This window comes from Danio rerio, chromosome 18 (assembly GCF_052040795.2).
Source record: "Danio rerio strain M-AB ecotype USA chromosome 18, GRCz13ab, whole genome shotgun sequence".
Lineage (NCBI taxonomy): Eukaryota > Metazoa > Chordata > Actinopteri > Cypriniformes > Danionidae > Danio > Danio rerio.
In genome coordinates this window covers 10574279-10787134 of record NC_141038.1, presented here as the reverse complement: position 1 = coordinate 10787134, position 212856 = coordinate 10574279, and the positions used below count along the sequence as shown (strand labels likewise).

General features: G+C 36.4%; 2 protein-coding genes and 2 long non-coding RNA genes across 12 annotated transcripts in view; 2 read left to right on the top strand and 2 right to left on the bottom strand.

Annotated features, from left to right (window-relative positions):
• Nucleotides 1-2305: 2305 nt before the first annotated feature.
• sema3ab (sema domain, immunoglobulin domain (Ig), short basic domain, secreted, (semaphorin) 3Ab) lies at nucleotides 2306-167528 on the bottom strand. 9 transcript variants are annotated; one of them, XR_015514153.1, is made up of 23 exons: nucleotides 167399-167528; nucleotides 122625-122743; nucleotides 121900-121971; nucleotides 121662-121787; nucleotides 82625-82719; nucleotides 61955-62140; nucleotides 39256-39416; nucleotides 34887-34949; nucleotides 28542-28661; nucleotides 27233-27323; nucleotides 24248-24367; nucleotides 22552-22694; nucleotides 18469-18583; nucleotides 18320-18389; nucleotides 18029-18173; nucleotides 17705-17924; nucleotides 16338-16429; nucleotides 16068-16109; nucleotides 14940-15097; nucleotides 12330-12397; nucleotides 8312-8457; nucleotides 3165-5782; nucleotides 2306-2806 (listed from the first exon to the last, which is right to left on the bottom strand). XR_015514153.1 is itself a non-coding variant. In XM_087291509.1 (22 exons), exons 6-22 carry the CDS (start codon nucleotides 62067-62069, stop codon nucleotides 5315-5317), a joined length of 2337 nt encoding a protein of 778 aa, XP_087147635.1. In that variant the 5' UTR covers nucleotides 62070-62140; nucleotides 82625-82719; nucleotides 121662-121787; nucleotides 121900-121971; nucleotides 122625-122743; nucleotides 167399-167528; the 3' UTR covers nucleotides 2306-5314.
• Nucleotides 167529-188224: 20696 nt separating this feature from the next.
• Nucleotides 188225-195547, top strand: LOC141378810 (uncharacterized). The gene is made up of 2 exons (XM_087292978.1): nucleotides 188225-188359; nucleotides 188690-195547. Exon 2 carries the CDS (start codon nucleotides 189198-189200, stop codon nucleotides 194940-194942), a length of 5745 nt encoding a protein of 1914 aa, XP_087149104.1. The 5' UTR covers nucleotides 188225-188359; nucleotides 188690-189197; the 3' UTR covers nucleotides 194943-195547.
• Nucleotides 195548-196688: 1141 nt separating this feature from the next.
• The window catches only part of LOC141378809 (uncharacterized), a 127467-nt gene continuing 111299 nt past the window's right edge, over nucleotides 196689-212856 (top strand). The window contains exon 1 of the long non-coding RNA XR_015514737.1: nucleotides 196689-196863. This is a non-coding gene — a long non-coding RNA (uncharacterized LOC141378809). The remainder of the gene's footprint in view (nucleotides 196864-212856) is intronic.
• The window catches only part of LOC147839654 (uncharacterized), an 8186-nt gene continuing 1689 nt past the window's right edge, over nucleotides 206360-212856 (bottom strand). The window contains exons 3-6 of the long non-coding RNA XR_015514736.1: nucleotides 209545-209913; nucleotides 208670-209003; nucleotides 206600-206954; nucleotides 206360-206490 (exon numbers count right to left, since the gene is read on the bottom strand). This is a non-coding gene — a long non-coding RNA (uncharacterized LOC147839654). The remainder of the gene's footprint in view (nucleotides 206491-206599; nucleotides 206955-208669; nucleotides 209004-209544; nucleotides 209914-212856) is intronic.

Here is a 212856-nt window from a genome sequence, read left to right as displayed (position 1 = left end):
TTTTCTTCTGGAGAAAGTCTTATTTGTTTTATTTCGGCTAGAATAAAAGCAGTTATTAATTTTTAAACACCATTTTAAGGACAATTCTTAGCCCCTTAGAGCTCATTTTTTTACAATAGTCTACAGAACAAACCATCGTTATACAATAACTTGCCTAATTACCCTAAACTGCCTAGTTCACCTAATTAACCTAGTTAGGCATTTAAATGTCACTTTAAGCTGTATTGAAGTGTCTTGAAAAATATCTAGTCAAATATTATTTACTGTCATCATGGCAAAGATAAAATAAATCAGTTATTAGAAATAAGTTATTAAAACTATTATGTTTAGAAATGTGTTGAAAAAATCTCTCTGTTAAACAGAAATTGGGGAAAAATAAACAAGCGGGCTAATAATTCAGGGGGGCTAATAATTGTGACTTCAACTGTATATTTATTCATTTGTTTAACTTAATGTTACCCTCACCTAATGAAACTGATCGACACAGGGGTTTCAGCACAAGCTATTGGTTCAATTTTGGAGACCACCACTTGTAGATTATCCTCGATGTTTACTCGCCTGTATTTATTTTAAATGTAAGTGAGTGCCATAAAGGTTTCAGAAAGTTTAGGCTGGTGGCCTAAAATCAATCTGTTCCAAATGATGCTGTTGCTGTGGGATAAGCTAATGCAAAAACCTTAGGAGTCGCAATCCAATGGAATATTTGTTTTAAACTGATGGCTTTTTTTACATGTTGTATTTTAATGCAACTACTGTTATCTTCTGTAGGTTATGGATAAAATACAGTAATTTTAACAATTTATTAAAATTGATTTGATTTTTGGAAATCACCCAGTGATCACCCACTCTCATTGTCCTGTGACCGTCACTTTGGGAAACATTGATTTAGACAACTTTAAACAATTTTCACATCTACACATCTTTTTTTATCGTATCTCGGCCAAATATCGCTCTACCCAAACAAACCATACATTAACAGAGAGCTTATTTATTTTACATTCAGGTGGTGTATGAATCTTACATAAAGAATGACTCTTATAACTGGTTTTGTGGTCAACGATCACATCTGTAAAATAATAACTGAACCACCCACTGTTTGAAATCGATGCAGCTTTTGAGAGGGAAAGTTGTCTCAGAGAGCAAGTTATTACATTTTGATCAGAGATTACCAAAATTCATTGGAATAATTCGTTGACTGCTGAATATACAATTTCAGGATCCAAAAAGGGAATAAACAATGCTGTTTCAACAACAAAAAAAAAGTCACATTATAGTAGCAAAATGAGTTCCAGACATAGTTGGGCCTGAATATCACATATAAAGAAAGAATTTAAAGACAAAACATGAATATCTAAACCTCTATTCCTTACTAAGGCAATCAGAAACAAAGTGCTATGCCATGAACTGACTGTACAGTATGCTCCAAAGTGGTGATGTGGATTGCTTTGTGTAAATTCTTTGTATCTGTTTTTTGTGAGTATAGTGAAAACCAAAATTTTCCAAAGAAACGTGACAAACATAACATAAAAAGCAACAGAATGGCAGTACCCCTTAATAAAAGCCACCGTTTTTCACAAACTTGACCACAAATGAATTTATATAAAGGTGAAAATGTGAACACAGACTAACAAATAACTTAACTGAGTGGAGAAAGTTAGTAAAGAGGGCTTGTGTTCCCTCATGATGCAGTGGTTTACAAAGACAACAACTAATAATAAAATAAATCTATTATGCAATATTTTAGATATACTCTTGACACAGTACAAAATTAAATACTAATCTAAAAAAAAATAACAGAACATTTTTGTTGTCAGGAAGAGCTTATTCACAGGAACAACACAGTTCCGTTAATGGATTTGCTGAGGCATTGCTTTTGGAGCAGATGAAAATAGAAAACACACGAATGAGGACAGAAAGAGGGAGGAAAAGATGAGGAAACCATATTAACACAATGGATGTGCACATAAACAAAAGGGCCTACCATTCTGATACAAAAGATATACAGTATATGTTAAAAGGATCGTTCACCCAATGAAAAATCTGCCATCATTTACTCATCATTTAGAGTTTTATTCTTCTGTTAAACATGAAAGAAGATATTTTGAAGAATGTTGGAATCGTTGACGGTAACACTTTATTTTGATGGGCTATTTGAGTATTAGTAGACTCTCTGCTTAATATCTGTTGACACTGCTCCTTCAACAGACATTTAACTGACTATCCGCTTATTAAGTGGTGGCGTGTTGGTGATGTATGTAATACTGTTTGCGGGTCCAAGCCGCCACTCATTTGAGTTGAGAAATCATTCATTTATGATCACTTTTTATTCATATCACACATTAAAGTTAATTTTACATAAATTCATAGTGTACACAACAATATCTGGGCTTGGTACAAATACCAAAATTTTTACAATTTATAAAAAAATGAATCACTTTCTGGTCATCGGATATTAGGCATGGACATATATATTGCAATCGTGATTTTTGAAAGTATTAAATCGCTTTGTAAATGTTTATTATTACCATTTCACGAGTCTCCCCATTCAGTTGAATAGAGCGATTTAACCCATAAGCCGCTTCGCGTGACGTCATACTTAACAAGGATAAGACACTTTGCAAGTACATGTCAACTTACATTGACAACAACCTAACAGTCTACTTATAATCTAATGCAAATTAGTTGGCATGTAAATGCAATGTAACTTAAATTCAACAAACAGACCATCAAAATAAAGTGTGACCCTATTGACTTCCACAGTATTTCTTTTTACGTATAGTGACCCTATTTCAGTTTGCAAAAAAAACTGGATTCACAACATTCAAAACTACGTTACTGAATTTTTATAGTTAATGTAATAATATTATTTTCAATAAACTTTGAACCCTCAACAATAACATGGTAACAAACAAATAAAAAAAAAAGCATTTACCACTATTTGTATGACCTTGTTTCTTTTAAATAGGTTATTAAAATTGATTATTTGATTATTTTACTAACCTTTTGAATAGGTTAGTAAAATAAACACTAATTTGCAATTAATAAAGGATAAAAAATGATGCAAAAAAGGATGCAGTAACAGATAAATTAAGTGATAACTTTAGAAAGCAAAAAGTCTAATGACGGACATTTTTGAAGATCACAGTCAGATGTATTTTGTTAGCCCCTAAATGAGCACATGTCTGGGAAAAAAGGTTGAATGGTCACTCTATTTTTTGTGCTACTATGAATGTCTATAACCCCTTTCATACATAAAGACCTTTCCAGAAAATCTTCCGGAAAGGGATGATGTTTGAACAAGCCTTTTTTGAAAATACCTGTAAACTAGTTTTAAAGAAGTTGTAACATTACCGGTAATTTGCCAGAATGCTTCTCTGTGTAAATGCAGAAGGGAAATTGCTAGAAAGAGCACGTACATGTTTAGAACGCGCAAACGTGAGACATCCAACCAATCAGAACATTCAGACACATTCACATCTGTGCTGTTTATGAAAACAAAAGCCTTTGAATATTTTTCTAGACACATTTAGCTGCTAGTTGTTAGTCAGATAGCATTTCTATGTCTCTTCTTAATGCCAAATGTGGAAAAAATGATCGATAAAATGCTTATGAAAAGGGCAACATGATGGCGCAGTGGGTAGCACAATTGCCTCACAGCAAGAAAGTCGCTGGTTCAAACCCCGGTTGGGTCAGTTGGCATTTCTTTATGGACTTGTGCAATGGGTGAATTAAATAAACTAAATTAGCCGTAGTGTATGAATGTGCACGAATGTTTCCCATTACTGGGTTGCAGCATGGAAGGGGATCCGCTGTGTAAAACATTTGCTGGGATAAGCTGCTTATTTATTACGCTGTGGCAACCTGTGATGAATAAAGGGAGTAAGCCTAAGGAAAATGAATGAATGAATGTGTATGATAATCCGCTGCGAGTTTACCTGCAAGTGCTGTGATATGCGCGCATGTGAAGAAGTGCTCTGGTGAGTGCTAGCACCGTCTCTGAGACAAAAGCTGCTCTATGAATGCTTAAGTTTTAAATAAAATTAAAACCATCAACAAAAGCCTGACCTCTATTATGTTTAAAAATACAAGGGCAGCCATTTAGAGGCCATTTCAGGTTCGAGAGTTTACACTTAGCTGTTGATTGAATGTAAAGCTTGTTTGGCATGCTGTCCCGGGAGAGAGCCCTGAGCTCACAAGATCCTCAAGCCCAGTGCTCCCTCCCATTTGCAAGGCGAGAGGGGAGTTTGAGCTCGGGTAGATCTCGAGAACTCCCCTGCTGTAGTAGCTAATGAACAGATAGTGATTGCTCTTATAACTACTTACTAGGAGCATGTCTATGGTGCCGATTTGGATTAGTCAATTAACTTAAGTTGCATGTTTTTGGAAGGTGGGAAGAACCCAGGGGAACCCAGGTGAGCATGGGGAGAATGTGTAAATGGCAAAAAGGCAACAGTGCTAACCACTAGGTCACCGTGCCACCCTTCTAGGAAAGAAGGAGAATTAGGGGTGGAAGGCGGTATTCTTCAAAACGAAGATGACTGTTATATGGAACTTAGGGTGTTTATAGTGGCTAAGGAATCATCTGATTGGTGAATCACACACTGAATAATGCGTGACTGGCTGCAAGCAGTAATAAGCATGAGATCCTCTCGAAATTAGTTTATAAATAAACTACACTTAATGATTTACAGCGATTTTGGAATGGATCTGTGAAAGGTCCTTTCTAGAAAAAAAAAATTGTAATGTCCTTGCCTGTGTGAACAGTGCTTTTTAAATTTACTAATAAACTTTCCAGATATTTACCGATATCACTGTGTAAAAGGGGCTAATGGTTATCAATTTCTCTTCAAAATATCTTCTTTCCTTCTCATAAATGTTTCGAATCACATAAGTATGATTCAGCGGTGAGTAAATGTTCATTTTCGGGTGACCTATCCAGTTTAACTAAGGTAAAACACTCTATACACATAATATTACAGACAAGATCATAATCCAGAATGCACTGGGGTTGTGCTTCAGCTAAACAGAGGTTAAACAGTGGTTTTCAGCATCCATGTTTTTCCCTCATAAACGAAACAGGTTTTAATACGGACTGAAACCTGTTTCACAGTATGGTTTTGTATTCATGTCATATTTACAGGCATCCTCGCGTCCTCTCAAAACCGTTTGAGTCTCGATACATAGTGTGAATGAAGTTTCATCTCTCTTGCACACATACATGACAGGAAGTGAAATTCCCCATTTCCTGTCTGCAGCGGTATGTCTGTAGAACAGCAGAAGTTTTTTATTTATATAGATATATTTGGTGTCCATGTCACACACTTCTCGGCGCCCGCTGCATCTCGTGGGTCCTGCGATTGCGCCCTTTCTTGTTTTCCTGTAGCAGCTTCCACTTGGCGTGTGATTGGCTGGAGTGGAGGATCTGGCTGGTGTGTGATTGGCTGGCGTGCAGTAGATTGGCTTTCTGTCTGCGTTGTTTGCGTTCTCTCTTCCACACCTGTTCGCAGAGCTGATCGACGCTGTTGGGGCTCGGCGGATTGATGAGGGACAGAAAGTCGCGGTACCACATCTTGCCGTTGGCGGGATCGTTGGTGTCTGGTGGGTCTCGGTGAAGCAGATCATCCAGGTGTTCGGCAGGAATGACGTTGAGCGTGAGACGGAGGAGGGTCTGGATGAAGCCGTGCTCGACGGCATGGCAGTAATACACACCTGAGTCCTTCTGATGGAGGCTTCGGATCAGAAGACCCTGTTCTGTGCCCAACACTCGCTCGTCTGACTTTATCTAAAACAAAACACAGACACACAACACTGTAAGCATACTATGGACAACAGCTGTTCAGGTATTTTGGCTGCAGTTGACCCTATTAACCCAAATGTATGATTAGATAAATGTTTGTAGTCAAATAATTATAAACAAGAGCTTGATGATCCATACTAGACACTGATCTAAACAACTAACATTTAAGACATCATGTCTGTCATAACAACATCAATACAACAATAATACACCTGCTTATTTTTGTCATATCTAATATACTATTTATACACTTCCCACCCACTTTATTAGGTACAGACCCCCTTTTGCCTTCAGAACTGCCTTAATCCTTGGTGGTATAGATTCAACAAGGTACTGGAAATACTCCTCAGAGATTTTGGTCCATATTGACATGATAGCATCATGCAGTTGCTGCAGATTTGGCAGCTGCAAATCCATGATGCAAATCGCCCGTTCCATCACATTCCAAAGGTGCTATTGGATTGAGCTCTGGTGACTGTGGAGGCCATTTGAGTACAGTGCACTCATTTTTTTATGTTCATCCTGCTGGAAGTAGCCATCAGAAATTGGCGCACTGTGATCATAAAGGGGTGGACATGGTAAACATCAATTCACAGGTAGGCTGTGGCATTGACACAATGCTCAGTTGGCACTAATGGGTTCAAAGTGTGGCAAAAAAAAATTCCCCACACTTTTAAACCACCACCAGCCTGAATCGTTGATACAAGGCATGATGGATCCATGTTTTCATGTTGTTGACACCAAATTCTGACCCTACCATCAGAAGGTTGCAGCAGAAATCGAGACCGATCATCAACATTTTCTAATATTCTATTGTTCAACTTTGATGAGCCTATACAAATTGCAGCCTTGGTTTCCTGTCCTTAGCTGACACCCAGTGTGGTCTTCTGCTGCTGTAGCCCATCCATCTCAAGGTTGGACATGTTGTGTGTTCAGAGATGCTCTTCTGCATATCTCGGTTGTAACGAGTGGTTATTTGAGTCTTTCTATCGCCTCGAAACAGTCTGGCCATTCTCCTCTGACCTTTGGCATAAACAAGGCATTTGTGCCCACAGATTTTTTGCTCACTGGATATTTAACTTTTTCATACTCTGACCAGCCCATCTGGCACCAACACCCATGCCAAGTTCAAAGTCACTTAAATCAAATAAAAGAATTCTTCCCCATTCTGATGCTCGGTTTGAACTGCAGCAGATCGTCTTGACCATGTCTACATGCCTAAATACATTAAGTTGCTGCCATGTGATTGGCTGATTAGAAATTTGCATTAACGAGCAGTTGGACAGGTGTACCTAATAAAGTGGCCAGTGAGTATATTTTTAAGGTCAATATTATTAGCCCCCAGAATGGCTATAGAAATACAATAACTTACTTTGTAATAATAATAATAATAACAATAATAATAATGATGATAATGCCTTACATTTAGCACATTTCTGGACACTCAAATCGCTTTACACCAGTGGTTCTCAAACTTTTCAGAAAAAAATGGTCTCTCCAAGTACCACCAAAAATAAGCAGTATTGAAATACAGTAGCGTAGTAGGCCCAGTAAAGCAGCTACAACTCTGCACAGTTAAAACAACGTAGCAGATTACCTCAGAAATATAGGCTATATTCATAAATAGCATATTATATGCATATTTTTTGATAAATTTTAAATATATGTAGCATGTACATGACATATTTCATTCCTCCGCGTACCACTAGAAGGACGCCTGCGTACCACTAGTGGTACACGTACCAAAGTTTGAGAACCACTGCTTTACACAATGGGGGGGATCTCCTCATCCACCACCCGTGTGCAGCATCCACCTGGATGACGTGACGGCAGTCACATTGCACCACACTGCACACCACACAACAGCTGATTGGTGAGACAGAGTGATGAAGCTAATTATGATATAGGGATGGTTAGGAGGCCATGATGGACTGAGGTCAGTGAGCAAATTTGGCCAGAATATCGGGGTTAAACCCCTACTATTTTTCGAAGGACATCCTGGGATTTTTAATGACCACAGAGAGTTGGGACCTCAGTTTAACATCTTATTCGAAAGTCAGATTTAATTAGTAACCTAATTAACCTAGTCAAGCATTAGTTAAGCATAAGTAAAATATGGCCAAACTAAACAAAGACCAATTAAAAGGCTTATTTTTGAATGAAACTGGGCAGCACGGTGGCTCAATGGTTAGCACTGTTGCCTCACAGCAAGAAGGTCTCTGGTTTGAGTCCTGGCTGGGCCAGTTGGCATTTCTATTTGGAGTTTGCATGTTCTCCCTGTGTTCGTGTGAGCTTCCTCCAGGTGCTGCGGTTTCCCCAACAGTCCAAAGACATGCGCTATAGGTGAATTGGATGAACTAAATTGGCTGTAGTGTACGAGTTCTGCTGTTTCCCAGTACTGGGTTGTAGCTGGAAGGGTATCCGCTGTGTAAAACATATGCTGGAATAGTGGGCAGTTAAGATGAAAGGAAATGAATGAATGAAACATTTCACTGTTTATACATAAGATCAAACCTCCAGTTTGTGGTCCTCCCCGTGTCTCTGAAACTGCCAGTAAATGAGGGCACGCTGAGATTTAGGACTGCACTCTAGAAAAGAGCTGCTGTTTTCAACTCCATACACAGTCTTATCCAGCAAGCCCGTCTCGCCATCTGCCTCATCTGCTCAGACAGAGAAAGAGACAAAAAAAGTGAGAAATCTTGATTCGGGACATGAGCGGCGAGAACACAAACTGACAGTTCAGACCATATGCTGCAATCACACCACAGAGTCACACCCAGCAGGTCTACATCTCAGCTGTGTGTCTCGCAGTGTGTCTACTGGGATCCAAGGCCAAGAGAGAGAGAGAGAGAGAGATCACTGGTTGTGTTAAATGACGTCTATTTCACTGTCTTTCATTTTCTTCTGCTGTTCCTTTTAAGTCTGAACTATGAAACGTCTGTGGTTCAGCAGTGCCACTATAATGAGGTGTGTTTGACCAGAACTCAGGAAATCAGTGTGTGGTCTTGAACGTGATCCTGGTGACCTCAAAATGTACACTAAACCGTTCAAAAGATCTGGGTCAGATGTGTCTTATTTTTACAATGAGCTTCCATTATTTAATAATAGTTTATATAGTTACTTATATTAATCAACGACAATGAATAATACATTTATTACAGTCTTTGTTCATCATTTTTAAAAGTTGTCGAAAAAAGTGGTCCAAGCATTAACTAATCATAGTGCATTAACAACAAATCAGTGTGCCAACTCTGAATATAAATATTGCATTTGTGAATGTTGAAATGAACATTAACACCGATTAATAAATTATGCATTAAGTATTGTTTATTCTTAGTTTATACAAGTCTGAATACATAAACTAACTTTAACTTATGGAAACTTATTGTAAAGTGTGAACAAAAAAGATGTTTATTCAGAAAGGATGCATTAATCATAAGCAACTTATCACATTTGTAACACTGCACCACAAAACCATTCATAAGGGAAGTTTTTCTGAAAAAATTGGATTTGTTATTATAGCCCAATAAAAAGTTTAAATATCAAGACAATCACATTTTAAGTTCCTAGTAATGCATATTTCTAATTATAAACAATGTAAGTATATACTTCTGGTAGGGAATTTACAAAATGTCTTCATTGAACACAATCTTTACTTAATTTTGTAAAGATATTTGGCATAAATGACAATTTTGGACTCATACAATGTATTATTAGTTACATTTACCTTTAAGACTGGTTTTGTGGTTTAATGTTCACATTTATGGTGTTAAAAAAATGTATTTAAGAATAACTAAACTGATTTTTAATTTCTTAACAGAAAACATTATTATATTACAATACAATTTGGTGGATTTTATCTTTAAAAAAAATCATATTGGAGTTGATTAGATTGAAGAGCTGTGAAGACTATATCCAATAATTATATTATATTATATTATATTATATTATATTATATTATATTATATTATATTATATTATATTATATTATATTATATTTTTAGATTAGTATTATATATTATTATCTTTCATGGTCACAAAGATTAATTTTCTTTGCCTAATGATAATGGTGCTCACTAATATAGAGAATAACACCTGCTGGAGTGACTTTGTGATTTTTTTATTTTTATTTTTTTAACGGTCATGCTCAAAGAGCAGCATTTTGCAGCTAAGGATGCTGTAAGTCCTTCGACACAGCCTTGCGGTTTCTTAAAAGGCCAAAACCCAGCAGTTTTGAAAGTTAAATGTACATCTATGTGGACATGTTTAAGTGCATGTTCTGGAGCTTGTATTCCTGCAAACAGCTGTGGAACAGTTCCTCAGCAGTTAAACATGTGTCATTAACGTAGCAAAATGACCTTTTTAAGCGCGTTTCATTACAGAAGCTTTAATTAAACTTTAATCTGGCATGTGTGGCATGTATAAAGAACTTTCATCCTTGCCTTTAAACATAGTTTCCAGGCACATCCTGTATTATATTTTACAAAGAAGGAAGCATGACGCACTGATTGCCTTCTTTTGAGCATGTAATCATGCTTTCCATAAAGTTAAATAATAAAGTTTACAAGTTCAACATTGTTGTTGGTTCTAGAGCAACAGATTCTCTTCGCTTTTTTTTTTAATGCTAGGTTAGAACTTGTTAGGCTCTGTTTCCACCTGGTATTAACATGTGTTTAAATGTGACTCTTGTGAACACTTGTTGAGGCTCTTCCTTCAATCAGAGTTGTTTAAAGTTACTTTAAAAAAGTAATATATTACAACCTTGGGCCTATGTTAATCTTATTTTATTTTAAATTGCAAATATAAAGTCACACATACGTTCACATCCCTTAAAAAAGTAACTCATTTATAAAACACATCTCACTTGTGTGTGTGCACTTGCATGGGTCAAAAGCAGAGGACCAATTTTGAGTATGGTACTTGAAAATACTTATTTCACTTTATTTTATATAGAGATCTGATATATGGCAATATAAATGACATATATGACATACAAGTTCATGTTTGGATTTTACACATTATAAAATACATGTCATATACGCAAGATATGTTTAAAATGTTAGCAAAAATGGCATTTTATACAAACACACAATTTTATACATGTTTACAGGGACATTCCCTGGAAAAATTGCTATTACATTGCCCTACTCCAAGGACTTCCGGTTTCGTCATGTAGTGGAGAGACATGTGGTGTCAGCGTTTTAAAGCAATTTTCACTACTTTACAAATATATCACATTTTTTGCAATTATTTTCTCTTCAACAGTTCACTTAAATTCAATCATCTTGCTCCAATGAGCAAAGGAATCCATGCCGGTGTTAAACATAACTCTCAGCCCTAAGTTTGCCATCTTGGCCCTGAAAACGGCAACATGGTGTATGAAACATCCCCGCTAACGGCTGCCAAACTCGTCGGCGAGTTATATAAATTGAGAAAAGAACATTACTGGCGAACTTACTGTACTGTTGAATTAATCTTTGGAGTCTCTCAGTTCATGGATTGCCTCTATTAGGTCCTCGTTGGCGGCACAAGCATCCACTATCACTGTCATGGAGACCAGCGTCACCGATCACAGTGACAGGATGACCCATATTGAAAAAAAGGGCCTTGAATATTCAGTTGAGGTCGGTAGCTGAGGACAATGTCGTTTAAAAGAGAATGTGGAGGATCTTGTTTCACAGTCGAAGCACCAAAATATTCACGTTTTTGTCCTCCCGGAGGATGTTGAGGGAAAGGACATTAGGCGGTTCATGACTGACTTTTTTGTGTGTGTCCTTCGGGATGTCATTTCTGCCCCACCGGAGATTGACAGGGCTCATCACAGTAATTGACCTAAACCTTGCCAGGGTCAAAATCCCTGTCCGATTATAATGTGTTTTCATTGTTTTATTGAGAAAGATGCTGTGCTTAGAAAAAGCCATGAAAGAAATCTTATACAAGGGGCAGAGAGTCAAATTCTATGAGGATTTCTGCTCCTCGGTGGCCAAAAGAAGAGTCTCATTTAACAACATGAAGGGTCTGCTGTACAAGCACAATGTTCATTTTGTAATGTTTTATCCTGCCAGACTTCGTGTGTCACAAAAGGGGTCTGAATACTACTTTGATTCCCCTCAAAGCCGCAGAACGTTTCTAGCATCAACACTTCTGAGAGTGATTATTGGGACGATGACTGACTGCCTTTAAAGTGGCATTCTATTAAGTAATTATTATTTCTCTATTTATATTATAATTTTTTGGAGTGATCTGTGAGTAATTTGTGTACATTGCTCAACTCCAACTCCCCCACAGGAAACCTGCAGCAAAATTTGAATTTCAAAAGACCTCGATAAGTATTTTTAAGCATTTTGAATTACAGGGACATGAGGTGTGACCCTGTAAACCCTAACAGAGTACATTTAAGTCATGCCCATGTTAATATACAACTTTGTTTCCCTGTAAACCACATACATCTGTACACACACACACACACACACACACACACACACCACATAAATATGATTAAAAAATGAACAAATAGCACTGCTGGTATTACCGTGGTGTTGTAGATCCGAACACTGAGTCAGTGGGTCTCCATTCCTAATATCCTGACGCCTCGTTCTCCTGCAAGTGGACAACAAACACAGAACATTAGAGAGGAGAGAAACTCGCGTATTGACACCCACACACATCTGTCTTGCAGAAAACCTCTCACCGTGCTGCATGAAGTAAACCAATTTCTGCGCCACATGAGTGCAAGTGTGTCTGAAATGAAACCTGTTTTAGCTCTGGGCTGTTTAACTTTATGAAAAGACGTATCTCGAGACGTCTTGTCCTGAATGTTCATTTGAGGCAGTCTGGTAATGTTGGCAATATGTGAGGCCTTTTCAACACCAGTAGCATACAAAGAGCCTTTCTGAGAAGAAGCCCGTCCACAAATATTATCTGCTACTGGAACATGGCATGGGCTGTAACTGTGAGACCTGTCCTGATCTTGGTTTTGGAAACTGAAGATGAAGAATAAAGTAGGGTATGTTTGCTTTAGATGGCACAGAGGATATGAATTTAAATTTGCTGAAAACCATTGAGGTGTTTCTGAGTGCCTCAATGGACAGAGTTCAAGGATTTGACTCCTCAAATATTAAGGTCAAGAACTTAAAATGCGATATGATATATTGTGAAAAGTGCTTGCAAAACTTCTAATGTTCAGGCTGTGGTTAACTGGAAATAATAAGGTCAAGAACTGAAAAGTGCTTTCAAAACTCATAATGTTCAGGCTTAGGTTACCTGAAACTCAAATTTGATAAAGATAATAGTTGATAACTAGTAACTTTTTTATTTCAAGAAAACTAAAAACTAAAATATTAATTTGAAAAGTGAAAAAAGTATGGCTTGGCAAACAACACTAACCGGTCACTTTATTAGGTACACCAACTGCTCCTTAACGCAAATTTCTAATCAGCCAATCACATGGCAGCAACTCAATGCATTTAGGCATGTAGACATGGTCAAGACGATCTGCTGCAGTTCAAACTGAGCATCAGAATGGGGAGGAAAGGTGATTTAAGAGACTTTAAACATGGCATGGTTGTTGGTGCCAGACGGACTGGTCTGAATATTTCAGAAACTGCTGATCTACTGGGATTTTCACGCACGACCATCTGTAGGTTTTACAGAGAATGGTCTGAAAAAGAGAAAATATCCAGTGAGCGGCAGTTCTGTGGGCACAAATGCTTTGTTAATGCCAGTCAGAGGAGAATGGCCAGACTGGTTCGAGCTGTAAGAAAGGCAACAGTTACTCAAATAACCATGCTCGTTACAACCGAGGTATGCAGAAGAGCATCTCTGAACATATAACACGTTGAACCTTGAGTCGGATGGGCTACAGCAGCAGAAGACCAAACCAGGGGCCACTCCTGTCAGCTAAGATCAGGAAACTGAGGCTACAATTTGCACAGGCCTATATGAAATTTGACAATAGAAGATTGGAAAAATGTTGCCTGGTCTGACAAGTCTTGACTTCTGCTGCAACATATAGATGGTAGGATCAGAAATTGGCTTCAACAACATGAAAGCATGAATCCATTCTGCTTTGTTCAGGCTGGTGGTGGTGTAATAGTGTGGGGGTTATTTTCTTGGCACACTTTGGACCCATTAGTACTAATTGAGCATCATTTTAATGCCACAGCTTATCCGAATATTGTTGCTGACCATGTCCATCCCTTTATGACCACAGTATACCCATCTTCTGATGGCTACTTTCAGCAGGATAACACACCATGTCATGTAGCGTGAATCATTTCAGACTGGTTTCTTGAACATGACAATGAGTTCACTGTTCTCAAATGGCCTCCACAGTCGTCAGATCTCAATCCAATAGAGCAGCTTTGGGGTGTGGTGAACTGGGATATTCGCTTTATGGATGTGCAGCCAACAAATCTGCAGCAACTACGTGATGCTATCATGTCAATCTCTAAAGAATATTTCCAGTACCTTGCTGAATTTATGCTATGAAGAATTAAGGTAGTTTGGAAGCCAAAAGGGGATCCAACACAGTAATGGTAAAGTGCACCTAATAAAGTGGCCTGAATATATATATATATATATATATATATATATATATATATATATATATATATATATATATATATATATATATATATATATATAAACAAATAAGACTTTCTCCAGAAGAAAAAATATTATCAGACACATATATATAGACACACACACACACATATACATATATACACACACACACACACACCATATATATATATATATATATATATATATATATATATATATATATATATATATATATATATATATATATACATACAACATTAGTATTTATATTAAATGAATATTAGTGTTAAATATAATAGTAAAATAGTATTAATAATTAATAATAAATAAAAAAACAGATATTCTATTAATATCATAGTGTTTTGGTTTTGAGCCTTAAATAGCAATGTCATTACTAAAAGTTTGTTTGAATTAAATGTTATCACACACACATACAGAAAACACACACATTGAATTATAATAGGCATGTATTAAAAAAAAACCTAAGACGAACTCAAGAGCCCACTGTGGAAAAAATGTCATCTGTCATCTTCATCTCAGATCAACTGTGGAGTGTTTCTGTGTATCCTCATTGTACCTCTTAGCTGTTGGAAAGTATCGGGAACACTGAGAGCCATCCCATGCGCAGTAAGGGTCACGTGCCAGACAGCATTCAGCGCAGGCCTTCCCATAGACGTCACATCGATGAAGTGGCATCTGAGAAACCCCGATGGCAGATCCAAGATAGAGTTGTTGCTGTAAAGACAAAGCCAAGACACTGTGACTTCCCTGAAACAGGAACCACAAAGTTTTTTGTTGTGATGTGACAGAGTTAATGACTGCTTGACTGAGGATAAGGGAAGTTTTCACCGTTTCATACCCAGCTGTTTAATTATATATGCCTTTAGATAAGCTCTCAGTGTCTGCTTGATTATTCACACCGCCTAAAGGGGAGCTCACACTGCACTCCTTAATGTAAAAGCAGCTGCTGTGAGTGTGTGTGTGTGTGTGTGGCCTCTAATGGCAAAACCTCGTGTTGTCGCGTTGTGTGACTGACTGTGACAGCAGCTCCTGCTCTGCGTAATGTAGACTGAGGCCAACTAAGCATATGTGTGTGTATTTGTGTGTGTGTAACCTAGTCTGAGAGCTGTGTTAAGTTTTTGCTACATGATAAATCTAGCTGGTGTACGGTATAACACCTGTGTCAACAAAATGCTGAGCTACATGAATATTTTTCAAGCTATCTATCTATCTATCTATCTATCTATCTATCTATCTATCTATCTATCTATCTATCTATCTATCTATCTATCTATCTATCTATCTATCTATCTATCTATCTATCTATCTATCTATCTATCTATCTATCTATCTATCTATCTATCTATCTATCTATCTATCTATCTATCTATCTATCTATCTATCTATCTATCTATCTATCTATCTATCTATCTATCTATCTATCTATCTATCTATCTATCTATCTATCTATCTAATCTGTTTATCTACACTTGTACACAGTTATCAGTGAATGAGAATCTTTGTTTTCTTTAAAACATTGTCTATTTTGCCCTGCTCCCCTGCTCCTCACCTACTGTATAATACCAATTATGCTCCTAAGACTTGCCAAATCAAATCATGTTTAATGCTGCCACTTATGAAAAGTTGGTTTTACTACCTTCACTGAATTAAGAGATCAGTTGTTTCAAGCTCTAAAAATGCTAACCTGTTTTGTTGAAAGCTCCATGGCAGTGATAGCAGTTGGTTCCTGTTAAAAAAGAGTGTTTTAATGATGTTTAATTGACATCATGAATATTATAAAAAATTTGTCAGTCAAAAGGAGAAAATATTTTTATCCTTAAAGTATCACAAGAAATTGTCAGTATAAAAAAGGGGAACATAATAAATCATTTTGAACATGCTATAGGGTAGAATGTGCAGTATATGGTTTTCTAAAGGAGAAAAAACTCTGCACATATAAACTCTATTAACTCACTCTGAACACAGTCATCTCCTCCAACAGGACTTCCTCAAGGTCATGCCATGTTCCTCTTGGGATGGAAACCACCTTAAGGACTGTGCCCATGTCTATGGTAGAAAAATAACAACTTGTATTTTACATAAAGTGTATTATAAAAATAAAAACAAATCACTTTAGTTTGATGGTTCCTTTCAGATATTTGGTTATTTCTAAGTACAGCAAATTATTTAACGTTCAATAGAGTATTAGTGGATGTTTTGTAAAAAAGTAAAAAGTGAATTTCCCAGTAGCTTTTTGCTCTAGTCAATTATTGTTAAAGTCAAGAGGTTGTCTACTGATGGACCATCAGAAATCCCTGTAAGCAAAATACAATCTGATTAAGTCTGTGTTTACACCAATATTTTTAACATTAAAATGACCTTTTCGAATGAAAACACTCCTCGTCTATACTGGCATTATTACTGCCTTTTAATTTACATCTTGATGGCATCCGTACTTGTTTTCTTGTTTAATAGTTAGTGAGAGGCTTGATGAACCAATATTACAGAAGACCAGTCAGAGAGTGATTGTGGATAGCCATGCCTCTGTTTTCAAAAGTGTGTGTTTTGGTTCATCGATATTGAAACAGTACACTAGCATTTACAAACAAAATGGGGTATTTAGCATTTTCAAAATGCTTTGTTTTTTTAATGTATTTTTAAACAAATAAAGTGGTGTAAAAGGTGCCTAATATTAGTAGTTGGAAATTTTCAGTAGTAAGGAAATTTTCACAGCATGTCTGATAATATTTTTTCTTCTGGAGAAAGTCTTATTTGTTTTATTTTAGCTAGAATAAAAGCAGGTATTATTTAAATAAAAAAAAAACATTTTAAAGACAAAATTATTAGCCCCTTTGAGCAATTTTTTTTCAGTAGTCTACAGAACAAACCATCGTTATACAATAACTTGCCTAATTACCCTAACCTGCCAAGCTAACCTAATTAACCTAGTTAAGCCTTTAAATGATACTTTAAGCTGTTTAGAAGTGTCTTGAAAAATATCTAGTAAAATATTATTTACTGTCATTATGGCAAAGATAAAATAAATCAGTTCATATGAATCATTATTAAAACTATTATGTTTAGAAATGTGTTGAAAATATCTTCTCCCCGTTAAAAATAAACCAGGGAAAAAATAATCAGGGGGCTATTCATTCAGGTGAGCTGATAATTCTGACTTCAACTGCATATATTTACTTTCTTAAATAAATTAACACAAAGATAGACTAAAGAAATCTGCAGAAAACTGTGTGGGCCTAATTATAATCAACAGAACATCTAAAGGGGACCACCAAAATAAACTATTTAAAGCACAGCGTCACCAAAAAACATTATTCAACTCACCGGTGCCGATAAACATGACATCATACTGGCCATCCTCTGCTTCAACCCTGTCCACTACTATCTGAGTGAACTGGTAATCCACATCAGTTTTGATTATGATTGGACGGTTGTTGATAGGAAACACTGGGTTGTACATGGCTGGATGGCTTCTGGCAAACGTGATGACATCATCAGGAAAGTCCTTTGTTGATTCAAAACCATCAAATGTTTTGCTGGGACACTGTTCAGATTCGGGAGAACATGTTAGGATACAAGCAGACCTTTCACTTTGATTTGAGCCATAAAAAAGGTATGATGTACATTAGCTCTGAATGGCCATCTTACCGTGCCAGGTCTTGGATATGGTACTCGACTCAGAAATGGTACCCATTGGTAATTGGGTCCATCACGGTGGGCATATGGGCCCAAAAACACTCTCCTGATATCTGCCATACTGTACATGCAGACCGCAGAACCCTTAAAAATATTACTGCAAACAGAGAAACAACAATTACCAACTGCTTCACAGGTTCATCTTTAGGGACCTAAAACACAATTATCATGCTCTGAATAGAAGATAACAGAATATGCAGTTATATAACAGTATACTGTGGTGTAAATTGGATGTTTTATTACCTGGATGTTGTAAATACAGCATAGATAATGGGGTTTTTAGGATCCTTAGAGCTCATGAGAAACACGTCCTCTGGAAATGATCAGAGTGAGGTGCTGTAAGTTGTCAACCAAACATGTTAAACAAGTAAAACATTGTTTTTCATACTTACGCAGTTCATCAAAGTGTGTATCGATGCCGTTGAGGCCAGGAACTGAGCAGACTAAACGGGCCTTCAGAAAGGTGGTCCATTTGTTCACCAAACTCCTGTGGCCTCCAAAATCATTCTGTCAAATACAAACCAGAAATGATTTACTTTTGTTTCTGTTATGTAGTGTTTACTTCACATTTACTTCAAATAAGTTGATGTGTCTGAAAGAAAATCATTAACACTACATAACATCATATACTGTTTTAGACAGTTTAAACTTCTAAAGACTCATAATCTTTATTATAAGATTTTCACATCTTTCGACCAGTCTTTTAAGACAGTTTGCAAACTTGTTTGCAACATTTTATCTGCTAATAATCATAAACAATGTCATTACATCAATCTGCTGAGGCGTTTACATAGTTGAAAATAAACAGCCAGACAGCCTTGTGCATAACAATGCATAATGAAGAGGAGCAAGAACAAAACGACTCATTTTTGGCAGCCTGGTTGTAATAAAAGCTGTTTTTGGACTAACAGGGACGTTTTGCATTGTAAAACTTGTTTTAATAGACCTCATACATAACAAAAGATCAAGGAAAAGTTGATTTCACAAATCACAAACAGATTCAAGCTGTGGTCACACTGCACTTTTCTCCCTATAGACTTCAATGCAATCTTATGCGCAGTTTCGCAGTTTGTTGTGTTGCAAAGTTCAAGCTTGGTGAATTCTGACCTGCAAAGTTGCATCACTTGACTGTATGAGACCAATCAAAAAATCGAAACATGACCTCTCTGGGGGGCGACGCAGTGGCACAGTGGGTAGCACGTGGGTAGCCTCACAGCAAGAAGGTAGCTGGGTCTGTGTGGAGTTTGCATGTTCTCCCTGCATTCGCGTGGGTTTCCTCATGGGTACTCCGGTTTCCCCCATAGTCCAAAGACATGCGGTGCAGGTGAATTAGGTAGGCTAAATTGTCCGTAGTGTATGAGTGTGTGTGTGTATGTGTGGATGTTTCCCAGAGATGGGTTGCGGCTGGAAGGGCATCTGCTGTGTAAAAACTTGCTGGATAAGTTGGCGGTTCATTCCGCTGTGGCGACCCCAGATTAATAAAGGGACTAAGCCGACAACAAAATGAATGAATGAATGACCTGTCTGGACAGAAAGGACCAATCGCTCGCTTTTTCTAAATGTCTAATCATCTTGTTTAATTCCGCCCCTTTTCACAGCGCCATGCTACAGAATTTCGCAAACTAAAACTCTAGTGTGACCGCAGCTTTCCTATGTTAAAGTTCTATATCATTACATACAGCCTTTATTAACAGACAATTAGTACTGATAACTGATCGGTTTAGATAGGCGTGTGTATACACACCTGTCTGCAATCTAGCTTTACACCAAAACCTGGCATGGAAACGCATGAGCAATATAAACAGTCCCACTTTTGCTGTGGATTGATCAGCTCTAATTAGCAGGGCTGGAAAAATGTATTGCATAAACGAAACGCACACTCTGCATAATGAGACAATTGTCTGCGCCGGTGCAGGGAGGATTCCAGTCATACCGGAATACCGAGCGCTCTGTAATTGAGAACACCTTTCTAGCTGTAGACTAGCACTTGAGCTGAGCCAAAGAGTCTGCCAGAGTCTCACATTTTCTCCACAGAGGAGTCTTTGTTCTCTCGGCTGATGGCTTCTGTGACATTTTAGGCATCTCTTAAGTTGACTATGTGACTTTGTTTACATGGACGACAGTAATCTAATTATTTACAATTATCTAAATAAGCCAATGAGTAAGTTTACACAAAGACCAATACTCCAATTTAAATACAATTAAGACAATACTCTGATTAAATGTCTACTATGTAAACACTGACTACGTTTACATGGACATCAGTAATCAAATTATTTGCCTTAATCTGAATAAGACAATAATATGATTAAGGTGTTTACATGAGTTGCTTTTTTAATGCTCCTTTCAGGATCTCGTTTCACATGTTACAGCATATAATACACGTTTCCTCTGGAGCATGCTATATGGGAAAAAAAAAACCTCCGCATTTCTTGATGCAGGTCTCTGTGGTCCTTTACTGACTCAGTAGGTACAGATAATAGTGTCAAACAGCCGTGTGTGTTTAGACTATCCTGTCGCAAAACGCTACACATTGATAATAGTTTGATAACGGTGTTTACATGTCTGTACTGCACTTCAGTAATGCCACTAAAATTGAATTACTCCACATGTCTTGTGTATTTCTCCACATTTAATTCAATTTATGTTTAATTCGATTATGACCTTAATTGGATTGAATTAATCAAAAATTGCTGTTAACATGCAATTTAACAGACTTTTAATCAGAGTATTGTCTTAATTGTATTAAAATCGGATGAAACAATGATCCCTATTTGCCCATCTCATTTGCCATATTTGTGAAATAGTATATATTATTGTTTATACAGTATTTAGCAACACTATATATAAAAAATATATTGATGATGATGTCCGAGAAGACGTTACAGTTTTTTTTTCAGTTGTTTACACACATTTTTGAAAACCTGGCTCTTTTTTTCAAAATGTAATCACAATTATTTAAAGACCACACTCAAATTGCAGAATTCCTAGATTGTTTACAAAACATACAAACTTATAGACATATTTGTGAAAATGCTAGTAGTTTTCATTTAACCAACACAGTCCTCAATGATTAGACACTATTGCAGACAGTTTCACACTGCTGTGATAAATAAAAAACACATTTGTAAAAAAAAAACTAATTTTAGGAAATAACATGTGCTAGATTTTTGGGCAGACATTGTTGTGTAAGGGATCATATCAATGACAAAACAAAACCAACAACATTCTTCATGATTACTTTGAGATATAGGGAGAATATATACAAATAGGCCTACTATAAACTTATCAAGCACTGCACAACACTGATGCTGCAGACTCAATATTTCAAGAATTTATTTCAACTCAAGAAATTCAGTATTTCTGCTGAGATTTGGTTGAATTCTTGCAGTGATTGCAGGATTGCAGTGTCCGTCCATGGTTGACAACATGGTCAATAAGTGTTGCAGAGATTTCTTGAGTCAAATTTGGTCCTCGTCTTCTTTGTTCAAGTTCTATCAACTCTTCAAATCCTTCCCTACATCTTCCTTTACCTAGGCCTCTTCCTCTACATCCTTCTTCTCCTCTTTGAGCTCCCCCTCTCATTCTCACTCTTCTTCTAGCTCCTTCTATTTTTGATGAATACAGGTGTACTCACCTGCTGCCTTTTATAGCACACATGAGTGCTGCGTTTTCAAATTAGCACATGTGTGCTTCCACACCTTGTGGATGTGTTTATCCAATTTATTCATTAGCGTGGTCATTGGCAATCCGGGGCTTTGTAATGACAAGGAAGTAACCTCACAATCCTTATCTGTTTTTAAGGTGTCGAACTGTGTGTAGAGTTTTACAAATCCCTGTGTGTAATGTTTTGCAAAAAAAGTTAAGCAGACATTGGGCCCCATCACACACCCGGCGCAATGTGGCGCAAGGCGTGACGCAATTGTTGTTTGCTAGTTTTAGCTCGGCGCAAGAGTCGTTTTAACGTTTTGCACCACGCTGTTTAAATAGCAAATGCGTTTGCGCTCATATGTGCCCCCATAGGCGTTCTGATCTAAAAAAGGGAGGCGTGTTGAGTTGCATTGCTGGCGCGTTGCTATTTTGAGAAACTAGTCTGTTCAATAGACCAGAACAAAGTCAGTCTAAAGTCCAGCGCAGAGCATATTAGTTGTGCGCCTCGCTTACACACTGCTTAATACACACAAGATGTAGAGCAATACGCAAATATCTTTACATATGAAAAAGAATTTAAATATTACTTTATTCAATCCCATTGTCTATATAATCAATTTAAATTATGTAAATAAATAAATTAATTAAAAAAGCAGCAATAATTTGCACCCTCTCATGGTAGGTGCACACAGTGTGTACGGCCATATGGCTGCAGGCGCCACTGCCTCCACCAAGCATTTTTTTAATGTGATATTCCAAAATGTGCTTGAGAATAGGTTGATGGAACTCTAGTGATGTTATGCGTGTTTGTCGAGTCTCTGTACCTTACACAGCTGTCCAATTCGGGCATGTGTGGCTTTGCTGATTTGCTCTCCATCAATGGCGTTTTCGCGGAAGAACAGATAAATCTTGTCATCTTCAGAGTTGTCGCTCTCTGGGATGAGATGGACGCTGACAAATCTAGGATCTGGACGCACAACAAAACAAATGAAATAAAACACATAAAAATCTAAGCTTGTTTTTTATAGATGTTTGGGGTGAAAGAAAACACATACTTTACAACTCACCATCACTGTAGCACAAGCTCACAATGACCTATACACACAATGGTCTCTTTACCACACACATGCATGCTTGTATGACACAAAACATGTTCACTGGAGCCAGAGGCTTTTATTTTCTTTTTTAATGGCTAATTCAGTTAACAGAAAGAGAAGTATGAGGAAATGACGAAATTTACTATTTATATAATCCGAATTCCATCACACACAGACACACACACACACACACACACACACACACACACACACACACACACAATCAAAGGTGATATCTGATAGCTTCTTCAACGGAGATTAAAAATCCCATTCCTCTATCCTTTGTTCTTTACCATTTTTATATAGGAAATATAATCGATATATAACCATAAGCTATATGTTTATCATCATTTTGGCTTGAAATGAAATAATTGTATTTTATATTGTGTCTTTTTCCATTGGTAGCAATTTCATGTTTCATTTATTTTATGGACCTGATTCTCACATATAAAACAGTAATTCAATTATTAAATTAAATGGTTAGAAGGCACATCACTTTAAATCACACTGTGATATAAATAGACACATTTTGAGACACATAATCATAATTAAGAGGCATAAAGACACAAATATCATTTACACTGATCTCTTAAAATGATTATTTATTAATGTTTTTATTGTATTTTATAATATCATACTTCATCTTACTTAACTATGTCTGTTTTTATTTGATTTACTATGTTTACACACTTTTGTTTTTACTCTATATTAAATATTGCAATGCCGATTCATTCCTCTGTGGCGACCCCTGATAAATAAGGAACTAAGCTGAAGCAAAATGTATGAATGAATAAATTTTCCCATATTTTTTTTTTTAAAGTACAGAAATGCGGTCATCAAATTATATATACAGTTGCAATCAGAATTATTAACCCCCCTGAATTATTATCCCCCTGTTTATTTATCCCCAATTTCTGTTTAACTGAGAACAGATTTTTTCAACACATTTATAAACATAGTAGCTTTAATAACTCAATTCTAATAACTGAATTATTTTATCTTTGCCATGATGACAGTAAATAATATTTGACTAGATATTTTTCAAGACACTTCAATACAGCTTAAAGTGACATGTAAAGGCTTAACTAGTTTAATTAGGTTAACTAGGCAGGTTAGGGTAAGTAGGCAAGCTATAGTATAATGGTGGTTTGTTCTGCAGACTATCTAAAAAATTAATCGCTTAAAAGGGCTAATAATTTTGTCCTTAAAATGATGTTTAAAAAATTATTATTATTTTTTTTTTATTCTAGCTAAAATAAAACAAATAAGACTTTCTCCAGCAAAAAACAAATTATCAGACATAATGTTTGAAAAATATTTAAAAAAGAAAAAAAAATGCAAAGGGGGGCTAATAATTCTGACTTCAACTGTGTGTGTATATATCTTTTTGAAATTAAATCATATATATATAAATGTGTCTTACCGTTGAGCCATCTGGAGTCGTGCTGCTCCGTCCTGATGGGATGGTGTTTTCCTAAAGTTCGGAAAATGGCAAAGTCCCGGCCCATGAAGTCAGCTGATGTCCCAGCATACAGTTCCCCATCTGAAGATCAAAAACACGTGTTCACTAGGGTAATTGTGCGCTAAACATGGATGAGTAAAGCATAGGTTAATAAAAGGAAATGGTGTCTTGGTTGAATAAACTTGTGTAAAAGTGACACAGATTTCATAAAATACATCGCTGGTGTCCCAAAAATACTGTATGTGTGTTATTTCAACTCAAAGTTCCTCACAAAGTTGCCCTTAGTTAGTGGAGACATTTATGTAGTTGTTGTGTAGTAAAAATTATTAAAATAATCTAGTAGCATGTTACTGCTCTATTCTGATGATCTGACCATAAAAATAAACCTTACGCTATTAGTAAAATAATCTTTCCAGAAAACATAAATAGTTTGACTATACGATCCATAATGTTTTTATGAATTTTGCTGATGGTGAGGATTTTCAGGATAAACCTGAACAACATTAGCTCAATTTAGCCACACAACATATTAACAAGTACAGTTGAAGTCAGAATTATTAGCCCCCTTCAAAATTTTTTCTTCTTTTTTAAAATATTTCCCAAATGATGTTTAACAGAGCAAGGAAATTTTCACAGTATGTCTGATAATATTTTTTTTCTGGAGAGTTTTATTTGTTTTATTTCGGCTCGAATAAAAGCAGTTTTTAATTTGTTAAAATAATTTTAGGGACAAAATTATTAGCCCCTTTAAGATAATTTTTTTTTTATTGATAACCTACAGAACAAACCACTGTTATACAATAACTTGCCTAATTACACTAACCTACCTAGTTAACCTAATTAACCTAGTTAAGCCTTTAAATGTGACTTTAAGCTGTATAGAAGTGTCTTGAAAAATATCTAGTAAAATATTATTTACTGTCATCATGGAAAAGATGAAATACATCAGTTATTAGAAATGAGTTATTAAAACTATTATGTTTAGAAATGTGTTGAAAAAAAATCTTCTCTCCGTTAAAAAGAAATTGGGGAAAAAATAAACAAGCGGTCTAATAATTCAGGGGGGCTAATAATTCTGACTTCAACTGTACATCCATAAAGGAATTTTGGAAACATTCAGAAAATATTTAGTAATTAGATTTTTGATTTCTTTTTTGCCCAAATACAGTATAGAAATCTTTGTTAACATTCTTCAGCACATTTCCTAAAAATATTTAAATTCAACCACAAAGTCCACTACGGTGGACAAAACATTTGTATTATTATTATTTTTTCTGACACAGACTGTAAAAATAGTAAAAAAAGAAATGATGTACTACTGCAGTGGAACTATAGATGAAAACATGCAGATTAAAAGGGAAAACTACTTTATAATAATAATAAAATCCCCTTCCTACATCACAAGGGGAGCAAAATCTAAATGGGTAATTTTTCCACATGCTTCCAGAAAAAAGGTTATTAAAATAAGGTTACAGGATTGTCTTTTTTCCACATTGTGTGGGTTGGTGGATCCATCGAAGACCCAATTATAGCACTTAAACATGGAAAAAGTCAGATTTTCACGATATGTCCCCTTTACCAGCGGCTCATGTGAGGACTCAAAGAGGTGTGACAGTCAACAGGCTCTGGTAATTTCACGCTCGGGGACGGCGTGAGCGAGTTTGGTCGTGAGTGACCTTTAATCTGAGCTGAGAGATTTAACAGTACAACGCTCTGCAGGTGGAGCACAGTCTGCGCTGGTCATCCTCCATCAGACACCATTAATCAAGGGTGTCGAGTTCCCATTCAGAACACATGAACCAGAGAAAAACAGACACACAGACAAAAACAGTTCTGTTTCATTCTCTCTAACTAACTATATATAACCAACTATAGTTGAATTCATTCATCAGAGTGCCAAATAAACCTGCTGGGTAAACACAACACAACTGATACTGATGATGAGTTGGATGTAACATTTTATAGTTATAATAGGTTAATTATTATGATTACTATTTCCATTTTCTTTTTAGATTTAAATTGGGTCACTGGTTGCTGGTTTTTACTCTATACTTTTACTCACTTTCCATTTGTTCAAAACTGTTCTCCTTTTATTCCTTCTGTTGAACATTATCACGATCACCAGCAATCTAATCCATGCAGATCACTGGAGAACCAGACTTCTGTCTATCAACTCGACTACAAATACTATCATGCACCTCAAACACACACCAGTTACTGATTGCCCTGATTACTCACAGCTGAAAGCTCATGTTTAAGTGCTTACCTGTAGCATTACAAATAGTTTTCCTGCTTGCTTGCTTGCTTGTTTTTTGTGCTGTGTTTCGAGAACCTCGCTTTGTTTATTCATTTTTGCTGTTAGCTGCCTGGAACTGTCTCTTCGCCTGTGACTCGACTACTCTTTTGGATTGCTTTGTATGTACCTGTGATTGACCATTGCCTGACTGATTATTCTTGTAAATAAAGACGCTGCATTTGAGTCCTAAACTCCGTTACCAGAACTGTTACAAAAGACTAAGCAAAGTGTAAGTGTGAGTCAGATGTATATAAAGTCATAACAGGTAATTATGAGCTTCCAGCTGTGAGTAATCAGTGAAATCAGGAACTGGTGTGTGTGAGGTGCATGACAGTATTTGTAGTTCAGTTCATTGACAAAAGTGTAGTTTTTCAGTGATCTGCAAGGACTAGATCGCTGGTGATCGTGACTAACACAAAAAAAAGATGTTTTCACGGATGTAAAATTCTTGATTTGCAAAGTATGTCAATTGGTACCGGTTTCATGTGGATCAAGTAAAAAAATATAAAAAAATAAATGATATAAAAATGAAAAATAAATAAAAATAAAATAAATGAAATAAAACTAAATAATAAAATAACATTTAAAATGTTAAAATTAAATAAATCATTAAAAAGAGAAAGAGCAATTTATTTGACTAGCTAAATTACCGATCAGCATGGATGCCGTCTGCAGTTTGGGGTCATACGGGCTTTTTCCACGGCCGTTCTCAAAACTCGACCCAAGCCGAAAGGTGTTGTCCTGCACAGAAACAAGCACAGAATCATCTCAGATCATCCCTGAAAATGCCCTACAATGCTGATCAATTATTTAAATTCATAAAAGCTTATGAATTCATATTTAAAGCTTATAAAATGCTTATTTCTTCAGTCTAATGTAAGAAAACATCCAAGATATATATATTCTAAAGTTGTTGTATTTATAACAGAAAACCATGTTTATATATAATTTTGCAAATTATATAAAGGTTTGGTAATACTTAAATAATACTTGGTAATAGTTTAAGCCACAATTCACACTAATAACTACGGTCTTTTTACCTGTCTATTATTAAGATATAAATAGTTTTTCAGTACTTACGAAAAAAGTATCAAACCCAAATTAGTAGTTTAGTTTAGTTGTATTAATAGTCTTAGTTAATGGTTTGTTAATAACACTTTCAAGAGTTCACACTTACACACTGTCCCAGGGGAGAACCCTGAGCTTGGAGATAATTGAGCCCAGGGCTCCCGCCTGGTCAATAAGCATATAACTGAGTCAGAGATCAGGAAGGTCTCGAGAGCTCCCCCTAGTAAAAGAAGGAAAAGGAGGAGGTGGGGTGGAAGGGGTGGTTCTTCCAAAAGGAAAATGAGGCAGTAGGGTGAAATTAGTCTATTTTATTATAGGCTTGGATCAAGCTGATTGGATTATAGCTGAACATGGATGAGAGACCTGCCATGATCAATTATATCACACGCTCCTCTCGAAACAATTTTGTAAAACTTCACCTATTTTAAATTATAATAAAGCATTACCAAAACCTTTTATTTACAATAAATAAATACACTAAAAATGTAATAATAATAATAATAATAATAATAATAATAATAATAAATAAAATAATAATAAATTAATCAAGAAGTTTGAAACAATTCATCCAATGTTCGTAATTATGTTCAAGAAATGTATGCAAACAAGTGCAATTTTAATAAAATATAGCCTCATTTGCATATTAAAACATTACCTTTTAGAAAATTACAAATGCTGTAATACTTTAATTGTTTTTTTTAATTCTTAAAGCAATTAAAAAAAACATTTAAAATCAATTTTCCCAGTGCAGAATATGAATAAAGAGGATTCCAGCACTACTTGGTATAAAGGAGATAAATATATTGAGAAGAAAATGTAACATTCATTTATAGTATCAACTAGGCCAAAGCCTCTACATATTTAATAATGTGACAGAAAAACTGCTTTCACCTCTGAGCGTTTGCCCACTTCCACATGTGCACAGACGGGATGGAAGGCTCCGGTCCCGCACGCATACAGGTGCGTCTGATTAAATGGCTGCAGGACCTTTATGAAGTTCGCACACTCCTTCTGCAGAGGCACACAAACACTGACATTAATACTGATTTCACCAACAGAAAACTTCCAAAACAACCCTTTGAACTTGACAGGGAGAAAAGCAAACTAAGTCTGTGGAGTGTTTCTATTTCTTGATTCACAGTCGTCATTGGCTTCTCAGATAAATAAACACAGCCCATCTGTGTCAACAAATGCTGACAGACACGGCTTATCACTAACACACACACGCAGGCACACACACATGCACTCATGCACACGCACACACACACACACACACACCATATGATTACAAGTATTTCTGAAGGATCATGTGACCATAAATTAAAATAAAATACTACATAAAACAAAACTAAATAAAATAAAAAAGCGAAATAAAACTAAATAAAAGAAAATTTTATAAAAGAAAATTATAAAGAGAAAATTAAATTTAAATTTATAAAAACTAAAAAAAACAATATATATATATATATATATATATATATATATATATATATATATATATATATATATATATATATATATATATATATATTTATATATTAGAATAAAACAAAATAAATATGTATAAAATTATTAAAAGAAAAGAAAAATATTAATATGAAACAAAACAAAATTAAATAATAAATTATTTAAAAAATTTAAATTATTGTTATAATAAAATAAATAAAAATTTATTTAAAAACTAAAAATTGTTATTAAAATAAAACAAAATTAAATAAAATAAAAATGTATTTAGAAATCTAAAATAAATATTAAAATAAAATAAAATAAAAATGTATTAAAAAAACAAAAAAATAAAATAAAATAAAAACTAAATTAAATCAAATAAAAAGCATTTAAAAACGTAAAATATTATTTTAATAAAATAAAATAAAAATGTATTAAAAAACAAAAATGATTCTAAAAATAAAATAATGTATAAAAATTATAAAAAGAAAAAGAAAAAGAAAAAAATAATGAAACAAAACAAAACCAAATAAAATTATTAAATTAAAATGTATTTAAAAACCTAAAATATGTATTATAATAAAACAAAATAAAAATGTATTTAAAAAAATTATAAAAATACATTTAAATTCATTTTTAAATTTGTATGGTATTTCACACTAATGCTGTTTTTCTGGTAGCCCTAGTGAGCATTATTTATTAATAAATGCCTAAAAAATATTTTAAAAACCTTTAGAAACAACACTTTAAACTTTGAACAAAAAAAGAACCGAAAAAATTATCAGTGATGTTTCAATATTTTGCTCACACTTTTCAAAGTGGTGAAATGCTGATAATGCAATGGCCTACAGTAAACCCATGATCAGTACTCCTGTATGAACCTGAAGAGCTGACTTCATACATTCACTAACAATCACCTTCATAACATCACCTTCAATATTACAGGGTTCACACACGATGTTTACCGCAGTATGTGTTATGATGTCATCAGATTGTCAGGCTGTAATCTGGGAACTCAGCCAAACGTTTGTATGATCTTTGATATAACATTATTCCTTTCCATCATGTTGTTGAGGCAGATGCATGTTATTCCTCACACACGCTGCAGAAACTCAACAGCTGAGCAACACGGCTTTAATAAAAGGAAAATATTACAACAGCTGGAGTTGTTTTTCAGCAGTGTTTAGTGCATTAACAAGGAAATCCTGTTATGGCCGTCCATTGCTCCCCAGTGGCCTGGACTCTCAGGGATAGTGTGTGTGTGTGTGTGTGTGTGTATGTTTGTGTAATAGAAATGTGTGTTTGTGTGTGTGAGTGTGTTTGTGTGAACTGGGATTTTGCCTATGGAAATGTGTGTGTGTGTATGTGTGCATGTTTGTGTGCATGTTTGTGTGTGTGTGTGTGTGTGTGTGTGTGTGTGTGTGTGTGTGTGTGTGTGTGTGTGTGTGTGTGTGCATTCATGCATGTGTTTGTGTTTTGTTTGTGCATGGCATGCATGTGCGCTGGCATTTTACCTATGGAAAAGTGTGTGTGTGTAAGTGTGTGTGTGTATTGGGATTTTGCCTATGAAAGTGTGTGTGCGTTGTGTGTGCACATGTATGTCTGTGTGTGTGTTTGCATGTGTGTTTGTAAAGTAAAATTTTACCTATGGAAATGTGTGTGTGGTTGTTTGTGTGTGAGTGTGTGTATTTGTGTGCAAAGAATTTACCAATAAAAGTGTGTGTGCGTGTGTTTGTGACCTGGGATTTTGACTATGGAAATGTGTGTGTATGCGTGCATGTTTGCGTGAGTGTGTGTGTGTGTGTAAGTGTTTGTTTGCATGTGTGTTAGTTAGCTGGGATTTTGCCTATGGAACTGTGTGTGGGTGTGTGTGTGTGTGTGTGTGTGTGTGTGTGTGTGTGTGTGTGTGTGTGTGCACGAGTGTGTGTATTTGTGTGCTGGGATTTTGTCTATGGAAGTGTCTGTGTGTGTTTGTGTGTGTGTGTCTGTGTTTGCATGTGTGTATGTGTGCATGCATGTGTTTTTGTTTGTGTTTGCGAGATGGGATTTTGCCTATTCAAATGTGTGTGTGTGTGTGTGTGTGTGTGTGTATGTGTGTGTGTGTGTGTGTGTGTGTGTGCGTGTGCGTGTGTGCATACTGTACATGTGTGTTTGCATACATGTGTGTGTGTGTGTGTGTGTGTGTGTGTTCAGCAGCTCCTCCAGCAGTTGTTAAAGGCACGTGTCTGAGCAAGCCTCATCTGGAAAGGACTGAAGGTGACTCAACTGATGTGGAAAAAGTTGACAAGCAAAGCATGACAACACATAACCTGTGACTCAAAGCTCTGGCTGCTTCTGCTACTTCATCAATACTCTAATAGCCCAGACTGCATTTGTGTATTGAAGGAACAATGAAAGCAGACAACTTAATAATGACAACTGTAAAAAGCTCATTTTTAGATTGATTTCTCCAAGCAACAAGTAAACACTGGTGTATCTGAACTCATTATAAACAGGCATGATTCAGCACACAGGCCTTCATCAGAACAAAAACACAGTCATTCCATTATAGTTTGTAAATAAAGCATTGCTTCTCCACCTTCTCTATTGTCTATCATTTATTTTCTGTATTTCTTTTGATTTGATTAGGTAAGTTATGTTTGGTTGGAGTAAGTTAACTTTTCGATTTATTATTTTGGCCTGGCTCAGCCCTGAAGCATTGTTTTGCGCTCCTATTCTTTTAAAATATTTAAAATAAAAAAAGGTTGATCGTTACACTGTAAAAGACAGAAAAAATAAAATAAATGAAAACAAATAAATTAAAACAAAGATAAAATAGGGTGGTTAATTGCACTGTGAAAGTCGAAGAAAAGGTATTAAATTAATTAAGAGGTTTATTCCACTGTGAAGGCTGAAGGAAAACATAAAACAAAATAAAATGAATTACAATAAAATAAACTTGAATTAAAAAAAAAAAGATAAAATAAAATAATGGTTTATTCTGCTGTGAAAGCTGAAGAAAAAATATTAAATTAAATTAAGTGGTTCATTGCGATATGAAAGTCGAAGGAAAATAAAATAAAATAAAACATTAAATGAACTTTCATTTAATTAAATAAATTAGGTGGTTCATTACACTGTGAAAGCAAAAGGGAAATTAAATTAAATTAAATCATTAAATTAGGTGGTTAATTTTTCTATGAAAGGAAAATCCAAAAATAAAATAAAATAAAATAAATAAATAATAAAATTTAGTAGTTCATTACATTGTGAAAGCTGAAGAAAAATGATAAAATAAAATAAAATAAAATAATCTGCCACAGCAGAATGAATTACCTAAATTAAATTAAATTAAATTAAATTAAATTAAATTAAATTAAATTAAATTAAATTAAATTAAATTAAATTAAATTGTTAATTTTGCTATAAAAGCTGAAGAAAGATTACATTTCAGTTTATAAAACATTGAAGATATTTTTGAATAAAACGTTTTTAATTTGTGCAGACTGAACAAAATTAACAAAGAAAAATAAAATAATAAAATGGGTTAAATTTCAGTTTGTAAAAAGAGCTATTTCAAAATAGTACACACTTTTATCGATCAAATAAATGCAGATAAATGGTGAAATAAAGCAAAATGTTTCTTTTAATTTTTTCCAGCTCAAGTAACTTATTTTAAAGTCTCCATATGCTCCATCACCAACACAAATGGCTGTTTTAGTGAACACCTGTATCACAGAAGCACTGATCTCACCCTCTTTTTGTCCCTTACAAATTCCCTCTGAGATCCTTCAACAGGACCAGGATTTGTTCACCTTTACCAGCCCTTAAAAGAGCCCTAAATTGACATCGTCCCACTTCACTTCAAACAAGCCCGAGTCAATCTCTCTCCTCGCTCAATCGGTTTCTTTTCAACTCTTTTCACATAAAGCCATCTTTCAGAGAGCACCCCGCTATTCAGCCGCACCATGTTTACATCAAAATCTCCCACAAGGCATGTTATTGCAATTCAAATAAGCGCCATTGAGAACCAACCAACCTTATAGTTTCTTTATGATGCTAAAAGCGAAGAGTGCTGCTTTCTATGGCTCTATATGTTGAATTAGCCTCGGGCAGGATCCGCCGTGGTATTTATGAGAGCAAATGGCAGAGACGCCTGGAGAGTGTTTACACATCAGTGTCCCACGATTCACTGATTGGTTTTTCATTCATTCCTCCATTCATTGACATCTGCTGAGCTGATTTGTGAGAGAAACTTCTAACTTGTTGTTTATAAATGCTAATGATGGAAGACAGACAAGATCAGGTTTAGCCACTCGGGTCAAAAATGAACTGATCTTGTCTTGCTTTTGGATCCATCTCAAATATATTTCATTTACTTTTAATAAAACATGCATCATGAGAACTATTTTTAAAATGTTATTCTAAATTAGTAGCCCCCCTGTTTATTTTTTCCCAATTTCTGTTTAACAGAGAGAAGACTTTTTTTTTTTACACATTTCTAAACATAATAGTTTTAATAACTCATTTTTAATAACTGATTTATTTGACTTTTGCCATGATGACAGTAAATAATACTTGACTAAATATTTTCCATGACACTTCTATACAGCTTAAGGTGACATTTAAAGGACTAACTGGGTTAATTTGGTTAACTAGGCAGGTTAGTTTAATTAGGGAAGTCATTGTATAATGATGGTTTGTTCTGTGGACTATCAAAAAAACATTTGCCGAAATAATTTTGTCCTTAAAATGGTGTTTGAAAAAAATGAAAACTGTTTTTATTCTAGGCAAAATAAAACAAACAAAACTTTCCCCGGAAGAAAGAAATATTATCAGACATACTTTAAAAATTTCGTTGCTCTGTTACACATGATTTGGGAAATATTTAAAAACCAGATAAAAAAAAGTCAAAGGGGGGCTAATAATTCTGACCTCAACTGTATATTCTATGATGTGTTTTATTTCAGAGATGCAAAGCTGAGTTTTAAAAGTATTACAACTACATTATTACTACAATCAGTATCACATGATCCTTAAGAACTTTTTGCAGCAATCTCTAACAAACAGAGAGTTAAAAAAACAGCATTTGTTTGGATAAAAAAAAAAAAAGTCAAAAACACATTTAAGTAAAGAAATACATACATGCATTGACATGAACAAATATACTGTAACATTAAAAATCTTTACTGTCGCTTTTGATTACTTCAGTGCATGTTTGACGAATAAAAAGCATGAAGGAAAAATGATCATGTTAAAATAAATTATGCATTTGGTAAAGGAAATCTTGACTAATATGAAGTGGAATATACCCTATGGCCCATTTAAAATGTAAATATAGACATAATAACTGATATAAAACAGGTTCATCTCTCTGACCCACAGCAAAAACAATATTTTTTTGTTTTTCCTATGTAAACTGTGCCAAAGCAGGTTAACACAAATAAATAAAATAAAAATTAAAATACAATATTTTAGATCACCTTGATTTTTAGAACACCTTAAAAATCTTAATCTAACCATACATTATCCCTAAAATAAGATCAGATGGAAATTATAGGTTAATAAGAATAGTAATCCCTTGTTGTAAACATTGAATTTGGTCAAATCATGTTAACCAAAGTTACATTTTACCACACATGAGTAAAAAAATGTACTGCAAAGTGAGACGAGAGATAAACCGGAGAGGACTTGAAGAGTACAAAGATAAACATGGAACTGAAGCATCACTGAGGTCTATCTGACACATGTCAGGGTTGTGGAGAGGACAGAAGAAAAAAAATAAACACAAACAGAAATAAAAGCACTTACCTGGACGTCCTTCCCGGCCCACTTGCATTCATCTCGTCGAGAAGGTGAAGAAGGCCAGGAAATCTGCAGGTCAGAGAGAGTTTGAATACTGGGAAATGTTTTGTTGGAAGCTTCCAGTTTTAAACTCTTGCTTTATATAAGGTATTAACTCTTATAGATCGAGTGTGGTGCATTACTTTTGCACTAAATATGGGTTAAATTACATCCAGCAAAAATTGAAAACATAGAATCACAGATCTTTTCAATGTAAATAGCCACCATTTTGAATCTTCAAAAACAAATCTTAATTTATTGATATTTTATCTAACCACTTATCTCGTAACCATAAATCATAACTTTTTTTACGAAAAAGGAGGACATATTTATCTGGCGACATGTTATCTAGTCACTTTCTCTCTGTGGCTGGACAAATTTGAGTGTGTGTAATGGAGCTTTAGTCTGATGCCTGTGAATGCGTGAAACTGTATCCTTTTCAGATAAACTCTGAGTCAAAGTGTTTCTAAGAGACAGAAAGAGCAAGAGTGTACTGAAGTTTCTTTAATGGAAAGTTTGTGTTAGTCTAGATAGTTGATAACAGTTAAATAAATGTATTGCTTCAATGTGAGAATTATTGACATGACTACGGAATCATCACACAGAATGATTTATTTAATGCACCAAACTGAAGACTGAAGTAAATTTAGAGTAAACATGTTATTGAGTTTGGTTTTTTTACATGCTTTCAGATGTTAGAGCATTTACATGGATGGATGGATGGATGGATGGATGGATGGATGGATGGATGGATGGATAGATTTATAAATATGGATGGATTTAGATAGATAGATAGATAGATAGATAGATAGATAGATAGATAGATAGATAGATAGATAGATAGATAGATAGATAGATAGATAGATAGATAGATAGACAGACAGACAGACAGACAGACAGACGGACGGACGGACGGACGGACGGACGGACGGAATGTTATTGTTATTGTTATTGAGTTTGGTTTTTTTACATGCTTTCAGATGTTAGAGCATTTACATGGATGGATGGATGGATAGCCAAATGGATGGATAGATCGATGGATGGATGGATGGATGGATGGATGGATGGATGGATGGATGGATGGATGGATGGATGGATGGATGGATGGATGGATGGATGGATGGATGGATGGATGGATGGATGGAAAGCCAAATGGATGGATAGATGGATGGATGGATGGATGGATGGATAGCCAAATGGATGGATAGATTGATGGATGGATGGATAGATAGATAGATAGATAGATAGATAGATAGATAGATAGATAGATAGATAGATAGATAGATAGATAGATAGATAGATAGATAGATAGATAGATAGATAGATAGATAGATAGATAGATAGATAGATAGATAGATAGATAGATAGATAGATAGATAGATAGATAGATAGATAGATAGATTCATTTACTTGCATTGAATTTGTTTTATGTAAATTATTTTTCCACTTAATTGTCTCAATCTGATGCAGGACACCAGAATGTAATGTCTGATTTTTGTCCCATTCACTGTCTACCATTCTTTTGTATATCTGTTCATACTCATGTGTTAAAATTTATTTCCTTTTTAAGGTTAAACATACGGCTCGAAGTGGGCTATGGTTTTGCCTAGTACTTTTTTCATCTGTGCTTCGCCATGTTTATTCTGTTCATTATTTATCCAGGTGAACGGATAGCAGCTCTCCGTCAGATTCTGTGTGATCAGTATGACAGCTTTACCCTGAAATATTCATACTCTTCCTGTTGGAAACAGATCCCCCGTGTGCTGATGTGTCCACGTTTATGTGTATAAGACAGAGAGAGAAGAGAGTGTGTGTATGTTTAAATAGAAAAGCCAGCTATTTATATAGAACATGTACATATGTGAAGAATTTCAGGTTTAATTTGTCCGGTATTCACTTTATGCTACACGTTGCTTTTTTGGCTATACTTGAGTTTGTCTGTAATATATTTTGCTTTTGTTAATAAACTGGCTGTTAAATGACATGTCTATACTATAGATTAATCTGTGGTCTGAGAAATATATATATATATTTATTTATTTATTTTTTACTTTGTTACCAATATTAGTACTTATGGATGGTATGATGTTTCCCTTTTCTTCTATTTTCCTTCCATCTATCCATTGATTTATTTACAAAATAATATAATAATTAAAATAATTTAATAATATAATTATTTTAATAATATAATTATTAAAAAAATAATATAATCTCTTTATTGTTATTTTGCTCTGAAAAAATAATCTTGTTTTGATTTATTTGGTAAATAATAAACTAACTAACTAAGTGGCGAATAACAAGTCAACTGGCAGGTTTTCTGTCTGAGTTCAAGATCAATTTAAGGCAGATTGAGTTACCTATACTCTGTGTTGTCTAGTAACCAATTAGCTGTATTTACTCAAAGTTGATTAACTAATTTGCTTCTTAAATTCGAGGCAATGAGTTTTAATGCTTTTGTTTAGTAAAATTAACTAGCAGGCTAGTTGAGAATACTGCTTTGCTGTAAGGTGCACTAAGCATAACTACAATTTGTAAGTTAACTGAACTCATCATATTGAGTAATCATTACTCGTGTTGTTAAGTAACCAATTCAAGTAAACAAGTTCCCTACACAAAGTAATAGTTAGTAAAACTTACTCAAAGTTGATGAACTAATTTGCTTCATAAATTTGAGGCAATCAGTTTCCACATGTTTAAGTAAACTCAATGTATTACTTTTTACAGTGTAATTTGCGGTTCATTGCGCTGTGGTGACCCCTAATAAAGCACAGTCCTAGCTAAAGGAAAGTGTGTGACTGAGTTTTTAGTCATCATTTGTTTGTGGTGTGTTTGAATTTCAATTTTGAGTTTCAATTTTAATCCATGTTCTGCCTGAGTGTTTGTTGCATTTACAGTTCTGACATGCACATGCAGAGTTTTGGAAGCTTCCAAGCATTGAACAATTTTGTGAAGCAATAGGGTATATGCACAGCAAGTGTTAGTTATGTAATGTGCTAGTTTTTAGTGTTGTAATGTTATTCAATTGTAATGTAATCAAAATTAGTAAAACAAGCAATAGTATATAAAGCAAGATTTATCCTGGACAATAAATCAATGTATATATATATAGTATATAACACATTATGTTGCCATATGAGTTATAGTGTTGAAATTTGGGGGAATACATATAAATGTCATTTACGATCCTTAAGTACAATGCAGAAAAAAGTACTTAGACTTACAGAACATGTGGGGTATTTGGAGCATTCAAATCCTTTATTTTCTAATTAAAAATACTCAAGTTCAATGATTTGGTTAAATTTAAACAGCACAATTTATGTTTAAAGCTAGGAATAAATTATTTCCAAAATGCTTACAAAAGATTTTTGAAGAAAGACAAGGGGGATATGACCTGAGAGAAGAACTAAATTTGAGGAGGCTGAAAACAAGGACAACTTTAAAACGTTTGCGTATGTCTATCTGTGTGTAAAACTATGGATCAGTCTAGATCAGACTCTCAAACTATGTCAGGATAATAATCAATTTAAAAAGTTGTATAAATATATATTATTAAAGGAATATAATGATGAAGGTGATTGAAAAAGGATAAGATGAGAAAGGTATGATGAAAGTTTAATTAATTGCTATTTGCAGTACTTTTTTTTCTTATCTCTTTGGGCCTGTGGTACAAAATGTAAAGGTAGAAATGGAGTCAAACACATAATATGTCAAAGATGCCAAAAGGATCAAATACGTTTCATGAAAAAGAAAAGATAAGTGGAAGAACAAATAAGTTTAAGTAATAGACCAATGATGTATGTGGTAATGAGGTGGGAAAATAATAAGCTTGTGCTTTATACCACTCCATTTTCGATCATGTTGAAATGTATTTTTTGTTAATGATATTTATGTATGATATTTTTGTTTGAAAATAAATAAACCAAATCAAATCAAAACATAATCAATTAAATAGACTTAAGCATTCATTTTGCTGTTCAAGTGTAAAACAAAATGAAAAGATGTTTACATGCACATGCTGTCAGGATCAGCAGGCGAAAGTAGAAACTCAAAAAAAAATTTAAATTTAGTGCAGTGCTTCTACATTCTGAGACCTACTTTATATCGTTTATCAATCAGGCAGTGAAGATCACTGATTTTTAAAGAAAACAGATCTTAAACAGGGCAATTTTATGGTGGCATACAATTCACTAGAAACACTTCAACTGGGTTACTAAAAAATTAAAAGTCCTTCTACATGAACTCTACTTGATTAAACTGTTTTGAAGTTTAAAATCCTCAGTTTCTCCAATCACTACTCAGATAATCCATACTGAATAAATCCTGATGTTTTTCCTACCAGTTGCTGGTCCATGTTGATATCCACCAAGTTAAAGGAAAGCACATGATCTTTTGCCCCCACAAAAAGCCGTCCTCTCTCCTCATCCAATAAAAAAGTGTGATAGGCAGAGCTGTTAGCCAATCCATTGAAAGTAAGCAGGTTGTTGGACTCCAGCATTTCTGTGGGGAACAAAGTGAACACAGTAGATGGGATGTTTTAGAAAATAACAGTCTCCTTCAAACCTTAAATGCAAGCGCTGACAGAAAAATGAACATGCATTGATCGTGTTTTCCAACATGCTGAATAATATGTAAAAGCTTGATGTTTTCAGACCTCATCTTTGTTTTTAGAGTTAGAGGGCTGAGAGGGAGACAGATAAATGGACTTTGGCTCTGACAGTGCACAGCTCAGCAGGGACGGGAGCTCTGTGCTTGTCTGTGTGAGACATGCGACTGCGCTTTTGGCCGAAATACAATTGGGAAAGCAGGCGGTGCTCATGGAAACACACAGATATCTGCTTGTAGATTTTACTTTTGTTCTTTATGCATGTAATTTTTTAACAGAGCAAAGAGCCGAAAGCAAGCCAAGACCAACATTTATATCACAAATTTTATGTAGCTTTAAAATATTGATGGGTTTTTCATTATAAAAAATCAGTTCTGACTTCATTTACTCACTCTTTACTCTTAGATCGTCACTTTACAGTTGCTGTCAAAACATATAAAAGCTATTTATTTGATGATTTTTACATTTTGATAAAATATTGTTTCATTCATCCATTCATCCTTAAGCTTCTCTATTTCAGAGGTTACCACAATGAACTGGCAACTATTCCAGCATATCTTTTATGCAGCGGATGCCCTTCCAGCCACAACCAAGTCATATGAAACATCCATACACAGTCATTCACACACACACACAAAGATACACTACAGCCAAATTTGTTGATTTAATTCTCCTATAGCATATCTTTGGACTGTGAGGGAAACTGGAGCACCAAACACTAACTGTCCAAAATGGCCAAATACTGATGGTCAAAACATGTTCACAAATATGTGTGTATGTGTTATTAATGCATTAAAAACAGTTAGGAAAAAACTGCTGAAGGCAGAAATAAAGAGTTTTGCATTCTATTATACAAAGGTAACTTTATTGTGTTTTATGGAAATTCAGACCACGCGTTCACATACATGGACATAATTTTACTCTAAAAGTACATCATATCAAAAGATTATAGTTAGGATTTATTTTAATTGGGTTCCAATAAGCCCAAATAGCAAAGAGAAATAAAAAATGCATGTAAAAAACAGCTTGGGCCTTAAGAGGCTTTATATTCTTCAGGTTGTTCTGTTAGTTGGTGTAAAGCCACACTAAAGGAAAGTGAAAATGTGTAACAAAACCAGAAGGCTGTAATTACAACATCTGCCCTGAAGGAAAGTATGAATTTCTCTGCCATCACACATTAATTACTCACAAGAGGGACATTAATAACAGCTGAGAAATATGGTGTGAGCGTGTGTGTGTGTGTATGTGTGCGCATGTACAGTATACACTGACTAGTATACCCATACATCAAAGTTTTAGGATCCAAAAATGTTTTAAAGCATAAAGGTTTGCATCCAGACCCAGATCTTTTAGCAGTATTTAAATCAAACCTTTAAATTAATCAAGAGGATGAAATAACATTTTAGGTTATGATACAAGAGTTAAAAATCCAGTATTATTACGTCTGATCTAACCAATTAATCAATCCTAAATCCGATTCTGGGCAGTGGTTTTCAACTAGTAGGTTAGAAAAGAAACAGGTTGCAAGTCTGTCCATTACAATATGAGTGAACGTTAATGTCATTTATCATAACTTTACATTACATTTCTTTTGTGAAGAAAAAAGTTAATATTAGATGTAAATTATCCAACGCAAGCTCATTGCAATTCAACATTTTTGTCAAATTGAAAAATGCAGTTTCTAGTTAAAATGAACGCTACAGGGCAGAGCTTTTGTTCCTTTTTAAATGATATTGATATTTAAAGGGATATATTATTGACAAATCAATGATTGTTTTCATGTAGTTCTCTGCACAACACCAAATAAATACCACAAAACAACTTAATGTCTTAACCTAACTTAACAAATCTATAATCCAAAACGTTGCACTTGTCGGCGTTCCAGTAGTTCCACAAAAGAGATAAAAGCAATGTAAAGTCAAAGTAAAACTTCATGGTTGAAGTCAACCTTTCTCTTGTGTTTGCTTTTAAAAACACATTAAAAGGGTTTAGGTCAGTGGTTTTCTAGGTGACCTGTATATGAGCAATATCACATGAGTAGCAGTGTGATGTGGCTGTGTATCGGCACTGTTAGTAGGTGTGTGGTGACAAGAGGCTCCAGGCCGAGTGCCTTAGTGTCCCACAAGTGACGATATACAGCAATAACACACTGCTACAAGTGTGATATTGCGTTTATACAACAGTTTGAGGGCATTGTGTATGTAAAAAGGAAATTAAACACAGAGTGTCTAAAAACTTGTTTGTAAGAGGAACTATTTTCTTCCGCCATTTATTCACATCTGCAGCTAATTCACCAATGTTACTTGAGAGCTAGTATTTGAAAGATTCTTTAGCATAATGTCTAAAGTGATGACAAAACAGGTGATTTTGCTCACATTTTAAGATTATAAGGCTGAACGGCATGAAATGATTTCCCAGTATTTCTCTGTTACAATTGGGAGATCACAATATTACTATAGTATAAATACAGCACTACAACATGCAAAAGAGAGAGATCAACTTAGAAAGTAATGTACCTGTTTAATAATGATTTGATCAGCTGTAGTTTAAAATTATGCTGTTTTTTCCTCCTCTTAGGGCTTTTTATGCAGTCTCTGTCGCCATCTTATGGATGAACATCGTCAACCGACTTTGCTCAAAGACAAGCAAATGACTACTGACACGATGTATCTCAGAAATTATACGTATTTTAAAACAGGCACTATCCTTATAAATAAACTGCATAGTTGGAATCTAAACAACTACATTCTCCACTAAAAAGCCTCAAAACTTCATTTTATCGCTGTATGTGGGCGGAGTAATACACAAGGGTGAAGGGTTAAGAGGCTGGACGAGTGCTGGTATTTAAAGAATATTGCATGGCTGTCAGCCAATCAGATTCAACAACCAGACAGAACTGATATATAAGAGTAAATAAAACATACAACAAAACGTGCCCTAACAAAAGACATGCTCACACTGTGCAATTTCAGGCATGATTTTGTCGTTGGAGACAAATTTGGGAAATCCTAAAAGATTCCTGTAATCCTAGGATTGTTGGTTCAACATATTACCAACAGTCGATTAATAACCATTGCAATAAAAAACATCCCTCCAATGAAGTTCTGGCAGTTTCAGAAGATTTCAGACATTTCCTGCAATGTGACTTCTGTTGCAATGAGTGTCAACCAAAAACCAGCGCAGAATCAGATGACGTGATCAGTGCGACAACTTCAAACCATCATTGAGAACATTTTTTTACCTTTACAGATTGCTTGTGCGCTGTGAGGTAATATTTTAGAACACAGGATAGTGAAAGTGTTATGAATAGATGACTCTGGGTGAGTTTTCTTGTGTTTCAGCGTTTGGCACATCTTAATTGTCGTTAAATCTGACATTTTGAAAGCTGAGATCTTACAATGTGACATGGGAGTCATGTTTGTTCAGTCTGACAAGCTGAAATCATTTAGGATTATTAAAAATCACACATTGTGAGCCGGGCATAACATATTTAAAAATATAGACAGCGCCCTCCAGTGGATTTGCCATCTAAAACGTACAACGAATCATACCCGGAACATTGCAAATGTAGGGTTAGCATGTATTTCTAATGAGCTTGGGCTGAAATTAACAGCAAAGTTAAATTGTATTTTATTTTACATATATTTTTTTAAAGGCAGTTGGTATTCCTTTAAACTTAAGCCCTAAATACAATCGAGAAAGAATTAAGACGTAGATCACTGTGCGTTTTCAATCATAAAAATTTCCATAACCCCACACACAGAGACACACATAATGTTTTTCCGGCTATTTTGAACAGAATTCAGTCTGGCAGAGAAGTTTTTTAAAGGGCCTGAGGGGAAAAAGAGGAGGAACAGAAGAGAGGATCGAGTGAAAGAAGAGAGTGTGAGAAAGGAAAGACAAAACCCGTGGAGTGGCAGAGAGGAGAAGAGCAGGACAGGATGAAGAAAGGTTAGGGCCGAGGTTGAGATGACTTAGAAGAGGTCAGCGAAAGAAGAGGAGAATAAGAGTGAGAGAATGAATCTGTCACTGGGGTTTGGAGTGGCTGTGGTGTTTCCATTTGGCACCATGACTAAAAAACTCCCTGAATGCCTTTTACACACTCAGACACACTCGAAACACCAAGAATTCATCTCACCATCACTTTAGTGCACACACACACTCATACAGACAGAGAAGCCTTTTCTAAGACAAAGCTGTGTCTCTTTGAATACAAATTGTTCTGAAATGTAATACTTCCATTAGCCAAAATCTGACACTTCTTTCACAATCTCTGCGCTCACTTTGGAGACAAATCTCTGTTAAAGTGCTCCTGCTAGGCTTTTTATAGATATGGCCCTTCGTGTTGCGTATAATATAGCTGTTTGTGACTATAAATGGTCTGCAAATTTCAGCTGTGGATTTATATCTCCCAAAAGTACAGATTCTCAATAGCCTGAAATGGCTCCTATTCAATTCCAGTTATACATTCTGCACAATTCTTTGTAGGTTTATAGCAAATTTACTTAATTCCTGTCAATCTTGTTTATAGATTGCCTGTGAAACAATGCTACTTTAGCCCTCAAACATGCTAAACCAATTGCTTTTTGCATGCACTTAATAAGAATGGAGATTCAAGCTCGTAATAATGCAATAAAACCAATGACATTGTTAATGATAGGCCCAATCCCAATTCTGTTTTTATACCCCTACCCCTTCCCCTTTGGCCCTTACAACCGAGGGCTAAGGGGAAGGGCTTCAATATATATATATATATAATATATATAATATAATTTTGCATGTTTGTCACACTTTAAAGTTTCACATTGTCAATCGAATAGTGTAAGATAACACGAGTAAACACAAACTGTAGCTTTTAAATGATTATTATTATTAAAGAAAAAAAAATCATACTACATAGCCCTGTGTGAAAAGTGTTTAATTCCTCTATGAGATCAAAATTGACCCCTAAAACAAAATCCAAAAAACTGCAGGCCTCAGTTGCCTCAGTTAAGGTGTGTTCATGACTCCACCATAAGAAAGAAAATGGGGAAAAATGCATGGCAGAGTTCCAAGACGAATATCACAGCTGAGCAGAACGAATAATGTCTTGTGTCAGTTTTGCCAGAAAACATCGCTATGATCTCCATGACTTTTAGAAAAATACTGTGGCAGTATGTGTGGCATAAACGTAACACCATATTTCAGATAAATAACATCATACCAACAGTAACTTGTTGTCATAAATGGAACCATGAATTCTGTTGTGCCAAAATATCCTGAAGGAGATTGTCCCGCCAACTTGGATTCTGTAGCAGGACAATGATCTAAAGCACACCAGCAAGTCCACTTCTGAATGACTGAAGAAAAACCAAATAAAGGATTTGGAGTGGCCTAGTCATAGTCCTGACGTGATTTCAACAGAGATGCCGTGGCATGACCTTAAAAAGTAATCCATGGTTGAAAACCCTTCAAATGTGGCTGAATTACAACGATTCTGCAAAGGTGACTGTCAAAATTCCTCCACAGCACTAAGAGACTCATTGCAAGTTGTTGAGTATGCTTAATTGCAGTTGTTGCTGCTAAGGGTGGCCCAACCAGTTATTAGGGAAATCAGTAAGGGGCAAACTCTTTTTCACACCACCGTATATATATATATATATATATATATATATATATATATATATATATATATATATATATATATATATATATATAGATTGTTGAAAACCTATTTTAAAGACCTAAGAAACTAAACAAACTTTGAAATAAGCTTAAATGACACTTTAAAAAAAGTGAAATTGCTTTAGCTTAAATGTATATTAATTCAAATTAATTGCAAGTTGAACAATTAAAATATATTGGCTTATTCATAAATTTTCTTTTCAGCTTAGTCTCTTTATTAATCGCCAAAGCATATGTTTCACACAGCGGATGCCCTTCCAGCTGCAACCCATCACTGGGAAAAACCCATACACTCAAGTATTCACACACACATTCATATACTGCAGCCAATTTCGCATGTTCAATTCACCTATACCGCATGTCCATGTGAGGGAAACCAGAGCACCTAGAGGAAATCCACACCAACACAGGGAGAAGATGCAAACTCCACACAGAAGTGCCAACTGAACCATCCGGGGCTCGAACCAGTGACAGCACTACCCATTGTGCCATTGTGTCGCCCATATATTGGCTTATTATATACTATATTAATTGTTGAAGCCTTTCAACAGCCTGAAAAAAATAATGCATCAAGATTATTAGGTATGTCACATGACATTTCTCTCACTTTAAAGAACTGAATAGCACAGTTTAATAAGAGTTTACTCTAAGCTCTAGAAACATCTGTTGAATTATGTCACAGATGTGGTCATGCATCCTCCTTTAACATTACTCATCCTTCTTTTCAAACATGCTATGACCACTTCTCCTCCTGCAGGTGAAAATAAGCTACTAGATGGTTTTATATGAAAGTGTTGCATCAGAAAACATGTGCAATCTCATTAAATGCCTGCTTGCATAATACACTTATAATGAAAAGAGCTTCAATTTACAGTAACAAACACTCTAGAAAACCTTTTCAAGAGGAAATTAACAGTGCACTCAATTATTGTTAAAGCAGCCTTTTCAAAAGTACTGCATATTAATACAAAGTCTTTGTGGGTGTTATAGTGTGGCCTTGTTTTACCTGCGTGTGTCATTATCAAAATAATAACTCAATCATCATCAAGCTTTCATCAGTCAAACCGTTGGAAAACAATGCGTGATGCAATGTTTACATTTATTAGCACCTCTGTTATGACCCAGATGGTTGCCAGGGCATTACAAAACACATAAATCAGACCAAAAACACACACACCAACACACCAAAAACAACATCATGTAATTAGTACATCAATCTGCTCATTGTGCATGTCACTCTGAGGCTGAGATCAGGTTGAGGTGTGAGATGTGCATGTCATTGGGTTTGGTAATCAAATACTTTGTTTTCGAGCTAGATTAATAAAACATGATCTTGTGAAAACTGTGAACATGGGATTCATGATTTACCTGCATCGTATTTTAATAGGAAATATGCACTACACAAAACACACACACACACACACACACACACAAACACACATTGCTGTGGTCTTGGTCTATGTTTTTGTCAGGTTTCACTCAGCTTCAGTTTTAGCGACAGTTGCTGTGTGATTCATTAGAGCATGAGCTGTAATCATCATATAGCCCAGAGTTATTTATCTAATACAGACTAGCTGAGAACGCCCTGAGGAACAGGTTCTCAGAATCAAGGGTTCGAACTGGTAAAGACAACAAACACCACTAATCAGCTCTACATTTCAGTCTCCAGCACAAATATTCAAAACTGTGTGGAACAAATTGTAACTTCGGGAATCAATCACTAGATCCAAATGTTCAGTTCCAGGGTGGATTAGCAGATCTTTCTATCATCCCTCCATTTTCTTACTTTCTTTCCTTCTTTTCTATCATTTATCCATCCATCTATCCTCATTCTTTCTCTCCTTCCTTGCTGTCTTTCTATCATCCATCCATCCATCGTCATTCTTTCTTTCTTTTTTCTTTCTTTCTTTCTTTCTTCGATCCACTTTCTTTTTCTCTCTTTCCTTCATCCCTTCTTTTCTATCATCCATCCATCCATCCACTTTCTTTCTTTCCTTCCTTCCTTTCTGTCATCCACCCATCCTTTCTTTCTTTCTTTCTTTCTTTCTTTCTTTCTTTATTTCTTTCTTTCTTTCTTTCTTTCTTTCTTTCTCTTTCTTTCTTCCATCCACTTTCTATCTTTCTATCTTTCTTTCCTTTTTGTCATCCACCCATCCATCCATCCATCCATCCTTTCTTTCTCTCTTTCTTTTTCTTTCTTTCTATCTTTCTTTCTTTCTTTCTTTCTTTTTTTCTTTCTTTCCTTCCTCCGTTCTTTTCTATCATCCATCCTTCCATCCATCCATCCATCCACTTTCTTTCTTTCCTTCCTTTCTTTCTGTCATCCACCCATCCTTTCTTTCTTTCTTTCTTTCTTTCTTTCTCTTTCTTTCTTCCATCCACTTTCTTTCTTTCTATCTTTCTTTCCTTTTTGTCATCCACCCATCCATCCATCCATCCATCCTTTCTTTCTCTCTTTCTTTTTCTTTCTTTCTATCTTTCTTTCTTTCTTTCTTTTTCTTTTTTTCTTTCTTTCCTTCCTCCGTTCTTTTCTATCATCCATCCTTCCATCCATCCATCCATCCACTTTCTTTCTTTCCTTCCTTTCTTTCTGTCATCCACCCATCCTTTCTTTCTTTCTTTCTCTTTCTTTCTTCCATCCACTTTCTTTCTTTCTATCTTTCTTTCCTTTTTGTCATCCACCCATCCATCCATCCATCCATCCTTTCTTTCTCTCTTTCTTTTTCTTTCTTTCTATCTTTCTTTCTTTCTTTTTCTTTTTTTCTTTCTTTCCTTCCTCCGTTCTTTTCTATCATCCATCCTTCCATCCATCCATCCATCCACTTTCTTTCTTTCCTTCCTTTCTTTCTGTCATCCACCCATCCTTTCTTTCTTTCTTTCTTTCATCCATTCACTTTCTTTTTCTTTCCTTCCTTCCTTCTTTTCTATCATCCATTCTTCCTTCTATCCATCCATCCACTTTTTTTCCTTGCTTCCTTTCTGTCATCCATCCATCCATCCATCCATCCAGTTTCTTCCTTTCGTTATTTCTCTTCTTTCTTTCTTTCTTTCTTTCTTTCTTTCTTTCTTTCTTTCTTTCTTTCTTTCTTTCTTTCTTTCTTTCCATCATCATCCATCTATCCATCCATCTATCGTATCAAATAAAATAGAATAGAATAGATAATGAAAAATGGATAATATAACTGGAGAAGCAAATCAGCATATTAAATTAATTTCCAAGATCCCGGTGATAAGAAAATAAATAACACACCAGCTAAAATCAAAATCAAATAATCTAAACAAATTCACACTATTCAACTGCTCAGATGGGAATGAAATACATTTTTAAATAGTTTGATACTGAAAACTGATAAAATGTGACCACAACTGATAAAAATTGGACCATAAAATTATGTTGCATATGTATGTTTTGGCACTTAACAAAAATACATTGTCCAACTGTACATAAATCAAAACTTAATTTTTGATGAGTAATGTGCACTTCACTTTTAGGAGATCTTTACAATATTTAGATTTCTTGAAACACTCAGTTTTTCAAATAGTTGTTTCTCGGCCACATATTTTCCAGTCCTAACAAACCATCCATCAGTGGAAAGCTTATTTATATGACTTTCATGTGATGCATAAATCTCAATTTTCCAAAACTGACAGTTATGACTGTTTTTTTGGTCCATGGTCACATATTAAAACTGATGCAAACTTTGGTAGCATAAAATACCATCAAAAATAATAATAATAAAATTACACCAACTCCAAACATTCCCTCAATAATGTATTATGACTTAGCTGGAAAAAACAATTCATGCTCTGCCTCCGATTACAGAACATACGGTGCTTCTGCCCGGCATTGTGGGTAATCTATAGCTGCACGCAGTCGCACAGGAGGACGTGGCTTTAGACATGCTGCTAATCTGAACATACGTCCCAGCCTCTTCAAACCGGTTGGCTGTCTCTTCCTCTCCATCTATTGTTGTGGAAAAACCTCTGAGAGCAGGAGTGAGGAGGGCAGGTGGAGGCAGAGGAACAGTCCCATCTGAGGCTGATAAAAATAAACTTCGCTACCCTACATACTGCCTGCACTCCGGCTCCACAGGGCACATGTGTGTGTGTGTCTGTGTGTGCCTTTGTGTGTGTGCATGTTTGCTTGTATTTGTGTGTGTATGTGTGCAGAGGAAACATGAGTGCTTTTTCCATTCATCGCAGCATGCATGTCCATCCAATCTAATCAGCAGTGATAATTTGAGATAAATTCTATGTTGGGTCAAAATTACAAAAGCTTTAGAAACCAATGCAAATGTCTTTCTGGAACTTGATTTCTCAGCTAAGATTTACTGTATATTTAATAAGTTAGCAATTTGTTGATTCATTAGATTCATTTGTTATTAATTTGATAAAACAAAACAAAAAATAAATTGACAGATAGCTAAATATAATATAATATAATATAATATAATATAATATAATATAATATAATATAATATAATATAATATAATTTATTTAAAATAATGTAATATTGACTGATAGCCTGGATATATCAGTACAATATAATATCATATAATATTATTTAATTAAAAATTAAGTAATATTGACTGATAGCCCTAATATCAGTATAATATAATATAATATAATATAATATAATATAATATAATATAATATAATATAATATAATAAAATATAATATAATATAATATAATTTCAAATAAATAAATTGTAGAGAAATAAACAAATTTTGGTTAACTTTGAGGTGAATTTACAGTGCATCCGGAAAATATTCATAGCGCTTCACTTTTTCCACATTTCTTTATGTTACAGCCTTATTCCAAATTGGAATACATTCATTTATTTCCTCAAAATTCTCCATACAATATCCCATTATGACAATGTGAAATAAAGATTTTTGGAAATTGTTGCAAATTTATTAAAAATAAAAAAGCTGAAAAATCAAATGTACAGAAGTATTCCCGGCTTTTGTCAGGTACAGGTGAGCTCAGGTACATTCTGTTTCCACATTCAGCAGCTTAATTGGATCTCATCTGTGGTAAATTCAGTGGATTGGACATGATTTGAAAAGGCATACACCTGTCCATATAATGTCCCAGGGTTGACAGTGCATGTCAAAACACAAGACAAGCATAAAGACAAAGGAATTGTCTTTAGACCTTTGAGACAGGAGTTTGTTGAGGCACAAGGCTGGGGAAAGTTACAAAGTTCCAATGAGCACAGTGGCCTCCATCATCCGTCAATGGAAGATGTATGGAAATATCAGGACTCTACCTGGAGCTGGCCGGCCATCTAAGCTGAGTGATCAGGGGAGAAAGGCCTTAGTCAGGGAGGTGACCGATGGTCACTCTGTCTGAGGTCCAGCGTTCTTCTGTGGAGAGAAGAGAATCTTACAGAAGGACGACCATCTGTGCAACAATCCACCAATCAGGACTGTATAGTAGATTGGCCAGACAGAAGCCACTCCCCGCCTGGAATTTGCCAAAAAGGCAAAGGAAGGACTCTCAGACCATAAGAAACAAAATTTTCTGGTCTGATGAGACAAAAATTGAACTCTTTGGAGTGAAAGCCAGGGGTTACGTTTGGAGAAAACCAGGCACAGCTAATACTATCCCTAATACAAAGCATGGTGGTGGCAGCATCATGCTGTGGGGATGTTTTTCAGCAGCAGGAACTGGAAGACTAGTCTAGACTAGACTAGAGGGGAAGATGAATGCAGCAATGTACAGAGACATCCTGAATGAAAACCTGCTTCAGAGTGTTCTTGACCTCAGACTTGGGTGATGGTTCATCTTCCAACAGGACAATGACCCAAAGCACACCGCCAATATCAATGGAGTGGCTTCACAACAACTCTGTGAATGTCCTTGAGTGGCCCAGCCAGAGCCCAGACCTAAATCCTTTCGAACATCTCTGGAGAGATCTGAAAATGGCTGTACATCGTCACTTCCCATCTAACCTGATAGAGCTTGAGAGGTACTGCAAAGAAGAATTTGCAAAATTTCCCAAAGACAGGTGTGCCAAGCTTTAGGCATCGTATTCAAAAGGACTTGAGGCTGTAATTGCTGCCAAAGGTGCATCAACAAAGTATAGAGCAAAGGCTGTGAATACTGATATACATGTGATTTTTCAGCTTCTCAGCAATTTGTATTTTTTTAATTTGCAACAATTAATTTATTTATTTTTTTCGCATTGTCATTATGGGGTATTGTTTGTAGAATTTTGAGGAAATAAATGACTTTAATCCATTTTGTAATTAGGCTGTAACATAAAAAAATGTGGAAAAAGTGAAGGGCTATAAATACTTTCTAGATGCACAGTACATTCCAATATAGAAAAAATATTGAGGATAGTGTACAGTGATACTTTGCTAATGCAGTTCATTTTTTGCGGCCTTACAGTTGCGCAGATTTTTTTTTTTTTGACATCATTTGACATGCTTTTTTTCTATAGCGCATTGTGTGCTGTGTCCTGATTGGCTGTAGGCCACTGTCAATCAATCTCATCCATGACGTGTCTCCTGTACAGTACAGAATGCGTTCAGCTTGCAAAATTTACATACATCGTCAATTGCTAGCAGTGTGACTCTGAAGTGCTGTACTATATGTTTGCAAGTTTTCTCCCCACAATGTCGACGAAACGTTCTGCCCCTTCCAAGGCACCTGCGGTAGCACCCAAAAGGCAGAGGACGATGCTAACCATCTCACAAAAAGTTGGAAATGCTTAAGGAAAGAAAAAGTTGGAATTTATGAAATAAATAAATAAAGATCAAATAGTTTTGATCTTTAGTTTCATTCTATAATACTGGACTTTTTTACAAAAGTTTGAAATTTGAGAGTTTTAAACAAGGGAGAAAAGTTGGAAAATGTTCATGTCTGTCTCATAAAAGTGTATAAAGTGTGTAGTGAAGGATTTTACAGCCTTAAAACATCTATGATAATTGTAAAAAATAAAATCTGACTACTTTACGGATTTCACCATATTGCAGGTTATTTTTAGAACATAACTCCCACAATTAATGAGGGACCACTGCACTACCAAACACAACTTGCAGAGAGCGGAGACAATGGTAATGCTAGACTGTCAGTCATCTGCAGTGAGCAGGGCCTAAATAAATTAATTTCACTTAGCTTCGAGAATCAAAACCACATACGTAATGAAAAAAAAGTTAAACCAAATATTACAAAATAAGGAGCGGGTGGATTTTTAATGATTTAAGATTGTTGTCTTCACACACTGCCGTTTGTGTGCAACACCATGCAAAAATTGGATATTGTACAACAGGTGCACTTTAAGCCATTCACATACCTGGAATCAAATCTAATCAGATTTTTATCATCTGCTTGCTTTCCAAAGGGAAACCCGTATTATGGGATAAATATTTTCCATTTGAAAGGAATTTGCTGGAGTATTATTTTAGGTGTGTGCGCTCAAACTCCAGCTTTATTTCTGAAGAGGATACAGAGAGTTCACATGCTGCAAACGCAACCCAACACCAGATTCCAGGCATGTTTGTGGATTAAAAGCTTAATTAAAGTGAAATAAAACTACTCTCGTTCCTTCATGAGATTACAGCCTTCTTGAAACATGCACTTTGGAATGGCATTGCTTTACACCAAAAACATTTGTCCATCACACACACAATAATGAAAGCACTGAAGTGGCAAATCTCTGCTTTCTGTACTAGTTACCAAGTATTTGAGACAACATTCATACACATCCATTCTCATGTTCCTCCACATCAGTCGGGATTTGTGTGAAGGTGTTATTGTTAACCTGCTCAGGGAACTTTAGTCTCAGAGGAGACATTGATACCAGTAGTGCTCATTTGGGACTTTCTTAGGGGGGTGGCTTCATCTCTATACATTTACATTGATTGAGATCATTTTGTTGGGCAGGGATTCTGCATAAAATAAAATAAACATATTTAAATGATAGATAAATACAATAATGCAAAGGCTGCAATAAAATAACCTGGGTTTTTTGGAAAGTATAATAGTATTCAGGCAGAAATTCATTCATTCATTCGTTTTCTTTTCAGCTTAGTCCCTTTATTAATCTGGGGTTGCCACGGTGGAATGAACCGCCAACTTATCTAGTATATGTTTTACGCAGTGGATGCCCTTCTAGCTGCAACCCATCACTGGGAAACATCCACACCCATACGGACAATTTAGCTCATCCAGTTCACCTCAACCACATGCATTTGGACTTGTGTGGGAAACCAGAGCACCTGGAGGAAACCCAGGCAAAAATGGGGAGAACATGCAAACTCCACACAGGAATACCAACTGACCCAACTGGGGCTCGAACCAGCGATCATGCTACCCACTGCGCAGAAATGTAATAATCAAACATAAAATAACACTGTAGTTTTCATTGTGTTAATAATTAAATACAATAAATCTCTTATTGGCTTAAATTTGCTTGAAATGTTGCTTCATATTGAACTATAGTGTATGGTCAACTATAATCCCAACACGATATTGCAGATCCTGAGATGTGATTTTGCAAATTTGCACGTTGTGATATAAATGTTTAAATAATATATCATGCAGACCTAGTACAGACAGTACTGTCTAGTGTGTCCCCTCATGTCTAAACCCAACCCTCACATTATCCATTTTCTTCATAGAGACCCAAAAAAAAAAATGTTCAGAAACCGCTTCAATTGGACGCATATCATGATAGCGGGGAATATGACAATCTTAACTTCTAATTCATGCTTTAACTAATTTCACCAGCATGAACCATGTCACACTTTGAGGCAATCTTTATTGTATGGATGAAGGGATGGCGAAGGAGGAATGGTAAAGGTACAGTGAGATGAAGGGGAAAGAGAGTAAGAGAATAATGAAGGAGTAGGTAGGTTGATTGAGCATCTTACAATGACGCCCAGGTCCTCAGAGGGGGGGTACTGTCACTGTAATATTTTGGTAAATTGATTAGGACCCCTAAAACTCAACCTAAAAGGGAAGAGTAGGTTTTATGGATAGTTAATGGTAAATAATGAAATAGAGGGATGAAGGGTGGTTGATTTGCCTTAAATAAGTTTAGGGAGTTAGGGAACATCTGTTAACAAGTCAACTCCATTTCATTGATTCAAGGTGTCGAATAATCACACAACTACAAAATCACCTCACAGAACCATTAATACAAAACACCAAACTGAAGACTCAAGTAAGTTTAGAGAAATAAAAATGTTGGCTTTTTTAACGTGCTTTCAGATGCACCATCTAAAACACAGAGCTAGGAGGGAGGATGGATGGATGGATGGATAGATACACAGCAGTTCAAGAAAACTAGCATAACAAATTTGTAGTCTTTAAATTAAAGATAAGACACTCAATCAAAGTATTTAACAAACAAATGTCTGCTCTCCATGACTAATTACTCCCACACCCACATGCACTTTAACTGATGAGGATTCAGCAATTCAGATGAATCAGCCAGACTGCTGACAAATGTTCACAGGTGTACGAGTTTGGATATCAGAATCTGGCCTGGCATTTCGCCAGCTCGTGTTTGCTCAGATCAGCCTGCGCACATCGCACAAACTCACAGTACGAAAACACCAACACAAACACAAACACAAACACACACACACACACACACACACACACACACACACACACACACACACACACACACACACACACACACACACACACACACACACACACACACACACACACACACACTCCCTCCCTCTTTTCTCTTTGTCTCTTTCTTCATTCCCTGCTGGAAACAAAAACAGTAGAAACTATGATATTATTTGTAATGGTTTTAATAGTTATAATGGTCTCTGATGGCAGAGATTTGTGATGATTTTAATGATGATAATGGAAATTATAATGGTTTTACTGAAAATTACTGGTCATCTTTGCCTTCTTTTTAATGTTGTAATTTTTTAGCAGGGATTTGTTACGGTTTCAATAGTTGAAAAAGACATGTACTGATTTTATGCCCTTTGGGTCTCTACTGGTTATTTTATGCCTTCTATTGTCACATTAAAACTAATAATTCCTAATGGAATATGTCCAAAAACATCAAATGTACTGGTTTTAAGGGTTAACATGTGATGGTTTGTAATGTTTTTAATGACATTTATAGTAAAAACCATTAGAACTTCTCTAATGATTTCTATTGTTGTTGTTTTCAGCAGGGGTTTGTAATGGGTTATAACATAAAGGTGTTGTTTTTAATGCAAAGTATAATTTAATTTAATTATAATAATTTAATTATAAGTCTTTACTGGTAATTATTTGCCTTCTACTTGAGCCTAGTTAAAAAAAAGTAAATCCTACTGGAATATATTTGCAATAGTTTTAAATAGACTGTTAAGGTTTCTATTGGTTTGTTTTTTTCAACGGGCATTTGTTTTGTTTTAATAGCAATAATAAAAATTATGCCAGAATAGTTGGTGGTTTGTTCGCTGTGATGAACCCTGATAAATAAGGGACTAAGCCTGAAGAAAAATGAATGAATGAATGAATGTAAATGATATTGTGGGTCTCTGGTAATTGTATGACTTCTATTGGTCGCATGTTAAATTCAATAAATCATAATGGAATATTACACAAAACACAAGAGAAACCATTGAAATTGAATAGTTTGTAATGGTTTTTATGGCAAAAAAAAAACTGTTTTACAACTATTAGATCTTCTCTGACAGTTTCATTGTTCTTTGATTGCTTTTCCAAAATTATTTGTGATCATTTCTAGCTATAACATAAGTTTATTGTTTTAATGTCAACTATAATGGTCCTCTGCTGTAATTGTTTACCTCTGCTGTTGGCATGTTAAAACCAGTAAATCCTAATGTAATAAGTGCCAACACACACTATGCGAACATACTTGTTTTAATGTTCAGAATGTGAGGTTTGTAATGTTGTAATGCCATTTGTAGAGGAAACTATTAGAACTTCTGCGATGGTTTCTATTGGTGTTGCTTTCAGCAGAGGTTTGGGATGGGATATTTACTAATTATATTGAAATTATATTGTGGGTCTCTATTGGTAATTGTGTGTCTTTGGTCACATGTTAAAGCCAATAAATCCTAATGGAATATTAAACACAACACAATAGAAACCATTCAAACTGACTAGTTTGTAATGTTTTTTATGGCACTAAAACAGTGTTTTAGACATATTACATCTTCTCATCATTGTTCTTTGTTTGTGTTTCAGAAATTATTTGTGATCATTTCAATAGCTGTAACATAAAAGTATTGTTTTTAATGCCAGACATAATGGTCCTCTGCTGTAATTGTTAGCCTCTACTGTTGGCAAGTTAATACCAATAAATCCAAAATACCAACAAATGGGTCTCTATTGGTAATTGTGTGTATTTGGTCACATGTTAAAGCCAATAAATCCTAATAAAATGTTACACACAATACAATAGAAAACATTTAAATTGACTAATTTCATTCATTCATTCATTCGTTTTCTTGTCGGCTTAGTCCCTTTATTAATCTGGGGTCGCCATAGCGGAATGAACCGCCAACTTATCCGGCAAGTTTTTACGCAGCGGATGCCCTTCCAGCCGCAAGCCATCTCTGGGAAACATCCACATATACACACACACACACTCATACACTACGGACAATTTAGCCTACCTTATTCACATGTATTGCATGTCTTTTGACTGTGGTGGAAACCGGAGTACCCGGAGGAAACCCACGCGAATGCAGGGAGAACATGCAAACTCCACACAGAAACGCCAACTGAGCAGAGGATCGAACCAGCGACCTTCTTGCTGTGAGGCAAATGTGCTACCCACTGCGCCACTGCGTTGCTAAATTGACTAATTTGTAATGGTTTAATGGCATTAAAACTGTATTTTATATCTATTAGATCTTCTCTAATGGTTTCATTGTTTTTTGTTTGCTTTTCAGAAATGATTTGTGATCATTTCAATAGCTATAACATAAATGTATACTCTTTTGATGTCTAACTACAATGGTCCTCTGTTGTAATTGTTAGCATCTTGGCATGTTAAATCCAATAAATCCTAATGTAATAAGTGCCAACACAACCTACAAAATCATACTTGTTTTAATGTTTAAAATGTGACGGTTTGTAATCTTTCAATGCTATTTGGGATTGAAGGTTTTCTTTGAGGTTTGGGATGGGTTATTTATAAATGATGTTGAAATGATATTGTGGGGCTCTGCTGGTCCACTGGTGTGCCTTCTATTGGTGGCAAGTTAAAGCCAACAAAAGTCCTAATGGAATGTTACAAAAAACACAGTAGAAACCATTTAGATTAACAAGTTTGTAAAGCTTTTTATTAGATTTTCTCAGCTTTCATTGTTCTTTGTTTGCCTTTCAGAAATGGGTTGTGATCATTTCAATAGCTATAACATAAATGTATAGGTTTTTAATGCCAGGCCTGATACAGTAGTCCTCTGTTGTAATTGTTTACCTCTGGCATGGTAAAACCAATAAATGCGAATGTAATAAGTGCCAACATGCACTATAAAAACATACTTGCTTTAATTTTCAGAATGTGATGTTTGTAAGGTTTTTAAATGCCATTTGTAGTGGAAACTATTAGAACTTTCTACGATGGTTTCTATTGTGTTTTCTAGCAGTGCTGTTGTCCAGACAAACAGTGTGTGCGTGCCTGTAGGTGTCAGTGTTTGATACTGTGAACGGCTCCAGACATGTGTGTGTGTGTGTGTGTTGGGGCAGATGAGAGCGCTGGTTATTTAAGAAGTCTCCTGTGTGTGTTGTGCTGGATGGAGCGCGTCTGTCGCCTGACAGTCACACACCGCGGTTCATACAGAGCTCAGCTTCCAGCAGCCAGCTAATGAGGAGCTGTCAGTGCAATTAGAAAGCTGGCAGAGAGAGAAATGGCTCACTTTTATACAGCCATCTGCCCTGACTGTTAAACCTTCCTGTGTCTCTTTCTAATTACAGAGGAACCAGCTCTTTCATTTAAACACTCTCACTCCTGACAGCTCACTTCATCACCAGCGCCAATCCGACGGCAAGAGTTGTAATGTTTTTTTTTTCTTTTCTTTTTTACAAACCGCACCGTTAAAAACAGACACTTTGTGTTAGTCTTCAATTACAATAGACACAGGGAATCTTATAAACAATTTACTCTCAAGGAAAGGAAAGTGCTGTAGATTTACATGCAGAGAAGATAATGATTTATTAGAGGTTTTGGAAAGTTCTACTCTATTGATAAGATCATGGATAAACAATGGTGTATAATAAGGACAATATGCAACATCAGATAGAGGATGTTTCCGATATATTTTGTTAATATTAAACTTTGTATTTTGAGAGTGTGCAATATCGTAATTTGTAATTGTTGTTTTACCATTGTAAAACAATTGTTAATGGGTTAAGTTGTTAAATTATTATACAGTGCTCAGAATAATTAAGTACATTATGAAAATTAATTGTATTTTGTTGCATTTAAACAAAACACATTTATTAAACAGATTTATTAATAAAAATAAAATTTTAGTCAACAGAAATATTCAGAAATGGAAATACATTTAAATTCAAACAAAATATTGCAAAAAAACGACAACCTACAAAATGTCAACACATTTTTTTGCTTCTCTTGGTTTTTCCTCTTTATTTACATTTTGTCGGTTCATTCTGCTGTGGTGACCCCAGATTAATAAAGGGACTAAGACAAAAATGAATGAATGATTTAATTAATTGATTCATATTTTTCTAGCATATAAATTTGGGTGTACTAGTTTTTGGAATGTTATCGTAAGTTATTTTTGTTAGATAAGCTCCAGATTTGCCTTCAGTACTGACTAATTCAGAGATGCCCAAAGTAGGGCCCACGGGCCAAAGTTGGCCTATTGTAACCTTTGATTTGGCACCCCAATTTCATCTGAGAAGAGAGTGAGAAGGACAAAGAGGGTTAAGACAAATGCCTTTAACACATAGATCATCATTTCTAATTTGAGGTAAACTTTTTTGTTTGTTTTATTGCTGAGCTACAAAAAAAGTAAACTGAAATTAAACGTTTCAATTAAAAATTGTAAACAAATCAAATTTTTAAAAAATGTAAATACTGTCACTCGACGAAAAGAGGTCTATGCAGAAGACATCGGCAAGCAAAAGGCACAAAACTAGTGTAATTTTGTTCTAAATGAGATTGATTTGGTTTTACAGTAATAAGCTCATTATAAATTTTAAAAACTATTAGTTTATATGAAACAATGTTTTTTTTGGTCATTTTTAAACATTAAATAAATTAGGAAATGACCCATGGTAAATTACCCCCCCCCCCCTATATTTGCATTCAGCCCACTAGCCTCAATCAAGTCTGGTTTTTGTCCATTCATAAAAAAAAGTTTAGGCAGCCCTGGACAGATCTAATGTGCACAACTATAATATTGTATAGCTTCCTATTAAAAATATGAATTTAAAAGATAGATTTGTGAGGGGTGTACTTATATATGCTTAGCACTGTACTGGCAATATGCCACTTACTTAGTAAAACAGTCTGAAGCATATTAACTTGCCCTATAGTCCAGGTTATGATAAAGTGAAGTAATATCAGAACAGCAAGAGCCTGATTTTCCGGAATATCAGCATGTGAACATGACTGAAAATGTGGTTGTATTTTATAAAATAGCTCAGTAAGTTGAGCGAGTTACTTTTTAACCAGGATTAACTACTGTTTTTACTTCTGTTTTATTTAGGAATCAATCAGATTTTGAATTTGCTGGTTGCTGCTTTGCTCATGCAGCAGAAAGGGTAAAGCTTTCAGGTACTGATGTTGAATTATTTTATTTATTTTGGATTGTAAAAGCAAAAGTCTCCTACGAGAGTGATTATAGCGCCTCCTGATGGTAAATGCGGTTATACTCATGGCAGATATTATTTGGTAGTTTGGTCATTTATTTCCCTAATTTGGGACTTGTCAAATGTCATCAGGGAAATGGTTTTCATTTCTGTTTAGTAAAAAAACTGTAGTGTTCCATTTGGGATGACACTGAATTCATATACTGTGCTGTTGAGTGTGTAAGTAGATGGTGCATGTCACTTTGTTTATAAATGAATCAGCACTTTTGAATTTATCATATGAATGAAAGATTTAATGAATCGATCATTAAGATGGAAGCTTTTTGCCACCTACTGGTGGAATTTTTATCATATATTATTTGTTCATGCCAGGTCTACACCAGCCAATGGTACCCTTAAAATATGATTTACCATTTTTAGAAATATATCTCAATACAACTGACAACACTTTCTGCAGAATTTTTTCAAAACAAGAGCTTTTCCTAAAATATAATCAATAGCAAATCCACTATGATATATCATTTTTCACTGATTGATATTAGTAAGTTAAATAGCAAATGTGCAGGGTATACAGCAAAGAAAGGGTTGTGAATTTATTTATGGCGTATGAACTGTAAATCTAGGTGTTTCAGGGAAACAATGAATGCCAGCGGTTTAAGCATTCCCACCTGTGCATTCAGACAAACGCAGTCAGCCCACAGGCTCTGTGCACAGACTCAAAAACACCACTGATTTAATCTGTGCACAAACTGAAATTAATCACAGCAATCTGTCTGATTCCTGCAGAATTACGACTAAACGCTTTCATTCATAGCTGAACCTATCCATATAATTCAATGTTCTGATTTTAATGATAAACTGTAAAAAATGATTTGTCTACTAACTGATTTAGATGAATCCAACGTATTTTTAATATTAATGAACCATAATATCAGGTTACACAATGAAAAGTCATATTTAAAGGAAGAAATAGTGTCTTCAATAACATTTGTGCAGATCCATTTTCCAGGTTAGATGCAATAAAACATTTATTTTTTACAAAAAAAATGTGTAGTAATCTCTAAAACAACAAGGTTTAATAATAGTAATGCTAATTAAATAATAGATTTTATTATAATATAATATATAAATAATAAATTATATAATCAATTATTATTATTATTATTATTATTATTAAAACATGTTATTTTTTAGTTTTTAGAGAATTTTAAGTAAAATGAAATGCTTTTTTGCATTTAACCTGGAAAGTGGATGTGCACAATAGTTATTCAAGGCACCGTTTCTTCCTTTAAATATGACTTTTCATATTGTATAACCTGATATTGACGATTCATTAATATTAAAAATACATTTGATTCCATTAAAAACATTCATTTTAATTTTTTTTAGTTACTAGTCAGGTCATTTTTTACAAAAAATCATATTAGTCAAGCATATTAGATTATACTTATTATTGGTACCAAAAAAAGTTATATTTAAGGGTCACGTTAGGCAGAAATACAGCCTTAAATAATTGTTAAACTGACCTTTTCGAATGTCACAAAAACAAATCAAGTCATTGCTGCTTTCAATAAAACATTGACTATGTCTGATTCTAACAAAAAAGTTCATTCTGTAACATTACCCATCAACACCAGCCAAACACAAAAACCATTGTCTTTCACTCACAATTTTTGTTATAAATTATGACAGCAAATGCCAAGCAAAATAATATCCGAACAGTATCTCCCTCATACAGCCAGCCCAAAATCCATCCCTGCGTTGACTTGATTTCATGCTTCCAGAAACCACTTTCAAAACGACCCACCATGCATAATGAAGCCATGTGAATCACATTACCCAAATCTCCCCCAGAAACAACCAACTCTGAACACAAGCAAGCAACTCCGACTCCATCAAAACTTTAAAACACCTACGAATCCATAAACTGATATCAGACTTCTCCCCAGAATCCCCAACAGCAGCAGAAGTGACTGACCTTTATAGGAGAGTTTAAGCCGGGGTACGTTACTCTTGCTCCTCTGCGCAACGGTTCCTCTTTCAGGCGCGATGAGCGTCCAAATCAGCAGTACAATCCACCACAAGTAGTCCATGTTCCGTATGCAGTCCCGTGGCCTCCGGTTTAATGCAGCTTTTTCAGCAGTCCAGTCCTCCTGAACGCCACCTGAGGATGAAGCAGGTGTGTGTGTGCGTGTTCAGTAAGTCACACGGTGATCACATCTCTCCTGCTGAATCAGTCACAGCCTCAGGAGATCACCATGAGTCTTCACTGTAGTCGCTCAATCAGTTTAAAAGTGCGTGTGGCTGGCTGTTTATCTCCTAGATGTTGTGTGTGTGTTTCCTCTCAGTGTTTTAAATAGTAACTCAGCTGAGACTGAACTCAAGTAAAGCGCGGTGAAGCCCCAGGCGCTCCTCTCTCTTTCTCTCTCTCTCCGTAAAGCTCAGCGCTCACACACAGACTCAGCGCTAGACTGAGAGAGAGAGAGAGAGAGAGAAAGAGAGAGAGAGAGAGAGAGAGAGAGAGAGAGAATAGGGGAGGGCTGTGCTTCCAGCAGAGGATCCTCTAGGTAGACTTTTTCTTCTGTCTTCCCACTTCCACATCCCACACGCTATGGAAGTTTTAAGGTTTCTGCCATGGAATAAAAGGCACAAAAAAGGCCATTATCTTTAAATATACAAATGCAAATCTTGATATATAAACTCTACGTCAGATGTTCTTTGAATTCATACAAGTTAAGGTCAGATTTGTAAGAGGAACATACAGAACAATTCTGTGTTAAACTTACAATTGCAAGCTGAGATGTAAACTCAATATTCTAAGCCAAAACAAATTCAGAATTGTGATACTTGTACATTTCTGAATAAAAGTGTCAGAGCAATTTTCAGTGGATATAAACTTGTGATTTAAAAAAGACAGAACAGTCAGATATTAACTTATGCCGAATTCAGACTGCAAGATTTTCAAAGTAGTCGTTTTTTAAAAATATCGGTAAATTCGTTCTGGCTATTTTCCGGAAAGAGAAGTTGTAACATTACCGGTAATTTGCCGGAATGCTGCGCTGTGTGAACGCAAAAGGAAGATTGCCGAAAAGAGAGCATGCACGCCTAGAACATGCTAACGTAAGACGTCTGCTTTAGCCAATCAGAACAGTCAGACGCATTCGCATCCGCGCAGTTTATGAGAATAAAAGCATTTGAATATTTTTCCAGACACATTTAGCTGCAAGAAATTAGTCAGATAACGTTTATATGTTCATCTTAATGCCAACCGTGTAAATAATTATTGATAAGATGCTTATGATAAGCCGTTGTTTGTTTACCTTCAAGCTTTGCGTGTGCCCATGAAACAGCCCGTGAGCACCAACACACACACATATCATGTACATCTCGACATGCGAAAGTGTTTCTCTATATGTTTGTGATGTAGTCAAATGTTTACAAATACAAGCGCAGCCATTTAGAGGTCATTTCTGGTTGATGATGTCAGAATTACCGGTATTTTGGAATGGATGTGTGAATGCTCTTTTCCGGGAAAATTCCGTAACGTCCTCGCCTGTGTGAACAGCACTTTTTTAATTTAACAGTAAAGTCGTTCCAGAAATTTTCCATATATTTACCAGTATCGCTGTGTGAAAGGGGCTAAAGAGACTGTGAACGAATTTTTAGGGTCATTCATTTATTTTCCTTCAGCTTAATACCTTATTTTTCAGGGGTCACCACAGCAGAATAAGCCACCAAATATTTCGGAATATCCGCTGTGTAAAACATACAAAACATACTGTATGCTAGATAAGTTAGTGGTTCATTCCGTTGTGGTGACCCCAGATGAATAAAGGGACTTAGCCAAAGGAAAGTAAATGAATGAATTCCTAACATGTTTTTAGAATAACACCGTGTTAGCTGGAAAGCTGCAAACTGAATTGTTAAAAATAAAGTTACAAACACAAGTTGAAGACCTACTCTCTGAATTGTGTGACAAATTCAAAAAGTACAATAAAAAGGATCAAAATGTGATTTAAGCTACAAACAAGCTTCCACAACACAGTCAAAGTTAGATTGACATTGCCAGGCATGTGTGCTGGAGTGGTAGAAATTTTTCAATCTCTCTGTCCAAGCTTACCATTGTTTATTTTGCTCTATCAAATGCAGGAGCAAACTTTATGTCCTGCTCAGGACACAAGGAAGCGGACACAAGGAAGCGAACTCTTCCTGTCCATGTCTCGTTCTGTTCTCTGAAACACTCGAGCTCCACCTTCACACCAGACACTTATTTTTAGCCTGTCTCTCAGTGTGAGGTGAAGACGTGTGCAGAACCATGATATTCCATGTTTAAAGAGACGCTGGTCAGAGAACTTACGCATTTAAAGGAACGGCTTCCCATTTACTCACTTTCAAATAGTTCATTTGTACTGCCAAGCTCTAAAAGATAAACACATCATATGAGTGGAACTATAAAACTTGTGTGCTGTGGTTAAAAAATAATAATTTTATTTTAAGAATAGAATAGATGTTTGAGACTACAGGATGATAATCTTCCCCTCTGATCAAGATCAAACATCTTTATACAGTACAAAGCAGCAGTAGAGATTTCAAAAATAATAAACAAAAACCAAAAATTAAAACTAAAATAAGTAAAAATAAAATATCAATAAAATAAAATAAAAAATAAATAAATAAATAAAAATAAATAAATAAATGAATAAAATAAAATAATAAAAATAAAACAAAACAAAAATATAAAAAACACAAAATAAAATTAAATAAAAAAGAAAAGAAAAGAAGAAAAGGAAATAAAAAAACAACATAAATAAGACAAAAAATAAGATAAAATAAAATAATAAAAAATATGAAAAAACAAAAACAAAATAATCTAAACAAAATAAAATAAAACAAAACAACATTGAATAAAATATAAAACAAAAAACAATAATAAAATAATAAAAATAATAAAATAAAACAAAAACATAAAAAAATTAAATAAAATAGAAAATAAAATAAAAAATAAAATAAAACAAAACAAAAACAAAGCAACATAAAAGAAAAAAAATAAGAAAAAATAAAATAATTTTAAATATTATAAAAATAATAATATAAACAAAATAAAACAAAACAACATAGAATAAAATATAAACAAAATAAAAATAATAAAAACAAAACAAAATTTAATAATAACAATAATAAATAATAAAAAAAGAAAAAAGAAAAATATATAAAACCAAACCAAATAAAATAATTTAAAAAAATTAAAACAAAGCAAAACATAACATAACATAAAACCATATATATATATATATATATATATATATATATATATATATATATATATATATATATATATATATATATAATTAACATATTTATTGTGTTTGGCTTGGGAATAATGCTGTGGGCATTGTGTCTACCAGAACTTTTCATCTTTGATAGAGGAAGTAAATAAAGATAAAAGAGAGAGAGAGAGGGACAAAAAATTTCTAAAAGAATTTTTTATTATTTTCATTTTTGGTGTGAACCGCCTCATTCAGGATAACTACTTGACTACACATTCAATACTCAGTCCAGATAAGATTTGAGTGTAGGCATGTTTGATTGACAGCAGTTGCTGTGACTCCACCTACCACTGATCTCATAATCTGTGACCCCTCCCCCTACAACACACCTCTCCTACTGACCATAAACAGTTCCAGACTACTCCCGCTCAGTTGTCGGTCGGGGTGGCGGGGGGGGGGGGGGGGGGGGGGGGTTTTGGTGGTGTTTGACAAGGTGTGTGCAACGTGTCTGAAGAGCGAGGACGAATGCAGTGAAGGGTGCGCAACGTATTTGAGGACCATGAAGGAGACGCGGGAGTCTCTGTGCATTTCTGGGAGACTAATGAAAACTCTGGGAGATTTCTCCCTCCCCTTTACAAGGCGAAAAGAGAGTTTGAGCTCAGGTAGATCTCGAGAACTCCTCTGCTTTAGTAGCTAATGAACAGATAGTGATTGCTCTTAAGAGATAACTACTTACTAGGAGCATGTCTATGGTGCCAATTTGGATTAGTCAAGTAACTTAAGTTGCATGTTTTTGCACTATCGAATGACTTTTAAAATGCTTCTCTTGGTTTTTTAATCTCTAAATGGCCTGGTATATTCCTATCTGTCGGACAAGTTGATTCAGCATCAGCCTGGTTGGTCTCTTCCATCATCTTATCAGAGACTGTTATGCATCTCTAAGTCGAGGCTGAAATGCAGAGGTGACCGTGCCTTCGCAGAAGCTGGTCCTAGATTGTGGAATGCTCTGGCCGTCTGTATCAGATCTGTTTCATCCCTATCCGTTTTTAAATCTAGGTTGAAAACTTAACTCTTCGATTTGGCATTTTATCAGTGAAAATTGTCTGTTTTAGCTATAATTTTTTTTTTAATTTTATATATACATATTTGTTTTTTCTCTGTTTTGGTTTGTTCTGTGCAGCACATTGGTCAACCTCTGGTTGTGTTAAATAGTGCCAGATAAATAAAATTAACATTGACATTTTTGGACGGTGGGAGAAAACAAAGGAACCCTGGGGAAACCCACGTGAGCACGGGGAGAATGTGTAAACTCCAAGCAGAAACATCGGCTGGCTTGGTAAAGACTAGAACCAGTGACGTTCTTGCTGCGAGGCAACAGTGCTAACCACTTTGCCACTGTGCCACCCATCTAGGAACGGAGGAGTAGGAAACAAAGCTGTCTTATGGAACTTAGGGTATTTATAGTGGCTTAGGAATCGTCTGGTTGGTGAATCATAAATTGAATAATGCGGGACCTGCCGCAATCAATCATAGGCACGTGATCCTCTCGAAATAGTTCATAAATAAACTTCACAAAGAGAGTTAGTGTATTGGTTTGTATATTTGGTTTCTTTTATTTATTAGTTTAGTTAGATTGAAATATTGCTGTTTTGTTTGTTATGTTGGACTTGACCCCTCTTGCTTCATTATGTTAAATAAATGTACACTTTTTTTTAATGCTAAGCTTGTTGTTTTTGTAAGTCAGTAGAAGAAAAAAATCTTCATCTTCATCTTCAAACGCCCTGGCTGGGTCAGTTGGCATTTCTGTGTGGAGTTTGCATGCTCTTCCTGTGTCAGTGTGGGTTTCCTCCGGGGGCTCCGATTTCCCCCACAGTCCAAAGACATGCACTATAAATAATATAGGTGTTTCCCAGTGTGGGGTTTGTCCAAACATATGCTGGATAAGTTGGCGGTTCATTCCACTGTGGCAACCCCTGATTAATAAAGGGACTACGACGAAAAAAAAAAAAAAGAATAATGTTCTCCCTGTCTTGGCGTGGGCTTCCTCTGTGGGTTTCCCCCACAGTCCAAACACATGCCCTTTAGATGAATTGGGTAAGCTAAATTGGCTGTAGTATGAATGACTTTGAATGGATGTTTCCCAGTACTGGCTGGAAGGGCATCCGCTATGTAAAACATATGCTGGAATAGTTGGCGGTTCATTTTGCTGTAATGATCTCTAAAAAGTCGAAGGAAAATGAATGAATGAATAATATTAAATTGTTTTCAACTTTAAGTATGATTCTTAAGTAAAACTCTATTCATAAAAAAGTTAAAAAAAAATAGAGCCAATGCAAAATCATAACTTTTGAGCTTGAACTTTTAGAAAACACAGTGTTTTGCTTGCTGTGAATTTAAAATGTCACTCTGTCTTAATGAGGAATGGCAGCTGTAAGATTATGCAGACGAGATTAAACTGTGTTTATTCAAATGGATGCGAAGTCATGATAAAGTAGCAAGTGTTTGCCTGCTATAAAAAGGTTTGGACAGAGAGTCTGCTAATGGGTAAATAATGAGGCCGGCGTGCAGAGCGAGAGCGGCAGTCTGCCAAGTTAGTTCAAGTGCTGTTCAATTTTCATTAAAGTTGCCTCCTAGTACAGTGAGCTCCCACTGATTCCTCATCTAATTGATGTCTGCTTCCAGAGAGAAACGCAAAATACGCCAATTGAACTTCACACCTAAATAGACATATCAGCTTCCTCGAATGAGAATATATTCTTCTAAATCAGGTGTCCTCTACAGCTATGGAAACATTTAAGAGACCACCTGAAAATGAGAAATGCTTTGATTTACTGTGTTTATTAGTAGAAATGGACTGAAATAATTATTTTACTGTAAAATATATCCGGATATTAGCATTTTTTAAAAATATTTTGTGATTATTTATCAATTTTCTTTTCGGCTTAGTCATTTGGAAAAAAAAAGATAAACACATATGATTTACAAAATAGAGAAAGTGTAAATTTACAGATATTTTTTACAGTGTAGGCTGAAACCCAAAGTGGAAATTCTGGAACCACTTGGCCAAAAAACAAAAATGCTTTATTTTATGAAATAATATAAACAAATGTATGTATAAGTGTTTTTCATTTATTTACAGGTTGTAAATTGAATTATGGGACATTGATCTCTGCCAAGAGCCCCTTTCACACACACACACCTTTCCGGAAAATTACCAGCAGTTTTCCGGAAAGGTTTGTATGTGTGAACGGGCCCTTTTTCGGTAAATTCGTTCTGGCTATTTTCTGGAAAGAGAACTTGTAACATTATCGGTAATTTGCCGGAATGCTGCGCTGTGTGAACACAAAAGGAAGATTGCCGGAAAGAGCACATGCACGTCTAAAACGTGCAAACGTGAGACGTCTGCTTTTGCCAATCAGTACAGTCAGACGCATTCGCGTGCGCGCGGTTTATGAGAATAAAAGCCTTAAAATATTTTTCCAGACACATTTAGCTGCTAGAAATTAGTCAGATAACGTTTATATGTTCATCTTAATGCCAACCGTGTAATTAATTATCGATAAGATGCTTATGATAAGCCGTTGTTTGTTTACCTTCAAGCTTTGCGTGTGCCCATGAAACAGCCCATGGGCACACACACATATCATGTACACCTCAACATGTGAAAGTGTTTCTCTGTATGTTTTCATCGAAGTTGTTCACAATACTGATCCATTCACAGAGTTTGTGATGTAGTCAAATGTTTACAAACACAAGCGCAGCCGTTTAGAGCTCATTTCTGGTTGATGATGTCAGAATTTACCGGTATTTTGGAATGGATGTGTAAATGCTCTTTTCCGAAAAAAATTCCGTAACGTCCTCGCCTATGTGAACAGCGCTTTTAAAGCGGTAAAGTGGTTCCGGAAATTTTCCATATATTTTTTACAAACATGATCTCCATGTCACACTGTAAGATCTCAGTTATCATAATGTCAAACTGAACAACAATGAAGACGTGCCAAAACACACTCACACACACACACACACACACACACACACACACATGCAAGACTCATCTGGAGTTTGATGTCAATCCATGGCCCATTCAGCGACACACACTCTGAAATGAAGCCTTACAACAAACATAAACAATCTATAGCAGTAATTTTTAAATGTTTATAAAATGTTTTGATTTTTGTTTTTGAAATTTCCTCGAGGTGATCCTGTATTCAGAACGTTTTTCAGTACATTTAAAAAATCTTACCCTGAACTTATCTTATATACTAAAACGTTCTATAACATATTAATATCACCTACAATTATCAAGTGTACATTCCAAATTTAGGGATGGCAATTAGGTTGTCACATTGATATGTGCCCAGGGCTCCATTTTTGAGCACCCTGGGTTGTGCTTGTAGTTTTTGTTTTTACAAATCCATTAGAGGCTGCCGTGTACATTTTTGACAATTTCAAATAAGTTAATGTAGCATGTTTTTTTTTATATGTGCCATTTCTTATAAATCCGCTGTGTGTAAATGCCGCTATGAACATTTCTGCTAATCTCAATGTCCCTCTTGTGAGCATCCATGAGAGAAGCTGGTCAACTTGCTGTGCAAAATATATCAGTTTGATTTTGACTAATCCACCCACCCCCTTCCCTAAACCCCTTGTAGTGTTTGTTTTACATGCAAAATGCAACCATATGTACCTGCAAACGCATTTTTTTCAGTTCTCAAAAATGTAGCCCTGGGCACATATACCCAATGAGCCGGTTTTGTTCAGGCCCACAATTTAATTGGAGGGAAAATTTGATCACATGTCTATTAAACCAATGATCAAAGACCACATATTTTATTCTAGGATTATTCTAATCTTTTAGGATTCCCATGACTTAATTGGGTTTATTATAAAGAAATCCAACAGGTGGGGCAAATTTTGTATTTAAAAACATTTAATTATGCGCATACTGTATTTTCATTTCGGACACAGATGTGACCTTTTGAGTGACCCAGTTATGAATAAGCAGTAGATTGATGGATGGTTGGATCAGATTTAACCCTAAACTTTTTAAGTATAGTTCTAGGAACTATGAGAACTTTCTTCCAGTGCAAATTCCCCTATACTCAATCAAAAACAAATCTATTTCACCATATTTGTAATGACTCCAGGCTCAAACTGCATTCAATAGCGCTCCCTCAGACAAGCGTCATACAGTGTTCTGCTGTTTTCTAGCAAATCTCACATTGGCATCAGATGACCAAGGGCCTGAGGTACTTAATCGCAATATCTGATAAAGAGGGTGAACATTTGCGTATAAGAAAATACAGCTCCCACACAGAAAACTAAACATTTCTGCTGCTTCATTATTTTTTAAATAATTAAGTTGTGTGTTATTCTTTCTCATCCAAGTCATAATTTATTTCAGTGGTTGTCAAAGCTGATTTTGCATGAGATAATAATCATATTTCATTATTTTATCATATATTTAGTACATCAGTAGGCTCTATAAAGTGCTCAGAATTATCACATAACAGACTGAAAAGGAAAGCGTGTGTGTTATTGCTCAAAAATCTGTGCTAACAGGCACAAATAAATAAAGCCCTCTGGAGAAGCGTGGAAGATCCAGAACTAATTCGCTTTCAAATACACTCAATGATATGAAAACTGAAGCTCCTGAGAGTTTGTATATTCAGGCTGCAGGAAAAAACCTTCGTCTGGAAGATCGTTTGATTTTTACTTATTGTCTTTGCAAAGAAACCCAGGCTGATTGTGTAAACCCTCCCAATCCATGTGTCGAGTTAAATATGAACCACATCAGACAAGAAACCGGTTCGGAAACTTTGTTTACACTGCTGAATGAGATGAATATTTTCATTCAGTAAGGGTGAATTTACATTTATATTTAGCAGACACTTTTATCCACAGTGACTTACAACTGAGTAGGGGTTCAGCAATTCGACAAGAAGAAGTAACACACAATGTGTTAAATATACAAAGAAACTGTTAAGGCTGACTTATACTTCAATGTCAAGCGTACATGTAGTCTGGCGCAGGTCACATACCCCTTGCAATGGCTGACACAGACACTGATGTGCACCTCTGAAAAAAATTAACTACACACATTACAACGACACGTAGCACAAACTCTGTGATTGGTCAGCTTGGTAGCTGTGACGCGTGTGGTTAATGCTGAGAGTTGCGAGCTCAATGGAGTGATTGTTTACTCCATTGAAGTCCATGTCGAGACCTGCGAAGGAGCTCAAGATGGAAACTTTTGTTTTGTGTTTACCTTATACTTAAAGTTATTGCACGTCCGCTGGTTGTTGGTGAATGAACAAGTTTTAGCTATACTTTAAGGTAGCCTTCATCAATCGCTCTGGGGGAGAAGCTCAGACCAGACATGTGGTCAACAAACTCACTGGAATCTTAACGAATACTTGCTTTACAGACATGAGAAATATATCCAAATAAAGCTTGAAATCTGTGCTTTTAAATGAACCAAGTACACTTAAAAATAATAGTTTTCTGGTTTTGTGATCTGTATGAAAAGAACGTGAGGTACAGTCTGTCCTGTCAAATGCACATCACATGACAGAATCTACTCAAGCAAACACAAGCTTGTAAACCAAAAGTTGCTGTCATTTCTGGAGGAGATTCACCATCAAGACCAAGTTATGGATTAGTTCAGAAGAGCAGCGAGATCAGATGATCAATCAGAGAATGATAATGTGTAGAACGGCCATAAATGTGGTTAGTGTCGTGATCTCATTCCTTTTGAGTGTGCATGCGCATCAGCTCCGGACACCTGTAAATATGCTCACTTTGTTTGATTCAAACATTTAAAAATGAAGCTTATGAGACAGCTGTTGCTTAATTTTATTGGTTGTTCCAAATATGTAAAGTAATCGTAAGCTTGGCTAACAGTTTTGGTGAGTTAGATGTTTCCTTATTCAGACAGAATGCCAAAGCATACTGCCCGTACGGGTGTTTCAAAGATGGCCGCCTAGTGAAATGACTTGCCTTAAAAGGACTTTGGCAATTAGGAGGAACTGTGTTTTTTTTTTTTAGGGGTTTTAAGTTATCTGAATTAAATCGTTTAAGCGAAAATTTTGTACTATTAGTTTTTTAAATATAAATTCTATAATATATATATATATATAAATGCAATATATTAGATTAAATTAATGCAACTTAAGGGAGCATTGCATTTCAGTTTTTTTTGTGCTTCCATCAAAATAATATCTAAGCTTTGCATAACTCAACATACACTGTAGATGAAAATTGAACTGAACACCTATTAAAAGACCTGCTAAAAGGAATGTTATATTGACTAAATGGGACACACTTTCAGTTTATCTGAAGGATATTATTTTGTTCATTTGTACAGTATATAAGCCTCTTTGAACAGGCTCTGAATAATAAATGCCAAGAGCATTCTTTGAAGATTTCTAATTAAGAGTTTCCAATGAACTATTTGCTGTACAACTAATTCTCAATCATTTAGACAAGAAACCAACTGTAAAATTTGATCCTCTTTATTCTGTTGACTATAAGTATCTTTGCAACTACAACTATGGGGAAAATATAGAGACCACTTGAAAATCCTCAGTTTTATTTTATTTTGGATTTACAGTGATATATACCAATTAGATCTCTTCCAAACGTTAAAAAAGTAATTTAGGGCATTTCATTTTTTCCAATAAAATAACAAAAAAAGTGTCATGTTTAGTACAATCATTTTAAGACAATAAAGTGCTAATTTTTTTTTTTTCTTCGAAATGAATCACATTCAGTCATAATCCATGAAAACATGTTGTTTTGATCACCTGTCTTTTTATTACATTTTTAAAGTGTTTTAGACTTTAATAGAAAACAATTCATTATATGTTATTCAACCCTATACCTAATAAATCCATTAAATAAAGAGAAAGTGGTCTTCTCTTTTCAGAGCGGCACATATAAGCCAGCAGTCATTAGAGTATTAGTAGACTGTCAGCTTAATATCTGCTACAACTTTATTTTAATGTTCCTCCAAGAGACATTCTACCTACTACAAATAACTTTGAGGAAACAGCAGTTTATTATACTAACTAGTACTAGTAACTGACTATTAACATTCTAATAAGAGCTAGTTGACTAAATAACTTACAGTGTAGTCATCAGAATGTCTAAATAGAACCATGAAAGTAAAATATAACCAAAAACACTTACCTCATAGTGTGACCTCAGTCATTAGTTAAAATAAAAACACACTCTTTTTAATGACCTATCAATAGTAAAACCACAGGGAACATGAAAATCCCACTCAGCACTTATTAATACAAAACAAGCCCTTCCCAATCGCCCACACAGAGCAGCCTCATCCATATAAAGACCCAAAGACAAAAAGACATGCCCACACCCACTCTGATGCCCACCGCTCTTCAGACCCCTATCAGCCTCTTTCCAAAAACCCTTTCAGACTCCATCCACCCTTCCTGGCCCCCACTCGACCTCCACCCACTGCTGACACACTGCTGGGGTGGAGCGCTACAGTCCTCATCTGTTCAAACACTCGGCGAATACAATGCAATAAATGAGGCTGTTCAGCTTGGCCATTTGTCCAGAAGCCCACGCAGGGTCTGTCCTGGGACTGTGGGATCAAGGGACAGGTGTGCAAGGATGATTAACGAGACACTGACACATGATGAAAGACGAATTATGGGTTACCTGCTCTGAAAAATGACAAAAAGGGTCTTCAAATTTTGAAAACAGGGTATTATGATAAGTGCCATATAATTTATAAATAGTAACATGGTACTATAGTAAATATGATATGACAAACAAAAACACTATGGTACGGCTATAGTGTTTTAAACATGGTAGTATAGTAAATGTAACATCATTTACAAAAAGCACTAAATTTAATATCACTCACAAAGATACTATGGTACTAGTGTTAAATATTGTAGAATTTCAAATTAATTACCATGACACTATTGTAAAAGTACTGTAACCCTTGGCTATAAGATATTAGAATAAAACCCGACTACACCATCTAGGTTACTACCCGGGAACATATTAAAAAAAAAGAACTTGTTTGATAAACACAAAAAGTTACAACAATATGAAGGACCCTGCTGATCTGTTTTTGATTAATGACAGAGAAGTGACTTTACAAAAAATTACAAAATTTATTAAATTCCAGGGTTCAACACTAAAGGTTTTTCTACTGGTCCGATCGGGCCAATGGTTCAGATTTTTACTTACCCTGCCAAAATTTTCACTGGCCCCATCAAAAAAAAAAAAAAAAGGCAAGTTAGTAGTTATTTTTTAAGCTACATATTTTAAATAATTTATCAAAAATAAATCTGTGAATCTAGAATTTCAGAATTTTATTTTAATATTTAAAAAATGTTAATAAATGTATGATGAGCAAAATTCAGTGCTATGCAAACTAAAAGTGTATTTTGGAAAATGTGGAGGTATTTTATTGCAGTTTGAAATTATTTAACAAATGGTGGCTGACTGGCATATTGTGCAAATAAATAAATAGATAAATAAATAAATAATCGCTTAATTTTTTTGTTTTGTTCTCATGTAAATGTCTGCTTCCAAGACGCCAGACATTTTATTTTACCCTCATAATTTGATGTTGCCGCCATGTTGCTGTCTCTTCATTGTACTGGTTGTTATCAGGTTACAGAAAAAAATATCATGTTCAAAACATCAAATCTAAGAGAATCTAAAAAGAAATATGGTGTTAACGACATCACAGAGAAGGTAGCATTTTAGGACTAAAAAGCACAAGCTTAAAATGCACACAATTGATATAGTCGCAGGCAAATTAAACTTTAGTGACAAGGCGACACTGTCCCAATAGTCTTTTACACTGGCCCCGGCCATAGGACAGTCCTTATTGTTGAGCCCTGAATTCACGCCATGGCATACTCCGTTTAAAAAAAATGTAAAATGGTCTCATCAAAACTACCAATTAAATACCCAGGCGCAAAAAGACAAACTGCACAAAATCACAAAACATAAAAAAATAGGTCTACTCTTTTCCACTTAAATAATATTAAACATCTTGCTAGTAGTGGAGTAAAGGCAATAAATTAAAGTCTTTACTGTGATCTATATTCTCAGGCATGACACCAAAAATGTCCATCAATGGATCTGGGTCAATTGGATTGCTAAATATCTTTTTGTCACCATAATGTTTAATGGAATGTCCACAAGAATTAATCACAGCCCAGGACAGCTGCTGAGACAAGTTTAAAAGGCAGCCACAAATAATAATCTGAAACAACAGCTAGCACCATCAGGCTAAAGAAATTCAAGACAATTCAAATTTAAAAACGAACGCTTCTTTAAAACCCACAAACAAACTTCTTACCTTTCATAATTTCATAGGCTAGAGCAGACTTTGCGAACGGCACTCATCGTTTCACGCACACACACTTTCCTAAAAAAAAGGCATTCTTTAGACTATCAAAACTAACGAAAAAGACTAATAATAAACAACTCACCCAGGCTAGAGCAGACTTTGCAAACAGCACCAGTCACTTTCCTAATGATCAAAGCCTTTTTAAGATGATCACTTAAAACAAAGTAAAAACTAAAAAGCGAACAACTCACCCGCAGAAGGTCAACCAGGGACTAAAGGAAACGGTCTTTGACCACAGAGGCTTCACCTGCACTCCAGAAGTCGCATTCAATACTCACACAGACGCCTTTTAAAAGGTTGAATATCCACACACTTCCAATAATGAGCCACACAGGTGTACGCAATAAAACTATGTGCCGATGCCAGTAGGTGTATCCTGCCCTCAGTGTGTCACTACAAAATTCTAAAAATAAAACCAGTTACAATAATAATGTAAAGTGACAAAACAAGTCTTTGAATTTAGAAAACATGGCATTATGATGAATGTCATATCGCTTATAAATAGTAGCATGGTATTATGTTTAGAAATGTACTGAAAAACAATCTTCATTCCGATAAACAGAAATTGGAGAAAATAAATACAGGAGGGCTAATAATTCTGACTTCAACTTTAAGTCCACAGCAAATCCACATAATGTACAATACAGTGCAACGTTGATAGATCTTAGCACAAAAACTATCAATTATTCAGTGCTTTAATCTGAACTGATCTGCTATAATAGACTCTATTTGAAATAGCAGGACATGAGCCATTAAAAGAGTGAGATGACAGTAAGTGGTGTAAAGATGTAGCCTAATTTCAGAATGTCCTCTCATGATCCAAACACAGACCGTCGGCTTGTGGTGTCGACAGTGTGCCTTAACAAGAAGCAATTATTTACTCTATAAACATTTCATGGTAGAAGACTGGCATGCAGTATTAATGGACAGGAACACCACGCCGTGTGAGTCAGTTTCTCTCTCTCTCTCAATAAAAAATGGATGGCAAAATATCGTGAAAAAACCACAAAGCCATGAATAAATTACTCTGTGCAATGTGCTGGCCTTCCTACCGCGCAGAGGTCGATCCGCCCTTCCCTTAAGTGCCATCGGGCACATGGTGAAACCGGGACCTCACAGCACTGACCTTTCACACAGCTGTAAGTTGCACAGAAGCCGCACATGTGGTTCACATCAGATAACATTTCGTTCAGCCATTTTGCTTCATTTTACACATAAATGTAGGCGTGCGAGTATGTGTAAGTGCCGAATGACCTTTGAACTCCTACACAACTCCACAGGTTGGAGTTGGAATGATTTTAACCAAGTTTAATATGATGACAATGACTTTATATTATATAAAATACAGTAAATCAGTAATAATGCACATTTCAAAATGCTATTTAAAGTGACAAATTAACTCACCATTTCGTTTAATTATTTTTTCCTTTGCTTAGTCTCTAGTTCAGAGGTCACCACAGCAGAATGAACCACCAACCAGTACTGGGTAACAGCTGTACACTCTCATTCACACATACACTCACACACTATAACCAATTTCGTTCATTCATTTTCAGCTTAGTACCTTTATTCATCAGGGGTCGCCAAAGCGGAATGAACCACCAACATATCCAGCACATATGTTTTACGCAGTGCGTCACGGTGGCGCAGAGGGTAGCATTATCACCTCACAGCAAGAAATTCACTGGTTCGCGCCTTAGCTGGAACAGTTGGCATTTCTGTGTGGAGTTTGCATGTTCTCCCCGTGTTCTCATGGGTTTCCTCCGGTTTCCCCCACAAGTCCAAAGACATGTGGAATAGGTGAATTAAGCTAAAATCTTAAATTGTAAGCTAAAAAATTGTCCATAGTGTATGCGTGTATGGATGTTTCCCAGTGATGGGTTGCAGCTGGAAGGGCATTTGTTGCGTAAAACATATGCTGGATAAGCTGATTTGAATTTTGCTGTTGCGACCCCGGACTAATAAAGGGACTAAACTGAAAAGATAATGAATGAATGAATGAATGTTATATGTAGCGGATGCCTTTCCATGCTTCAACCCAGTATTGGGAAACACCCATACACACTCATTCACACACACACACACTACAGACAATTTAGTTTAACCAATTCCCCTATAGTCTTTGGACTGTAGGGGAAACCGGAGCACCTGGAGGAAACCCACACCAACACGGGGAGAACATAAAAACTTCACACAGAAATGCCAACTGAGCCAGTCGGGACTCGAACCAGCAACCTTCTAGCTGTGAGGTGACTGTGCTAAACACTGAGTAACCATGCCGCCCGACTCACCATTTATTCTCTCTCAAGTGGTTCTAGACCTTTATGAGGTCCTTTATTCTGTTGAACACTAAAGAAGATATTTTGAAAAATGTTAGAAACCTGTAACCATTGACATCCATACTACACTGTAAACCCCAATATTGTCTTTACTTAAACAATCAAGTAAAGTTGACTGAACATAACTTAAAATATTGCATTTTGGTTCTGTCACCTAAGAACATGAGTTTATTTAACCTTTACACAATGACAATGCATGAACTTAAGATTTCAAGCTCAAAATCACAATTTAATCCTTTGAAAAAAAAAATAGGTCATTTTTAATGCAAGGTCTTTTTTATTCAGAAAACAAGGCTTCATGTATGATTATTAACCATAATGGGAATTTTTTCTTTTAAATACATTTTTATAGTATATAATTACACACACAGACACACTTTTAACTGAACAGTTTAAGTATAATCTACCAAACTGACAAGTTAAATAAACGTAAATATGCAAGTTTTGGGAGAATTAAATTGAGGCAACAAGTTTACTCAATTCATTTCGTTCAGTCAAATTATTAGGGTTTTCAGTGTAGGAAAAACAAATACAGTGGAAGTTACAGGTTTCCAGTATATTTCAAAATAATTTATTTTGTGTTCAGTGGAGTAAAGAAACTCATGACGGTTTGGAAATAGTGAAGAGTGAGTAAATGATTACAGAATTTTCAGTTTAGCTTTTCTCCAATAAACAGTTTGTAAATTTAATTGAATTTATTTATTTGAACACTGAATACCAATTTAAATGCAACTTTTGACAAAAAAATAGTAATAATAATAAAAATATCATGGTTATTTCATACACACTGGTAATTTAAAGTGCTTTAAATAAACAAGAATACAAGAAACAAGACAATAAAAAATGTTAAAACAGGTTTTAAAGGAATAATGACTTTTAAAGGAATAATGACACAATCACTTTAAATATTCTTATGGGCATAATTCCTCAACCAAATGTAATGTGCGATAAATTGGTGATTGATTACATTAAGTATTTGCCACACTGCGTAATTAATTAGATTCAAAATGTTAATCACTTAGCAGCACTAATTAAAATGTCATTTATTTCCGTGATGCAAAGCAGAATTTTCAGCATCATTACTCCAGCCATCAGTGTCACACAATGCTTCAGAAATCATTCTAATATAATGATTTGATGCTGATTATTTTTAAAAACAACTCCATTTATTTATTTTTTATCTAAACAGATTTTACATGTATGTATGTGCAGTATGTATGTATGTATGTATGTATGTATGCATGTACAGCAGAGAAAGTAAGTATTGAACTCGTCACCATTTTTCTCAGAAAACATTTCTAAAGGTGCAGTTGACTTGAATTTTTTTCCCAGATGTTGGGAACAACCAAATAAATCCATATGTGCAAAGAAAACAAATCCAATTAGTTTGCAAATTAAGTTATGCATAATAAAATGAAATGGCGCCGAGAAAAAGTATTGAACACATGAAGAAAGGGAGGTGTAGAAAGGCAGTGAAAGCCCAGACAGCAGCTGAAATCTCTTAGTAGTTCTTTAGCAACTCTCTGTCCTTCGTCATTGTAAATTATTATCAGTGGCTTCAGTTCAACACCTACAATAGCAGGATGATGAAGACGAAACCAGGGTGGACATTTAAGCAAGACAATGATCCAAAACAAAGCCAAGAAAACTCTAAAATCCTTTCAGAGAAAGAAAATCAAGCTGTAGAATGGCCCAACCAATCACCTGATTTGAATACAATATAAAATACAAATTACAGATCAGATTTATTAGATGAGACCCACAAAACTATCAAGGTTTTTAAACTCACTCCTGAGCAATTTAATGTGACTTTATTCTCCATATGAGAGCTGCCATCATTAAAAAAGCCTTTTACATGAAGTATTAGATAGCTCATTACTTTCTCCTTGTGTCATTCTCTTGTAATTACACATAACTAATTTTTCAGATTAGTTTTATTTTTATGTTTGTATTGTTTGGGTTTCACCAAAATCTGGTTTAATCCCATGTTAACAGCTTCTTTAGAAATAATACTCCTAGAAAAAAAACAAGAAGTATTCAATACTTTTTTCCCTGCTGTATGTATGCACAGTTGCTAGCATAAATAAACACGAGCCTTAAACTTACTTTCAATACTTGCTATAGAATGCAATACAACAATATATTGGTAAATATATATTATATTAGTTAATATCAAAGCTAAAACTGGAACTAATCTAACAAAATACCCCAAGATCACATTGCAAAAAATAAAAAAATAAAAAAAATAGCACATCCTAATGAAAATGTCAGGGGAAAATAATAAATAAAATTTGAATAATGATGAAAACTTAATAGAAACACAGAAAACATTTAATGTAACTGCAATTTTGTAGTTTGTAAAATTTTAAATACTATCACATTATTATCATTCAATGTATGTTGTATGTTGTTAGTTTTAATAAAACTATTTTGTTTCAATGAATCATGAAATATTGTCTATATTCACTGAGGAATAGATTAAAATATTCATTATCAAAGGGGATGTACTCATTTATGCTGAGGACTGTATGCATCCACAAAGAGACAGACTCTCTTATTTAGAGTGGCTAATCCCTGTATTCAAGCTACCTGCTGAAATGGTGCATTCTGGGACATGTGTCTCTGTCTACATAAATTTATGATCACTAATGCATTTTTAAGGCTCATTCAACTCAGAATTAGAATAGAACTACCTAGAACTGTCACGGGCAAACAAGCACCTCAAGTCTGATATTAAGGCAAACTACACAGCAAACAAATAAATTAATAAAATGTATATAAATAAACACATATGTAAGTATAGCAGAAGTCAGTATTTTTATCCCTTTTGTATATTTTCCTCCAAATTCTGTTTAACAAAAAAATGTTTATTGAAGACAAATTTACAGGTAAACAGAACAGTTTTAATAACTCATTTCTAATAACTGATGATTCAATTTATCTTTGCTATGATTACAGAACATATTATATTACCTTTTACCTTAAAGATGACTCTCATGTGGAGTATAAAGTCACGTACATTGCTCGGGTGGGATTTCTTTTCACAGACTTGTATTAGCTGGGCCATTCTACAGCTTGATTTTCTTTCTCTGAAAGCATTCGAGTTTCCTTGGCTGTGGATCATTGTTTTGGTGAAATGTCCACCCTGGTTTCATCTTCATCATCCTGCTAATGTAGATGTTGGACTGAAGCAGCTAATATTCATTTACAATGACAAAGGGCAGAGGGTTGCTGAATAACTTCTGAGAGATTTCAGCAGCTGTCTGGACTTTCTCTGCCTTTCTACACCTCCCTTTATTCATTTGTTCAATACTTTTTTCCTGTGTCATTTCATTTTATTAAACAACTTAATTTGTAAACTAATTAGATTTGTTTTTTATTTTAAGTCAACAGCACCTTTAGAAAAATGTCTTCTAAGAAAAATGGTGATAAAAAGTGTTCATTACACTTACATATTTTGTTCAACCGGATAATCCTCACACTAAAATACAACTTTTAGCACTTAAAGACCTTAAATGTAAATGCAAAAACCGAAAAGCTAACATTAGGCTATAAACGGACTACAGCACCTTTGGGGCGCTCGCCTGTGACGTTCAAAAACCCTATTCAAAAAACCCATAGACTTTGGGACGAGGGAACCGAAACTGTTAAAATGCTAACTCGATTCCGGGTTTTTGCATACAAATTGACGTCAGAGTTCCTCCACTCTATTTTCCCTCTTATGTATATATAAAAGGTACAACATTGTGAATAAAACATCTTTGTGAACACTTCTACACAACTTCTATACCGCTTAAAGCGACATTTAAAGACTTAACCAGGGTAATTAGGTTTACTAGGCAGATTAGAGTAATTTGGAAAGTAATTGTATAACGATATATATATATATATATATATATATATATATATATATATATATATATATATATATATATATATATATATATATATATTTATAAATATACATACATACAGTTGAGGTCAGAATTATTAGCCCTCATCTTTTTTAAATATTTCCAAAATTATGCTTAACAAATCAAGGGGCTTTTCACAGTATGTGTGATAATTTTTTTTCCTCTGGAGAGTCTTATTTGTTTTATTTTAGCTAGAATAAAAGCAGTTTTTGATTTTTTTTGAATCATTTTAAAGTGAAAATTATTAGCCTCTTCAAGCAATATATTTTTTCGATAGGCTACAGAACAAACCATCGTTATATAATAACTTGCCTAATTACCATAATCTGCCTAGTTAACCTAATTAACCTAGTTAAGCCTTTAAATGTCACTTTAAGCTGTATAGAAGTGTCTTGAAAATATCTAGTAAAATATTATTTACTGTCATCATGGCAAAGATAAAAAAATCTGTTATTAGAGATATGTTATTATAATAGAAAACTATTATGTGTAAAAATGTGTTGAAAAAAATCTTCCCTCCGTTAAACAGAAATTTGGGAAAAAATAAACAAGGGGGCTAATAATTCTGACTTTAACTGTATAAGCTGACCAATTTTTTTTCAGTGTATTAGAGGATATGTATGTCAGTGTGTCTCTTTCCAACTTCCAAATCCACATTTCTGCAATTAACCTCCTTTATGACAGCTAAAGCCAATCATAATACAAATTCCCAAGAACGCCTACCTGTAGCCTGAAGCAGCGGCGGCCTTGAAGATGATTTTCCCCGACAGCCTCAGGTCTGCTCAGCGGGATTAAAGCGATTCATTCAGGTCTTTCAGCTGCAGACAAAGGCAGCTCTTTTAAAGCACTCCTCTTGACGCTAATCACTTTCCTAACACACAGACATGCGGTGGCCCGAGCCAACCTTAAGAAGAGTCAGAGAAATACAGCGGCAGGCGGATGGAGAACGGGATGTGAGGGAGTTTGAGGAGATCACTATTACGATTTAAGCTATGCAAAGCTCAAATGAAAAGCTGAAAGAGACGTCACAGTTTGACTCTAAGAGGTCTTGAGAGACATTAATATAAAAAAATGGCACATTTCTAAATTATTTTACTTTAAAAACAATTAAAGTGAAATTGTTAAGTTAACATAAAAGAATGTGAATTTTTTTTCATACAAATATCTAAAAACCACTAGAACAGCGTTATACTGAATTTCTTGCTTGCTGACTTTATTCCCAAAGTTTTAAATAATGTTCAAATCCAGCAAAATAAGCAAGTTTAACTAGTGACACTGAGTGTGTAATGTGTGGCCATGCTAATTGCTGTCACACACACTCGATTTATTGAGGTAAAGTTGGTTTTATATTCGCACATTCATTCATTTTGAAACAGTAACATATTGTGAAACAGTACGAAGCTACATTGTTTGCCACTACTTTGAACATTCGGTCTAAAATCACATGCAACTATGACTTCAGAACACCATTAGCAAGGTTTAATTGACTGTGAACAGTGTTGTGCTTTGACAGTCATTGGCTGCTAGTATGATTTCCCTATTTAAAACGTGCAGTTTTGAAATTATATTATTAAGGAGAAAGACAGAATGTGTGAATATAAAAGCAACTTTTCTTCAATATTTCATAGAAAACATGCTCAAAAATGCTTTAAAGGGTCACGTAACACCAAAGCACATGTTTTGAGCTTTTGACAGTCACATATGTGTCCCATGCTGCTAAAAACACTATTAGGATACGTTTCACAAAAAAGATATTCGTTGTTCTTGCGTTATTTCGAGCAAATTCGTTCTTCCAGTTTGAAACTAATTTTTGAAGCTTCGTCACAGTGATTAGATCCTTGCGCATATTCCAGCATGGAAACTGGCTGTCTGTACAACGTGACCTCTTTGAATGTGCAGCATTAATTCATGAGAGAGACTTAGTTTAAACCAATAAGCGTGCTCTATTTTGTATGAGGTGCAACTTCATTAATAAGAGAAGCCACATTGTGTTGCTAAAACAAGTGGAGGAAAAAGAATTGTTTAGAGACACTGGTGGTCAGTGTTGTGTTTATAAATGTGCTCCAATGAAAGTTTTATTTTCATTTCCCGCTATGAGAGTGCAGCTGGGCACATGTGTGGACTACAGTGCACACGCCAGACATATGTTTGTAAGGAACATTTTTTTAAGCTAGAGCTTTTGGCATCTGGAAACGGTGAAATCCGTATTTGCCGCTCATCTTCTTTTAAAAAAAGACACGGCTCCAGTTGGCGTTGACTGTCCTGTCTCTACAGATTTGGTAAGTGTGTGATCAGGGGTCTTTGTTTGTTTATTCAGATGGCAAAGTTAGTTTGTATCGTCAGCAGTATTCTTTCAGTTTTTAAAGACAGACCTTAGTCAAAATGATTTAGTTGCTAAATTTACAGTACGTTAATATCACTACAATATTACAGACCAAAAGATCCGCTGTACATGCTGCTCTCCGAGTGTAAACATGTAAACCTTAATCAAACTATTACTGTTGTGTAGAATTTTACTGTACTTTGTGACAGGACAGTCTATACACACGGCTTTCTGACGCTATCTAACGAGTGCATCTAAGTTACAATGAGAAAAAAAGTACTCTAAAGTAAAAAAAAAAAAAAAAACATAGTGAAGTGTAGTGTATTATTGCACTGCTATTGGACCAGTAGTGTATAAGCTCTTGCTGAAGGCTCTTGGAACAGTCATACCACTTTGGCATCAATCCCATTTCCTTCGCCGACACTTGCTCTTGGTATGGGGAGGAGAAATGCCAGCAATTTTCCAGTTTGCACTTAAATAAACTGGTATAAGCACTTTTGGTCTTTTAGTTTTCTTTCCATATGCAACCACCAGCCCCTGAAAACCATCCATCATCCAGTTAACATATGGCCACCTTGATGTCAAAACTCGGTCATGAATACTCAGCCCTTCAGAAAAAAATGTTCTCATTCACAAAAACTTTTTTTAATGCATCTGCATTATAGCTGCAATCAATAACCCAATAAAATTTTACAATTGCTATGAACTTAATTATGAAATGTTAAAATGAGAATCATTACTTCAACAATAGGTCATGCATAGGCTAAAACAAATTAAAAGCATTTATTCATCCAGAAAATGTATGGATATACTAGATTTAGTATAATTAATTAAAAACAATTGTAACTAATTAAGTGTTTTGTCAATGAACTTTACCTTGATTTAAAAATAATGTATATATATATATATATATATATATATATATATATATATATATATATATATATATATATATATATATATATATATTGCACTAAAAAAACTGCAAAGGATTTCATTTGGTCATTTTCTATGCACAAATTTGACCAGTAATATAATTTTATTTTGCATAAGGGTCAGTAATACCATTATTTTTTTAACTCAATAAGATCAATAACATGTTTAACATAAATTTTTTTTTATTCAATTTTTTTATTTATTTACTTTTATTTATTTTCTGTTATTATTTTTATTTTAATTTGCATAAAGGTCAGTAATAACATTATTTTAACTGAATAAGATCATGTTTAACCTAAACTATTTTAACTTAATTTAATTTAAATGTTATTTTATTTATTTTATATTTAATATTTTCTTTTCTTTTTTATTTTTACTTTATTTAATTTATTTTATTTTTATTGTCTTATTTTAAATTTTATTTATACTTTTTGTTTCATTTCATTTCATTTCATTTTATCTTTATTTATTTATTTATTTATTTATTTATTTATTTATTTATTTATTTATTTATTTATTTATTTATTTATTTATTTATTTATTTATTTATTTATTTATTTATTTATTTATGTATGTATGTATGTATGTATGTATGTATGTATGTATGTATCCAAACTTCTGTATTTATGTTTTTGTGTATATGAATTTTCAAAATAAAAAACACTTCCACTACCTGCAGGTAGTTTTTTGAATACTCTTCTATTTTATACCAACATTATTCTTACCATGAGACCCCATAGTGACATTAAATTTGTGAATATCCTGAAAGCACTGTCTTAAGCCTTTCCGTTGAAAAGCCTCCAGAAGGGCTTGTCAAGGCTAGCTGAGATCATTTAACAAAATACAGCGAGACTTTCTGAAATGGAGGAAAAAGGGGGTGGACAGAAAGTGAGTTGCCTGCATGTAAGGTTACACCTCAACTGAGTAGTCATAACAAAAAACTTCACCAAATCCATAAAGCCGGTACCTCTGGCTTCCATTTTCCCCTATAACAGCACCCACACGTTTGACATGTGTCACAGAAACCTCCAACAGTCATTTATTGAAGAGTTCAGCGCAGAGTTCAGGCCAACACTTCTAAACATAACACTAAAACATCATGTTCAATCATACATTCAGCCTGATCATGGTGCTATTTTTAGGTAATCTTATTGCTTTTAATGCCTTTCTGTATATAAATCCAAATACATGGAGGCTGTATATGTAAAGGTAAGCATGTAATGTGCAATCTTTTGCTCCAGCTGTGACTTTGCAGAAATAGAAACCCTTTCTAAATTAGAAATGTGTCGCTGCTGTGAATGGTTAGCACAAAAACTCTTATTGACATGGAAAATATTTTTGCATGATGTAGTGTCGTGTTCTGTGCTATTAGGAAATTGTGTAATCTAACAACAGAGAAGCTCTGATGTATTAAAAAAAAACAGTGATGATTTAGGCATTGGCTTCCAATCATTTTTTTATGTATTGAAGTCTAATAGACACATTGTAAAAATATTAGCAGTTAATATACTATTATAATTAGCAGTTTTTTGCTTTTTGTGATTCATGTTTTAATTTTTTTCCCATTTAATTATGCTTTTGAATTGCATTGTGGGAACTTGATCATTCCTCCAACAACTATTAACCTTGAAAAGTTCAAAAAGGGGTGACGCAGTGGTGTTGTAGGTAGTGATGTCACCTCACCGCAAGAAGGTTGCTGGTTCGAGCCTCGGCCGGGTCAGTTGGCATTTCTGTGTGCAGTTTGCATGTTCTCTCTGCGTTCGCGTGGGTTTCCTCCGGGTGCTCCGGTTTCCCCCACAGTCCAAACACATGTGGTTTAGGTTAATTGGGTAGGCTAAATTGTCCGTAGTGTATGTGTGTATGGATGTTTCCCAGTGTTGGATTGCAGCTGGAAGGGCATCCGCTGAGTTATCCGCTGGATAAGTTGGCGGTTCATTCCCCTTGTGGCGACCCCAGATTAATAAAGAGACTGAGCTCAACATGAATGAATGAATGAAGTTCAAAAAAAGTGTCTTTTATTAACTATTTTAATAGTTTAAAGTGTTTATTGTGCAGCCCATATATCGTTTCAGCATTGATATCGCAATGTGAGCATTTTCAGTACGCATTGCAGGATCTAAAAATTGAGGAGTGGCTGCCAACATCCATTTACATTTACATTTAGTAGACGCTTTTATCCAAAGCGACTTACAAATGAGGACAAGGAAGCAATTTACACAACTAAGAGCAACAATGAATAAGTGCTATAGGCAAGTTTCAGGTCTGTAAAGTCTAAGAAGGGAAGTATTAGTAGTATTTTTTTTTTTTTTTTTTTTTTGTGTACAGTTAGTGTGATATTCAAAGAGGCAATTGCAGATTAGGAAGTGAAGTGGAGACATCCACTCCCTGAATGGGTCTTTTGGGTCATTGCATATCCTTCCCTTGATAATCAAAACCCTATAACATATGGATGGGTAGTGTGGAGGGAAGGTGTAACTGTAGCAAAAGTTATTCAATTAAAAAAATAAATAAATAAAAAATAACATCCGTGTAAACGAGCCTGGCTTGCTTTGAGTCTCAGCCACTTCCATAGTGAAATACAACCCTCAAAACTCTCATGTGGCCCCATGAAAACGCTGGAGCTCAAATCAATCACTGATGACACCAGACATAAAACTCTAAGATCTAAAACACTACAAATGCTGGGTTGTTTCAACTTAAATTTGGCTAAAATATGGACAAACCATTGGTCAGTGAGTTAGGGCCTTTGTAGATTCAGCTTAAGACAGACTGTAGGCTGAACGTCCAACACACTTCACCCACTAACCTAAAACAGTTCAAGAGATTGCACCTGAGGTCCACCTGAAAATCCACACCACTCCCTACCCCCATGGAAGAATAAAGGCATCATGTTTACGACTCTGACAATTAGATCTTATCATTATCAACTAAATAACAGGTTTTGGGCAAAGCAGTGGCGCAGTAGGTAGTGCTGTCGCTTCACAGCAAGAAGGTCGCTGGTTCGAGCCTCGGCTCAGTGGGCATTTCTGTGTGGAGTTTGCATGTTCTCCCTGCATTCGCGTGGGTTTCCTCCGGGTGCTCTGGTTTCACCCACAGTCCAAAGACATGCGGTACAGGTGAATTGGGTAGGCTAAATTGTCCGTAGTGTATAAGTGTTTACCAGAGATGTTGTGGCTGGAAGGGCATCCGCTGCTTAAAAACTTGCTGGATAAGTTGGCGGTTCATTACGCTGTGGCGACCCCGGATTAATAAAGGGACTAAGCCGACAAGAAAATGAATGAATGAATGAATAGCAGGTTTTTAAAATATGTTTAGTTTAAGACATAGACTCTTTAAAATACACCCAAGAGTTTTATGTTTTAGTCTGTTATTACATGGACATCAAGGTTACCTTTTGCCCCCGAACATGACCCCCAACAAAACAAACTGTGTTGCATGATTTACATTCAAATTGTTTCTCAGTAGTGATGGAAGCCATATTGGTATAAGAGGCAAATGCTCATTTTTAATGCTATTGTTATTGCCTTGATAAGTAGGGTTTTGATTACTGCCTTCCATGACATGACATGATGCACTTCATAAGAGTTTATGTAATAATGGGTGAAAAAAACACTGAATGTGTTTTCTGCAGCTGAAATTGTCAGTTAAAAATAATAATTAACTAAACATTAATATTATTTTACCCATTCTCTGTTTGCAACTATGCAATAAGCTATGCACACCAAAGTTTTTGTAGTATTTTTTTTCTACATACAAGTTATCAACTTCCAAATATAAAGTGTGTAAGAATAGGAAAAAAATATAGATAGGTTCCTCTTTACTTTTGGGCAGTCCTTAGTGACAGCAACTATGGAGTTCAGACCTTCTGGCTATACAAGACTATAGTTTACTCATCCAAAATGTGCACACTTATAACATAAAATCAACCTCACTGTATTGTTACACACTGCCTCTGGAACTTTTACATCATAAAAAAATTCAGATTGGGATCATATTTCTGTTTTTTTGACATCCGTATCAAGCATTTTGAATGGTGTTTTGACAATTTAGAGCAATCGTACAAGTGTGACAATCTCAAGACTCCAGATTGGATTATGTGGCAGATCCTGATTAAATGCCTGCATTACTCATCAATTAGTTCAATGCTTTTGTGATAGGTACCCTAGAACGGTGTGGCTACTCAGGAGTCCTCAACAAAAGTTTTGTTGTGCTTCAATCTTGAATTCTTTATCTACATTATTATCCCCACACATTTGTCTATTAGTTTCATTTAAAATAAATAATTTGCGTTCAGACAATTTTGTTGGTTGATCTCGTGATCTTGGTTAAATTGCGACTCAAACAAGCGGGTCATAGCACAGGTAAAAGCCAAAATTCTAGAATGTCATCTGAATTTGTCCTCTAGCATAGCCTTTTATGATAAACAAAATGCAGAATATTAAAATACTGAATATAAAGGCAGATTTTAATAATATTATAAAGATTATATAAACCTAATATTTAATTTGTCTTTAAGAAGAAGGAGGATAACAAAAAAATCCTCACTGATTGAACACTCAGGGCCCTATCATACACACACCGCAATAAGAGAGGTGTTTGGCGTGATTTGTTGCTATTTTTAGGCCGGCGCAGATGTAATCTTTGCATTTTGCGGCACGTTTTATTAATAGCAAATCCATTTGCACCACTTTGTGGACTCATGGATGTTCTGGTCTATAAAGAAGATGTGTTAAGGCGCATTGTTGGTGGGTTGCTATTTTGAAGAACTACAATAGGCTGCTTCATTGAGCATTTAAAAGCAGGTCTAAAGTCCAGCGCAGAGCACGTTTGTTATGTGCCTATGTGGGTTCAAATGCTTACGCATTGCTTAATACAAACAAGATGTACAGCAATACACAAATATCTTTACATATGAAAAAATAATAAAGGATTAAAATCTTACAAAAATTATTATTTTCTATATAAATATAAAAACCACTACCTCCATACCTCATCTCGGGGGGCTTTTCAGTTTATTTATGACAATTTGCATTTGTATAATGTTATTATTATAAGCAGTATTATTTATTATATGCATATTTATATTTGTTTTAATAAATACAAGTTTAGATTTGTCCACCTGTCGAGTTTTGAAGACGTTTGCATCACCATACGGGGCATGAGAATAGGATGCGTGTTTGGAAATAACTAACTTGTTATTATTGCTCATTTATTTGTTTGCTGGAAATTAGAACTGAATTTAGAAATAGTTTTGAAACAAATATTTCAGCTAATGAATGTCTTAAGTGGAGTGCATACAACATTGTTTTCTTATCCACAAAAGTAAAGGAGTAAAGAATAAAAGTAAAGAGAAAGAGAAAGTAAAGAGGGTGAATGGAGGAGGCTCATTCTCTATCCTTGCTTTGCAGATGGTCTGTTTAACAGTTTTTTTGCTAGTAAAGCATTCAGTTTTTCCACTTACAAAAAGTCCACCATGTAAATAACAAATGCGCCATGGCGTGATGCAACTGAATAAGAGATGGGGAATAACTGGGAATAAGAGATGAGACTCTGATTGGTTTAATGCATGTTTTACTCAAAACACTGAGAATAAGCACAACGCTGTTAGACCATGCACTGAAGCGCAGAGCATATTTTTCCGTCCTTAAAATAGCAAAATTGGATTCGGACATGCCCTTAATGCTTCTACGCTTTATATTTTGCGCCTAGATCGCTAAAATACAACCATCAATTTTGTATTGTTTTGCATTTTCCAGCAGACTTATTAATATACATCAGACTCAGTGTGCAAAGTGGATCTTCAGGATAACAAATACAAAGAAACACATTCAAGCATTTCAAACTCGGTACACAAATGACCTTAAGAACCTTGGCATCATAATTTAAACAGACCATCTCCAAATATGCATAAGCAGAAGGTAGGATGGATCATTAAAACATAATTAAAACATTCATGAGCGGGAAGCCCTTCAGGTATCTTTGATCAGCAACGAGAAGCTCAATTCTTGTAGACATGTGCCACACGGCATTAGGTGGAAATGCCCCCTTCATAAACCCAGAGAAATGCTGGACTGTAAACACTAATAGCGGAGAAGTGTGAATGAGAGAGGTTGTGCAGGTTCAACCCAGCAAGAAAGCTTCCGTTAGACTCTCTCATTACAGTAGATTGATTTCACCTGTGCACACTTTCTCTCTGCGTCATAAATCATGGCAAGCTGTCAATGCGGCCTGTATTGTTCCAACGCAATTATTTCCTAATGAGTCATTTGAGTAAAAGCCACAGCGACAGAGATTGATATTGTTGTAAAATGTCTGAATGTGCTTTTCTCGTGACCCGTGGTAGAGCAGGAAGTCAGATACCGCTCAATGCGTCCTCGCCTGTGGAGTAAATCAACAGAGCTTTACACTTTTAATTGCTTGGTAGACATATTCAAAGTTGAGGTGCAATGAATGGAAGCCAATGCATGTGTATTGTTCAGATGCCAGATCAATGGAGAGGAATTTATCCCTTTTTCTCTTCACACTGGTGAAGATGCGCAAAAAAGATTAATAGTGGGTTTGAGTGAAAGACTATTAACCATCTTATCAGACAGCCAGCAGGAGGACAATAAATGACCCTGAGACAATGTCACCTACTTGTGCCAATAAGCCTAAAAAAAGTGTTGGTATTAAGACACATGCACATAAGAATTGCTGGCAGCTAGCTCTCTGCAACTCTCACATGGTCGCCCACTAAAGCTAAGCAGGGCAGTAAGGGGCACTCAACCTGTGGTCTTTGTGGGTCCTATTGCCCTAGTACATTGACTTTATACTTCTCTATAATGAAATGTTAAACTGAGGTCTTGACTCTCTGACATAAAATATCCCAGGATGTCCTTCAAAAAAGAATAGGGGTTTAACCCCGGCATACTGGCCAAATTTGCCCACTGGCCTCTGTCCATCATGGCCTCCTAACCGTCCCCATATCATAATTGGCTTCATCACTCTGTCTCCTCTCCACCAATCAGCTGGTGTGCAGTCTGGCAGGTAGATGCTGCACACTGGTGGTGGATGAGGAGATTCACTCTAAAAGTATGTGAAGCGCTTTGAATGTCTAGAAAAGTGCTACATAAATGTAAGGAATTATTATTTTTTTATCATTAAGAAAAAATATGCACTTTTTTAAAAAGGACCTATAAAGCCTCATTCACACTGCAAGCAATTCACAGCAACAAACCGACAATTGACCTTACATTTCAACGGAGAGTGAGCGACTTCCGGCATCATCTGTCTACACGAGTGAAAGCGACTGTTGGCGACAAGGTAGTTATGTTGAGCGATGTGAAAAAAAGTTGCGAATCGTTCAACTTTATGCAAATGAAGAGTGACTTTCTTGAGCGACAGCCAATAGGAGCACCAGTAGAGCTGCTCACGTGATCCTCTCTCAGCTCCTGCAGAGGCTGGTTGTATTTCTACACAGACCTGCATTTGCAGCAGATAACCGTTTTTTCTAGATAGTCTTTGCAAATGAGCATAAGAACTGATAAGTACTGATTCCTTTGTGTTAAGTGTTTTCTCTAAACAATGTTTACTTTCAGCAGCACGTAACTTACGGTGGTTGGTGGTGTTTAGGTAATTTAGGATAATTCTAAGGGGCCATGCAGTTTTGGGTCCCCCAGAGATATTATTAGGGGGCCAAAATGCCTATGTTTCAGCATAGTGGCAGATTATGTGGGTTTAATTTAAGTATTAAATGTGAAGTTAGTGGGTAGCATGGTGGTGCAGTGGGTAGCACAATCACCTCACAGCAAGAATGTCGCTGGTTTGAGCCCCGGCTGGGTCAGTTGGCATTTCTGTGTGGAGTTTGCATGTGTTTCCTCCGGGTGCTCCGGTTTCTCCCACAAGTCCAAAAACAAGTGGTATAGATGAATTGGGTGAGCTAAATTGTCCGTAGTGTATGAGTGTGAATGAGTGTGTATTGATGTTTCCCAGTGATGGGTTGCAGCTGGAAGGGCATATCCTGTGTAAAAACATAGGCTGGATAAGTTGGCGGTTCATTCTGCTGTGGCAACCCCCGATTGATAAAGGGACAAAGCAGAGAAGAAAAGGAATGAATGAATGTGAAGTTAGTGTGGTTTAATATACAGTAGTTTATGTCAACAATGGAAGCTCTTTAAACTGCAACTACTTCAATAACCTGACTGTGAGCAACAAGATGTATAAAGCTATTAATAACATGTTCGCACAACAGTATGTGAAAGGAGAGGAAGCACATCTCCTTAGCTGTTGATCAGGCTTCAGTTCATGTTTCTATCCGGTCAATGGTGTGATCGTCTCTGTACATTGGTCTCAGTGACATTGATAAGTAGGTATATTGATCAGAGCCATGTTTTACACTGACCGTGATGAGTGTGAGGCCGAGGTCACAGTGAATGTAATGCTGAATTTCAGAGATCCTGAACAATAGTATCCAGTAATTACAACTGAGCCACACCAATGCCAGAGAGAATGAGAGAAAAAGATGGTGGTATACAGTAGATAATGGAAGAATGGAAAGAAGGATGAGTAAACTCTCAAAAATCAGCCTGAGTTCGACAAAATTAAAAACCCTTTTGACATATTCAGGATTTCATTCAATAATTCTAAGAAATTTAGACTAATTTATGCTCTCCTTTTAGCTAATATTTTAACCTACATACCTGCATGTCAATCTGTCTGTCACAAAGGCAAAAAAGCACACTGGACTAACAATATCCTAAACATGCTAACAATATACAGTAGAATCCGCTAGCAGCCTTCTAAAACAGGATAGCAACAAGCTATCGACATAATAAAACACACAAGTCATGTGTTAAAAAAATCCTAAACATGCCAACAACATATACAGTAGTAAAACCTGCTAGGAACATTCTAAAACAGGCTAACAACAAGCTATCAACATGATGAAACACATAAGTCTCATTAAAAAATATCCTAAATATGCCAACAAAATACAGCAGTAAACTAGCAACATTCTATAGCAGGCTAACAACAAGCTATTAACATAATAAAACATGTTAGTCGTGTGTTAAAAACATCCTAAACATTAGGGCTGTGCAATTTATCAAAAATCCGATTTCGATTTTGGCTTCTAACGATTATGAAAAACCATTAATGGAGATAAACGATTATTGCATCATGTACCCCCTTTCCAGTTGTACTCGTTTGTTGCTTTAAAAAGCACGAAAGACCGCATGCTTATGTGTGTGTGCAGCACGCACACACAGTCAGAAGCATGCGGTCAACATTCCATCTCATTTGCACACTGAGACACTGCACAAATAGGTGTCAAAATGCGGCCTATATATATATATATATATATATATATATATATATATATATATATATATATATATATATATATATATATATATATATATATATATGACATCTATTATTCATTTATGTATTTATTTTTTTATTGTTGCAGTTATAAACAAACTGTGTATTATGTTGTGGCAGTGGTCTAATTTTATCTTTTAGACACCTTTTTCTATTTGAATTTTGTTGCACCCATGACCATTTTTTGTAAATACATTTATAAAACACTGTTTTGCACTTACGACTAATTATTTGAATTATAGCACTGTTCAAGAGTTTTATGAATTTCATATGACTTTCCATAATATTTATGTACAATTCCATATTAAATATTATAAGCTCAAGAAAATACAGAAAATTTACTGTAAAATTACAGCAAAAAAAAAAATTGTATAACAGGAAACTTCTGTAATTTTAACGTCCGCTATTTTAGTTTTTGTTTTTTTCCCAGTACCCTGGCTGCTAGAAAAAGAAAAAAAAAAGTGAAATAACTTTATGTTTTGCAGTGTACTGTTTATTGCAATTTATAATTACAACTAACTGAACACCTTCCAACTTCCAAAGTTTTATAAATTTCTTTAAACCTTCTGCTCAGGCTTTCTCAAGCCAACATGACAAACATTTTTTTTATCTAGTTTACTTGTGATGCCACAACTGTTCACCACACACACCTGCCCAAATGAGAAAGACAGAGAGCGGTTCTGCTTAATGATGCCATTCTATGCTTTCATTCTCAGTTTTTTTCTTGTTTTTCTAGAATAAAAACAGTCAGGGAACATTGCACAGCTTTTACACCTCAATGCATGACAGATGCTTTCCATTCACGGACTTGACCAGGGTGCACACCGTTTTACCATGTGAACTCTCTCTCAAACACACACACACACACACACACACACACACACACACACACACAGACACACACACATACTAAAACCATATGTATCAGAATTACCACCCAAAAAAGTGACCACCTAAAAGTGTAAAAAAAAAACAACTTTCACTTAATAAACACTGATTATTGAAATGTGTTCCCCCAAAAAGTCCAACTTGCTATTTAATTGTGTATATTTTATGAACATTTCTAGTGAATAACAAACTCACTTTTAAGTCAAGTACACTTTATAATAAGGTACAATACTTGTTAACATTAGTTAAATACATTAATTATACAAAATGTATTATAAAGCATTGCTTAATGTTAATATTAGCTTCAACATTTACAAATTCATCATTCAAATCTAATACATTAGAATTGAATGGTGAATTATCACTTTCACTAAACTAATTTAATATTAGATTGATGGAATTGTCATATAAACAACCATGTAAACAACAATAGAAACAAAATAGGTAATTTTCGAATAAGTTAATGGGTTAGTATCAAGTATTTCTGCACTCTTGTAATGACATGTCAATCTGGCTCTGTAGCCTTGGGCAGACTGGCTAAACAGACACCGCCAATTTACTGCTAATTAGACTGGAGGAAATTGCACCTCGTTTTAATTTACTGCTCGACAGCAGCCAATATTTGACACAACACACCCACACTCCAAGTCTATCCAGGTGTTAAAGGAGAAACAAAGAGAGAGCGAGAGAGATTGACTATGAACAAGTCCAGACAGCGATGACCTGCACTTGCCCACTTCCTAAGATTGCAGCGTAAACAGGTGCATTACAACATGTTTTCAGCTGTATACAAGTCAAAACAATGCAGACATTTTAATTGGTTTATTTCGGTTTTCTAGTATTCATTTTAAACTTTGATTGGATTGATCTTTCTAAAAGGGTGAGTTTAGGCTTTGTAGATCCATATATCTTTAATTTTGTGTGTGTATTGTGTGTCTGTGCTCCTATAAACCATATATCAGGAGTTTAAACCGACAAGGCTTTAAAACACATGAGTATTTAGCGATTTTTTTGCCTGAGCAAATGAAGCACAAGGTGTTAAGGCCCTGCCTACTTATGAAAAAAGGGGAGGGGAGCAGCTCACACCAGGCACACATTGAGACACAGTGCAATTCTAGAAATGCAATGGTTTTACTCATAGACTGTAAAATATATGGATGTAGTATCCGTGACGTCACCCATAGGTTTCTAAAGAGCGCAAAAGAAGCCACAAGTAGGCGCAGCCAATTTGTTCGCGCGTCATCACACCCACGGCGGGATACTAAACAAGGGCAAAGAGGCGGAGAGTGAGCGGAGCCACAGACACCTGCTGGCATTTTGCTTGGACCTGGCTCAGACACACTTTACTTTGGGAGAACGCTTAATCCTTTATCACCTGTGACTCGTTTGTATTCTGACCACTTGTGCTTGGTTGTACACTATATCAATAAAGTGTTTAGACTTGTAAAAACACTGCTTTAATACATTGAGCCACTAAACATTGTTCTTATGACGTTTTTCAACAGAAGGAAAACGCGTATCACTTCAGATAAAGTCTGTGTTAGTTAATGTAAGACTATTGATGAAATCCAGCATAACACTGTATGACAATGCTTCAGATGACTGTTCTAGAGCCTACAGCTAATCAATTCGTCAGATTCTGGAGTGCATTACAGCTCTAAATATAAATGGAAACGATAAATGATCTTAAAATAAAGCATATACATGTATAAAGATGGTATATAAGAATATAACTTTACTCACATGGGAAACGGAGGCCACGTGAATGGTTTGTGAGCACAATTAAGTGCACTCAGCATGCCATGCGATAAATATGCCGAGTTCAGTGGCTAATCTGCAGGATTCAGCTGAGGTGACGTGACGGCGACCAACGAGACCTAGCTGTCACTCAAGTGGCCACTCCCTTAATTATGCAAACTTAATATAAAGGAAACGGATGAGTTATAAAAAAATTCACCCCCCTCACAGTTGTCATGAAGGGTAATATTAGCTGTATTAACCAAAATATTTTTTTGTATCAGGCTGTAAACACCTTTTTTTCTGCTGTAAAGTTGGCCATTCTAACAGTGGGCTCAATTGAAATTTGCTCTATTTTGGAGCCAGGAGCGGCCAGGACTAGCGGAATTTCGGATGAATTGCAGTTTTAGTTACTTCCGTATTGGCTTCCTGAGGGAGAGCAGGAGGTTGCCGCTTGGTTTTACTCACTGTCTCAACAAATGTTAACAGCATCTAAGAGATTTTTACATGTCATACTAGGGCTGCACGATATTGCAATATTACATTTTCTGCATCTTATAAACAAAACCAAGCCTTAAAAATACAGTGGACTGCCCCTTTAAAAACACATGCAAATCTTAACTTTCACTCTATTATACTTAAACTTAGCAAATCAGATGGGTTTTGTGGCTCCTGATCAACTATAATTCACTCAATATTTGGATTTCTTGCGATGTGACAATTGCTGATGCGCACATTGCGATAACAATGCTGAAACAATATACTGCCGCAGCCCAAGGTCATACTACTTACAGGCCCATAACAGTAGCTTATATATCTACACGCAAATCAACACACAATTATGATAATCATACAAGTCATACTTTCATAAAAAGTAAAATAGTACATGAAAGATTTAAATATTAAAACCTGTAAATGCCATCTGAAATTATCTTCTAAAGTGACCATTTTTGCTCTTATGTGTAGGTTAACCCCTAGTTTTTTAGCGATTTAGCGATAGCTGAATCCAATGCAAAAATAAAAAAAAAGTCGAAATTTTTTGCGATCCTGCAAAATTCTTAATTTAAACACAAAATAATTGCTAAAACATTTAAATAACCTCATAAAGCATTCAATTCCAAACCATATAATCAAATTAATTTATTTCAGTTTGCAATTAATTTTTTTACATGACTTATAAACGTTACATGCAGCTCACATGAAATATTCTCTCAAAAAATGACGTCTCACGTGAGCCTTCACAATCCTAACATTACACGAGAGTGGGGTTAATTGTTTTGCGACCTATGCAGTAAGCAGACAAGGAGGAAGTGTCAATTGGGAGTAATTTTATGTGTGAAGTCGATGCAAATATGCGATTAAACATCCTGTGGCACAAATAGAGTAAATAACACAGCGCAAATTGGGCGTCTTGTGCGTTTGAAACGCTTCAGATGGCAAAAGAAAGTGGGAGCAAACATCTAACAAACGGAGCATTGGAAGGAATAGAAAAGCAAGCAGCATACAATGATGGAGACTGGTTTAAGAATGATGGCTGCTGGACGTGGCCAAATTGAAGGACATTATTTTTGCTTTACATGTATGGCTAGTAGTCTTATGATAGGTGTCAAATCAATAAATATTTTGATCAACTCTTTTCCCTGCCATTGATCAGAGAAACACTTTCCTGCCTTTGACGAGTTTTACGGCAATCCGTGTTTTAGGTGTATTACTGTAGGGGAATCCCTAGCGCATGTCCTGAGTGAGGTATATGATTATGTCAAATGCTCTGGTGAGAGAAATCTGAGAAAGCGAAAGTAAGATCATAGATAAAAATTGCAAAATTATCTTCAAATTTACTGAGAATTACCACCACAAATAAATCACAAACACAAAAAAAAAAAATCTTGAAAAACTAGGGGGTCTGACTTATATGGCAAAGAGTGGTTTGTGTTGTCTTTGTCAATTTTTCAAATATTGTCAATTTTATTGTCAATAAAGTGAAACAACTGAACAAACATGAGCGAGAGATTTATACATTTGGATCTATATGTGGGTATGCAAATTTTATCATTTAGATTGAAATGTTCCTTTCTATGTAACTTCACCTTGAATAGATTTTAAATCAGCCACCTAATACCTTCCTTCTCCAAATCTAAGTGGAATTTGAGCGTTTCCAGGTTATCTTGAGCTTATGTTCATGGAAACCGTATCTGCCAAGGCACTTAACCCCGGTAAGCCTCGATCCCTGAACCCACTTGCACTGTGTTATTTCTACCGAGAGACTCTCAGCTGCTGCAACACAGGTAGCTTTGGAATTTGGCTGCGAAGGAAACAATAACATGCACAGAACGATGGAGGAATCACAGCGCAATACATCCTGACCCATACCTGACTGCAAAAGGCCCTGTTACCCTGAGGAGAAAGAGTAAACACACACACACACACACTGCTCAAATATCAGATTACAGCCCTGATATGCAGAAACACTTTCCTCTGGCAGATTGACTGATGTGTGTAATATACTGAGAGATGTGCTGCATCCCAGTTCGCTGTCTCATACTACTTTTTATGTGGATAAAAAGTACACACCTTTGACTGTGTAACAGAAGGGTAGATAAAGTAAGCTTTGGGACAAACTACTTCAGCATTAATGGATCATTCTGTTGCATTATGTACATGCTTTGTCGATGATCTTTTCATATCCTCAGCTTTTTTTTTATATAATAGAAATGAACTAGAACTGTAATATTCCATTGACAGAGAAATCTACCTGTGTTTGCAATAATTTTGCATTCAAAATGTGATTTGCATCGGAACCTGCCTTTATAAAAGCTCATAATGTTTATGCAGATCATTAATCAGTGATCATCCTCATCTCTTCACCTAAGCCTGTCAACATAAAGATCCTGTAATAAGCTCTTAAATGTGGTTATTTGTTCAATGTGTTGCGTATTTCCAACTAAAATATGAAGACAAGGCTGGACAAAGTAGTAGCTCCTCCTCTTAAAAAAAATCCATTTGTTTTTATCACAGCTCTACCAGTGAGTGTGGTCGAGATCAAGCACATCAAATGAGAAGCATCCTAAAGAGGACAGGACCTGTCAAACACTACAGAGCATTTGATTGGCTAGACCAGTGGTCCCCCCATGGTCCCCAGTCCGTGGATCCATTGGTCCCGGGGAGCAAAAGAAAACATTAATGGCACATATTGAGAGTACATATTGCACAAATATATTGGTCGCCTAGCAATCTACCCCTCCAGGCATGGGCGTGGTAATGGGGGGAAAAGTGGACCTGACTACCCAGGGCCCCGTCTAGGGAGAGGGCCCTTTGAAATCCCACCAATTTTTTATAATTATTATTTTTTTTGTAGCCTACTTCGAATTAATTGGCCCCTTCAATTGATGTCAATGTCTCCGTGGGAATGAGAATGTATATTGAGAGAGTGGAGTGGTAGAAAAAGTGTCAGCACAATGTAAAGTTACTAGCCCTACTATTGCTTAATGTTTGTTATATTCTGAAACTCCTTAACAAATTATCTGCCTATATTTCTGCACATGTAAATGTGCCTACCAATATCACTGTGTTCTTAAGTGCACACAGGTAATATTGATTTGAGCAATAAAGCAAATTATCATTTTTGTTTGGTGAAAAGCCCTAGCATCGCAGCACAGTGCTGTGCTTAAAAGTTATAGTCAATGCTCAATAAATTCATGATGCTATCAAAGCCAATGAATAGGGTTGCAAAATTCTGGGAATTTTCAAAGTTGGAAAATTTCCATGGGAGCTAACAGGAATATAAGGGAATTAATGGGGATTTACAGAACTGAAAGGTTATTCCCTTAACAGGGAACTTAAATATCTATTGTAGCATAATCTTGGCTAAAACAAGCAGATTTAATGCAGCACACTTAAATATGTCTGCTATTAAATCACATGCACACTGCAGGGCTACTGAGGCCACACCCCCTACATGCACTGTGCATTCCTCCATCACATGCACTGATGATTTCTTCAACCCTGGAGTACTGAGGACACACTTGAGCTTGCCACCTACATAAAGTGTAATGATGAGGAATATTTTATTTTGGCCAAACAGTTGGACTTTACAGATCTTATCACTGATTTTGCAAACAAAAAGACTCGTCAGTGGGGATTTACTGGGATGTAGATTACATCTCATTTGACTTTTATTTATTTTTTGATAGTTGACGATTTGTATTATGGCAGGCTTAGCTTATTTGATGTGTTTCTGAGGGTACAGTTGTCTCGTGTTCTCCTGTTCAAAAATAAATGTTTTTAAATCAAAACTTGCATCAGTATCATGGATCAAAATGTCAGTACACAAACCCGATGTAGCCTACGGTTTAAAGGTATTTGAGCACAAGTAGGCCAAATGCATCAATTTGGTGGTGAATGAAAGAACCAGTCATTATTATAATCTGATTTGATTATAGATTAAAACACTTTTTGTGCATGTTTATATTCAAATAATTAAAAAAAATGTGTAGGAGGCCCACTGACATTGAGAGGGTACAGGGCCCAGAATTCGGTGCTACACCCCTGCCTCCAGGCAGTGGTAAAATTGTCAATCGTTGAAAAGTCTGTTGTGATAAAAAGTTTGGGGATGACTGGGTTAGACAATTTAAGGAGAAACTAAAAAATGAGGTGATGTCAAAAAAAATTTGTTGATCCGGTTAGGTGGAAATGACAACCTGCAAAATTATCATGTTTAACTTCTAATTGTGAATTTTGTCACCTTTTTTTTACTTATTTTGATAACTTATAAATATCCTTAAGACTTTTTTGATGAAACAGGATTTTTAGCCATCCATCTTGCATGTCCACCATATTTGTAGTTTTTAACTATTTTAATTGTATTTGTAGTTCTAATCAAATTCAGATCCAATGCCCAATGTGTTGTGTTTAAAATTAGCTGTTATCTACACCTTGAATTTCTTTGGCAATAATTAATTATATGAGACATTTTGGAGGATTTATTTAAACAGTTTACTATGAATTGGAACACTTTTCTTTAATACACTTTTTACCACTGGCTTGCTTGGTTGGAACTTGTGGACAGGGCCGGATTAACCAACGGGCATTATGGGCACAGGCCCAGGGGCCCGTGCGCACTTAGGGCCCCTGTGAGGGGGGAAAAATGCATATATTATAGTGTCTGTTTAGGCTAAGTGCAAATAGTGCACCTCATTCGAATAAGCTAGTTAAACGATTACCACCCTTCACCATTTGATTGACAGAGACAACATAACTAAAGAGCGGAACAAGTAGCAGCGTGAGTGCCGCAGCTTGTAAAGTGTGTGGCAACATCTTTTGACACGATTGATCATGAACCCAGCATCTAATCAATCATGAACTCAGCATCATCGAATCCAGCATCTGAGGAACACATTCTTCTTTTTTTCCCCCACTACATATCAGATTTTGCCTACTCTTCATCACAAGGAAGGCAAGTAGGAATCATTAATAAGTGTGTGTAATACAGAGGACTCATAGGATTAGAGAGGTGTTATGTCCAAATCATATGCATTATAAGTTTGTAGAAGTTATACATTAAAAATCATAGTTTTTTTGTACTGCTTCAGTGAACCTGAACAAGTATATTAAAATCCATAAATTTTTTACTAGTTGTATTAGTATTTTTTTTTCAAAGTGTGCTTTAAATGCTTACAAAATAAGCTAAATCTTTGTAGACTAGAAATATATGTACTATATATCCTTTATTCTAAAAATGTGGGCAATACTTTATGGATTAATTTTATTTACAAAATACTATATTCATTTTATTTTTTAATTTAACTATAGGGATGCGGCTAGGTAGGGGGCCTACAAGACATTTTGCCCAGGGGCCTAATTAGAAAGCTACACATCAATGGATCTGCTCTTCAGCGTTTGGACTTTCAAGAGTGAAAATTACACCTCACTGAACTGAAATAAACTTAACTTTAACTCTGAAAATTGGACTGACACAGTTTCAATTTACTAGAACTTTGATGTTAAGCTGCTTTGACACAAACTACATTGTAAAAATGATATAGAAATAAAGATAAATTGAATTAAATACAATATAAGACAGATAGTATGCGAATTGGGATGCAACTACTGTTTCCACAACTTTCTGTCATCAGAACCCCGAACAAATTGAGCGGTTCCTTTAATGCCTGACCAGAATCTCACAGCACATTAGCAGTCTATGGGAAGCCAAATGTCCCAGTGCCAGCCTGAGAAAGGCCTCATTCATGGGGATAAAGGGAAAGATAAGGATAAAGAAATTGGAAAGAAAAAGAAAGCGGAAGCTTCGATCTTCTTTGCTCATCTACTCTACATATGGCTGTGTTGTAATCGCATGACAGCCAAGCTGATTTACCATTCAAAGGGGCCCATTGGTTTAGTAACCTGTTTACCGCAATTACAAATGACCCCTTCCCCCAAACACACACACACACACACACACATACATATGGAAAAACACACATGCACATATCACATATCTACATTCCCACACTATCTGCATTACCAGCATGTCATGCCATTGCTGGTCTACAAGAGAAAAGATGCTTAATGCAATGGAGATGAAATTGAAATAGTAATAGATATAGATTTTTTTTAATTCAATGTGTACATATACCAGAAACACCTTTTTTTTTTAAAAAAGATTAAAAACCGCTTCATCTGCTTTTATCAGTCCTCCAAGATTTAACTTTCTATGTTTGTGGACTGAAATGACTGATTTTGTGATGACTTTTCTTAAAAATTATGACATTATTTGATTTAATTTGATTTTTTATCACAAGAACTATTCGAATCGCAAAATCCTGGAAAGACTATTTTATGATATTTGTAAAACAGAGTTTCTTTTTTAAAGATATAGATCAAGATTTTAAGAAAAGAATCTAACCAATACATATATATACATATATTAATATATATTACTTAATAATATATATTAATAACAATAACATTAAAATAACATTGAAAGCTTAATGTTCTTCACATAATTAATGAATTATGGAATGCACAGCAGATAAGAAAGCAGAGGAGAATATGATAATGAATGAACAAACCAACAAACAAATGAACAAATAAATTAACGAATGAATAAACAAACGAACGAACAAATGAACGAAAAAAAATTACATATGAACAAAAAAATAAACTAACACATAACAGATAAACAAACAAAAGAACAAATGAAACAAAAACAAATAAACAAACAAACTAAGAAACAAACAAGTGAACAAACAGATAAACAAACAAATGAACAAACAAATAACCAAGTGAACTAACAAACAAACAAATGAACAAACACATCACAAATAATTATTAACAAATTAACAAACAAGAACAAATGAACAAACAAATGAACATTAACAAATAAACAAACAAGAACAAATGAACAAACAAATGAACTAACAAATAAACAGTTAAACAAACAAATGTCCAAACAAACAAACAAATGAACAAATAAACAAACAAATGAACGAATGAACAAATGAACAAACAAACAAACAAATAAATAAATAAATGAGCAAAGAAAGAAACCAACAAAAGAACAAACAAACAAACAAATGAACAAACACACCACAAATGAACAAACACACCACAAATGAACAAACAAACGAACAAAGGACCAAGCAAATGAACAAACAAATGAACAAAAGAATGAACAAACAAAGAAGTAAATGAACAAAGAAATAAACAAAAGAATGAACAAACAAATAAACAAATGAATGAACAAATGAACAAACACATAAAAAAGAAATGAACAAACAAACAAACGAAAGAAAGAACGAAGGAACAATTGAAGGAACGGACGAATGAAATAACGAACAAACAAAGTAACGAAGAAACTAACAAAGGAGGGAGAGAAGAAAGTAAAGATGGATGGATGAACAGTCGGATAAATAGAAAGACGGATAAACAGTCGAATGGCAGAATGAACAAACGGATAGACAGATAGATGAATAAATGAATGAATGAATGACTTTGCAATTGCTTTTGCATAGCAGATGAGCACAAATCAATCACCTTTCAGTTAATTATGCATCTACTGCTAATTAGAAGAGAGCTGAATAGGAGCGCATGTTAAAAGCAAACACATAGCACTGAAAACATCTACTTCACTGCCATAAACTGTTCTGGCACCATGTTCAGTCTCTCCTTGATGTCCAATATAAAATCTGGCTCCAGAATGAAAAGCAGTTGAGAGCGGCTGTTCTATGCCAAAACTGTGAGTGTTTGCGCAGTGAAGGAGTTCTCTGAGTCTCTCCAAGAGGGAGAAACCAAACAAAACCCTGCGCCCCAAAAACAAAAGCCCCCTTGACCTTTGAAAACTTTAAAAAGCGGTCGACTCAATAATGAGAGGACGCCGATACAGAGACAAATTGTTCTTGTGGCCGTTTGATGTATCTATCCGAAGTGAGGAGCATTTGGCAATACATAAATAAGAACAAAGATGGAACGAGAGAAGCGTTAGACCATGAAAGCTGTTCATTAGGTTGCGTAACGACAGAGTCAGTTACCAAAAATAGCATTTTTGTATGAAGAGGCTTCATTTGCATGACATAGCAATGGCATGCTTTAATCTTCCAGAGTTCCACCCTTGACCCCGTTGCCAATTTTTTTATCTTCCACAGCAATTAAACAAACAAGCCTGAATGCTTTAGAAACGGTGACCGGCATTGTGATAAAGTCTGCCGTACTGTTGCATAATGCATCAGAAAGATTGTGTATCTGCTGTCCCCAGACTGCGAGCTCCATCACTTGCTCCAGTCTCATGAACTTTGCCAAGAATGGTGTGTCTTTAGCTCACATTAAGTGGGTCACACCGCTTGTTCTATTGTCCCAAGGCCTCAAACTGAAGCAGGTTACGTGAGGAGTCGTGAAAACGCTGCTCACGCGATGAGACCTTGTCCAGCTTACAGAAAACACAGGAGAAGACACTTCACATGCTTATCTATCAATCTAAGGGTAATGCTTTACCATAAAATTACATATATAATAAACTAAACATTCAAAATAAACACGCACTTAACGGAAATGCTTAACTGTTTAAACAGAGGAGTTATAAGGAGTTATTGATAATGTCCCCCTTCAAGTAAAGTCGTGACAAAGACACATTAACAACTCAGGAATTCATGAGTAGTTAAGAATGAGTTAATAATAATGTGCCCCCTTAAGTAAAGTCATGACATAAATTTACATTAACACCTCATAAGTAAGTTATCTACTGTTATCTACTTATCTACTGTTAAGTTCATAAGTAGATAAGAATGAGTTAATGATAATCTGGTCCTTCAAGTGAAGTTGTGACAAAGATACATCAGCAGCTCATGAGGTCACGTTAGTTACATTTCGCTTAAACTAAAGAGCTAATTAATACATTAAATAAACATGAATTGATAAGTAATTAAGGCAGCCATTATTCACACAAACTCATGTGACTCACGTTGTAGTTAAAGTTAGTTCACAATTAACACATGCCTTAACTTATCATTAGTTTATAATGAAGTAATGTTTAGTTTACAAATTTTTACATATTTTATATTTTACATATCATTACAATATAAATTATTAATGTACTGTACTGTTATTGTAAAATGTTACCAAATTCAGTATACTATGCATCTCTATTATTCTCGTTCATACTCTGACACATCAAATTGCATGATCTTTTGAGATTTGCGGCCAACTTTTTAAACAATATTCACCCAGAAAATGTTGGAAGGAATAAAAATGTGAGCAGGCTCTTCAGAAATACAAGCTAGATTTAGGGAAACTGCAAAAATGTACTTAAACATACTAAATGTTTGACTGTAGAATTATACACCGTAAAAACCAATAGTCAACGTTATCAAATGAAATGAGTGTTGTTAACTTACTGAAGAATTTACTGAAAGTTAATTCTACACATTTGAAAAGTTTTGATCTCAGTGTTGAAGGTAAGGAGATAATTTAATATCTTATGACTTCAACCTAAATGGAGTAAGTTCACAGTACTCATATAGATTAGTTTAACTCAAAAGGTTTTTTTGTAATCGGTTTTCTCAAACGGTTTGAGTTGCCTTATCGTATTGGGTTTAACAGTAGTCAGTTTGAGTTCTCTTCATTTATTTTGATTAACTATGCCCAAATTGATTTTTTTACTCAACTGGATTAAGTTCACAATACTCATTAGGATCAGTTTTTGAACCTAAATTGTTTGCTGCAATCGGTTTCCTCAAATGATTTGAGCTAACAACATTTGTTAGTTTTTTTCATACCAATGATATTTACAAGGATATTTACAATGAAATTTACATATTATTTATGAATAATGTATTATTTACACCAGTTAAATACCATGAACACGAACACACACACACACACACACACACACACACACACACACAAAAGTTGTCAATGGCTGTTTTTTTTCCCAACATTCTTCGGAATATCGGAATACAATGTTTGTGTTCAACAGGAGTTGAGTTGGGATTTGGGATGAAGTATAACATAACTTTTCAGCAAAATATTCCCAACATTTAACAGTATGTTAAGCACAACTAATGTCATTTTTTCTGTAATTCAATTAAGGAATAGGATTATAAAGTATTTTTCTTAGCTTAAAATAAGCAGAGAAAATCATAAGTGCAAATTATCACGTCTTGTCTGTGTTCAGACCCGAACAGCAAAGATTCACAATAGTTCTTGATGACAGCAGCACTTTAACAAGGCTGTTTGATGATTCAATTGTTCTTATCTAAATTCAATTTTACACTCATTACTGTTATCTTAATAAGCCATTCGTCTCTGTTATCTTAATTTGTCTGCCCAACACACTCTGCATTTAGGTAATGAAGTGTTCATAATGAACTCACGCTTTGCTTAATTAAGACATCGTTGCTTTTCTGTTAAAAAAACCCTGAGCTAACTTTACATGTTCAACATGTCTGTAACTACTTTCTACAAACTCTTTTTAAGAGTTTTGTACAGCACCGATAACTCTACATCTACATCTAAATTGACAATTAAGTGAATCTATTAGATTGCGTTTTGAGTCACAAAAGGAGCTGTGTATAATGCTCCCAACATTTCTGTACACATTTCTACATTGAAAATGTTTGATTTCATTGCACTGGATAAAATTATTAAAAATATATATAATATTACTAATATTACAAATAATAACTATTTGAATAAATTTAATGGTGATAGCTAATAGTAGATGTGTAAAGTCAGTAAGAAGTTAGTAAACAAAAGTAAAGTTCTGTATTGGCTTCGATGCTTCCATGAAGAACCTTGGTGCTTCATGGAACCATATACAGTATATACATATGTATACAAATACAGTTGAGGTTAGCCCCCCTTACCCCCCCCAAAAAAAAAAATCTAAGAATATTACACAATGCTTATGCAAACACAATATATTATATAACCCCTGTAGAAGATCTAAACACCGGTGGAGTTGAGGTAGAAGAGGATCTAAGAATAAAAAATGTTCTGCAACACATCGTAGAACAACACTGAGAATTGGTTGTGGGTGCCAAGACTTCCCATACACTTTAAATGGGTGACGTCAGGCGTTGCCGAACTGCATTGTGAATCCGTCTGCGCCACTTCAGAGGCATTGCTCGCTGCAGAAGTTGGGACTTGCTCAACTTTTCAACCACCGACGGAAGCGTCAGCCAATCAGATAGCTGAATGCAAATACACCAGCTCAGACAATGGCCTATTGCTGACTAATTTTATTGGCTAACGCTGTTATGACGATTGCATCAGCCCCAACTTTAGACACACCCTCTGTCAAGCGTTGACGTGTGAATGGGGCATCACAGCTTGGCAGGTCGTCACAGCTTGGCCTTCGGAAAGCACGTGCTCTCATGAATAATTAAGAAGCAGGGTCTTCTAAAAACATAAGAAAACTGTGATAATGAATAATAATAAGAAACCGACACGTCATCACTTCACTAGCAGATTTGCACTACGGCATCAATTTAGATCCCGCCCCAAAAATTATTTTAAACCCGGAAGATGAAATTAGCTGACAAAAGCTCAAAATCCTCCAGTTTTCCCCACAATTACAGCTGAGAGATGATAAAGCCTCTTTTTGAGTGTCCATGTTTTTTATTAAACCAAGACGGAAATCTAAGGTGTGTGACGTCATTCACAGCGCTCCATTCACTAGTTAAAACTCCTCATTTCTCTGAATTCTTACATTCTTCTAAACATTTGGGAAAATGCAAGTACACAAGTCAGCATACTATATAACACATTTCAGTGGTTTTCAGATATAAAAAACATACATATCGGACATTTATAAGAGAGCAAATACAGTCAAAAACATTATTTTTGCTGCTTGTGCAAACAACTTAATTAAAATGAGCTTAAACGACAATTCTGGAGATTTTAGAGGGAATTTTTTTTTTTTTTTATGTTCAATTCAGTTTTTTTACATTAACTTACATGAATGAACTGTGTGGAACCCTGCAAGTTTTTTACAGTGTATGTTGGGGGTCTAAACCCGTTTCACGTCTGTCCCTCAGTTTGCTGTAAAAGTGTAAAACGTGGCAGATGCAGAAGTGATCGATTCCACAGGGGAAGAAACGCTGACAGCCTGTTTTATAGTAGCTCAACTAACATCTCCGGATCAGGTGCAGAGACCAAAAGCAGGAGCGCAGAGGTCACTGAGGGTGACGGCAGACACACAGAGCTCCGACACGGCCTTTGGAAGTTCATTCACCCCCGGCAGACCCTTCTCTGTCCAGACCGGAGGACCCGCGGAGGAGAATCACATTGGCGGAAACAGCCAGACTCTTTACGCTCACTGCATCCGGCAAAAAGAGCAATCTGATACTCGCTCAGTTTGCAAACAAAAGCCAGGGTCTGAATGGAGGGCAATATAAGACAAGGCAAGCGTGCAGTGCATGTGCCGTTTCATTTACAGATGTAGACAAGAATAAATGAACGCACGAATGAATAGACCCTTTTCACAATTCCAGGTTTCTCATTAGTGGAAGTAGTCATAGTTGAGTAAACTTAGAGCGCAGTGAATGGGACAATACAACAAATTTTTTCCCAAACCTATTTGCTGAAATAATAAAAGAAAAAGTTCAATCGTTCATGGACCCTGTTCACAAGACTGTTATGATAAAAGACATATGATATGATATATGATACTATACGCTACACAATGATACGATAGGATTTGATTTAATACAATACGATACGATACAATAAAACATGATACATGTTAATATGATTTCATTCATTCATGGACCCTGTTCACAAGACTTATGATATTATATGATATATGATTCATGATACTATATGATACAATACGATACGATACGACTTTATTTGATAAGTTACGATGTGATACAATATGATACAGTATATACTGATATAATTTCATTCATTCAATTATGGACCCTTTTCACAAGACTGTTAAGATATGATATGATACATGATACTATACGATTCGCTACAAGATGATATGAGTTTATTTGATACGTTATGATACAATACAATATGATACAGTATATGCTGACATGATTTCATTCATTCATTCATGGATCCTTTTCACAAGACTGTTCTGATATGATATATGATACATGATACTATACGATACAATATGATACGATACGACGCAATTTGATTTGATACGATACAATAAAATACAATACGGTTTATGCTGATATGATTTTATTCATTCATTCATACATTCATTCATTCATGGACCCTTTTCACAACACTGCTATGATGTGATGTGATGTGATTGCTGATATGATATCATTCATTCATTTAGACCCTTTTCACGGGACTGTTATATGATATATGATAGGACAAGGTAAGGTAAGGTAAGGTAAGGTAAGGTAAAGTAAGGTAAGATAAGATGAGTTATTCACTCATTCATGGACCTTTTTTACAAGACTGATATGATATGTCATAACATGATATGATATGGAGAGAAGATTCGAGAGATACAGTTCACAAAGTAAATGTATTTGGGTTTTTTGTGTATGTATGCATTTTGTATTTTACTAGTGGATTTTAAAATATGATTGTAATCTTAACTCACACTTTTAAGCATTCAGTTTTTGTAAATGAACAAATCTTAATAATGCACAATGAAAAGTTTAGATGAATCATAATTCTGTGTGCGACACTTGAATAATTATGAATCTAACTCACCATCAGTTATGTAAATGTGGTTATGTTGCATCTATTATATCCTTATTGCAATACTAAAGTGTCCTCCAGATGCCTATTATATATTATACTTGTTTTATTAGTTTTTTCTTTCTAATGCAATCAGATTTTAGTCACTGTTGGTTTAAAATGTTCTCTATGTAATTTATTATTTTATATTGGAAAATGTACACTGTTCCAGGTATGCACTCAGAGGGGATTTGTGTGTTAATGTGAGTGTCTCTCACTACCCCTAATGTGCGAGTATGTGTGTCCACTTAGATTGGTCAAATGCAGAGGATCGATTTCAAGTAAGGGTAACCATTCTTGACAATACTCGCTTATTATAATGAAAAAAATAAAAAATAAATAAATAAATAAATATATATATATATATATATATATATATATATATATATATATATATATATATATATATATATATATATATATGTTTTAATTTTTACTGTATTTTTAAAGAATTATTTGCACAATCATGGCTGTAACAATTAATTAATATTTAAAAATAAATTGCTTTAGACTTTTTTTTCTTGTGAACTGATGTAAAAACAAAAAAATTAAATATCCAACATTCACAGACACATTAATAAAAAGCACTACTACAAAAAACACTACAATATATATAAAATTTGGTACATAATATATATTATTGCAAATTCTACATTATTCAGCGATACATTATTTAAAATACAAACTGTATATTCCCGTGCAAAAGCCATTATCAAATTGTTACATGTCATAATTGTCCATAAGTGAAAACATTACACATTGTACTCCAGTAGAAATGGATTGCCAAAACATGCAAATATCCACTGCTATGAAAGGCCTTCTTTATTTCAGTTTAACCTTTACACATATTACTAAAATCTTTCTAGGCCATCTCATAGTCATTTAAAAGCTTTTAGAACTAGTATTTTAGGAGTTACCCTTATTAAAATGCTAAAAAGTAGCTAATCCTTTCTCAAGATCTACAGGAGAGTAATGGTGCTTGATGTGTCATTATGCTTCCACATGCAGGAATCCTACATTTGCTGGAGTGTTTAGGAGCTGCAAGGCGAGCAGGTACGCAGTGTTTTAAAGGAAGTCATTTGTTCAGGCAGACTGGAAATGTGGAAGAATGGAAACGCGATCTTTCTCTTCAGATGACCTTGTAGATACAACTAGACCTAAAAGCTCGACAATGGCCAAGTTTGTGCTTTTAATGGCACACGTGTGCAGAGGAAATACTTTTATTGAGCTTGGGAAAAACACAAGTGTACACACAATGAAATATAGAGAAATACAAAGGATTATTGTATTTTTCATATATTTAAAGTGGCAAAATGTACTTTACTTTTGATGTTTTGTTTCACAAAGTACAGATGACATTTGTTCTAAAATTGTTGTCATTTAGAGCAGTGGTCTTCAACCATCGGTCTCAGTGGATCAATTGGTACCGAGACACACAAAAAATCAATTAATTATTTCCATTATATTAATTATCTGAGACTAAATGATCTTTTATTTTGGAAAATCTTTAATTTAAAAAAAATGGCCGTGTGGGCTCTATGCACAGTTTTAAAGCCGACATTAAACTTCCTGTGAAAGGTTTATGTGACTATTTTCAATATCACAAGACAGTTTTTTACAGCATCAATGTTGTAATGTAATTAAAATATATTGAGTTAAATAGACTTAAGCATTCATTTAGTTGTTTAAGCATAAAACGAGATGAAAGACCCCTGTAACCGCTAGCTCTGGGGTAAAATAAACTGTCACATTTTAAAGACATGGCGGGGGGAAATAAAAATGAATTGCAATGAAATGAAATGAAAGACGAATAATATTGCACAAATAAAAATCTTGTATACTTTAATTAATTATAAAACAAAGCTTTAATAAAACACACTAATCAATTAAAGTTTATTTAACTGCTAAACGTACTTTGCATTGTTAAAAACAAACCCTACCATTTTAGGAATACCAGTAGAGCTCTAACCTATAAGCAGCCCCACACAGATATTTATCCCATCATTGATTCTATTTATTTACCTGTGTAAATGTGTGTAAATTTATATTTACTAATTTAATTTCGGTAATATTATTGACTAATATGAAAATATTAATTTAATTTATTTACATTACAGTTTGTAAAGTCATTTTTTTCTGACTTTAGTAGATCCATTATATGAGAGATATGCTTTATTTACCAAATAAGTAGATCTAAGTGGATTTTCATTAAAGAAAAGTTAAAAAGGTATTATTTTTATTTCATATATTATGTTTTTATTTACAATACTCCAAAATCATTCCGCATAAATCCGCAGATTTTTTTACAAAATTCTGGGCAGAAAGAGCAAACAATATTCACAGATTCTGTCTGGCCCTACCTATAAGCAATGTAATAAATGTACATTTTAATCTTAAGACCACTTATAAGTGAATACAAGAGCCTAATCACAAAATTAAATTTTTATCTACAAATCACTTTAAAAATTGCTTTAAAATCGAACAAAGTAATATTATATGTAAGGGAAAACAAAAAAAACAACCTACTATTACAAATGAAGAAGAATGAATCTTCACATGAGACAGCAATGGATGACACAGACTCATTAGAACCTGAATCTCAACCACATGGAGAGTCACAGTCAGCCATCAGTAACCATTTCAAAGCAGTTCCCTCTTCTGACAGAAAGCACTGTGGTCATTACAGCTCACTGTTCACCAACACAACTCTCCACAACCATCTAGAGCTCTTTTCCTGTCACCAATCAATTACCCATGTGTGCGACTACACATACGCCATTTAAGAAAAGTGGAAGCAATTACATGGAATAGTTTAAGTGACTCCATGCGTACAACATCCATGAATAATATTAATAAACCTCGGAAAGACCACATTTTCAAGGGCTGCCTAAATTCCGCTGTAATTCACAGCAATGAATAAGTCTTTCATGGGATGCAATTTTAACCAAAAAGCAGATTGTGCAGATTGATCTTTTCACAGACGGTGTGCTTAAATTGTGAAGATGTTATTTTATTATTTATTTGTTTGTTTGTTTGTTTGTATATTTTATATTATTGTATTTTATTATTTAATATTCAGTTTTTTTATATTTATTTTATTTTTATTTTAGATTTTATTTTAATGTAATCTTACTTAATTTTATATCAATGTCATACATTATTTTATATTATATTATTATGTATATTCTTTTTATTTTATATTATTTTTAATTGAATATAATATTTAATCATTTATTTATTTTAATTTATTTCAATGTCATGCATTATTTTATATTATTTAATTTTATTATTTTACATTATTTTATTTTATAATTTTTTATTATTCTATTTAATTTCATTTAATTACATTTTAATGTATTTTATTTTAATGCATTTAATTAATTTAATTTATTTCAATGTAATACATTGTTTTATATTATAATATTATTTATATTCTTTTTATTTTATATTCTTTTTAATTTAATTGAATATTTAATTAATTATATATTTTATTTCAATGTCTTTCACTATTTTATTATTTTACATTATTTAATTTTATTATTTATTTGTATTATTCTATTTAATTTAATTGAAAGTAAATTTATTTAATTTTAATTTTAATGAATTTAATTTATTATAACTGAATTACATTTTTTATTTTAAAACATTTCATTTATTTAAAAAAAAAAATTTAATTAAATTAAATTAAAATTTCAATGCCATACATTCTTCATTATTTATTGCGGAATCAATGTTGCTTGAGCATCCAGGGAACTGTTTCCTTTTCATAAAAAAGCCTGTTATCTTCATTACTTCGTTAGATCATATAGTCACATTTTAAATAAAATCAATCGCACTATAGCTGGCATAAAATTCTGACAGTTGTGATGTTATAAAATGAGGTATGACTGGCATAACCAATCAAAAGCAGGTTTGTTGAAACACAATATGTGGACTTTATAATCAGTCCTTTGTCCATTATTTATCCTACAGTATTCCTAGTTGACAAAACTTACATTTACTTATTGGCAGAGGGTTTCAATCATGATTGACATTCTATTTAAAATAGGCACTTTTCAAATTGTTATATTTACACATTTCAATTGTCAAAATTTTGAGGTATCAAGAATAAACCTTAATTTGAGTAACAAATCTTTCTAAATTGTTTAAAAATTATCTCTATTTGAGTCTTATGTGTTTGGAATGACATTTGAATGAGTTGATGATAACTTTCATTGTGGGTTGGAGGGTGAAAAATAGGTTTTAAAGAGATTACTAAGGTTTAACTCTGTCATAGTTGCAATCTGACTGGAGCATTAGTTTCAAAGCCTGCTGTGTTTTCTTCCCTGTTTTGGTTTGGCGAGAAAGCAATCCCACCCAACGGACCAACAAACCAAATGCTATCATAATTCATAATGGGAAATGAGTTATATAAAAAGCAGCAGTATTTGATTTTGAGCACATTACTTATCAGATGAAACCACGCTAGATGATTTATTTTCTTTGTGTATTGCAATTATGGTGTTATATAATGACATATAATTATCAGATATAAAGCCAACAGTGCAAACTTTTCACTCAATCACAGTGAGGAATATAAACTCATTTTGGATGCACTTTAAGCAGACCATTCGTTTTGGAACACAGAAAACGATCTTCAGGTCTACAGGTTTGATTGCCTCTTTCCTTGAAAGTGATCAAGTTTTACAAGAAAGCCGTTTGGAGCCGTTTCCAGTGTGATACACTCATGGCCACATGTTAGCGGTCAGCTCCAGCTAATGAAAGGTATAGTGTTGCATTATAAATCTACACATGGAAAACCCAGGCAGGGAGTCTGAATACTGCGGTCAGAGGACGTCTTTCGAACATTTATTATGGTCACTGTTAATGTTTGTGCTCCGATGCTTAACAGTAAATCAACAAATGTCTAATGCAGTTATTTATGCAAATGCTTCTTCTGCGTTGTATGTAGCTTGTGATGCTTGCCAAACCCAACAACACTCGCAATAATCAGCTCTGTAGAAACAGCTCAGAACACTTCACGAACCATCAAGTAACAGGTAAAAAATCCCCTTGCAGTGTTACAGCAACTATCTACAAACCACTAAGAACCATCTACCATTAGTAACTGTCTAGCAACATTCTAGAAACCACTAAAACCTTTGGTAACTCCCCACACTGTATCAGGTTCCAACTTAATCTTTTTGAATGGATACATCGATACTTCTTAGCAACCACCCAAAATGCATGAGTAGTTCCCTAGAGCCTATCTATAAAATTAGCAACTCACTATCAGTCACCCAGAATGCTCTTGTGGCCCCATAGAACCATGAAGAACAACGATGTGATCAGGAAATTAATGTTAATAGGCTAAACTTTATATTTAACTTTCATTTTTCTAATGTTTGTTATGTATTCTCTCATTTGAGTTTATTTTCCTCCCCATACTTGTAACTGTTGTTGGGGGCATATCTCGTATTTTTATATCAAAATGCAGACAGGTATTTAATCACTTGCTTGTCTGACACACATACTGTAGCCTACTCTACTAGTAAGCAGATCTAGTTTCTAATTTAAATATGTAAATCCAATTCACATATTTAAAATAAAAGTTAATTTTTACATTTCAAAGATATACAAGAAGTCATACATACATGCAACATATATTTAAAAAACTAAAATATGTATATAACCTATATTTATGAGGCCGAAAAAACATTTGTAGGTTTTGATGAATAGACTACCTTATGATAATACTTTACATTTAAGTACAGCAAAAGATTTATTTTAACTTTCTAAGAACAGTGCCATTTTTAATTAACTTTTAAAATCACGTTTTAATTTAAATGTTGACATTTTATTTATTTTTATTTTTTACCTGTAGGTGTGATAATGTTCAAACTATTTATTATGTTTAAAGTGGCTGACTATAATACATTTTCATAATAAGATTTTATCTGCCACATTTTATTTAGGTCTTACATGTGTTTCTATACCAGACATTATGTAGGTACTTGGAGAGATATATATATATTTTTTTTTTCTACTTGGTGAGAACTTGGTGGTTTGAGAACCACTGCTCTAGTAGCTCTCTGGAACCATATAGAACATCAGCAACTCCTTAGGAACCACCCAAAATGCTTTAGTAGCTTTCTAGAACCCATGCAGAACCGTAGCAATACAGTAGAAAATGCTCTAATAGCTCCACAAAATCATGTAACTTCTTAGCAGCCACCCAAAATGCATGAGTAGTTCCCTATAGCAAATGTATAACATTAGCAACTCATTAGCAGACACCCAAAATGCTCTAATGGCCCCATAGAACCATGTAGAGCCTTAGAAACTCCTTAGCATCCACACAAATTGCTCTAGTAGCTGTCTGGAACCCATGTATAACAGTAGCAACTCTTTAGCAGCCACCCAAAATGCTCTAGTACAGTGGTTCTCAAACTTTTTTCACCAAGTACCACCTCAGAAAAAATTGTCTCTCCAAGTACCACCATAATGACCAGTATTGAAATAAAATAGCGTAGTTGGTCAAATTAAGCAGCTATAGCACTGCACAGTTCAAAACAAGGCAGAGTCATATTCATTCAATTAAAATTTATAATCAAATTATAATTAAATTATAATCAAATTATATTACATACAAAATATGATGCTGATCAGTCAGTTCTTATGCTGACTCGTGGTGTGTCATTCTGAAAAGTTATGATGTTTTCAACTGGGCATGCCTGAAATATGCAAGCGCTCTCGTGCTGCAGTTCTTACTAATTTTGCTAGACTGTGGGTTAAATTTTGGCACTCAAGTGACTGAGATGTAACAAGAGAATACTTTTAATTTTTCAAAATAAATGATTGTTCAGACTCTTATCATAAATAAAACTGAAATAATTCCGGTACCAGTTAATCTATAGACCGGTGCCGGTCTGTGGTCCAAGGGTTGGAGACCACTACTCTAACACGTACCGTATCTGCTCTGTCAGAACCATGCACCTCTTTCTCTAGTCCTGCGCCAATTGAATAGATTTTAAGCAGCTGATGAAACGATGCACTAAAGATTCTAAGCACAATGCTTTGATTGTAGGCTTTAGAGAACAGCCAATACTGATTACATTGGTGTAATCGTATGCATCAAATGATTAAAATTGTATTAATTTTTTCTTTTGTTACTCAGTGATTTCACCACGTACCACTGGAAGTAAGCCGGCGTACCACTAGTGGTACACGTACCACAGTTTGAGAACCACTGCTCTAGTAGCTTTCTAGCACCTATGTAGAACTGTAGCAACCCATTAGAAAACAACCAACATGCCCTAATAGCTCCACAGAACCCAAAATGCTCTTATGGCCCCATAGAACCATATAAAACCTTAGCAGTTCCTTAACAACCATCCAAAATGCTCGAATAGCTCCCTAGAACCTACAGTAAGCTTAGAAACCCCTCTAGCAAATGGCCTAAGAAACCACTTGCAAATTTGTTACAAAATAAATGCAAAATTAACTAAAAAGACAGACAGTTTCAGCAATTATAATATTGATTTGGTGTACTTATATAACAGTCTCATTGGGTATAGATAATAATATGCATACATTCAGTTTAAATCAGTTATGTCACCTCGAAATGTGCATATGTGCTGTTCTCACTGCTGTAACAACAGTGAGCATACAAAGTCTTTGTGAAGTCTTTGAACGCCGGTACAGTCAAATCCCCTGATAGCTATCTGCCAGAACAGCGCTTTACCGACAGACAGTGTTGAAAGCGGCGAATGGGGCATTTGTCAACATTAAGCCCTCGGAAAGCAAGGTCAGAGATTTTTCCACAGCGCTACTAACAACCATCTTTCGTTCTTAATTAAAAAGAAATGCACAAAGGGAACGGTGGACATTAAAACCAAGCAATGACACGCACATTCAAACATCTGAACAGCTGGTAGATATGTATTTCTGCCTAATGGTCCAGAATTTAGCCAGCAGGCATGAGCGAGGGAGCGCGTTCACCCTTAACTAGTCCCTCTGGAATAGGATGATCACATAGAACCGTCCTACTGTCTGTCAGCAAAACCATCCCTCAATGAGATAATCACCAAGGCATTTTCATTATGATTCAATATGCGTGATGGCTGAACAAAGTCCTGCTGTAATCCAGTCACACAGTGTGGTATAAATAGTGCAATTATCTAGAACTATATGAAAATGGTCTCATACATATGCATGGCAAACAGGTCATTTATTTTTATTTCCATTTTCTTCTCTTTTTTTGCACATTTAAAAAGGTAAAGTGCATTCCAGTAGCATAAGATATATAATTTAACAAAATAACATGCATCTGCCAAGCGATTCCAGGAGATATATGGAAAATTCATGATTTAATATTGAAAACATTTATAATATGGTTTAGTTGATGCATTGGGTATCATGAACTAAGATTAAAAATGATTCAGCATTAATTTGATGTTTATTTCCATATTAGATACAAATACAATTATCTGCTGTATAAATAAAATAATCATTAGATAGTATATTAAAAATCAATGTTCAGTATTGTATTAAAAATTAAAATGTTCTTTTCTTGCAAGTATATATTTTTATAACACTTTGCATTTAACATTTTACATTTAGTAAAAAAAAATTTTTTGATATTTTACTGTTACTTTTTGTTTTTCTTCTGTAATTACTTGGGAAAGTTGAAACTTTCTTACTGAGAATAGTTTCTTAGTAAATCAGACATCTTTTCCATAGTATGAAGCACTTTTATAAATTAACATCAATCTAGAATTGTAAAAAAAAAAACAGATAATGGATACATTTTAATATTGTAATAACACAATTTATAAGTTATAGGAATTATTTATAATATATATAATTTATAATTTTTAAGTAATAGGCATTGCACCAAGTTATAGGAACAACAATTAATAACTTGACTTCTAGTTGATCATTTGGTATCAAAAGTGGCTAATATGAAAGGCAGAGGCCTCTAGATTACACTTGTTTCACCAAAATAAAATATGATCATGCCATGATTTTTAATTATTTAATTAGGACAGTAAGGTCTGACTTTGCTTAGACAAAAGTCTTGTCATTTAACAGAAATATTGTAAAGTAGAGAATATAAAGTCATGGTGCAGTGGAAAAATAAATAATATTATGTATTATGAGCTTGTATCCCATGAGCTTGAAGGACTGAACCCATATATCTCTGCAATGACTCAAAGAACTTATTAAATAAGTCATCTGGAATGGCATAGAAAGTGTTCTTGCAGGACTCCCAGAGTTTATCAAGATTCTTTGGATTCATCTTTAATGCCTCCTGCATCTTACCCCAGACATGCTCAATAATGTTCATGTCTGGTGACTGGCTGGCCAATCTTGGAGCATATTGACTATCTTTGCTTTCAGGAACTTTGATGTGGAGGCTGAAGTATGAGATGGAGCGCTATCCTGCTAAAGAATTTGTCCTCTCCTGTCGTTTGTAATGTAATGGGCAGCACAAATGTCTTGATACCTCAAGCTGTTGCCATCCATTGCCATTTGCTGCCATCCACTCTGCAGATCTCTCGATCCCCCACACTGAATATAACTAAAAACCATGACTTTTCCTTCACCAAACTTAACCGATTTCTGTAAGAATCTTGGTTCCATGCGGGTTTCAATAGGTCTTCTGCAGTATTTTAATGATTGGGATTCATCAGAAAAATCGACCTTCTGCCACTTTTCCAAACGATCAACTAGAAGTCAAATTATTATTTGTTGCTGATAAGACTGAGAATCGACGCCAAGACTTTTGTCAGGTAGTATATATATATATGTTTGAAGAGTTCAGATGCAAAAACCTCTAAAAGCCAATTGAAATTTCCTTCAAAATTGAGCATTTTTATCAGGCTCCTGTAGGTTAAGTAATTTCAAGTTGATGGCAAAGAATACACTCCTCCAAAGGTCTTCAAAATGAAATAACTGAACATAAACATAGGAGTCAGACAAAAATAGAAATTTCAGATGGCACTTAAAGGTTTTTGCATCTGAACTCTTCATACATCAAATCAAAAAGGCTGTTATTGTTACAAATTTACTGTACACTTTGTAAATACAAAATGTATCTACAAAAATTATTAATTTTTGCTCAGTTTGAAACTAAAAAAATATATTATATGCACAGATTTTGACATTTATGTAGGAATCTGGGAAAAAAATTGGTTTCACAATGATGTCCACATGACAATAAATCCTATATTCTGTCAAAATAAAGTAAGCACTAGTGTATAAATACAATCACCAACATATTCATATTGATTTTTCACATGACATATGATATTACACAAGGGGATAACTTACTATTTTTGTGCGCATCTCAGTGCACATCTACTAATGATCGTCCAGCCCGCAGGGCTTGAGTCTGGATATCACTGCTTCATCCACCTTCATAACAGCTGGATTCACCAAATCTCTGATGTCCTCAGCCTTCACAGTCATCAGAGAAAAACAACTCTTATGCAGACAAATATAGCAGTATGTACACTCAACAACCAGTGAATTCATTATAAATTGGGGTAATCAAAGGGTTTTAACTCACGGTCGATGTTGGCAGAAGAGTGTTGGGACCTGGAGTACACCATTCCATATCCTGAGAGACAGAGATATGGACCTGGATGAGAGTACAGCCCATGAATTTGCGTGTGTGATGGTTGTTTTGTTCGCCACACCCATTCCTGCTTTCACACACACACACAAGATGAGGAGACCCTCCTAGTTACAGCTCTAAATTGGGCACAAGGCTGCAGGTCTCAAGGGCTGGTGATGGAGGCACCCCACCTGAGTACACAGTGACGTCAAGACGCTCTTGAACTTGGGATTAATACCAAACCCTCTGAGAGTTTGTGCATGAGAAAAGGGGAGGTGTGAATTGAACTCTGGAGAAATGTGTGCAATTGTTCCTACAGAATAATCTAATGCATCACACATGCAATAATAACAATGATGCATGTGAGAGAGTGCTGCTTTGGGGATGTTAGCCAGACATCCTAATAACTACTCAGAAAATCTTATCAATCGCTTATAGCAACTATGTACAAAAAGTACTTCCCTATCAACCACAGGTGTCAAATCTAGTTCCTGGAGGGCCACAGCTCTGCACACACAGTTTAGCTTTAACCCTAATTAAACACACCCGATCACACTAATTGAGTCCTTCAGGCTTGTTTGAAACCTAGCCTCCTTTTAAAAAAAGATCCTACATTTCCGTATGACTGAATTCATACAGATTAGCCAACAAACTGAAAAAAAATTTAAAACACTTACGTTTCCTTGTGATATCAGGCTGGAATATTTGCAGTGATGCTTCATGTGACACAATGCAGTTCCTGTGCTGTTCTCCAGACTCAGCAGGTGAGAGCTCGTCTGGAAGGTCAGTCTGCATGCTGAAGGAAACAGCCAGTCATTAGCATGAAACTCAGACAGAGTGGGCCCAGTGTTTTATCCATTTTCACTGTTTTCATAAAGATTTGCAAAAAAATATTTTGCAAAGATTGTAGGGTCTGTCATCTGGACTGTTACTCAGAAAATCACTCCATTCTTAGAGGCAAGCAGAGCAGCATCCAAGTTAAGCATTCCTATCTTCCAGAACACAAAAGTGTTTTATTGCTAGTGCATGTCAGAGCATATTTCAAAGGCCTGATCTTTATACATCCAAATGCAATTTATATTGTTTAAAAATTGCCATTGGATGAAGAACAAAAATAAATAACTAAAAAAACAACCCACTTCTTCTTGTCAGTCAGCCATAACTGATGCACAGCGCTCCAGTATAACCAATACATTGACAGTTATTGTAAATTTTATTTAAGTGTCTTCTTTCGGAAACACTTATAGCACTTATGAGGTCGTAAAAACAAGTCCGGTTTGGCCATATGTACCAAATATTGCAAATATTACATATATTCATTTATGAGATCAAATGATTCTTGAAATTTCATTCAAATTTCATTCAAATGAAACTTGTCTTACAAGATCATGACTCCGTAAGTAAACACTCTAAATCATAACAATAAATGAAAGTAATTACATTTGCTCTTTTCTTGTTGGTTAAAAATTCCTAACTTGTGTGAGTAAAATCATTTAAATATGATGAATAGGTTGTATTGTAACACCCACAAGCCAGAATAAATCTGTTGTTTAATTTAATCTGCTATGCTGAATGATGATGGTTTGTTTACTGATGAATGACTTGGGATTATGTATTTTCATTACATTTTCATAAATACACCCTGTTATTTACATGTTGGTACTTCTTCCTTAAGCAGACAAACAGAAGTTTGCAAACTGAGCAATTTCTAACACCACATAAGCCTGTTGAAAAAGTCTGAGCTGCTGATTAATTTTCAAGCCTTGGACCCGATCCTTTTAATCAACACAAGCTCATTTAATTTTTATAAAAATTTAATACGCAACAAAAAAAATCTTATAATAGATGGTTCATTTTTCATTACAGCAGCTGAGGGAAATAATTTCCATCAGGAAGTGTTTACTGAGAAAAATATACTGAAGTTACCACATTTAGCCACAGTAAACAAACATATCATCATCCACCCCATCGCTTTTATGGAGTGACAAAACAGTCTATAGCAAAAAAATTACAGTGCTGGTCTTCAGAATATCATTAAAGCTTTATTAAACAGATTACTCCTGGAAATAAGAAAAGGACATCTGTCTTGATGCCATTTAACAGAGTTTTATGTATAGTTTAATCAAACATGCATTTGGTTTACATACAAAAGCATGCTGAATTCTCTCAGGGTCACTTTTTATATTGATTTAAAGCTGCAGAGACGAGGACATGACCTCTCCTGCGGCTCTCCAAATGAAGGATGAAAAAAACACAAGCAGCAAATTATGTTTCTGATTGAAAATGTTTGGAATTTTTTCACCAACCTCCCAATATCAACATGAACTAGTGCGGCGACACTAAGAGAAAATGAATATGCCTTTTTTTTCTACCCAAAAACGTCCATCATTCCTGTGGTAGACCCTGTAACCTTGACTTGTAAACAGGAAAAAAAAATTAAAAAAAGGCCTCTCCTCTAAAAAGTCATCCTGATTCGAGATTGAAGGGCACTTTTATGCACGAGCAGTGTAACCCGAGGTCATTCTATTTAAATTTCTTTAAAGAGCTGTCAGCATTTGAGGAAATGCATTTCCTTTTTTAATGGATCATATCTGCAGTCTAAAATATATGTGTCCTTCTCCACCTTAACTTTTAACCTTCAAAGAGACATGCAACAGGCATGGGAAATCAAATTTACTTTCAACTTTGCAGAAGTTTTGCATGCAACAGCATTTTTCCAATGATTTACAGAACCAGCAGCCTTTACTCAAAAAATACATTTGCTGCTTTGTTAAACTACTTATTTAAAATGAGCTGAAACGACACAATTCTTGAGGTTTTATTGGGGACAACTTAATTGCTTTATGTTTATCCCAAAATTTTGAAAAACTAATATTTTAATAGGGTTGTGTACCTGCAGATCTGCACAAGACGTTTGGCCAGCTGAGATATGGTATGATCGTGCCCAACTGAGTCTGGTTTCTCTTTAGGTTTTTTTTTTTCTTCACTTTCGCTAATTGGTGAAGTTTTTTTTTTTCCTCGCTGCTGTCGCCACTAGCCTGCATGGTTCGGGACCTGTAGAGCTACACATTGATGGATTTGCTCTTCAGTGTTTGGACTCTCTGTAATGATTATTAAACCACACTGAACTGAGCTAAACTGAACTGAACTTAAACTCTGCAAATTGAACCGACACTGTTTCTATTTACTATGATCTTTTAAGTGAAAGCTGCTTTGACAAAATCTACATTGTAAAAGCGCTATACAAATAAAGGTGAATTGAATTGAACTGTACCGAAAACTATGTAACCAGTATGTACCGAACTGAATTAGCATTTACATTTCGCACCTAATTTCAGTGTCACTGGTGCTGGGACAAGGATGTAAAAAGCAACAAGGGGGTTATGTTGTCTGTTTCAAAGACAATTTTACTACAGTTTTGTTTATTAAACCTAATATGATGTTATTTAATTGTGAAATGTTTTATTAGGCACTTCTTGTGCACTGAATACATTTAGAATGTACTTATGCAGCTTATTTGAAAAAGCAAAAACAGTTGCCAAAATCGCCTATAAAATTGCAATCGCAATATTTGTTAAAAAAAAAAGCAATATGATTATTTTGTTCATATTGCACAGCCCTAAAGGCTTTTTTTACATGCGAAGATTTTTTTACACAGCAATGTGCAGCAGATGCTTTACAAAAGTTGCACGTAAGAGAGGAATCACGTCAAACTTAATTTGAGGGCACATGGAATCAACTTAAAGGCAGAGGAATGCACCGTCTTTGACAGCTTTCAACATCATCTGGCACTTTCACTGATTGATTTTACATGGATAGCAATAGTCCGATTTTAATATGATTAAGACAATACTCTGATTAAAAGTCTAGCATGTAAACAGTGAATTTTAATTACCTTAAAGGACCAGAAACCTGCATCACGAAGAGTTTTTTTTTTCTTTCCATTCTGCGTGGGGTATCAAATTCTGTTAAATCAACACTCTTCCTCCAGTCCTTAAATTGTATTCTCATTAAATACCTCAGTTTGTCACGGGGCATGAACAATATGTTGCTGAATGAAAGTTGATGTGCCAAATTGCAAAATTAAAAATGAAACACAAAATTACAAGAAACTCAGGAGGAAACGTGGAGAGCATGGTGATGCAATGATATTAATTAATCTATGTGCTGTAACATGTAAATGTTATGTGAATAGTCCTAAAAGGGATATTCAAAAAGCTACTCCTGTAAACACCTTAATCATATTCCTTAATTATTGTCTTCAGATCAAGGCAAATCATTGGATGCAGTTACAAACCCAACCCTAGAAAAAAGGTCTTCCCTGATTTTGATGACAGCCTTTCCTCAGGTTAGTAGTAAGCCTATGTTAAATTGCAAAAACCATTGATAGATTTTTCTAGAGTCATCCACCATAATTTTGTATCGGTTCAGGCACCATTTTGGCACTGGTAGCATTTAAAAAGTATCAATTTAGCACCGGTTTCATCATAACCCCAAATGAAACCCAATGTTAACTTAATTCCTTCAGGTTGCCCTAACTCAAATCAATTGTGTGAAACCCAGAATTTTTCACAATGTTTGATCACAACGTCATTCATCAATTTAAAGGAAACAATCACCTAAAAATTTTAATTCCATCATCATTTACTCAACTGCATATTAGACTTTTGTTTCTGTTGGAGACAAAATAATACATGTGAGAGGAAAAAAAACATGGCTTTCTTTTGTGGACAAAAACAAATTGTGCTTCACTGAAGAAAGAATGAATAAATGATATCCAAACTACCCTTTCAATCATTTACAGGTATAGTTGTCCTTTTTCACACAGTAAGAACACTGGTTGTTTTATCTGTCCATATGTGAGTGATCACACAAAAAACATTGTGTTGAATGGAAAACCTTGATATCCTCTTATATTCCATCCGGAGCATTTGCTCTGTTTATTATTGCAGGAAGTCAGGCAATCAATGATGGGAAATAAGAGCTGCTTCAGGGCTGCACTGTCCAATAACACAGTACATAAGCCTAATAAGGAACTGATGTGTGTTTATGTGAACATGTGTCCGGAGATTGGGAGTTTCATGGATTTATAAGAAGCCTCTGTGCATTGAACTGGGCCTGTGGATGTTAAAGGTTCTTTATGGTAGATCCAAATAAACAATGTTTGTTTTTAAGAGATGAAGGAGATGACACGTTTCATAACCGCATGACTAAAAACACTCATTCACAATATACGTGAAAAAGTGAACGCAGGTAGTCTTTGGATGCTTTTACATCAATGCTTGTTCATCCAAAAATGAAAACTGGGTAATTTTTACAGCATTCTGTTGCTCCACAAATATATGTTATGAACAGTTTCAATGCACTGTTTTAAAAGCTGTGTTGTAAACTTTATTGAAATACTAAGTGGAAAACCCTGGAGTGGATATTTATGTATTGGGTAATCTATAAAAACTAATGCTAACATTTATTTAAAACTGTGAACACAACTGATAGAGGATGGACGGACGGACAGACGGGCTAAACAAAAGAAAGACGGACGGACAGATGAAACAAAGACAGAAAAACAAATGAAAGAATGCATGGATGGAACAAAGATGGATGGATGAATGGGTGGAACAAAGACAGAAAAACAGATAAATGGATGGAACAAAGACAAAAAAACAGATGATAGATGAATGGATGGGACAAAGACCGAAATACGGACGAATGGACGGACAGAACAAAAGACAGAAAAACGGATGAATGGATGACACCAAAACAGAAAAACAGCATGGATGGATGGAACGAAGACAAAAAAGGATGGATGGATGAATGGATGAATGGACGGATGGAACAAAAGACAAGAAATAAGGACGGACAGACAGAACAAAAGAAAGAAAAACAGATGGATGGATGGAACCAAGACAGAAAAAACAGCACAGATGGATGGAACAAAGACAAAAAAGGATGGATGGATGGAACAAAAGACAAGAAATAAGGAAGGACAGACGAAAAAAAGACAGAAAAAAGAATTGATGAATGGAACCATGACAGAAAAAAACAGCATGGATGGATGGATGGATGGAACAAAGACAAAAAAGAATGGTTGATGGATGGATGGAAAGGTTGATATATGGATGGATGGATAAATGGATGTATAAATGGATGGAACAAATACAAAAAAGGATGAATGGATGGATGGATGGAACAAAAGACAGACAAATGGATGGACGTACAAAACAAAAGACAGAAAAACAGATGGATGGATGGATGGAACCAAGATAGAAAAACAGCATGGATGGATGGAACAAAGACAAAAAAGGATGGATGAAACAAAATACAAAAATAAGGATGGATGAACAGACAGAACAAAAGACAAAAAAACACATGGATGGAAGGAACAGACAAAAAAAAGCATGGATGGATGGATCGATGGATGGATGAATAGATGGAACAAAAGACAGAAAAATGGACGGACGGATAGACAGAACAAAAGACAGAAAAACGGATGGATGGATGGAGCAAAGACAGAAAAATAGATGGATAGATGGATGGATGTATAGAACAAAGACAGAAAAACAGCATTGATGGATGGAACAAAAACAGACGGACAGAAAAAAGGTAGAAAAAGAACGAATAGTTGGATAAATGGATAAATGGAACAAAGGACAGAAAAAAGGAGGGATGATGGATGGATGGATGGATGGATGGATGGAACAAAAGACAGTAAAAAGAGTTGACGGATGGATGAAACAACAGACAGAAAAAAAGGATGGATGGATGGACGGACGGATGGACGAATAATCAATGTCAATGAAATTACTATATAAGAGGTTGCAAGAGAACGGTGAACTTGTTTGATGAACATTTATTGAGAGATCACACGCATGAATAAGTCATTTATAAATAATGCATATAAATATTTAAATCAATTTGGATTTATTGATGACTTTAATTTTCGTGACAACGCTCTGAAGGACGAAAGAGTGAAGTAGGTCCCTTCCATAGAAAAATGACTGATCAAGTCAAGAATACCTGTCATTTGTTTTTCCCCGTCCTTCCAGCTCCGTCACAGGATATCCTAACACAGGAAGAAGCCAAATGTTGAGTCACCCAGGCTTACGGTAGAATCCAGCTGAGCACTTCCTTTCCCAGAGCAACAGGCTTTACCATGTGAGCTTTACTTAACTGAATATATTCAGTATGCACAAGATACATTTACTCAGCATTTGTGATATTACAGGGTCTGTAAAAAAAAAAAACCCATAGGAAATGACAATTTATTTGAGAAAGGTTGAAGGACGATCTGAAAGTTAAAGTGGGGTCATGTGATGAGCGAAAGGAAATGAGCGGGAGGAGGAAATGTGATGCTGTGACAGCAGGAAAATGAATGCGTCTGATGGAAAGGAAGGCAGGGTTGTGCTGATCTGATGTGTGATCAGTTCATGAACAACCATCAGCCCTTTGTGTGTATCTGACGTCTGACAAAACTGACTCACAGTAGGACATCGGAACTGAAGGATGTGTCTGTTAACAGTGTCGCTCTGCTTCTGAGCTCATGGGAAATAAAAGTATCAGTTGAAATGAAATAAATGTCTCTCTTACAACACAGCCTTGATGTCTGCAGAGTTTCATGATCAGGTCATTACAGATAAAAGTGTGGAGACATTTGACTGAAATTATGTTTTTCAATATGTAAAAGATCTTTTGATTATTTTTGCCGAAGTATTTAACTTAAATGTTACAAACTGGTAAAACAAAAATATTTTAAGTAAATCCCAACTTCACCTGTTCTTTTAAAATGGTAACAACACTTTAGGCAGACTGAACTGGACTGGAGAATCAGGAAAAATCATTCATTCATTTTCTTTTTGGCTTAGTCCCTTTATTAATCTGGGATTGCCACAGCAGAATGAACCGCCAACTAATTCAGCATATGTTTTACACAGCAGATGCCCTTCCAGCTGCAACTACTGGGAAACATCCATACACACTTATTCACACACATACACTACGAACAATTTAGCTAACCCATTTCACTTGTGCAGCGACGCGGTGGTACAGTAAGCCTCACAGCAAGAAGGTCGCTGGTTTGAGCCTTGGCTGGGTCAATTGCCATTTCTGTGTGGAATTTGCCTGTTCTCCCCGCATTCGAGTGGGTTTTCTCTCAGGGTGCTCCGGTTTCCCCCCACAGTCCGAAGACATGAGATCCAGGTGAATTGGGTAGGCTAAATTGTCTGTAGTGTAAATGTGAATAAGTGTGTGTGTGGATGTTTCCCAGAGATGGGTTGCGGCTGGAAGGGTATCCGTTGTGTAAAAACATGCTGGATAAGTTGGCGGTTCATTTCACTGTGGTGACCCCAGATTAATAAAGGGACTAAGCCGAAAAGAAAATGAATTATTGAATAAATTATTTATTGATTTTATTACTGTAATATGGTAACATGAGCTATTTATATCGACTTATTCTTGAATTGAATTTTTAAAATCAAGCCATATGTTAAAACTAATTTAATAATCATTGGTTAATCAAGAACAACAACAACAGTAAGGATAATACCTGAACTAAATATAGTGTGCATACTTATTTCATTTGTAAATCTATGCATATAATATATGCATACATAAATTACTTTTCACTTTATGTGCCCCAAAATTCAACACAGTCATTTTGACATTTTTGTCTTGTACCAAATGGAGAGGAAATAATAAAACAATAATTTTGTATCATGTTTTGTTGTATTTTTTATCTCAGACATTTAAAAATAGACAGTACCACCATTGTTTAAATTAATTTTAAACAAATTAAAGTAATACATTAAAAAACACCCTAAAAGCATGGGTCTAAAACTGCAGGGCTCATATTTAAACAGAGAATTAGCAGAATGAGCTGGGAGATGGTCCCTGAATCAGTCCCTGAATACAAAGAAGAAAAGAACACAGATATTGTTTTTAGATCAGTGAGGTGTTTAAAGAAAGAGGGGTCAAACTCTCTTTCTCTTGAGAAAGTACTGTTGCACAGGTGTCAGCAGTTAACAGCAGGGGTGAGCAGATCTGTTTTTACACACTCCCTCTGTTTGACGTTCTGCCTTTCACCTCATCCACACTGACAGATGCAACAAACAAATGCTTTTACGTAACATGCAATTAAACTTTAAATTGACAACCCTTAAAGGAATAGTAGACCCCCCCCCCCCCCCCAACAAAAAAAGTAAATTTGCTGTTAATTTTTTTAAATTATCCAATTTAAGGTGAGGTTTTTCATTTAAATTAGACTTTAGCTTAAATTGGTGTTGTAATTTTAAAAACTGTAAGTCGACCGTTCCAGCACTTTGAGAGTCAAAATAACATGTAGGCAAAACAATTAGTACCCATAATAATACTTACAGTACCACATACTAAACTATTTGTCTGTGCACTTTATTACCTTCAGTACACAACCAACTTTTTATTCCAACATAGGCTCATTCTGAAAGTGTAGCCCTATATAGATTTCTGGAGATCGCGAATTATGAAGCCAGAGCTACGTAAGGCTGCATATCATCTTGAAAGCAAACGCTATTAAAGCTGACAACATTCCTTTCCTTGCTTACCAGCTGACCGCTTACATCCATATGGACGGCTTTCCCACAGTTACCAATTTATCCGGTAGCTCGACATATACGTCGGGGGACTTGATACGCAGAGAGGAGTTGACCACGACAACAGGGTTTGAGTCAGAGTGAAGAACAGTTCTAAAAAGCAGGTAAGACAAAAACAGAAACTAAAAAATAACACAAACAAGTAAATAACAGGATAATGCGGTAAAATCTGAAAACGCAGTAAAAATCAGACTAGGTCTATTCTTTTTCTGAATTTCTTTTTAAAACACTGCAGCTGTGTATAGGGAAGGGTGGGCGGGTCAATTGGTGCTTTAAAAAACACTATTGGTTGGGTTTAGAAAAAGGGGAGGGTGGGTCAGTCAGTCAGTCATTCCGTTAGAAGACAGTCAGTCGACAGCAGCTTCTGGTGGATTTATGTGAGAACAGCAGGCTTAAATGGCATTCGCGAGATATATTTGAGATCATACACAGAGAAGCATACACAGCAGCCTGTGGTGCATTCACAAAAACAAAAACTGCAAAAAAACGTAGCTCCTGGGATGTATTTTGCTCTGTCCAGAAATGTATATGAGTATGTAATCAGAATGAGCCTGGGTTGATTTTTTCTAAAGTTTTTTTTTTTTTTTAATCTAAAATAACCTTTCTAATGTTTTATATATTTTTTTCAAGTTAAACCAGACTTTTATTATGTAAGGTTGTCTTGATTCTGTTGTGCATTTCCATGTGCACATGATATGATGATAGCATTTCTCAAATCCTATTCAAATAGGACTTTAGCCAATAAATCATAGATATAAACTACTGTGAGTTTACGTTGTTACATCAGAGTTTATTAAACAAATTTGATTCCATTTCAATAGGCCAATTTTATTTTTGCAAGTTATACTGCAAAAATACTTTTCTTACATGGAAATTTCTCTTGTTTCTAATGCAAATATCAAAAAATTTGAGACCATAAAACATACTATCTTGTTTTCAGAAATATTAAGTCAAGATTAAATGAGTTTTTATTGCATTTTCGCTTTTAAATAAGATTATTTTCCTTACCCCATTGACAGATTATTTTCCTTGTTTAAGGTAAAACTCACTTAATTTTTAATTTTGACATTACGTCTGAAAAATAGGGATTTTTTTCAAACATATAAGTGGGTAAAAAAAAAAATTTAAACTGCCTTTATTCTAGCCGAAAAAAACAAATAGGATTGTCTCCAGAAGAAAATTATTATCGGAAATACTGTGAAAAATGAGCAGCATGGTGGCGCAGTGGTCCTCACTGTCACCCCACAGCAAGAAGGTTGCTCGTCCAAGTCCCGGCTGGGCCAGTTGGCATTTTTGTGTGGAGTTTGTATGTTCTCCCCATGTTCATGTGGGTTTCCTCTGGGTGCTCCGATTTCCCCCACAGTCCAAAGATATGCGCTATACAGTAGGTGAATAGGATGAACTAAATTGCCCGTAGAGTATGAGTGTCTGTTAATGTGAGAGTGTATGGTGTTTCCCAGTACTGGGTTGTGGCTGGAAGGACATCTGCTGCGTAAAACATATGCTGGAATGGTTGGCGGTTTATTCCACTGTGGTAACCCCTAATTAATAAGGGACTAAGCTGAAGGAAAATAAATAAATGAATTCTGACTTGATGGAAATCAACTTGTGTTTTTCCAACCCAGGCTCATTCAGAAAATGTTATTAACCAATGGCTCAGTGGTTAGCATTGTCCCCTAATAGCAAGAAGACACTGAGGCCACTGTGTAAGCTTTTTCAGATCTCAAATTTCTCTTGCGAGCGCCAGCAGGCCTGTTCTTGCGTAAATCCACCAGAGGCCGCTGTCGACTGACTGACTGACTTACCGATCAACTGACCCTCCTCTTTCACTAAACCCAACCAACAGTGTTTTCAAAAGCACAGATTAACCCGCCCACCCAATCCCCTTAACCCCAGTTATATCCAAGCCCAGTCCTGGAGGGCCAGTGTCCTGCAAAGTTTAGTTCCAACCCCAATCAGACACACCTAGGCTAGCTAATCAAGCTCTTACTAGGCTTTCTAGAAACATCCCTGCAGGTGTGTTGAGGCAAGTTGGAGCTAAAATCTGCAGGACACCAGCCCTCCAGGACCAAGTTTGGACACCCCTGCCTTAACCCAACCGAAAGTTAAAAAAAAAAAAACTTGTTTTTTTTTTACCAAGTTTTCAGATTTTACCACATTCTCACCCTGTTATTTACTTGTTTGTTTTATTTTTTGGCTTTTGGTTTAGTCTTACCTGCTTTCTGGAACTTTTCTTCGCCGGACTCGAAGCCCGTAGACATACATGGTGAGCTACTGGACAAACTGGTAACATTAGGAAAGCCGTCTAGACGGAGGTAAGCGGTCAGCTGGTAAGCGTGAAAAGGAACTGCATCATACCACCCCGTAGCGTTCATTTTAAAAACAAAATTCAATCATACATAGCTCTGACTACATAATAATTCGCGATCTTCAGAAATGTATATAGGGCTACGCTTTAAGAATCAGCTTCTAGTCTGGACAACTGTGCAGGTGATTGTGCTTGAAGCAGGTGTGGAGGTGATGATTTACACAGACAGGAGAACACTGGTCACTCTGTCCATCAGGAGAAAAAAAGTGGCAGTAAACGCAGCGGCAGGTGTGGTAAAACTATCAGGTCAGTGTGTGTTTAAGAGAGTAAAGCAGGACTAACGTTGTTTTAACAGCTCTCGGGTCATTAGCTCTCAGTGGGGGAGACTTTCACATCAGAAGACACAGAGATGAGGATCTGACCAGCGGATTGCACATCTCTGGCTGAAAACAGCTCAGGATTTAGAAAACAAATGGAGATTCCAGTCGATTGTCTCATATGGAAAACACACACACAGATGTACATACATCATTCTTGAGGCGTGGGTTTGAATGCTGGTTTAAAAGATGATACATATTGAATTAATGTTAAATAAATGTGTTGATCGGTATGTTATTATATAATATCCTCATGTCATCCTTCACGTTATTTCTTTCCATAAAACATATTGTGGAATTGTTCCTCTTACTTTTTTTTTGTACACATGCCAAACTAGATGACTTTAAAGCACTATGAATGTACATAACACATTTGTGCTATTTAAAAAAAAGTCATGCAATAGGATGATTATTGTGTGACTTATAGGCTAATAGTATTATTATTATTATTAGTGCAAATATACTTATTTTAATTGCTATATTAAGTATACTTATATTAATTCATTTATTGTCCTATTTTTTATTTATTAAATTTAATTATTAAAATTATTAAATTGAACAGCAATCAGTTACAAATATATGTAAATGAATAAGTAATATTTAGCTATTATAATAGAATAATTTATATTTTAAACATTTTATAATAGTTATAATGTTATTATTATGATTATTATTATTATTGTTGTTGTTATTATTATTAATATTTATAACAGTTGTATTGTTATTATTAATATTCTTTATTATTATAATTATTATTATTATTATTATTATTAATAATAATAATAATATTTGTATCATCATTATTATTAATATGATTATTACTACTAATAACAATAATAAGTCTTATTGCAAGTATAATTATTATAAATATTATATTAAGTATAATTATATTATTTGTTTATTGTTATTTGTTTTTATATATGAAATCTATTTTAAACAATTAACAAATAAATTATTAATAATTATTATTATAATTAATAATAATTATTATTGTTAACTTGTATATTATTTGTTAATATATTATTATTATTATTATTATTATTATTATTATTATTATTATTATTATTATTATATGTATGTTTAATGATTATTTTAATCTCCCAAAAAGGTAATGGTAAAAAAAAAAATGTTTGCATTTTTTCTAATATAATACAAAAAAACATAAAAACTAATAAACAAACTACAGGAAAACAACAGCACAGATCCCAGTGACTTGAAGACCTCTACATAATGACAGAACTGACATTTTGTGTCTGAACCATTTCTTTAATGATTAAATGTTCCAGACCATTAACTTTGATGAAGAACTCGTTGGCATTAAATGTTGATGTAACGCTGCTCCTTCATTCCAGACGCACATTAAATAAACACTGCAGGTTAAAGTCTATTCCAGTCTATTTCTCCTGCAGCATCTGGACTGCTCCAACCGATACCCTTCATTCATTTAAAGGAGCCCAAAATGCACAATGGAGTCTCTCTCAAAAAACAGCAAGACTCGGACAGAACGTTTCCCTGACATTGACCATTCTCCGCACTTCCTGCACGTATGCATGTTTTCATCCGTCACGCCAGAGTCCTGCCACCAACATCTGCAGTCCTGAGGGAGCTGCAAGCACAATATAAACCTTTCTGGAGCACAGATCCCTCGGGACGGGCTACACTTTTGTCCATCAGACCCAGTTTCCTGAGGAGAAATCTTGAGAACGGCCACTGAAACCCAATACAAGAGCGGACGAAGTACAGAGAACCTCAACCTTCCCTCCCAGGAGACGCTTCTTTCACTGGGGTTTAGCCAGACGTCAACATTCAAAACTGCTCTTAACCTTTGCAGAATGAGAAAGGACAAAGCGCACAAAAACAGACTATTGTGCATGACAGAATAGGCTAATTCTTCATTTTGTTTTACTTCTGACAATTTGGAATGTTGAAAAGTTTTTTTTGTTAATTGTTTTATTAATAAAATAAAATTAAATAAAATAAAATAAAATAGTGGTTAAGAGATAAGTGACTGACATATACAGTAGCACCATGGTGCTACATCATGGCAACCAGTTCAATTCCCAGCTCAGGTCAGGTCCTATGCCGATCCTTCCCCTCTCTCTGCTCCCAATGCTTTCCTGTCTGTCCTCCACTATACTATTACAATCAAAGTTGAAAACCCCCTAAAAAATATTAAGAAGAACATTAAATGAAAATAAATTTAACAAGTTTTAATAAATTTTTTATGACCACAAAACATTTTGAAGATATATCTTTTGTAATTTTCTCATGCATGCTCTAAAAACCAGCAGAAAAAATTAAATAGTTTGAAATTGTTATTCAAAGTATTCTTAAGTTGTGTTGTGTGCTTAAGTTAAGATGTATTCTTCTTAACATCCTACCCCAAAGAATAAACAAAATAATAAAAATATACAATAAATGACCAAAATGAAATCAACAATTTAGCACATCAACGAAAATAAAATATAATATCAGGGGTCATATTATATAACACTAGGAGAACTTGCAAATTTTACACAGAATTGCCAACTGATCCAACCAGGACTCGAGCCAGCAATCTTCTCGCTGTTAAAGGACAATGGTAACCCCTGAGCCAGTGGTTCATAAAATAAAAATAAAATAAAATAAAATATTCTAAGAATTATTTTATGTGATTTTTACAATGCATGCTCTGAAAAAATTATATAAGAACCATAAAATTGTTATATTCAAAGTATTCTTAGAATAAAAAAAATCCTATCAAATAAAAAATTATTACAATAAATTAACAAAATGAAAGCAAAGGTTAAGCAGAAGCAGGAAAAAAACAAAACGTATGACAAAAAAATATTCTGAAATTTATTTTCTGTGATTTTACAATGCCTGGTCTAAGAAAACATCATAGAAGTACCATAAAATTGTTACGATACAAATAAATCAATACAATAAATAAAACAAAAAGTAATCAATGATTAAGCACATGCAGTAAATTATAAAAAAATAAAAAATAAAAAAAATAAAACTACTATTATAATAAAAATAAATTTATATTATTTTACAAACCACATTTTTGCTTTTAAATCCTACAAGTTGACAGGGATTCACCTAACTGAAGAATAAGCTATTAATGATTGAATGAGCTCACTTTAAACACAGCAACATCACAAAATAACCACAATGCCAAAAACCTCAACAGTGATCAAATGTTTGTAGAGAAGACCATTCAAAACCTATAGATTCCAAGATTATGTAAAATTTACAACACAGCAGCTGAACATCTGTGGACCAGAAGCTTCACAGATCAAAACAATCTGGAAACGGCACCTATATGAACAGTCAAAATATGTACCAACATACAGCCTAAAAACTCTTTAAATGAAAATCAATTACTGAAGGCATGAATGAAAGCATAAAGTAATGAACATGATTATGCACTCCGACTGTTTACAGCTGGCTCCTATTCACACATACAGACAGACAGTGCGTCTTCAGAGTTAGTGGGATGGGAATAGCTCTGTCATCCTAGTGAGAATATACAACCTAGTTTAGGTTACTGATGCTAAGACCAGTCTGCCTGGTAATAAGAGCCAGCAATAACACATCTGAGTCAGATAAGCACTGATAATGATGGGCATATGTAACACAGTTTTAGATGGAGGGATGAAATAGCTGGGGGAAGTTCACACCACAGCCATAAATTATTTCATATCTCATAAGTACGGTATATATGGTGTTATATTGCATAAAACATGCTAAAAATAAGTAAAAATAGTGGGATTATGTGGGGTTAAAAGTTCAATTAATGCTATAGCTAAAAATAAACAACTAAAATTCACAAACTAACCAAAACAAACAACCTAGACAAAACAACAACAACAGAATTAATAAATGGACAACAACGCTCATAAGCAAAGCAATGCTAAACCTAAACAAAGAACAGAGATAACAACCAAGGAGAGAGCTAACAAATGAATGACAGAACATGCTAACAACAGAGCTAACAAATAAGTGGAAGTTTATAAGCTAACAACAGAACTACAGTAACAATAAGTAACACAAATGTGGAATGAACAAACTAACAATGGATTTAACAAGCTAATGCTATAGCTAACGAACAATTAATATTTCACAAACTAACCAGAACAAACAACGAACAATAAAACTCAGAAATGACAGAATTGATAAACTAACAACAGAAATATAGAACTGTTAACTACTTTTTTTAACTAGACAGACAGCTAACCAATAAATGACATAAATAACCAGCAAAATGACAAGTAACACATTCATTCATTCATTTTCTTTTCGGCTTAGTCCCTTTATTTATCCAGGGTTGTCACAGCGGAATAACCCCCACCTTATCCAGCATGTTTTTACATAGCGGATACCCTTCCAGCCGCAACCCATCTCTGGAAAACATCCATACACACTCATTCACACTGATACACTACGGACAATTTAGCCTACCCAATTCACCTATACCACATGTCTTTGGACTGTGGGGGGAAACCGGAACACGCGGAGGAAACCCACGCAAACGCGGGGAGAACACGCAAACTCCACACAGAAACTGACCCAGCCGAAGCTCGAACCAGCGACCTTCTTGCTGTGAGGCAATAGCACTACCTACTGCGCCACTGCATCGCCACAGAGCTAACAATTAAAAAGTCCACAAACTAACTATAGAACCAAAGTAACAATATACCTAACAAAGAAATGTGGAACAACATGAGCTAACAAGCTAATGATATAGCTAAGAAACAGCTACAGTAATAGTTTACAATCTAAGCAAAACAAACAACTGTCAAGCTAGCAATAAACCTCATAAATGACAGAATTAATGAACTAACAACGCAAAATGGTAATTATTGAACTACCTAACAACATACCTGACATAGCTAACAAATAAATGACAAAATAAACAAATTAAAATACCTAAAATGATGGATTTAGCAAAGGAATGATAGCGCTAACAAACAAAAGAAGTAACAAACAAATAGCATATCTTTTAAACTAAAAGCAGAGCTATTAAATGCTAAAAAACAAGCTATAAAACTATCAGACACACATATTATACATTTTAGGAACAGATATTTACTATTACATTACACTTACTGCACATACACTAGAAATGTCCAGTTAAGAATCGTTTGCTTAAAGGTCGATTATATGCCAAGTAACACTCCCTATAAACATTCTTGTAATTCTGTATGAATAAAACATTAGAGATGTTTTGATAAATGAATAGCTCAGTGTTTCTCTTGGTTTTCTGGTATTTGTTTTGTTGCTCTGTCATAACCGCACGATCTCCCATTACATATTATTGTTGCTTGAAGTAATATATGCTGGTATCTGTGGCATATTTGACCCCTCTCTATGGGTACGTGCCCGTTCTGAAGATGGCTCTTGGCAAGCTGACACACTGGATGTGTCGGCTTAAAAACCATATTAATTACCAGCAAGACTCCCGAGTTCTGTTATTCAATACCTACATCTCTCATCACGAAACAGTCGGCCATGTACGCACACACACACACACACACACACACACACACACACACACACACACACACACACACACACACACACACACACACACACACACACACACACACACACACACACACACACACACACACACACACACACAGTGTACCCTACAGCCAAAAGCCAAACATTTCCATTACTCTGTGACCTTTCCTAAAATACCATAATGGAAACCACAGGCTGTTTAACATTTGCATACACACCAAAATAAGTTCAGCCAAGATCCTTAACCTAAACACCAAACCTATACCTAGCCACCATGAAAAACTCCACAGTAATTTACAAAACCAAATACAAACTGTGAAGGAGACGTGAATCTGTCCAATATGGGACTAACACTGTCAAAAAAAAAAAAAAAAAGAAGTTTCCAACGTGATACCAAGCTACTTTAACCAGGTCCTGGTGCTCTGGAGGCCAGGCAGTAAAAAGGCGCCACATCCCAGGACAAATACACAGCTTTATACTGGAACCACAAATCTGTTATTATTCCTTATGGTCTTCCAAGAGAAATTACAGAAAGTTTCATGTTTAAAGGTAATAATGAGCCAGGACGATCCGGCCCTTTGAGGACGGAGAGAAACAACACCGTTATGAATGAAGAGCCAAGGAATAAGTGCAGTCACCTCCACATGTGAATCAACAGAATATAATCCTCAAACTGAAAAAGCATGCAATAAATATGCATCGTCTTAATCAAGCTGTGCTGCTTTGAGGTTGATGAACATTGACACAGTTTAATCCCGGATTAACATGAAAAATTATCTCTGCTTAACTAATGTTGATAAAACATCAGTTACGTTAAGTTATTGGGTCATTAGCATGTTCTCAAAAAATGTCAGCACAATAGCATTTTATGTGTGTCTGAAATGTTTTATTTTAGTCTTTATTAATGTTACACTGTAAAAAATAATACCCCATATCTACTTAAAAAATTTGAGCTAACAGATTACAAGCAATATTACTAATTAAATTCAACATATTTGGATTAGGTAACAATTAATTTAATTAGCTTATTTAAAATTAGTCATTTAAATTGAGTAACCACAAACAGTAATTAAAGAAATTAGAAAATTTGAAATAGAAATATTAATTTAATTGAACAGAAAAACCGACACAATGTTAATGAAAACTACTCAATGTTTTTATTTACATTTAACATAAAATGTGTGGAGCTCTAGAAAATAATGCTTTATGTCTGCACAATAAAATTGAGGTAACAGATTACAAGCATTATTAATAATTAAACTCAACAAGTTTGGATTGAGTAAAATTGAATTAAATTTAGCTTAAATTAGTGGAGCCATTCAGCAGTGTGGAGCCACAAAACAGAGTAACAAAAACCCCAAATAGACAATACATCATATAACACACAATAAAAAGTGTACATTTAAATAAATTGATAATCTTAACATGGACTTTGATAATATTTTTTAAACAGCAGTTTCAAACAACTGGGCATTAAACAATAATGTTGAAAACAATATACTTAAAGTGAAATTTATGTGATTTAATGTATGAAAGGTATTATTTGACAGAATAATACAGATTCATTGAAGCAAAGAGGACACTGCAGTTCATGGGAAAACTACCCTCTAATATCTTCCAGTGTTCACTAGACAGTCACTCTTGAAAACACCATTCTTTGTCACAGTTAAAAATGCATAGGTCAAACCCAGGTGGACACAAGCTCTGGCAATGTAGTCAAGAGCCATGTTTCCACTCTGGCGCCTTAAGTTAGCCTGCCAATGCGAGCCAGGACCAGTCGCATTTCAACAGTCGCTTAATCGGATACCTTGGGCCAAAACAGTCCAGCTGGTGCTTTGGGCGAAGTGAAAGCATCCAAATCATATCAAATACTGCAGGAGACCTATTGGAACCCACATGGACCAAAGTTCTCACAGAAATCAGTCCAGTTTGGTGAAGGAAAAATCATGGTTCGGGGTTTCAAACATTCAGTATGGGGGATGTGTGAGAGATTTGTAGAGTGGATGGCAACATCAACAGCCTGAGGTATTAAGACATTTGTGCTGCCCATTACATAACAAACCAGAAGAGAGGGCAAATTCTTCAGCAGGATAGCACTCCTTCTTATACTTCAGCCTCCAAATCAAAGTTTCTGAAAGCAAAAGAGATCAAGGCGCTCCAGGATTGGTCAGCCCAGTGACCAGACATGAACATTATTGAGCATGTCTGGGGTAATCTAGAGGCTTTTGCCTTTCATATTAGCCCACTTCTGATACCAACTGATCAACAAGAAGTCAAGTTATTTTTTGTTGCTCCAAAAACTTGGTTAGGCGACAAGACTTTTGTCAGGTAGTGTAGATAGTACAGCATTTGATCAAAATTCCAAAACATCAAGTTGTTTTGTGGTGTTAATTTAGTGTTGTGCAAAGAACTACACAAAACCAACTCTATATTCACGAGCAAGTCTCTGTAAATAAAAGGAACAAACGTTGTTATCACCATTCTGCTCCATAGCATTCATTTAACCTATAAAAAGTGCAATCAAACATTTGTTTCAGTGTATTTTTTAACATATTACAAAGAGCCTGTGTTGAGTGATGCTTACTTGTTTTTAGACAACAATGGTTGTATTGTATTATTTTAACTAGTAAAAGTACAACAAGAATTTTCTTTAGTATAGGGTGATGTAGTGCAACAATGTTTAGACGAGGGCAGGAAATTGCAAGATTGCAGGTTCAAATCCCACATGGGATCACTGTGGCTAAAAGTGCCCTTGAACAAGAACCCTAAAGTCCTTCCAAGAAGACTGTCCCCATAATACGTTATTTGGACGAAAGCCTCTGCTAAATGACTTCACCCCGGTGACACACAGTAGCATCATGCAGTAAAGACATTTCTTGGCTTATAACGCAGATCATTAACTAAGAAAGAAGCCAGCATGTTTTGACGTTACAGAAATGGTGGATGATCAGAATGGGACTGTCATGTTGAAAGTGCACGTAGAGGCGAGTGGTTCAGATAGCTGGGTTGATTTTGGCTTGGTTAAACTCTGGCAGCAAGAGCAAAAAAAAAGTGCTCTGAGTGTTTACCCAAACCCAGGACTGTTTAGATTGGATATCCTCTTCGCCCTTCAATGCGAGCCTTCAGACAACTGGAGTTTCCCCTAGTCGTCCTCTATCATCTAGCGCAAACGATCTGCCAAGATTTTGTTTTTCTCCAATGAATCGTGGACGTCCAAACAAGCTGGCGTGTTATTCATTATGTGCTATCTAAAAAAGCGCCACACACAAGTGCAGGACGAGCTGTGGGACTCAGCCTGGCCCAGTTTTCTCAATGTGTTAGACACGCGCGGGTGGCATTAGCAAGGCGCTTGCTCTCCGTGTGGTCTGTAAGATTATACTGGCATGTATCGGTCATACGTGCCTGACTCGGTTTCACATGGATCTACTGACAGTACAGACGGCGTTCCTTTAAAAAGCTAGTCACTGATCAGCGCTTTCATTCAGCTATTCTTCTGTGAGTGGCGTGTATAACTATAAAGGACTCTTTCGTGGTATCTGTCATTTATTTATTACTACAGCTGTTCAAGAGTTCCTGCACAGGGCTGTGGTCAGATTAGGACAGCAGATGCTCTTTAGTTCTTCACTATGTCAACAATGATAATGCTAGACATGAATATTAGCTTCTTACATTTTTAACATTCTTACATTAATTCACTTTCCAAACTAGTTTGTCAAAATAAATATAATATAAAACACTAAAAAGATCATTTGCAGAGTGTAAAATAATAACATACCAGTCTATAAAATTAAGGTTGCATATATTGTTTGTAGTAAATAATTAAATAAAATACCATTTATATTTATATATATATATATATATATATATATATATATATATATATATATATATATATATATATATATATATATATATATATAAACACAAATAAATAAGTAAATGTTCTCTCCTGTTCAACCATTATCTGTTCCCACTGAGCCGAATATTGAGAAGGAACCAAATCTCCTACCACAGCTATACCACTGACACTCAGATCTACCTAATGTTACTGCCTATTGACTTCAGCCCTATTGACACCCTCTGCCAATACATTGATGAAATTAACAGTTGGATGTTCCAAAACATTCTTTAGTTAAACAAAGAGAAAACTGAAGTTATTGCATTTGGGAACAGAGATGAGGTTCTCAAGGAGAATGCGTACCTTGGCTTTAGGGGTCAAACAACAAAAAAATAAAGGTCAAGAATCTTGGTGTGATTTTGAAGTCAGATCTGAGTTTCAGTAGTCATGTCAAAGCAGTAACTAAATCGACATACTACCATCTCAAATACATTGTAAGAATTAGATGCTTTGTTTCCAGTGAAGATTTAAAGAAACTTGTTCATGCTTTTATCCGCAGCAGGGTGGATTACTGTAATGAACACCTCACTGGCCTTCCCATAAAGACAGTCAGACAGTTGCAGCTCATCCAGAAAGCTGCTGCCAGGATTCTGACCAGAACCAGAATATCAGAGCACATCACACTTGTCCTCAGGTCTTTACACTGACTCCCAGTTACATTCAGAATAGATTCTAAGGTATTATTATTTGTCTATAAATCACTAAATGGCCTAGGACCTCAATACATTACAGATATGCTCACTGAATACAAACCCAACAGATCAATCAGATCTTTAGGATTAAATAAATGAGAAATTCCAAGAGTTCAGTCAAAGTTCAGCTTTTATGTCCCCTGCCACTGGAATCAGCTTCCAGAAATGATCAGATGTGCTCCAACATTAGACGCACTCAAATCAAGACTTAAAACACATCTGTTCAGCTATGCCTTTACTAAATGAGCACTGTGCTACAGTACATCTGACAGATCATCGATCTTTTCTTTTTCATTCTTTTATAACCTGTTTTAACACATTTTAATCTGTTTTTATATTATTTGTTTTTATTTTCTTATACTTGTCTCTTTTATTCCTGTTTATGTAAAACACTTTCAATTGCCTCTGTGTATGAAATGTGCTATATAAATAAACTTGCTTTGCCTTGTACAAAAATGTACAAATTAAATAATCAATTATTTAAATGCCACAAAGTAATAAATCATAATAACTGATAAATAACTCAAATCATTTAAATGCTCCAAGTAAATTCAAGCATCAAATTATAATGAGCAATATTAATTTTAAGGTAAGATTTGGGGGGAAAACATGATAATTTAAGATAAATTTAACATGACAACACAGTTATACATGTATAATAATAATAATAATAATAATAATAATAATACCATGCACAATGCCTAAAATGTATTGCTAATTTAATTACATTTGAAACCATCTAAGGTCACTCCTAAATAATCTTTATGAATAGATTACCAATTTATTATTAATAATAATAATAATAATAATAATAATAATAATACCATGCACAATGCCTAAAATATATTGCTAATTTAATTACAATTGAAACCATCTAAGGTCACTCCTAAATAATCTTTATGAATAGATTACCAATTGATTTATAATAATAATAATAATAATAATAATAATAATAATAATAATAATAATAATAATAACAACAATAATAAAATAATAACATAATAATAATAATCATAATAATAAGTAATAATATGATTATTCATTCATAAATTCATTTACTTTCTTTTAGCTTAGTCCCTTTATTCATCAGGGGTCACCACAGTGGAATGAACCACCAACTTATTCAGTATATGTTTTATACAGACTCATTCACACACATACACTACAGCCAATTTAGTTTATCCAATTCACCTGTACCACATGTCTTTGGACTGTGGGGGAAACTGGAGTAACCCACCCGAACAGGACGAGAACATGCAAACTCCACACAAAACTGCCAACTGACCCAGCCGGGACTCGAACTAGCAACCTTTTGCTGTGAGGCAACAGTGCAAACCACTGAGCCACCGTTTCACCCATTATTATTATTTTTATCATTATAACAAATGATCCATATCTGGCCAATAATCACAAAGTCAATCAAATATCACATAAAAAGAAGTCAAGCTAAGCTGTGTTGGTCACCACATTTAATAAAACTTACTGCAAACCAAAACAATTAGACCACAATAATCAAAAAAACTTAAAGTAAGATGTCTAAGGACGAGTTAAAGCTATACTGAAATCTACTCCACAGACAGTTCAGTATAAATATGGACATGAGTTCCTCCGGTATGAGGACAGTGTCGACAGTATGACCCCCACTGCTGTTTAGATGTCTTCATGTCGGGTTTCCTCTGACGCGCATGTATATGTATGTCCAACCTCTTATTTTTAGTGGATGTAAGCAGTCGTCAGTTATCTCAGAGCTTGAGTGAGGCTCTGAAGACTGACAGGTTAATTAGTCAGGTCAAGGTCTCTTCTCAACATTCTTTTAATGACATCCATACAGGAGGGGTTAAAACTTCACCTCTATACAGTCAAGGCTGAGATATTCTTAAAGAGAGATGTGCAGAGTGTCATCTCAATGTTTGAGTCTCTAGAATGCAGTTTAGTTTGTCTGCAATTGTTTTCAGAAGAATAAAAGGAAGTGAGGCAGGAAAAAAAACAACTGGATCAGCTTCAGTGGTTTGAAACAAACAACACATTGGAAATATGTACAGAAACGTACTAAACATACTGTTTTGATTGCGGTTTCTAGGTGAACACTATAGTGCAGTATGATACCAATAACTTGTGCTACTTTTCACACTAATGATATTACTATCAGTTAATAAAAGATTTTTTTCATTCAGTTGTTTCCACATCAAGGCAAGTCAATTTCTATGCACATTTCACACACAATGGTCATTCCTTTACATAAACAAGAATAAAAGAAACAAAATACAAGTATAAAAAAATAAAAACAGCAAAGAATAAAAATTGTTTCAAAACCGATTTAAATGTGTTAAAGCAGGTTTTAAAGGAGTTAAAAAAGAAGAAAAATGCTATCTACTAGATGTAGCACAGTGCTCATTCAGCAAAGGCACAGCTAAACAGATGCGTTTTAAAGATGCAGTATGTAAGTTTGACACCTAGTGGTTGAACTAGGTATTGCACTCAAGGTTCAAAACGCATTTTTACTCCGCCCCTCCTCTGACGACTCCACACAAGAGCAGGTAGCCAGATTGACAACACCAACAGGAGCGTGCCTGACTATCGAGCCTAAATGTTAATTTAAGGCTGACTTAACCCATTTTCTATCTAAAAGCAATGGTACAGGATTATTATTTTAATATTTCCCAAATTAAAATGAGTTTTTGTCCCAACCAACACAACTTCTCTTTCTTGCTGATGAACAACAGAAAACTGACAATGATCACCTCAGGTAAACCTCATGTGCAAAGTTAAATGCTATCAATGTGAGTTTGAATGCCATTTTACATGAGATTTATTGCCATATTACTAAAAGCAGCAGCAGATGGTTCACCTCAGATCTTGAAAACAAAATAAACCGTTTGAAATTGAACCAACAAGGCAACCCGGGGTGCTGCAATATAATTGGCTAAACTGGCATTGGGCAGGGTAAAAGAAACAGAACAAGGACAGCCATTCCAGCACGTAATGCACATTTTCAAAGCAGAATATCTGACTTTATCATTGTTTTTCAGATAAACAAGATCGTTCACTTAGCATGTTTCTTACATATCTGCAAACATATTATGGTTTTCATATGCTTTAGAATAGGGGCAGGACACAATTGGCTTGGTTTAGGTCGGGGAAGGACGTTTATGTAAAACGTACAACAAAACGCACACCGAGTACCGCATTTCAGATTCACAAAATACAGCACCCTCTAGTGGATTAGTTATCTGAAATTCACAATAAAACGTACCAGGAACAGCATATTTTACATTTCACAAAAATCTAGGCATGTATTTCCAACAAGCCTGGGTTGTTTTATTAATATTAAAAACCCTACAAACACACAAAAAGTGTCATCTGGGGCAATAGAAAAAAGTTAATCAATTAATAAATGATGTTTTCCACTCAAATACTTTATTAGAGAGTGAAATAAGCATTGTAGACATTAAAAGGCACCCATGATGAAAATCGGATTTTGTACGCTGTTTTGTACACTCATATTGGAGTATTATAAACACAGTAAGTCTCTTTTTTTTAAATTTCTTGATGTTAAAATAGGTTGCAAAGGCTAGTGATTTTGAGGACCACTGCAACGTGACGAAGGAATTCGGTTTTCCTCGCCCACCGAATTGATTAACAGGTGCCATGTTTCTACAATAATATGTATACATATGTTCACAGAAATTTTTTTTTACAAAGAAACTAAGATTAAAATATGTTACAACTCTCCATGATTTTTATAAGTTTAAAATGTTTTTAAAACACAGCATGTTTGTAAAAAAGACATGCATGTAATTCTTAACCGCTATAAACACTATGGCTGCATGGTGTACTGCAAATGCCATTTGTGTGAGACTCATCATTCCAGAAAGGCTTGAATAAACTCCACCACAAATGCATCAAATAAACTTACTTTATATTTTTACTAATGAACTGCATTTCAGCTTTATCTGAGTCTGTATCACTGACTGCTGTTTATCTAATGTAAAGCAGACACGCATGTGGAAGCGGTGAGGGTGGAGAATCAGCTCATTTGCATTTAAAGCCAGAGGCTACCAAAAGAGCTACATAAGCCTTAGACAAAAAATGGTCAGATTCTGGAGGCTATAATAAATGATCAGCTGGTTAAGTACACAGGACTGCATTTATTGTGACTAACTAACATGTATATATTGCTCAAATATTTATGTTGGAAAATAAATGTAGCATATCCAGAATTTTAAACCCACAAGTTAGAGTACAGTAAACTTTAAAGTAACTATTTTATTGGGATTATCAGCAGATTTTGGTGAATTATCAAAAAAAAAAAAATCACGTTTTAAAATCATAATGTTAGAATTATTACAGTAGAGGGTCACAAGCTTCAAAGCCTTTTTTGTAGTGAATAAATGATTACATAATTCTATTTGTGAGCTTTTGTTGACTGAGTAATAATAAGACAGTCTCATTTTAAACCCAGCCTGTGTGTGTGTGTGCGCGTGCATGTGATTGTCAAGTACATTAGCGTTAAGTGTTAGTAGGTGTTTTGTGCGATGAAGTGAATGTAGTGATAGTATGTCTCCCAGAGTCACAGTGGCCAATTATCTCTATCAGCTTGTGCGTGTTTGTGTGTGTGTGCTTGAAGGCAAATGTCTTTTTGCCATCCACACCTCTAACATAAAGTGGTTGATGGCGACTTTCAATGAGCAAGCATGACAAGCGCTAGACAAACAACTGTGTGTGTGTGTGTGTGTGTGTGTGTGTGTGTGTGTGTGTGTGTGTGTGTGTGTGTGTGTGTGTGTGTGTGTGTGGTTTGATTAATGGCCAAGCTCAGGCTCAGATGTCACTCAGGATGCAGGTGTGAGTTTGATAAGTCGACCGCATCCACTGTGAAGCCCTCTCATTATCCTCCTTAAAGAGTGAAATGGAAGGATGTGGAGGCAGTGGAAGCAAATAAATAGGAAAATCTTTATAATGGTTTCTTGGCATTAAAACGTTAAGGTAAACCAAATAAACTAATTGTTTTGAAGATTTGTCCTAACTTTGCTTAATTACAATGTACTGTGTTTTAGATTTTAAAAAGTATAGCACCAGTATCATATAAATTGGTCCATATACTTGTACATGCAGGATTTTTAGTACAAAACAAGAAACTCCTACCAAAACAGCAAATATTTTGACAATCATTTGCTCATCCTCATGTCCTTTTAATCCATATGCATATATCATTTATTCAGTGAAACATGAATATATGTTGATATTCTTTTAACAATACACTGGGGTCATGGGATTTCACTTTGACTTTAATATTAAGTTATTGGTCATTTCAATCATGATTTTATGCAACATTAGTGTACAGTTAGTGAAACTGAGGAGCTTCAGCCACCAATTACAGTTCATTTAAATAGCATGGAAAAGAGAAACCAGTACAGTATTCAGGATTCTTCTAAAACAATATGGTCATTTTAAGGTCATAGCAGTACGCAACTAATATAATTATTACATTTAGAAATAACTGCTTCAAAACAAAAAGAAAAGAATCACAGAGGATGTATGTTACTTGCTCTCAATATAATTTTAATGACTCTTACATAAACTGTTTTTTTTCTCTCAAGTTACATAACATAAACTGCTGTATACAAGTGTCTTGAAAAATATCTAGTCAAATATTATTTACTGTCAAAGTTAAAACAGTTATTAGAAATGAGTTATTAAAATTATTATGTTTAGAAATGTGTTCTCTCAGTTAAATAGAATATATATATTGTAGCGAGCCATGTAATACCACGTCGCCCTGGGCACAAATCCACACCAGCTGGATCTCTCATCAACCTCGGATCGCTCACAGCTGGACCTCATCAGCCAGGGAGAGATATAAGCCAGCCCCACACAGAAGGAAGTGAGCTTCATTTGTCATGACTCCCTGCGCTAACGCTTGTCTCTCTCTGTCTCTCCCACAGCCGAGTCCAGCTCGTGACCGATCCAACACTCTACTTCTCACCAGCCTTCACCATCTCCCCGGAGCACTTGAGCACGCACCTTTAAGAAGAGCACTCCTTCACCCCAATATCACTTGTAAATAAAGGCACCCTCCGGGGCATTGTTTGTAACATTATCTACGGTGTTTGTGTTTTCCCTCTGCCTCGCTACAACTGGTGGAGAATGCGGGCATTGCAGAGGGAAAAATTCAGAAGAAACACTCACCATTAAGTAGAAAATAACCGCTGAATTTTTCTCTGTGTTTGTTACAGACAGGCATCCGCTCTCTCTCTCTCCCACGCTTCCTCTTGCTCGGCTGTCAACATCCCGTCGCCATGTCTTTGGAAGAGGTACTGCTCCACCTAGCGGAGATCTCCAGTAAACAGAATTCCATCTCTGAGCAGCTTACAGCCAGACAGGATCGACTGGAACAGCAGCTCCGCCAGGCGGCCAGACACCATCCGACTCCCGAAGTGAGTGCGCATCATCATCTCACTAAACTCAGCGACCTGGATGATATTGACGCTTATTTACATACCTTTGAGGTTATTGCCGAGAGAGAAGGCTGGCCAAAAGAAAACTGGGCGAGAATGTTGGCTCCGTTTCTCACAGGAGAAGCGCAACGAGCATATTTTTCACTAGAGACACCTAAAAATGAAGATTACAAAGCGTTAAAAAAGGAAATATTAGCCAGAATGGGGCTATCCACAATCAGCGCAGCCCAACAGTTTTCCCAGTGGTCTTACGACGAGAAACAACCCGTGAGAACTCAAGCAGCTCAACTTTCTCGCCTGGGAAGGCTATGGTTATTGGGAGGAGATCCCTCGGCGGTCCAGGTCGCTGAGAAGGTGATCATCGAGAAGATGATGCGTGCGTTACCCCGACGTTTGCGAACACTCACCAGCATGCGAAATCCTGAGTCACTGGCCACCCTGGTGGAGGCGATCGAGCTGGCTGAAGCTCACATCGCCCGAGATAATGGGGAGAGAGCGGCTCTGCCACCCCGGAGGGTAAGTGCACCTTGGCGACCGGTGGAGGGCACAGCGCGACCAGGCGGCAGACCAGCGGTCCCCAGCCCGATGGACGAGCCGATGCCCACCGAGCCGACGACGCACTCGACCCCGGCCTGGACAGCAGGGTGCGCGGTTCACCGCAATATCCCTCCCGAAGCTCCCACCCATAAAGTCCAGCTAGAGGGAAAAACACAAACGGCCACTTTAGACACAGGAAGCGCCATCACTCTGGTTCACCCGAAAATTTTAAAATATCATCTTGAAAGCAAAGGGCGAATTCCGATCACGTGTGTGCATGGTGATACCCGCCACGTACCCGCCCGAAGAGTGACCATCGCGGCGAAACCAGGTAGCTGGCGAATCGAAGTCGGGGTTGTTCCAGATCTTCCTGTGTCCCTCTTACTGGGCAGAGACTGGCCGGGGTTCGACGAACTCCTAACTCACCACCACGCTCCATCGGCTCGTTCAAAGAAGAAGAACAAGCCACGGGCTCATCGGGACCGCAAACCAGCGCTGATGACCACCGAGAGCGACAGAGGGGGTGAGTCATCTATATCTGCTAACCTATACTTTGATCTGTTTCAACAGATAACCGCAGGAGGCGATTTTGGTAGAGCACAAAGGGAAGATGAAACGCTCAAACACTGCTGGCCACAAGTACGGATCATCGAAGGTAATGAGCGACTTCCCAGCCCTCACCCCCTCCCACATTTTATTGTGGAAAATGGTCTGCTGTACTGTGTCGCAGAGAGGCGGGGGGAAAAGAAGACACTATTGGTCGTCCCGAGGATCAAGAGGGAGACGGTCTTAGAACTGGCACATACCCACCCGATGGCTGGACACCTGGGAGCGGCCAACACGGTGAAAAGGATCCGCGACCGTTTCCATTGGCCGGGGCTAGACGGGGAAGTAAAGAGGTATTGCCAGGCATGTGACATCTGCCAGAGAACGTCTCCCCAACGACCACCCCCCAGCCCTCTAATACCACTACCCATCATCGATGTGCCCTTCACCCGAATTGGTATGGACTTGGTAGGGCCTTTGCCGAAGTCGGCCCGGGGACATGAGCACATCCTTGTTATCCTCGATTATGCCACCAGATACCCTGAAGCGATTCCCCTGAGGAAAGCCACGTCATCGGCCATCGCGAAGGAGCTGTTTCTGCTATGCAGTCGAGTGGGAATCCCAACGGAGATACTGACCGACCAGGGCACCCCCTTCATGTCCCGGTTGATGGCAGACCTCTGTCACCTACTCAAGGTAAAACAGCTAAAAACCTCTGTATATCATCCACAGACGGACGGCCTTGTCGAGCGCTTTAACAAGACTCTGAAGCAGATGCTCCGACGGGTGGTGGCAGAGGACGGGCGCGACTGGGACCTCATGATCCCGTACGTGTTATTCGGTATCAGGGAAGTCCCCCAGGCCTCCACAGGATTTACCCCCTTCGAACTGCTGTTTGGCCGCCAACCCCGAGGCCTATTGGATGTGGCTCGTCAAGCCTGGGAACAGGAACCAGCCCCCCAGCGGTCGGTGATTGAACACGTACGGGACATGAGAGAACGCATCGACAAAATCATGCCCATCGTCAAGCAACACCTGACCGAAGCCCAGCGCGCCCAGCAGAGATTGTATAACCGGCCCGCCCAACCCAGAGAGTTCCACCCAGGGGACAAGGTGATGATACTCATACCTACCACAACGTCGAAGTTCCTCGCATCCTGGAAGGGGCCATACACGGTGGTAGAAAGGGTAGGGCCGGTAAATTATCGAGTCCGTCAGCCGGGACGAAGACGGGAAGAACAACTCTACCACATAAATCTTATGAAGAAGTGGGTTGCAGCTCCAGGTCATCTCGTTGCCTTCGCTGAAGAAACTCTTCCCGTTGTCCACATTGGTGAGCAACTCTCACCAAACCAGAAGGCGGAGCTGCAAGCCTTGGTTGGTCAGTTCAAGGATGTGTTCTCGGAGAAACCGGGCCGAACCTCCATCATCCAACACAACATTATCACTCCTCCTGGCACTATCGTCCGGCAAAGGCCTTATCGAGTTCCAGAGGCTCGCAGGCTGGCTATCGACGAGGAGATCCAGAAGATGAGAAGGTTAGGCATCATCGAACCATCCCGTAGCCCGTGGTCCAGCCCAATAGTGATGGTCCCCAAACCCGATGGCACCCTCCGTTTCTGCAACGACTTCAGGAAACTCAATGAGATCTCCAAGTTCGACGGATACCCCATGCCTCGGGTGGACGAGCTGCTGGATAGGCTGGGTGGAGCCCGATTTATCTCCACCATCGACCTCACCAAAGGCTACTGGCAGTTACCACTCAGTGAAGACGCCAAGGAGAAAACCGCCTTCTCCACACCCGGTGGGCACTGGCAATACCGGGTTCTTCCCTTCGGGCTCCACGGGGCCCCAGCCAAATTCCAAAGAATGATGGACATCCTGCTGAGGCCCCACCAGCCATATGCAGCAGCCTACCTGGACGACCTCATCGTCCACTCAGAGTCATGGGAAGAACACCTATCCCGGTTACGGAGGGTGCTCTTAGATCTTCGACGGGCTGGGCTCACAGCTAATCCCAAGAAATGCCACCTGGGTCTAGCCGAAGCCAGATACCTCGGGTTCCACATTGGACGAGGTCTCATACAGCCACAGCAAAACAAGGTCAAAGCACTACAAGAAACTCCACAACCCACCACAAAGACCCAGGTACGTGCATTTCTGGGGTTAGCGGGCTACTATAGATGTTTCATACCTAACTTCTCATCCATAGCCAGCCCTTTGACAGACCTGACCAGAAAGGGGCAGCCGGAGAGGATAAGATGGACCAAGGAAGCCGACGATGCGTTCCGAGCCCTAAAGAAGTCCCTCACGTCCTCACCGGTACTGCACGCACCTGACTTCGGCTGCCCCTTCATTCTACAGACGGATGCTTCCGACTCGGGCCTGGGCGCGGTCCTCTCCCAGGTCCACGGCAATGAAGAACATCCCATAATGTACGTGAGTCGGAAGCTGACCCCCGCAGAGACCCGCTACGCAACGGTGGAGAAGGAGGCCCTGGCGATCAAGTGGGCAATCCTGGAGCTAAGGTACTATCTCCTTGGCAGGAAATTCACTCTGGTGACCGACCACGCCCCGCTACAATGGATGGCGACAGCGAAGAACAACAACGCTCGGGTCACCAGGTGGTTCCTGTCGCTCCAGGATTTCAACTTCGACGTACAACATCGAGCCGGGGCCTCCCACGGAAACGCAGACGGACTCTCACGGCTCTGGTCAGGATGGGCAGGTCTGTCGAAACATTCTACCCCCCCTCTCAATACACTGCTCTTCCTTCGCAGGACACCCAGGACCAGGACGACGCTAAGGGGGGGGGAATGTAGCGAGCCATGTAATACCACGTCGCCCTGGGCACAAATCCACACCAGCTGGATCTCTCATCAACCTCGGATCGCTCACAGCTGGACCTCATCAGCCAGGGAGAGATATAAGCCAGCCCCACACAGAAGGAAGTGAGCTTCATTTGTCATGACTCCCTGCGCTAACGCTTGTCTCTCTCTGTCTCTCCCACAGCCGAGTCCAGCTCGTGACCGATCCAACACTCTACTTCTCACCAGCCTTCACCATCTCCCCGGAGCACTTGAGCACGCACCTTTAAGAAGAGCACTCCTTCACCCCAATATCACTTGTAAATAAAGGCACCCTCCGGGGCATTGTTTGTAACATTATCTACGGTGTTTGTGTTTTCCCTCTGCCTCGCTACAATATTTATATATATATATATATATATATATATATATATATATATATATATATATATATATATATATATACACACACACATACATATACATACATATATACGTACATACATACATATATACATACATATACATATATATATATATATATATATATATATATATATATATATATATATATATATATATATATGTATGTATGTATGTATACATGTATGTATGTATACATATATACATATACATATATATATATATATATATATATATATATATATATATATATATATATATATATATATATATATATATATATATATACATACAACAGTTCTGTCTGGCTCTTGGAGCTTCTATTTAAGACAACTTGAAAATTAAAGTGACTAAGTTTACAAGAACAATGTCACAGGTCTTCCAGAGTTTCTGTCTATTTCTCCCTCTGCCCTTCACCAGGCAGCTTTGACAATAGAAAAAAGACAACACACTACTGAACGTGTCACAATGGCCTTTTCCTGCCAAGTACATTTTTTCATCAGCTCAGCCGGTGAATTGTGACGTTATATATCACGTTTTACAGATCACAATCCATAGAACCACACAAGTGACATTTTGACATGATATTCTCAAAGCGCTGCATGTAACATCAGACGACATGAAAGAAAAATGAAAAAGCGATGACGATTTTGCTGAATAATCATTTTTTGCATCTTTGCATAACTGTGAAGGACAGACAAACTGTTTAATGCCAGTGATCTGTAAGGTATTTGGCACAGATGAGAGATGGAAAGTCTCTGCCTTGCCCATGACCGTATCCTTCATGCTTTCTGGAGTATGAAATGACACTTTAGCCTCAGTTGGAATAAAGCAAAAAGCAGGAGATGAGTTTGATAACCTTTAACTACTGGCAAGACTTTGCTTAAGCTCAGAGCCTTTTTTAACCTTCCGAATGACTACTTTCCAATTTATGCAGCGTGTGTCCTTTAAATGTGTCAGTAACCCTTTACAATAAGGTTCCTTTGCGTCATTAAATACATTCAGATAGCTAAAGATTAAGAGTTACAACTGTTCTAACCACTAAAAGAGAAAATTGAAAATTTCCTCATAATTTACTCACACTCAAGTGGTTCTAAACACCACAAAAGAACACAAAAGAAGATATTCTAAAAAATATTGGGGGGGGGGGCACATGCATTAGCATTTGTAGTTTAAAAAAATACTATGAAAGTCAATGGCTGTTTGTTTCCAACATTCTTTAAAATATCTTCCTAATAACGGTTTTATAACAAGTTGAGGATGAGTAAATAATGACAGAACTCTCCTTTTTCTATCCCTCGATGAGCTGTGTGTACTAACAAGAATGTTAATGCATTTGTCTTTTTATTCAAAGGCAATTATAAACTACATTCTATGAATACTTTTAATCAGTTTTATCCTTTCTCATTTTATTATAAGAGCTTCCTCTACTACTAGTTATAACATTAATAGCACTAAATTAACATTCAATTAATATTAGAAAGTACTCTAAAACATACATGCAGATCTGTATGAAAGACCTACATAAAAATGCATTATTTATCTCAGGGAAAATGTTTAATTTTCTTTTTTTCTTAATATATCTGCACAGTATTATGTTTCGGTTTGTACAGATAGCGTTATATTTTTATACTCTGTACTTTTTTCTATAACCACATACTCTATATCGAGAGCTGCACGGCGGCGCAGTAGGTGGCATGTTTGCCTCACAGCAAGAAGGTCGCTGGTTTGAGCCTCTGCTCGGTCAGTTGCCATTTCTGTGTGGAATTTGCATGTTCTCCCCGTGTTCGTGTGGGTTTCCTCCGGGTGCTCCGGTTTGCCCCACATATGGGTGAATTGGGTAGGCTAAATTGTCCATAGTGTATGATTGTGTTTGAATGTTTCCCAGTGATGGGTTGCAGCTGGAAGGGCTTTCACTGCGTGAAACATATGCTGGATAACTTGGCGGTTCATTCCACTGTGGCGACCACAGATTAATAAAGGTATTAAGCCGAAAAGAGAATGAATTAATGAATTTGAATATTACATATAATATATCTTCATGCATTCAATACAGTATTTTTTATATACAGAGAGAGAAATAAGTCTATAGAATGACAGAAATTTTACTGGCAGATTATAACTTATTATAATTTAAAAATAAATATTTTTGTGACGTAATATACAACACCAACCCAAACAATAAGTATCACTTTAATCTATTTAAAATATTTATAAAAGTCATGTTTTCAAACTTTTCAAGGTTAAATAAACCAGGATAAAATAAAAACATGAATGCTTATTTGCGGTTATTTTTTAACAATTTGCTATTTTTGCAAAGCTTGTCCATGAACTATGACTATATCTATGACTATATTCACTAAACAATGCTCCATCTAGAAGCATGTGCTGGATATTTACTGCCGATTACTGAACCGGCTTTGCTTACAAAATGCACATAAAAACACATCTGATTAGTCATGTAGCCCTAATTAGAAACATACCGTTATACTATTGTTAAAAAGTGCAGCAAACACTTAAAGAAACACATATAAACATTCATTCATTCATTTTCCTTTGGCTTAGTCCCTTTATTTATCAGGAGTCGCAACAGTGGAATGAACAGTCAACTTATCCAGCATGTTTTACAAAGCGGATGCTATTCCAGCTGCAACCCAGTACTGGAAACACACATACACTAGGGCAAATTAGTTTATTAAATTTACTTATAGTGTATATTTTCTTGGACTTTAGGGGAAACTGTAGCAACCTGAGGAAACCTACGCCAATATGGCAAGAACATGTAAACTCCACACAGAAATGCCAACTGACCCAGCTGGGACTCGAACCAGCGACCTTCTTGCTGCGAGACGACAATGCTTACCACTGAGCCACCGTGTTGCCCCACATATAGAAATTTAAATAAAAAATATTTAAAATCAAGTTGTTTTTTTAGTTTTGTTTATTTCAGCCAAGTGAATGCAGAATTTTGTTCTGAGTCCAGAATATTAATTTAGGTCCATCACTACATATTTCCTCTAAATGTGCATTCCTCACCAAGAAGAGCTACGTTTGGCTTCAATCCCAGAATGCATAGCACTCTGCACAGTCTGTGTCACGGAGGACGTGTTTATTTTGAACAACCTAATACTATAGGTCCAATCCAGACACACGTTTACCATGCTCCAAGACTAAATGAAGTTTTTAATGGAGATGTGCCAGGAAAAAAAAATGAAGGTTAATGCAAAACTAAAATAACAGCCGTCTGGACGAGCTTTCCTGTTATGCTAATGTTGCTCTTTTTTGTTAGAATAGCCACTCCTGATTATATTAACCTGAACATTCTGGTCATACAACACGGTCGGTTTTTAATCACTCCTGACACACTGGACAGGTCTCCAAACCTGATTAGCACTCGTGGTTTTGACTCATCCTTCAGAAAAGGTTATTTTGGTCATTTCGCACAATGATAATTTAGCTCTTCTGGCAGGTTAGGCCTCCGTGTGGCGTCTGGATCTCTCACGGCTCAGGTGCTCGAGAGCGCAGAGATGATGACCATCTGCAAAGACTTCAAAAACACTGCCATCTGCTTCAGATTACCAAAACCAACCAATAAACCAGCCAGAGAGACAGAGAGAGAGAGAGGAGTGGCACGAGTACAGCGCTCATCAATCACTTTCACTTCTTCATAGACTCAAAATACTTTGTTGTGGCAGCAGAAGCTCGGGAAAAAAATAAAAATACAATTCAGCTTCCCTTATTAGGTTATATTGCAGTTATTTCAGCACAAAAACCTCTCAACCAAACTTTGCTTTCAAAAACATAATTCCAATTTCTTTTTTTAGGTTAGGTTAGGATACTGTGTGCTCATTGGTTATTTTGGTAAACAAAAACTAAAACGAAGACTAACAGTACTAATTGAAAATCATTTTCGTTAATTAAAGGCAAGGCAAGTTCATTTATATAGCAAATTTCATACACAATATGGATGTTTCCCAGTGATGGGTTACAGCTGGGAGGGCATCCGCTGCATAAAACATATGCTGGATAAGTTGGCAGTTCATTCCGCTGTGGCGACCCCAGATTAATAAAGGGACCAAGCCGGAAAAAAAAAGAATACATTTCAAACACAATGGTGATTCAAAGTGTTTTACATAAACAGGAATGAAAGAAAAAATAAAATAAAAACAATTCAAAATGATTTTAAATAGATTAAAATGTGTTAAAACGGGTATGTCGGTACCTGTTGCAGAGGTAACTAACAGGTTTGCAATATGTTGGACGTAACACAGTGCTCATTCAATAAAGGCACAGCTAAACAGATGTGTTTTTAGTCTTGCATGAATGTGTATAATGTTGAAGCACATCTGATCATTGCTGGAAGCTGATTCCAGCAGCAGGGAAAGCCGATTCACCCTGCTTTGACTGAACCCTTGGAATTTCTCATTTATTTGATCCTAATGACCTGAGTGATCTAGTAGGTTTGTATTCCGTGAGCATATCTGTAATGTATTGAAGTCCTAGGCCACTGAGTGATTTATAGACCAGTAATAATACTTTCAAACCTATTCTGAATGTAACTGGGAGTCAGTGTAAAGATCTGAGGACAGGTGTGATTTGTTCTGATTTTCTGGTTCTGGTCAGAATCCTGGCAGCAGCATTCTGGATGAGCTGTAACTGTCTGACTGTTTTTATGGGAAGGCCAGTGAGGAGTCCGTTACAGTAATCCACCCTGCTGCTGATAAAAGCATGAACAGGTTTCTCTACGTCTTCACTGGAAACAAAGCATCTAATTCTTACAATGTTTTTGAGATGATAGTATGCTGCTTTTGACATGACTACTGAAACTCAGATCTGACTTCAGTATCACACTAAGATTCTTGACCTTATTTTTGTTGTTTGACCCCTAAAGCCAAGGCACGCATTCACCTTGAGAACATCATCTCTGTTCCCAAATGCCATGACTTCAATCCAATGACAGTAATTGAAAAAAAGAGATTACAATAAATGAAACTAAAACTAAATGAAACTAACAACAGCAACTGAAATAATAATAATTAGCAAAAGTAAATAACCGTTTTCAGAATTCATAAGAACTCATTTTGTGGTGAAAAATCCGATGGTGTCTGTGAAGAAAAGAAAATGCTGGCAGGGTTTAATTACACATACAGTATGATCTTTAATATGAAGTTTGTCTGAATTAGTCATACTTTTTACTGTAATCCATTGCATTTGTATGGTTTTGGAGTCATTGTTCAAACAAAGTATTTAATTGTTATTACTAAGTTTGCACATAACTTAATATAAGCTGTGCAAACACTAAACTTTTCTTTGGTCGACACTTGACATTTTCTGTTTACTCTAATAAACAGAACTAAAATGACTGGAACTAAAATCCAAAATAAATACCTAAAAACGACATCATAAAAACTAAACCAACCAATGAATGAACAAACTCAAACTAAACTCAAATGTGAATCAAATGTAAAAATAGTATCGAAATAAAAACGAATTAAAAAATGCAAAACTATTAGAAACACGGTTGGCGCTGTGTACTCACTCTAGCTGAATGCGCTATTGTTTTAAATTCATGTCAACCACAAAAAGTAATATACCTCTCAGTCTGCTTAGGCTCATATTTGTCCCAGCAAAGGTTCTCTCAACACTCACTCAACAAATGGCTGTTATGGTGCCATTTCAGGTGCATTAATGGAAATGAAAACATCTGTTCGCTCTCAGATGTTAATTAGCTGTGATAAATCACTGGTTAGTGAGCCGTTTCGAGATGAGACGTCTCATTCGACCAACTCCACAGTCATCAGAGTCGTCACTTACTGACTATTACACCCTTGAGGTGCTACTTTGTGTAATGAGAACACTACTAAGTTCATAAAAATTATCCTATGTGAAGAATGAGACAAACCCAAATACAGATTTGTGTTAAATTTGTCAGCTGTAAGACCCTGTGCTCAATTGAACAGTTAAAGGGATATTTCAACCAAAGATGAACATTTAGCTACCACTTACTCACATTTAAATGGTCCAAACTTCTTCTATTGAACACAAAACAAAATATTCAGAAGAATGTTGGGGTGGGGGGATCAGCTATTGATATCCATAGTAGGAACTATGAATATAAAAAATTCTGCAGGAGTCAAATCATATTTTTCCAACATTTTCCCACAGTTTATCTTCCTTCATGTTTTAATTGAAGAAAGAAACTCAAACAGGTTTGTAACAGGTGGAGGATGAGTAAATAATGACAGAATTAACGTTTTTGGGTGAACTATTCCTTTAATGTGGATCTGTGCCTTGTTAAACTCTATAAAGACTATAGTGACTGATTCTACACCTTGTATTTAAGTTTATTGAATATAAACAGTGTCATTGTGTCTAATTTGTCAATTGTATCACTCATACACTACTATAGTTCCCCTATTGTGCACATTAACAAAAAAAAAAAAATATATATATATATATATATATATATATATATATATATATATATATATATATATATATATATATATATATATATATATATAAGACAATTCGTAACTTTTGGATTTAGTGGCTAATTTATATAAATTTGCATGGTCTCATTCGTATTTAGTTTGCTTTGCTCATCACCAAATAACAGTTGGGTTTAGGAAGGTGGGGTTTGTTACCATGCCTCTTTTTACAAATTATACATTTTCATGTGACTGAAATTATTTGAATTCATACAAATTAGACACTAACGTAAAAACTGACAAAACGTAAAAAAGTTGTGATTCCTCGTGAGATCGGGCTGTGAATGCACATGAAATGTGTGGTTTGGGAAAATTTCAAGTGGAAAAATAGTCAAACATTTTCATGAGAAAAATTTGATCAACTAGTCACATTTTCAGTGCTTCCTACGTGTTTCACATGAGATTACACATGTGAAACTTAAGTGATGTTCATCTTGGTTATTTTTTCTGTAAAAGTAACATCAAAATTGTTTGTTTCTGGAAAAAATTGCATCATAAAAAAATCTAATTTTCAAAATAAACATTTAAACCCTATATCACAAAATGTAAAGCTACTTACTTAAAACAAGTTGAATCAACACAATTCTTCAGTTTTTTGGGTGGACAACTTAATTATTTTGTTCAATTCACAATGCATCTTAATCAATTTGTATTAGAACAACATGAAGGAATTGTGTGGAAGCCAGAATGTGCACAGTGCGTTCTGAGTAAATGTGTGAATATCAGTCTATAAATGATATTAATACATCAGAAACACCACTTAAGTTAACATAACTTTAAAAAATCTTCTAAAGCATTTATCAACCCTTGTTAACATTACTTTTCAATACTATCTGAAACAAGTTGTCATTTGAATAACATATTGGCAATTATTATACAAGTAAACTTAGCTAGCATGAACTAACAATAACCAGCAGTTCATAATGTTAACAAAGAAAAAGAATTACTGTAAAGAATGCAGAGCTGTATAACAGTTTCAAAATTATTGTTATCGCAGTTAACGATTGCAATATATGTATAGCAGAGATGTGTGATAAATACTCATTAATTTTCTTGTCGGCTTAGTCCCTTTATTAATCCAGGGTCGACACAGCGAAATGAACCGCCAACTCATCCAGCAAGTTTTTCCAGCCGCAACCCATCTCTGGGAAACACACACACACACACACACACACACACACACACACACACACACACACACACACACACACACACACAGACACTCATACACTACGTACAATTTAGCCTACCCAATTCACCTGTACTGCTTGTCTTTGAACTGTGGGGGAAACCGGAGCACCCGGAGGAAACCACGCAAACATGCAAACTCCACACAGAAACGCCAACTGAGCCAAGGATCGAACCAGCAACCTTCTTGCTGTGAGGCGAACGTGCTACCCACTGCTCCGCTGTGATAAATATTATTTATTTTATTTTTTTAAGCATTTATGTGTTCTATGCATAGAAAAGTTTGTTAATTCAAACGTGACTAATCAAAGCCTTACTTTCTTTATGCCTGCCTATCCCAGTAGGTTCTATATTGCCGACTAGACCAGCCCAAAGGTGAAGCTATAGTGCAGGGGTTCTCAATCTCAGGAGGATCGGTGTCCTACAGATTTTAGCTCCAACCCCAATCAGACACCTGGGAAAGCTAATCAAGATCTTACTAAGCTTTCCATAAACATCTTTGCAGGCCTGCTGAGGCAAGTTGGAGCTAATATTTGCAGGACACTGGACCTCATGTATCGAGTTTGGGAACCCCTGCTATAGTGTCTCAGTGTAAGAGTAGGAATATCTGCAGAGGTTTTCAGTCAATCATACTGTTTTAAAGTCTAAATGTGTGCACTTTAAGCCTGAATTCAATTTAATTAGATCAGAAAATTGATTTAAATCAGTATGATCATTGCATAAATAAATTATATATTTTTTAAAAAGAAAAAAAAATTTGAATTTCTCTAAGGATGTTATGTCAACATCATCACAATCAACAACAGTGCACATATTTTCCCAGTATCATGCAGAACTTATTATTTGTCGTCAACTAATCCAAACTGTGTGTGTTTTACTCTGACAGACCAAGATACAAGCTAAAGCCTGTAACAAAACAAACACTCTGTTAGAAGAAACAAAAAGGGAGTTATGAAAAGTCAAGGACAAAAAAATGAATTTGAGCAAATTTAATAACTCCCTATGAACATAATTGGATAATCTAATACAAAACCGTGATAGTCTGAATTAAATCAATATAAATCATCAAAGCTGCGGGACATTGTCTATGACTAATGAAAGCAGCTCTTTTAATGCGTTCCCTGCCAGTCGGTAACGTTTACCTGATTATACAATCATGCTGAGTGTTTCTTTTGGCGCTGTTAGCTCTCGTTTACTCAGCTGGGGTCATTCGCTTATGTAACATTCATGCAAATTCCAGAACACAGAGGATTTCAAGTAATTAGCCTTTTTACAGGGACTTTTTTGGAGGCGTTCCTCAATAAAACAGAGCAGGCCTTTGTTTCTTTGAGCGACTAACAAAAAAAGATTCAATTTGTTTACCTTCTCATTACTTGTTAACAATGTTATGCATACAGTACATCCAAGCCCAAACACACACACATATATATATATATATATATATATATATATATATATATATATATATATACACACACATATATATGTTTGCAAGGACTCTCCATAGCCATAATGTAGTTTACTGTAGAAAACAAAACTCTTATTATATGGCCTCACCTACCACTACCTATAAAACCTTCATTGGAAACCTATGTGAAATTTTCAATGTCAAAAGACCCTGTTAACTATGATTTTTAAGCATTACTTGGTTTAAGGCATGTCCTTGTAAACCACCTTAATAGACTACAACTAGGTCATTATACAAATCTGTGTCCTCGTAAACCACATAAACAAGTACACACAATGATAAACACCTACACTCACAGGCCACTTTATTAGGTACACCTGTCCAACTTCTTGTTAATGCAAATTTCTAATCAGCCAATCACATGGCAGTAACTCAATGCATTTAGGCATGTAGGCATGGTCACGATCTGCTGCAGTTCAAACTAAGCATCAGAATAGGGATGAAAGGAGATTTAAGTGACTTTGAATGTGGCATGGTTGTTGGAGCAAGACGGGCTGGTCTGAGTATTTCAGAAACTGCTGACCTAATGGGATTTTTACACAATCATCTCTAGAAAAAGAGAAAATATCCAGTGAGCGGCAGTTCTGTGGGCGCAAATGCCTTGTTGATGCCTGAGGTCAGAGGAGAATGGCCAGACTGGTTCCAGCTGATAGAAAGGCACCAGTAACTCAAATATCCACTTGTTATAACCAAGGTATGCTCAGACTGGTTTCATAAACATGACAATGAAATCACTGTATTCAAGTGGGCTCCACAGACACCAGATATTACTCCAATAGAGCACCTTTGAAATGTGGTGGAACGTGAGATTCGCATCATGAATGTGCAGCCAACAAATCTACAGCAACTGTGTGATGCTATCATGTTGTTCAGCCGACAATATGGACCAAAATCACTGAGGCATATTTCCAGTACCTTGATGAGTCAGTGCCATGAAGGAAGGCAGTTCTGAAGGCAAAACGGGGTCCATATTAGAAAGGTGTACCTAATAAAGTGGCCATTGAGTGTATATTTACAGGCCTGTCTTTCTATCTTAGCTCAGTTAATCAAAAACCTATGTAAGATACTCAAAAACTAATAAACGAGATTCCAATCTAGAATAATACAAGGAACATTAACCAGAGGATGTGAATGCATGGACATGTGTGAAGGTGTTTTATGGACTGGGCTGCTTTCCTGGACTCAATAGTGCAGCTTTATGGGTAATCTGTGGTTTGGAACTTGAAGTAAAACGCCTGGACAAAAAGTCTTGACCCTAATCAGCTGACTAACAATACATCCAGGGTTCAAGCTGCCTCATGCAGTGTGATTTCATTACGCTGACAACATATGAATGCACCTATTCATGCCGTCTCATGCGATACTCAAGACTACTCGATCAAATCATCAAAGATAATCAGAATAAATCAGGAGCAAAAAAGAAGAGGTTAAAAAGTGAATCATGGGATATGTTTTAAAACAAGAACTGATGTTACACTGTAAATCTTCTGTATGAGAATTAAAAGTCAAAGCTGTTGGGATAAAGAGAGACCACCAGCCTGTGAAGCTGTCCAGTTTTTTGAACTTCTGCCAGAGATTTTAAATGATCAGAAAATATGGGGATGACCTCATATGGCAACAAATCTGAATCAACTTTTTAAACATTAAAAATATTTCTCTTACAATATAATCATGATTAAAGACTGTAATCATCACATTTAGGATGTATACATCTTGCTTGAATACTGCCAATACCTGCATGACTGTAATGTCCCACTTCTTTATATAATTTTAAGGTCTTAAATGGGACCTATTATGCCTGTTTACAAAATATACAATGATTCTATGATGTCCCTAGAGTGTATATGTGAAGTTTTAGCTCTACTCTAACTCTTGAATCTGCCCCTTTAAGGCTTTGAACCCAATTGTGGCGTTGGTGACTGTTAAATTCAAATGAGCTCCAAGCCCTCTTTTCAAAAGAGGGTGGAGCAACAAATGTCTACGCATCAGCACAGTGGCTGCTTCTTACTAAGGACTGTTTATGCTAATGAGGGGAAAATCAGGGTGGGGCTTTCAACCTTAGATGACACGTAGCAAAGGAAGAATGTCAATAAAAGTGTTTCTGCAGACTGTTTTTATGAAGTGTGATTACATAAAATAGGTGCAGTGGTGCAGTAGGTAATGCTGTCGCCTCACAGCAGGAAGGTCGCTGGTTCGAGACTCAGCTGGAATGATTACACAAAATAGATTTAATTATTTTTTACAATCAGAGGCTGGCTATATTCACACACTGATGCCACACAACTGTGTTTAAACCCCTGATCTTTGCATAACAGGTATTTGCGAAGTAGAACCATGCATCCATCCTCACCATCCATAAACCAATCCACATTTCTTGAGCAGATATAAACCTTCATCAGAAAATGCATCTTTAAAATAAATAAAATCTCACAAAAATACTATAGTAATTAATAATAAAATACTATAGTGTCTTGAATCATAATACAATAAAGTACTTGAATTAATCTGCTAGTAAACAATTTACCCAATTCACTGTTTTCTACAACTACAGTTTTTATTATGCCAGATACATACAACAACTTAATGTAAATATATATGAAAATATATTTAATACTACAGTATAACAGCAATCATTAAAAAACTGTTGTAAACACCACTTACAGTATAATACACTTTAACAGTATTTACTATTATAGTGTACATTTATCATCTAGGATTGTTCGACAGTCAGATAATTCATTAATATGCATTAACTATAAACCCATACTGTAATATTGCTATGAACATCATATAGGCAATTATAGGTAATGCTTAATCTTGTGATTAGCACTGTTAGTAAATCTAATGTAGGCTATTAATATATGACGACAGCCTCCATATATTTTAATGAAATCCAACCATGAACTTGGTATGCGATTTATTTCCATAAGTTACATATCTATAGAAAATTTACATCAGTACCCTATATTTATGTATCATATTGTATCCTGCAAACTGAATAAAAAACATGTCAAGTGCACGAAAATCTGTTTTTTAAGGACCGTTTAATTACGCTTTTCTAAGGAGCAATGTAAACTAGGCCTGCTGCATATCAACCAAAACACAATCCTCAAATTAAGAGATTTACCTTTATTTTGCGTCACGTAGAGCCTTATCCCGTGATGTTTTGGTATCGGATGATCTTCTATACTCCATTTTAGACCGCAGTTACTGTAACTTAGCTGCTCCACGTGTTGAAAGCCAAAATCATTAACGTTATTTCCTTCAGGTGGCGCGTGTGAGGTTTGTAAACAACCAAAGACTTGGACTTGAAATGGTTTAAAGTGATTTTGGCTAAGAAGCTTAACATTTTTGTTTGCAATATTAAATGAATATTTAGCTATTTTTTCTTTATTTATTTATTTATTTATTTATTTATTTATTTATTTTTGTGCTGGTCTCAGATTGTCATAACTGCCAATAGGCGGCGGTCTGTTCCTGTCTTAATGATTCACTGAATCATTCATTAAACGATTCGTTCGAAGCGGATTCATTTAGAAGTAAAGCAGTATAAATGGAAATTAATCTTGTTAAATAGGCTATAAAAAAAACAATATTGAGTCTAAAATGTAGCTTATTGATTATTTAGTTTTGATTTGTTGAACTGTTGAATAAAATATCACACTCATCCTCTATTTAGACATGAGCATTTCCTGCTTATCAAACCCATGACTGTATCAAGAGGCAATTGAACCATAACCTAATGTTAAAACAGCTATCATAACATTATTTATCAGTATTTGGCTCTTTTTGGTATTATCAGAAGCTATAGAAATTAAAAATGTAAACACATTGGGATCATTGTTTTTGTTTACATCCCTCAAAATGGTCTATATTTCTTTTCGCAAAGTGACAACAAGTCAGTTCACATAACATTAAAACACTAATTAAAATATTACCATACATAAATATGACAATAAATGATAGATATCACAAATCAATAGTTTCAAGAATCAATGAATACAATGTTGTGCTAAGAAAATAAAATATATCAAATTACCTTAGACAAAAAAATTAAACAAATTGCCTGTCAGTGTACTACTCAGGATTAGAAGAAAGATGCTGATTTGGTCATTCTGAATCAGTTTGTATTTAGGCAGGATGATTGCAACAGCCTCGATCATTCATGGACACTTAATAGAAATGGTGGGAGCAAGAAGACTGCATGAAAAAGAGAAGTAAAGGATCTGGTACGAAACAGAATCTGACACCAGTTCTGCGGTGTTCTTCAGAAACATGCTACCAGTCGATGTGCTTTTAATTCCTGTGCAGGGCTGAATCTGATCTCTGTCTAGGCCTAAAGTGAATGAGTGAGAGTGGATAGTATCAGTGATCAATAGAGCTCAAATACACACTTACTCAGTGCTGTTTACTAAATAACACTCTAACACCTTTCACAGGAAACACTCTGTCACTAATCTGTGTGTTAGTGTAGTGATTTAGCACTTATTTAAATGCAGTTTTTAGTCACTATATATGCAACAAACTGTCAAACCCACTGTCTGTATCTGTGCATTTTGGACTTCTCTACTTATCTACTGTAGCTTTCTCTGTATTTGGCAAAGTGAAACTGTAATAGTTATGATTCTGCTTTAAAGTCTGTTGTAAGCCAAAAGAGTTGCTGAGAGCATTCAGTTCAGTTTTCTGCTCTACTGTATTGTCTTCAAGAAGCAGGGAGATGAAATACATGTGATATTGTGATGGTATTAAATAATCAGCGAAGGAAATAGCTTGCTTAGGACAGTAAATGCTTGAATAGAATTATATCTGACATGCACTGAGAGGATCATTGTGGTTTCCACAGTGCAGCTCTGAAAAACAGCCAAAATCCTGTCATACTGTACTAGTGTGCGGCTGTTACGCAAGCGAACATTCAGTTTAAAATGGGACACAGCTTATATGCACAACACAAAGCTTGTTGGAAGATGATGTCATTTTTTTTTTCCTCATTTTGTTTGGTGCCAACATAATCTCACTGAAATTCATTCATTCAAATTCATTCACTCAAATTTATTCATTAGTCTCTTATTTATAAGGGGTCGCCACAGCAGAATGAACTGCCAACTATTTAGGCATATATGTTACGCAGTGCATGTCCTTTAAGTCACAAGCCAATACTGGGAAACACTCATACACTTTCGCATTCACACACTACAGCCAATTTTGCTTAACCAATTCTCCTATAGCGCATGTCTTTGGACTGCGGGGGAGACCAGCACATTCTAAGGAAACCCACACTAACGCAGGGAGAACATGAAAACTCCACACAGAAATACCAACTGGCCCAGCCAGGACTTTTGTCAAGCCTTTGTCTGATTTTTACCAAATTCTCACCCTGTTATTAACTTGTTTACTTTATTTTTGGGATTTTGTTTTTGTCTTACCCATTTTCTGGAACTGTTCTTCACCGGACTTGAACCCCGTTGTCATGGTCAGCTCCTCTCTGCCTCTCAAGTCTGTGAGCTAACATGAGAAATGGGTTACAGCGGGAAAGCTGTTCATATAGAAGTAATCAGTCAGCTGGTAAGCACGATAAAGAAGGGTGTCATACCATCCTGTAGCCTTCATTTAAAAAATGAAACGCAGCTATACGTACCTCTGGGTATAATTTGCGATCTCTAGAAACGTATACAGGGCTACGTTTTTAGAATGAGTCTGTGTTGAGTTAAGCAGGCTAATATATAACATGCCAGCCTGATCTCACAAGCAAAATTAGCCATATTATGTTTTGTCCATTTAGTGGCCAATTCTTACAAATTTGTAATAGTTCTGTTGTATAAAAAGGTAAAATTTTTAAAAGATGTGGTGGCACCAAACCCCACCCCAACCATCATTGGGGGATCATACTAAATCATACAAATCATACTAAATTGTACAAATGAAATCAATCAAATTCATATGAATTAGCTGCTAAATAAAAAGTTATGAATTGTCGTGAGATAGCATGACCTAACTGGAATGATTTACAAGATGCAGCTTAAGCATGCTAATAACAACTAGTAAAAGTTTAAATGCTCTCTGACAATGTTTTAACTGTTAACACAGTAGCCTAAATGCTAAAACTCTGTCTGACAATATTTAACAGTGAAGGAAACGAACAAGACACAGCTATACTATGCTAACAGTAACCTGCTATTTGCTAAAATGAGGTGCTCCAATCTAGAATTTTATGCAAAAAATAAACATAAATAGTAATATCAAAAAATATTGTACACTGTTGGTCAGTTAAACAGGCAATACACTACAGTAGACAGGTAGTTGAGGCTTTTGACTTTTGTGTTGGCTAGAGCTTGAATGTTTGAACTGTGAAATACAGGTATGCTATCAGTAACAGATCTGAGCAGTACTGACTTAACTGGAAAGATGCAACTTTAGCGCGCTAACAACAACATGGATAATGTTCAAATGTTCGCTGCCAGTGTTTAATTGTTTATTTATATCTTTCCCAAGCTAACACAGCAAATGCTAAAACCTTTCAACAGTGTTAACTCCAGTTAAATGAATGTTTAGATGCAACTGACAGAGCTAACAGTAACATGTTAAATGCTAAATGTTCTCTGACAATGTGAGAATCTGGATTTGAATGGAATTAACTTTCACACTCTTATTAACATTTTAAAAAAGGTTTGGTAAAACACGGACAACTTAAATAACACACTATTTTAAAGACTAAAGAAACTACTTTAATACGGCCGTAACCTGCTCAGAGCTACAACCCACTTTGACAGCTTCTAAATCCATCCTCTTTACAGCAATGACACCACAGCTAATGAGGGGAACATCAGCAAATTTGAAAACTATTATTGTCAGATGCAGCCTGCTTGATGTCTGAAGATGAGGTTAATCTTATTGCAGATGCCATTGTTTTGGGGTATTGAGTGATCCATGAAGAGGCTTTGGTGCCCTGACTCAACCTTTAACCCACAAACCCCAGCAGCGTAGAGTCAGAGGTCAAGTCAATGGTCTGTAAATTGAGCAAGCTGTCAGATTATTCAAAATATAGTTCAGTTAAATAATCAGCAAATTTTTAAAAGGTATGTTAAAATGAAAGTTTACTCACCTCCGGGTGATTCCAAATAAGTTTCCTTTTTCTTTTGAAAAGACACACACACACAAATAAAAATAATATTGGACACCCCTGACATCCATAGTAGGGGGGAAAAATTATGACAGTCAATGCTTAATGGTGTCTTACATACATCAACATATTTTATTTTGTGTTCAACAGGAGAATTAAGCGCAACAGATATGGACCAAGTGTCCAATAATCACAGAAATGTCATTTTGGGGCGAACTATCCCTTTCAAGTGAGTAAAAACTTGATGAAGATACTGTTCAACATTTGAATAGCATTAGATATTACATCATTTGCAAAAGTTCAAGCATTACAGATAATTATTACCAAACGTTCGTGGCCATTAAGTGCTCTTTCATCTTCCTGCATAGCAATGCTCAGCCTTGGTTATCTGTGATGTGAGGGACACGAGCTCCTGCTGACCCTAAATCAACAAACATTTGGCTAAAACACATGATCAAGAGCGGCCAGAACTCAATGCAGATGAGTCCATGCAGGAGCTGAAACTCAATCTTCAACAACTCGACCTCTGAACTCAAAAAACAACTCCATCAGCTCAACCAATTCAGCTAATTATGAGTTCAGTTCAGTGCGATTATTTGATCTTTATCGATCATTGAGTTTCAAACACATGCAAATATCACAGTTAATCTGTGTATGTGTGTGTTTGTGTGTAGCTTGTATTACTTACATTGTAGGGAAACAAATGTCCTCACAAGTATAGCCATGCTAGTAAATTTTACCAAATTTTTTGTCACCATAAAGAAAACTGCTCATAAATAAGACTGAATTAAGTATTTTATAAAGATAAAATTGCAGATCGTTTCCTGTGAGGGTTGGTATTAGGGATAGGGTTGGGGTAGTGGGATAAAATATACAGTCTGCACAGGAAGTCCCCATAAAGATAGCTGTACAAGTGTGTGTGTGTGTGTGTGTGTGTGTGTGTGTGTGTGTGTGTGTGTGTGTGTGTATACTGTGTGTTTAGTTTTATTCCACTTCAAAATGTGTTTCTTATATAAAAGTATAACAAATATGAATACTTTATATGTACTTGATATCTGTATAACATGTTAAATAGCTGTGCTTTTACCAAACATTATTATTAAAATATTTTTTTGATAAGTAAAAACATAATCTGCCATATGCCATCATTAGCAATTAACTTTTTTAAAATATAAAAATCATTAAAGCAACATATACAATCAACAATTAACAACCATTTTTATTTATTTTTATAGTCATGTTGCAACACAGGCTCATTGTGGATATATACTCCTGTCTACATTTCTGAAGAGCATGAATTTTGTAGCAATGGGTATGTATGGCTGCATTTCGTCTTTAAAATTAATGCTACAGGGCCGAATGATGGCTTATTTTTTTTTTAGTGCTACCAGCTCACCGCTTACTTCCTTTTCCGGTGTTACCAGTTTGCCTAGTAGCTCGGAACATATGCCGATGGACTTGGGAAGTGGAGCGGAGTTGATGAAGAATGATTCCAGAAACCTGGGGTCTGTTCTTCGTTGGTGGATTACTTAGTTAGCTGGATTTGGAAATTAATGATTTGAAATGATCCAGGATCGTTTAATTCTTCAAAACTCATCTAAGAGTTGTTGTCATAGCAACAGTTCTGGTAGCTCAAACCTGGTCGGGAGCAGGCTCAGTCATATAAACAGGATTAGATTGGGTCATTTCATTATACATGCACAATATTAAACTTAAAAAAATTACAACAATTTATCCAGTCATGCACGTGTTTTGACCACTATACCAATGCTTTTAATCAATTTAAATCATCAATTGATGCTTCGCGAAAGTTACAGACACCAAAATATATTTATACAGTTATTCCTAACGCCGATTAAAAAACCTAAGTAGGCCTAGGCTACTATAATAAAGAAAATCTTCTCTAAATGTAGAACTAAAAACATTGATATGCATTGAAATACATGATGAGTACTCTTGACACATAAAAGTGTAAAGCCTGCAGCTAGAGATCTGCGCGGGACTAAATTTTGAATCCCGCCCGCACCCGCCAGGTTATAGCCCGAACCCGACCGCTCCCGCTTATATTAAGAATTTATTGTCCTGCTGCCCGACCCGCCCCGTTTTCTGGCCGCCGCGCCCGATCCCGCTAAAGAGCGGAGGAGAATAAAACCGAAAATCCCCCAGCTATACAGTCCAGACAGCCAAGCTGTCTGTATAAACACACACACACACAGCACCAAGCACACACACACAGACAAATCTCTCTCTCTTATACGCGCGCGCGCACTAACACACACACAAGCACCAACCAGACACACGCTATAACAGGCGTTTGCTGTTATATCAACTCAAAGGCTTGTAATACCATGCATCAAGTACCAATGTAATACCAAAAGGTTATATATAAAGGTATATAAATACTGAGTCGCGCCAGCTCCGGGCCGCAGCGCACATTACTCTCGGGCCGATTCCGGCTCGGATGCGGCAGCGTCGGCTCGCTTACGGCCGCCGCATCTGGCCCGAAATAAGCTCTCTCTCTTTTTCTCATTCGCATAGCAATATCCGCGATATCGCTAGACAGCCCGCTCCCGTCCCAAATTAAACCCGTTACCGACCGCTCCCGCGATTTATTCGGAAATTTATTCCCGCGCCGCAGAAATCTGGTCGGGTCCTGCGGCGCCCACGGGACAGCCGCGGGAATGCAGACCTCTACCTTCAGCTTATATGGAAAGTACTTTGCGCATCATATTTAACAAACCGTTTATTGCAAATTTTATGTCATATTGCTCACATGGATAATTGAATATTAATTAGATGATGTCATTATTCGTTGCATTGCTGATCATGATTTCGGGAATCGATAGATCTGTCCTTTACAACACACCCAGCGAAAGCAAAACAACAACAACAGGCTGAAAACGTTGTAAAATCACACAGCCATGACTGCTTGTCTTTTTCCAGATTGCTTTTGAAAACACTATCGGTTGGGTTTAGAGGCGGGGGTGGAGGAGTGGGGTGGGGTCGGTCAGTCAGTCCACAGCAAGCTGGCATGGTCAGCTAAAGTGTATACAGCACCCTCTGGTGGATTTATACAAGAAAAGGCTGCACGAGAGAAATTTGATATCATCAAAAAGCGTACACAGCAGCCTTAGGTGGATTTGCAAAAACTGGGAGCAGACGTACCTCCAGTTACGTATTTCACTGTTCCAGAAATGTACATCTGTAGTGAGAATTATTAGTTCCCCTGAATTATTAGCCGCAATTTCTGTTTAACGGAGAGATTTTTAGAACATTTCTAAATATTATAGTTTTAATAACTCATCTCTAATAATTGTTTTATTTTATCTTTGCCATGATGTCAGGCAAAGATAAATAATATATCACTAGATATTTTTCAAAGCACTTCTATACATTTTAAAGTGACATTTAAAGGCTTAAATAGGTTAATTAGGTTAACTAGGCAGATTACGGTAATTAGACAAGTTATTGTTTAACGATGGTTTGTTCTGTAGACTATTGAACAAAAATATAGCTTAAAGGGGCTAATAATTTTAACCTTAAAATGTTTTTTAAAAAATAAAAAACTGCTTTTATTCTAGCCAAAATAAAACAAATAAGACTTTCTCCAGAAGAAAAAATATTATTAGTTTGTTGACTTTATTAGTACCTGAAGGTAGATTCTTTTAGCAGCAAAGTTTGCCATTTGATACAATTAAATCACACATATCCATACCTACATATAAACATACAAAGTACCTAATAAAAGATTACAATTTATTCAGAGTGACAATAGATGATGGGACAAAGCTATTCCTGAAACGTTTTGTCCTACTGAAAAACATCTGAAACCTTCGACCCAAAGGGAGCAGGATAAACTCCTCAGACAGAGGATGATAGTTACAGCTACTGATGTTCTGTGCAATCTGAAAAAGCTGCCTACTATACAGGGATTCAATACTCAGCTGTGATTCACCAATCAACCTTCTAGACCACCTAACAACCTGGCTCAGTCTATTCCTATTTTGGAGAGACAGACCTCCAAACATGCCACCAGAGCGAAGGATAGAATAGACTCATTTAAAGCATGATAAAAAAAAGAGTAAACATATTGGGGCTAATGTAAAAACGTAGTTCCCTGAGACAACATAAGAGCTGATGCCCTTTCTTGCACACAGCAACACAGTTTACATCAAAGTTTAAAGATCGGTCAATAATGGTACCCAAATATTTGTAGTTCTCCACCCATTCTACTTTTTGACCCCTAATATTAGTCACCTCAGCTGCTGTATGATCCTAAAGTTGAAGTCAGACATACTGTAAAAATTTCCTTGCTCTGTTAAACATTCATTCATTCATTTTCTTGTCAGCTTAGTCCCTTTATTAATCTGGGGTCACAACAGCGGAATGAACCGCCAACTTATTCAGCACGTTTTATCCTTCCAGCCACAACCCATATCTGGGAAACATCCACAAACATTTACACACACATTCACACACACACTCATACACCACGGACAATTTAGCCCAACCAATTCACCTGTACCGCATGTCTTTGGACTGTGGGGGAAACCGGAGCAAACGGAGGAAACCCATGTGAACGCAGGGAGATCATGCAAACTCCACACAGAAACACCAACTGAGCCGAGGATCGAACCAGCGACCTTCTTGCTGTGAGGCAACAGCACTACCTACTGCGCCACTGCTACGCCCCCTGTTAAATATCATATTTAAAAAGGAAAAAAAAATTTACTTCAACTGTAGATCTGGGTACATATCCGTAATAAGCCTGTGTTATCATTATTAATAACAATTTTATGACTTTTTAAAATATAAGAAAACATTTATGACATTATTTTAAGAGCGATTTGTGTCTTTTAAACATCATCAAAGTGAACCGTAAGGAATTTGCTGTAAATACAGGCCCATATAGATCTTAAAGCAGCTGCGGCCTGTAATATCAGAGATGGTGGTGAGCCAAAAACAAAGATGCTTATAAACACAGACCCACAAATGTTTCCTGTGAATGAAGCCATCACTCTTCAGGTGTGTGTGTGTGTCTGTGTGTTGAGCGTGTCGTGGCAGTGCTCAGGTACAGAGATCTGGGCATAAATCAGGTGTGAAGCACACAGGTAGTCATTACCCCCTCAGAGGAACAACTGTTTCTCTCTCCGTCACACATTCCTGCCGCTCTTCTTCCCTCAGGACACTATCAATATTCAGCGGTCTGAAGGAAGCTGCTGTCTTTCTCTCGTTCTGTCTGTCAGCGCTGCACTCCACATCTGGAGGACTGTAATTGCCCTGTAATATTCACACAAATACACCTTGTACATCCTTGATATCTCAATCCTCTGCTTTTTTTTCCATGACATTTGTTTTGATAAGTCATTCCTGTCAGCTGCTGTGTTTGATGCCTGTCCAGTACATGTGTTATTATATGTAATGTCATATATGTGATAATATAATACATATAGAGGGATATTTATAATGCAAGTCATTATTTTAATACTATTTTCCCCCCAAAGACATTTTACCAATTCTAAACCATCCATTCATTCATTTTCTTTTCGGCTTAGTCCCTTTATTAATCTGGGGTCGCCACAGAGGAATTAACCGCCAAATTATCCAGCATATGTCTTATGCAGCTGATGCCCTTTTCCATCACCCGGAAACCCATACACGCTCATTCGCACACATACATACACTATGGACAATTCAGCCTACCCAATTCAGCTGTACAGCATGTCTTTGGACTGTGGGGGAAACCGGAGCACCTGGAGGAAACCCACGCAAGCGCAGGGAGAACATGCAAACTCCATACAGAAACGCCAACGGACCCAGCCGAGGAATTCTAAACCAGTTAAGTCTTAATGACTAATAGTAATTTTGTATGTAATCATTAATAAGTAAAGGGACTAAGCCGACAAGAAAATTAATGAATGAATGAATCATTAATAAGTGATGTATAATTTATATGATGATAATTTCAATAAATAAATAAATAAATACATTATATTCAGATATCCATTATTAAGTACGCCAAGTAAAATCCCCTAAAAACAGATGTAATTTGTACTTAAAAGTAAAAAATAAGGGCGGCATGGCAGTGGTTAGCTCTGTTGCCTCACAGCAAGAAGGTCGCTGGTTCAAGTCCCGACTGGGCCAGTTGGTGTATCTATGTGGAGTTTGCATGTTCTCCCTGTGTTGGCGTGGGTTTCTCCGGGGTGCTCCGATTTCCCTCACAGTCCAAACACATGCGCTACAGGTGAATCGATTATACTAGATTGGCCGTAGTGTATGTGTGTGAGTGTGAATGTGAGTTTGTATGGATGCTTCGCAGTACTCGGTTGCAGCTGGAAGGGCAGACGCTAGAATAGTTAGTGGTTCATTCAGCTATGGTGACCCCTTATGAATCAGAGACTAAGTCGAAAGAAAATGAATGAATGAAGTAAAAAAATGTTATTAAATAAATAGTAAAATATACACTAATGCTACTACTACTACTAATAAAAATAATAACAACCATAATAATAATAACAATAGCCATAATAATAATAATAATAATTACGACAATAAAAAAGATTGCAGTAGAAACTGCAACATAAACATTGGACAGCTTGACCCAAAATAAGAAGTTAGTCGAAAAAGTAAGTGTCATCTACAGTAAGTCTGATATACTGAATTAATCCATCAAGAGCCCTTTAATCTTTAGTGCTACCATTTTTCTGAACAACAGCTCACTTGGAAATTACAGGTTTTCAGAGACCCTTGCAAGACCCCTGTTTAATACAAATCACACACCTAAGTGTGTCTTAAGTGTCATAAAACAGATCAAGACTGATTTTGATAATTTTTATAGACAGATAATTTGAGAATGACTCTTGAGATAACAAGGTATAAATATAATGAGAAAATCATGGTGTGGATCATATTAACAATAGACAAGACATACATTTCTCTCTGAACTTACAGTACAATACTCACAGCCATATCACCTTGCAGCCAAAGACTGGTTACTTGAGGCTAAACAGGGCTGAGCCTGGTTAGTACCTGAATGGTAAACCACATAAAAAGACTATAGGTTACTGTTGGAAGTGGTGTTAGTTAAGCCAGCAGGGGGCGTTCAACCTGTGGTCTGTGTGTGTGTGTGTCCTAATGCCCCTGTAAAGTCTTCAATGTCTTCAATGAACCTAAACGAGCACATGTCACTCCGCTGCTAGTCCGTTTGCACTGGCTGCCAGTTGCTGCTTGCATCAAATTCAAAGCTCTGATGTTTGCCTACAAAGTGACCTCTGGCCTTGCCCCTTCTTATCTGCTCTCACTTCTGCAGATCTATGTGCCCTCCAGAAACTTGCGTTCTGTGAATGAATGTCGCCTCGTGGTTCCATCCCAAAGAGGGAAGAAATCACTTTCGCGAACGCTCACGCTCAATCTGCCCAGTTGGTGGAATGAACTCCCTAACTGCATCAGAACAGCAGAGTCACTCGCTACTTTCAAGAAACGACTAAAAACTCAACTATTTAGTCTCCACTTCACTTCCTAATCTGCAATTGCCTCTTTGAATATCACACTAACTGTACCCAAAAAAAATAAATAAATAAAAATAAATAAATAAATAAATACTAATACTACTAATACTTCCCTTCTTAGACTTTACAGACCTGAAACTTGCCTATAGCACTTATTCATTGTTGCTCTTAGTTGTGTAAATTGCTTCCTTGTCCTCATTTGTAAGTCGCTTTGGATAAAAGCGTCTGCTAAATGACTAAATGTAAAATGTAAATGTAAAGTGAAGGGGAAACTATACTGTCTATAGTGAGTGCCGTCTCTTGGATGAGACGTTTAAACGAGGTTCTGACTCTCTGTAGTCATTAAAAATCCATGGCATTTCTCATGGCATTTCTACTCAAAGAGTAGGGGTGTATTGGCTTTTTTACAGTCTCTGCATTCCACCTATAGCTAGTATGTGGTGAGCGCACTGGTGCTGTTGTCCTGTGGCTGCCGTCGCACCATCCAAGTGGATGCTTCACACTGGTGGTGTGGAGAGACCCCCCACTTCATGATTATAAAGCGCTTGTATAGCAATACACAATAAATGCGCTATATAAATACACATTACATTACATTCTGAAAGAATATAGGTAGATTTTTCAGATGAATTATTTGGTCAACTGAATCCCAATCATTACAGATACTGCAGAAGGCCTGTTGGAACCCGTATGGACCCAAGATTCTTACAGAAACTGGTCAAATTTGGTGAAGGACAAGTCATGGTTTGGGGTTACATTCAGTATGGGGGCATGTGAGAGATCTGCAGAGTGGATGGCAACATCAACAGCCTGAGGTATCAAGACTTTTGTGCTGCTCATTACACGACAAACCACAGAAGAGGGCAAATTCTTCAGCAGGATAGTTTTCTTTCTCATACTTTAGCCTCCACAGCAAAGTTCCTGCAAGCAAAGAAGGTCAAGGTGCTCTAGGATTGGCCAGCCCAGTCACCAGACATGAACATTTTTGAGCCACTGAGACATTATTTCCCACTGGGAAATGTTGCTTTTATTAGTTTATCTAAACTTCTTGGCTAAAACAAGGCTAAATTTGGGCTGTCAGTGAACATCTATAAATGTCTATGAATGGCCAAAGAATAGACTCGTCAAATAGACAGACGTGTAGTTATGTCTCTTTGATACCTATTGTCTATTTCCAGACCATTCCTAGACATTGACAGCCTAAATTTAGCCTTTGTTTTAGCCAAGCAGTCTATGTGTTGATGTCTATTAGACATCTATTTAACTTCTTCATCTGACCTCGTTACCTTTCATTCATTCATTCATTTTCTTGTCGGCTTAGTCCCTTTATTAATTCGGGGTCACCACAGCGGAATGAACCACCAACTTATCCAGCAAGTTTTTACGCAGCGGATGCCCATTTACTTGCTAATTATTTGTTCCAAACTTGTTTTTTCCTTCTTTCTTTTGTTGAAAACAAACAAACAACCGTGGTAAAAACCAGGCGGCCATGAAGGCTTTTTTTCTGGAGTGCTTTTGAAAACACTATTGGTTGGGTTTAAAGAAGAAGAAGGGGGGGGGGGGGCAGTCAATCGGTCGGTCAGTCAGTCAGTCAACAGCAGCCTCTGGTGGATTTATGCAAGAACAGCAGGCACAAATGTCACTCGCGAGAGAAATTTAAGATCTCAAAAAGCATACACAGGGGCCTCTGGCAGATTCGTGAACACAAAAACTGCAAAAAAAAAAAACAAAAAAAAAACATATTTTGGATGTATTTGGCGCTCTCCCGAAATGTATGAAGGGGTCTGTTTTCAGAATGAGCCTAGGTTGATTGGAATTTTTTTTCTATGAAAATATATTCTTTTGTGTTCAACAAAATAAAGTAGATCACAAAGGTCTGGAGACACTTGAGGGATGGTAAATAGTAAGGACATTTTCAATTTTTGGGTGAACTATCCCTTTAATATGATTTTTTAAAAAGGCCTAAGTTTAGTAGCAAGAATCACAACTGGCGTCTAGTTTTCCACTGGGCTTCTGCATTCTGTCTCCGATAGGTGCTCCGATTTGCTCTGTGTATTAAATAAACTATGAAGCTTCAAAAACTCTGAAATATTCATCAGCTTTGTTAACAAAGAGAGAGCGAGAGAGCGAACGTTCCAATAAACTCAGCAACAGAGCCGAGAATAATACATAAGAGACTTCCTTTCACCATTCTCAACACACAAAATGAGAATGAACTCAAGCTTAAGTTTAAGAGCATCCATCCCACATGAAGATGGTATAATTATCCGCATCCCCCCTTCAGATACCGCAGGCTTGCCGAAAGGAATGTGTGAACCCGATGTGCCGGAAGAACTGAGGGAACGAATCACACAAAATCACTGATGATGCAGCCACAAATTCCTCAAAAACAGAAGCAGCTTCATACAGTTCTGATAATGTGTGTGGTTTTGCTGTGGTCTATTAGTCTGTGTCCTGCAGAGGACGCGGTCAGCGGGTGTCCTGCATCCACTGGGAGACTGAAAGATACATTAGTTTGCTTTTTCACACTCATATTTGCAGACTTGTGCACTTTCTGTGTTCAGCAACGGACTGACCCACAGTACGGCACAGTCTGCTTTATGAACTGCACATTCATTTATTCGACCATTATTATATGATGCTTAAGGTGTAAAGGGCGGGCAAAATTCGAATGACAGTGTGTGTACATAAAGGAACACTCCAGTTTTTTGAAAATGCTGTTTCCTAGATATCTGGGGACTATTTTCAGACACTGCGTAATATCATCCCATCTGCTGAATAAGACACTTTTAGACTTTTAGCACAATAGTTTTTTAGACGGGGTAGTTTTTACTTTCACTTCACACTTTGAGTTCTATTTAAAACAGACACGTTTACTCTAATTGCATAACAACAAAACTGAATTGTAAATGAAATTTAAACTTAAAGGACACCTATGATGAAAATTAACTTTTGTAAGCTGTTTGGACAGAACCGTGTGTAGGTATAGTTTGTCCACTGTCATATTGGAGTAATAGAAAAAAGAGATAAGTCTCTTTTTTTTTTATTTCCTGATGTTTAAATAGGACCCAAATCCTGAGATGTATAGTAACGAAGTAGAACTACTTCACTACTGTATCTAGCTGTATCTGTACTCTACTGGAGTATTGTTTTTCTCCTACTTCCACTTTTACTTCAGTGCATATTTTCGATGAGTTTAATACTTTTACTCCAATAGATTTTTTTATGTGCTGCATCGTTACTCGTTATTAGGGGTGTCAAAATTATTGATATCGGTTCAGTAATAGATCATAAAAGATTATTACGTACTGATGTCATTTATCTCCTATGCGCTATGTCGCAGTAGAATACTATAGTGAAGGAAGCGAGGGTGATAAAAAAACGCTCTTACTACAATGAAGGCGGCACAGCACACAAGCCGCTATTTCACTACTACGGAGAAATGCTGTAAAACTCCCATCTTTACCACTCTCTCTCTCTCTAACTTTGGACATTTGACCCGCTGTCGTGTTTGTGAGATAACTTTTCCTCTCCTCTTGGCTGTTAAAGCGAGACTTGTGGATCCAGACACGAGCGTGCTTGAGATGCAAGTTTTCTCCACTGTATCTATTATGGATTACCTGTGATAACTGCGTATTATGCGCATGCAGACTGTAACCGCAGCTGTTCTTCCCACCATCGGTGAACAGCGCTTTCATTTCTAAAGCCTATCGCAGCCCTTTCTGTTGAGCAGGTGAAGACAATAACCCATCATAGGGGTGTAAGACCTCGCCTGTCAGTTCTCAAAAAGCAATCGGGATAATATCTAAATTAGTTTATTTGCTATAAATTATTATGTTGTCTTCTGTGCATGTATTGGAGTTTTGTTTGACACATTCAGAAAGTGTTTTCTTTGAGCAGGTCAAATTAAGGGTAGATATCATAGATCTTACTGCTGTATTAAAGAAGAAAATTGTATTACAAATAATATATAAATATAAATATATTTATGGATTTTAATGAAAAAATTCTTGTGTTGTGAAGAAAAAAATCTAATTACATATGGAAAGCATCGTCAGTGCACCGAGATATCGAGTTGAACCGAATCGATGGCATGATAATCGTAACCAAACCAAACCGTGAGACCAGTGTAGCTTCACACCCCTACTCCTTACAATTATAGACCTTTTTCTTGGCTACTGCATTGAGGGTGCCATAGGGACCAGCGTCTTCCAGTAGAATGTTTAGAATGTCAGTTTACAGCGTTTATAACTGGTCATTTGCGATCCGAAAATGGGTTTCAACAGCGTTTTGAGTGGATACTTTTTGTGACACAACTTTGAAAGGTGTGTTAAAACTGTTATAATCTGTCAGATCTGTGGTTCAAGTGGGACAGAAAAACAGTATTGTAAGCCATGTTTCTTTTCGTTCTACTTAATCACGTGCCCCCAAAAATATATATTTAAAATAAACAAAACAACATGACGTCTTTTGACTGCTCTCTTTAATAACTACATTACACAATACTTGGACTTTTACTTTCAGTACTTGAGTAGTAAATTTTGAAATAAACCACTTGCACTACTTAAATACAAAAAAAAAAAAGTTGAATACTTTAGTATTTCCATTTAAGTTTGGTGCTTAAAGAGCACTTCAACTTCTACTCAAGTAATTTTTTTGATAGAGCACTTGTACTTTTACTTAAGTCTGGGTCTCTAGTACTTTATACATCTCTGCGCAAATGCCAGTGACTTTGAGGCCCACCGCAATGTGACGTAGGAGTGCGGTTTTCCCCACCCACCCAATTGATTGGCAGGTGCCATGTTTCTATTAGTGATTGGTTGCTCTTGATCGATTTGTTAATTTAGAATAAATCTTTTGTATGACTCGAGAATGATGAGTCCTCTCAAGGAGTGATTCGTTCATTTGCGCATGTGCACATTTGTGCAGGTGAAGGAGAAGATTAGTTCCTTTTTCGAGTCCTCTATCGCAGTGGTCCCAAACCTTTCTATCACCGCGGACCGGTCAACGGTGGTCAATTTTACAATGGACCGGTGTGTGGGGGGGTCTTCATGTGAACAGCTGCTGCGCTCGTGCATCCAGGTTAATCATGAACAACTCAGTGCGCATGCGCTAGTTGCACTATCACGGTCTGATTATGTTTCAATCAAGGTTTATATGCATTAAATACATAACATCTGTGCCAAACATTTCAACTGACGAACATATTAACAATAATACAACCGTATAGCCAAATTAAATGTATGCATTGGCATGTTACAGCCCTAGTGAGTATGATTATGTGAAACTCCATATAGATACATATTGCACTGACTTCGGGTACTTACTTAGTGATGCACGCATACATATATGCACAATCCTTAAATACTCTGCTGATTTGGACTCTATAATACCTGTTTTATAACTTTAAACTATCAAAAACCCCCACTGAGCTATATTCTAGCGATTGTTCTTCCCGCTCCGTGGTGGATTTTGGCATAGTCCATTTCACGTGAGATGGCGGGGGGCGAGTGGAAGAAACTAATTCACGGGGGGAATATTTTCTACCAAAATGATTTATGAATTCTTGTGTGGCCCGGTACCAATTGTTCTACTGACCGGTACCGGTCCGCGGCTCGGTAGTTCGGGACAGTGGCGTAGCGGACGGGCCCGCAGGGCATGCACCGCGGGGGGGCCCCGCGTGATTAGGGGGCCCCACGTCGTCGCGATTTTCAATAATTGAAAATCCAGAAACCGCAATAATCAAACTATTGGGAACAACTGTGGACGGAACCAAAGTTCACAGGTCTGTGTTCTCTGAACTCCTCTCAAGCGGTGGACTACTTCATTCTGATTGCTTGCCGCCGAACCGCGTCATAGCCAATGAAGACGCGCCGCTGTTTCTCGCCGCCGGTTCTCGTAAAAAAATGAATGACTTCTGGCTACTTTGACGCTCTCGCCGCTTTCGGTTTGTGATCGCTCCTCAGTTTGTGAAGGATTCCCCACGTTGTCGCTCCACTCCGCCTCCTTTCCCCGCACCTCAATTTATGACATAGATATATACACTAGATATTGTATAGGCACTGTATAGGTACAGTGCTCCCAAGACAAATGTCATTCAACCGCACTAGTCAAGTGTTTTTACGTGAAGATGCGGGACTGTAGCGCTGTCTACGAGTGTAGTAACAAGCAAACAAAGAAAACAAAGCACAAAGGCAGAACATTTCATAGGTAGGATTAAGTTTTTTACGTTTTTGTGTGTTCTAAAATTTGTGCTAAACAGGTAGCGTTATTAATGATAATACAGCCACTTACTGCATTCAGCATAAGGCAAAGTAGCTCCAATTCGCACTAAATACTCGGCTTATGCTAGTTTTGTTGAATAAAATCAGCAAACAATGAAAAAGAAATATGACAACGAGATGCTGCGCTGCCAGAAACTTGTATTATTGTCAGCTAACGTTAGTGAAGGAGTTGTTCATAATGGAGATTCATTCACAAACAAATCGCTCCCTCCGTCAGTATGAGAAGTGAAAGCAGGAGAGGAGCTGTGTTCCAGGACATGATTAAATCAAATTTAACAGGGAGGGTGGATAGTACATTTCTGTACACACAAACACAAGCTTTTTGTCAGGAATGCCCGTGCGGTCACTGATCCATCAATGTAGAAAAGTGATGTAAAATTATAATTTTCATAATTAAAAAAAATAAAAATACTAACATCCAGGAAAACTCCCGTTCATAGATATATGTGTATATGTGTATATCTCTGGCTCTGCCACTCCCAAACACCCCCCCATCGGTGATCCCTGCAGGGGGGCCTCCGCATTTTGCGCTACGCCACTGGTTGGGGACCACTGCTCTATCGGGTTTGAATCCTTCATTCCTCATGTGAAAGACAGAAACCAGTTATATGCATTTAGAGCCGGAAAGAGATTTAATCTGTTCATCTCTTGAGTTCTTGGGTTGAGTCGTTTGTTCATTATGTGTGAGACAAAAGCCAGTCATATGCATTTAGAGCCGGAAAGAGATTTGATCTGTATCTATCGAGTCCTCGGGTTTGAGTCATTTCTTTACATGCTGTCACATGATGATCGAAGGACTCAAAAACCAGAAGACTCAAAGGATAAACTAATCATGGCTCCTTTCGGCTCAAACTGTGTGCTTTGATTAATCTTATATGGGACTGGGTGATGTGAACAAACTACTCAAATTCGAAGACCTGTCAGAAGAGGTGAGCTGACATAATTATAGACAAAAGACCAGGTATACAATAAATGATTATTTTCTCTTTCTTATAGCATTCTAGTTATGACTTGTTTGTAGTGTGATAAATGTTTGGGTTAGTTATAGATGAGTTCGAAAGCAACTTGTATCAATTTAGTAATATTTTGGCAAATTGAACAAAAATAACGAAATAACTCGAAAAAAAGATTGTTCATCTCACTGAATGAGACTCAAAGGTCTGAACTTCCCACCACTAGTTTCTATAAAAACATGTATACACATGTCCACAGAACATTTTATTTTGCAAATAAACTGAGATTAAAATATCTGTTTCGATTTTTATAAGTTTTATAAGCTTAAAATATTTTTAAAACAGAGCATGTTTGTAATAAAGACAGTAAAATCGCAAATTCTTAACTGCTGTAATCAACTCGGCCACAAAATGTGTGTGACTCATCATTTTAGAAAGGCTTGAATAAACTCCACCACTAATACATGAAATAAACTTACTTGGTATTTTAGACTAATGAACTGTATCTAAGCTTCAACCATGTCTGTCTTTGTAACTGACAGAGTTTATCTGATGTAACACATGATGAGAAGCAGACATGCACGTGGGAACGGTGGACAGGGAGAAACAGCTCATTTGCATTTAAAGCCACAGGCTAAAAACAACTACACTGTACTCAGACACCAAAATGGGGACATTCTGGAGGCTTTAAAAAAATTTCAGATGGGTATTTTGAGCTGAAACTTTACAGACACATTTTGGAGACACCAAAGGCTTATCTTACATTTTGTAAAAGGGGTAAAATAGGTGCCCTTTTAAATAGGAATTGGTCAAAATAACGAAACAGAAATAATATTTTACTAGATATTTTTCAAGATACTAGTATTCACCTTAAAGTGACATTTAAAGACCTAATTAGGTTAACTAGGCATGTCGCTGTATAACGATAGTTTGTTCTGTAGACAATGAAAAAAAATTGCTTGAGGGGGCTAATAATATTAACCTTAATACAGTTTTTTAAACAGTAAAAAACACTTTTACTCTTGTGTAATAAAACAAAAAAGACGTTCACCAGAAGCGAAAATAGTAAAGGAAATGCCTTGCTCTGCTAAACATAATTTGATGAATATTTGAAAAGAACAAAAATCACTGGAGGGCTAATCTTTTTGACTTAAACTGTATGTGAAATTATTCTCAATTTCATATGAAAATAAAAAATACTAAAAATAATAAAGCTTATTAGTGACTTTATACAGAAAACTAGGCAGAAATGAGCAGCAAGCATTGCTAAACATAGATAAGAGATGGATTATAAAGCAGTTCAAATCCAAGTCCAACCCAACACATGGTAGCTGGAAGTAAACATCTTTACTTTTATTAGTCAGCGGCCAACACTGATAAAATATGCCAAATCTGTGCCAAGTAGCAAAACTGCAGCCCAATTTAGTCCCACCATCTTTTAAAAGATTAGACAGAGCATTAATGACTAAGCCAAACACACACACAACCTCAAAACACTTCTGCCATATTATCAAGTCAAAACAATCTTATTTCTGATTAGTTTGTCATATAGTCTGCTATATTTCAGTTGTCAGTTTTTGAGTGTCAGTAACAGTGAAACAAATCAGGAATTGTGTCACGTAACTATGAGAAATATATATTCAAATTATCCAATAAAATGAAAACAACAACATGGGCTCATTAAAAATAAATTTCTACATTTCATCGTTAAAATAAATGCTATGACCGCTTACCTCCGTATGGATGCTTTCCCACTGTTACCAGTTTGTCCAGTAGCTCGCTATGTACGTTGGTGAATTTGAGACGCAGAACGGAATTCACCATAAGGGCGGGTTCAAGTCTGGCGAAGAACGATTTCAGAAGGTTGGTAAGGCAAAAAAAACCCCAAAATTTAAAATAAACAAGTAAATAATTGGGTGAGAAATCTAAAAATGTGGTAAAAATCAAGCGATCTGGTTTAAGGAAGGAGGAGGGATGGTCAACTGTACTTTTTAAAACACTATTTGTGCAAAAGGCTGTTGAGCAATGTTGACTCTCAGAGACTTTTATTCTGAAATCGCGTCACAAACCGAAACCGGAATAGGCGCTACTGAATACAGAGTGAACTGTTGCTGCACGAGACTTTGCCGAGCGCGGCTCGTTAACTAAAGTGGCGCTGGAAACGTGTATTGCTGCTATAATGAGTGTCTGACTGGATGTAATTGTGCTTCTGTGCGTGTTATGAAAGTGAGTACAGTTCCGGTTATAACAATTATTTAGAAGTTATACTTATTAGTCCCAGTCATCACAGAGATACCTGATGTGTCATAGTGCTAATTAGCATGCGTTAGCATCGCGATCGCGATGCTATTCACTGTTTGTTCAGCTGAAGTGATTCAAAGGCATAATGTTTGTTAGTAAATGTGGATGTTAGAGTGTGATTACATCCAATTATGTTCATTTTGTGAGGGAAGAGCCTATAATGTATATGTTAGTGCTGTCATGTGTAAGTTTGTTAAAGTAATGATGTATATTACTGATTGCTGATGCTGGAGTGTTATTATTTGTCTGTTACAGAGAAACCACAACTTTCATAAGCACAACTCATCGGCTACACGCTCATTTAATCAGGAAATCACCAATAACCAGCTAAGCAAGTGCAATCTTCAGTATATTGTGAGGAAAGGGCTGTTATGCGTCAATGGCCAAGTGATAGACTCATAGCACTCTGAAGGCTAATTGGACCACAGTATTCATACACATACTTCGGACCAATCACAAGGCTGGGCCTAAACGTCACGTCTGTGTGCGACTAATAATTGTGCTTTATAAATCATCCTCTGAACCTGTGCACCGGAATAAATTGGACACTTCATTGTAAATCTGCTAATATTCACAGTTGGCTCTTCTCTCTCATGTTCATACTTACTTGCCACAATAAATCAGTTTGATTTCATCCTTCCCTCTGTTGTGTTCTAACAGACACACCTGGTTCACTGCTATACACAACGAGTTAGCCTCTGCTATCAGGTAGCCTTCGCTACAATTTTGGTCCTTCGAGCCGGAGAGCAGCTGTGCTGGGAGTATGGAACAGAGGGGTGAAGGATTCTGGGCCCCACATACTCGGCCCAAAAGGCAAATAAGACAGCCATCCTACTTGAGAGACTATGAAGTCGGTGCAGTGCGAACAAAGGTGCGTGAACCCATACATAACAGCCCAGCGCACCACACATATAGAGAGGAACATTGGAGCCCACAGCCTCATGTTAGGTGGAGTGGTGCACCAAATGAGCATGACGATTACTCCTTTCACCAGGATGAGAGCCTTGGAGCTATGAGCTTAAGAGGGCCATGCACCCCAATGCCCTATACTGAAGAGGTTATTGAACAGATTGTGTCACATAGAGAGAGCATGCCAAGACAAAGGGCTGATGAGAGTTTACAGCATAGTTATACATCACTTCCTGATACTAGAAGGGTAGGACACCCAGAGAAATCCTCAGACAGGGGGCGCACAGTAGATCAACAGGAACTTATTACAGAACACTGGCCATTGCCGCCACCTCCATTATCTGATGATTTCGCTCTGCTAAGGGAAGAGGAATGTGATGATAGACTGCCACCACCACCATGGCCTTCCTCACAATATCCACCAGCATCCATAGTAGGGGAGGAGTTAAGAGTAGTCACTGTTATAGATAGGATGATGGGTGAGTTGCAGCTCATGCGGGACAATGCAACATCTAGCATTACAGCACATTCACGTTTGCACTCCACACCTCATGACTCAGGTCGCCCTATGCCTAGCCGACGTCATGAACAATACGGAGCACAGTCCTGGTTACAGCAGCCAGAATCTTTCCCACCCATCATTAATTCACAACGTCGAACTACTCATATTGAAGAACCTGTTTCTCACTACCAACCCAGGCCCCACCAACACCGTCCAAACTCTTACCAAGGTAGACAATTCACGCCAGTATTAACCACTTTAAGTGGAGGGGATTACAAAGGGCCAACACCTAAAATACCTCTCTTTGTTAATAAAGACCCGATGGAGTTCTCTAGGCTGAAATTAGCCTTAACAAACTTGTTGCCTGCTGATGCTACTGAGCTCTTTAAATATCAGGTTCTTGTGGATCATTTAAGACTTGAGGAAGCTTGTCTTATTGCCGACTCGTATATAAACTCCCCCCTGCCTTATTCAGACACTATGGCGGCCTTAAATGAAAAGTTTGGTCAACCGCATCATGTAGCTTTGAAACGGATTGCAGCAGTAATGGATTCACCTGAGGTCCGAAGGGGAGACACAGTTGGCTTTGAGCGATTCTCCCTGCACGTACAGTCACTTGTAGGCATGCTGCAGACCCTGGGCCCCGATGGGGAAGTGGAGCTGAGATGTGGCTCACATGTTGCCAGGCTCCTCACTAAGCTTCCCATAGAGATGAGAGCAAACTTTCGACGTCAGATGTTTAATCGCCATGGGCATACACACACACTACTGGATCTGGCAGAATGGCTGAGATATGAGTCATGGTGCCAGGGCTATGACAACCCCACAGAGGTTCGCTTCCAAAGGACACCTAGCTACCGGGTTGAAAAACGCCACAGTAAGCCAGCAGCCACTGTGCTACATGGATCAGAGAGCTATATGCCAAATCAAGCAATCAGACCCGAAAGTCAGAGTTCATGTGTGGAAAAGGGAAAAGTCAAGGCGAAACCCTACTGCCCATATTGCGACTGTACGGAGCACTTTTTAAATAAGTGTCCCAAGATTCAGAATCTCACTAGTGAGGAAGTGAGAGAGTGGATAAGAGCTAAGAAAAGATGTTGGAGATGTGGGAGATCACATCAGGCTGCTCAGTGTGACCTTAAGAGGCTCTGCAGTGTATGTCAAGGCAAGCATCTGAAAGTTCTGCATGATGTCAACACACTTCCCAAACATGAGCATCCAAAGGCAGAGAGCTGTCTTGTTAGCACTAGTACAGAGGTGCTTTATCTTGACAGGCCCACAACAACCTCTCGAGTTCTGCTAAAAGTCGTCAGAGTTTTCTTGCAAAATAAAGACAAGATACTCGACACGTACGCTATTCTAGATGATGGGTCGGAGCGTACAATGCTCCTCACAGAAGCTGCCGAGAAGCTTGGCCTACAGAAGAAGCCTGAAGACATCGCTCTCCGTACCATACGGCAAGAGGTCCAAACACTTAAGGGATCCTCTGTTTCATTCAGTATCTCATCTCCCATCAATCCCAGGAAAACTTTCCGGATAGTAAAAGCATTCACTTCTCCACGTCTTGATCCAGCTGACCACTCATACCCCATCATGAATCTGAAGAGAAAATATAAGCACTTGGCAAACATCCCCCTCCATCCATTCAGCCGTGTCAAGCCACTTGTTCTAATCGGAGCTGATTACCCCCACCTACTTACTCCAATTGAACCAGTAAGACTGGGCCCTTCAGGAGGACCGGCAGCTATTCACACCAGACTTGGATGGACTCTCCAAGGACCCACACCCTTTGCTCATTGGGTGTCGGACACCAGTCTGTGTCTTCTCACAAGCGTTTCACCTGAGACAACAGAACTGATGCGGAATGTGGAGAAGCTCTGGAGGATGGACACTCTACCATGTCAGAGTGATAAACAGGCAATGCGATCAAGGCAGGATAAGGAAGCAGTTGAGCTCCTAGAGGCTGAGACAAGACGAGTCAACGTTGCAGGCGTTCTCAGGTATGCCACACCCCTACTTCGGAAACGAGACATACCTCCTCTCAAATCTAGCAAAGAAGCTGTTCTCCCAAGCCTTAGAAGTACAGAGAGAAGGTTGAGCCGGGACCCTCAACGAGCTGATGAATATGGAGCAGCTATCCGCAAGCTGGTGGAAACTGGAGCAGTCAAGAGGATTGACCCAGGTGAAGCCTCCAGCACTGAAGAATCATGGTATATACCCCACCACTTGGTGAGCCACAACGGAAAGAACCGTTTGGTCTTCAATTGTTCTTACCAACTTCAAGGTCGGAATCTAAATGACACTCTCCTTCCTGGGCCAACACTGGGAGCTTCCCTTTTGGGTGTCTTACTGAGATTCAGGCAACATGCAGTGGCAGTCAGTGGAGACATCAAGAGCATGTTCCATCAGGTTCAGCTTTTGCCAAGGGATCGGCCCCTCCTCAGGTTCATTTGGCGAGACATGAGGCGGATGGAACCACCGGATATCTATGAATGGCAGGTCTTACCATTTGGGACTGCATGCTCACCCTGCTGCGCCACCTTTGCCCTCCAACTGCATGCGAGGACTCACAGCAAGGAAGGAGATGGAGTCAGGCATTCAGTTGAACAATGCTTTTATGTGGATAACTGCCTCCAAAGTGTGGATACTGCAGATGAGGCCAGGAAACTAGTGGACCAAATCAGGGAAGTTCTCGCATCTGGAGGGTTTGAGATTCGGCAGTGGGCCTGTAACTTACCTGACGTCATCAAGCATCTGCCTGCGGAAGCGAGGTCTGACAGTATGGAGCGATGGCTCTCCTACGATGAGCCTGATCTGCTGGAACCTGCCCTTGGACTCAGCTGGCACTGGGGGACAGATACTTTAAGATACAGAAGCCGACCTCTGGAGTATGGAGCTTTGACACTGAGGAATATCTACAAAGTGTTAGCACGACAATACGACCCCTTGGGATTTATCTTGCCCTACACGACTCGCGCAAAGCTGATAGTGCAGCGCATGTGGGACAAACCGAGGGACTGGGATGACCCACATATTCCCCAAGAACTGCAGGAGACATGGAAAGAGTGGGAGTCAGAGCTACACTTGTTGCCTCACATTTCATTTCCTCGACCGTATGCTTCAACTCCTCATAGTCAGATGATTGTCTCCAGGCAGATTCACGTATTTAGTGATGCCTCCGAAAAAGCCTATGGAGCTGTCTCTTACCTTCGAACTGAGGACAGCCAGGGACAGGTGTCTTTGGCATTCCTGGCGGCCAGGTCCAGGGTGGCACCTCGTCGTCAGCATTCAATTCCCCGACTTGAGCTCTGCGGTGCTCTGACAGCTGCCCAACTAGCAAAGACAATTGCACGAGAATTAACAGTGGTCATAGATCAGACAATACTGTGGAGTGACTCTACAACAGTGCTAACTTGGTTGAAGTCAGAGTCATGTCGCTACAAAGTCTTTGTGGGCACTCGGGTCGCTGAAATCCAGGAGCTTACAGGAGGGAGTTCCTGGCGTTATATTGACTCGTTGCAAAACCCAGCGGATGATGTTACCCGCGGAAAGACCTTAGCAGAGTTAGCAGGACAGAACCGGTGGAGTCAAGGGCCACCCTTCCTCCTTAAAGGGCCTGAAGAATGGCCATCATCACCAGGAAAGCAACCTGACTTAGATACTACTGAGTTCAGGAAGCTTACTTCATGTGGAATGATAGCAAGAGCGGAGAGACAAGAAACATCACAAGAGCAGTCTTTTGCATCTTGGAAGGAAATGGTTGAGGCCACAGCCCAGGAGCTGCATGGGGCGGCAGATGGACCCCCAAATGCAGCAGACTACAGAAAGGCAGAGATGATGATCTTCCAAAAGATTCAGTCAGATTGCTTCCCAGAGGAATTGTGTCGCCTTCGCACTGGAAAGGAAGTGCTCCAAAGCAGTCGTTTATTGACCCTGTCCCCAGAGCTTGATTCGGATGAGGGAATTATACGAGTCGGAGGAAGGCTTAGACAGGCCGAAGGGTTGGATCCTGCCCTGAAGCATCCTATAGTCTTGGATCCAGCACATACTGCCACAAAGCTTCTTATTCAGGACTACGATGCTCGTCTTTGTCATCCAAGCCCTGAGCGAGTGTTCGCAGAGATGCGCCGCAATCTTTGGATCATTCGTGGAAGGGAGGCAATCCGAAAGGTGCAACAGCAGTGTCAAGAATGCCGCAGGTGGAAATCCAAGCCATTAGTGCCAAAGTTAGCAGACTTGCCTTTAGCCCGCCTACGTCTACACAAGCCAGCATTCTACTCCACTGGGGTCGATTGCTTCGGACCCTTCCAAATAAGAATCGGACGGCATTCAGAAAAGAGATGGGGAATCATCTATAAATGCTTGACCACACGCGCAGTTCACCTGGATCTTCTGCACAATATGGATACAGACTCTTTCCTTATGAGTCTTAGACGATTCATTGCTCGCAGAGGGACTCCAGCTGAACTTCTTTCTGATCAGGGTACGAACTTTAAAGGAGGAGAAAAAGAGCTTTGTGACTCCTTCAACAGCATGTCCTTGGACCTCCAACAGCTCCTAGCTAAACAGAAGATTGACTTTCGCTTTAATCCCCCTGCAGCTCCTCACTTTGGAGGTACTTGGGAGAGGGAGATCAAGTCAGTCAAGTCTGCTTTACATACCGTGATGGGTGTCCAATCAGTCTCAGAAGAGGTACTGTACACTGTTTTACTCGAGGTTGAAGCCATTTTGAATACGAAACCACTGGGTTACACTTCATCCAGTGTTGCTGACTTGGATGCTATAACCCCGAATGTTCTTCTGATGGGGCGGCTCGATGGAGCACTACCTACTGTAGTATACAGTAAAGAAGAGGGCCTAAGCAAGCGGAGATGGCGGTACTGTCAAGTTTTGGCAGATCACTTTTGGTCCCGATTCATTAAGTATTACCTACCCTCCTTGCAGTGCCGACAGAAGTGGCATGGCACCCCAGCTGACCTCACAGTGGGTACAGTAGTCTTGATGATGGACCCCCAGTTCCCCAGAGCTTTCTGGCCAATTGGTAGAGTGATAAAAGTGCATCATAGCGCAGATGGTCACGTGAGATGCATGCGTTAGCATCGCGATCGCGATGCTATTCACTGTTTGTTCAGCTGAAGTGATTCAAAGGCATAATGTTTGTTAGTAAATGTGGATGTTAGAGTGTGATTACATCCAATTATGTTCATTTTGTGAGGGAAGAGCCTATAATGTATATGTTAGTGCTGTCATGTGTAAGTTTGTTAAAGTAATGATGTATATTACTGATTGCTGATGCTGGAGTGTTATTATTTGTCTGTTACAGAGAAACCACAACTTTCATAAGCACAACTCATCGGCTACACGCTCATTTAATCAGGAAATCACCAATAACCAGCTAAGCAAGTGCAATCTTCAGTATATTGTGAGGAAAGGGCTGTTATGCGTCAATGGCCAAGTGATAGACTCATAGCACTCTGAAGGCTCATTGGACCACAGTATTCATACACATACTTCGGACCAATCACAAGGCTGGGCCTAAACGTCACGTCTGTGTGTGACTAATAATTGTGCTTTATAAATCATCCTCTGAACCTGTGCACCGGAATAAATTGGACACTTCATTGTAAATCTGCTAATATTCACAGTTGGCTCTTCTCTCTCATGTTCATACTTACTTACCACAATAAATCAGTTTGATTTCATCCTTCCCTCTGTTGTGTTCTAACAGACACACCTGGTTCACTGCTATACACAACGAGTTAGCCTCTGCTATCAGGTAGCCTTCGCTACACTATTGGATGGGTTTAGGGAAAGAGGAAGATAGATCAGTTGATGAGTCAGTCAGTCAGGGGACAGCGGCCTCTGGTGGATTTACATGAGAACAGAACGTGCTCGCGAAAGACATTTAGGATTTCAAAAAGCATACACAGAGGCCTCTGGTGGATTTGCGTAAACAAAAACAGCAAAAAAACAAAAACAAAAAAAAAACATATCCATTGGGACGTATTTGGTGCTCTCCAGAAATGCATATAGCAGTGCGTTTTCAGAATAAGCCTAGGATGAACTTAAGTGTTTACGATTTGTAACCAAATACGTTTAAACACCCGACAAGGACGCACTGAGGCGCTGTTTTTCCACATGTCAATGTTTATAAATAGATTACATAAAAAAAGGACAAGAGTATACATCCCCTAAGCACCCATTACAGCAAGTTGTTTATCACTAGAAAGCTTATAAAGAATGTATTTGCTAAATTTGTGTAAGTTTTGCAGAAAACGCTTATTAGATACATATCATGTAACAACAACACACACACGCATTCATTGCTGTACATCACAGTTTATTATGAAAGGTAAGAGTCCACATTAAAACATACTATCAAGCACATTTAGTCCACCGACACAATAGTGTTTAATTATGGATAGTTATCTGTTTATGTCACCGTTTCTGCCGGAGACCTATTGTTTACACAGTTTTACCATGTTATTTACACGCGAAAACGGCAGATTTGCAGTAAAACGCAAGGCTATGTCATAGCTTACAGTGTTACAAATAAAATGAGACCACAAACTGAATAAAAAGTCAAAGTTATAGTTATTAAAATCTAAACAAAGCCGAGCGTTTTGACCTTCAGCATGTCTCTCATTTGCTATCGATCAGTCACAGAAATATTTCCTACATCCCAGAAGTTTGACTGATAGAGAAATTAGCCAATGACTGCGTGATTTTCATGTTTCTGCACACTTTTTGCTCTTACTGGCTCAGTGAGCTGTCAATCATCACGTGCACCTGCCCCCTGCACGGTGCACGCACAGCTGCTAACAGATCAAGCTAACGGCACTCAGAGGGGTTCGTTTGCAAAAAGTAAACACAACAAGGAAAATAGATCGTCGAAAGTCTTTATCTGCTGAAGAGAGTTTTGAGAGATTGTTTGAAGCGAAGAGGAGAATATTTCTGAGGAGAGCTGATAGAGCTACTTTGATGATGTGGATGAAGACTACTTTCGGTTTTTCTAATGGTGAGTAACTTATCATTGCCTGTAACGTTATTACATGAAAGTTGTTTACGTCTCAGTTCTCTGTTTAGCCTGCTTGTGCCTATAAGTGTGCCTATAATAATGTTTTTTCTGTAGCCATAATCTTTTAGTAATGTTTGACATTATCATACTGTATGTTTGCCATTTAACGTATCTGAATGGCTGTTAGATAAGCTGTGTGTACAAAAGACACAATACATGTCAGACATGTATTTGAAATGTACAACAAAACTCACCCTACACTGTAAAAAAAAATCTGTAATTTTAAGGTTTATTTCCGGAAGATGGGGTGCCGAAAAAAAAGTTAAATAACGGGTGTTAAATTACAGAAATTTACTTAAATTGAAATTTCTGGTAAATTTCAGTAATTCAACCTCTGTTATTTTACAGTAAATTTCTGTAATTTAACAGCCTTTATTTTACGTTTTTGTTTCGGCACCCCAGCTACCTACATTTTTTCAGTGTAGGTAACGTATTTAAGATTTGCAAAAATGTAGACAGCACCCTCTAGTAGATTTGTCATTTAAAACGTGCCACAAATTGTACCCAGACAAACATATTTTATGTTTTGTAAAAACATAGGCTGAGGCATATATATATATATTTTTTTAATATAAAAAATGAGTTTATCTGGTTTATGAGGTGCTACATTTGACATCATTTTCTGTGGCAGTAGGTATTAAAGCAGAAAATAAAGTATTATTAACACACCTAATGTTCTTAGAATGTTCTTGGCCTGTTTTTTAGACGCACAAATATGTTGCTTTTAAAAGAAAATGTTTTTTCATAAGTCCTATGAAGTACTTTGGAATGTGCATTTTTTAACAGAAGAGAGGTTGAGACATAGAGTAGCTCCTCCCCTTTAAAAAACAGCCAATAGTGTTCGTTTTTATCACAGCTCTGCCTTTGAGAGAGGTAAAGTTTAATAACATCAAATGAAAAGCAAATGACAAGTGTCTTGAAGGGGGCGGTGTATATCAGATACTAGAGAGCATTTGATTGGTCAAGATTTGATGAGGAACTGAAGTATGAAGTGCCATAAAAAAATCATTGATTGATTTAGGCGAAAGTGACAAACTGCAAGTTATACATGTTTATATCAGTTTTTTTATCTTCTAGATGCTCATTTTGTCACTGTTTTGGAGCACACTAGCTTATACATATTCTTAAAACTAACAGACTGAAACTAACATCTAAAATAAATATATTTTAATTTCATGGGACCTTTAACCATCATAATTAATATATAACATAATATAACATAACATAATATATAGATGCTATAATTCTCCAAACTCACAAGTAAACAGACCATTTTTAGAAAAGAAATATTGACTGCCCAGCTGAGCCTACTCTATCAGATTCAACTCTCTGTCTGTCTGTCTGTCTCATTCTGTCAATCCGCTCCACCTTTGACCTGCATGACTCGAAGCAGAGCATCTTTGTTAATAAAGAGCTCCAGCCATTTCCCCCTACAGGAGGGCGTTCTGGAGAGAAAAGATCACTTTCTGCTTATCTTGGCCATGGCAGGAGGTACAGAAAGAGAAAGCGTTTTACTTCAGACTTTAGCACTGATAAATGAGTTCCCCCATCAGCCCAGAAGCAGTCATTTCCCCTTCACTGCTCTCCGCATGTGGTTGTCACTATCATCCCCGGCTGTGCCCCCAATCACACAGAAAGGCCTTGTTGTCAAACCCAGAGCAAATCAAGTAGGCTACAAGATGGGAGGAAAAAAAATGAAATTTTTTATTTGCAAATTTGTCATCTTTGTTCGGATTCATTAGATCTGTTTTCCATGCTAAAATAGACCAAAACAAGTGACTTAATATTGTTAACTTGTTTGTTAAACTGTCATATGAACTCAGTGTCACATTTTTAGTGGTGAGGTAATGGTAAATTAAGTGATGGTTAATTGTCAGCTCTCTTGGGCAACTGCATTGACCCAGCTTTGGGAAGGGGGGCAGCTTGCAAAAGGTTAAGAACCCTTAAAAACCCTTAAGAACTCTTAGACCACCCAGTATATAATAATGTTTGCTATTTATCCACACTACTATTCGAAATGAGCTGAAACAACACAATTCTTGATTTTTTGGGGAGAAGGGGACAACATAATCGTTTAATCCAGACTCATTATGAAAGTGTACCACTATATACATTTATGGAAAGTGCCAAATATCTCCCAGAGGCTGCTGTGTCTGCTTTTTGTAATCTTAAATTTCTCTCATGAGTGCCATTTGCACCTGCTGTTCTCGCGTAAATTCACCAGAGACCTCTACCGACTGACTGACTGACTGACCGATTGACTGACCCACCCTCTTTCTCTAAACCCACCCAATAGAATTTTAAAAAGCATCGACCCACCCACTTCCCTAAACCCAACCGACAGTTTTAAAAGCAATCTAGAAAAACAAAAGCCTTCAACTGATTTTTACACGTTTTCAGATTATACCACATTCTCACGCTGTTATTTACTTGTTTATTTTATTTTTACACACTTTCTGGAATCGTTCTTCACCAGACCCGAACCCCGTCATCATGGTCATTTCGTTTCTGCGTTTCAAGTATGCCGACATACATGGCGAGCTACTGGACAAACTGGTAACAGTGCAAAAGCTGTCCATATGGAGGTAAGGGGTCAGCTGGTGAGCGCGATAAGAAACGGCATCATACCGCCCCATAGCCTTCGTTTTCTATCTTGGAACGTCATTTATGTTTGTAAATGTAATCCATACCTATTCCATACCCCTAAACCCAACCATAACTGTAAAATATTACAAAAATCAGAGGGGAATACTAGTTGGATAACACTCATGTTGAAGTGCATAAACCTAAATGTTAGCCTAAACTTTGCAAAAACTGCATCCCTTAATTCTGATTGGCTGACTATAATGTTGTTCCAGGATCAACATGGATGTTGGACCATGAATAGCAAAATTCTGATGTTGATCCTGGACCATCAAGAGTAAAATCCACTGATGTTGATCCTAAACCATCACAAGTAAAATTCACTTATGTTGATCCTGGACCATCAAGAGTAAAATTCACTGATGTTGATCCTAGATCATCAAGATTCAAATTCACTGGTGTTGATCCTGGACCATCAAGAGTAAATTCACTGATGTTGATCCTGGACCTACAATATTAAAATTGACTGATGTTAATCCTGGACCATCAAGGTTCAAATTGACTGATATTGATCCTGGACCATCACGAGTAAAATTCACTGATGTTGATCCTGGACCATCAAGAGTAAAATTCACTGATGTTGATCCTGGACCATCAAGATTAAAATTCATTGATGTTGATCCTAGACCATCAAGATTAAAATTCACTGATGTTGATCCTAGACCATCAAATTTACTGATGTTGATCCTGGACCATTAAATGTAAAATCCACTGTTGTTGATCCTGGACCATCAAGATTAAAATTGACTGATGTTGATCCTGGACAATCAAGATTCAAATTGACTGATGTTGATCCTGGAACATCAAGATTTAAATTCACTGATGTTGATCCTGGACCATCATGATTTAAAATTCACTGATGTTGATCCTGGACCATCAAGATTAAAATTCACTGATGTTGATCCTGGACCATCAAGATTAAAATTCACTGATGTTGATCCTGGACCATCAAGATTAAAATTGACTGATGTTGATCCTGAACCATCAAGATTCAAATTCACTGATGTTAATCCTTTACCATCAAGATTAAACTCCACTGAAGTTGATCCTGGACCATCAAGATTAAAATCCACTAATGTTGATCCTGGACCATCAAGATTTAAATTCACTGATGTTGATCCTGGACAATCAAGATTCTAATTCACTGATGTTGATCCTGGACCATCAAGATTTAAATTCGCTGATGTTGATCCTGGACCATCAAGATTAAATTTCACTGGTGTTGATCCTAGACCATCAAGATTAAAATTCACTGATGTTGATCCTGGACCATCAAGAGTAAAATTCACTGATGTTGATCCTGGACCATCAAGATTAAAATCCACTGAAGTTGATCCTGGACCATCAAGATTAAAATTCACTGATGTTGATCCTGGACCATCAAGATTAAAATTCACTGATGTTAATCCTGGACCATCAAGATTAAAATCCACTGAAGTTGATCCTGGACCATCAAGATTAAAATTCACTGATGTTGATCCTGGACCATCAAGATTAAAATTCACTGATAATAATCCTGGACCATCAAGATTAAAATCCACTGAAGTTGGACCATCAAGAGTAAAAATTGTTTTAATTCACTGATGTTAATCCTGAACCATCAAAATTAAAACTGACTTATTTTGATCCTGGACCATCAAGGGTAAAATTCACTGATGTTGAACCTGGACCATCAAGAGTAAAATTCACTGATGTTGATCCTGGACCATCAAAAGTAAAATTCACTGATGTTGAACCTGGACCATCAAGAGTAAAATTCACTGATGTTGATCCTGGACCATCAAAAGTAAAATTCACTGATGTTGATCCTGGACCGTCAAGGATCAAATTTACTGATGTTGATCCTGGACCATCAAGATTCTAATTCTCTGATGTTAATCCTGGACCATCAAGATTCAAATTGACTGTTGTTGATCCTGGACCATCAAGATTCTAATTGACTGATGTTGATCCTGGACCATCAACATTCACTGATGTTGATCCTGGACCATCAAGATTCTAATTCACTGACGTTGATCCTGGACCATCAAGATTCTAATTTACTGATGTTGATAATGGACCATCAAGATTCAAATTCACTGATGTTGATCCTGGACCATCAAGATTTAAATTCACTGATGTAGATCCTGGACCATCAAGATTCTAATTCACTGATGTTGATCCTGGACCATCAAGATTCAAATTAACTGATGTAGATCCTGGACCATCAAATTCTAATTCACTGATGTTGATCCTGGACCAACAAGATTCTAATTCACTGATGTTGATCCTGGACCATCAAGAGTAAAATTCACTGATGTTGATCCTGGACAATCAAGATTCAAATTCACTGATGTTGATCCTGGACCATCAAGATTCCAATTCACTGATGTTGATCCTCGACCATCAAGAGTAAAATTCACTGATGTTGATCCTGGACCATCAAGAGTAAAACTCACTGATGTTGATCCTGGACCATCAAGAGTAAAATTCACTGATGTTGATCCTGGACCATCAAGATTCAAATTCACTCATGTTGATCCTGGACCATCAAGAGTAAAATTCACTGATGTTGATCCTGGACCATCAAGAATAAAATTCACTGATGTTGATCCTGGACCATCAAGAGTAAAATTCACTGATGTTGATCCTGGACCATCAAGAGTAACATTTACGGATGTTGATCCTGGACCATCAAGATTAAAATTGACTGATGTTGATCCTGGACCATCAAGATTCTAATTTACTGATGTTGATCCTTTACCATCAAGGTTAAAATTCACTGATGTTGATCCTGGACCATCAAGAATAAAATTGACTATTGTTGATCCTGGACCATCAAGATTCAAATTGACTGATGTTGATCCTGGAACATCAAGATTTAAATTCACTGATGTTGATCCTGGACCATCATGATTTAAAATTCACTGATGTTGATCCTGGACCATCAAGATTAAAATTCACTGATGTTGATCCTGGACCATCAAGATTAAAATTCACTGATGTTGATCCTGGACCATCAAGATTAAAATTGACTGATGTTGATCCTGAACCATCAAGATTCAAATTCACTGATGTTAATCCTTTACCATCAAGATTAAACTCCACTGAAGTTGATCCTGGACCATCAAGATTAAAATCCACTAATGTTGATCCTGGACCATCAAGATTTAAATTCACTGATGTTGATCCTGGACAATCAAGATTCTAATTCACTGATGTTGATCCTGGACCATCAAGATTTAAATTCGCTGATGTTGATCCTGGACCATCAAGATTAAATTTCACTGGTGTTGATCCTAGACCATCAAGATTAAAATTCACTGATGTTGATCCTGGACCATCAAGAGTAAAATTCACTGATGTTGATCCTGGACCATCAAGATTAAAATCCACTGAAGTTGATCCTGGACCATCAAGATTAAAATTCACTGATGTTGATCCTGGACCATCAAGATTAAAATTCACTGATGTTAATCCTGGACCATCAAGATTAAAATCCACTGAAGTTGATCCTGGACCATCAAGATTAAAATTCACTGATGTTGATCCTGGACCATCAAGATTAAAATTCACTGATAATAATCCTGGACCATCAAGATTAAAATCCACTGAAGTTGATCCTGGACCATCAAGAGTAAAATTGACTAATGTTGATCCTGGACCATCAAGATTCAAATTGACTGATGTTGATCCTGGACCATCAAGAGTAAAACTGACATATGTTGATCCTGGACCATCAAGATTCTAATTCACTGATGTTGATCCTGGACCATCAAGATTAAAATTCACTGGTGTTAATCCTGGACCATCAAGATTAAAATCCACTGAAGTTGATCCTGGACCATCAAAAGTAAAATTGACTGATGTTGATCCTGGACCATCAAGATTAAAATTCACTGATGTTGATCCTGGACCATCAAGATTCTAATTGACTGATGTTGGTCATGGTCCATCAAGATTCAAATTGACTGATGTTGATCCTGGTCCATCAAGATTCAAATTGACTGATGTTGATCCTGGTCCATCAAGATTAAAATTGACTGATGTTGATCCTGGACCATCAAGATTCAAATTGACTGATGTTGATCCTGGACCATCAAGAATAAAATTGACTGTTGTTGATCCTGGACCATCAAGATTCAAATTGGCTGATGTTGATCCTGGAAAATCAAGATTTAAATTCACCGATGTTGATCCTGGACCATCAAGATTAAAATTCACTGATGTTGATCCTGGACCATCAAGATTAAAATTCACTAATGTTGATCCTGGACCATCAAGATTAAAATTGACTGTTGTTGATCCTGAACCATCAAGATTAAACTCCACTGAAGTTGATCCTGGACCATCAAGATTCTAATTCACTGATGTTGATCCTGGACCATCAAGATTTAAATTCACTGATGTTGATCCTGGACCATCAAGATTAAAATTGACTGATGTTGATCCTGGACCATCAAGATTCTAATTCACTGATGTTGATCCTGGACTGTCAAGATTAAAACTGACTTATGTTGATCCTGGACCATCAAGGATCAACTTAACTGATGTTGATCCTGGACCATCAAGATTCAAATTTACTGATGTTGATCCTGGACCATCGAGATTACAATTGACTGATGTTGATCCTGGACCATCAAGATTCAAATTCACTGATGTTGATCCTAGATCATCAAGATTCAAATTCACTGGTTTTGATCCTGGACTATCAAGAGTAAAATTCACTGATGTTGGTCCTGGACCATCAAGATTAAAATTCATTGATGTTGATCCTGGACCATCAAGATTAAAATTTACTGATGTTGATCCTGGACCATCAAGATTAAAATTCACTGATGTTGATCCTGGACCATCAAGAATAAAATTGACTGATGTTGATTCCTGACCATCAAGATTCAAATTCACTGATGTTAATCCTTTACCATCAAGATTAAACTCCACTGAAGTTGATCCTGGACCATCAAGATTTAAATTCACTGATGTTGATCCTGGACAATCAAGATTCTAATTAACTGATGTTGATCCTGGACCATCAAGATTCTAATTCACTGATGTTGATCCTGGACCATCAAGATTCAAATTGGCTGATGTTGATCCTGGACCATCAAGATTAAAACTGACTTATTTTGATCCTGGACCATCAAGGGTAAAATTCACTGATGTTGATCCTGGACAATCAAGGGTAAAATTCACTGATGTTGAACCTGGACCATCAAGAGTAAAATTCACTGATGTTGATCCTGGACCATCAAAAGTAAAATTCACTGATGTTGATCCTGGACCATCAAGGGTAAAATTCACTGATGTTGAACCTGGACCATCAAGAGTAAAATTCACTGATGTTGATCCTGGACCATCAAGGGTAAAATTCACTGATGTTGAACCTGGACCATCAAGAGTAAAATTCACTGATGTTGATCCTGGACCTTCAAAAGTAAAATTCACTGATGTTGATCCTGGACCGTCAAGGATCAAATTTACTGATGTTGATCCTGGACCATCAAGATTCTAATTCTCTGATGTTAATCCTGGACCATCAAGATTCAAATTGACTGTTGTTGATCCTGGACCATCAAGATTCTAATTGACTGATGTTTATCCTGGACCATCAAAATTGACTGATGTTGATCCTGGACCATCAAGATTTAAATTCACTGATGTTGATCCTGGACCATCAAGATTCTAATTCACTGATGTTGATCCTGGACCATCAAGATTTAAATTCACTGATGTTGATCCTGGACCATCAAGAGTAAAATTCACTGATGTTGATCCTGGACCATCAAGATTAAAATCCACTGAAGTTGATCCTGGACCATCAAGATTAAAATTCACTGATGTTGATCCTGGACCATCAAGATTAAAATTCACTGATGTTAATCCTGGACCATCAAGATTAAAATCCACTGAAGTTGATCCTGGACCATCAAGATTAAAATTCACTGATGTTAATCCTGGACCATCAAGATTAAAATCCACTGAAGTTGATCCTGGACCATCAAGAGTAAAATTGACTAATGTTGATCCTGGTCCATCAAGATTCAAATTGACTGATGTTGATCCTAGACCATCAAGAGTAAAACTGACATATGTTGATCCTGGACCATCAAGATTCTAATTCACTGATGTTGATCCTGGACCATCAAGATTAAAATTCACTGATGTTAATCCTGGACCATCAAGATTCAAATTCACTGGTGTTGATCCTGGACCATCAAGAGTAAATTCACTGATGTTGATCCTGGACCTACAATATTAAAATTGACTGATGTTAATCCTGGACCATCAAGGTTCAAATTGACTGATATTGATCCTGGACCATCACGAGTAAAATTCACTGATGTTGATCCTGGACCATCAAGAGTAACATTCACTGATGTTGATCCTGGACCATCAAGATTAAAATTCATTGATGTTGATCCTAGACCATCAAGATTCAAATTAACTGATGTTGATCCTAGACCATCAAATTTACTGATGTTGATCCTGGACCATTAAATGTAAAATCCACTGTTGTTGATCCTGGACCATCAAGATTAAAATTGACTGATGTTGATCCTGGACAATCAAGATTCTAATTTACTGATGTTGATCCTGGACCATCAAGATTCAAATTCACTGATGTTGATCCAGGACCAACAAGATTCTAATTAACTGATGTTGATCCTGGACCATCAAGATTAAAATTGACTGATGTTGATCCTGGACCATCACGAATAAAATTCACTGATGTTGATCCTGGACTGTCAAGATTAAAACTGACTTATGTTGATCCTGGACCATCAAGGATCAACTTTACTGATGTTGATCCTGGACCATCAAGATTCAAATTTACTGATGTTGATCCTGGACCATCAAGATTACAATTGACTGATGTTGATCCTGGACCATCAAGATTCAAATTCACTGATGTTGATCCTAGATCATCAAGATTCAAATTCACTGGTGTTGATCCTGGACTATCAAGAGTAAAATTCACTGATGTTGATCCTGGACCATCAAGATTAAAATTCATTGATGTTGATCCTGGACCATCAAGATTAAAATTTACTGATGTTGATCCTTGACCATTAAATGTAAAATCCACTGTTGTTGATCCTGGACCATCAAGATTAAAATTGACTGATGTTGATCCTGGACCATCAAGATTCTAATTTACTGATGTTGATCCTGGACCATCAAGATTAAAATTCACTGATGTTGATCCTGGACCATCAAGATTAAAATTCACTGATGTTAATCCTGGACCATCAAGATTAAAATCCACTGAAGTTGATCCTGGACCATCAAGAGTAAAATTGACTGATGTTGATCCTGGACCATCAAGATTCAAATTGACTAATGTTGATCCTGGACCATCAAGAGTAAAACTGACGTATGTTGATTCTGGACCATCAAGAGTAAAACTTACTGATGTCGATCTTGGACCATCAAGAGTAAAAATTGTTTTAATTCACTGATGTTAATCCTGAACCATCAAAATTAAAACTGACTTATTTTGATCCTGGACCATCAAGAGTAAAATTCACTGATGTTGATCCTAGATCATCAAGATTAAAATTCACTGGTGTTGATCCTGGACCATCAAGATTAAAATTCACTGATGTTAATCCTGGACCATCAAGATTAAAATTCACTGATGTTAATCCTGGACCATCAAGATTAAAATCCACTGAAGTTGATCCTGGACCATCAAGAGTAAAATTGACTGATGTCGATCCTGGACCATCAAGATTGAAATTGACTAATGTTGATCCTGGACCATCAAGAGTAAAATTTACTGATGTCGATCTTTTACCATCAAGAGTAAAAATTGTTTTAATTCACTGATGTTAATCCTGAACCATCAAAATTAAAACTGACTTATTTTGATCCTGGACCATCAAGGGTAAAATTCACTGATGTTGAACCTGGACCATCAAGAGTAAAATTCACTGATGTTGATCCTGGACCATCAAAAGTAAAATTCACTGATGTTGATCCTGGACCATCAAGGGTAAAATTCAATGATGAAGAACCTGGACCATCAAGAGTAAAATTCACTGATGTTGATCCTGGACCATCAAAAGTAAAATTCACTGATGTTGATCCTGGACCATCAAGATTCTAATTGACTGATGTTGATCCTGGACCATCAACATTCACTGATGTTGATCCTGGACCATCAAGATTCTAATTGACTGATGTTGATCCTGGACCATCAACATTCACTGATGTTGATCCTGGACCATCAAGATTCTAATTCTCTGATGTTAATCCTGGACCATCAAGATTCAAATTGACTGTTGTTGATCCTGGACCATCAAGATTCTAATTGACTGATGTTGATCCTGGACCATCAACATTCACTGATGTTGATCCTGGACCATCTAGATTCTAATTCACTGACGTTGATCCTGGACCATTAAGATTCTAATTTACTGATGTTGATAATGGACCATCAAGATTCAAATTCACTGATGTTGATCCTGGACCATCAAGATTTAAATTCACTGATGTAGATCCTGGACCATCAAGATTCTAATTCACTGATGTTGATCCTGGACCATCAAGATTCAAATTAACTGATGTAGATCCTGGACCATCAAATTCTAATTCACTGATGTTGATCCTGGACCATCAAGATTTAAATTCACTGATGTTGATCCTGGACCATCAAGAGTAAAATTCACTGATGTTGATCCTGGACCATCAAGATTAAAATCCACTGAAGTTGATCCTGGACCATCAAGATTAAAATTCACTGATGTTGATCCTGGACCATCAAGATTAAAATTCACTGATGTTAATCCTGGACCATCAAGATTAAAATCCACTGAAGTTGATCCTGGACCATCAAGATTAAAATTCACTGATGTTAATCCTGGACCATCAAGATTAAAATCCACTGAAGTTGATCCTGGACCATCAAGAGTAAAATTGACTAATGTTGATCCTGGTCCATCAAGATTCAAATTGACTGATGTTGATCCTAGACCATCAAGAGTAAAACTGACATATGTTGATCCTGGACCATCAAGATTCTAATTCACTGATGTTGATCCTGGACCATCAAGATTAAAATTCACTGATGTTAATCCTGGACCATCAAGATTCAAATTCACTGGTGTTGATCCTGGACCATCAAGAGTAAATTCACTGATGTTGATCCTGGACCTACAATATTAAAATTGACTGATGTTAATCCTGGACCATCAAGGTTCAAATTGACTGATATTGATCCTGGACCATCACGAGTAAAATTCACTGATGTTGATCCTGGACCATCAAGAGTAACATTCACTGATGTTGATCCTGGACCATCAAGATTAAAATTCATTGATGTTGATCCTAGACCATCAAGATTCAAATTAACTGATGTTGATCCTAGACCATCAAATTTACTGATGTTGATCCTGGACCATTAAATGTAAAATCCACTGTTGTTGATCCTGGACCATCAAGATTAAAATTGACTGATGTTGATCCTGGACAATCAAGATTCTAATTTACTGATGTTGATCCTGGACCATCAAGATTCAAATTCACTGATGTTGATCCAGGACCAACAAGATTCTAATTAACTGATGTTGATCCTGGACCATCAAGATTAAAATTGACTGATGTTGATCCTGGACCATCACGAATAAAATTCACTGATGTTGATCCTGGACTGTCAAGATTAAAACTGACTTATGTTGATCCTGGACCATCAAGGATCAACTTTACTGATGTTGATCCTGGACCATCAAGATTCAAATTTACTGATGTTGATCCTGGACCATCAAGATTACAATTGACTGATGTTGATCCTGGACCATCAAGATTCAAATTCACTGATGTTGATCCTAGATCATCAAGATTCAAATTCACTGGTGTTGATCCTGGACTATCAAGAGTAAAATTCACTGATGTTGATCCTGGACCATCAAGATTAAAATTCATTGATGTTGATCCTGGACCATCAAGATTAAAATTTACTGATGTTGATCCTTGACCATTAAATGTAAAATCCACTGTTGTTGATCCTGGACCATCAAGATTAAAATTGACTGATGTTGATCCTGGACCATCAAGATTCTAATTTACTGATGTTGATCCTGGACCATCAAGATTAAAATTCACTGATGTTGATCCTGGACCATCAAGATTAAAATTCACTGATGTTAATCCTGGACCATCAAGATTAAAATCCACTGAAGTTGATCCTGGACCATCAAGAGTAAAATTGACTGATGTTGATCCTGGACCATCAAGATTCAAATTGACTAATGTTGATCCTGGACCATCAAGAGTAAAACTGACGTATGTTGATTCTGGACCATCAAGAGTAAAACTTACTGATGTCGATCTTGGACCATCAAGAGTAAAAATTGTTTTAATTCACTGATGTTAATCCTGAACCATCAAAATTAAAACTGACTTATTTTGATCCTGGACCATCAAGAGTAAAATTCACTGATGTTGATCCTAGATCATCAAGATTAAAATTCACTGGTGTTGATCCTGGACCATCAAGATTAAAATTCACTGATGTTAATCCTGGACCATCAAGATTAAAATTCACTGATGTTAATCCTGGACCATCAAGATTAAAATCCACTGAAGTTGATCCTGGACCATCAAGAGTAAAATTGACTGATGTCGATCCTGGACCATCAAGATTGAAATTGACTAATGTTGATCCTGGACCATCAAGAGTAAAATTTACTGATGTCGATCTTTTACCATCAAGAGTAAAAATTGTTTTAATTCACTGATGTTAATCCTGAACCATCAAAATTAAAACTGACTTATTTTGATCCTGGACCATCAAGGGTAAAATTCACTGATGTTGAACCTGGACCATCAAGAGTAAAATTCACTGATGTTGATCCTGGACCATCAAAAGTAAAATTCACTGATGTTGATCCTGGACCATCAAGGGTAAAATTCAATGATGAAGAACCTGGACCATCAAGAGTAAAATTCACTGATGTTGATCCTGGACCATCAAAAGTAAAATTCACTGATGTTGATCCTGGACCATCAAGATTCTAATTGACTGATGTTGATCCTGGACCATCAACATTCACTGATGTTGATCCTGGACCATCAAGATTCTAATTGACTGATGTTGATCCTGGACCATCAACATTCACTGATGTTGATCCTGGACCATCAAGATTCTAATTCTCTGATGTTAATCCTGGACCATCAAGATTCAAATTGACTGTTGTTGATCCTGGACCATCAAGATTCTAATTGACTGATGTTGATCCTGGACCATCAACATTCACTGATGTTGATCCTGGACCATCTAGATTCTAATTCACTGACGTTGATCCTGGACCATTAAGATTCTAATTTACTGATGTTGATAATGGACCATCAAGATTCAAATTCACTGATGTTGATCCTGGACCATCAAGATTTAAATTCACTGATGTAGATCCTGGACCATCAAGATTCTAATTCACTGATGTTGATCCTGGACCATCAAGATTCAAATTAACTGATGTAGATCCTGGACCATCAAATTCTAATTCACTGATGTTGATACTGGACCAACAAGATTCTAATTCACTGATGTTGATCCTGGACCATCAAGAGTAAAATTCACTGATGTTGATCCTGGACCATCAAGAGTAAAATTCACTCATGTTGATCCTGGACCATCAAGAGTAAAATTCACTGATGTTGATCCTGGACCATCAAGAGTAAAATTCACTCATGTTGATCCTGGACCATCAAGAGTAAAATTCACTGATGTTGATCCTAGACCATCAAGAATAAAATTCACTGATGTTGATCCTGGACCATCAAGAGTAAAATTCACTGATGTTGATCCTGGACCATCAAGAGTAACATTTACGGATATTGATCCTGGACCATCAAGATTAAAATTGACTGATGTTGATCCTGGACCATCAAGATTCTAATTTACTGATGTTGATCCTTTACCATCAAGGTTAAAATTCACTGATGTTGATCCTGGACCATCAAGAATAAAATTGACTATTGTTGATCCTGGACCATCAAGATTCAAATTGACTGATGTTGATCCTGGAACATCAAGATTTAAATTCACTGATGTTGATCCTGGACCATCATGATTTAAAATTCACTGATGTTGATCCTGGACCATCAAGATTAAAATTCACTGATGTTGATCCTGGACCATCAAGATTAAAATTGACTGATGTTGATCCTGAACCATCAAGATTCAAATTCACTGATGTTAATCCTTTACCATCAAGATTAAACTCCACTGAAGTTGATCCTGGACCATCAAGATTAAAATCCACTAATGTTGATCCTGGACCATCAAGATTTAAATTCACTGATGTTGATCCTGGACAATCAAGATTCTAATTCACTGATGTTGATCCTGGACCATCAAGATTTAAATTCGCTGATGTTGATCCTGGACCATCAAGATTAAATTTCACTGGTGTTGATCCTGGACCATCAAGATTAAAATTCACTGATGTTGATCCTGGACCATCAAGAGTAAAATTCACTGATGTTGATCCTGGACCATCAAGATTAAAATCCACTGAAGTTGATCCTGGACCATCAAGATTAAAATTCACTGATGTTGATCCTGGACCATCAAGATTAAAATTCACTAATGTTAATCCTGGACCATCAAGATTAAAATCCACTGAAGTTGATCCTGGACCATCAAGATTAAAATTCACTGATGTTGATCCTGGACCATCAAGATTAAAATTCACTGATAATAATCCTGGACCATCAAGATTAAAATCCACTGAAGTTGATCCTGGACCATCAAGAGTAAAATTGACTAATGTTGATCCTGGACCATCAAGATTCAAATTGACTGATGTTGATCCTGGACCATCAAGAGTAAAACTGACATATGTTGATCCTGGACCATCAAGATTCTAATTCACTGATGTTGATCCTGGACCATCAAGATTAAAATTCACTGGTGTTAATCCTGGACCATCAAGATTAAAATCCACTGAAGTTGATCCTGGACCATCAAAAGTAAAATTGACTGATGTTGATCCTGGACCATCAAGATTAAAATTCACTGATGTTGATCCTGGACCATCAAGATTCTAATTGACTGATGTTGGTCATGGTCCATCAAGATTCAAATTGACTGATGTTGATCCTGGTCCATCAAGATTAAAATTGACTGATGTTGATCCTGGACCATCAAGATTCAAATTGACTGATGTTGATCCTGGACCATCAAGAATAAAATTGACTGTTGTTGATCCTGGACCATCAAGATTCAAATTGGCTGATGTTGATCCTGGAAAATCAAGATTTAAATTCACCGATGTTGATCCTGGACCATCAAGGGTAAAATTC

Excerpts from the sequence above, each read along its gene's own strand:
- sema3ab (XM_087291509.1), bottom strand. The coding sequence starts at position 62,069 with ATGGACTACTTGTGGTGGATTGTACTGCTGATTTGGACGCTCATCGCG. Across the intron at positions 34,950-39,255 it reads TCAACATGGACCAGCAACTG|ATTTCCTGGCCTTCTTCACC; the intron begins GTAGGAAAAACA and ends TCTGACCTGCAG. Across the intron at positions 18,390-18,468 it reads TACACACTTTGATGAACTGC|AGGACGTGTTTCTCATGAGC; the intron begins GTAAGTATGAAA and ends GATCATTTCCAG.
- LOC141378810 (XM_087292978.1), top strand. The coding sequence starts at position 189,198 with ATGGAACAGAGGGGTGAAGGATTCTGGGCCCCACATACTCGGCCCAAA.